The sequence below is a fragment of the Lepidochelys kempii genome, chromosome 7 (assembly GCF_965140285.1).
Source record: "Lepidochelys kempii isolate rLepKem1 chromosome 7, rLepKem1.hap1, whole genome shotgun sequence".
NCBI lineage: Eukaryota > Metazoa > Chordata > Testudines > Cheloniidae > Lepidochelys > Lepidochelys kempii.
The window spans coordinates 7,424,340-7,712,697 of record NC_136386.1 but is presented as its reverse complement, the minus strand read 5'-3'; the positions used below and the strand labels follow the sequence as shown (position 1 = coordinate 7,712,697).

At 43.9% G+C, this 288,358-nt stretch overlaps 1 protein-coding gene across 2 annotated transcripts; it reads left to right on the top strand.

Annotated features, from left to right (window-relative positions):
• Positions 1-160,062: 160,062 nt before the first annotated feature.
• Positions 160,063-288,115, top strand: LRIG1 (leucine rich repeats and immunoglobulin like domains 1). 2 transcript variants are annotated; one of them, XR_012159755.2, is made up of 20 exons: positions 160,063-161,043; positions 213,983-214,054; positions 219,776-219,850; positions 251,141-251,278; positions 252,412-252,555; positions 255,993-256,136; positions 257,784-257,927; positions 262,239-262,382; positions 267,140-267,220; positions 273,078-273,149; positions 274,585-274,656; positions 276,516-276,679; positions 278,597-278,917; positions 279,359-279,640; positions 280,270-280,689; positions 282,640-282,765; positions 283,512-283,658; positions 284,738-285,049; positions 285,260-285,624; positions 287,587-288,115. XR_012159755.2 is itself a non-coding variant. In XM_073351038.2 (19 exons), the coding sequence occupies exons 1-19, from the start codon at positions 160,838-160,840 to the stop codon at positions 285,487-285,489; spliced, it is 3,294 nt and encodes a 1,097-aa protein (XP_073207139.1). In that variant the 5' UTR covers positions 160,063-160,837; the 3' UTR covers positions 285,490-286,180. The 2 variants fall into 2 exon arrangements, 1 of the variants encoding a protein (XP_073207139.1); XM_073351038.2 differs by lacking the exon at positions 287,587-288,115 and having other exon boundaries at positions 285,260-286,180.
• The last annotated feature ends 243 nt before the right edge of the window (positions 288,116-288,358 follow it).

The window sequence follows — 288,358 nt, the reverse complement described above, 5'->3', positions numbered from 1 at the left end:
AAATATTACCCACCTGGGAAAAGTGCTTTAAGGTGTGCCATTGAGAAGTGCCAAATATTAGATTTACTGTGTGCTGTTTCTGAATTATTAACACATTACACCTCCCTAAGATCTGACTCATGTTTGAAATTATTGGTGACACACCCTTAAACAGGAACAAGTAACTCCAAATGTTAACAGTCTGTTCTTAGTGGTGTCAAGTCATCTGATCACCTTAGTTAACCAGGATATTTTCCACAGCAAAATGTCAAGCATGCACTGTTCAGATCCATATCAAATTCAGGTTTAACTTAGGATTCAGGACGTAAGTCTGGGACTGACCCAAGGTTAGGGTCTGGATTCTGATGGGGCCAGAGTCTTGTGAACTGTCCTCATGAGAGTTCAGTCCCAAATGGTGGAGATCTCATGCGATCAAGTGCTATCATGAAATCCCTGCTATATTTTGATTACAATGGGTCTGATCTGGTCCTGTAAAGCAGTTTTGGATCCTGTTTAGACTCAAAACCATAGTGGCAGGCAGCCCTTTCTTGGAGCAACTTACCCAGGGTTGTGATGGATTCTGCATCACTGACAATCTTTACTGGGCTGTTTGAGCTGCTCTGAGCATTGTTTTGGAGGAGTTCTCTGGCCTGTGTTATGCAGGAGGCAGACTAGATGATCACAGTGGTCCCTTCTGAACTTGAAATCTATGACTCTTCATTGAAATTCAGAGAAGGATTCAAATCAGAGGTCCCCGTTTGGGCCATTCTCTAATTTTCAGTCTGGTTCAAGCAGTCCAGTGCTGATATAAAAACACCTATTCACGTGCAAATTGTTTAACACCTTTACAAATGCTTTCTGCTAGGGTTGCCACACAGATGTGACAACTGCTGAGAAGGGCACAATGGCCTCATGCCTCAGCCGCTGTCAACTGAGCGGAGAAACAACATTGGAAATAGAGAGACAATGAGTGAGAAAGACCAGAGCAACGCTGACACACACATTTCAATACAACACACTCACACCAATGAACCAGTGCAAACACAGGTGTTGAAGCAGGCTCTGTTCAGACCTATGGAAGAGTTTAGCATGTGACTAAGGCCATGATGATGCTACGCCGAATAGCTCATGTTGGTCTTTTATTATTCCCACCGAAATGCTCCTTCTGTCGGCATATGCTGAATCTACACACATATCTGTAGCTGTATCAGCAGAATTTGCACAGCATAGGCTAGCTCTCAGGGGAAAGAACAGAGAAATCGCAATAGGCGTTAGGTCACACCGTGCTCCTTCCGTCTGCGGAAATAGGAGTCCTCTAAAATCAACAAGGTCCTGGGATATAAATTTTGTCTGCCAAGGGTGGCGTGGAGGTTGATAGGGAAAGTGTCCCCGGAAGTTTCAGCCCACTGTTAGGTCAGTCAGACCTTCCCAGAAGTAATGACTTCTTTGTTGTTATTTAGTTAATTATTCAAGAGAAGAAAGCAGAGTTTGGCTAAACAGGATGTCAGATTTTATTAAACGGTATAATTTATATCGTTAGGTATAAATTACAATAAAAGACACACACCCCAAAAAAACCTTCTCGGCACCTAACCGTTAAATTATACCACTGTTCATCAGTGATAACCACCCAGCAGCAAATATAATATATAAATATTGCTCAAAACTTAGCCAGCCAGTAATTCAAAAGAGCAAAACAACTCCCTTAGCTCCCCCACCAGGAACATATCCTCAGCCTTCTCCAGAAAAGCCTCTTAATTAAATAGCTTTTGCTGCAGGTCTGTTTTGGACCAAGGGAGGTGAGAGGAATGATGGTTCAGTGATTAGGGCCCTGGCCTAGGTAACATACTATTATGCTTTACATGTGTTATATAGCCACAGGGCACCATAAGGTTAACCTCAAAAGGCACGCCATAAATCTGAATGATTAATTAACTACTTTAATGATCTAATACAAAAATTAAAGCTGCACTGACCCCTGAAGACCCATTTCGATGTTTGTCACATAAAGGTAAAATCCAGCTGCTTGGTTCAAATACTGCTTTTTATCCACTTTTGGGCCTAGGAATCCCAGGTGGGACAGTCCAGCAATGAAACAGGCATGCCTGAAAACATAACCCACATTTTAATTTTAATAGGACAGAAAAATCCTGTCAAAATGTTCTGTTGCTCATTTTGTATGAGAGATGAACGGGAGCTTGGGGGGGACTGGAATCCTACTGAGGTGGCCTTCATTGCAGTCCAACCATTTTTCACGGCAGCTGCATCTGTTTTGCACAGAGGCCAGGTGGTCCCAGAAATAAACTGTCCATTACTAGCCTTGATTATAACCAGTTCATATTACAGATTCACAGATTCCAAGGCTAAAAGGGACCGTCACGATCATCGAGTCTGACCTCCTGCATAACACAGGTTGTAGGCCTTGACCCAGCCATTCCTGCCTCCAGCCCAAGAACTTCTGGAGGAACTGAAACACGTCTTTGAGAAAGGCAGCCATCACAGGTGCCGACTTTCCAATGTGCCAGGGGACGAGGGAGGAGTGGTCTATCCCTGGCTGTGCTCCACCCCTTCCCCCAAGACCCCACCCTGCCTCTTCCCACCCCATTCTCCCCCTCCCCTGAGCGCGCTCTGTCTTCACTCCTCCCCTTCCCCCCAGAGCCTCCTGCACGCCATGAAACAGCGGCCGGTGGGAGGCGTGGGGAGGGAGGGAGAGGCGCTGATCTGCGGGGCCCATCGGTGGGTGGGAGGCACTTGGGAGGTGGGGGAGCTGCTAGTGGGTGTCAGCACCCACCATTTTTTCCCAGCCCCGGAGCACCCACGGAGGCTGCGCCTATGCAGCCAGTCTCAATTTCAAGACTCCAAGTGATGGGCTCGTCCAGTGGTTATTTATGCTCCCTGTTAAAAATGCACCCTCAGTCCCCGTGTGAATGTTGCCTACTTCAGCTTCCAGCCATCAGGCGACAATTGCCACTATCACTTTTGCCGCTCCTTGGAGCACATATGACCATTGTGAACACAACTGGACTGCACTGGTCATAGACTGGTGGATATTCACAGCTGGCATGCAAGCCTGCAGCTTGGTCATTCTTCACTCCAGCTCTCACCAGAAAGTCTTTGAGCAAAGTAACAACCTATATTTGTTTTCCACCTGATTAACCTATGGTGGGACCCTTATGAGTGAAGTACCAGTCGGAGACAGTGGCCATGGCTCACAAATTTAATTACTAACCTTTAATTCATAGACGGCAGACTCAATTCTTCAAGCATCTAAATTAATCCGGCTTTACTGACAGCGGTAATCAATTGTTCAACGGTCTACTTTTTGCTTAATTACTGTTGCACTACATTACATTTTCAAAATGTCAAGCATCCACTTTTGAATTGCTATAAATCACTTCAACATAGCGCCAGTAGCAAGGCTAAGGTAGGAGACTGTTATTCTCTCACACCTGACCTTGGCTACATGGAGCAGAAATTGATCATTTACTATAACAGTGAAATATCATTTAGAGAGAAATGAGTCTCCGCTAAGAACCTCAGCTGCCTAAAAAGATAGGCGATGACTTTCTGAGCTTAGCCGGCACATGCCAAAATGAAGCATGGAATGTAACTCTCTTAAAACTGGCTCAGTAATCAGAAACAGTGTAAGCTGGAGAACAAATAGGTCGAATATAAACTGCAGCATGAGCAACAAAATAACAAGATCAAATCCTGTTTGTCCTAGATTTCCATCATGATAGCACACTAAAATATCACACACCTCTAAACGTTTGTTTTAATTATGGGGTCCAGGGTTTGCATATGAATGGAAGTCACTGCACATGGATGAAGAGAAGGACCACTTACAACACCTCCGAAAAGCCAGAATTCAGATGTAGGATCCAACCCATCAATTGAGCAGTATAAGTATCATCTCATAGCCAACATCTCCTCTCATCACTCTGGTGGACTCCAGCACAATCTAAGTTCTTGTTTGCAATTCCTTTCTCATGAAGTAGTCCGCTCCAGCTGATCCCAACCACATTTCCTATCCCCAATGCCTGGGCCCAGTGCTCAGGGCAGGCAGCTGAAGAAGATATTTTCTTCAGGGACAGAGTTTTAACGCTTTCCTTGCCACCCATGGGCCAGGATCTGTACACTCCAGCACAAGAGCCCTCGTGGTTTCAAAGATGCTCTTTTGGCTATGGGAGGCGTTCGAAGACAGCTTAGGCTGAAGGTATTCAGTTACAAGGCAAAACTGGAGAAATAGGAATTTTCTTAAAATGTATGATTTCAGAGTAGCAGCCGTGTTAGTCTGTATTCGCAAAAAGAACAGGAGTACTAGTGGCACCTTAGAGACTAACCAATTTATTTGAGCATAAGCTTTCGTGAGCTACAGCTCACTTCATCGGATGCATATTGAGCTGTAGCTCACGAAAGCTCATGCTCAAATAAATTGGTTAGTCTCTAAGGTGCCACTAGTACTCCTTTTCTTCTTAAAATGTATGACATTTTATTAGGAAAGAAATTCCAGCTCCAATTTCCTCTAATACCAGACTTTCATTAGCTCCACTCCATTCCCCATGTCCCTTGAGCGAACACCCTTGCTCAAGAACATGGCTGAAGTACACATTTACAAGATGCATGCTTTGGTTAGCTATTAGAGACCTGTATCTTTCAAAGCACATGCCTAACTTTAAGTATGTGCTTAAATTTCATTGACTTCAATGGGGTTTAAGCATGTGTTCTGAATGATATGGAAATGAAAATTGTCTGATTTAATTCCCAAACTTGTCTTCTTTAACTACTGTACATAACTTCCTCCCTAGGGGGGGCAGTGTGACCTAGAGGATAGAGTACTGGATTCAGGAGACCAGAGTTTTATTCCCCACTATGTCACTGGCACTTCTCTTGCCTCAGTTTCCCCATTTTGTAAAACTCAGCTCTACTGATGAAAAGTGCTATATAAGAGCAAGGTAACTATTATCACTTTTGTAATCCACATCTTTCCAGGATGCAGATTTGGATCATAGACAGGCCAGTTATGCCCCACTCTACACGTCCTATCATAGAATCATAGAATCATAGAATATCAGGGTTGGAAGGGACCCCTGAAGGTCATCTAGTCCAACCCCCTGCTCAAAGCAGGACCAATTCCCAGTTAAATCACCCCAGCCAGGGCTTTGTCAAGCCTGACCTTAAAAACCTCTAAGGAAGGAGATTCCACCACCTCCCTAGGTAACGCATTCCAGTGTTTCACCACCCTCTTAGTGAAAAAGTTTTTCCTAATATCCAATCTAAACCTCCCCCACTGCAACTTGAGACCATTACTCCTCGATCTGTCATCTGCTACCATTGAGAACAGTCTAGAGCCATCCTCTTTGGAACCCCCTTTCAGGTAGTTGAAAGCAGCTATCAAATCCCCCCTCATTCTTCTCTTCTGCAGGCTAAACAATCCCAGCTCCCTCAGCCTCTCCTCATAAGTCATGTGTTCTAGACCCCTAATCATTTTTGTTGCCCTTCGCTGGACTCTCTCCAATTTATCCACATCCTTCTTGTAGTGTGGGGCCCAAAACTGGACACAGTACTCCAGATGAGGCCTCACCAATGTCGAATAGAGGGGAACGATCACGTCCCTTGATCTGCTCGCTATGCCCCTACTTATACATCCCAAAATGCCATTGGCCTTCTTGGCAACAAGGGCACACTGCTGACTCATATCCAGCTTCTCGTCCACTGTCACCCCTAGGTCCTTTTCCGCAGAACTGCTGCCTAGCCATTCGGTCCCTAGTCTGTAGCTGTGCATTGGATTCTTCCATCCTAAGTGCAGGACCCTGCACTTATCCTTATTGAACCTCATCAGATTTCTTTTGGCCCAATCCTCCAATTTGTCTAGGTCCTTCTGTATCCTATCCCTCCCCTCCAGCGTATCTACCACTCCTCCCAGTTTAGTATCATCCGCAAATTTGCTGAGAGTGCAATCCACACCATCCTCCAGATCATTTATGAAGATATTGAACAAAACCGGCCCCAGGACCGACCCTTGGGGCACTCCTCTTGATACCGGCTGCCAACTAGACATGGAGCCATTGATCACTACCCGTTGAACCCAACAATCTAGCCAGCTTTCTACCCACCTTATAGTGCATTCATCCAGCCCATACTTCCTTAACTTGCTGACAAGAATACTGTGGGAGACCGTGTCAAAAGCTTTGCTAAAGTCAAGAAACAATACATCCACTGCTTTCCCTTCATCCACAGAACCAGTAATCTCATCATAAAAGGCGATTAGATTAGTCAGGCATGACCTTCCCTTGGTGAATCCATGCTGGCTGTTCCTGATCACTTTCCTCTCATGCAAGTGCATCAGGATTGATTCTTTGAGGACCTGCTCCATGATTTTTCCAGGGACTGAGGTGAGGCTGACTGGCCTGTAGTTCCCAGGATCCTCCTTCTTCCCTTTTTTAAAGATTGGCACTACATTAGCCTTTTTCCAGTCATCCGGGACTTCCCCGGTTCGCCACGAGTTTTCAAAGATAATGGCCAATGGCTCTGCAATCACAGCCGCCAATTCCTTCAGCACTCTCGGATATTCAGGTGAACCAGAAGAGCAAAATGCTCTCATTAAACAAGGGGAAATGGTGACGCTTTGGAGCATATATTTTGCAGAATGGCTAAGCTCTGTCTAAAGCGGATTTGTTAGTCTGCCTCAGTATCTTATTACTCCAGGCACACTTCTCTTCTCTACTGCATCCTACATCTAAATCGAGGCAGATTAGCTGCAGCAAATATTTGATTCCATTTTATGTCAGCCACAGATACTAACCTGAACAATGCCAATTGAAAGGCACAAAACATACTGGGGCCAATTTGGACTGAGCCCTTTGGAATCTAAAGTGCAGTACAGATTAAGCGTCCAGATGTTGGAATAATAGCGGTTGCAAAGTCTGGTCCCGGGTGTTCAAAACAGCAGAGCCTAATAAGGCAACTAAATAAGATACTAGTCAATTGATCTCCGCTTTTTGGAGCAATAACTTTCCAGGCTCCTTTCCAGATGGAGGGATGAATCTGCTACATCTTTACTGAAGATTCTGTTTTCTTCTGGTACTGTGTAATAACACTGCACCACTACGACTCATTAATGATTCACCATTGTCTGAGCAGCCTGACATACTCACTACACCTCACACACTGTCGTCATAATCTGTATCTAAAAAATGTCATGTAAGGTGTCATATACAAATTGGAAACATGCTGGTCCCAGAAAACCATTGCCCAGTGTACATCCAAGATGTGTACAAAGAGTTATAACTATGTGCTAGAAATAAGGTACATAAGGTATCCCACCCTAAACAAAGGAATATGGTTCCTCCTGCTTGAATGTGTCTCTCGGCAAATCATGAGACATTGGAAATGTGTTTACATAAAAGGTAAACAAAGCCATCAAACTAACAAGGGGAAGAGGTAACAACTCAACTTCACCAGGGGGGTTGGAACCAGCATGAAGTTTTCATCAGACTGCCTGATGTCTCTTCCCAGCCGGAGAAAAAACTTTATCTGAGAATACACTTCAGTGGGTTACTGGGCTATAAAGACAGAGGGTTTGAACCTCAAATGATAAGCAATTGAATCAGCAGGATGTATACAATATTATTGTATTATAAAAGTATCAATTTGGTCTATTATGAAAGCTTGTGACACACTGATGATTAATACTTTCTGAAATGTATTAACATTTATGAGAAATTACAGGGACTCACTGATATTTTGCTTTAACGTCTGTGACCAAACCCAGGGAGAAACAGGTTTTCTCCCAGACAGGAGGGAAGACAGCTATCTACCAGCCTCCAATGTAAATTAAGCATCATGGAATCAAAACAATGGAAGCCCCATTTACACACAAATCAGCAGGGGGATGGGAAGCCCAAGGGAAGGGGTGAACAGCAGGAAGCCTTCCTGCTTCTTGTAACCAGGGCAATGAACTTTGGGAAATGTAAGGAGAAACCGAAAGCAATTTTGGTATCCACCACTTGAGGGATTCAAGGGCCCAGAGCTCTTGAAATCAGAGAACATCAGATCCTTCACCCAAGGGGACTGAAGTCTTTGGGAACCGACTATAGGTGAAAAGAAAAGGAGGACTTGTGGCACCTTAGAGACTAACCAATTTATTTGAGCATGAGCTTTCGTGAGAAACCTGCTTAGGCAAAGACTAATTTGCTGAAGTGAATTTTTAATCTTAGAAGCATCTTTTTACTTTTCTTTGCTTGTAACCCTTTCTGTCTTTATTCCTTACACTTGGTATCACTTAAACCTGTGACTTTTGTTTAATAAGCTTGTTTTCCTTTTAATTTAAATTAGCACAGTCCTGTGACTGAACTGAGTTTGTCAAACCAAATGTCAAATCAAATGATTTAATTGGGTATGGGTCCTGCTTTTGAGCAGGGGGTTGGACTAGATGACCTCCTGAGGTCCCTTCCAACCCTGATATTCTATGATTCTATGATTCTATGAAACCCCAGTTGAATTAATGAGCTGCAGTGTATTGTCTCTTTGAAGGAGCAAGGAACTTCATAACTTCTGCAAGTGTTCCCTGATAGGGCTGAACACTGCAGGGAGATTGTTTGGGGGAAATTCGGGTGGAAGCCAGGGTAGGACCTGCATGCTCATCTGCTGGTTGTTGGTGTCAGGGCTGTGAGTCACACCAGCATAGCATGGAAGGCACCAATTGTTGCAGGGCAAATGGTGACCAACCTCTTACTGGTCTGGGATGAACTCCAAAGTGTCACAAACATATTGCTAGGAGAACCTGCCGTGGATCAGGGTTATAAAAGATTACTGACAGGGGTCAGTCTCTGTTACACATCCTAAGAAACGTTGCGGCCAAGTAGTGAAAGCATGCCTATATTCCCAGAGCACTTCACAAGCATAGCAAACTCTTCTGACTCCAATGGCCTCATTTGCTTTCATCAGCAGAAATCGGGATCATTCTCAGCCCAGGGCAATATACAAGCACATCCAGCACCTCTCCATCTGGGCACCTCCCCCGCAATCAGGAGTTTACCTGGTGTCTCACCACACTCACCCAAATTTGAATAGATTGAAAGAGAATGGGGTGCTCTCACCACACCGGCCAACCTGTTAGTGGGTGTTGCTTTTGTCAGGGAGAAGAGTGGGAACTGGCCCTTTCCTCTTCCCCGTTTCAACCCTCGCTTGGTCCATGTGTATCAGTGCAGGCAAGACACTGATAGGCAACTCTCTCTCCAAGGAAGCCTTAGCCCCATGATTCATCCAGTCTGAGACATTAACAGTAAATGCTTCTCAGTGCACAGGATACTCCTTGTCTGTCATATTGGCACTGGAGGTGGAACTAAGCCAACACCTCAACCACAACATGGTTCAAACATTGGAGGAAATTCGCTTTCAAGCTTGGGCTCATCTCTAATTTGTAGCAATCTGCAGGTGAAACAAGAGTCTCTCTCTGAGCTCAGATTCTGCTTTCATCTGTACCCTAACGGGTTGGGTATTATTGTTGTTTATTATTTGTATCACTGTAGAGCCTAGAAGTCCCAGTCATGGATCAGGATCCCATTGTGCTAGGCACTGTACAAACACAGAACAGAAAGGGGGAAGAATTATCCTTCTATTTTTTGGATTAAACCCCACTTTTTCTTTTAACTCTGTGTTTAATGGGGTCTGCTCTTTGATCAGTACCAAAGGCCACCGGAATAAAAATACTAAATGACATCTTTCTTACTAAAATACAGAGATATTTTTCTGCAGTGAAATTGTGCTCAAATATGTCTTGAGAGTTTAACATGCATTGTATCTAGTGTCAGCCAAGATGATAAGATAAATGCCATTCTAGGAGGATACTGCCAGAAATGATGAGGATGGGACTATGTGGAGAATGTTACAGATCAAATCTCCTCTCTCATTGTGTTTTAATAGAAAAGTTTTTCACCTAGTCACAAGGGTACAAAAGAAAATCTTCAAAACAGAAGTCGGATTTTTTTTTGGTTACCCAGACATGCATCCACATAAAAGCACTTTTCTCTTATGGAAAGCAGAGCGGGTTAGAACAGAGTGGACCACTGGCAAAGCAAAAGCAATCAGAAAAAAAAATTCTAGTAAAATTTTAGAGCTTGCAAGGCTATAAAATCACTTTGGGAAGCAAAATAGTCTGAAACAAAAAAAGACATTCTCTCTCTGTATTAATTAATATGCACTTCCACCTGATTTAAAATGGCTTGAACCTTTCATCTCATTTATGCTAATGGCATTTACTTCATCGGGGGCAAAAATGTATATTTATGGCATCACCTTTTGGTTGAAAGGGATCCATTTTAAAGGAGCTGTAAAGCCTACAGGAGTCTATTATAGCTTCCCAACTGAAATTTATCTACATCTCATGGAGAAAATAAATAGGATGGAAGGATAATGAATGAGCCACTATCTATAAGGAACAGGGCATTTGAGCAGATAAATATTAGTGTCTCCAAGCAGCGTGGGAGAAGGTGTCACAGCAGAGTGACCATGAACCATTTTCCAGGCTGGGAAGAGGGTGTACCCGTTAAGGACCCGGTTCTGCTGCCTTTACTCAGAAAATAGTCCCAATAAATCCAGGAAAGATACAACATGTGTTGGGTCTCCGATTGTTTCCTCCCCCAGCTCACCCTCCCCACCTTGCAATGGCAAAGTAGCTCACTACAGGCTTCCTACTTCTTCTCTGTCCTGGCCTGGAACACAGGCTCCTCAATAAGCTACAAGAATTCACCCTTCCTATATAGAAGGACCCAAGTGATTTCTCTGTGGAGTCGGGTCTGGGGCTTGCCTTGCAGCTGGGCAGCAGGGTCAGGGGCCACTCCACACGGCTCCCAGAAGCAGCGGCATGGCCTCCCTCCAGCTCCTACACATAGGGGAAACCAGGGGGCTCCGCTCTACATGCTGTCCCTGCCCCAAGCGCTGTCCCCACAGCTCCCGTTGGCTGGGAACCGTAGCCAATGGGAGCTGCAGGGGTGGTGCCTGCGGATGGGGCAGCATGCAGAGCTGCCTGGCCGTGCCTCCAAGAGAAGCCAGAGAAGGGACGTACCACTGCCTCCAGGAGCTGCCTGAGGTAAGCACAACGTGGAGCCTGCACCCCTGAGCCCCTCCTGTGCCCCAACCCGCTTCCCCAGCCCTGATTCCCCTCCCATCCTCCAAACCCCTCAATCGCAGCCTGGAGAACCCTCCTGCACCCCAAACCCCTCATTCCCAGCTCCACCCCAGAGCCTGCACCCCCAGCCAGAGCCCTCACATCCCCCCATGCCCCAACCCCCTACCCCAGCCCTGATCCCCTCCTGCCCTCTGAACCCCTCAGTCCTAGCCTGGTGCACCCTCCTACACCCCAAACTCCTCATCCCCAGCCCCACTCCAGAGCTCACACCCCCAGCTGGAGCCCTCAACCCTGCCCCCATGCCCCACTATCCCACCCCAGCCCAGAGCCCCCTCCCACACCCTGAACTTCTCATTTCTGGCCCCAGCCTGGAGGCCGCACCCCCAACCAGAGCCCTCCTCACCCCCTCCTGCACTCCAACCCCAATTTTGTGAGCATTCATGGCCCACCATACAATTTCTATTCCCAGATGTGCCCTCAGGCCAAAAAGTTTGCTCAGCCCTGTAATGGAGACATCAGAGTAGAGACCACTGATGGAAAGAATACTTTCAATTCAATTGGTAGAGTGGTATTTCAAGAACAGTCTGCAGATAGTCCAGAATCAGAATAAATATCATTGAAGCATGGGCAAGAGAAGTTACTTACTCTCCCCAGGCAATCAGACTCCATTATGGAGCATGCAGTATTTGAAAAACCTAGCACACACCCAGAACCAACTCACCATGAAAAAGAACTAGAGAAAATCAACTGTCTGTAGTCAGAACAATCTTCCTTACACAGAACTGTGTATATGCCAAGGCAATGAAGACTGGGGTAACCCATGCACTTTCGACAGAGATCATAACGATGAACAAGATGATGATAATGATGTTGACTAGAAATTTTACCAGTGCTTTTACATGTCAATTACAGCTGTACTAATTTATTACTAGATTTTGTTTTACCCTTTAGATTGTTGTGCGATCATCTGAGGTCACAAAGAAATCCAATTTTATGTCCTGAAATAATTCACAGAGTCATTAAAACTTACAGAAACAAATGCAAATATTTCAAAGTGGTCATTTTAATGTGCTGATGAGTCATTGTTTAGCCTCGTTTCTATGGTAATGTCACCATTGGATACCTCCACGTCACTTTAAAGCAGATATAATAAGCTTTCAAATGATGCGTAATGTGTGTGCATGTAGAAAGGGTATATTAAGTCAACCAAATCAGTGATGTCTCCCACTCACTTACAATTTCCAAAATCAGAACACTCAATTTCTGTTCCACAGAGTTAAACTGGTGACAATTCCAGGATCCAACTGAATTCAGCTCAGCCAGCGCCTTGCCCTTCTGAAGTCATAGTTACAAGCTTTTCACCTGCTAGCTCAAATGACATTCAAACAAAGAAAGCACAAGAGGGCAGTGTCGGCACATTCTGAAAGGAAAGGGGTTAACATGACAGTCTCTATCACTGCTGTCATGGAGAGGATGTAAACAATTTTGGTGCAAGCTGCTTTAATACAGAACTGCTCCTGTTTGTGCTGTTTAAATTCGTTTCCATTATGCAATGCACGTTTATGGGCTTTCAGGCCAGGGATATCTTTTTGTTGAAAGAACTGAATTAGTTTGACCAGCACAATCGGCAGAACTGGTTGCTCAACACTTCCCATTACGCCCTGTTTTCCGTCACTTTTATAACTTGGCCAATCTTTATCTGTTTGGTCTGCAATCTTCCAAGCCAGGTGTCTGCTTCAGGCTGAATTTGTCTCAACCTTTCAGCTAAAATAGGTCATTCACGTCTAAGAATGACATTGCGTAAGAATACATTGTTTGCCCACGTTAGGGGGAAAAAAACTTAGGAATCTGAAATTTGGCAGAGTGGTGGCCTTTGTGGCAAAGATGTGCCTTCTGCCATGCCTGTGAAAATCCAGCTAAATCTGGCCAAATTACAATCCTCGGAAAAACTCACATGCTCATTAGCGTTGGGCAAATAAATTCTCCAAAGAGTCCATTCGCACTGAGCATGCTCCATCCCCTCACAGCTCCTGCGTGTTAACCAGACGGTGCATGCACCAATGCCCATGGAGCAACTGAGCCTGTCAGAGAGAGCCCAGGGGTGCGGGGGCTGAGCAGGACTTTGCCTGCAATTCCTCCGCACACATATACCTGCCACAGGCTGCTGTGGTAGCAGGCGTCAGGACTGTCTCCCCTTGTGCTGTCAGTGCTCCTGGTCCTAGGACCAGGCCGCAAAGAGGAAAAGGATGGAACAGGAAAAGGAATTGCAGAAGCCAAGGGGTGAGGAGAGCAAAGAGGAAGAGGGCAGGTGTCAGGGTTGGGAGGAGCAGAGGCGGAGGGGTTGGATAGGAACAGCATGGGAGGGGCAGGTGCTGGGTTGGGGTGGATAGGAGCAGAAGGTTAGGGAGGAGCTAGAGTTGGTGGTTAGAAGCACAAGGGATGGGGACAGGAGCCGGGGTGTGGGAGATAGGAGCAGAGGTGGAGCGGGGGGGACAGGAGAGAGCTACAGAAGAGCAGAAGGGGTAGAGTACAGTGGCCTGGGAGCAGGGGTTGAATAGGAGCAAGGAGGCAGGAGCCAGGGATTAGATAGGATTTGCAGGACAGGGACCTCATAAGATGGCTGGTGCTCCGGGAATGAATTCGACTCCAGATACATCAACAGTCCATGTATAAACCCAGTATTATCAAACGTTTCACGTTGCTACAATGTCAACACTAAACTCCCCAAGCCACAAAATGTGAGACCCTCTCCACTCAGCCCAGCCCCTCAGAGAGATCGAGGAACTGAGTGTCCATCCAGTCTCATGGAACAGCCTGTGGCAGGCTACAGACACCCATCCTGAGTCTCACAGACCAGCCCACAAAGGGCCGCAGATACTCATCCAGCGTCCCAGTGCAGTCCTGCTCAGAGATGGTGCTTAGAGGCCATGCAGCCGGGCCCTTCCTTGCTTTTCTTTCTCCTCTGTTCTCCCCTCACCTCAGTGACCAGCCCCTGGAGTGGCACCTACGTCCACCTCTCCATCCCTAGGGCAGCCCCACACACACAAGGGAGCCTCACTGAGCCATTACTGTAGTAACCTGCCTGCCCGGGGGCAGCCCCCCACTTCTCTGGCAACCGTGCAGGGTTTCCCCACAGGCATTTATGCACGGAAGATGTGCCTTTGTCCATGCATCTGCTATTGGGATGCGCAATATACTGTTCATAGTAACAGTCATATAAATAATAACTCCCAGCCTCCCACCATGCATAAGCAACTTCTCCTCACAGTCCTTCAGTAATTCGCCACCTGCTGGTAGATTTACCAACTGAGACAACTGGTGTTGGCTGACCGGGCTCAGCTGCAGAAGCATTTTGCTTAGGGGACCAGCCTCGAATCCTCCAACCACGCTTCAGATCCCCCTGCAGCTGCATAAAGCTGTGGAATACTTCTGCACCTGAAGGTGGCGCTGTCGTCTGCCGCTGCCAGAACAAAACACCCAGGGGATGGAGGGAAAGGGGAGGTGGGCAGGGAACAGACTAGGAGCCACTTTCATCTGGAGTCGGGGCTGTGGGTGAGGTAACCAGATAGCAAGTGTGAAAAATCGGGACAGGGGGTGGGGGTGATAGGCGCCTATATAAGACAAAGCCTTGAATATTGGGACTGTCCCTATAAAATCAGGACATCTGGTCACCTTAGCTGTGGGGGCTCCCAGTAGTGAGGAGTCAGCTTGGAGTTGGAGGGTCTGAAACAGGTCAGCATAGCCACAGATGTAGGGAGGACTGGATCAGGCCAGCTAGAGCAGTGGTCCTCATGCTTTTTATATCACCCCACCTCCACCCCTTACCTGTAATATAATCTGTCCGTGCCCCCGCCAGGAGTGGGGCCGGCCGCTTAGGCTGCAGCCAGGAGCTGGAGCTGGAGCCTCAGCTGGGGATGGAGCCCAAGTGGAGCTGGGAGCAGAGCAGGACTGGGTGGCGCTCCCCCCTGCCCCCTTGGACGTTCCTCAGAGCTCCTCCAGAGCCTGCGACCGGGACTTGGTGAATGGGGACTATGTTGCCATGGCCTGCCCTGTGAGGGAGAGGACAGTGTTTTTAAGGTTCTTTGTGATCCACAGTCAGGAGGTGCCAGAGACTTAGCCAACTGTTTCCTACGTACAACTTAAGAAAAAAGAAAACCATTATTTCAGCATTGCCAGTCACATTTCATCCAGTCACAGAGCAACATTTAAGAACAACTTCATAATGATCCTTCTGCCTAAAAATTGATGATCATTTAGTCTGACCTCCCGTATCACACAGGCCATAGACGCTCTCCCAGTAATTCTTGTATTAATGTATCAGTAATTCCTGTGCCAGCTGAACCTTGGGCCTTTAGGATCTAAAAAGCTTGAGCCTTTACTGTCTACATGAAAAGACCCAGTTCTGTTAGCTCAGAGGCTATAGACTCATGAACCTATATGTGATCCAGCCACTAGAGGGGGACAGAGAGCCAAACTATTGAAACCGGAAGCTAAATTTTTATCAGTTGTTCTATTGAAACTAGTTCTCCTGCGCCTATCATCATCCCTTGAGGGGGATTTTACTGGTAAATCATTTTCTCATAAACTAATACACACCGAGTTTGGTGATAAGCTACACGTATCGTCCAGGACACAAGGTTAACAGATTTTAGAGAACATTGGTCCAATCCTTTAATCTAGTGTTTCCCAAAGAGTGGAGAACGCCCCATGGAAGGGAAGGTCTAATTGGGGTGAGGGGTTGCAGACAGACCTCACAATTGTTCTCCAGAGCCTGTTTTCATTTTTGTTTTAATGTTAGTCTCCAGTTCTCATGGTTGCAAGGAAACTAGAACGAGACCCAAGTGTAGCTAATGCAGCAATGTCTGCCTGAATTTGCACAGAGACTGAAACAATAGTTCTGAGGTGTGACCTGCCCCATTCATTTCAAGGAATGCTAACTCAGATGACAACGAGGATAGTTGAAGTGTCAACTTTGCTAACGGCACATCAGAGCAGGTAGGACCAAAGAGGAAGGTTTAACACGAAAGCTGGAGCATGCCGTCTGTATTAATGCTGATGGCCAGGCCTTTGACACCACACGACAGGACTGAAGAAGGGTATGATTGGTTTCATTTTCCTGAAAAGGTGTGGTAGGGCTCAGCTTTCAAAAGTCTAGGAAATGCTCTTACATGGGTAAAACTTCCATAGAATTTAGTAGAAGTTCTAACCTTTGTATTGACTGTAGAATCAGATTTTACATTTGGATTTAGCTAATTCTTTTGAATAGTTTGTTTTCCATTCTCACTTTTTCAGCACCAAATCATTTCACTCCGAACACCCTTTCGCTCCAGATACTTTAGGAATCATCTAGGAGATTCACTGACAACTCCTTCAGTACCAAGTAAAATCATTAGAATTCAACCTGCTACCATTTAAGATGAAGTCCAGATTCAGTCAAGCTTCCCATAGCTCTTGCATGCTGACTCGACATTCCAGCAAATGATTTCTTTTGGCCTAAAGTACTTCCCCGGATAATCTGCCTTACTGGCAAAACAGCTTTTCTACCTTTCAAATGTGACCAAGATAAAAAAATACCTTCCTGCCTCAAAACACATGTAGAACCAGTGCCAGAGGAAATGCACGTTAATAATATATTCTTTGCATGAAAAGACAGCAAGACAGACTGAAATCTTAAATTGATTTCCTCAGAATATGAACAATGCCCAGAGTAACGCATGGAGATTAAAATAATCCTTCAGATTCCCTACAGTTTTCATGTCATTTGTAAAAACAAAAACAAAAAATCATTAGTACTGTATCATAATCTTTTGAAAGCTGTTGTTTACATCCCCTAGGATTTCTGTTCAACGGTTAATAAAAATAGTTCCCTAGATAACTGGTCCCTGAGGCTAAGGAGTTATTTCTAAAATAAATTGCTTATTTGAAAAATTTCAGTAAAATTACTAAGTTTGGAAAATATGAAACTTTTGTATTTAATCTGGGAACAGGGGGAAAAGACAAATCTCTCCTCATATCTCATATTCTTAAAGTATTTCCACACACTGGTGGTGTTGACAGGACATGAGGGAGAGCCTGTTATAATTGTTTGTTCTATGTTAACGTTGTTGTCTATGTTAATGTATGTTAATTCATTTCAAGTTAAGATGACTTGGTATGGTATTGAACTACTTTTTCACAAACCTGATAATAGACCCATTTTGTCATTTCACTCTCCTATGATAAATTAGCATCATTATTAGGAAGGTACTGTACTGAAATGGACTTCCAGTCCATGTACTGCTGCTCTCTACTGGATGCTATTGGAATAGCAGTCCCAGACCCATTGCTAAATGAGATTTTCCCATAGCTCAAGAGATAGGGCTCTTAGCTTTTATAGCAAGAGAATATAGGTTCAAGCCCTGCTGACACCCTGAAATTTGGTGTGACCACAGAACATAGCATAGTGACACCCTCTAAAAGAGATGTCCTTCTTTTATTAAAAAGAAAAGGAGTACTTGTGGCACCTTAGAGACTAACCAATTTATTTGAGCATGAGCTTTCGTGAGCTACAGCTCACTTCATCGGATGCATGCCGTGGAAACTGCAGCAGACTTTATATATACACAGAGAATATGAAACAATACCTCCTCCCACCCCACTGTCCTGCTGGTAATAGCTTATCTAAAGTGATCATCAGGTGGGCCATTTCCAGCACAAATCCAGGTTTTCTCACCCTCCACCCCCGCTCACAAATTCACTCTCCTGCTGGTGATAGCCCATCCAAAGTGACAACTCTTTATTAAGACACTTGGAAGAAAAAATGAAATAGGTTTGTATGCATGCAGCAGTTCCACTGGATTCTAAATTCCACTAGAGATGAGCAAAATATGGAATTTCTATCCTATGGGACATTTGGACATTTCAACCTTTGCTTTTGTCCTGAAATGGAATAGAAAGTTGAAATTTTGAAGTTTTCTGTGAAATGGAAATTCCGCAACTTTTGGATTTGAAAATTTTGAAATGTTTCATTTTGACATTTTCAAATCAAAATGCAACATTTTAACATTCCATCATTTCAGATTGTTGAAGTGACCTGACATGCGTCATTCTTAGTCACTTCAATATTAAACCACATTGGCCTCTGGCATATTGTCTTACGAGGAGTAGCTCCTGCTCACATTCTCTCCAATGGGTCAGGCTCCCTGGAGGGACAACGTGTCCCATAATTCACCCAGAATCATGTGACTCCCATAATGCAACCTGCAGCTCCGTCAGATGGAAATCAGCACATTGTCTTATGGGCGATGAACACACCCCGGCACAATGGAAAGTTGGGGCCTGTGCCCCTAAGCAGCATTGTTAATCTGACTTAAGTCCCTGTGTAGACAGCGCTAGGTTGACAGAAGAATTCTTCTGTTGACCTAGCTGCAGGTCAGTCAGATGGAAATCAGCACATTGTTTTATGGGTGATGTAGTCCTCCGGGGAGCACAATCCATAGGAGAGAATGGGGTGTAGAACTACAATTCCGATAAGACAATGCACCATAGGGAAATGCAACAATGTTTTTTCTGAACTGATTCAAAACAAACTGTTTCAGGTCAGCTCAAAAACTGAAATATTCAAATTCAGATCAAATCAACCTGAAAGTAAATAGTTCATTTTGAAAAATAATGGAAAATTGAAAAACATCTGCAACATCAAAATTTTCCTCTGGAAAATTTCAGTTTTGCAGAACCTGCCTTTTCCATTGGAAAATCATGCTGGCAGAAAAATCCCAGCTAGTTCTAGCTTCTACACACCTTTTGGCAGCGATAACATAGTGGGTTGATGGTGGGGCACAAGTTGCTATATTGTGGGCTGTTTCTAAAGGTATCCACTGCGGAAGAGGCTGTTGATAATCCTAAGAGAAGAAAATGAACAACAGTAATATTCAGAGGCACCAGGAATACCAGGGGAATAGTCACATATTAGAATTAAGGTCTTCTTTGGTCTGACTCTCAGATTAATTGATGAGACAAACCAGCAGATCATTTTCTACTGCTGTGAGGTTGGGCTGGATTTGTTGGGCCCCAGTTAGGTAGGTGCGTCTGGCCATGCAGATATAAAGGCTCGGCTCACTAAAGTCCATTTAAGTCATTGGGAGTATTTCCATCGATTTCAAAGGCATTCAGATTCAGGCACTGAGCTGCTGTCCCCGCGGAGGGTTAAAGTTACTGAGGAAAACCTCTGTCCTTTAGCATGTTTTCAGCATAACACTGTAAGGCCTGATCCTGTGCCCACTGAAGCCAATGAGAAAACTGACGTTGTCTTCAGTGTCAGGGGATACGGCCTGCTCTGAATTTAAACGGTGCAAGCCTAATTTATCTCCTTTCCTGTCATAATCATTTGTGTCCAACTCAGAGGCACACGTGATTATAGCAAAGGGTGAAATTTGGGCCTGGTCTACACTGGAAAATTAGGTCAGTTTAACTATGTGGGTCAGGACTGTAAAAATTTCACACCCCTGAGCATAGGCACCATCTCCCTGGGTGTCCAGGGCTGGAGCACCCACCAGCAGCCCCGCTATCAGCACCTCTCCCTCCCTTCCCGCACCTCCCGCCTGCCGCAATCAACTGTTTAGTGGAATGCAGGAGGCTGGAGATGAGGAACGAAGACGTGGCGTGCTCAGGGGAGGAGGTGGAACAGTGCGGGACGAGGCGGGACAGAGGTGTGGCCTTGAGGGAAGGGGTAGAGTGGGGGTGGGGCCTGGGGCAGAGCTGGGGCTCGAGCACACCCCGGCACAATGGAAAGTCAGCTCCTGTGCCCCTGAGCGGCATTGTTAAGCCGACTTAAGTCCCCGCGTAGACGGCGCTAGGTTGACAGAAGAATTCTCCCGTTGACCTAGCTACGGCCTCTCAGGCAGCTGGATTAACTACGCTGATGGGCGAACCCCTCCTGCTGGCGTATGTCGCGTCTACACTGAGGCCATCTCTGCACCAGCACGAATCTCAGCAAAACTTTTGTTGCTCAGAAAAGCCACACCCCGAGCGACATAAGTTTTGCCGGCACAAGTGCGTGTGCGCACAATGCTGTGTCGGGGGGAGATGGTCTCCTGTTGACATAGGTGCTGCCACTCGTTGGGCTGGTTTTAGGATGTTGATGGAAGAGCTCTCTCCTGTCAGCGTAATGCAGGTACACGAGCACTCTTACAGCAATACGGCCATGTCGATACAGTGTGCTCCTGTAAACCTGTAAGGCTGCACCTGCTAACGTAACCAAAAGGAAAGTAATATTAAAAGGAGAGCTGGTCAAACCTTTGACATGCATGGGAGAAAACTGCTTTTCCATCGCAATTCAATAGCAATGGAATATTTTATTTTCCAATAAAATGGCCTTTCTTTCCATAATGAAACTTCCTGTGAAAGGATCAGCATTTTCTGGTTTTTGTGAAGCTCTCCACACTATTTTTAACTGTTTTTTTTCCTCAGGTTTTTTTTTTGTTTGTTTTTGTTTTTCTATTTACCAAAACCTGCCTTTTCTGACTGAAAACTGTTAAGTGAGAAATTACAAAAACAGTTTTGGTAAAAAAAATTCCATTAGAAATATCATGAAAATTTTAGCAACCCCCTCCTTATTCCCCCCAAAAGCCTGACAAATTTTGAATCTTATGAAATGGAAACAACTTGGAAATTTCAAATTTTTTCATCACCCCATTTTCCTAGTTTTCAGCCACCTCTAATAAAAAGCTAAACAAAATTGAATGAATCTATCCTAGCTTTGAGACCATTTTGGTGTTTCATCTTCTCAGAAATGTTTTGCTGAGAGTAGGGTGAGGACTGCTTTTAACAGGGTTCCTATTAGTAAGGTGCCTAGCACACACGATCTATTTATTTAAATTTAAAATGTAGTTAGAGTAAAAAAACGGCACCCAAGGCCCTAGGTGCCCTAAGACATCATTTGCAATACAATCCCTGTAGCATTAAAGACAGGTTTCAGAGTAACAGCCGTGTTAGTCTGTATTTGCAAAAAGAAAAGGAGTACTTGTGGCACCTTAGAGACTAACCATCTGATGAAGTGAGCTGTAGCTCACGAAAGCTTATGCTCTAATAAATTGGTTAGTCTCTAAGGTGCCACAAGTACTCCTTTTCTTGTAGCATTAAACTAATCCTTTCAACAGGAGCTCAGCCAGCCATTCACTTACAGAAATTCCTTTCCACTTCTTCATTGTTATAGGGAGGAAGCCTATCCTCTGCCTTCGTCAAAAAGCCTACTGAACAGATGTCTTTGAATGCGAGAACATAAACATGATGGCAGCTCCATGGGGTGCTAGGCTAGTCCACTTTGGACAATACATTGGCCTTTATTTTTAAAATCTTGGCCACAAGAGTTCTGCATGTAAAAACACGTGCACAATTACAGCCCTATGCTTTCAAACACAGAGCCAGATCCTCAGCACCAGTGTTAGCTGCTTGGCATTGCTGGCTGCCATGACACGGCAGCTGCATATTCCCCTGATATCAGAGGAACTGACAGGTGGTGTAAAGGCAGCAGATCTGGCTTTATGCCAATCCCTCCTGGCCACCACCACCCTAGGTGTGTCAGCAGGGGGAATGTCATGTGCTCCAGCAACCAGTAGCGGGGCTCTTAAGTGCCCTGTTCTGGCTGACCTAATTTAAAGCAGCCTTTAGGGTGCTCTAAGTTACACCAGAAACTGAACCAATCCTCCACCCATTCCTGAGGGGAGCAGAAAGGTGGCGCAGAACTTTTTCCCCTTCACCCATCAGGACCTCTACAATATCTTTAACCTCCCAACCAATCTGACACTGTGCCAGCTTCTCTGACTAGTTCACATCAGAGTTTTTTTTTTAAAAAAATCACATTTTCATTATAGCTCCTAAAAAATTGGAAACCAGCTCAAATTGATCAGTTCTTAGTCCCCATTTCATACTCTCCAGATCAAAGCTAGACATTGTAATTCACAACAGACAAAGAACAATAGGATTTGGTTTTCGTCTTGCCCTTAACTCAGCCTTCACATGCATGCAGGTTTGTACGCACCCTCCCCACCCCGTGCACATCTTGTGCACGATCACTTGTGAGGTGCCCATGTCACCATGAGCATATGCTCAAGAGCCAGCTACACTTCAACAAAACCATGGTCAATTTCACTTTTCTGTTCCCATGCTTGAAAAATCCTGCCATGCCCGCTGGACTATTTAAGCATTAATACAATGGATGGGTGGACAGATAGATATAGAGGACTCCTCGTTCCTGTGCACCATCACAAAGACACAGCATGGGAGGGAGTCAGGATGGACAGACCACCTCAGGAATATCAGAAATGCTTTTGTTAAATTGGAATAATGTTAGTTTGCCCTTTTATGTTCCGTGCCAAGATCTGAAGGCTGTTTGCTGTTCTCCCTTTCCCAGCTGGCTAGACTGGGAGGCAGACAAAACAAGTAGTTAAACTGTCAGATTTAATGCTGTCACAAGTCCAATGATTCTATTTGCATTTTGCAAAATGTTTAAAATAAAACATATAGGAGACCAGATGTGCACTGATAAGAAAACCCCGGTCTCCTTTGCTAAACTGCCCTGGGCAGCTGAAATGGGCAGCACCACGTATTTTTACTCATTAAAACAAAGTGGCTGCTCTTCGCCCTTCAAATCCCTGAAGAGCAACTATTTTTGATAATGGCCAGTCCCCACGAGGCTCATTAAAGTTTCTGGTAGCTGTTTGCAAAGGCAGGGTGCTAATCTCTGAAGATAAGAAGTCAAACCTTTCAGTATGCGGATTTTTTTTTTTTAAACACTCCTTGTCTCGCACTCTCCCTTGTATTTCATCAAAGGCCAAGACTAAAAACCTATCTAATCTGCCAGAGCAGCCAATCTAACTGATTGTTAAATGCTTTCATGGAGAAAAATGGATTGCAACATTACAGATCTTGCGATACAGCACATAAAACAGATGGGAAAAAATGCTTCTGAAATTGCAGATGATAAGAAATCTGGTTGCCTAACTAAACAGATTAGCTTGTGACACAAAAATAAATACAATTAAAACATCTGAGATTTATAGCACGAGGTGTAGGAAATGCTTGGTATTTGATGGTGTGACTATTTCGTGGAAAAAGCAAAATTCAGCGGTGACTTTAATTTCACCCACACTTTGCAAGCTTACAAACTTTGCCGTCCTTTGACCAAGGTTCTGGGACTATTTCAAACCCTATTAACAGTTCCTTGGAAACAGTCTGTCATTTTTGTTGTCGTTGTGTACTGGAAAAACAGCTGGCCCACAGTCTCAAGTATTCAAAACTATTGCAAGAAAGGGTTAAAAGGCACAAAATCTTGCTCCTCACGGGGGACACTCAACACTGTCCAGCTTCTGGTACTTACCTTCTCTCATACCGAAACACAGGCCCTGCTAATGTGTGTGTTGGAGCACAGCTACATAGCACTTTACCAAAACGTAGCAGATCAAGGCCCTAGTGCAGGGATCTCAAACTCAAATGACCATGAGCGCCACATGAGGACAAGCACATTGGCCCGAGGGCTGCATCACTGACGCTGCCCCTCCTGCCCCCGGCCCCGCCCCCGCCCCCGCCCCACCCCTTCCAGAGGCCCCGCCCCACGCTGCCTCTTACCACCCCTTCCCCGCCACCATTCCAATCCCTTCCCCAAAGTCCCCACCCCAACTCTGTCCCCTCCCTGCCCCTATTCCAACCCCTTCCCTAAATCCCCGCCCCTGCCCCGCCTCTTCTCTGCTTCCTCCCTGAGCACATGGCTGCCCACTCCTCCCCCCTCCCTCCTGGAAAGCGTAAGCACCTGGAGGTAGGCAGAGGAGTGGGGACGCGGTGTGCTGGGAAGGGGGGAGGCAGCGGGTAAGGGGAGCTTAGCAGCTGCCTGAAATAATTTGGGGGGGGGGCGGGAGGAGCTTGGCAGGCCACAGCAAATAACTCCACGGGCCAGATTCTGCGTTTTTGAGACCCCTGCCCTAGTGGGTACAGTGGTCAAAGCGAGGGACTGGCAGTCAGAATTTATGGGTTACATTTCAGGCTCTGCTTCAGCTTTACTGTGCACATCACTCAATCGACCCAGGCCTCCATTTATCCCCTTGTAAAACAGGTACCATTATATGGCACGGCAGCTGTGTCACAAGTTCTGGGGCACAAGTCATCCCATCTCCTGACCACAGAGCGAATCACCACGAGATGCCCTCTCCAAGTAGTGAAAAGATGCACCTCCTAAAGCCCCAGCGAGGGAATATAACATTTCCTGGAGTGGAGATGAGCGAACCCTCTACCCGACAGCCAAATGTCAAACCCCAAATCCTTCACTGATGTTTAGGCTAGATGTTTAAACACACTGAACACTTCCAGATTTCCAGCATTTCAAGAGACACTCATTTGGCAGCGTTTGTGCGTGTGATTTTATTTCAGATGCCATAACATTGGCTTTTCTGTGAAGTGTTTGGCTTGCGTTTAAGCAATTTCTGTCTCTGTTCCTTATTTTCACTTTTTCTTTTCTTTTGCCATTCATGGTGAAGAGCTGACAGGACTCAATGACTCATTCCCAGGAAGAGCACTGAAATTGTACTTACAGGCAGGAAGGAGAGGAGAACAAAAGAGGAGGTTGAGGAAAGGAAAAGGACTATACTACCAGGAAGTAAAAAAGGAAGCTCATAAATACTCTAGTTCAAATATCAGAGGGTGAGTGAGAGTGAGAAAATCCAACCGGTGGGTGAACTGTCTCCTGGGATTGGGCAAAGGAGAATTTGGACATTTACACATCCAGAATACCTGGACAACAAGTGGACTCCCCACAGATCTTAAGGCAATGCTTTAAAAGGAAGGTACTGGACAGACTCATGAGCTGTGGATTCAAGTCCCAGAACTTCCACAGGCTTCTGGTGAGACCCTGGGCAAGTCTCTCAGTGGCTTAGTTACCCAACAATAAAATGGGGGAAATAATTAATCTCCTCCCCTTTGTCTGCCTCGTCTGTTTAGACTGTGCACTTTGGGAGGAATTGATTGTGTCTTATGTGTCAGGACATCCCCTAGCACTCTGGGGCCCGGGCACTCAGGTCCAGTGGTTGGAGCTGTAGGGAGTCAGGCTTCAAGGGCCAAGCCAGAGTGGGTAGTTGGGGTCTGGAGCCAAAGGTCACACCAAGGTCAACAGCTAGGAACTGTAGTTGAGGGGTAAGCGAGGGTCAATAGCCAGGAACTGGATCCAAGGGTCAAGCTGGGGTCAATAGCTAGGAACCAGAGTACAGGATGAGGAGCAGCGACCAGGAACAAGGCAGGGTCTGTCTCAGCAACAGGTCAGGGATCTGTCTTGTTGAACAGACAACTGCCTGGTGCACCCTCCAGGCTTCAATAGTAGGGCTGGGGCAATCACAGGTCACAGAAGAAGCTGCCAGTCACTCTATCATGGGTGGGCACTTCCCGCCGTGCCTGGTCTCCCAGGCAGTGTGGTGCATTGACCATCCCTCCACACAGGTGGCATGGAAGCACCACTTGCCTGGGGCCCTGCAGAGCTGGTTTCAAGTCCCACAAAGCCTCACAGAGCCCTGCTTTCAGCTGTGGTTTCTAGAAACTTCCATAATCCTAATAAAGGCGAGTTACCGCCAAATCCACAGATACTGGGGCTCTGACAAGTAAGACAAGTGAAACTAAAGTCTCTTCAGTCCCTTAAAGGGACATGCTTTTTAAGCTACTGGTGCTGTGGATATTAATATATCCAACGTCTACCCTAACATAGCAAGCACCGAAGAGATCAAAGATTTTCCATGTTCTTCTTGATGTGTGTATGCAATCAAACAGGGAAACAGACAAAAACAATGGTCAGGGAACAATCTATCATTTTTATGTTGTGACCCCTTCCCCGTGATGCCTCCTTGTAGCTGGAAAAAAGAATAATGGTCCCATTGTACTGCCTACGCATTTTTCTTCACACAGTGATCCTTGGAAAGGCTCACTCCATTCTAAAGAGCTGTTGTCTTTTATCTACCACAACACTAGTGCAACATATCTCACACTTATATGGCAGCCTACTCAGTTCCCATTCACAATTCCTCAGCTAAATAATGCCAAAGAGTTAAGTCTTTGTCAAAAGACTTAGTTACTGGAAATGCAAGAAGTGAAAAAAGTCTCTCTGTGCCATGTGAACACGGACAATCATGGTTTGTAACTACTTTGTTTGATGTGTAATGACAGAAATTAATCATTTTATTTAACAGAATTACTCTTTGTTATGTAAACTTTGTAAAGTCCGCCTCATCTGACCTTTTTCAATTAGGGACAAATTGTTTAAAACGGTCATCTTTCTGGAGGCCACAGTATTCCTATAGCAACCGCCAGGATTTCATTGTCATTTCAGCCCAGAGTACTTCCAGCTGTGGAGTTCTCTGCTGAATGAAGATAGAAATGTGCAGAAACACGCTTCTTTCTATTTAGTAACCATTCTATCTACACATGTTGGGCCTGCCACATGGATACTCATTTTCCCACCATTTTTTTCCAGTACTGGCTGGTTTTATAATTTTTTTCAATGCCATGCATCACCTTGGGTCTGGGAGCCCCTCATACATGTTCGTGGATATTTTCCCATGGGCTTCATGAGAATAAGGGAAGTATTATTACTGTCTCCATTTTACAGATGGGGAACTGAGGCAAAATCAGACTAAGGTCCAGGCTCTCAAGTGATGCAAGCTAACGTCGCTCCACGAATGTCAATAGGGCTATGTCAGTTTACACTAGCTGAGGTCACAGAGGAAGTATGTGGCAGACCTGGGGATAGAACCCAAGTTTCCATGGCTTTAATCCTCCTCTCATCAATGTTAATTCATGTAGTCCAGGCACATACAGGAAGGCCTTATTCCGCTGTCGGACTGTTGTTACACTGGTGTAATTCCATTGGCTTCAATAAAGTTGCTACTTATTTACCCTGCCATAAAGGAGGGCAGAACTAACCTTATACATAAAGAGTTCCTAAGATCTACTGGCCAAATTCATCCCTAGAGCAGCTTCACTGCAGACACTGCATGCATTTTGTATTTTTTTTTTCAACTGGTTAGTTAGGCCTGGCACTCTCAGGAGCCAGTTATGATGAATAGCAATGTGAACAAATATTCAGTTAGGATTTGCCCACAGCCACTAGCCTCTCCCTCTTAACTCCTACTCCTCAGGAAGTAAAACACCTAGCTCTCCTAAAATCCACTTTCAAAATTAAGAAGTTGAGCACCATCCATAGCCGGTTCTGGTTATTCTCAGTTTTAACGGCATTTCTTCTTCACTCTAATAGTTTGGGGTGTCATGCCAATCTGCACGTTTTTCAAAACGTAAATATGTGGATTTCGATTCAATCACCAATCAGATGATAGGCTAGCGTGGGTTTCGAAAAGTTTTGGGGCTGACCCTGGTCTCACTGCACTGAGCACACTCATTGGCTTCACTGGGATCCAAATTTGGTCCTTGGATCATCTTCTGCTGTGGATTAAGTTGTACTGACTGGATTCAACATTCTAGAATCTCTCTCATACTGTAAATGCGAATGAAAGATTTTACACGAATGTTATCTTAAGTCAAGTTGAACCAGACTATGGGGCCCCCCGTTAAAATCAAACAACAATGCTATGTTTGTTAAGCTCAGTACTCCCTTGTCAAAGTACCAAGTTCTTCCGTGCTTTTCCAACTTTATCAAATGGCTAATAGTGAATACGGTATAGTTATTCTCCAGATACACTAATTGGTTTCCATAATAATAATAATAAAAAAAGACAAAGCTCCTGGATCTGAGAAGCCAGAACTAAAAAAATGAGCAGCTGATCCTTCAAATATCATCACTTGACACTTCTCTGGTGATTGCTGACTGAGGAGGACTTCGAGAGATATTTACTCACTCAAATCTTTACTCTGTAGCTCTTTAAAATCCAGACTTATTGCTGTATTTAATGGATAATTGTCCTTGCTAATCTAAACATGCAAAGCCCAATACAAATATTTCTAAGAATAAATTCAGTTTAGCACCAATGTGCTAAATTCATTGATAAACTGCAAAAAAAAGAAAAGAAAAGAAATCCAGTGCATTCCTCATCGTAAACAGATAAGGAGTACAACACAAAAAAAATCATGGATTCATAGATTACAAGGCCAGAAGGGACCATCTAGTCTGACCTCTTGTATTACACAGGTCATAGAACTTCCTCAAAATAATCCCTAGAGCAGATCTTTTAGAAAAACAAACCTGCTTGATTTTAAAATGGTCAGTGGTGGAGATTCTGTGCATTCCAAAGCAGAGGAATCGCCCCTAATCTGAGTCCTCTCCATGCACAAAACCCTTTAACTTGAGTGCAGTGGTGCTTTTAACTCAAGTTGGCTGGCCCAACAGCTAGCGACTCAAGTTAGCACAACTCATCAGCTACTAACATAACCACTCTACAGCGCGAACCTACAGCTAGCGCTACTCTACCACCAGCGTCTTCCCATAATTCCCTCTCTGCACCCAGAAAGGACAGACAAGTTCTCCTACGAATCACTGGGAAAGAATTTATAGAGCAGCTCAACTTCCTGCAGTGCTAAGAACAACACTGGGTCGTGCCCCAGAAGTCCTAGAGCCACATGTGAACGAGTGCAGCGCCAATGTGGACAGAGCAACCCAAGTTTTATTTCACAATGTGGCTGCTCTCACTTGAGCCAGGCTGACTTGAGTGAACGCTGCAGTGAAGCCAGACCCTCAGACACTATTCTGAGGCACAGTACCAGGGGGAAGATAACCCACCCACTCCCCTGCCCCACCTGACTAGAAGGTGGAGCAGCCCCATGGAGGCTGCTCTGCTGTCTTCTACTGGGACCACATAATCTGCACAAGAGGATGCCTCGTGCCTCCTAAATGCCCTGGATAGGGCCAGGGATTATTTTGGTCTGAGTCATATTCATAGAACCATAGAGTTTGAACCAGACGAGACTACCCGATGATACCACAGGCCCCCACCACCACCCACACACTAAATCCAACAAGCAAAGTTAACCCCAAGTGTTACAGCCCACTATGTACCACAGGCAGAGAATAGGAGGGACCAAGATACACCAGTGACCAATGCCCCTGCAATAGCAGGGAAATGATTAAGAGAGATATATATCCAGATAATACTGGCAAATAGCCCGCACCAATAGGCAGAGGAACACAAGGACACTGCCAAACTGAGCTGGGGGTAAATTCCTTACTGGCCCGACATATGGCGATCACTTAGACCCTGAGCATGTGAGCAAGAAGTAGCCAGCCAAGCTGTGAGATCTGGTGCCAACTCAGAGCTCTGACCTTCCCCATTCAAGGTCCCATCTCCAGCTATGACCAACCCTGATGCTTCAGAGAAAGGAGAAAAAAAGCAAAAAACAAACCATAAAAACCCAGAATACAATGGGTGAGGGGGAAATCCCTTCCTGACCTCTCTAGATGGCAGGCTGAAATCCTGAAGTATGAGCTTTTAGGAATACAAGACATAAATTAGAAGTGAGCCCTGGCCCCCATCATCACAAGCAACCCAGCCATACAATCACACTCATGATTTCATCCATCTCTCTCTTAAAACAAAGTAAGTTGTTTGTCCCCACCACTCCTACTGGGAGATTGTTCCAGAACCTCACCCTCTGGCGGTTAGAAACCGTCTAATGTCCAGCCTGAATTTGTCCGTGGCCAGTTTATATCCATTTCTTCTTATGCCAACATTGTCCTTTAGCACAACTGATTATGGGACAGATTCTGCCACCCTTAGTCACGATAAGTAGACCCTTTCACCACACAACTCCTCCCACCGAGATCACCGGGTCTGTTCACAGAGTGAATTAGTTCGAAACACGAGGAAGGATCACTGAGCCTTATTATTTCAATCATCCGCAATATATTTCTGTAGCATTAGTAGAAAAATATGGTTGCTATCCATTGGCCTAAATAATGCCTCTGTATTTCTGTGGATGGTACTGTAGCCCACAGGAAATAATGTCTCTCTTCTGTCTTCACAGTAATGAGTTCCATTCCTCCAGGGGTTTATTTTCACTAAAAATTCTTCATAACTTATTTATTTGCTCAGGGTTACTAAGATCTCTGCCTTTTCAGCCTGTAACTATCTTTAGCTCCCAGAAATATTCTACATTTAAGGAAAGTATTTAAGCCACTTAGTGGCTTGTATATAGTAAGATACAAAAAGCGTACTGTCAAAATAGACAAGACAACCAAAGGATAGGAAAGGAAACTGAGGTACAGAGGTGAATTAACTTGCCCAAGGTCACCCAGCAGGCCTGTGGACGCTCTGGAAATAGCACCCCAGTATTCTGCCATAGAGTCCAATGCCCTATCTACCGGACCAGTAGAGCCAAATTAGCCTCAACTGTGTTTTGAAATGTGAAAATCTGAGCAGCTAATGTTTTTCTAGGGATGCTTTATATAATTATCACATCTATTGGCAAAAAAAAATCTATTTTTAAACTTTGCTTTTCCCTCTTGTTCTAGTCAGCTAAATATTTTGGATCGGTTAGAACTCTGAAATGGCAGCAAATGTTCCACTGCTATGATTGCTCAAAAATATGACGACTAGGCTTATTCATTTTATATCGGGCCCAAACTTTCTAACTCGGATGCCCAAAGGTAGGCATGTAAATCCATATTTGGGCATCTGTTAAAAAACGGCTTGACTCTCACAGGCTCCAAGCTCCCACTGACTTCAGGTCTAACTTTCAAACAATCATGCAGTCTTCTGTGTTCAGTTCACATCCAATACTTGTCTTAAGTGCTTGTCAGAAGGACACAGCTTTATAAAACAAGCACACAAATGGAGGATTTAAAAGCAAATTTGACAATTTCTTAATCTGAAATACATAGATTTTTACTGCTGCAACCGTCAACAGTTATTCACCAGACTCATCATGTATTCATTCCATATTGGGGCTCAGTTTAGCTTAAATAGATAATCTTGTTCATATGGAAAAAGAGGTCTTATAACCAATAGGTGGCACCACAGTGTTTACATACATTTGGTAACTGACCCATGAATGTCAATATAAACAATAGCCAAACATCCTGCGGCACAAAATGTGTCCATTCCCCACTTTGATAATTTGAGATGTGGTTTTTAATTCATAAAGACTTCCAATGCTTGCCTGAGGATGGGACGTGGGCATAGGATTTATCTTGTATTCCGACTATAAAACCCCCAAACATTTAACTTATTTGCTCATCTAGGCTCCTAAATTTTGATCCACCTACCAGTTCCACATGCTGGATGCTACAACTTCTATAAGGAACATTTCAAAAAGGCTCTTAAAAATGGATGCCTGCAACTTTCAGCTACCATGATTGTTTGCATGTGTAACCCCCCTATTTGCATATATGATTTATAGATATTTAGTTGCCTGATTGATATACTATTAGCATGCCGGATTTTTATACCTGCACATGTAGAATTGCGAGTACAATTTATAGGTTGCTTCTGAAAACGTCATGGTTACAAGGGGTACGCTGTGACAGCCACTAGTGTAAATGGAAAGATTCCCATTGACATTAATGTGCACTGAACCAAACCCATGTGCATTCTAGCACTTGGACATGAGGAAACGCCTCCTTTCCATACTACCCCGTGAAGGAATAATTCAGATAATACCATCATGCACAGCTCAGACCAACAGTGGTAATTTTACAGCTAAATGTCCACATACTACTTTGGAAAGGTTTGTGAGCATGCGGTATTGTTCCCTATTAGAGACAGCAAGCGACAGATAAAACATCAGGGGAACAGCCACAACCCTTAGCTAGCTCTATGTTCCTTGGACCTTGTCCTACGAATACTGCCTACTGGACATAGTCAATACAACTGCTTACCGTACTGCACTCTGCGGCCGTATCAAGGGCTTGCAGAGACCCAGTATTTTTCATGCTTCAGACAGACATGGGTAGGAGAATAGGCAACCGTCAGTAATGAAGTTCCCCCTGCTCACTCATACTGTTGGATTCAAAGGGACTTACTCATGTGAGAACGGCAAACAGGATTTGGCTCTAATCTATTAAGCCTTTGTGGTGGAGAATCAGACTCACTTATGTCAAAGCCTAGATTTGGGCTCGCTTTGATGCTGGTATAAAGACTGATGAGTAGTGCCCAGAATATACTAGGGACTGTATCCACACGTCTGAAGACATAGTTTCCCCCAAAAAAGCTTACCTGTGTAACATGGTCTCATGAGTCCATTGACCCCGATGGAGTTGTATTGTTTTATACCAGCTGAGGATCTGTTCAGTGTCCATGTGGAGTGCCATCATCACTTGGTAGATTACCATCATTGTGACTGGCTGTGAAACAAAGCCTCGGTTTTCTCTGCTTCCAAAGGACTGATGGTCATGTTTATGGAGCGGGAGAAAGCGCCACTAGCAGTTGTCATTGTTAATGAGATTATGCTGTCCTAATCTCACACTGAATCGGATTTTCATGCTGTGCGCGGTTATCACAGGCAGTGGGTAAGAAGGCAAGTGCAGGCCAGAGCAAATGATCCTGGCCCTTTCAATTACATTGAACAAACACTGGTCATAAATCAAAGGCTATTAATGTGAAGATTTTAAGTGTTGATTTGTAGATAAGTGCTGAGACTAGACAAGCAGGGACTAGTGACTTCGACCGAAATTCCAGGACAGGAAGACAATATAGTTGTCCCTGTTGGGGTTTGGGGAAAAGGAACGTTAATCTATACTATATATACACCTCTTGTAGGGGGAGAAGGCTAGTGGCATGCTATAAAAGTGAACAGCTGTGCTGTTTTTCACAGTGTTATGCAACTGTCCTGCTCCCAAATACTATAACTAGTATTATGTTTAAATGTTTAAACAAATCCTGTTTATCTGGTTTCAGTTTCACAGAGAAATTGTGTGAAATGTTACCAGGGTCTGACAATTGCTGACTGCAGTTCTAGCATTCAGTTCTTTCTGTGTTTACTTTTAGACACAGGTTGGAAAGGAAGAGGGTTTGCAACTTTATGCTACAGAGCTGTGTCAAACTAAAAAAGAAAAAATACAGGAAGTGCAATTCATTTCAAATCACTGGTCTTGATTAGGGAGAGACTGTTGGGTGAGAGCTGAAGTCGAACATGAATAAGGCCTTGCCTACGCTAGAAAGTTGTACACTGGTTTAGTTCAAGTGGTACAAGCCCCATAGTTATATCAGGAGAACGGTGCAGAGGAAGGAATCCACCACCCTACCCAATCCTTGTGCCAGGCTTTGCCCAATTCCCTTGTACTGTGCCTGGGAAACTGGGATTTCATCTTGGCTTCTGACCTGAGCTCCCTGACTTAGAGATCCACATTTGAGGCCTGGGCTTGTAATGCTGTTGTGGTATTTCTGTAAGTTACTTAGAGACAGGCCTGGGCTGGGGTGTCAGATCCAAACCCATCCTGAATTCTGCATATGCTCAGAGATGAATCCCCAGATCTGAACCCATAACCAAGGTCTTAGCTCTCGATCCGTTCCGGAATTGGAAAGTGACCTTATTCCAGATCATATGGATACAGCCCCGCTTCGAGAAAAATGTCACAAGAGCAGCTGTACTCCCACCATTTTCTACCATTTGGGGTTGAAATGCCTAGAGAACAGATCACAAGAGTTTGATTCCATTGAACCTAAACAAGAGCCTTCCGCCTAGCTGAGCTGCTAACTTGAACTTCCAACCCTCTATGGTCATGATGTGACTCTCTGACATCTTTCATATTCGCTTTAGGATCACATTTTCAGAAGAGCTTAGCTCCCATTGAGGTACCTAAATAAAGCAGCCATTTTCAAAAGTGCTTCTCCCCCTCCCACAGCAGCTCCCACTGGGAACAATAGGACCTGTTGGATGCTGAACACTTTTGAAAACTGGTCCTTAATGTCATCCTCCAGAAACACCATTTTTGCCAGTCAGATACAAAATTTCATTTAAAAACAAGGGATTCCAATGCAACATTCACCCATAGCCTGTCTATTCCTCATCCAAGAATAGCCAGGGAAAATGCTGGGGGTGGGGAACCAAAATGCCATTCTTTACAATGTCAGAAATGAGTAACCCCAATCATTTATGTAGGTTCCTAGATATCAAGGTCAGGAGGAACCATCATGATCATCTAGTCTGACATCCTGCACAATGCAGGCCACAGAATCTCACCCACCCGCTCCTGCGATAAACCTCTCACCTATCTCTGAGCTACTGAAGTCCTCAAATCATGGTTTAAAGACTTCAAGGTGCAGAGAATCCTCCAGCAAGTGACCCGTGCCCCATGCTACAGAGGAAGGCGAAAAACCCCCAGGGCCTCTTCTAGTCTGCCCTGGAGGAAAATTCCTTCCCGACTCCAAATATGGCGATCAGCTGAACCCTGAGCATATGGGCAAGATTCACTAGCCAGATACTCAGGAAAGAATTCTCTGTAGTAACTCAGTGCCACACGTTTCTTTGCATTCCATAGACAGAGTTTAGTAAGCTCAACATTGCAGATTTCACATTAAATTCCTCCAGTGAGAAGAGAGAAAGATGAAACTCCTACAACTCTTACACAATGGAACAAACTCTTCATGTCTAAGGGACAAACAACAACATCTTTACAGCCCAGCTGAGGTTGATTTATTGTAATGGGCAAACAATAGCATATGAACAGATTTTCTAGTATTCTCATTGTGGCAGAATAACCATTTCCTGGCAATGTTCCTTGAACAACAGTGTGTCCTTGTGTTGAATAAATACAAACTATGTTTCTGGTTCAGAGGTATTCATAGGACGACAGTGTCTTTATGGCTATGAAGGCAGCTGGGTACAAAATAAAAGAAAAGCTGGCCTACCTATTTCCAGTTCCATTGTTCCATAAGGAAGATGCCCTTTTATAATTAAAGGAGGCCTATCTTATCATGTCTTTTCTTCATGCTTACAGTATTTGGCTCTATTGATTCTTGATGCAAAAATCTTAAACATCTGTTTCATATTACCAGCCATTTGAAACATGGTTTGCCACTGTAGTACTGACATCAGTCAGGGACAGCCATTAAATCCTCCGTTTTGTTTAGAACAAAGTTGCCAGATAAAATTATTCATTATGATAAAAACAAACCCAGTTTCCCAATCATTGATGTCGGTCTGTTGGCTGTTTCCCTTTCTTAGACAGTTTTGGCCAAGAGTCTTCGGCAGTCATTGTTGATATTGCTAGTAATTTGAGGCCACTTCCTGCCGAATGATATCATCTTTTCACCTACGCCATTTTTTGTTGATTAGAAGTTCTCTATCTGAATCACTCCTGGACAATTGTCGCATTTTTAGTCCCCAGGGGCCAACAAGATTTACAAATGAACCAATTGCCGGACATGACAGTACACTTATTTATATACCAAAAAGAAAAGGAGGACTTGTGGCACCTTAGAGACTAACCAATTTATTTGAGCATAAGCTTTCGTGAGCCACAGCTCACTTCATCGGATGCATTCAGTGGAAAATACAGTGGGGAGATTTATATACACAGAGAACATGAAACAATGGGTGTTACCATACACTGTAAGGAGAGCGATCACTTAAAATGAGCTAATACCAGCAGGAGAGCGGGGGGCGGGGGGGAGGGGGTGGAGATACAGACTAACACGGCTGCTACTCTGAAACCTATTTATATACCAGCACCTTTAATAGCATATAGTTGCAACATGAGTGTCATTCACATGCTGGTACACTACACAACCATTCCTGATCTTGCAGTCCTTTCTCATTCCTTATTTTGGCAACAAGTCAACGGGTAAGGGCTACAGGGTTTAGCTAGTTGTGTGCAAACCAAGCTCCTCTTCAGTGAAGCAGCTGGAAATCTACAGTGGAGTTAGTATGGGAGCTCCTGTATCACATATGCATCTTGGCCTACAGTGAAAGGTTATGGTGAAATCCTGGCCCCGGTGAATTCAATGGGAGTTCTCATCCTAGGACTTATGCAACACACCCCAGCTTGATGCTGTGTTTTCCCTGCACTGTTGAATGCTACAATGGTAGTAGGTGCTTTTCAAAGCTGAGTAATTTTTTTTAGGAATCACGGCTATCCTTGAAAACCACCTGCCTTTTTGGGTTGGAATAGGTGGTGCTACTGGCTTCCCTGTGGGAGCATTTGGAATCCTGACCTTATCAGAGAGGTTTCCATTCCCATTACAGCAGAATGAACGTTGTAAAAGGCATCCTGGAATGATGAATTTTTTCCTCAGTGTATTGGGCATAAGTAATGAGCACCCATCCCTTTATATTTCACGGGATACGTTTGCGGGTAGGTTCAGAGCAGCAGCATTGTTTGGGCCTTTTAGTACAATCTTGTTCTTTTCTATATTATAAAGCACAAGACAAGATTCAGCAGAGGCCTTCAGCATGTGCTTAAATCCATCCCTATTCCTCAAGGCACTGATGCATTTTCCTAACTTTAAGCATATGCGTAAGTGCTTTCATGGAAAGGGATGATGTGAATTGGGACCTATGTGATGACACAGTTCATAGAATCATAGAATATCAGGGTTGGAAGGCACCTCAGGAGGTCATCTAGTCCAACCCCCTGCACAAAGCAGGACCAATCCCCAATTTTTGCCCCAGATCCCTAAATGGCCCCCTCAAGGATTGAACTCACAACCCTGGGTTTAGCAGGCCAAAGCTCAAACCACTGAGCTATCCCTCCCCCCCCAGGGGACTCAAGTTAATTGAGTCCTTTAAGAACAGCCTGCATTTCCCCCCAAAAGGCTGCTACTGTAGCTCTCTTATTCATCTCAAAAGCTGTTCTGAAGCTGCTGCAAGTTTGATGGGGTTGGCATTTCTTAGAAGCTATTTATTCACCCATGACCAAAGTATTAAAGAAGCTCTCTCTGCAGTAAATATGCACAAATGGACACACACACTAGGAAATTCTTTGTCTTGTCCCCTGCTCTGCCGCTGAAGGAAGACACGTGGTTTCAATGATGTCTTTGTTATCTGATCAAGCATCCAGTCCAATTTGCAATTTTAATGAAAATCAGACACCTGCACTGCAACCGATCGGCACTCAAGGATTAGCAACAACAAAAAAAGAGAAGCATTCCCCTCTTATCGGAGGAACTGAAGCTACTAGTATCCTGTTACAGAAGGCCAGACTGTGATTTCAGATGTTACTAGGAAGAAAGGGACCTTTATCCACATTTGGACAGAGATCTTCTCAGATGGAGAACAAATCAAAATTACTAGTTTGCTGTAACGTTAGCTTTAGCACTGAGTACACTCGAGGGAGTTCTGAACTATCCATGATCTCCCTGTGAGCTCTAGATGCCCTGTCTCAGTGCCCCAGCTTAAGTTATGACCTTTAAAAGCCAGCAAAGAAAGTCATCTAACTATTACACTGATCTCTCCTACTAGTTCTTACATTTATAGGACTAGACTCCTGGAATACCAGAGGAGTATCTTTTTGGGTGCTGTTTTTAGCTGTTTCTTGTTTTGTCCATGATGGTCATTTTTACCCTGCTCATAGGTGGTTGGATTTTGAAAAATTTAAAAGCATCCAGGACTACTCTATTTTCCTAAGTCAGAAAGTGTCTTCTAAGATCATGCCTCTTGCCTATGTGTGCAGGAATGCAATGACACTTTAACTAAAGAGATCTGAGGACACCTCTCAGACGTGGCCAGGTCCTACCCTACACAGCATAACTGAGTAAAACTTAGAAGAGACGTAGGAACTATGTAGGCAGAGAAGGCAAAGCATAGAAAAAGTACAGGGTTCTCCAGGATAAGACCCAGGGACAGTAAATGGAAATAGTTTAGTCGAAGGGTGGCCAGCACATGGATCCTCATGGCTAAGGGAACATCTGATAGAAATAACATCTCTGCTCAATGGCAGAAAAAGGGATTGCATGCTACTGCTGCAACACAAGAACCAATGAGCAGGGGTTGATCCAGTAGGATCCGGAGGTTCAACATCACCAACAACTGGAACACAGATACAGCTTCCATTCTAGCCACACCCACAGAATGCCATTTCTGTGCGTGTCACCATAACTGGACATTTTCAATGAAGCTGACAGTTTTTCCACTGAGTTTTGTTTTCAAAGAAAGGCCACTTTCCCAATTAAAATATATTTATTGTGAAAATTTTCAAGCAGCTCTATCCAGGATCAACTTCCATGTAAAAGGCCAGTGAGCACCTGGGGAAGGGTTAACATCTTTCCTTCTTCTTGAGGGAAAGCCTTATTTACTGCCTATTCTGTCCTCTTATTATAGCGCAATTCTAACAGTGCACCACGGAGTGCAAACCATGCAACTCGAAAGAAAGAGCTTGTTGTAAAGAGGAACCTATAAAGCTTAGCTCAGGCCCTCCACCCCTATTCCCACCCTATTACAAGTAAAACACGTATAAGACCCTGGGTCACTGATGCATTATCTATCTATATTATTGAATAAGGCTCCTTATGTTTCTGTGCTTGTGGATTGCAGAGCTGCTATGATGCTTGTAGCTGGACTATTTCCTACTAGCTCTGAGTCGGCCTCATTTTTCCTCATATCGATTTTTTTTTCCTTTTGAAAAATGTGTGTATTTCACAACTGCCTTTAGCCGAGCTGGCATTGCAAAAGGTGTTTAAAGACACTTACTGCACAGTGACGCTTCAGGCCATAAAACAAATGTGGGGAGGTTGGTTTTCAAACAGGTGATTTTACTACTTTTCATTCTGCTTTACCTTTCCACAGTGTTGTCAGTGAGTCTGGACACCATGAACTGTAGTAAGAAATACTAATTCCAGGGGTGGGTTGTTGCTTCCCTACCACACACACAACCACAGGGCCTGATCCAGAGCCCAGTGAAGTCAATGGGAAAACTCCAGGTGAGCTTCAGATTGGGCCCATTTTGAGCAGCACTGCAAGATGCACACCTGCAAGCGCATTTTTTCTGTCTTTGTTAATTTTTTTTTTTTTTTTTAAGCACTGTCGTAATTTCAAAGTGGAGCAAATCTTTAGGGATCCATTTAATATGCCTGGCTGTTCTGCTGAACACCATTCACACTTATCGGTTTCCTCATTTATCTCTCTTTCCCCTCCTTCCATAAACACCAAGTCTGACAAAGCCATAAAATGACTTAGACAAATGTTTTGACTTCATTTTAATACTCAGGTTGAAAGTTCTGCAGCATGGTAAGACGTGGATCACAGCTCTGTGTCGGGCGTGTTCAGCCGTGGCTATGGATTGAGGACTACATATTGCAGAAATGCCTTGAGATCTGTGCACAGGGGGCTGATTCACAGTCCTGCTAATGGGTAAAATTTTCAAAAGCATCTACATCACTTAGGAGCCTATGTCCAGTTGAAAGACAACGGGACTTAGACTCTGAAGTCACGTAAGACTTAGATGCTTTTGAAAATTATGCCAAAGAACATTTTAGGTGCCTCTGGTAGCATGAAGGGTGGTTTTAAAATGGGTTGACACAGCCTCTGAGAATCTCATCTGCACTGAGGGCCTCCCAACTGGCACAGAGCTTTGCTAAGGACGCTGCATAAGCCCTACTCCCACACCCTGATGCAACGGGTGAATTGGGACCTGGCCAGAATATACTTCACTACGGTTGTCCTCCCAACGCCGCTGAGACTGCTCTAAACCACACTGAGAGCTAGGCAGGCCACCTGAACACCCCAAGCTTGGTTGGGGCCTCTGGACCATAATACAAAGACCACCCAGAAACAACTTTGTTATTACATGCAAGGTTTTTAGCACCCGTGGTATAACAGCCATTAAGAAAAATTAAAACCTTACAGATCAGACTAACATCTACAAAAAGCTTTAGGACAACCATAGCAACTGCATGACGACCGCTGGCAGTGCACATTCTGTGCTCATCAGTTGTTGGTTCATAGAATATCAGGGTTGGAAGGGACCTCAGGACGTCATCTAGTCCAACCCCCTGCTCAAAGCAGGACCAATCCCCAACTAATTTAAATTAATTGGTCTAGCGCACAGAGGAACGTCCGAGGAGGGAACCTCTTCACATTTAGACTTTGCCCCGGGGTCAAAGATAGAGCAAATAAGCTCTCTACTGGAGCAGAATGGATGGAATGAAGGTGTCAGGGGAGCTTGAATGGAAATCACAGGTGCTGTCTTCCCTGCATCCTCCCTACAAAAAGGCCCCTCTAATTTTTTGGCAGTGATCTTGCTCTACTTTTCTTGTCTGTTTGTGAGTTATGTTTGGTTTCTGCTAAGACAACAGAAACATCACAGCTTTGAAAAAAAACACACACACACTCTGGAAAGGGTCATTTGGAAGCACATCTGATTCTCTAGCAAAACTTTATAGACAGATTAGCGGATGTTTTGGATCCACAGGGTCCAAAGGTCCAAATTTCACAGATCAAATGGCTTACCCTCAAGACAGGTGAGAAGATGAGATTAGCAGCTATGTAGCTATATCTTCAAAAAACTATACAATTAGAAAAGACTATAATAGACTATGATACATACATGGCACCGGGAGATGCACCTAGGATAAGGCACTGAATGCCAATACTTACTACTAGAGGGATGTCAGCAAATTGAAAGAAATTCAGATAAAAGGAACAAAAGTGGTTAAGGGTCTGCAGTGGTGCCCAACTTTATTACACAGGAGGGCCACATAAACCTAAGCACAACCCTGGGTGGGCCAAACAGATGCTACATATTTTAATATGATTTAAAATGACCTCTACTGATTTCTGTTTTAAGTTCAACTTGTTTGGTATGTATTTAGATAGGTTGTTTGTATGTATATTATTGTCTATTTACACACTTGTGTAAACTAAAATGACGTAAACATAACAAAATGCTAATGAATTAGCCATTAGTATTTTGTGTTGAAGCAGGTCACGAGCCTGATGAAATGCTCTGGTGGGCCATGGACTAGACCGTAGGTTGGGCACTCTTGGTCTATAGAGATTGACTGAGGAAGAAAGACTAGAAGGAATAAGTATGTATAAGCTGGCTAAATGAGGTCTAAGGGGGAAATTGAGAATGGTTTGAAAGTCTCTGAAGCATGCAGAAACCAGAGGAAGAGTACTCTTACATGTGGCCCAGGAGGGTACAACTAAGACTAATGGGAGAAAGTAAGCCCAGGAGAACTGAGAATTACTATCTTGATGATGTTCCTTTCCTATGTCAGGTCACTCACGCGCCATCCAGCAGCATACAGGGCCTGATCCATTACCAACTCTTTTAAAATTTAATCCCTACTGTCCATAGCCTTCCCCGCCACTGTTGCCCTTCACAATCCATTTGGTACTTGAACATTCACTGTATTTCAAAACACATCTCAGGGGTTGGATATTGTATTGTAATGAACTCACCACCATCTAGGAACTTCCTGGCTGCCACAATGATGTCCATCACCTCTGGGGGGTTCCAAAGAGGATGGATCTAGACTGTTCTCAGTGGTAGCAGATGACAGAACGAGGAGTAATGGTCTCAAGTTGCAGTGGGGGAGATTGAAGTTGGATATTAGGAAAAACCTTTTCACTAGGAGCGTGGTGAAGCACTGGAATGTGTTACCTAGGGAGGTGGTGGAATCTTCTTCCTTAGAAGTTTTTAAGGTCAGGCTTGACAAAGCCCTGGCTGGGATGATTTAGTTGGGATTGGTCCTGCTTTGAGCAGGGGGTTCGACTAGATGACCTCCTAAGGTCCCTCCCGACCATGATATTCTATGATTCTATGATACGTAGACCTTCCGTGACACCAGGGCAGGGGCAACACTGTTACACTCCTGCCACAAAAGAGTGGGAACTTGCTCTTTGATCTAAAGGAGCATCTCTGATCGCTGCTCGTCTTCTGTGCTCGCCTGCTCGTTCCAAAGTGGCACTATTACACATATACACTAGTCAGTTAATTACAGTATTACAGGGAGGAAGCATGGGCCAATGTTAGCATGCTAACCTGGGACCTAAGAGACACAGGTTCAGTACCATACCCCATTACAAACTTCCTGTGTGACCTAGCGCAAGTTACCTCCTGCCTCAGTTCCTCACCTCACAGGCCTATTCTGTGGATGCATGTATCCAAGATTATGAGGTGTTCAGATACCATAGTAATGGGGAGCTTGGATAAATTTTTCCTATCTCTGAAGATAAAACAGATTCAATATTTGTAACGTGGCGCAAGCTTTTTAATGAAGGTTGAGGCAAAGAGCCATCTAAAAATCTCTCTGTGAATGCCGGCTGCTCCTTCCTATTGTCTCTCAGGGACCCTAAGGGGCATTGGCTAAAAGTGAAGACGTGCAAGATCCAGCATTTCACCAAGAAAATAAATAGTTCGGCTTCCACTTGAAATGCAACGTTATAAAGGCTAAATCATCCAATCAGGGTACAGAAATACCACCATGTGACTTAAGAGACCAGTCACAAAACTTCTAGAAAAATTTGAAGATGAATCATGCACTAAAAACTCTCACTATGAATGGTTTGTGGGCAGCCCACAGGCTCAGACATATTTGTAGAAACTATTGGAACCATTCGAATTCCAAATAAGTTAGTGAATATTGTGACTGCTTCATAAATTCTCTGCAAAGAGGAGAAAAAGGCTGCAACAATTGACTAAATTGTTCATAATTAACTTACCTCTCCGGTGTGTGTGCAGCTAGTTTCAGGCCAAATGAATCACGGGTTCTGAAGGCTGAAGTGATCTCTGAAAGCCTTTTGTAGTACAGTTTTATTCTAAGCAAATCACCAGCCAGAACGACAGCTGCTATTTCATCACTAGCTCGGCACCATATTAGTGATTTTATACATATTGCCCTTGGGTCCAAGTTTGCAGGACTTGTGAGGTTTAGATCCATAAATCATTTTCAATCCAAAGGATGTAGCCGGTAAAATGTCATTATTTCACTATGAAAATGACAACATTTTGCTTTCTTGCAAATTCTGACCAATTTATCCAAGAAATAGTCGTTTTTTTCCCTATCACAGCTATTTGTTGATGCAAAGGGGAAGTTTGACCTCTGGACAAATTTTCAAAACTTCTTCATGAAAATGCATGGAGCATCATTTTGAGGAATATGAACGCTCAAAGCAAAATGCTTTTGCATAGTGCTATGGACTAGCAAGAACATGGATGAGGATGATCCTGCTGGAGAGTTAGTGTTGTTCCCTCTTAGGGCTCAATCCTGCCAGGTGCTCAGCACCCTCAGGAAGTTTCAACACACCTGGCAAGATCAGGCCATTGACAGTCTTTGGTAGAAGAAGCAGAAGGAATCTTCCCTGAACCTGCAAATCTTTTATATCAAAGGTTGAAAGCTTGGCCCCCTTCCACCTCCACCTCTGAGAGTCTAGATCCATCTAGCCAGATTTTTATACAGCCCCCTTCCCTCCACTATCTGAGCACCACATGCCTGGGACCAAATTTGGAGTAGCTCCACTTTTTGTCAAAGATGGGGATAAGCCAACCAAAATGGGCAAGAAATTCAGCAATCCATCATTTTCTTGCTGGTTAGTGGTTAGGATACTGCAAAGCAACAGGACCTGGGTAGTCATTACCCAATTGATTTTTTGTTCATCTTTGAGGTTCAAAGCTAGGTTTTGGATACACTATGTTTCTAGCAATGTCCAGGAGAATATTCAATGCAGAATGGATCTAACTGACTACCAGCAATCACAGAAACACAGCTGCAGACATTCTTTTTCCAGAGATGAATAAAGGGACCTATAAAGACTGAAGGTTGGTCTTGTTGGCTCACCTCTATCTTGAAATTGTCCTCCTTGCAGTACGTGTGTGAAATGAATGTGTGTACGAACAGTGAGGGATTCCAAGCATTGCAAAAGGAAGCACGCATACTGTCTAGTGAGATTGACACTCACGGACTAGAACTTATCTAGTCAAGTATTTCTCCATTGTGGGCCAAATTCTGCTGGCAGATACTTGAGCATAGACCCTGTTGACTTCAGCAAATATCCAAGAGGGTAAGTTAGCCCAAAGGGAAGGGGTGAGGAGTTACAGTGATTGCCAGTGCACATGGAAACACTTCTGTCTTACTGCTGTGACTTCAGGCCTGCCCACTATACACTCCCTACTTCTGTGTCAAATTGCTCACTCTTCCACCTCCGTCACTTACTAAACAGCTTTGGGAAGGAGATGCCCTTCAGCTTCATCAAGGGGAAAACTAATCACATGGATTTGATTCCAGATATCAAATGCTCAGAGGACCACTCACTACCAACAGTTTGCAAAATCTGGGAAGTAACAAGCGGTACTAACTTTCATGGGTAAAGAGAAGGGTGTAGATGGAAACTTTGAAAGCAGGAGAGCAAGGAGGAGACCACATGACCATTAGCTTACATGAATGTGTTAAAGGTGAGTGTAGCATAGCTTCCTTAAGGAAAACAGAAAGTACTTCTTTGAACTAGCAACTTCTTTGACCTCTCACATTAAAAATTGGTCAGATTAACAGATCGGCAACTTTAAAGCACTCTTGGAATGATCAAGCCTGCTCACTAGCACTTCAGGGACACAAAGTACAGTTGAGTTAACACCTACCCAATCTAAAAATCTGTTTTTATGATGGCTACAATGTTTACATATTCCAAGTTTATTGTGCAAAAGTGTCTAAGAAGAGGAGAAAGAATTTAGCCTTTTTTTTACATATATACAAAAAGTGATTTATTCCAGGCCAGAGGTATGATGGATTTTCTTTTTTAACCTGCCAAAATCCAGATATAAACATCCTAAGAAGTATACATTATAATACATGTGTATATATATTTAATAGCATGGAAGATTCCCAAGAATTTTTGGAAAGCACTATGAAAACTGGGATTTACCTTGATGTATTTACTTCTTCTCAGTTTGAGATTTATAAAGGGAGAGCAATATAAACCCTCACGTGTAATGGAGGTACTAGTAAGACAGCATTGCAACATCCAGGAAGTAATTTATATCCATCTCTTCCACTATAAAATGTGTGTCTGGTTTATCACATTATTTTCCTTCGTTATACTTTGGCTGGGTTCCCTCTTTGGAGAGGTCACTGGGTATATGAATAGACAGTCTGTGAACAGCTAGTAAAATTTGTGTTCTGTTTACTCAGCTATTGTTATACAACGGTGCACCTTGACAACTTGGTACAAGTTTCGTATGATGTTTATTCCTCGAATATATTGGCCTTACAGTGGTCAGCTCACCTAAAAAGTGGTTAATCCAGTATTACTGGAAGGGACTCAGATACTAGGGTGATGAGCTCAGTATAAGAACCTGTATGGAATACAATAGATCCAGTGAACTTCAACCACCACTAAGCATGAGGATGATTGGGATCTTGTACATACATTAAATGTTACTTTTGAGGGCTCTCTCCTTGCTGGATAACAGTACCTTCCTAGATGTCATCGCATCCGAAAATATCTCCATAGAATATTGCATTTTCTAGGTTATCACAGTAGCAGACAAATATGGTTGCCAAAATAGGGTGAATGCTGTGGCAAATTCTAAGAAATCCTGTACAGCCTTCCTGGCAGATAGGAAGTTCGAAAGCAGTGTGGTTGGGGTATGTTCACTAAAAACAAGAGGCAAGATGAATTTCAGGGCACAAATTTGCACTTGAACAAAATTTGGCAATTTTGAATTTGAATAAGCATTAAGCCAACAACAAACGTCACCCCTCTGGCTGTACAACTCATACTGAGGTGTCCATTCAAAGCTGGGATGTAATGAAATTTGGATATTTCCACAATTCAGGCAGATGAAATTCAGATAAGAAAAATGTTCAGTAACATGAAATTGTAACCCAAATGAAAATCTGCCCCTTGCTCGTAACACCCAAATGCAAGTCTGTAGAAAGAAGACCTGGCCGATTATCATTTCAACTAAATACGGTCGTCTTTTGTGTTATGTGATTCTACTAGAGAGTTCTGGAGCAACGTTAACTTCATGGAGTCAGACATTGCCATTCCTAATTCTAAATCAGGATACCGAAGACTGTCAGTAGCCAATGACCCACTCTGTCACCAATGGTGGCAAAGCAGAGGTGTAAAGCAGTTGTGATGTGGCACATTGATATTGCACTACCAGAACTGTGGTGTTGTTATGTCTGCAATATCAGTAGATGACTGTAATGAATACTTTGCACTCTTCCTAGCACCTTCTATCTAGAGATCTGAAAGTGCTACACAAACATTAATAAAACAGGCTCACGTCTGCGAAGTAGGAAAATAATAGATATGTTCAGCAGCCCAGTGGGCCAAAGCATTCAGAAAGCCCCGTCCAGTCATCCCAGTCTGGCTTATTCCAGTTGTGTTCCCTATGGTCCTTTGAGAAGCCCCAGTTACTATTATCTTTAGGGGTGTGGTGATCCTCACTGGCATAAAGGACAAGTCCCACCCATCCCCCATTAATGACTCTCACTGTGCTGCAGAGGTACCTGCCGTTGACCAAAGAATCACCTTTGGTCTTAAACAATCACAGCGACTTGTTTTTCTGGAAACCAACTTTTTCTTCTGTAAATTTTCCTGTTACACACACATAATCAGGCAAGAAATACTGTGAAAATATTGAATATCAAGTAGATGGAGCCTCTTTTTATTTACAAAATGCATTGTGGAAATTATGACACTGACATGTTGTTCATGTTCTGTGAGGGATGGTGTCCCTGGCCCAGCGGTGGGCAAACTACGGCCCATGGGCCACATCTGGCCTGCAGGACAGTCCTGCCCGGCCCTTGAGCTCCTGGCCGGGGAATCTAGCCCCCGGCCCCTCTCCTGCTGTCCCCCTTCCCCCGCAGCCTCAGCTCGCCGTGCTGCGGGCGCTCTGACCCGCCGCTCCTGCCGGGCAGGGCGGCGGCGTGGCTGACTCTGGCCGGGCAGCAGGGCTGCGAGCTCCTGCTTCTCTAAGCAGCATGGTAAGGAGGTGGGGTGGGGAGGTTGGATAAGGGGCAGAGGGTCCTGGGGGGCAGTCAGGAGATAGGGAGCAGGGGGTGGTTGGATGGGGCAGAGGTTCGGAGGGGGCCCATCAGGGGACAGGGAGCAGATGGGGTTGGATAGGTGTGGGAGTCCCAGGGGCCTGTAAGGGGGGGTGATGCGGATAGGGGTTGGGGCAGTCAGGGGACAGGGAGCAGGGGGGATTGGATAGGGGGTGGGGTTCCGGGGGGCAGTTAGGGGCAAAAGTGTGGATAGGGGTCGGGGCAGTCAGGGGACAGGGAGAGGTTGGATGGGGCAAAGGTTCAGGGGGAGGGTCCAGGGGATGGGAAACAGGGGGGGTTGGATAGGCATGGGAGTCCCGGGGAGCCTGTCTGGGGGCAGTGGTGTGGATAGGGGTCGAGGCAGTCAGGGGACAGGGAGCGGGGGGGTTGGATAGGGGGTGGGGTCCCGGGCGGGTGGTTAGGGGCAAGGGTCTTGGGAGGGGGCGGTCAGGGGACAAGGAGTGAGGGGGAAAGTCGGGGGCGGGAAGTGGGCGGATAGGGGGTTGGGGTCCAGGCTGTTTGGGGAGGCACAGCCTTCCCTACCCGGCCCTCCATACACTTTCGCAACCGCGATGTGGCCCTTGGGCCAAAAAGTTTGCCACCCATGCCCTAGCCTCTGTTTGCCAGAAGTTGGGAATGGGCGATAGGGGATGGATCAGTTGATGATTACCTGTTCTGCTCATTCCCTCTGGGGCACCTGGCATTGGCCACTGTCGGAAGACAGGCTACTGGGCTAAATGGACCTTTGATCTGACCCAATATGGCCGTTCTTATATTCTTATGAGTAAACCAATGCATGGTATGCATCAGCAGCGGCTCAACCAGTATCCAGGAAGACAAACACCACGTCTAAGCCACAGGCTACTGAGTAAGGCCAGAGGCGCCAAAACTGATATCACAGGTGGGTAGAAAACAAATTTTGGAGTGAATTCATGAGAAACATTATTTCAGCTAAACAAAAATCACCACCCTGGACAAAAAACAACAAGAAATCCCAGTCATCAGCAGAAGTTATCTCAAGCCCAAAGGAGAAGACCTGTCTAGAGGAACTTCAAAAGAAAACAAAATATTTTCTTTGGCCCATAAAACTTATCTTTGAGGCTTTACAACCAGCTTTAGGACCTAAAATACTTTTAAAAGTGTCTAGAAAGTAGAGAAAAGAGAACTCAGTTAATCAAAAACTCAAAACTAGAACTGTTTGGAAAGTTGACAACATTTGAAAAAAGAATGGGAAAAATGTAGCCAAAACTTTACTAATTTTGCCCCTGCACCATTTTTGACCAGCTATAGAATGAAAATGGTTGAATGTCGGTGAAATTTCAAATTCTGAAATTAGAAGAAAAAGAAAGAGTAAATTTCAATGAGCTGTCTTCAAAACATTTGCCTGTATGCTGAAGCAGAACATGATGGGTATTGGTCTGAAGTGCCTTTGGAACATCTTCACTGCAAAGTGACTGAGGTGTGATGAAGGAAAAGATCAGAGAGGTGAGTGGTGGTATGGTGAAGAGGACCGGGGAGCATCGGAGAGAAATTGCAGAGCATAGTAGTTTGTGCAAGACACCCAAGGAGCAGAGCTGGTCAGAAAGTGGGGACCAAAAAAAAAAAAATAAATAAAAATTGCAAACGTTTCCACATAATTTTGTTGGGTTTTCCACAGAAATGTCTTTTTTTGTTACGGTTTTCCAGCCAGACGCAGCAAATTGAGATTTCTAGTTGACACAAGCTACCTGGCTTTGGCAGGGAGAGGAATTGGATCATCTGATAGGTCTTTTCCATTGCTAGCTTCCACGATTCCATCATCTGCCTATCTAGGTATTTAAAGGGCATTGTCACAGTGCCCTTAGCTGCTTCCGGGGGGGAGGGGGGAGGACGACTAAGGGAGTTAGCTGATGCTTTGATGGTCACCTGGGCCTTATAAAAAGGGCTGAAAGGGATTGGTCTGGAGCTGAAACCACAGAGAGCAGGCAGGTTTCCTTGGAAGGCCCTGAGCAAGGGTCTGCAGGAGATTGAGAGTGGACTGTAGGGAAGGAGCCTGGGAGTCAGGGCTCTATCCTGGAGCCAAAGACTGAAAGGTAACCCAGAAGGGACTGGGAACTAAGCCCGAGGCAGGCTGAAGAGAAACCCAACTGTGGAGAAAGTATGATTTGTTTCTTTGGAACTTTTGGGTGGATTTGTTATTCCAAAAAGGGATTGAACTCAGAGAGATGCAGCTGGAGGGCTCAGCTATCGGGCTCTCTGGGAGAGAGAAAACCTGGGTGAGGAGAACTGAAGCAGGGAGTTCCCGCAGCACAGGAGCTCTACTGGGAAGCCAGCAGGAGGTGCTACAGGGCAGCCGCAGCCCGCAGACAGGGACCCATTATCATAAAATCTAACTGAGACTGTTCCTTTTGCATCACCTGGTAGAGCTTTGGGGCCTGCTGCTACAATATGCACAATGCACCTGCAAGTCCAACCATCAGATGTAAGGACTTCAGTAACTGAAGACGACCTCTCCAGAGGCTAGCCACTGGCTGGGAAACACTTTAAAGGAACCCAGTTTTCAGCAGCTGAATACTCAACACCCAAAACGAAGACACCCCAAATTACTAGTCACCTTTGAACATCTTGGCACACATGACTGAACATATGAAATATCTGAGAGTATCTACTACAGTTCATACATAAAGCAGTATGTGAAGGTGCATGGACGCTGTACTTCAAAAACCATCCCACCTGCCAGTGTCAATAACCTTGACCATATAAAAGACATTGAATCCACTTGAAGAGCAACTATTTCATTTGTCCTGATCAAAACCTAAAGGGAAATAGCTTCATTCTGATGCCTTCTTCTGACGAAACAATAAAATGGTAAATATGCAGTTAGAGATTCGCATGTTCAAAAATTCTAAACAAGTTTTTTCTAATTCAGTTTCGTATTTCTCCATTCCCTGAAAACTGATTAAGATTTTCTTAACATGCGCTCCAGGAGTATCAAGGCAATTTACAAAAAAAAGCAGAGCTCCACTGAGCTTGATATTTCTTATCAATGTTGGACTGGGAAAATAGTGATACTATGTACCAGTGAACATGCCGTTCACAAAGAAGATATGCGTAAGACCTACACAGATGAATTTGAGAGAGGAAGCACACATTAGGCATTTTTGTCTGTCTTGAAAAAGAAACATTCTAATCAGTCCTTGCATTTTCTTTTTCTGGAAGTTGCTGATTTGTTTTTGTTTTTTTTACCTTGGATTGATTAAATGCCTTCCTGTTGAAGCAGAAGCTAGACAAATCACAAAAGCAGAACACAGATATCAAAGTTAAAAGGTCTGTTTCCCAGGATGCTGTTTTCCTGCACTATAAAATGGAGTTATTCTTCATTTGCGAGAAAAGGATTTTTGTTCATGGCAGTCATTTTCTGGTACTATTTTACATGCATGACTGTGGCCATACAAGTGTTTGTGACTTGATTGCTTCAAATTCAGTTCATGCTTTTCACTGGAAATTAGGCAAACGTCACAGAGAACAGCTCCCCTTTTTACACAAGATCTTCTGCTCCTTATCCAGTTTTACTTATGAATGCAATGAGACAACTCATGTGAGTAAAGCCATGCACATGCTTAAATGTTTGCACAATTGGGGGAAAAATTAATTACATGTGATACCAACACAGGAATTCTAGGTATTTACAGTTGACTAACTGAAACCAAGATGTGTGTCGGAGACCTTTTCCAACAGTAATATTTTTCCATTTTTGCTATTGGAAAGAGAAACCTCCATTTAAACCTATTTGCTCTCACAAATTCCAATTTTTCCTTTCATCTCTAGAGCATGTTTTTTTCCCTTTGAAATAACTAAAAAATAAAACAAACTTCCTTTTTAATCTGAATTTCCCTCCCATAAAAAACACATACAAAGGCGGCTAACATGTAAAGGTAGCATTCATCTTATCGCATTGGTATCAGCTCACTGTGATGTTGCCCTCTAGGAAGAGGAAGATATTGCATGAATGTCAATATTGCAATAAGATAAAGGCTTTTTTTTGTAGATGTAAACCACTGTATGTATGCATTCATTCAACTCAGTTCTGAAGTTCATACTTCCAAATTGCCCTACCTTAAATATTACACATTTCATTAGGGTGGGGTTTTTTTGTTTTTCTTTTCCCTCCATTATACTTCTCTATGACTTTATGGAGAAACAAGAAAACTCTTCTTTCTAGATTGTTTTTTAACTTCTGGATCTCAGACTGTCCAGCTACTACGAAAAAGCATGTGGCATTTACATCCAAGTTATAATGTAAGCAAAGGTATTAAATTGAGGCATGGAGAACAAAATATTCACTGTGTTACAATATTTAGCAGCAGATATCAAAAAAGCTCACCACATTCTATGACTGATTTTTGCTTCTACAAGAAAAAAGAGGCCCCTTCCCCCCTTTCAAGGAGAGAGAGGTTGTCAAAACATTTCCAGCACCTAAGTGTGGGTCCACCCATTGCTGTATCAGGAAAATAGGTTTCCTGAAACCCCACTGAAAGATGGTAGCTCCTCCTTTGGAAAGGAAAAAAAAATCTGGGGCAAAAATTTCAAAAACGCCTAAGGCCCCTAAATCACTAAGTTCATTTTCAAAAATGACTTTGGCACATAGGAGACTGAGGTTATGTCTACACTGCACCACAGTTTGGATTATGAGGATACGAATTGCAGTGCCCACCCAGGTGCTGCACTTAACTCCCCCGTGTGGAATGTGTGGGCATGAATTAAAAGGTAATTAAGTTCTCATTAACATCGTCTCTTCAAGCAGGACTACGTTAATACAAACTAGGTACCTTTTAGTTCATGCCTGCAGAGTCCATACAAGAATTGCAATGCTGCACTCTGATGCACGCTGCAGTTCACACCCCCATAGTCCGAACTGTGGAGCCATATGGACAAGCCCTCACTCCCATTGACTATCAATGAGAATAGTTTCCAGATCCTCAAAGGTATTCAAGCCCCTAACTCCCATTGATGAGTTATGCATACCTTTGAGGATCTAGGCTGCAATTGCCTGCATCAGTTTTGAAAATGGGACTTGCACTTGCAAGTCACTTAGGCCCTTCTGAAAATTTTACGACCTAATTATTTTGAGTTAGGCAGTTTAAATTTACTCCAGTCTTCCACAGGTGAACTGTTTCATTTGAATACATCTGCTATTTCACTACCAGCAGTGACCGTTCTATTTGGCCAGGGAGAAATGCACTCTAGTGTAAAAAGCCCACACAAGGCCCAACGGTCACTTAAGTCCTTGGAGTGGACAGGCACAGAAATACTCATGTGGAAACTGAACAAAATTTCCACTGCAATGAGGCAAAAACCATCACATCATCTTCTCCTGGTGGCTCCTTACCTCCCTTGGCTGGGCTCTCCTCTCTGTATATGACTCTCCCAACATTGTTTGCACTGAGACCAGCATTTGGATTGGGCTTCTCAAAATGCCCGACAGTTTACCCACTATTGACCCCATCCAACAGCCTATTGGAGACAAATGACATCATCCTGGGAAGAATGAGTGCACGCAGGTGAGAAAAACTGACCTCGGAAAAAGACCAAAGGGAATGAGGTGTGGTGAGGGTGTCAAGAGACAAATACACCCTTCAACACAACAGTGGGAGTTGTCCTTTGGGGGTTTGATCCAATGCCCGCTGACTTGAGCGGGGAGGGGAAATGAACAGCTCCCTCTGATGGCCCAGTTTGGAACTATACCTAATTTGAACTCTCTTTGAATGACTCAATATTGTTTTAAATATGCTTCCCCGTTTGACGTCTGAGCCAGTTCTAGCGGCAGTGGATTATGGTGAAGTGTGGATGTTCTAACTTCACACTTGCTCTTAGCTGGTATGCTATGCTTTGGCTTCTTGTTCCATGCAAGCTGATCACCAGAGGGCATAAGGCTTCACAAGCAGATGAAGGTAGAGATGTTGCAAAGGGAGCAGTGTCCTGGGTACCTAGAGGTGTGGGCAACTGGACACAGAGGATAAAGAGCAGGACGGGACCTTCAAAAGGTTACCACATATAGATTCCCATAAGATTTAAGGCTGGCCCTGTGTTACAGATATTTTCACAACTCATGCTATGGTAGGTCTTGTGTTCTCAGATGATGCACAGCCATTTTCACTTATGCAAGTTTTAAAGCATGAGCATAGCCCAAAGTTTAAGCCTTCGTTATCCATCTGTGTCATTTGACCACTTTATCGGAGTTGTTTATCTTAGGTAGCTTATATCTGAGCCTTTCCCGCATCAAACATGAGGTCTCAATTTATTGGAACTCCCCCTCTTTGGACAACATGACATCCAATTACAACAAACCTGTGTGCTACTGATCTTTCCAAATGCACCGTGCAGATCATTTCTCTGCCCTTTCATGAAGTGCAAAGGCTGTAAAAAAGAAAATTTGAGAAGTATAAAAAAGGCGATGAAACTTTCATGCAAAAAAGATGACATGAATCATCCAACCTGCTAAACAAGGCTGGGGGCAGGGGGGACGGGGACAGTGAGCATGGTCATTATCTGCAGAAGGTCTATCTATCAGAGACCCCCTATTTAAAATATTAATTGAGATATTTTATGTGTAGAGTGGCAGGTAAATTCCTGTTGAATATACCAATACATAACATCCTGTCATGCTGACCAAAATTGTCTCATTGTTTTCATCTGTTGTCTCTTGTCTATACTTGGATTGCAAGCTCTTTGGCGAAGAGACCGTCTTTTTATTCCATGTTTGTACAGCACCTAGAAAAATGGGGTCCTGGTCTACTACTGGGACTCCTAGGTTCCACGATAGTACAAACAACAACAATAATAAAGAATACCGATATTTACCCCCCTTCACCTGCTCCCACTGTGTGCCCAGTGAAGTCAATGGGAGTATGGGGAGTGCAAGGAATGCAGCCGTGGGCTCTGAGTATGCTAGGGTATTGCATTGTACAAAGTCTTCAACTGTTACGGCCTTCAGAGCCAGATTTGCATGTATCATAAGATCAGACCCATAAAAAATGAGATTATTAATGTGCAAAAATAATGTACACCTCACTAGCAGCTCTGGGTGTGTTCCCTTGTTCAAAATGAAAGGAGAAAACCCTGTTTGTAACAAATCTCTCTCCAAAATATCACCCAGTATTTATGCACGTTTTACATATAAACAAACGACGTGTCCACTCTAAAGCAAGGAGATAGTTGTGAAATGCACTACCACGGGGGACACTAGATTCAAGAACAAAAAGCTCCATAACAAAATTAGTTCCTTGATCCAGTGTCCAGGGTGTACCTACAGCCTTATTGATCATTCTAGCTGCAATTGTAATTAGAGTGCAAGTCAGTCTTCAACAACACACAATGGCGACTACATGAGCGCTACAAATTTGACCCTGACAATCTCCATAGGATAGCATGGAATGCACTGCTTTTTGTACCCATACTAGTTGCAGATTATATAAAGCCACTTATACGTTCTTGAATGAAGTTTGCCTATTATCAGATGGCAGGACCTAAGGCAACTGTAGCAGAAAAGCAGGCCTTCAATTTAGCTTCTGAATCAAGTGTGTAACCGGAAATATCCATATTGAAAGGAATCAGTTAAAGGAAATCTGCATCATTTTCTTTAACACGGTTCAAATAACTTTTCTTGCTCTTTCTTCACTGACGCATCATGGAAGGTGTGTTTTTCTTTATGTGTATACAATTATCTTTGAAGCCTTCTTAAAAATATGAATATCTACCTCAAATTTCAGTAAATACAGTCATGGAGTAGTAAAAGGTATGTCTGGCACAAAAGGGCTATAATGTTCAATGAAAATATGTAAAGAGTAAAAGTAAACTACACAATGAACAGAAAGGAAAAGATAAGGAGGAACAGAACAAAATATGGAGGAGCAGGCAAAAAAGAGAAGAGTGGATGTGAAAATATATTTGGTTTGATCCTGCTATCATTGAAGTCACTGGGAGCATTTGATTTCAATGGAATTGGAATCAAGGCCTTTATTTAACAGCATAATTTTAGAAATATAAAAACTAATTAGTCCACAGTAGTTTGCAATATATACACTACTTCTCATATTGACCTGTTCAGTTAACAATCATGCTTAACAAAAATGTTCATGTTAACAAACATTTCTTTCATGAAAGCCTTCAAGTCCAATTTCCAGCACTTAAAATAATACTTGTACTTAACCATATTAGACACTTGTTAGATAATCCTCCCACGGCCTTGTTCACATGTAATAGGTACAATTCAGAGTTAATGGATATTGCATGAGTCAGTAATGTGGCCAATTTGATCTGGTATAGATACCCAGTTGTCTTTTTTAAAACAGTGGGACATCCCAAAACAGCTCTGATGGCTCCATTTGAGTAAGTGCATTTTAACATAACTCTGTCACAGCTTAAGTCAAAGACTAAAGTCAAAAAGGTGCTAATCAGGAACTTCTCTTCACTGAGGATGCTGCCCTCATAGCCCACGATGAAGATCTACTACAAGAACTCATGGACCGCCTTTCAAGAGCTTGTCAGGCATTTGCTCGCACCATCAGCATCAAGAAAACGGTTGTATTAGGATAGGGGATTCCAGAAGATCCTTCAATCACCTTAAATGCAAACCAGCTAGAAGTAGTCCAAAAGTTCAGCTACTTAGGTTCTACAGTGACCACCAACCTCTCACTGGATGAAGAACTAAATGTTCGCATTGGAAAGGCTGCCACCACCTTTAGCAGAGTAACTAAAGGAGCATGGAACTCAATTTACCATCAAGATCAAAATGCTAGTGTATCAAGCTTGCATCCTGAGCAGTCTGGTGGGGAAATATGGACAACGTATGCTCATCAGGAGAAAAGGTTACACAAGTTTCCACCTATGCTATTTACATCACATACTCAACACCAAATGGCAAGATAAAGTCACCAACACAGAGGTTCTTCAAAGGGCAAATTTACTAAGTATGACAGCCCTGCTCAAGCAAAGACAACTGCGCTGACTGGCCCATCTGAGTAGGTTAGAAGATGGACACATACCCAAGGACATGCTATACAGGGTGCTATCAGAGGAAACAATGGGATGTCCCAAGCTTTGCTATAAGGACACATGCAAGCAAGGTATGAAGGAATTTGGAACTGATCCTTACCGATGAGAAATCTTGGCAAGTGATCATAACAAGTGGCACCACCGTCTCCATCAGGGCATCAAAGCCCATGACAAGAGCTGGCTCCTGCAGCTTGAAGAGAAAAGCATCCATAGGAAGCAAGCATCTCCCAACCAAATGACAAAGATCATGCAAATCTCAGATTGGACTATTTAGTCACATGAGACGTTGCAAGCCATCTACATCATAGGCTGCAATTCCCACCATGTCTCACAGACAAAAGGATGCCAACAAAAGGGCTGTCTCAGCACAAGGCCACCTGTTATATTGGATTTATTTATTTAACATTTAATTTAGTGGTGGTCTGCATTGTTACTCCATGTTCCAACAACAGTACTTTTGCAATTGTTCTGGGTACCATCAACCCATAAATCAATGTCACAGATGGGCTTCCTTGCATAGGGCATATTGATTCACTGCAGCCAACCCCTGATCTTTAACCTCATTTTATTGTACAGAAATAATTATGTAAAAGTCATAAGCTAGAGGGCTGGATTTCAAAAGCTTTCAACATTAGCCTAACTCTGCTCCCACTGAAGCCAGTGAGAATTTAATAGGCCATTACTTAGTGCTTTTGAAAACCCAAGCTATAAGTCTACGAAAGTTCACAGAGCTAGGCTGATTTCTCCAGCTGAGGTTCTGGACCCCCAGAGGCTGGGAAATGCAGAATTAAGGCCAACACTGTGCCTCTAAAAACAGGTTCATGCCGTTGTGCCTTTTGTCACACAAAACCATCAAAGCTATCGTTTGCAAAGCCTTTTAAGCCTTCAAGTTGGAATTTCATGGCTTTGGTCAATTTGTGCCATAAGATGAACGTTATTTCAACATAACTGCTTCATATGTCTTTAGGTTAAGCCCATTACTTCTTGTCCTTAAGTACCTTGATCACATTCCTCTTTATAAACAGCCCTTACCATATTTGAAGGCCTATCAGGTCCCCCACCTCAGTCTTCTCTTCCTAAGACTAAATATGCCCAGTTTTTCTTAAACATTTCCTTACAGATTAGGTTTTCTAAACCTTTTATCATTTTTGTTGCTCTCCTTTGGACTCTCCAATTTGTCCACATCTTTGCTAGAGCGTGGTGCCCAGATTTGGACAGTGTGCTCCAACTGAGACCTCACCAATGCTGAGTAGAGCGGAACAATTACCTCCCTTGTCTTATATATGACACTCCTATTAATACACCTCAGACTACTAGTGTTTTTCACAACTGCAAATTGACCTCTATTCGATTTTTGATCTACTAGAATGCCTAGATCTTCAGGGTCTGTGTATTATGTCACTGAAGAAAATCCACCTCTAAGGGCATTATCACATCTTGGTGGGTTTTTTTTTTTTCTTCCCCCTTCCCCTCCCCTCACTCTCCCACCAGCGGTCAAATTCTCCCCAAAAAAGAAGAGAACCTTGACAGGCAAATTCATCCTGGGTGTAGCTCCATAGAAGCCAAGGCTCAGTATCAATAAATCAGTGCTCTGTCAGAAAAGCAATTGCAGTTGTTTTTATCTGCTATTATCTAGGAGTTTAATTGGACTACAAAAAGTAACTAAATTTTTAATGATAGCCACATTCCTCCCCAGGCCAGTCTGTCTTTTGACCTTCAGAAATTGAAAACAAATGAATAATTGAAAACAAATCTTTGATCATCCAACTTTAGGCCTTTTTTGAAGCTCAGGTAACAGACCTTAATAGAACCTTTGTTTTCCCTAGTGGAAAAAAATGTCATAATTCTATTCATCCACATGTTTATGAAGTATTCGACCCTATTTTCCTTAAAATTTACAAAACCATGTTCATCTGTTAACTCCTCCCCCCATTTTTCCCATTTCAACTGTGGCAAAAACAGAAGATCTTGAAGGACAAATTCTGCTGTGACTCACACAGATATAAACCTGGATTATGTCAATGAAGTTACTCCACATTTACATGGAGCAAATGAGATCATATTTTGGCCCTTGTGTATGTGGACTTCAATTGAGATACACAAAATTTGGCTAATTCTAGAGCATCAGTAATGGATTTTGTTCTGGAATGATTTCTTACCACTGGAAACTGATTTTCCATACAACAAGATAGAGACAAACTTGAAAGTTATGAAGCAACCACTATCCTCTGTTAACTAGCCATCTTTGTGCTGCACTCAAGTTAGTGCATCCTTCCCAAAGATAGTGTTAGATTCCTCTTTAAACAATGCCATTAATAGCGATATTCAATTTATAGATTTATTTTTGCAAGTGTCACGGAGCTTTACAATGTAACAAAACACACCACAAAATACAAAATAAAATCCACAAGTACCGTAAATCAGAAGGCACCAGGCCAATTCCTGATAGATTTATGTAAATAGTTCCATTGACTTAAAAGCGGGCAGAAGCTTGTGAATATGGCAAGCAAGATTTGGCATAGCCAAGGTAAAAACGAAAATGGTTGTAGTCAGACCTTGAAAGAACTGAGATAATTCTGTCAAAAGAAAAGGAGTACTTGTGGCACCTTAGAGACTAACCAATTTATTTGAGCATGAGCTTTCGTGAGCTACAGCTCACTTCATCGGATGCATGCCATGGAAACTGCAGCAGACTTTATTTATACACAGAGAATATGAAAAAATACCTCCTCCCACCCCACTGTCCTGCTGGTAATAGCTTATCTAAAGTGATCATCAGGTGGGCCATTTCCAGCACAAATCCAGGTTTTCTCACCCTCCACCCCCCCACACAAATTCACTCTCCTGCTGGTGATAGCCCATCCAAAGTGACAACTCTTTACACAATGTGCATGACAATCAAGTTGGGCCATTTCCTGCACAAATCCAGGTTCTCTCACCCCCCTCCCAAAAACCACACACACAAACTCACTCTCCTGCTGGTAATAGCTCTTCCAAAGTGACCATTCTCCCTACAATGTGCCTAATTAAGGTGGGCCATTTCCAGCACAAATCCAGGTTTTCTCACATCCCCCCCACCCCCATACACACACAAACTCACTCTCCTGCTGGTAATAGCTCATCCAAACTGACCACTCTCCAAGTTTAAATCCAAGTTAAACCAGAACATCTGGGGGGCGGGGGGGGGGGGGGTAGGAAAAAACAAGAGGAAATAGGCTACCTTGCATAATGACTTAGCCACTCCCAGTCTCTATTTAAGCCTAAATTAATAGTATCCAATTTGCAAATGAATTCCAATTCAGCAGTTTCTCGCTGGAGTCTGGATTTGAAGTTTTTTTGTTTTAAGATAGCGACCTTCATGTCTGTGATTGCGTGACCAGAGAGATTGAAGTGTTCTCCGACTGGTTTATGAATGTTATAATTCTTGACATCTGATTTGTGTCCATTTATTCTTTTACGTAGAGACTGTCCAGTTTGACCAATGTACATGGCAGAGGGGCATTGCTGGCACATGATGGCATATATCACATTGGTGGATGTGCAGGTATACAAGCCTCTGATAGTGTGGCTGATGTTATTAGGCCCTGTGATGGTGTCCCCTGAATAGATATGTGGGCACAATTGGCAACGGGCTTTGTTGCAAGGATAAGTTCCTGGGTTAGTGGTTCTGTTGTGTGGTATGTGGTTGTTGGTGAGTATTTGCTTCAGGTTGCGGGGCTGTCTGTAGGCAAGGACTGGCCTGTCTCCCAAGATTTGTGAGAGTGTTGGGTCATCCTTTAGGATAGTTGTAGATCCTTAATAATGCGTTGGAGGGGTTTTAGTTGGGGGCTGAAGGTGACGGCTAGTGGCGTTCTGTTATTTTCTTTGTTAGGCCTGTCCTGTAGTAGGTAACTTCTGGAAACTGTTCTGGCTCTATCAATCTGTTTCTTTACTTCAGCAGGTGGGTATTGTAGTTGTAAGAAAGCTTGACAGAGATCTTGTAGGTGTTTGTCTCCCTCCTTTTTATTTTATTTTCCTTCCAGTAATTAAGACTAGAATCAGGACTGAAGAAATCTAGGAATAATATTCACTACCTTTAAATCGATTCCGTATTGCTGTGGTCTGGACAGTGAGTGTATTTGCACCTCTGCCCTCTACTGGATGGAATCAAAACTGCTCAGTCATGTGTCAGGCCCTGCATAGTCAACAGGAATTCTCCTTTACCTCAACTTGGAGAGGCCTGGCTTTTTTGCTTGGAGTTCTAGTCCCTCATGAAGTTCCAGTTGGGATCATGAAGCTCCAGTTGGCCATCGAGCATTGCACAATGACAACTGTGAAGCTCTTACCTTGCTGCCAAGATGTTACAATATACATAGTCACCTTCCCATGCACCACACTGTGTGGTCAAGATATTCTTCTCTCTTCCAGCAGTGCCTATAAACCTGGTCCAATAGGTCTTATTGAGACAAACTCCCCCTAAGTTCAATGGGAGTTTTGCTTAAATAGGAACTTCAGAAGATCACCCAGACAGTTTATATGGCACAGCCTGCTGATTCAGTTGATTTCACAACAAATTGCATGCACATTTTTACATAGTCAATAAAACAGATGAGCAAGCAATGCCCACCTAGCTGGCTCTCAACATCCTGTTGACTTTCCGAAGGCTACATTTGCTGCCATCATGTCCTCCTGCAGATCTATGGAAGGCCTGTGTTTAGGCAAGATGCATCAGAAATTGACCAGAACTGCTTTGACAGGACCTTTATAGCATGTGCAAACACAACTGTCCGAAGCCTTTTCGTTGTAGGCGTTTCTCCCCTCAGCCGGGAGAGCAATGACATCTCTAGGAGAACAAGACATGCAGATGCAAAACTCATACGTTCAAAAAAAAAATCAGTCATTAAAAACAAAACTCGCTCTTCGTTTTAGAACTGATTTTGTCCAAGACGAGTTGCAGAATGATTTAGCCACACCAATTTCCATCTGCTTCGCAGCTGCTGCTGGGATAAGTTATGGCATATTTTCTAGCGGCAAGACTGTGCTGGTGCTAAATGCTGCACTTTGCTGCTTGCCGCACAATCAGTACTTGGGGGCGTTTTAAAAGAAGCCCCTGGGATTTCTTTATTTTGAATAGAAAACAGTCTCTGAATTCCCTCCTTGGGTTTTGGTCTTGTTTTGGAGGATGGGGGGCGGGAAAGGGATAGGTTGTCTATCCTTCCTGTTATTTAAGACAGGAACCACTGTCTCTAGCCCCTCCACAGAAAGGAGAGTAGCTGTGGGCTGCTGTGAGAAGAGATTTTACCTTTGAGGTAACCTGTAACCGATCACCGTTAGAGCTAACAAGGCAGGAGAACAGACCATCAATAAAAAGCGTAGGCACATATTTAACCCTGAGCGATACTGCTTTTGCAGATCAACAATCCAGCCTAAGTCGGAGTAACCCTCAACTTGTACCTGATACCCTACCTGCAGACTTTTGCTATCTCTGCACCACGTGGGGTAAATAGTCAAGATCACTCATCTAAACAGGCCCTGCCATTGCCAGCATTGCGCTTTGCCTTAAAAGCCCTTCTAGAATGACTCTGTAACATGTGGTATCGCTAAAAGGCGCGGCTCTTTCCATGGCTTTCTAACTGGTAGACAAATGACGTTAGTCTGGAGTCAAAGGCATTTAAAACAGCAGATATTGTCGTGCTTTCAACTGATTTTTTTTTACTGAGGAGTTTTAGAAGTCAGCAGTGCAATGACATATTTTTAATTTTGGTGTCTTAATTTCATTTCCATTGCTCCATTTAGAAATTAAGACACGGGGAAATAATGCATTATAATAAACTGATGGCCAGTTTTTACTTCCCCATGTGACACATACCATTGTTAACCATCATTTGTATTATGTTACCGCAATTTTATTTTTTCCTGTAATTATTTTCACCCAGAAAGCATCAAATTCCTTAAGCAGTGGAGGTCACAAAATTATGCATTCTGGAATGTCTTTAGCAAAGCAGATTTTGGAGGAGGGAAAGAGAAAGTAACATGGAGATTTCCCTTCTTATTCCTTTTGTAGTTTAGTTTTACTCATATTTTTACTGACTATTATAACCCTTTTGTACCATACATAACATTTACTGCTTCATGGCTGAATTTACTGAAATGTGGTACACACTTTTAAAGACTTCAAAGATAAAAATCACATAAGCTATTACTAAACAGAAGGGAAGTAAATAATTTTAAAAAACCAGTTTACAATAATGAAATATTTCCCCCTGATTTTTAATCTCTAAATGGATCAATGGAAATGAAGTTAACATCCAAAATTAGAACACATACACACACAGAGCAAGATCTTCCCATGAAGGAAATGCCAAATAAAGGATATGGACACTCAGTTGCCTTCAAAATAAATGGGAATTGATATCTAAATCCCTTCAAGCATCTTTGAAAACCTCAGCCTAAAAACATAGTCCTGTGTTTAGTAGATCATGCTGGCTCAGTGGGGCATCCAGCACATATTTCTGTCCTTAATTCAGTTTTCATTTTAACTTTGCAGTTTACCTTTAAGTAATCAATCTTGTAAATATTAATCGGGCTTCTCAGATGTCTGCTATCATAAAAGGCTCCAGACTCTGCCAAGAATGAGATTACAGTGAAGATTGGTATTTATCATTATCTGCCTCTCTCTTTACAAATAATTTTAAAAACAGCAAGACTCATAAAGGCCCTGCATACTGTACATCTGTTAATAATATACACACACATCAATGGGAATAAAAGCAAGTCCTATGTTAAAAACTACACAAGGAATGCAGCTACCAGAAGAGTCATTTTTCACTCTCTTATCTGCTTAGTGGGAAATTGGTCTCCACATTATTATAATTTGAAAAGACTTTGAGTCCTTTATTTTGAACTCATACATAAAGGGCTGAAATGCCTCCTGCCAGTCTTAGGGTTACAGCCTGGTTTGGATAAAGTTTTGCAAAACCATGTATCGCTATTAAAAACACAAGAAATGGGCAACAGGCAGTAATGTTTCCCATATGTTGTGCATTTAACAGTAATTGCAGCTTGATCTGCACTACAAATTATAGGGCTGATCCTGCCAGCTGCCAAGGGCCCTCAACTTTCATTGACTTGAACAGGGGGTTGAGGGTGCTTGGCACCTCACACCATCAAGCCCTGTAACAAAGCTGATGACGTACTCTTGTAAATGTCTGATCCTGCTCCCACGGACACCAGTGAGGCAGGATCAAACCCAAAGTCAGCCCTTTGTCTTCGCTGGGAGTTGGATCCGGCCCTAAATGACTTTAAGATAACCTTTGTTTTTTATGCAGGCATATAAAGTTACCGGGTGAATATTGCGTATAATAGCAATTGTAGTGGTGTAGCAGAGTAAACAACACCTCGATTCCATATGCCGGACCCAAGTTTAGCTTGTGTAGGATTGTTTGCACTCATTAGGTCTGTTACGTATTCACTGTGCTTTATCTTGATTGAATAAAGCATTAATGAGATAATCAAAATGAATGCCTCTCTTTGGCTGTCCCATAAGCATGTCTGGAATTACACAACTAGTTTGAAATGACTGCTGGAAAATGAGACTGGTGTAAAACTGTAAACATGGTGCCATCTGGCTTATATGTAGTTTCATGATCAATCAACATCAAATTAGAACCAGAAATTATTATTAAAGTTGAAGTTAAGTGCAGATACCAAATGTGAATGCATACTGTACTTACAAATTTTAGGTGAGGTTTTGCAATGAAAAGCCAAAAGCTACATTTGGTTGTTTTTCAAAAGATCCTTTGATTAGAACTTACAAATTTTGGAGAGGGGAGAAATCAAACTTGTGTCATAAAAGAACGTCAGGAAACTACTTCTGTGCATGGCCACATGATTAAGCACAGGCCACAAAGGTGCAAGAGCACAATTCTGTGTGTGCCACAGAATAGTCATTTAGCCCTTGGCAAGTAACTTAAACTCTCTCTGCCTCAATTTCCCCCATCTATAAAATGGGGTGAGTAGCCCTAACCAATTCCTAGAGGTGTTTGGGAGAATTCTTGGGATTCTTTAATATCTGGAAAGCACTTTTGTTATGTTCATGGCGTACACACAGAGAAGTTAGATAAAAACATAAAATACTCCTGTTGAAAGGTTGCAACATATCACTACTTTATTTCATAGAATTTAGAATACTAACCCACAAGAATCCCAAAACAGAGAAGCTCAACAAGCTCCTCCCTAAAACAGAGATACAGCTCAGCCCATCCTTTCTGTAAGCTGGCTCTTTGCAGACCGATTGCTGCTAACCCCGACTGCACACTTCCCAACAGAGCCCCTTGGCCCTGAAGTAGGACCCTGGAAATTTAAAGTGATAGTTCACAATTTTAAGCAGGTTTTCATCACACAAATTTGAGATGGTCAGATGGAAGGCTCTCCATAAATGCAGAATATGACAGCTGTTGTCATCATTATCGAGCATTCCACATTCTACAAGAGCTATGTCGGATACTTGTAACCTGAATGGGCCAAGTTGTATCCTCCTGCAGGAAAACCCTTTGGATGGATGTAGGTGGAAGGAAAACAGCATATATTTCCCCCCCAATTATTCTGTTGCTGGGTTGGGGTTTGCCCTCAGAACCAGCACACTGTATTTTATTTATATTATGTTTCAGTCTGCCAAAAATCACATGACAGATTTTCCAGGAAATCTTCATTTTCTTAGATCCACCAGATCTCTGAACACCCTTCCCCACAACGCCCCTCCCCCTCGCATATTAATTCCACTCTCTTTTTGACATCTCCATTATATGCTTTGTTCAATTCCTCATTTTAAAGAAACGGTGTTACACCCCATTTGCAACACAGTGCGGAGCCTGTGAGTAGCCCACTGAATTCCATTGCAGTAGTTCTGGGTGTGCAAAGAATGCTGGACTGGGATGGAAGTATCCAAAAAATATATATATTATAAAAACTACTTACAGAATTTAGGGGCCCAAACTTAGACACTCCCATTTTATCCAGCACAATGGGAGTTATGCACATAAGATATTCTACACAGCCAAGAAAAACCCGCAGTTGGCCCATGCCAACTGACTCAGGCTTGTGGGGCTCTGGCATTGCTGTGTAGACTTCCTTGCTAGGGCAGAAGCTTGAGCTCTGGGACCCTCCCACCTCGCAGGGTCCTAAAGCCTGGGCTCCAGCCCGAGCCTGAAAATCTGCACAGCAATGCAACAGCCCCACAGCCTGAGACCTGCAAGCCTGAGTTGGCTAGCAAGGGCCAGCAGCGGGTGTCTAGTTGCTGTTTAGGCATACCCATAGAGGGTTTTCAGCATCAGGCTCATGGTGAAAACAGTTAAACCTAAAGTCATGACACAAACCTGCAAAAACAAGGGAATTCACAAATAAAGCAGAAATATACTATCTGTAGACTTCTCCTTCCAGATGATGTCATGGTATCCTCTTGCACTGAGGATACCTCACCAGGGGAGGGAATCCCAGTTATTAGGAAGAGACTGGTAATAGTCATGGGGGATTCAATTATTAGAAATATCAATAGCTGGGCCTGTGATGGCTGGGAGAACTGCAGGGTGAATTGCCTGCTGGGTGTGAAGGTTGCTCATCTCTCAAGATATCTAGACAGACTTATCCACAGTGCTGGGGAGGAGCCAGTGGCAGTGGTATATGTAAATACCAATGACAGAGAAAGATAGGAGAGGTCCTGAGTCCAAATTTAGGTTGCTAGGTAAAAAGTTAAAGCCCAGGATCTTCAAGGTAGCATTCTTCCAGTTCCATCTGCAGGCCAGTTAGACAGGCAGAGCTGCAGGGTCTTAAAGTGTGAATGAGGCGATAATGTAGGGAGGAGGGCTAAGGTTTATTAGGAACTGGGGAACCTTTAGGGAAAGGAGGAGCTTTGACAGGAAGGACGGGCTCCACCTAAAGCAGAATGGTAGCACATTGTTTTCATGTAAAATTAAAAAGGCCACAGATGAGTTATTAAACTAAAGCCTGGGGGAAAGCTGACAGATGCACAAGAGTACATGGTTCAGATGTCCACATGGTTCACATGGTCCATCCCTTAGGGGAGGATCTATTAATGGAGATTCTCTATATCCTAGTAAAGAGGAAAGGATAGAAGTTGATAAAGCATAGGTAGAAACTAAAAAGAAACAAACAGTCAAACAAAATAAGAATCCTATTCAATGACATCATAAAAAGGCAGACAGCTAAAAAGTGACAAATTTTATAAGTGCTTGTATACAAATGCCAGAAGTCTAAACACTAAGATGGATGAACTTGTGTGCCTAGTATTAAATAAGGATATTGATATAATATATTACAACAGAAACTTGATGGCATGATAATAGCCAATGGAACATGGTAATACCATGGTACAAAATATATAGAAATCTGAGATAAAGTTTCTTGACACCATTAATGACTGCTTCTTGGAGCAACTAGTCCTGGAACCCAGAAAGGAAAAGACAATTCTTGATTTCATCCTAAGTGGAGCACAGGATCTGATCCAAGAGGTGAAGATAGCTGAATTGCTCAGTATTAGCGGCCATAATATGATTAAATGCAACATCCTTGTGGCGGGGGGAGAGATACCAAAGAAGCCTACCACAGTAGCATTTAACTTCAGAAACAGGAATGACCCAAAAATGAGGAAGCTAGCTGAACAGAAATTAAAAGGAACAGTCACAAGAATGAAATGCCTGCAAGCTACATGGAAACTGTTTAATAATACTGTAATAGAGGCTCAAAATAAATGTATACTCCAAATTTAAAAAAAAAAAAAAAGTGAGAGAACCAAAAAGTTGCCACCATGGTTAAACAACAAAGTAAAAGAAGCTGTGAGAGGCAAAGAGGTATCCTTTAAAAATTGGAATTCAAATCCTACTGAGGAAATTAGAAAGCAGCATAAACTCTGGCAAGTCAAGTGTAAAAGTGCAATTAGGCAGGCCAGAAAAGAATTTGAAGAGCAACTAGCAAGAGAGTCAAAAATCAGCATAATTTTTTTTTATTTTTTTTTAAGTACATCAGAAGCAGAAAGCCTGCCAAACAATCAGTGGGGCCACTGGACAATCAAGGTACTAAAGGAGCTCTCAAAAAGGAAGAGAAGGCCATTGCAGAGAAGCTAAATGAATTCTTTGCATCAGTCTTCACTGCAGAGGATGTAAGAGAGATTTCCACACCGGATTCATTCTTTTTAGGTGACAAACCTGAGGAACTGTTCCAGATTAACATGTCAATAAAGGAGGTTTTGGACCAAATTAATAAATTAAATAGTAGTAAGTCACCAAGACCAGATGATATTCACCGAAGAGTTCTGAAGGAACTCAAATATGAAATTGCAGAACTACTAACTGTGGTATGTAACCTATCACTTAAATCAGCCTCTGTATCAGATGACTGGAGGGTAATGTGACACCGATTTTTTTTTAAAAGGCTCCACAGGTGATCCTGGCAATTACAGGCCAGTGAGACTAACTTCAGTAGTAGGCAAATTGGTTGAAACAATAGTAAACAACAGAATTATCAAACTGTGACAGAGTGCAGGGTGCAAACAGTTGAGCCCGCACTCTGATCACTCAGATATTAGTTCGTTCCCCTTGAGGAAGCTGACACGGGTAATTAGCCAATCAGACTGGCTGGCGGAGCCAATTACGCCATCATCCCAGGGCTGATAAGAAGTGGCACAGGAAGGAAGTGCAAGTGGGGAGAGGCAGGAACAAGATTAGCTGAGCCTAGCCACACAGAGGCTCAGAGTCAGGACACCTATCTCTGTTCATCTCAGGCCCTGGTGAGAGGGCCAAAAGCTCGGATAACATTGTAAAGACACTGTTGCACATGTGAGGTTTGTGACTGCCCACAGATCAAAGACATCCTCCAGCATAACAATATCTAAATCCATGCTGTCATCCTACTGACTACAGTAAGGCTATTCATAGGCATAAAATATTTAGTTATTTATTATAACTATTTAGCATGAGTTAGGGTTTCAGAATCTGATTCTATGTTATTAGTAACACCTTAAATTGTTACAACTAGAAGAATTTTCATAATCTGATTTATTTTCACCATATATACTGTTTGTTTACTTTTTATATCTCATTCAGTTTGGGTAAAATGCTCAGTTTCACTTTTGTTCTTAGTCAGTTTCACTTTCTGGTTATCATGCACTAGCACCAGGTTGCAATATCTGGGGCGCAAGCTGTTCAGGGGAATGTTTAAATCTGGACCTAAAAGCTGGTTTTAAAAAAATATATATTTCTGTTAACAAATAACTTTAAAAAAGTCATTTCTCACAGTCATTCTCTCTGCTAAAATGAGAATTTTATGTGTTGTACTTGGTGTGCAAGCAGAGTACACAACACATTTTAGTATCACAATAGGCAGGAGATTGCACATGTTCTAAACACTGCAGCATCTTGATTTCCAGAGGTAGTATTAGAAAATATTTGCAGAATTAATGTAATTATGATCTGATCATAAAAATGTATCAAGTGTGTTGCTGGGAAGACAAAGATTACTATTTTCTTTAGTAATACTTTATACAACAGTGAAAATTTCTCTTTCGGGTCAGTGGTGGGAGAATAATTGAAGTGTCCCTAGCCTCTGTTTGCCAGAAGCTGGGAATGGACGACAAGCGATGAATCACTTGATGATTACTTGTTCTGTTCCTTCCCTCTGAAGCACCTGGCATTGGCCACTGTCGGAAGACAGGATACTGGGCTGGATGGACTATTGGTCTTATCTAGTATGGCCGTTCTTATGAGGTAAATGCATATTAGTTTTGATTATGCTGTAGTTATAGGAGTGGAACCAAATGCTCCTCTTAGGTATACCCCTATTATTACTCAGTTGAAGTCACTCTACAAGTGTAAGGGCTCTGTTCTGATCAAGTACCCGCTGAAATCAATGGGAATCTGTCCATTGAATTGAATATACATTGGATATGTCCCTAATGGAGAGGGGAGGGAAATGACCTAGTATCTAAAAAAGGAAAGATTCAACCAGAGTGAAGAAAAAGGAATACAAGATGAAAGAGCCAGTCTCTCCAACATTCCAGCATTTATGCATGGGGATAAAATGTATCTATTCCTTTAGCTAGTACGTAAGTTACACCTTTATTTAATTTTTCCATAAGCTCCTGTCTTGCATTGAAAGGAAGGAGAATGTTAGAAGCTTGTTGCTCTATTAGAGCCTGGTTACAGCTTGCATTTTCATTGGAATGTCACTAAGGTCAGCAGATGCCAGGATATAGACACTGTTTTGTCTGGGCCAAATCCAGCCCGGGGATAAGTGGGCCCATCACACTGACTTAAGTAGAACTGTGCTCTTTCACGCTGGGGCTGAGTAAAGTCTCCTGGGAAAAAAAACCCTGACTCAAGTTGAGATCAAGTAGCTCTTATCGCATACTGGAAAAAGCTCTTACAGAAAGACAAGACACAAGAATCCAGAATTAATGCTTTGGGGGCAGGGTAATTTCTTACACCCCCCTGCCCCCCCGTCTAGCACAGGTGTTAAAATGCTGAACTGCAAATAGGTCTTGGGGGACTTTAACTGAACATATTTCAAAGGCTTGCAATCGTGAATGGAAAACTCAAGGGGTGATGAAAAGGGCAAAAGGTCATTGGTGTAACCAAAAAGACTGTGACAGATTTGTTTTTCCATCAGAAGTTGACAGGTGAACTGTGTACATCACATTTGACAGCAACAAAGAGTTGACAGAATGTCAGGAATCTGCATCGTGCTTAACGTTAGCCATCTCTCACTCCATCACCACTTTAAGCACCAACATTTGTCTAGTGAGGCCTTTTCCAGTCAGATGTGTTTAAGAAAATAAATAAATAAGGAGTTAAACAAAGTAGCCAAGGGCACCCAGAGAAAATATTCAGAACATTATGAAATATGCATCGAATATGGGGAATGCTTTCTTAGCCGTGTTTGGACTATAAACAACCAAAAAAAAAAAATTCACACCTGCACTGGGAATCCTGCCTAAAAAAGTCCAGCCAAGTATTTGAAACAAATACATTTTCATACTTTTCTAACCCAAGGCATTTTAACATATATTGCCAAGACCGAAAGTCAAAACACCAGGCAAAGGGCAAACACAAAGCAGTCATAAACCAAATCCGGCTTGCCTTCCATATGTGAACATTGGGCCAAATTCAGTGGTTCTTACCCGAGCATGTCTAGAAACGTTTGTGTAAATGAGGTAAAAACAGGCTAGTATGAAGCACTATAAAATAAGAACTTTGATTTGATTGATATGATTTCTATAAGGCATGAAATTTGCTCCTTTGTAGGGGATGCATAGAACTTGTGCTGGCCACTTCAATCCCACTTAAACTCTCAAATTAGGTCTTTAGTGGGATTTAAACCTTGAACTGGCCTCTCTACTCAGTGGTGAGTTTTTCCCAAGGTGAGTGAGATTTGGCCCATCAACATATCTGATTTACTGAACGAAGAGGGAACAATAGCAAACTCCACCTGGCTGTCATCCTCGATATACTTTGCTTTATTGTATGTGGCTTAAAAGATATTCTTCTGGAAAGTTTCTCCAAGAGGAAATGAAACAGCATTTTGATTTCCCTTAGTGAACCATCTCTGAGTTAAATAGCAGTACTATTCCCTCAGGCATCTTCATAAAAGATAAAAACAGGCAGAAATAGAACAGACATGCAAGTTTGGTCGTCTAAGGAAAATCATTGTTCACTTTCTGCAGTGAAGTTTGACAGTAGCCTCGTAACTAGGTGTACCAAAATATTGACTGGATTTCCAACCTTGCAAAGTCTGCTTACTGCATAGAGACAGTTTGTATCAACAAACAAATCAGCCCCTTGCTGCTGTTCTATGTTTAGTCACATGCATCTTTCTGAAAAGAAATAGAAAGGTAATTACTTAGATATTTATAGAACAATTTAAAACATGATGCACAGCAAAACAACCCATTTGTCCTCTGCAGTTATTCGCAAATGATTGGATTGTGTTTTTAAATTCCTGCTCTCATGAATGCATGGCTGGATTTGTAACTGTTGGATCTGCCAAGTGGTAGCCAGACACCAGAGCAGACATAGGCAATTAGCTGGGTCTCTCATCTCATGGTTGGACTTTCTGTGTGGTCCTGTTCTCCACAGCTGCTGATATTTGAACCAGGACCCATGTGGTGCACAGGAAACAGCTCTAGGTGGTTGGTCAAAATGGAGCTGACCAAGCCACTAGGAACTGGGCTAAGCTGAAAGTTGCTCTTTATAGTTGCTATATTTTCTTCCCCTTTTGGGAAATGCATGTGGGAGCCAATCTTGGCCTCACTGACAGCTCTTAAGCTTGCCAATTGGTGGTCAGACATGAGTAGACTCAGCCAATTAGCAGTGTTCCTCTCCAGGAACTATGTGTAGGTCTCCTGCTGAGACTTGAACAGAGATCCTTGTGGTACATATGCCATCAAGTTCTGGCAGGTAAAAACCAAAAGGAAAGCAACTTTTGGCTAAACCAAAGAGCTGAGCTATGCTAAGCTCATCTTAAATATGCAAAGCATCGTGTCCAGTTAACAGGAAGTTGTTGAGTTTTTTAAAGGTTTGTGGTCAACAGCTTTGCAGGTGGCCCTGCATTCTTTCTAGCAAAACTGCCAGATTTCATACCAGAATTGGCATCACAGAATTGGCTGCATGTGTGTGTGGAAACACACTAGTAAGAGGTGTGCCTGGCCAGATTCCTTTAGAGTTTCTAGTTATTGATTCATGGAGTTTAAGGCCAGAAGGGATTTCTGAGATTGTCTAGTCTGACTCCCTGCATAAGACAGGGGAATTGGACATCCCTGAATTAATTCACTTGTCAAGTCCAGTAGCTGTGGCTGAATTAGAACATATTTTTAATGTATCAAGGAGTCAGAAAGGTTCTTGGATAGTTTCTCAGAACACTTAGGTACTTTAAAAATGTTACCACAGGTGATTTAGGAGCTTAAACCCCATTTTCTTTGTGATTTAAGGAATTAGGAGTTTAAGTCCAGTTGATTTTCTATAAGATTTAGGCTTCTCACTACTGAAAATGGGACTTAGAAACCTAAGTCACTCAGACACTTCTGAAAATTTTGCCCTTGCTATAAAACCCTCCCATTTCTTGGGGACTCCTGATGGCCAGCCGCCTCTTGATTTTCTAAGATGGTTCCAAAACATCCATTTGAAATGTGTAGTGGCGGTCAGTTGGTTCCAGGCCCGAGATGCCAATTTAAAAGCCAAATATGAAATCTGGTAGTTTTAATGCAGAGATTATAGGAACAACTGCAGAGTAGTGGTAAAAAAAATGTAAATGTTGAAACCGTAACATGTCTTCTAGTTAAACAAGGGGCAGATCTGCAGCTGGTGTAAATGGTCAGATTGTGATCACGCTTAGTGACAATTTATGCATACCGAGACCATGTCTATGCTACAAAATTACGTCAACCTAACTCATGTCGGCCTACAGTCACTGCAGTTATTAAATCATTTGTATCTGTGCACACTTTGCTCCTTGGGATGGGGGTGCACGTCCTCACCAGGAGCACTTGTATCGATTGTATTGTCAGCATGGGGCATTAAGGGACAGCTCCTGAAAGCCGATAGCTGTCGATGTAAGCAACGCAGTGTCTGCACTGACAATGTGTTGACCTAATTACGTTGACTGTGACTCTATGCTGCCTGGGGAATGGTGTTGCTAAATTGGCATCGGGAGGCCCTTACATCAGCGGGAGTCAAATTTAAGGGAAGACACTTGCACAACTAGGTCGACGCAAGGCAGCTTCTGTCGACCTAACCGTATAGTATAAACCAGGCCTGAGGCTCTACCCTAACAATGGTACTTGACAACTTTGATTTGAGTGAATGTAAATGTCTCCTGGAAAATCTAGAAAAAGGCAGGAATACCAAGTCTATAGTAGACTGATCCCATCTGTGGATTTCTCATTTTCTCCTGGTGACGGTTGAGACCCTTTACTTGAACTAGCCAATTCCACTAGCGTCAAGGTCAACAAAAACTCTTTTCTTTAAAACATTAGACACCCCTGCCTGTTAAAAATAAAGGCATGCAGAGACAAGTTTGGTTAGGTGCATTTGACACAATCCACAGGAGTACCTAGGAGTCATCACTACCTGCCCTTGTTGGAGCCCGCTATGGATCAGCGCCCCAAAACCACCAGTCTCGGGCAATGCAAGCACTGCCTTCAGGCCTCACTCTCTCTATACAGGCAGTGATAAGCACACACCAGTGCTCGGCATGTTCCCTGCAGTGTCCAGCCCCTCATCCACTGAACACTCTCAGGATTATCAGGCTAGCAGTTCCCAAAGGACAAGTACACACCAGCTTTTAAGATTGAGCTCAGACTCACCACTATGCTGAACACCACCTTGCTTAGATATATTTATAGTGAAAACAATAAAAAGTGTATGATCAAAGAACAGAGTTTCCAGTGACAGTGAGTAAGAATATTAGAAACAAATTGTTACATATAAAACAAAATCATAACACACTTTCAAGACTTAACTAACTAACTTTCAAACTTAACTAAGGGTACGTCTTCACTACTCACCAGATCGGTGGGTAGTGATCGATCTATCGGGGATCCATTTATCACGTCTTGTCTAGACATGATAAATCGATCCCCGAGTCGACACCTGTACTCCACCTTGGCAGGAGGAGTAAGCAGAGTCGACGGGGGAACCGCCACGGTAGACTAGCCGCCGTGAGGACGGCCAGGTAAGTCGAACTAAGATACTTCAACTTCAGCTACGCGAATAGCGAAGCTGAAGTTGTGTATCTTAGTTCGAACACTCCCCCGCAATGTAGCCCAGGCCTAACAAGTTATCCTCTTGTCTAAATAAGTTTCTCTCACCCAAAAAGTTATCTTTAGTGTTTTCAACAAAGCCTGGTTGAGACCCCATTTGCATGAAGCAAATTTGCTGTCCATTTACTTCCTAGGTGAGGGAAGATAGGGTGTCTTCTTTGTCCTCTTGATATAGCAGAACAAATCATTGATGTGCACCTCAAGAGAGGGTTCTCTTCCCTCATACCACCCCCTGCTGTTAATGTCTTCCCAGTACTTTTCTCTCTCTGCAGTTTTTCACACTCCTTCAGTGGCATTCGGTTCAGAACAGTGCAAGGAGACACATTGTGCACCAGACCAGACTTAATTTACATGTGAACAGCTATGTCTTGTCTGAAAGAAAATGTGTTTTTCACCTTTGTTGGTGATCAGGCCCTAGATGCAGGCTTTAAGAATGCAATTTTCAATGTCCATACATAATTCCTTACCCAACATCCATACACGTGTTTCATAATGATATCGATAACCAATGTGACACTGCCTTTTATTTGAGACCTCACTAGACATTCATGGGGACAAGAGTGTATGAGCCAGGCCTAAGAGATCCCTGTAATCCCTCTGCACCCTCTTGCCAGTTGGCATTAAGAGGCTCCTGGGTCACAGCATTAAATATATAATATCCATAGATAAATGGTGACAATTCACAGATCCCCTTGAGCATGGGATGCAGTTCCAGGAGGAGGACTGCTAAGCAGAGATGGGGTCCACCTATCGAAGAAGGGGAAGAGCATATTGTGACAGGGTCGGGCCAGATGACTACAGGAGAGTGATAGAAGGCAGATATATTAGCCCCAGGTTAAGTAGGTCCCTTTTCCCTGGGTAAGGTAACAGGGAAGGTTCCAGAACAATCAGGAACTTTCTGGAAACAATTAAGGCAGACAGGCTGATTAGAACGCCTGAAGACAATCAAGAAGCTTCTAGAATCAAGGCTAATCAGGGCACCTGGGTTTTAAAAAAGGAGCTCACTTCAGTTTGTGGTGTGCATGCGAGGTGCTGGGAGCAAGAGGTGCAAGAAGCTGAGAGTGAGAAGGTGTACTACTGGAAGACTAAGTACAAGCATTACCAGACATCAGGAGGAAGGTCCTGTGGTGAGAATAAAGAAGGTGTTGGGAGGAGACCATGGGGAAGTAGCCCAGGGAGTTGTAGCTGTCACGCAACTGTTACAGGAGCCTCTCTAGACAGCTGCAATCCACAGGGCCCTGGGCTGGAGCCCGGAGTAGAGGGCGGGCCCAGGTTACCCCCATCCCTCCATCCCCCCAACTCCCTACTTGATACCGGAGGAGTTGACCTGGACTGTGGGTTCCACCAGATGGGAAGGTCTCTGGCCTGTTCCCTGATCCACTAGGTGGATCAGCAGAGACTGCGGGGATTGTTCTTCTTCCTTTTTCCCATGCTGGCCAGTGATGAGGCTAACTGAGTGAACGGCAGATCTGAGCCATGAAAGTGGCCAAACTGAGGGATGCTGTGAACCTCTGAGGCGAGAAAATCCACCAGTAAGCGCAGGACCCACCAAGGCAGAGGAGGAACTTTGTCACAATATTTGGATACAGACTGGTTAACCTAGTGAGGAGGGCTTTAAACTAGGTTCGAAGGGGGCAGGTGACCAAAGCCCACAGGTAAGTCAAGAACATGGAGACCTGGGAGAAGCTTTGGAATTTGGGGGGAGCATGGGCTGTTATAGCAGGGATAAAAGAGAGACAAGACAGAACTGGAGGGGAGGGGAGAACCAAATCAGTATCTTAGATGTCTGTATACTAATGCAAGAAGCAGGAAGAACTCGCAATACTAGTAAACAAACACCACTATGACATAGTTGGCATCATAAAGGCCTGGTAGGATAATACGCATGACTGAAATATTGGTGTAGAAGGGTACAGCTTGCTCAGGAAGGACCAGCAAGGAAAAAAGGGAGGAGGTGTTGCCTTGTATATTAAAAATGTATAAACTTGGACTGAGGTTGAGACGGAAATAGGAGACAGACTTATTGAAAGTCTCCGGGTAAGGATAAAAGGGGTAAAAAACAAGGATGATGTCATGCTATGGGTCTACTACAGACCACCTAAGCAGGAAGAAGAGGTGGATGAGGCTTTTTTTAAACCAGCTACCAAATCATCCAAAGCACGGGACTTGGTGGTAATGGGGGACTTCAACAGACATCTGGTGGGAAAACACAGCAGGGCACAGATTATCCAGTAAGTTCTTGGAATGGATTGGAAATAATTTTTTATTTCAGAAGGTGGAGACAGCTACCAGGGGAGAGGCTGTTCTAGATTTGATTTTGACAAATAGGGAGGAGCTGATTGAGAATTTGAAAGTGGAAGCAGCTTGGGTGAAAGTGATCATGGAATGAGAGAGTTTGTGATTCTAAGGAATGGTAGGAGGGAGAACAGCAAAATAAAGACAATGGATTTCAAGAAGGCAGACTTTAGCAAACTCAGGAAGTTGGTAGGTAAGATCCCATTGGAAGCAAGTCTAAGGGGGAAAACAACTGAAAACAGTTGGCAGTTCTTCGAACAGACATTATTCAGGGCTCAACAGCAAACTATCCCACTGCATAGGAAAGATGGAAGTATGGCAAGAGACCACCCTGGCTTAACCAGGAGATTTTCAATGATCTAAAAATCAAAAAAGAGTCCTACAAAAAGTGGAAACTAGGTCAAATTACAAAGGATGAATATAAACAAATAACAAAAGTATGTAGGGACAAAATTAGAAAGGCCAACGCACAGAACGAGATCAAACTAGCTAGACACATAGAGGGTAACAAGAAAACATTCTACAAATATATTAGAAGCAAGAGGAAGACCAAGGACAAGGTAGGCCCGTTACTCAATGTGGGGTGGGGGAATAACAGAAAATGTGGAAATGGCAGAGGTGCTTAATGACTTCTTTGTTTCAGTTTTCACCAAGAAGGTTGGTGGTGATTGGACATCTAATGTAGTGAATGCCAGTGAAAATGGGGTAGAATCAGAGGAGGCTAAAGTAGGGAAAAAACAACTTAAAAACTACAGTACTTGGACAAATTAGATGTCTTCAGGTCACCAGGGCCTGATGTAATACATCCTAGAATACTCAAGGAGCTGACTGAGGAGACATCTGAGCCATTAGCGATTATCTTTGAGAAATCATGGAATATGGGAGAGATTCCAGAAGACTGGAAAAGAGCTAAATAAGGACAACCCAGGGAATTACAGACCAGTCAGCTTAACTTCTGTACCCGGAAAGATAATGGAGCAAATAATTAAGCAATTTGCAAACATCTAGAAGATAATAAGGTGATAAGTAACAGTCAGCATGGATTTGTCAAAAACAAATCATGTCAGACCAATGTGATAGCTTTCTTCAACAGGGTAACAAGCCTTACTGATGGGGAGAAGTGGTAGATGTGCTATATCTTGACTTTAGTAAAGCTTTTGATACGGTCTTGCATGACCTTTTCATAAACAAACTAGGGAAATGCAACCGAGATGGAGCTACTGTAAGGTGGGTGTAAAACTGGTTGGAAAACTGTTCCCAGAGAGCAGTTATCAGTGGTTCACAATCATGCTGGAAAGACATAATGAGTGGGGTCCTGCGGGGATCAGTTCTGGATCTGGTTCTGTTTAATATCTTCATCAATGATTTAGATAATGGCGAAGAGTACATTTATAAAGTCAGCAGAAGATACCAAGCTGTAAGTGCTTTGGAGGATAGGATTAACATCCAAAATGATCTGGACAAACTGGAGAAATGGTCTGAAGTAAATAGGATGAAATTCAATAAGGACAGATGCAAAGTACTCCATTTAGGAAGGAACAACCATACAAAATGGGAAATGACTGCCTAGGAAGGAGTACTGTGTAAAGGGATATGGGGGTCATAGTGGACCACAAGCTATATATGAGTCAACCGTGTAACGCTGTTGCAAAAAAAAAGCAAACATCATTCTGGAATGTATTAGCAGGAGTGTTGTAAGCAAGACATGAGAAGTAATTCTTCCGCTCTACTACACGGTGATTAGGCCTCAACTGGAGTATTGTGTCCAGTTCTGGGTGCCACATTTCAGGAAGGATGTGGACAAATTGGAGAGAGTCCAGAGAAGGGCAACAAAAATGATGAAAGGTGTAGAAAACATGACTTTTGAGGGAAGATTGGGGAAAAAAATGGGTTTGTTTAGTCTGGAAAAGAGAAGAGTGAGAGGAGACATGATCACAATTTTCAAGTATGTAAAAGGTTGTTACAAGGAGGAGGAAGAAAAATTGTTTTTCTTAACCTCTAAGGACAAGACAAGAAGCAATGGGCTTAAATTGCAGTAAGGGAGGTTTAGGTTGGACAAGAGGAAAAACTTCCTAACTGTCATGGTAGTTAAGCACTGGAATAAATTGCCTAGGGAGGTTGTGGAATCTCCATCATTGGAGATTTTTAAGAGCAGGTTAGACAAACACCTGTCAGGAATGGTTTAGATAATTAGTCCTGCCATGAGTGCAGAGGACTGGGCTAGATGACCTCTTGAGGTCCCTTCCAGTTCTAGGATTCTCAGGGATGTACTTAACATTACAAATTGTATGTTGTTGGGTTTTTTCTTGGTAATAATTCTCACATCAATTCTTTCAAAGGATAGATTTGGTTCCTAAACTAGAACCAAACTTTTCCAGGGGAGATAATGATTTAAGCTTACCCACAGCCAGTGAGTTTCATCCAACTGATTCAATCTTTCCTATGCTGGCATCTCTGTCAGCTGGCATGCCACACTCCACACTGTTGGTGGCAACTCAAGTAACTGGAGGGATGGTGCTGTCGGGGCCAACACACGTATAGGATTTACACCTATACCATTAACCGTGCCACAAATGCACCCATGGAGATTCCGCTAAAACAGTGGTTCCCAAACTTCTTCCGTCGCTTGTTCAGGGAAAGCCGCTGGTGCGCCAGGCCCGTTTGTTTACCTGCCGCGTCGGCAGGTTCGGCCGATCGCGGCTCCAGACCAATGGGCACTGCGGGAAGCGGTGGCCAGTATGTCCCTCGGCCCGTGCCGCTTCCAGCAGCTCCCATCGGCCTGGAGCAGCGAACCGCGGCCACTAGGAGCGGCGACCAGCCGAACCTGTGGAAGCAGCAGGTAAACAAACTGGCCCAGCCCGCCAGGGGCTTTCCCTGCACAAGCGGCGGAACAAGTTTGGGAACGACTGCGCTAAAAGTTACATCTGCTCTCTCTCTCAGTCTACCAAGGGGCTGAAATGTGATGATCTGTTTGCAACAGCTGCACTGCCATGGGAGACTCAACAATCTGCTAGCACTAGGCTCCTGAGGAAACAAACAAACAGCCAACCACTGGGGAAACAACTGAGGATACTTGCTGCTGACAAACACTTCCTGCGTGTTCAGACAATGCTCTTCTCCCATCCAAAGTGACAGAGAAATGCTACCCCAGTACAGAGGAGCAGACAGGAGGAGACTAACGCACTAAACCTCACTAGCCCCTCAATGAATGCCATGTTTCACGCTCGAGAGAAGTCAGGCTGGTTCAGCTAAATAAGAGCCCCACTGAACACGTGTATCATAGGTCAGATATTTTGTACTTTTTTGTTATCCTTTCCAGAGGTGCTGCTACCAAAGCCATGCCTGTAGGGAATGAGCAATGAAACATGTTAGATCATCTCCAGAAACACACACGCCTTCCAAGAGTGGTATTTCAAGAACGGTTTTTATAAACAGTCCTTTTTTAAAAGAGCTCTGTCTCCGTCTTTCCCAGATTAAACTGTGCTGTCTGTCTCCAGACTACAGGGTAAATCAAACCAGCCACACAGTGTTTGCAAAAAACATAAACAGGTGTTTGCAACATAGTCTGAGTTTACGAGCATCCTCTTCAAGCCACATCAATTCACAAGGTTTGTGGCCACCCCTCTGGGCCCTAAACCAAAGCCCACTGAAGTTGATGGGACTCCTTTTAATGGGTTTTGGATCAGGCCCATAAATAGCTACAGGAGGGACTAGTCATAGTACACATGATTTTTAAGAAAGGTAGTGTGGACTAATGGATAAAGCAATATATTGAGGGTCAGGAAACGTGGGTTCTGTTCTATCTCCAGTTCTGTGACCTGGGACAAACCATTTCTCTGTGCTGTAAGCTCTTCAGGGCATTGACTGTCTCTTACTTTGGTCTTGTCTTCACAGCCCCCAGTGGGGACTACAGGGTGTGAACTGCAAGGCACACGAGAGTGCGGCATTGTAATTGCCCCATGCAGATCCTCCTAGTGCTACCTAGAACGTACCTCGGTTGCATTAACATAGTCCTGTTGGAGACTCTGTTAATGCAAACTCAGCCCCTTTTAATGGGTGCTAGTGTAAGGCATATACAAAAGGGAGGGCACAGTGGTTGAAATTTTTGGACCACCTCCCACCATGTTCCACAGAGGTGGTAATTGCTGGCAGGGGTGCACGTTTTGTTTGGAGCTCTGTTTTTGCCCAGACCCCTGCAGTGCTGTGTGTGCGTACTGACTGAGATGATAAAGAATCTTGTATTTTAAAGGGACACAATCATGTTACGCGAGCAGGGTCCACACAGGGCAGCTACAGGGCAACATTTCAGTGCACACGGCAACTCACTCCCTAGCAGTCCGCACTGCGGGTCCGTGTAGGCAAGCCCTGTGTGTGTTACAACACCTCGCACAATGGGGACCCCCAATCTCAGTTGGAGCTACTGTCATACACATTATAAATAACGGCTATGCTTGTGCGGAAAAACAATGAACCAAAAGAATCCCAGTCACTAGCATGACCCCACATCTGTGTTAGTGGTAGGTAATATTTTATAGGGCAGCAGTAATCACCATAGGAAAGATCGTAAAGGTACATAAGACTGCTCACTTAATGGTATGTTCCTCTCTCCCTGTTAACTCTTAAACGGGACACTGCTAAAACTGTAAGTAGGCCCAAAATTAGGGGTTTGATTCTTTTTAACCAAAAACACTTAATAGGAGTAGAAACATTCTCAGGACTTAAACACAAATTCAATTTAAATGTTATTGAAAAACCAGGCAGCCGCATTGTTAGTCCATAACGTAAAAGTTCACAGCGTACAGAGAGTTAATTCACTGCCCCAAATCTCTCTCAGGGTAGTAGTGAATAAAACTGGGCGTGGACAGCTGTTAATCGGTTTAGAGAAGTCAGGACAATGATCTCAGTCAACAGTCCAGGGGATCCACGTTCAGATGTCAAAATCCACCATTTCAGTAACTTGTATCCATGTTGACAGTGTTAGCAGAAGGCCCTACAGTGCGGACGACTAGGGTGTGAGTCGCAGCATGCATTAAAGTGTTGCTCTGTAGCTGGGTGGACCCTGTTCTATCCCCAGTTCTGTGACCTGGGACAAACCATTTCTCTGTGCTGTAAGCTCTTCAGGACGTAACATGATTGTATCCCTCGAAAACACAAGATTCTTCATCATCTCTGTTACTACACATGGATTGAATGGGCATAGGGAATAAATCGACCTCTCTCCTCAAAGGTGGTCCCACGGGGCCAGAGATGAAGCACACCACCAGGACAATGGTGGGGAAGCTTACCATGCTGTACCTTTCTTTTGATAATAAAGATGCCAGACTGAAGTCTTCAGGTTAACAACAAATTCACACCCAGTGATGCCCAGTCAAGCCCTAAACTCACACCAAAGCAAACAAAGTTTTATTTTTAAGCCTCAATTTGAGACATAAGCTATTTCCGCTGGTAAGAAATGACTTCTAGTCTGACGAAGCCCTTTTGCGGGGAGGTCTGCCTTGGCCAAAGAGAAGACAAATGTTCACCACACACAAAGCAAGACAAAGTCACAAAACGTTGTCCAACAGCTTTTTATCATACAACGGCACTTTCAAATTGTCAGGAGATGAAAGAAAGCGCAATTAAATATTATTTGACTTGAATATTATGTCACCAGAAGTAAACATCATCTGCTGTCCTGATGGCTCCCTTTGGCTTGGGAAACAATCGATGCTGCCAAAGCACCCAAGAAGTTTTTAAATCAGGCTACTGCCAAAATGCTTGGAATGGAGTTTTTACTGCTTCACATTCCATCAAACCCTTCAGAAAGCTAACCCTTTGAAGAACGTCAAGTTCCCAACTGTGGACGTGCCTCAGAGAACTTCTGAACAGCCTCAGCTCCCATTCATGTCGCCTGGAGAAGCTGAGGGTGCTTGCTCCTAGACTGCAGAGGACTCAAGAGATTCCCGGTTCTGCCAATCACTTTTGTCCATGTCTCAGTTCCCCATCTGTAAAGCAGAGAGTTTACTCTGTTCTGCCCTCTTTTCAGAAGCATTCAATCTAATAGCTGAGGCTACAGTCTAGTCCAGCGGTTCTCAGCTGGGGATCCGGGGCCCCCTGGGGGGCTGTGAGCAAGTTTCAAGGGCTCCGCCAAGCAGGACCAGCGTTAGAGTCGCTGGGGCCCAGGGCAGAAAGCAGAAGCGCCACTGTGCAGGGCTGAAGCCTGGGATCCTGAACCCTACCACCTGGAGCTGAAGCTGAAGCCTGAGCAATGTAGCTTTGCGGGGCTCCCTGTGACATGGGGCCCCAGGCAATAGCCCTGCTTTCTATTCTCCAATGCCGGCCCTGGCTTTTATATGCAGAAAAAGAGTTTTGGGGGCACTGGTGGGACATGGAGTTTTTAATAGCATGTTGTGGTGGGCCTCAGAAGGAAAAAGGTTGTGAACCCCTGGTCTAGTCGAGCATTGGCCTAACTCTGCTCCTATTAAAGTCAATGATGAAACTCCTTTTGTCTCAATGGGAGCAGTTAGGCCAGGGCGGAGTACATTTGTATGTTCCCCCTTCCAATCACAAAGGGAATTATTCAAGTGACTTTCAGGGAAATATTCTCACAACATTATGGAAAGAATGCAGCCCAGAAAGACAAAATCCAGGGCTTTCATTTTCTTGCTGTGCTTTGTGAAAAACAGGATCTGCAAAGTTACCATACCCTGATATCTATCTATGCATCTAAAGGTTGCCAGAGTTAACAGGAAGAAAGTGGCTGGAGACTATAAATTGTATTTTGTCCTCGACTTGTGTACAAAATTCCCATTAGCATCAACGGGAGTTCTTATGCATAGATGAAGGTATGTGCAGTAAATAGCCCTGAGGAAAGATAAACGAAGAAAGTGAGAGAACCTAATGCTACAGCAGGAATTTTGACGTGGATGGCTATCTGGGGTACTTATTTGGCCCTCAATAGCTGGGCTTCTCAGTTTTTTTAAATGTATTTAGCCTCACAACAAAGAGTATTACCCCCATTTTACAGCTGGGCAACGAAGACAGAACAAATAAGTGACATGCCCCAGGTCATACGGGAAGTCTGTGGCAGAGTAGAGATTTGAACCCAAAACCTAGGTTAGCACCCTAGCAACTGAACCATCCTTCCAGTCATGTTATGGCAGTTCGATTATTGCCAGATAAACTTGCTGACTTCACCATTAACTTCTTCCCTATTTGTTTGTCTCATCCATCTATTGCATCCTGCCTTTACCCAGACTGGGCATTCTTTGGGGCAGGGATGGTCTTTTAACTGTGCATCTAGCACAATGGGTCCCTGATCCATAAGAAAAGGAGTACTTGTGGCACCTTAGAGACTAACCAATTTATTTGAGCATGAGCTTTTGTGAGCTACAGCTCACTTCATCGGATGTGCCACAAGTACTCCTTTTCTTTTTGCGAATACAGACTAACACGGCTGCTACTCTGAAACCTGTCAGTATAAAAGAAGAAAGCAATTCCACAATCCAAATGGAAAAAAGATAACCTCCTGAAAAAGCAGGAAAAGTTTATATTGTCCAAGTTAAACCAAGCTGACATTTATTATATCACAGTGCGGTCTATTACTTAATGTTGCCCGACACTTCCCATTATGAGATCCTGCTTTCAGTTGCTTCAAAGTTTGCCAACCTTTAACCATTTGGACTGTCTCAGGCTGAAATTTCTGAGAAAGTTTGAATTGTTTCCTAGTATAACATTAGGGGAAGATAAATTATTTTGTCCAGGTTTAAAAAAATAATCTCACCGCCATTTTACTGATCTTTAGCATTTCCACGCTTTGGAGAAGAGACTTGGAGTTTGGTAGGGAAGGTGGGGAAAAGGACATGCTTTTTGCCATTCCTGTGGGGAAAAAAAAACAACCCTAATATGGCCAACTATAGGCCTCAAAAAAAATCCTGTTTCTCACTTGCTCAGTAGAGGCTTGTTTGGCAGCTAAATTCCCCAAAGAGTCCATCTGCACTGAGCATACTTCATCTCCTCACAGCTCCTACGTACCAACCAGAATGTGCATGCACTATCCCTGCAGAGCAACGGAGCACTTTCCACAACTGCAGAAACTAAGCAGGACTTTCCCATTGACAGCACCTTCCATCAGCCAGGGGCCACTGTGGCACCAGGAACAGGAACCAAGAGCAAGGAAGTGGTTCACCAGTACTGTCATGCTCCCCCTGCTGGCGCCCAGGCTGTAAAGAGTGGGAGGCGGCATTTCTGGCTCGAATGCAAAGGGACGAGGAACCATGGGGGTGGCCTGCTTCATTCAGAGCACACGATGCACCTGATCGGGATTTGAATCAATGTTGCGTGCTGAAGGAGGCTGTTGTCAGTAGGACCCCAACCTCATTTGTTGCCGAAGTTGGAAGGTGTGTGGTGAACAAGGCAGGGGGACTGCAGGAAAAGGAAAGGACAGTAGTCATGGCTAAATCAGTTGAATGCTGCCATGGAGAATTGGATTCTATCCCTGTATCTGCCCCAGAGTTCTTATGTGATTCTGGGCAAGTGACTTAAACCAGCCTTTTCACAGCTCATCACGAAATGTGTGTTCTTCCTTTTCTGGGTGACCAACAGGACACACCTGGGATCTGATTGGCAGAGGTGCAGAGCACTCGTAGTTACAACTGAAGTTGAATGGAGCTATTTGCTTAAACGTATTAAGTGCTATAAAAATACTAAGCACTCTGAAAAATCAGCCCCTCGGTATCTCAAACTGTGCACCTAAAATTAGGGGATAGTTTTGGACTTAATTTCTCCATGCTTCAGTTCTGCATTGTAAATAGAGATAGACAACCTATTCTCACAGGGGTATTGAGAAGATAAATTCATTAATGTTTCTGAAGCACTGATGCCATAGGGATAAATGCCACGGAATACAAAATTAGCAATTTTGTATTCAGTGCAGAGTTCGAATAGTGTGCGCTACATAAGGCCTAGGCCCGTGCACAGAATGACGAGAAAAGTAAATAATGAATAACTAATTCACTCAAGAAGGTAGGTGTCCATGGAAAAGTAGTATGTAATCATGAAATTAAAGAGTTTATTCTAATGCATACACACAAGGGGGCCAAATTAAGGTTGCGCAGTGATTTTGGCATATCCTAACTTTTGAGTGTTTGAATTTGCAACTCAAGTGTTCTTTAAATGTAGTGTTTAGGATGTCATAAATATACATATTACACAAGGGTTCATGTATTTGTTGATGTTTCAGCTAAGTATAGTCTCTTTCTGAAGACAAAATACAAATGTAGGAGATCTGTGAATGCTGTAGCAGTTATTTTCTAGTCAGGATAGCTCAACGATGCAGCTGTGATGACATCATTCATTTGTGGTAAAGAAAAGTATCCAATAAATCAAATAAAGCCAAGAGAGTTTTCTGGTGCTTTGACATCAGACACTATACAGAAATAAACACACAAGTATAAGTAAATGATCACAAAACACCAAAGGGGGAAAAGCAGTTAAGAATAGCTGAAAGCCAAACTATTTTATTAACCCACATTAAGGATTTAACAGAAAAAAATAAGAACATAACAACGTAAGAACAGCCATATTGTGTCAGACCAATGGTCCATCTAACCCTGTATCCTGTCTTTCGACAGTGGCCAGTGCCTGATGTTTCCGTGGGAATGAACGTACAGGACAATTATCGAGTGATCCATCCCCTGTTGTCTAGTCTCAGCTTCTAGCATGGAGGTTTAGGGACAACCAGAGCATGGGGTTTTGTCCTCCATGAACTTATCTATTTATTTTTTGATCCCAGTTACATTTTTAGCATTCATAACTTCCCCTTGCAACGAGTTCCATAGGTTGACTGGGCATTGCGTGAAGAAGTTCGTCCTTACGTTCATTTTAAACCTTCTGCCTATTAATTTCATTGCGTGACCGCTGGTTCTTGTGTTATGTGAAGGAGCAAATAACACTCCCCAATTCACTTTCTCCACACCAGTCATGATTTTATGGACCTTGATCATATCCCGGCTCAGTCATCTCTTTTTTTAAGATGAGCTGTCAGTCTTTTTAATCTCTCCTCATATGAAAGCTATTCTCTACCCCAATCATTTTTGTTGCCCTTTTCTGCATCTTTTCCAAGTTCTAATATATCCTTTTTGAGATGAGGATATCAGAACTGCACACAGTATTCAAGGTGTGAGCATACCATGGATTTATATAGAGGCACTATGCTATTTACTGTCTTGTTATCTATCCTGTTCCTAATGGTTCCTAACATTGTGTTAGCTTTTTTGACTGCCCTAGCAGACAAGTATAGAAAACCAGTAGAAGTTTATAATCTCTACAATTTTAAATACATTCTTGCTTTATACAAAGACTGAAGAGCATATAGAGGAAGGGGTATCCACCAACTGCAGTCCATGAAATTGGTGTCAAGTTTTAGACTATTGCACCTTGAAAAAGAAGTTTCAAATATATAGTAAAATAGTACAATAAACTTAGCTAAAATTATAAAATAAGATATTGTATAATAGAGCTGACTAAGAGATTATGGCATTTACACTACACATGCTCAATAGCTGTGTTTTATAGTATACATGTATCAATAATAAAATAATGTTAATATCCTACTGATTTCAACGTTTCAAAATAAATGCACCATTATATAAAAATGGCCCATAAATACTCATACAGAAAGAGAGAGAGAGAGAGAGAGAGAGAGAGGAATTAAAGCATTGCTTTTGAATAGCCATTTTGGAAGTGACTTCTTGTGCTTTGTTTGCCTTATACCTAATCAATCAAATCATGCTCCCATTGAAAGCAGTGGGAAAACCGTCATTCACCACACCAGGGTCCTACAATGCTCCTTTCACTGTCCCAGGTAATCCCACTGACCACAATGGGACCATGTGGGTAACTCCGGTGAGTGAGACTTGGCCAGACCTTTATGCCTCCCACCACATTCTGTCACATGCTAACTCTGCTATAATGGACTGTGCTGTTTAAGCTTGGGATTTCCAAATATGCTCAGCTCTGGCCGAGCCCACAGTCATTGACATCAATGTAGCAGAAATCAGACCAACGCCAAGTGCTTTTGAACATGCCACCTCCTAAAGCACTGGATACCAAGCCAAGGGCTTTACACAGTTGGCATTCAGGCCATTGTAATCTCTAAGGTGCCACAAGTCCTCCTTTTCTTTTTGCAGAGCTGTTCTGTGTGCCACTGTAATTTATCTTTGCTCTGTGTGATTTTGTTCGCGTTACTGAAGAAGGTACTCACAGTGGTGTAGTGTGACTGACAGGCTGGTCAGTGAAGTCCTGCTACTCCTACAAGCTCCAGTTCAGCAAACTACCCCTGTTCAACAAAGCACAGGCCTAAATTTAAGCACATGCATAAATCCTCATCGACTTTAATGGGCCTGAAGCATATGTTTAGGCACTTCTCTGAATCGAGACCTTGGAGCCCCCTTACTGGAACGGGCACATATTTTGCTACTGTTGTTTTCACGCTGAGAGGAAAAACGGGTGACAGTGGGTCATGCATGTGGTAGGCGAACGCTCAAATCACAGCGCAGCTCTGTCTCCCTCTGGTGGCCAAGCCATACAAAGGTTTGTGTCTCTGTTACTGCCTTTGATCTGACAGACTTGGGTCTTTCCATTCAGGCAATAGATGCTCATGCTCTGAGACCAAGAATTCCTGGGTTTGATCTCCACTGCTAATGACCCAACCAGGGGATTTCATTACTACAGCAGATATCTGTTTGCATGCAGAAAGCGTAGAGTGAATAATTCTGAATACATTTTTTTGCTATGCAAAATATTGTTAGCCAGCCAGTATCAGACCTCATAGTGTCTATAGATACAAGTTTCAGAGTAGCAGCTGTGTTGGTCTGTATCCACAAAAAGGAGGACTTGTGGCACCTTAGAGACTAATCAATTTATCTGAGCATAAGCTTTCGTGAGCTACAGCTCACTTCATCAGATGCATTCAGTGGAAAATACAGTGGGGAGATTTATATACACAGAGTACATGAAACAATGGGTGTTACCATACACACTGTAATGAGAGTGATCAGGTAAGGTGAGCTATTACCAGCAGGAGAGCGGGGGGAAAAAAACCTTTTGTAGTGATGATCAAGGTGGGCCATTTCCAGCGGTTGACAAGAACGTTATTCAAGAGGTAAAACTAAGTTACTGCCATGCCCCATGTCTCTTTCCCTGCATAACAAGCAGATGAACCATACAGCAAGCTATTCAGTGGTTTGGAAAGTAATTAACATGTAACCTTGATGAGAAGTGCCAAATGGGAAAAGGTGTGAAAGTCAAATATTTCAGATTGATTTTACTGACTTGGATTTTGATCCAGCAAAGCGCTTTGGCACATGTGTGATTTTCAGCACCGGGGTTCCACTGAACAAACTGGGATTACTGACACATTTAAAGTTTTAAATACTGTATTTTGCTCAATCAGAGCCTTAAAGAGAGGAAAATAAGTGTGTTCTTTATAAAACTTCCATTGTTTGAGGTGTGACGGATTCCGGTTTTGTATTATTATAAAACAAGTAAATATGTGTGGGAAAATCCTAAAAAACCTGAAACCTATATGAAAATATGGTCACCACATGAAGAAAGTTGGTAAGAGTTTTTCATACAAAGGTTCTGTTCTATCTGTTCAAGTGAAGATATTTATGATGTCTGCAATATCATTCCAGATTTGTCATGGTCCATTAAATATCCACCTGGACATTGCATCGTTTAACTACTGGAATGTGTAAGCATTTCTGCTTTTACTGAAAGAGCAACTATTAGCTACATAAGGTATAAGTATTATATTATACGTTAACAAATAAATTATAAGTGAACCATGTAATAAAACCATATTTAATTGTAGCAGAGTGACAGTTACTTGTGGGTTTTTTCTGATCACAACAAGAACGTGAGGATAGGCGACATATCACCTTCATTCTGGCCTTCCCTTTAGTTTATTATTCTTATCTATATTTTAGCTGTGTATAAAGCCCCATCTGAAGTGGAGCCCCTTTTCTGCTAGGTGACATACAAACTCGTAGCAAGAGACAGCCCCTGACAACCTCACAGTCTTATCGACAAGACAGATATTTATTAAGGACAAAAATAAATTTCCCTTTGAAAACACTCAACATTCTTTAAAAAAAAAGGAGTACTTGTGGCACCTTAGAGACTAACCAATTTATTTGAGCATAAGCTTTCGTGAGCTACAGCTCACTTCATCGGATGCTCACGAAAGCTTATGCTCAAATAAATGTGTTAGTCTCTAAGGTGCCACAAGTCCTCCTGTTCTTTTTGCGAATACAGACTAACACAGCTGCTACTCCGAAACCTGTCACCATTCTTAGTTTTGCATGGTTTCGGTATGAAAGTGATCATTTTGTTGAAATGGTGTAAACATACATAGCAAGGCTATGCCTGGAACTGGAAACCAAATTATATTTTTTCCACAAAGTGTTAAAAAGTTTCCCCCTCTTACAGCTCTTAGTAAGTATGTGTTAGTGATCCCCCTTTTTGCATCTCTATAGCTTTGTTTTGGCAGTTTTATGCAATTATTTGACAATACAAAAACAGTCTACATTTAATGTTTATAAAATTGGGTTTGGTGAATGCTGGAATCAAATTTTAGTCAAAGGCAAGGGGACCTGTGTTGGGGGTATAACTGATTCTTTCTCTCTCTCATCTCCACATACCACTGTACTATTAAAGTGCAAAATGCAACCCAATCCACACCTTTTAAAGGGCTTGATTACTAGTCTTCCACCTCTTACTAATGGTGATGGGAGACCAAAACCATTTATAATCCAACATATAAAACTTCTGTAACAGTGAAAGTACCATCTGTACCATCACATGATACTGGAACCTTGCTCTACAAACACTAAAGCACCCGGAATAGCCTGATTTTAAAGAGTGACGAATGTTATTTCTCCTAAAAACATTTGCCTGCCTTTTCTTGGCTGACAAATGAGTTAAAGAGCCAGTCACGTTTATTTCCCCCTATTTTATTTTATCCTCAAATCTGACAATTCTGTACACAAGTTGCAGAAAGGGAAACCATAGTAAACCTTCCCAGAGCTTGGAAAACACTATCTAATTCATTCACCCAGGAGTAACTGACTGGCACAAGTAGGTCCTGAATAAGTGAAATGAGGCTTACAAAAAGCAAAAACCCAAGGCAGTTCATGGTTGGAGAGGGACTATGAAGGCTTGAGCTCTTCAAAAAGCCCCTCAGTGATTTATCCAAGTCAATGGGATTTATGCTTCTAAGCCACTTTGGCCAGGTCTACTCAGGTTTTTGTACCCAGCTAGCTAATTTGGATCGGGATGTGTTTCTCTCCTGAAACAATGAAGTGGTACAACCCCTATTACGGATGCAGTTACACTGATATAAGGGGTGCCTTCGGCCATATCGACCCAGTGAGTTACTACGTGGCAAACCAAGATATGAAGCTCCAATACACCATCTTGCCATGTGGTAACATCCCGCGTGGACACAACGGTAGCACAGCAAAAGTCTGGGAGTGCAGCCTGACGTACTGCATTTCCAGCCGCACCCTAGACTTCACTGCTTGATAGCAATGTCCACACCGGCCACTACTGCGCAGCAAGCTGGTGTGCTGTAGATTCACACTCTAGCTTGCTGTGCAGTAACTTGGTATGTAAAACAAGCCCTTATACAGATGAAGCATATTCCCCTTACCATAAAGGAATAATTATACCAGTACAAAGCACCTTTTTATTGATACAACTGTATCCACATTAGGGGGGTTGCACCGATTTAGCTATGCCAGTACAGTTAAAGCAGTACACCTTGTGTGTGTAGACAAGCTCTTAGCCACACCGGTGTCAGACACCTTTATACCAGTATAACTGCATCCACGCTAGAAGGTTGTACTCCTTTAAGTATACTGGTTTCAGCACAAGCAGTAACAAAAACTGTATGTAGACAAGCCCTTAGATGACTCAAACATCCCAGCTGTGTCTTTAGGATCATGTTTTCCCAAACAGATCTCCTCCCATTTAGACACAAAGTGACCGGCTTTTTCTGTGCCTGCAATCCAGAACTCTGGAAGTGTTGACGACAGAGGGAGCTGTGGGGGCACTGTGCACTTCTGACAGCCTGGCCCCTAGGAGATAAACCTCAAATCATGGTTTAAAGACTTCAAGGTGCAGAGAATCCTCCAGCAAGTGACCCATGCCCCATGCTACAGAGGAAGGTGAAAAACCCCCAGGGCCTCTTCCAATCTGCCCTGGAGGAAAATTCCTTCCCGACCCCAAATACAGTGATCAGCTGAAACCCTGAGCATGTGGGCAAGATTCACCAGTCAGATACCCAGGAAAGAATTCTCTGTAGTAACTCAGATCCCACCCCAAACTAACATCCCATCACAGGCCTTTGGGCTATTTACCATAAATAGTTAAAGATCAATTAATTGCCAAAATCATGTTATCCCATCTGAACCAGTGGTGTCCAATCTCAGGTACCCACCAGGCACAAGTAGGTCCTGAATAAGTGAAATGGGGTTTACAAAAAGAAAAAACCCAAGGCAGTTCATAAAGGGCCTGATTCAAAGCCCACTGAAGTCAATAGGAGCCTTTCCATTGTGCTTGAACAAGCTTTTGGACCAGGCTCTGAATCAGCTTTGTTTCCTTTGATAAGTCTCTCCTGCTGAAGGCATCCACCCTCCTTGTCAGATGCCAGAAACATTGGGAGTGGTGGTTGGGGGGGAGGGAGGAGGGAGGAAATAAAACAAGATAAAATGCCTCTGTAGAGTTAAACAATTTTAATCAAACCATTTCCTGTCAAAGTCATTTCCCCAAAAATAACTAGCTACTCTATCTACTACAAATCACATCAGAAGGGGAACACGAAGAGATTTTTACAGTAGTGAGTCTATTACTGAAAAAACAAAGAATTGCTGGAAGTTTTAAAATTCAAGTACCACCCATAGGTTACTTTGCACCTGTTTGAGAAGGTTGCAGAATGCATAGTCTGTGTGCATGTGTTGTGATGCAGCTGTTTATGCTAAGAAAATAGCTCGCATTGTAAACAGCATTGGACTGCATGTACAAAACTCCACAGTACAGCCCTGCAGATCTGGAAAGTGCTGAAGTTTTCCTTTTATGAAGATGATGCCCTTGGGACTTGGGAAATCTGTTTTGCTTTTGTCTTTTCAAAACCTTTTGCCCTCAACTTCAGAAGTGAAGTCAAACAAAATGTACACCTCGCTTAGCAGGAGGAATACACCAGGGAAAAAAGACCTACAACCAAACTGAATTGGCAACGCTTCTTGTTTTGTCAGAGTGTCTTGGAATGCTGTACGATATGAACTATACAGACTGCAGTTAGGTACAGCAAACAGCATTGTAACCCTACTTTTCAATGGATACTGATAGAAAATTACAAACACTTGCAGGAAGGACATGCCATGTGCAAGTGGCATAGGTGGGGAAAGCACCTCCAACTTATATCAAGGCAAAATAAATATTATTTGGATCAGATTAGCCCCTAGAGGCCCCCCCCAGCTAAGAACAGAACTCCATTGTGCAAGACGCTGTACAACCGCATAGCAAGGGGAAGTCCCTGACTCGAAGACCATGCAATCTAAATAGACAAGACAAATGGAAGAAGGGGGGAAATGAGTCTCAGAGTGGAGAATTGGCTTGTCAGAGGTCACACAACAGGTTAGCAGCAGAGCTACCAAGTCTCCCAAGTCCCAGTCTAATACTCTATCCATTAGACCACACTGCCTCTCAAATACTCAGCTGATTCAAAAAGCAAAGAATGGTTGGCAATACAGGGCCTGATCCAATGCTCATTAAAACCAATGGGAGTCTTTCACTTGGTTAGCTTACCACTCTAAAGGTGATAGAACTAAACACTATCAAACGGTTGATACTGGAGAAGAATTGCTTGAAAAAAAGCCAGTCCTAACAGCTAAGCTTCAGTGTAAGGCAACAGGTGAAAGTGACTCTGAAGTTTGCTCCATTCCTTTCCCCATGTGAGACCTAACTAAAAGCTGACAGCTGCATACTTTTCGGCTGTCTCCCACTGCTTTATTTTCTTCCCAAAAAAAGAATGGTTAAAATTTATGGCTCGAAGTAGTAACTGATTGCTGCTGGCAAGTTAACTGAAGAGATCAATTGTTCCATATGGCAAGAGCCAAACAACTCAGGGCTCTATTCACAAGGAAAGACTGATCTGCTTAAGGGCAGAGACATGCCATTTTTATTGTGTGGTAGAGAATTCTCACATTCGAATTCAAATTCCTGAAGAAAGTGTGGTATGCAAGAGACTTCACTACAAGGCCCTGACCAACTGCCTGTGTGAGCAGAGAGCATATGCATGTGGCAAGAGAAATATCCCTGAGCACAAAGGTTCTGTGTTCGCATTCTCTTGTCCTTCAGAATGTCAGATATTTTGCACAATCAGAGGAATTATGTGCAAAATGCCTGTAAGGCAATGCTGAGAGTGATCTGAAGTGGGCAGTGACATTTTGTGCAGTCTAGTAAGAGCATAGACTATTAGCCATGTCATTTTCATCCATTGCTTTGGTAAACTTGACTACGCACATGAGAATTCTGCCATTCCTATTGTCTATGCAGTTGGCCTGTTATACAGCACCAGTACAAATGGCAGTTAACCCCAATCGTAGCAGCTTTTACAAGCACGCAATACTTGACTCCTAGAGAAAGATGAATGCAGAGAGGGGTTATAGCTGGTTGGAGAAAGGCACCAGAGGTGAAAGCCAAAGTAATAGCAGACCCTTAGATTGAGGGTATGTCTGGCATTGTTATTTTCATTTATTTGTATTTTTGTAGCACCTAGGACCCTCAGTCAGAGACCAGGACACCGTTGTGCTAGGCATTGCACAAACATAATAAAGACAGACCCTCTGCCCCACAGAGCAACATCTGTCAGAGTTTTGCAGTCATTGTTAGCATACCAGTTGATTTTCCATGGCCCTATTAAAAGCAGTGACCAGGATGCGTTCCTCCCCACATCTGTGCCTAGTCCGGAAGCTGAAACTAGGGCTGTTTGAAAATTTTCAGATGAAATGTTTTCCCTGGTGGAAAGGAGGGTTTTGTCAAGAATCGAACTTTTCTGCAGGAAAGGATCAATTGCCGTGGAATTTTCCATCTGGAAAAACAGAAACAAATCATTCACTTTGGATCAACATTAATCTCTGCACCATGAGCCACTGTGGATCCCCGTGGGAGTTGCAGTTTTGGGGCCCTCATGATTTTCCAAGGGGCCTAAGGGAGTTAGATACCAAATTTTAATCAGCTTGCAATGGGAGATGGGCATTTAATTTCCTTAAGCGGGTTAAAGCCAGACATGAACTTTATGTTGCAAACAACTAACTCTCAGAGTGGACTTTATTGAGCTTAACTCCCATGTTAAGATTTACACTTTTGATCCAGAACCCTCAGTTTCTGGATATCTAAAATGTAGTTCACAAAAACATGTGTACACTTCGAGTGAGATTTAAGGCTAAATTTGGACCTTGGGCTGGGAAGTGAAAAGAAAAATAGAAATGACTAATCTGTGTAACGCAGAACCAAAGATTAGTTCTAGCAGAACAAGTCCCCATCTGGAAAATGTACTATGGAGGTTTACTTTCATGTGCAGCATTGATAGTGCTTTGGAAAGCTGACAACACAGATGTATTGCAGCTCAGCATGACTAATTTTAACAAGCTGCTCGCACAGTTACAAAAGGCAGAGATGTTGGCATTTTTACTCTCAACCACCTGGTCTGGACAAACATTTTCTACGAACAGCACATGTGTCATAGGAGTGGACCCAGTAGATGGTGCAGGGAGGGAGGAATCTAAACCCTCAACAGCTTAATGGTGCTTTCAGGCCAGGATTGCAGAGCTGGGGGCTCAAAAAGCGTTCGGAACCATTTAAGATAATCCACAGCGTAATGCCATAGGACCTCATACAGAATCCTCTACACTTGAGTGTACTCGCTTGCAGCTGTTTACTTTTCTTACCTGCAGACAATGAATGTGAGAGATCCTACCCTTTAAAAGAAGGTTTGTCAAGCTGTTTATATACTTGCTGCTTAAATAGCTCATATAAATATTAAAAATACTAGATACCGACACACTCCTGAATTCAAAGTTAGTCTTGCATCTATTTCAACTCTAGAGGAGAAAGGCATAACAAGAACCAATGGCTGGAAGCTGAAGCCAGACAAAATCAAAAAGCAATTGGACCAATCCATGTGTTGGTGGATGGGGGTTTTAAGAGACTGTAGACAAGCCAGCCTTTGATGAGCTAGGAAGTAAATCTGAGGGGAGAGGAAAACAGGGACACATGGGCGGGTGGGGGGGGAAGAAGGAGAAGCGAAGTGTAGAGGAGTTATTGAGCTCCTGTTCCTCAGAATATGTGTAGTCAGAATGGGAGCTTAATAAACATAAGAACTTCCTGGACAATGGGTTCTCTAGCTGCTGCTTAAATCTTGGTTCTGTGTGTCTGTCCTCACACCACCAGGTATCAGAGTGAAGTGAAGCCCTCTCTCTGAAGGAGTGAAGGAAAGACAAGAGACCCCCCCCCCCAGCAGGATGCCAGAGTGGTGGGTGTGTGGGGAAAGTGGGGAAAAAATCATGGAAGAGGCCTGTGAAAGCTGCAGCTGGAAGGAGGCAGAGCCCTATCTCGGTGCAGCAGTGCAAAAACCTCTGTTAGAGAAGTTTGATATGATTAACTAAGGCAGCTGGGTATGGAGATTTGGGTGATTGTGGATGGCTTCTGGTTTAACAGGTGTAACCCTTCTGCCTGTCAGAGTTGGCAGCAACAAGGGCCGGGTTCAATATCTAGGGGATCCATTCCAATAACACAATGCAAACCGGCTCGAGCCCCCACCCAGTGACCTGGGACAAATATATACCACTCCCACTGGGCGCCTCCAAGGGGCAATACTTCCCCTCTCGCAAGCACATAGTCTGAGTGTAGCAAAAGCCTTTTAATAACAGAGAGAAACAATGTGGCATTATGTTGGGGAAACACCACCAACCGGATTCATAACACAACCCATGAGCAAAAAACAACCCCACCCCAGGCAAATTGGGGCATGCCCTTTTCCCTTTGGTTCTTGAGTCCAGCAACCCCAAATCACCCAAAGTCCCAAAAGTCCAATGACCCAAAAGTCTCTGTCCCTGGTCAGGGCAGCCCCAGAATTCGAAAGTTTATCTGCGGAGCTTTACCTCCCAACCTGGGTAGAAATGGGACGGGGGTAAGAGGTACCTTACATGATCTGAAGCTGACCGCCCCACAGCTCCATAGGCCTTCGCTTCGCTCCGCTCCGCCAGCCGCCCCACAAACTCCTTCGCTCAGCTCCGGTCTGCGGCCCACCAGCAGCTCCCACCGTCCCACGAACTGCTCCACCAGCCTGTCCACAAGGCACTCCAGCCGTCCCGCAAACTGCTTCACAATATATCTTCAGGCTCCCCCACTACTTAACACAACGCTCAGTGATTTCAGCTCTTTGGTGAATTCAGCTTGTAGTAGGGGAGCCTCAGTGCTAGGGCACCATTAGCCCAAAGTGAGCTCCGCAGCCTGTAACTAGACTCCTAATGGAAACAAAATTAGTTCTGATATTCCACAGTGGAGAGAGGAGAAGGTGCAATTAGCATGTAAGGCCTTCACCAAGGGGCCCATGCCACCAAGTATTAATACTTGTCACCAGCCTCTCTCTCCATTCACAGAGTTTTAAAACCCATGATCCTTGCCTAGCAAGTGCTACTTAGTTGATGGTGAGTCCCTCCCTCATAACAAAAGGCCACGTACAGTTCCAAGCACAGTTCCCATAATCAGGGTAATAACAATTTATTCTTCCTGCCCCAATAACAGAGACACTGGGGATCCCACAGCAGCCAAAGTGACCATTTGGGAAGCTATGGCCTCATTCTAGGTGGGGTGGGTGTGCCTATGCAAATGAGATCGGCCCCTGAAGTTCTTTTCCACAACTTGCCACACCTCACCACCAGATGTCAGGGTGGAGCTCATCCTGACACTGCTTACACAGGGAAAGCAGAATAATATAGGTAAGTGCTTTAATATTTGCCCTGGGTGATGCTGCTGATGACATCCTGTTTGTCCTACTGATGAGGAAAAGAAAAGTTACACCACCAGTGAAAGAGGCTTTTGATGCCCATTTCATAGACAGACAGAATATTCTATGTGAAATGGACAAATTTAATAGGAGGTGTCAGGAGCAAGGGAAAACAGTTGAGACTTTTACTGCTGCAATTCATACTCCTGCTGAACTTTGCAAATATGAAACATTAAAAGAACTAATAAGAGACAGGATAGTTGTTGACACAAGAACACCAAGTTATCAGCACAGCTTCAGTTAGACCCAGATCTCACACTAAGAAAAGTTATAGCAAAAGTGAGTATGCAAGAAATCATAAAGAAACAGCAATGTGACTTATATGTTAGTAGTGTAAGAAACTGCATCAGGCAATTTTGACACAGTAAAGGGGAAAGACACAAATGTGAAAGAAACAAACAGTGAGACCAAATTTACAAAAGAAGAACAGTGCACAACTAGAGAGCGGAAGACCAAAGCATCTTAAGAGACGGGAAACTTGGAAAAGTTGTGGAAGATGTAGACAAGACAGTCCAGCAAGAGAGGCAGAATGTAGGGCATGCCAAAAAAATGGGACATTTTGCAATAGTATACAGGTCACCAACAGTAGAGGAAACCATCCAAGAGGTTGACAGATGACAAGTCCACGCTTCTAGGGAATGGAAGACATGGGGGGTATTTCCCAGATAGAAGAACCCACTGACTGGTGTGAAGGGGTGTCTGTACTACAGAAACCCAATGGCAAAATCTGGACGTGTGTGGACCCTACACAACTTAATAAAAGCATGTGCAGAGAAAAAGACGTGGTTCCCCCAGCTGACCAGACATTAAGTAAACTATCAGAGGCCAAAATCTTCTCAAAGTTAGATGCTAAAGCAGACTTCTGGCAAATGCTCCTTCTATCTAGAGCCCCAATTAAACAGAAGAAAAGATTTTGAAAAGATGTCAGCCTACATTGACCTTGTTCTGGGAGCAATTTCACTATCTGCCAGTCATCTTCAGGAAATTAAAGATGAACAGCTAAAGGATGAGGCTTACCTGAAATGTACTCAGTTATGCCAGAGTGGGTGGGGGGTCAAAGGAATCAGCTTCCAACAGACCTAATACTATATTAGCAGGACCAAAATGACAGTCACGTGGCTGGTGGCCTGCTTCTAAAACGACTGCACGTTCAGAATTAGATGCTCTCCAAAATCCATAAGGGGCAAGTATAAAAAAAGTGTAGGGCACAAGCAAAACAATCCAGATGGTGGCCTGGGCTGAATAGACAACTTCAGACCTTAGTAGAGGGCTGCTAGGTATGCAACAAGGGAAAGAAAAAAAATCTCCAGGACCATTGCTGTCTACAAAGTTACCTGAAAGACCTGGACAGCAGATAGCAGCAGGTTTATTTTTCTGAAAAGGTCACACACGATATTGTAATCAATTACTTCTCCAGGTGTATTGACTTGGCTATATTTACGCAGACTTCATCAGCACAGGTCATCCAGGAACCAAAGTCAATATTTGCAATACATGGAGTTCCTGAAGTCCTCATATCTGATAATGGGCTTAACTTACTTCTGAAACATTCCTAACACTTGTACGGAATTTTGATTTTAAACAGAGTCCACATTACCTCCAAATTAACGGGGAGGCAAGGCAGATTTTTTAGATTTCTACAAAAATCTGTGGACCCACATAAAGAGCTCCTGGCAAATTGGTCAACACCACTTACGCCTGGACTATGTCCAGCAGAACATCTGATGAGAAGATGACTCAGGATTTCTTCTAAAACGGGATGCTGAAATAAAAATTTGGCAGCAACTAAACTTCCATGTTTGGCACAGAACAAAAGCACTATCTGAACTGAGACCCAGGAAATAAGTGTGGATCAAAAGCTCCCCAACTTTCTGAACTGTTTGGAACTTGGCGGAAGCACCCAGATCCTACCTAGCAGGGACTCCAAAAGGACATCGCCAGAAGAATCAGGTTTATCTTCAATATTTCCCAACATAATAGAGAGAGGATCTGGGACTGGCAGGTACTGTGACAGGACGTGAGTTCCTTCCACTGGGAACTCCACATGGAAACTCAACAGACATGAGAACATGGTCTGGAAGATTGATCAGACTCCCCCTACTCAAGGACAATATTTAGAATACCTCTCCAGACTATTTAAATGCAATTAATAAGGGGACATAGTAGTGTAAATAGTTTTAAGGAATTTTTATTTTATTTTGAATTGCTGTGTGTGTATACACATTGGTTGATCATTTAAGTTTTAAGCTTTTGTTATTGAGAAAGGGAGATGTGGGGCAGTTATACAGATCCTCATCCTCCACAGTTACCAGACAGGACCAGGATGTGTTGCAGCAGGGTTCTTAATAAGCAGGGGAACTTCCTGGTCAGGGAGTTCCCCAGTTGCTGCTTAAGGCATGGTACTCTGTGCTTATGTCCTCATGCTACAGGAAGTCCTTAGCCAAATCCGGTTTGGTTCTTTCCAGAGAAAGGGGGCTGGTTCTTCCATCTCTATGGAGAACTAATATTTGGAGTCAGGCTTGGGAAAAGGCAAGAAGAATAGCTGGATGGAAATATTTAAGCTCCTACAGTTAATCACGGTTTGGTCTTACAGTAGGGAAAAGACTAAAATGTATTTCCATCCTATTTCAAACCAAGCTGCAGCCTGGAAAAGTCCAAGGGCCTAGATTCTGCTCTTTTTCCCAACAGCTCCTATCACTTCCATGTTACTATCTACTTACAGGGTAAGACTGCTGGCCCACCAGCTCATTCAGTATCTGTGGTGAATGAACCATTTGCTTCATTGGTGGACCATCATTCTCCACCCTGGATGGTGAGGAGAGGGGACATTAAGCAGTCCTCCCTGCAGCAGGGAGCAGCAAAGATCCATGCCTCAAAGGCTGCTGCTGACTGGCTCAGAGAGAGGAAAAGCCACACACACTGTCTCTAAGAAAATGATACATAAAGGCTTCTGTAAACCCTCCTTACTACATGGACTAACCTCAGCCAATCAGGGGGCCAGACTCAACCCCATGTGACCATTCAAAAACCAGACAAAGGTCTTTAATTTCAAAATTATCATTTTCCAATTGGGAAATTTTTTTAAAAATGGAAACATTTGAATGAAATGGCTATTAAATATATTCCTATTTTTCTAGCATGTTCCCCGCCCTCCCCAGTTCTCCTCCTCCATTCCCAATATTGAATTTTAAAACATTTACAAGAAAAAGAAATCTCCCCCCCACCATCTCTACAACCAAACTCATAGTTGACAAATACAATTTGAAAATTTTTCACATTTCCACTTTGTAGAAAAAAGTTCAAGTCAAAAGTTTACTTCACAAAATGAACCTGAAAAACAGGCAATTTCTTCACACATATACACACCATTCATTTGCTATAAATATTTTGCACAACTCTAATTTTGAAACATTCCTAGAATCTAATGGGTTGGGGGAAGGCTTGAACTACTCACTGTGCTATAAGAAAAGGAGGACTTGTGGCACCTTAGAGACTAACCAATTTATTTGAGCATGAGCTTTCGTGAGCTACAGCTCACTTCATCGGATGCATACCGTGGAAACTGCAGCAGACTTTATATACACACAGAGAATATGAAACAATACCTCCTCCCACCCCACTGTCCTGCTGGTAATAGCTTATCTAAAGTGATCATCAAGTTGGGCCATTTCCAGCACAAATCCAGGTTTTGTGCTATGTAACCCATAGCTTAAACCAGACTCTGTACCAGATGACTGGAGGATAGCTAATGTAATGTCCGTTTTTAAAAATGGCTCCAGAGGTGATCCTGACAATTACAGGTCAGTAAGCCTCAATTCAGTACCAGGCAAATTGGTTGAAATTATAGTAAAGATCCAAATTATCAGACAGAGAGATGAACATGATATGTTGGGGAAGAGTCAACACTGCTTTACTAAAGGAAAAATCAGGCCTCACCAATCTATTAGAATTCTTTAAGGTTGTCAGGAAGGACCTGGACAAGGGGGATCCAGTCGATATAGTGTACATGGACTTTCAGAAAGCCTTTGACAAAGTCCCACACCAAAGGCTTTTGAAGCAAAGTAACTAGTCGTGGAATAAAAGGGAAGGTCCTCTCATGGATCAGCAACTGGTTAAAAGATAAGAAACAAAAAGGTAGGAATAAATTTGGAAAAGAAAGTAAACAGTGAGGGCAGGGTGGCAACGTTTGCAGATTATTCTAAATTGCTCAAGATAGTTAAGTCCAAAGCTGACTGCAAAAAGTTACAAAAGGATCTCAGTAAACTGGATGACTGAGCAACAAAATGGCAGATGAAATTCAATGTTGATAAATGCAAAGTAATGCACATTGGGGAAAATAAACCCAACTGTACATACAAAATGATGGGGCGGAAATTCACTGTTAGTGCTCAAGAAAAAGATTTTGGAATCATCATGGACATCTGAAAACATCTGCTCAAAGTGCAGTGGCAGTCAAAAAAAAGCTAACATTGTTAAGAACCATTAGGAAACGGATAGATAAGAAGACAGAAAATATCACAACGGCACTATATAAATCTATGGTACGCCCACACCTTGAATACAGCGTGCAGTTCTGGTCAGTCCATCTAAAAAAAGAGATATATTAGAATTGGAAAAAGTACAGAGAAGGGCAACAAACATGATTAGGGGGATGGAACAGCTTCTACAGAAGGAGAGATTAAAAAGACTGGGACTGTTCAATTTAGAAAAGAGATAATTAAGCAGGGATATGACAGATCTATAAAATCATGAATGGGGTGGAGAAAGTGAACAGGGAAGTGTTTTTACCCCTTCACATAGCACAAGAACCAGGGGGTCACCGAATGACATTAATAGGCAGCAGGTTTAAAACAAATAAAAGGAACCATTTCTTTGCTCAATAGTCAACCATTGGAACTCATTGCCAGTGGATGATGTGAAAGCCAAAAGTATAATGGGTTCAAAAGGGAATTAGATAAGCTCATGGAGGATAAGTCCATTAATGGTGATTAGCCAAGCTGGTCGGGGTGCAACCCCATGCTCCGGTGTCCCTAAACCCCTGACAGACAGAAACTGTCAGACTGGATGACAGGAGATGGATCACTCGCTAATTCACTTTTCTGTTCATTTTCTCTGAAGTGTCAGGCACTGGCCACTATCAGAAGACAAGATACTGGGCTAAATGGACCTTTGGTCTGATGCAGTATAGCCATTTTTGTGTTAATCTCTGGGACACTTAGAAGTGAAAAGAAGATTTACCGATTGTAATTCACATCCTCCTCAAACCATTAACTGTTGGGCTAAATCCAGCCTGGTTTAGCCACACAGCACTCCTGATAAGAGTTGGGATACGGGGAGCAGGATTTGGCATCTTGTGTTTAGAATATCATCCTGGTATTCTTTTTATCGGAAGAAGTCTAGGTCCCTGCCACAAAAAATAACTTTAACAACTCATCCACTTTCTATCCAAGCAAGCACTGTGATTATTCTTCTACTCAGATCATCTGGCTTCAGTGTGAGCTACATTCATCTTTCTAGCATGGAAAGTGTTTCCAATAGCTGGCAGATGTCTTTCCTCTCTTTGCGCCATCTCTACCACTTTCTAAGTAAGTTCTGCAGGAAATACCTTACTAATTGGAAAGATTAAGGAAGTCTCCAACTGCAGTTTGAAGAGAAAGTGGAGTCAGATAGAAAGGAAAGTTTTCCCTTTTTAAAGAAAATTAATCCAATAGTTTTATTTTAGTATTAAAAAAATAAAATATTTTATAGCTAGGGCACCAAAAATTATGTAAAAGTGATAGAAGTGCTGTAACAGTTGGCACAGGGAACTTTTCTCTCCCATGAAAGAAGTCCAGTCATACTACAGACTATAAAAAAAAGTCCAGTTTTATACGTCTCACACAGACAAGACTGCCCTTTGATTTCAATGAAAGCTTTACCTGAGTGTATAAGACATTTTTCTGAAGCAGACGGCTTACGTGTGTGCACCTAAATATCACACTTCCATAATAGAGGTCTAAACTGGAAGCATGACTTGCTCATGCAATTGCATGTGCAAATTTAGGTGTGCAATTATGCTCATCAGCTTTTGCACAGAGACCTCAGATTTGGCCATTACTGTCTCTTCAACAAGAGCTGAAGAGAGGTGCCCGATGCTGCCACCATCCCACCAATTTTTAGAATTGAAAGAACTCTCACTATTCAAAGGAACTTGTGGTACAGGGCTTGTGGGTAATGCAAATCTCTAGAGATGTCTCTGTGGAGATGGAGTTTGGTACACGCTCTCCTTCAAATGGTACCGAAGACAGTAAAGATAGAAATGAGCCACAGAGTTCTCTAAAAAAGGGGAATTGAGATTCAAGCTTTTGTCTCAGCCTATTGTGGAGACAAGATAATCAAGCAGTTTGGATCCAGATCCAAACTCTTACAAAGTTTTGAGGATGTTTAGATCCAGAGTCCAGGCTTGGGCTATTCTCCAATTTAAAGGTAATATTGACACACGTGCTTTTCAATCAATTCCAGAGAATTGTCTTCCCCAAGGGAAAGAAGAAACCAGTGTATCTCCTGGTATTTGCTTTCACCCTGCCCTGCAGGCTTCCAACTTGTGGCTAGCCATTAAATTATAACAGGAACAGTCTTCTAACATGTTTGTGCTGCACCTGGCATGATGGGGCCCCAATCCTGACACGGGCTTCTAGGCACTACAAAAACAAAATTACCACTATTTTGGGTTTCTCATGGGCATGTAATTAAATCTTATTTAGCATCTACTTGTTGCATCGGATAATCAGAACAACAACAACGAAGGCCTTATTCTGAGTTTTGTGCCTTCTTCTAATGGTTTCTCTACTTGAGCGAAGAGCAACCATCATCGTCTTCAAATAGATCTTAGTTTCCATAAAAATCAAAGGGGTCAGGCCTACACCCATTCATGTTCACTGCAAAACTCCTAGACTTGCAAAAGTGCAAGGATCATGCAAAGCATGCAAGGATCAGTTATTTGATATTTAGGACAAAGAACATGCATGGATGCAGGACACTCAGGCATTTCCCATGCACTTTTTCTGGCATGGGTAATAATTTTAAGACAAAGGTTTCTACTCAAGATTGGACTTAGGGCGTAGTAAATATACTTATTCAAGATGTAAGTCACTGACAGTAATGGCTGTGGTCTACAATATCTAGCCAGGAAACTCCATAATTAAGGCTGCTGTCCCTGAGCTGCTACCTCCACCACAGCGGCTGGGATAATTTAGGCTAATTTTCAGGCTTGGTATTATTTATGTCACACCAGTCAGCATTTATCCTGAGGGTCACAACTCTGCATTCATTTAAAATGAATTTCAAAGCCATTACCTGCTAGAGCATCTGGAAATGCTTAGCCATACGAATCTGGTTGCTATTTGTGCTGCTAAACTGCTACCACATTAGACTGTGGTGGAAAGTTACTTCACTGTTTCTATTGAGATTGTTATCACACAAAGGTGCTATACCTGTCCACAAAGGAAAGGCCGCAAGATCTGAAATAATCCACTGGCAGGAACATTTGAGGTTTGGTTTCTTCATAACTGATCACTAGCTATTTAGACCCTATGCCAGGGCACTTCATGAGGTGCATGCATGTCCCAGGGCATCTAGTCGAAGACTGGCACTTTGAGGAAGCTGTTTTGCAGGTGATGGGAATGAGAGCCCAGGGGGGTCATGTGACAGGACTATAAAAGTACAAGAAGCCAGTGACTCAGTTCAGCAGATTCTTCAAGGAGATCAGGGAGGGGAGAGTTCTCCATAGTTCCCAGGCACAGACCTAGGGAAAGAAATCTGCAGAAGCCTGTTCTGGAAGCCTCATCTGAGACACTGGCAGGGATCCACAGGAAGGAACCTCAGCTGGAAGTACAATTAAAAAGGCCTGGGAAGCCCTGGAAGGATGAGACCCTGACAACAGGGAGAGAATTGTTGTGGAGGACTGTAAGGATGGGTAAGCCTTGGTGAGGACTACTGAGATCAGAGCAGGAGACTGAAAAATTCTGGCTTTGAGTTAAGCTGTTATTTTATCCTAATAAACGCAGGAAACCATTTCCCTGGCATTGCAGGGCCCTCAAGCACTGGTGCACTTCATTCTCTGCCTGTGTCACACAATAGTCTCCTGTGGGCTGTCATACTTTAAATCCCAACAACCAAAATCAGACCAGAGTGTGGGTGGTGTTGGTGGCCAGTGATACACAGGCGGTCAGACTAGACGACTCGCTGGCCCCTTCTGGCCTTTTCCTCTTCTGGAGTCAGGTTTTAATCATTCAAAAGCACCAGTGGTGATGGTTTGACGGGGGAAAGAATTAAACTGAGGCAGCAAGCAAAAGCCGCTGCTTTAGAGCCCTATTCAGCAAACTGTCAAGCCCAGGGATACCGTCCTACACAAATGAAATGGTGGCAGATGAAGATCAGTGTCAATAAATGCAAAATAACTCACATTGGAGGGAGTAATTAAAACTACTCAAATCCAGCCCAAGGATCAACATTTACTGTATCAATTCAGGTATCAATTTACTGTGGACAGCTCCATGGAAAGCTCTGCTCAATGTGAGACTGTGGTCAAACGGCCAAGTAAGAAGTTAGGATGTATAAGGATTGGGATGGAGAAGGACATGAAATTATAGTAAATTAACCAACTATTTTCATTTAACACTGTGTGCCAGACTGATCGCCCCATCCCATAAAGAATATTGCAGAGTTAGTGGCAGTTCAGAGTAGCAGCCGTGTTAGTCTGTATTCGCAGAAAGAAAAGGAGGACTTGTGGCACCTTAGAGACTAACCAATTTATTTGAGCATGAGCTTTCGTGAAGTGAGCTGTAGCTCATGAAAGCTCATGCTCAAATAAATTGGTTAGTCTCTAAGGTGCCACAAGTACTCCTTTTCTTTTAGTGGCAGTTCAGAGAAGGATGATTACATTAATTAGGGGCAAAACTCTGATATAATGTGACTGAAATTAATGGGCTTGTAACCTTGGGAAAGGAGGTGAATCAGAGGAGTAAATGAGAAACAGTATTGTACGTGGAAAGGTTTATTGAAATGCCACACTTCAAGTTGCAGCATCCATTTGGAGTCTGGCTCAAGATCAAGGCTCTTCTTTTAGATCAGGATTTATCAAACAATGGTGCCAAAACAGTATGTAACAGCTGTGGCTGGGTACACCTACCATTGTTTTAACCTTGCTTTAACTTGGCCTTAAATGACAAGACTTCCTGTTTGATAACCAGGTTATCTGTTAGGAGTGGCACATTTAAATAAAAAAAAACAAAAAAAAACCTCCACACACCTATAGATACTTTGCTGACCGTGGAAGCCAAAATATTCCTGACCTGGCCACGGGAAAGAAAAGTGACAACTTGCCAGTCGTTAGTTTGAAGTAGAGGTTCCAGCTTGTAGAACTCTTGAAATTACATTCTTCAGAGGACGAGCCCCATCTCAGAAACCCTACCAATTTTTTACATGAATTACAGTTTGTGCAAAGGATAGTCACCCAAAACTACAGGTTTCAGAGTAACAGCTGTGTTAGTCTGTATTCGCAAAAAGAAAAGGAGGACTTGTGGCACCTTAGAGACTAACCAATTTATTAGAGCATAAGCTTTCGTGAGCTACAGCTCACTTCTTCAGATGCATATCGTGGAAACTGCAGCAGGCTTTATATATACACAGAGAATATGAAACAATACCTATTCCCACCCCACTGTCCTGCTGGTAATAGCTTATCTAAAGTGATTTCCAGCACAAATCCATCACAGGGCCTAATAACATCAGCCACACTATCAGAGGCTCGTTCACCTGCACATCCACCAATGTGATATATGCCATCATGTGCCAGCAATGCCCCTCTGCCATGTACATTGGTCAAACTGGACAGTCTCTACGTAAAAGAATAAATGGACACAAATCAGATGTCAAGAATTATAACATTCATAAACCAGTCGGAGAACACTTCAATCTCTCTGGTCACGCGATCACAGACATGAAGGTCGCTATCTTAAAACAAAAAAACTTCAAATCCAGACTCCAGCGAGAAACTGCTGAATTGGAATTCATTTGCAAATTGGATACTATTAATTTAGGCTTAAATAGAGACTTGGAGTGGCTAAGTCATTATGCAAGGTAGCCTGTTTCCTCTTGTTTTTTCCTACCCCCCCCCCCCCCAGATGTTCTGGTTTAACTTGGATTTTAACTTGAAGAGTGGTCAGTTTGGATGAGCTATTACCAGCAGGAGAGTGAGTTTGTGTGTGTATGGGGGTGGGGGGGATGTGAGAACCTGGATTTATGCAGGAAATAGCCCAGCTTAATTGTCATGCACATTGTGTAAAGAGTTATCACTTTGGATGGGCTATCACCAGCAGGAGAGTGAATTTGTGTGGGGGGGTGGAGGGTGAGAAAACCTGGATTTGTGCTGGAAATCACTTTAGATAAGCTATTACCAGCAGGACAGTGGGGTGGGAATAGGTATTGTTTCATATTCTCTGTGTATATATAAAGCCTGCTGCAGTTTCCATGATATGCATCTGAAGAAGTGAGCTGTAGCTCATGAAAGCTTATGCTCTAATAAATTGGTTAGTCTCTAAGGTGCCACAAGTCCTCCTTTTCTTTTCACCCAAAACTGAAATGTTTCAGAGTAGCAGCCGTGTTAGTCTGTATCAGCAAAAAGAACAGAAGTACTTGTGGCACCTTAGAAACTAACAAATTTATCTGAGCATAAGCTTTCGTGGGCTACAGCTCACTTCATCGGATTTCTGGCCAAGAAATATACCACCCTACCTGAAATCCAGCCCATCTAAACCCTCAGCCATCCCCAAAAGCCACTGCAAATAGGTGGTCTTTGTAGCATGTGATAACACTCCGCATATTTAGGATATTCCAGGACAAAGAGCAAGTTTAAGAGTCAAGGGTGTCTCAGTGAAGACACCCTGCCTTTTTTTATACTGAGAGGCTCCATTTTGAACACCTCTGCTGACCACAATATGACAGAGACAGACAGACAAAGTAGCAGGCACCCACTCCATTTAAATCTTTATAGGTCAAAGCCAAACACCTTAAATTCCACCTGGATCTAACAGGTGGCCAGAGCAGATTACAGAGCACTGGTGTCCCACGCTCATTTAATAATAATAATTAATAATAAATAAATGCCTAGCTTTTATATGGTCTCCTTTAAAAAGCATTATAACTACCACATCCTGCGCTAGCTTCAGCTTGTGACTGGATTTAAGGGGCAGCCAGATCTAGGGTATTGCCTCTGTTCTAAAGGTCACAAAGGCAAAAGATAACAGCATCAGGACGCACATCCAATAGGCCACAACCTCATGACCAGGCCATTCTGGTCACTGCTGTAGCACAGATGTCCAAAAGCTCCTGGGAACTCAATGCCACCTCTAAACTGAGAATCTAAGTAACCAAATGGAGCACAAACACCCTCAGAGGAGCGGCTATCTCTGCCACCATCTCTGGTTGCTTTCCCTAACCCACCCTCACCTCAGTCTTGTCTGGATTGAGTTTTAGCCCATTTACCCTCATCCATTCCACAGCCTCTTTCAGACATTGGTTATGGAGTTCAACCACATTGGCTCATCCAACTCTGACAGAGACTAACCATGATGGACCTATTTCTACATGACTTCATTGGAATCCTACTGACGCAGTCAGACAACTTCCTTCAGCCCTTTGATATGTTTGTCATGAAGTCAGTGGAGATGGCATCACTCGACTTTAACTATTTGCTGTAGCTTGTATATGCTCCGACTTCTTAGGTGAAAAATGCAAAGTGAATTTAGAAGCGTAGTTAACATGGTTTCAGTAAAGCTAGCAAGGTTTCCTCAGACTTCAAAACCAAGATATGTTCTACCACTTATTGTTGCATATGTCTCTACACTTCTTTGAGCCCTTGTATTACTCTGCTAAATGAAAACACCTTGCAGTTATTGGTAATATTAGCTATTCTTTTCATCTTTCAAAAGAGAGAAACACCTCCTAACCTTAATCAGTTCAAATAGGTGACCTGACCTTAATTAAATTCAGTTCTAAGCCTTTGGCAATTGTACAATTGCAGAGGCTGTAAAATGGTTTCAAATACTCAGGTGTGGTCTGTTTTAAGACTGCTGACGTCTTCCACTTTATTGAAACAAGAGTAAGTTACATTGAAATTAAAAGTATTTAACACCATTTTGATGCAAACCAGTTTTTCCAGGGTACAGATTTCTATCTGAGATATTTTATAAAATCCACTATTTGGTAACACGAACACACAAAATGCTGCCTTCCTCCTGCGAGTTAGTAAAGGCACAATCTGGGTCCAATTGTAGTCAATGGAAAGATTCCTATTGACTTCCGTGAGAGTTGGATCAAGCCCCAAATGTTTTGCACCGATGTTTTCTACTCTTTAGTTTGTCCAGATGAAAAGAACGAAACTCAAAGAATAACCCAATGGTAACTGTGACAAGAGCTCTATTCTTTGAGCAAGACAAGAGCCTGGTAAGGGTCATTCACTGTGTGAAGGGAGGAGAGAGAAGAGTGCTACATGGCGCTGAGGAATGCGAAAGAAAATCTTTCTCACTCCCCCGCCCTCTTCCAGTTTCCCACCATCTATCATTTTTGAATTTCATTCATGGAGAATACCCCTTCCACACCACTGCTCTTTCATCCCGATTGAATGGCCAGCATTCAGGCTCTCTTTTCCCAAACACTCATGCAGAAGCTCTAAGCTTTTCGGCCACAGGAACCTGCTCTGTTTAGGAAAAAGTATGCATGTTTGATATGCGGATGCAAAACTCCAGCTTCTTTTGCTTTGTGTGCTGTTGCAATGTCTTCCTCTTGTTTTGATCCAGTCCTTTCTGATCACTTTGACTGATTTAAACAGTCAACCATGTTATCCTTAACACCAGCCGGGAAGATACCACAGTTTGCATAGCACATAGGAGTGCTTATCATGTCAATTACAATTTCTGAATAAGCCAGCTTCTAACTGTCAGCTTTTATCATCACATGGGGTTGTCTTTTCTTCTGTTCAGAATGCTGGCCCTTTCCTTCTTCATTAAAAAGGCAACTTGCCTTTGCTAGCGATTAAATTATCCAATCATACCAAAGCCATTTAAAATTGATCAAAATAAAGAGTGGATATGGTTTGAATATAGTTGATTTGATTTCTGGAGGTTCTGATCAAATTAATTGGAGAACGACATTAATCAGCAGCTGAATTAAATAGAAAGCACTGTGTATTGACTGATCTAGTGTGTTGTTCCTACAGGGTCACAGAAACCCGAATATGCCCAGAGGATGAGCATTCCCAGCAAGATTTTAAAAAGGCAGAAGACCCTCCCATTCAAAGATTGAACAGATGCCACCTCCAGCGAAAGCTCCGCAACAGGAGATGGGTTTGAGAAACCCGGACATGGGTTTAGGAGGGCTCAGCAGTCTGATGCTGGGATAACAAAATCTGGGGGTCCCTTTTGAGACAATAAACAATTGTTTATTCTAAAAAATACAGAATAAGCAATTGACTAAACAACATTGGGCAGCAATGGCGAAGCCTGTCAGATGAGCAGCTAAAGCATGGCATTGCTTATAAGAAGAGTTGGTTCAAAAATAGGGGATAGGGCCAAGAAATTTGCAAAAAAAAATCCACCAGTAACAACCCTGCATTTAAAATATTTTCTGAACAGCATTGCTTAAGGGTGAAATGCACCACTGGGCCAGAGGCCATCATAAAGACCTATGCACTACTTAAGTCAAATGGATACCTAAACCAATTATTATAAAAAGAGCAACTTTATGGTATTCTAAATAGTTGTGTTTGAAAAGTGACACCATAGGTATAAAAACTGCATCATTCCTGAACCACAAAACCCATTTGATCCAAAAGGTCCAGCCAGCTAATGAGACTGACAGGAAATTGTGCACTGTCCTTATATTTGTGAAAGAGGAATCTGCTGGCGTTTTGATATTAAGTTTCCTCTCCCTGCTTCTCATTTACAATTAAGTCATATGTCCTAAAATGTTTTTTCTGAAACTATTAACTGACCATCAAAACCCGGCTACTGTTGCACGTAACATTTCATTTCAGCAAAGTCTGATGGAACGAGTCACATGCCATATGCGTCTGGTGCATATTCTATTCCCCCCAAAACACACATCTTTAGGATGCAGATACATCTTGTATAAAAATAACTTAATTTGAAGAAGTTATTCATACTGAGTACTAGAGGAAAGAATTACCTAGCCCTAGTAGGCTTAACGTTTGTACTTTTCTTTTTAATTTTAAAATGTACCCCTGAAAGAAGGCAAAATTGCTCGTAACTGTTTGCATACAAGAGAGGATCTGGCATGGGCATTTCAGCACTGTGCCTCATCTCATACCAAAACAAAAATGAGCAGGCAGGTTTTATTTTTCCACTTTAGCAATAAGGCCTTGTAAAACACAATTAACCTTGTCATTAAACAATATCTCCCAAAGTGAAAACCTTGCTATATTTAAAGAAGTGGGGCTGTTTTATGTTAACGGTATGTTTCAAACCTTAAACAAAATATTTGTGCTTACATAAATACTTGGAAAAGGTAAAACTGTCATAATAGCCCCTTTGGTTATTCAATTTTGAGCTTGCCTTCTGCTTACAACAAAATTTAAAACAAAGACTGTATTATGCATGCTTGGTTTATTCAAAATTTCAGTGTTTAAAAGTCCCAAGACAATTCCAAGATATAAACAGATTGCAGAATAGGGTGTGAAGGCTACCATCAGAGCTAAGCTCCAATTTAGCGTCCAGGCTTTGCAGAGTCAAAAATACTGAGAGATGAAAGCCTTGCTGAATTCAGGGCTACCCACCAAGCCCTCTAGATAAAGTCTGAAGCATCCATGGCATGTTCTAACAGAAGGGAAAAAATATTAGCACATTTTTAAGCCTGACGGTAGCTAATTAAGCTGTTCCTTACTATAGGCAACTAAGGATGGCCTCAAATCAAAGCTCTGAATCCAGTCACCCCCTAAACACCAGCTGCAGTTCTGCAGGAAGCAGAGTTTCTAGATCTGAATCATATGGCTGGCCTCTATCAATCCATCCAAGGTTCTGGATACAACTGAACCACCCCCTGGGCCTCAGAATCCAGACAGAAATCCTCACGCTGCTTCGAAGGACAGAGTAGCTTTCCAAATTCTGCTGCTCTCAGAATGAAATGAGCAAGGACTGTACAAACAATGGAATTCATTACCAACAGTTCCCTTCCACAGAGCACCCTTGCTAGGCCTTAGGGAACTCCTGTGCCATTCAGAGGAGAAATGTTCAGATTCCGGGGCGGGGGCAGAGGAAATGACAGGTCATTTGGGAGCTGGTCTGACTCCTACTGAGGAAAGGCTCCTTTGTCTGGACCAGGATAGTCCTGGAAAAAGCCAACTATGGGGGAATCGTAAGAGGCCACACCAAGACCTGGAGGAAAGGGCCTTTTTAGACTCAAAAGATGGTGCTAAATGATGTCATAATGATGAGTCAAGGAAGACCCATGGGAATCAGCAAGGACAAGGCCTCTCCAAGGGTGACTGGAATTTAAATTAATCCGCTACGGGGAGAAAGCAGCAAAAATACAGACCAGAGCTTTATTTGCTCCCCTCCATTAACATAAGCAAGCTCCCTGTTCACCCTCTGTGATCCCAGTTTATCTTCATCTGCTGTGCAATTAATATCATTAACCTGCATACCCACAGCGGCTTCATCCTCAGACCCCCATACTGCAACGTTGTAGCCCTCTAGCGCACCTCTGATGCGCAACAGATGTGAGTTGTAGTAACATACTGAAAGAAAGGAAGGGTGCTTATTATTGGGCAAGTATTCTGGGCCCACGTGCTAAAGCAGGACAGTGAGCTTGGCAGGCCTCTGGCACTCGATGCTTTACACTCCATGGAGGGGATGGGGAAAGACACACACAGCCACGATGGCCATCAGACACAGGACTAGCAGGATTCTGCTGCACAGAAGGGGGGGCACATTTGGGGGACCCTTTGCAGAAGGTCTGCATCCCCTCCAGGAGTTCCCTGCACCCTCCAACAAAGCTGGGGGACAGGAGTCAGGCAGAGGAGAATCAGGGGATACCCGGTGCATTGTTCCCTCTACAGATCCATTGGCTAGATCCCACATTTCCAGCAATGGGTTTGGAGCATCGCCTCTGAAACAGCAGCTGAGAAGTGGGTCCCCTACTCCCCTGCCGTTCTGTGGCCCGAGGGGATCAATTCCTGCTGCCCCTGCCTCTGTGAGCTCCTTGCACTAAACCCAGCCGCTCAAGGCTTGGCAAGAAGCAGAGGGGGATTTAGCCTAGCTTCCCACACAATAGATTGGGATGACGACACCAGTTACAGCATAGTCCAACTGATTATTTTTCACTCCTTAGCTACAAGGACAGTTCACCTCAGCGAAGGACTTATTAGACTTGGTGTAAAAGAGGGGAAATAAAAACTCTCTCCACCTGGGCAAGTAACCATAAAAATGTGTGAGAACTAAACTAAACCCAGCAACTGGATCCCAGCTTCCTTGCCACACAGGCCGAGTCCTATCAGCCATGCAAAGTAATTTCCATTTCCCAGTAATCCCTACAAGGCACACATCGGGCGAGAGACCCCTGTGGCTGATCCATACAACGCAGCAGAATCTGTCTTCCGTTCTGTGTTTCGCTGCTATATTTCCACAGCTGTGAGCAGTCAAGGATGGGGATTAGAGTTCAACATAAACTAGCAGGAATCCTAGGGACAGCTGCAGAAATAAATAGTTACTCTTCAGATTAAATAAGCATCACTATAGCAGCTAGCTGCTTATTTACAAACTCAGTCTTGCAATCAGATCTGCTAGCACGGACTCCTGCATCCATATCGAGCTCATGGCTACAAAGTTGGTAGGACATGGGGCTTCACACAGGCACAGGGCTAGAAGACAGATGGTAGGATCAAAGCCGAAACTGACAAAAGAACTGCCTACAGTATGTAGCTTCCAGGTGCAATCCAAGGTGTTGGCAATTATCTGTAAGCCTTGAATAGCCCAATGCCCACTTATGTGAGAAGCAGCTTCTCACCCTACAGCACACCCCTGAGAAGCTGTTGCTTTCAGAGACCTGCAAATGCTTACATTTAGGCTGGTGATACTGCCATGATTAGTGCCCACTCACCCCAATGGGAGTGCTCGGCTACAGTAAGCTCTATGCCTGAGTCCACACTTTGAGCTCTCCATAAATTAGTGGCAGGATTTTCTAAGTTGAAGTATCCTCCCTCCATTGCCAGTCTGTCAGAGGCTGAGCCTGCAGAGCTAGAGGGCAAGAAGTCAGGCATTTATCTGATCAGTACCTGATTAGCCTTTCTTCTTTTGCTCTTGGCTTGGTTCATAATTTTAACCTTCTGGAGTGACTCTTTTGCTGCAATCCTGGGAGCTACTCAATTGCCTAGACAGCTTTTCTGCCTCTTTTTCCAGATGTTATTGGGCCAGATTTTTCAAATGTGCCTTACCTTAGGATCCTATGTCTGAACTTAGGCACATCACTAAACGGCCAGATTTTCAAAAGTGCTGGCCATTCACAGCACCTTTCGCTGGGGTCAACAGAGCTACAATGATTTCCAACAGCTGCGGATCTGTCTCAATGGGTGGACTTAGCTACACTGCACAGACTCACTCGGCATGTAGAATATGAGTGTCCACAAGGGGAGTTATTCCAGAATAGGTCTTGCGCTTTAAATTCACACCTTCGCTTATTCTGCACTAATTTCCCTGGCAGACAATCCCTAAAGTGTAACACCTGCACTGAGCCCCTATTTTTCTTGTAAAGGCTGGTTGTTTAAGAAAGAAAGAAAGAAAGAAAGAAAGAAAGAAAGAAAGAAAGAAAGAAAGAAAGAAAGAAAGAAAGAAAGAAAGAAAGAAAGGATTCTAATTGGCAAATAATTGTCCCATCTAGTGCAGGAAAGGATGTTTTTCATCCGTCAGTCTTAGCCACAAACACAGTACCCTTCCACTGACCCAAATTCCTTTTATGGGAAAATCCTAGTTATCAGGATCCTCCGTGTGTTCCTCCTCTGCTAGGGTGACCATACGTCCCGTTTTGGCTGGGACAGTCGCTTTTTTAAGCCCTGTCCCAACCATCCCAACTTGATCAGTTGGCAGAGCAAATGGGACAAATGTCCACTTTTGTCAAAAAAGTGGGGTGCAGTGAGGAGGAACGTGCGGGGCGGGGAGGTGAGCGGAGATGCCAGCCCTGCGTGGGGGGGCAGCATTCCGGCATGAGGGGGCCAGCAGGGTTCCAGTGGCTGGCAACAGCCTCGTCGGTGGGAGGGGGGGGCAGAGGGGACGGTTCAGGCAAGCAGCTGGGCATGTTCTGTTTTCCCTGTGGGAAATAGGGTTACCCTATCTGCAAACATTGTGGATTTGGATAACTAGGACAGCAATGTGTCCAAATTCACACTATACCAGTGCCACACTGTATTCACTTACAGGGCTGGAACGTTGAGTCCAGCGCAAAGTGCAGTCCATGTAACTAACTTGTACCCACAGCGGCATCCTCTCCCATCAGGGAGCCCTGAAGCCAGGACACCACCCCTTCCAGAGACCAGTGGGGCAGGGAGATCGCCGACACCGTGATCATCACTGAGGGGCCACGTCCAGCTGCAGGCCAGAGAAGCAGCCTGGGAACCAGGACAATCACAGTGCAGACAGGGTGTGCAGGGGAGGGACTCCCCGCTGTATCCAGACCTTCACTGCCCCCCAGCCCTCAGCTAGAGCTCAGCTCAGAATAGCACTTCCCTTTTGGATACAGTTCGGGGTGTCCCCCCGGGCCATTCAGATCATTGGGCGTATACTGTAATATCTTCTAAATCAAGAGTGCCAGCAAATTCTACTTGCATAAGCAGCTCTGCAGCAGCCTATTAAATGACTTTTGCGACTACAGCAGGTGGACGGTGGCTTTCTATTAGCACACAAACACACAGACCGTAAAAGCATCTGGTAGCTGCTGGAGCCTAGAAAACATTTAATACAAACAACTTTTATACCATTATTATTTACTGTGTCTCTAGTGCCAAGAACATAGCTAGAGCTGCACAAACATCCTCACTCTTCCTGGGGATTTCAAAACGATCTGGCTGATTCTGCCAGGTGCTGAGCACTCCCCCACAGTGTAAGCCTGGCAGAATCAGGCTCTAAATCAAAGGCTGACGGGTTCCAACCCTGCCGAGAGGTCGAGTGTCATGTCTACACTGCGGCCACGACGTGCCAGCATGCAATTGTGCTGACGTAGCGTAGATGCTTCCCTTGTTGACGGAAGGGGGGTTTCTGTCCTTGTCATAGGTGCCGACTTTCTCTCTGTCCAGGGGGTTCTCTACTCCCCACCCCCATCTGCCTCAGGCCCGCCCCAACTCCGTCCCTTCCCCTACCCATGCTCTGCCTCCTCCCACCCCTGCTCCACCCCTTCCCCCAAGGCCCCACCCTGCCCTGCCTCTTCTCGCCCCTGCTCCACCCCCACCCTGTCTCTTCCCACCCCCCAGCGTGCTCCTCTCCCTCCCAGAGCCTCCTGCAGGCCACTGAACAGCTGTTCTGTGGCCTGCAGGGGGCACTAGGAGGGAAGGGAAGGAGTTGATTGGCAGGGCCGCTGGCAGGCAGAAGGCACTGCAGGGGAGGGGGATTTGGCTGCCGGTGGGTGCTAATCACCCACTAATTTTTTTCCATGGGCGCTCCAGCCCTGGAGCACCACGAAGTCAGTGCCTATCGTTCTTGTAGTTAATCCACCCCTCGAGGAGGTGGTAGCCAGGCTGGCAGAAGAATTCTTCCATCAACCTAGCTTTGGCTTCACTGGGGGTTAGGTCACCCTAACTATGGCACTTGGGGCTGTGAAAAATGGTATGCTCCAAGGGACATAGCTAGGTTGATCTAAGTGTAGACCAAGCCTTCGGCATATAAGCAACTAACTTTGATGGGATGCAAAAAACAGAGTTATCACTGTTGCAAGGTCTCATGGGAGAGGTGTGTTTCAAGGTAAGGTCAGAAACAAGAGAAGATAGTGGTCAGATGCACAAGAGTGGGAGACTATTCCATCTCCATGCACAAGAGGCAGCTTGGGAGAAGCTACAAAGAAGAGACTGAATGCTTGAACATCTCAGGAGTTCTTGATCTCTACAGAATCCGCTACACGTCAACAGCTATATTCGGACAATTCTTACATTTGTTTTTAACCCAGGAAGTATATTGCAAGTGCCAACTCCAACCTGTGTTTTACCAGAGGACTTCCTCCACAACTAGACAATTTAAACATATTGCCGATTGTTTGTAACTATTTTAGCATTCCCCATTAGCCTTATATAAGGATTTGGATAGTCTAGTTTTTTCTAAATGTAAGGTCAAACAACAGCCCTACTACTAAAGTTTCCATGCCAGTGCATTAATACTATAACTCTTTATCTCACACCAATGTTTGTTCATAATCTTAACACCCAGTCTACAGTTATGTGCTCTGTTGTCCTAATTCCAAATAAAGGTGATAAGTAAAACAACGCACCAGTTAGCAGCAATTCTTCACCTTAAGAAGTAAAGTCAGACCTAGTGTAAGAAGGTGGAATGCTAAGCATTAACCAAGTCTGAATTCAATCCAAACAATAACTGTATATAGTTCCGTAGTCAACCAAAGCAACACTGGTCTTCCAGTGCGGGAGGAGTATGTGTATCTTGGCTCAAGCTAGAGGCACATGAGACTACCCTCCTTGTCAATCGGCTCACCATCTCGTTAAAGCTTTAGAACTTGGTTTAAGTCAATGGAGACTAACTTTTTTTTGTTCCTGGCTTCCCACCTTTTTAAAGCAAGGATTTCATCAGCTGAACCTGAAGGCGGAAGAAATCCAGAAAAAGCAAGCGTGATAGCTGCCATCTTAGCCGTTAGTGGGGACTGAACCAGAACTAAAAACATGAATCTCTACAGTATGAGCTGAAGCACCAAGCTCTGCAGCTGGGGATGTAACAGACTCATTCTCTGGAGCTCACCCACAGCAGGGATACCATGTATCTGTATCGTTTAGAGCAGCAGTTCTCAAACTTTGGGTTGGGACCCCAAAGTGGGTTGCAACCCCATTTTGGGGTTGCCAGGGCTGCCGTTAGACTTGCTGGGGTTCAGGGCTGAAGGCAAAGTCTGTGCCCCACTGCCCAGAGCCAAAGCCTTCAAGCTTTGGCACCTCCCAGGGCGGTGAGGCTTGGGCTTTGGCCCCCCTGCCCAGCGGGGCGCGCCTGGGGCTTTGATCCCCTGTTCCGGGGTCATGTAGTAATTTTGGGTATCAGAAGGGTGTTGCAGTGCAATGAAGTTTGAGAACCCCTGGTTTAGAGTACTCATGTGGCCTCTATTACTATAGCATCAGAACACCTCACAATCTTTAATGTGTTTGTCCTCACAACCCCACTGGGAGTCAGGGGAGTTCTATTATCCCTATTTACAGATGGGGCACTGGGTCACACAGGAAGCCTGTGGCAAGAAAGGGATCTGAAATGAGTCCCCCCGCGCCAAGGCCCAAGATAGCAACCTAACTGCTGAGGCCATCCTTTCTCCCAACAGGCACCAACCAGTGGCTTACGTATGCTCAGCAGCTCAGATTATTTAATTATGTTGTGTAATTCTAACAATGAAAGAATTTAGGATGGCGCTCACACAGCGAAGAGGAAGTCAGGGACGTCCGTTGGGAATCAGGGAGTGGAAGGATGGATATTCTCTGAACCAATCTGAATTGTATTCAGCTCAGGTATAGGTGTGGACAGAGGTGTGTATGTCCAAATAAAGACCATCACACCCACAAGCTCGCACACACGCACCAAGGGAAGGGCAGAAAGTTAGCCAGCACATGTACTTCAAAGCATTCACCAACTGTGAGCTTGATGGTTCTAAGAACACTTTGGAAACACTTGGAAACCAATCTTCTAGGAGCTGTTTCTGGCTAATCAATGCTTTGATTGAAAAGATGACACACATTGTGAATAAACAACATCACACAGGAACGGGGAAAGACGATGCCACGTCCCTCTAAAGATGAGCAAGATAATTAAATGCAAGGCATGTTTTGTCATTTGATACCAGATACCAGTCAACACCACATTACCCCGAGTGTTTTCCTTGTGGCGGTGTAATGCCGACTGACCCCAATTGTTGGTGGGCAAGATTGAACATGGGATCTCTGGAGCTAAATGCATGAACCTCTACTGCATGAGCTAAAAGCCAGCTGGCTGTTAGTTAATGCTGTACAGCAGACTCATTAATTTCTCTCTAAGAGGTCTCAGTGCCACTAGGTGGGACAGAACACCACACCCAGGAGGTGTCTGGGTTACAGTGGTATAAAGGACACCCTCCTTTTTCTAGTCTGAGTCATACGTGTGTGCTACTGCCCATGTACAGGAACATGTTCATCTTTCACTTCCTCATTTCTCATTGAGCCAGTTCATCCACTCCACTTCAACAAGCAGAAGGGATGCAAGTATGCCTGCCATGGGAACAGAAGCTGGGAACATGCTAGCTGGATTCTCCCAACTTCACAGAGCCCCTCTGCACTAAAGCCGTTGGGCTACGTGGGATAGGAGAGGGGTTCTCCTCACTGGTGCACATATCTGCTTAGATTTCATTGCCTACATTAACACTGAAAAACCATTAGCTCAGACTCTGTGGCTACACCTCCTTCAGAGGAGATATTTATTTACTTTTAAGTCATAATTTATAGAAACAGTCAAAGAGGAGTTTAATAAACTGTAGTGACTCAGCTTGAGTTCCAGCTTTGTCTCCCTTGTGTGCCAGGGCCCTCACCGGGTGAAACTCTATACAACACGCAGAGCCATGTAGTGGCTGAATGATATACTGCACATAAACATATGTATGCGGTGTAGTCATAGTCATGTTGCTCCCAGGATATTAGACAAGGTGGGTAATAGCTTCTATTGGACCAACTTCTGTTGGTGAAAGAGACAAGCTTCTCTCTCTAATCTTATGACAGTTTACATACATGTTGATCTGTTCGAAAATTATTTAGATACAAAATTATTATAAATCTGGAAGTATTGATGCAGATGGTCATCGTTACCATAAAGATCACAAAAGGAGAAAGCTGAGGAGGAATAATAAGGCTGGGAAGTAGCAGCAAGGTATGCTTAATCCAACTAAGCTATATTGCAATATACGGTATGTTACAGGCTTTCCGCCTGCACAACAAGATTAGATAAGGCATAAAGCCCTGTTAGAAGTAGATTACTATTAGGCTGTGTAATATAAATACAGAAAACCAAAATGGAAAAAGAAAGGATGCTCATGAGTATGGAGACAGAAAAATAGATGAAGATTTGGTGTTTCTACCAGAACCGGGAGTTAACGTGTCTTCTAGCCCTGCAACAACCAGCAGGAAGTACTGTCTGACGAAAAATAGGGCAGAGCCTAGCCAGTTCAGATTCATGCAAGTGGCGTATATGCTTTCCACTTATTTCCATTAGAGCATATTGGTCCTCTCTGCCAGCCATTGAGCACACAAGAGCTCGGAGTCTTCCACTTCTCCAGTACAGCTCTCAGCAACTGTCAGGGCACTACTCAAGCTTGGTGAGAGGAGGGCAGAGCAAAGTCATCCAGACACTCAGGAATGCGTAGCTGAGCAGCAGGGTGGATTGGAGCGCCTAGTATTTCTGATACTTCATGACAAGTGTTGGAGACCCATTTTACTGCCGCTTGTCACATGCTCGTCTAATATGGGAATGATTTATCATTAACGTGTCCGGCAATAATGGTCACACAATTCAATATTTTCGTTTGGAAGAATCCTAAACTGGAGGGGGTCAGGTCACAAATTATATGAGCAATTAGGGTCTGAGCCTGGTTTTACTGAAGAGAATGGCAATACTCCTATGGATCATGTTGAAAGCTGGATCTGACACCTCAGAAAATGTTTACTGTAGGCAGAGAACTCCCTTCAACTGTACATTCTAGCTGTAAAACTCTGGTTACAACACGGGAAATGTCTAGATCTGAGTCTTTCTTCCCCTCCAGAGCTTCATGCAATGCACAGACATTATACTATTGAGGCGCAATCCTCTAAGTGCCTAGGAGAATAGATCTTACAAGCTCGACTTGAAATGACAGGGAAATCTAAAGGAAAAATTCCATCACTTTATCCAGTAAAAGGGAATGGAAACACTTGAGTAGAAACTCAAAGGCATCGATTAGCTACCCAGTGTCAGTGCTGTAGCACCATGGGCTGGTTATCTGCCCGCTGGACTGTAGCCAGCTCCTTTACAGTAGAGCTTGTACACGTCTCAGTGTAATGGGGTTTCGAAGGAAACGAATATCATTGAAGAAATGTTCTCCTTCAACATTTTCCAGGTTTTCAACCCAACTGAAATTGTCATCTTGTTTCTGAAAAAGAATCCAGTGCAGGGTTTGTCTCCTAGCCCTTCCATGCCCACCCTGGGAAGAGGCTAGTGACGAGAATGAAAAAAAGAAGGGGACAAGGGGGGAAAGAGGAGAAATTAATATGACAAAAACCAAACTTCAGTTCTGAAAGCCCAAAAGAAACAAGAGGTTTCATTTCACTAAGTTTATGCATCCAATGAAGTGAGCTGTAGCTCACGAAAGCTTATGCTCAAATAAATTGGTTAGTCTCTAAGGTGCCACACGTCCTCCTTTTCTTTAAAGAAAAAAAGATTTTCATTCAAGTTTAAGCACAAAACCACTCTCCATTTCTTAACCTGTTTCACTCTATAGATGAGCTGCACAGTGATTAAAGGAAAGGCTCCTGCCTCCATACGAGGCAGTTTCCACACTAGCCGATTACCAGTAAGCCCGATTCCCTGGGCACCCGATTACCAATACACTCGATTCTCTGGGTACCTTGCAAGCTTTAGAGGATATCCCCAATTGCTCAGGAGCCTGATCCTGGGCTGAGCCTCTGAGAAGGTGCAGCCAGAAGGAAAGGGGAGCCAAAAATGACACGTGGCAAAATGGACAGAATCTGGCCTAAGAGAAGCAGAGCCTTTAGCAAGGTGGAAGTGGGGATGGGGAAAATACCAAACTGAGTTAGCATGTGGGGGGAGGTTGCAATAGGAAAGGTAACCAGGAGGGGGTTAAGAGAAGTGGGAGAAGCCTAGTACAGTGGGACAAAGAGGACAAAGGGGCATCCAGGATAGAATGAGCATGAAGATGAGGCAGAGTAAGGAGAAATGGTTGCCATCATTAGACAAGATAAATGGGGCCACAGAAATACAATAAGGAACAAGGGCAGAGATGTTGGCAAGCAGAGTTGCACCGAGCCTGGAAGGCAAAGACAAGAATCTTAAACTTGAGTTGTTAGCCCAGGGCGAGCCAATGGAGATGTTCAAATAAGGGAATGCTAAGCAGATGGAGAAGAGAAGGATGCTGGCAGCTACGGTCTGGATGGATCAGAAGGGAGCAACTGCTAAGCAACAGAGGAGGTTGCTTTAAATCAAGGTGTGAGATAAGCAATGCCTGGATAGGATTTTAGCTGACTGGACAACAAGGAAGAGATGGATCTTTACATGGTGCAGAAAAGAAAAGAAAGTACAGGCCATCACTGTAGTATGTGGGCACTTTTCACGTAAAATACCCTTTAGCAGCCCCCGCTTCATGGTAGTGATTGCATCCGTGGAGAGCACATCACATATTATTGGCAGCTATGCCCCTGGAGGCTCTCTCCTGGCAAAGGGTCTCGTGGATATTAAGGGGACAAGAGTACAGCCTGGATCCTTGTGGGACCCCTCTGCTGAGAACACTCCTGGAATACATATTTTTATCTTTCCTCTACACTGTTTAGTGTCATCTGCTCAGGTGACTGCATTGCAAGGTCAGGTTTAATTAGCTGGGCTTAAAATATGGACATTACCTTACCCTGTCCAGGAGGCACCTCTTAAGAAGCCCTGGATGTGATTAACTCAACTTTTCAACGGTACTTTTTTCCCCCCACATCCATTAAGCAGCACTGAAGGGAATTGGAGTCTGGAGATACATGGTCCTTACTTTGCCCCCTTCTATTCCTCATTGATTAATGGCTAAAGCAGACTTGCAGTTGTCTTTGAAGGCTCTGGCAGATGAACATAATGAATCAATGATGGATTGGAGCAAATGAATCACAATGCGGGAGAGTGCACAAGGCAATGATTTCTAAATGGCCCTCACATCTTTGCACTTCAGAACTGGCTTTTAAAAGCCTGTTTTCTTCTTTTTATCTGGTTCCAGTTTCTGCAGTGGCTTTGTATATGTTGGATGGGGAGGGGGGAGAATGGGAATCTTTACATATAAACAGAGGGTTCCACTTTCTCAGTCAGACAATAATGAAGCATTGTCAATTGGGGAGTTCAAATAGCTGGAAAACCACTTCAAGGCCATGCAAAACAACTGGGCAGCATCAGAAAGAACAACAGTTGGCAAACTGAGCAACAGAGTTTAAAACTTCAATATAATGAACTAGCAAAACACAGCTGGTTCTGTCTGCTCACTACACGTGATGCCAGTTAAGAGCTATTTTTAATAGCTTATTATTCTAAATGTTGTTTAACTAATTTGAATTTCCAAATATTACCAGATTTGAATCCTGCTCTAATCAATCTCATCTGAAACACACTGTGCTTAATACACACAGTAGAATTGTTGGGGCCCTCTATCTGCAAAAGGAAAAGATCTCAGATATCCATTCTTTCCTTATCCTAATTAGTCTTCATTCTTTCCTTACCAGCTATTCATCTCTCTTTTTCATTGCTGGGAGGTGGAACTGTTCTCATTGGAAGGCTAAAGGATAGTAGAAAACTTACATCCAAAGAAAAATTGTTCCTGAAAGTGAGTGGCATTCCTATGCTACAGAGATGAGCACAGGATAAAAACTGACATAGAAGGGAATAGAACCGAAGCAAGTGTGTTTTGCAAGAAACTATGTAAACTGTTACGTACATTCCCAAGACATACACACACTCCTGTTTGGAAAATCCTTATGCACATAACTACCCAGCAGAGATTCTCCAGGGGATCCACAAAAGGTAAAGTTGTGTGTGTCTGTGAGCAGGATCAGGTCCTATTTATGCTTTGTGGTAGAGCTCAGTTAGTTCACAGGATTACACAGGATTCACATTTAGCCTTGTTCTGCTAACGAAGCATCTCTGACAGCTTGCTATCTCCATGTTACCCGAAGATACTCAGCCACTTTGACTAGAATGTCTTTGGCTTATGTGATTTTAATCTAGGGTTTGACTGAGCAATTGGCTAGGGGTACTCTGCACAGAATGTCAATACTACGCGGACACCTAGAGGCCACAGAAATCCCAGCCCCAGAAACAGAAAAGACAGACACAGAGAGGAGACTTACCACCATTCCACTGACCTCTCAGAAGTATCTGGAGTCTCAGGGCAGTGGATGTTGCTGAGTCTCCGTCTCCTGGATCATCCTGCCTCTCAGACACCCAGCTGATTCACAAGCAGAGAAAGGCTCAGTCAAGCCCATGAAGTGCACTCTTCATGGGACCCCACCTCAAAACCGTTTGCAATTCATAGCTTAGATTCATAGATTCATAGATATTTAGGTCAGAAGGGACCATTATGATCATCTAGTCTGACCTCCTGCACAACGCAGGCCACAGAATTTCACCCACAACTCCTGCAAAAAACCTCATACCTATATCTGTGCTATTGAAGTCCTCAAATCGTAGTTTAAAGACTTCAAGGAGCAGAGAATCCTCCAGCAAGTGACCCGTGACCCATGCTACAGAGGAAGGTGGAAAACCTCCAGGGCCTCTTCCAATCTGCCCTGGAGGAAAATTCCTTCCTGACCCCAAATATGGCGATCAGCTAAACCCCGAGCATATGGGCAAGATTAATTCAGCTTGTATAGAATGCAGCAGCTCACTTATTCAGCAGTGCATCTTGCACAAATGCACGACACCAGTGGCCCTGGAACCTGCACTAGGCAACTCATTCATCTGGTTTTAAGCTGGACAGTCCTGCTTTTCTAAGGTACGTCCAGTACCAAGACAAAAGCAGACATGGTTTTGGTGTATGCAAGGTCTCGCCACCAGGGGCGGGATGGTGCATTCTGCTGAATGGCATCCCCCATGTACAACTTGCACGTGAGTTCACATCAGCGGGGGTGGGTCATGCAGGCAGGAGCAGGTCCATGCTGGTCCCAGAAGTCCTGGTAGTCTGGTGATGGGTGAGTGGCCACCCTACTCTTCACTGGTTGCCTATTGGTTTCTGGGTGACGTTTAAGGTGTTTGTTCTGATCTATAAAGCCCTAATGGGCTTTCAAAGTGGTCTAAGAGAAGTTAGGCATCCAAATACCTGTTAAAAGTTAATGGGATTTGGGCACCAAACTCCCTTAAACTCCTTTGAAAAAAAATCTTAGTCTATGGCTTAGGTCATGCCTACTTGAGAGATCTACTTCCTCCCACTGCTTCGCAAATTAGAAGTGTGAATATCTGAGCACCTCACTCCCCTTTGTGCCTTGAGAAATCTTCCCCAGCATTAACAGTGTATTTGCTATGCTTTTCTAGAGAGGAATGATAATGGGCAGCAACAAGTATTCAAGAACGTTCAGGTGCCACAAATAAGAATCGGAGCAGTCCCTCACTCTCCCTGCAGCTCACAATAAGTTACTGAACAGGAAAAAATCCAGAATCATTCACATCTCACACATAGTTACGCTTTTTAAAACTGTATTTTATACAATGGACATTGCCACTATGGGAAAGCTGAAATAAACACTTTATCCAAGGCAGTGGTCTAGTATTTCTCAGAATTTTTTAACCTTCAAAATATTTTGAAGGATCTACTTGCAGTCAGCCCCTGTCTGGAAGACAGTAGTGCAGATTTTGCTTTGAAATGAAGGAGTTTGGGACAGAAAGATCGCAAGTGACCCATCAAGAAGATTGCATAACAGAAGGAAAGTTTGCTACCCAACTATTTGTTCTTCCTTCTCTTCTCCACCCACCCAGAGAGAGTTTAGAAGGGGGCAAATCTTGCTAATTTTGGACCTGTGGAAAGTTTTCCGTTGACTTCACCTGGGAATTGGATCAGGCACTTTATTGATGTGAGTATTCCTGTGGGGTCGCAGCCCCAATAGGGCTACTCGAGTGTGTAAGGAGAGCGAGATTTGACCTAGTATGGTTGCCTTATTCTTATGACTAGTGTAGTTCAACTAGTCTGAATGGGGCTGAATTATGTAAATATGATGATCTGGGCTAGTTCTTCTTTGATATGAGTGCCCAGGGTACAATACCACTGAGATCACAGACAGCCTAAAGTAACACACAAAATCCGATTCCCAAGGAAACAGTTGCAGACACCCCTTATAAGTTTGTCATGAGTCCTCTGTGCTTTCAGATGCACATACTGTATCACAGCAGGGGATACCGTCTCTGTTCAAAAAAGACCCGTGCATCTGTTAGGTTACAGGGCAGAAGGGCCTTTGAAGTTTTGTTTGCATTCCACTGCAGCCTCAAATAAGAGTTCTCATCGGTAAGAGAATTCACATACATATTAGGAGGTGAAGATGATTAATTGCCTCTCCCCTCTCTGAGAGGGGGAACTGCTCAAAGTTGTCTTGTTGACAATGATTTTTCAGAGCCATATGGCACTTCCACATCTCATTAGTAACATGCACACTGCATTCATCTCAACTCTTTGCTCGGTTTCTAGTTTCATCCTTCATGCTGATTAAGAATATGAAATACCAACCTCCAGCTGAAAATTTCAGGGTCAAAATATATTGAAGAAATAATGTATTTAAATTACTTCCCTTCTGCCATTTCATTCAGCATTTTCAATCAAGGCTGCCCTCTTAAGCTAAGGGACTTAGACAACCAAGTCTCATTGAAATTCACAGAGAGAATTAGGCCTCGTCTATACTAGTAGAGACTCAGTCTATATCAGCAAAAGAATTATTTGGACAGTACACCTCATACAAGTTCCCCAGATGAAATGAACTATACCGACAAAAGGCTTTTTTTGCTGGTATAACTGCATCTACCGTAAGACTTTTCTCAGAATAGTGATGTCAGGCAGGAGTATAATTTTCACACCTCTAACTGACATAACTATGCTAACAAAACTTTCAGGTGAAGCCCAGGTATATAATTATACTTAGTTTTTATTCTACGAACATTTACTCTGCTATATTTGAGATCAGACTGAGAGTACATATCAGTAATTTAAGAGTAAAATCTTTACAGGAATATTGCAATTATCCCCCAAACAAGCCTAGAAATTTCAGAGTTCATTACACTTAAAAAGAAATCCACACAAGGTCAGGAATTGCACAGCTAAGGCACCTGGGGTTACATCATGCCATTAGAGTAGTTTATAATAGAGGCTGTAGTTCTACATTAAACGACGCTGATTTTTAAAGATGCATTCGGGTATTTTCTCCCCCTCGTGGTATAGCTACAGGACAGAGTCAAGGTTGTTTGGGTGTCTTGAAATTGTGCCTATTTAACTGCATTTAAAATGATAATGTATGTAGTCAGTTTCTCTGAGAAATGAATGATATAGCAATTTTACTTAAAAGTAATTCTCCCCCAATCATTAGGCATTTAGCATTGCCAGACACACAAAGGGTACTTCTCCCATGGCAGCTAACAGAAGAATAAAGAGCCTTTCGCGGTATGGATAGGTTCATCAGAAAGTGTTAACATGGGCAGTCTGTGATCCTGGACACAAGAGTAAGGTACGTAATTAATGCCAAGTTCCACAAGAAAGAACAGCTGTGCCAGAAGCTCCATAGCGGAAGCCTGGTGTGAACACCCAGAAGGACTATATTATACACCGTACATTCCCTTTTGGCAGGCAGGCTGGAAAATACCAGTGCTCTCATATTATACAGTCCCTAAGAAGGACAATTTCCAAAATACATCAATGCTGCAAGGGCTCCCTTCTGAATTTAGGAGCAAACCCAGAGTCCCACTGAAGCAGGCAGGCCAATTCTCCCACCCTTAAACATGGCAGGTACTACTTTACTCTAGGAGTAATCCCATCCATTTCAATGGGGCACCACACAGGGTAAGGTACTACTCAGTATGAGAAAGGTAGGCAGACACCAAAGAGGAAGAGCTGGGTCCATGAATGTGCTTCCTGTGTTATTCTGGTTTTTATCTGCTATTTTTTTTTTTTTAAATGTTATTTAAAAACCTGGCTGCCAGGCAGAGATAAAGTGATTTGGAAGTTTGTTTTCATCGGTTGCCTTTCATGACCCATAAAAATAGGGATTTTCAGAAAAAAATTCTTTTTGTTTAAAAATCAGTCGCATTCCCAACCCCTAGTCACACGTGTCTGAACTGGGCTCCGTCTCGGAGTCCTGATCCAAAGCCCATTGAAGTCAGTGGAAAAGCTCTTCTTGTCTGCAGTGCTTTTGGACCAGGCCCCCAGCATGCAGCAGAAAAGTAATCACTTCCACCTGAACCGACGGGGGCTCCTGAGCAGTCAAGGTACAGAACGGAGGCTGTAACATTCACAGGTGCGGATTAGGCGTGGAAGAGCAGTGCTGAGCCCCTGGCAGGACTTGCTGCTTTCTTGCAATCCATCAAGATGAGGGTGCTGCAGACCCAAGGGATGGTAAAAATAAGGCACAAGGCATATTGCAAGAGCTATTGTGCAGGGGGCCATCAGGGATGGTGGGGCCAACCCTTCAGTGGAACTTTGAGAGTTAATACCAGCTGAGCATTAGGTCCCCAGCATTAGGACCCCCACCAGCCCTCTATCAACACCCAGCCCTCATTGCTCCACTTGCTGTCAGCTTTGTTCCTAGCAGTGCTGCTCTCCACCACACTGCTCCTGGCTGGCAGGAGAATTAACTGAAAATCCTAAAGATGCCCCCTATCCACACCGCTGCCTTCCAACCGGTGGAACGCAGACTGCAGCCTTCTGTGGTAAAGAGTCTGCCAGCAGAGAGCGCAGCAATACAAGCCACCAACTCCCCTTCCACTCTAGGGCCTGAGAGTAGCAGGCAGTGCTTCAAAATGGGGTGACGTTTCCCAGGACGGAGGTGGGACCTGCCAGCTGGGCTCCTGTAGGGAGAGCGGCTATTGGAGTGTGTCCAGAAGGAGTTAAATCCCCCCCACCCAGCACTGATGCCTTTAGATGCAGCATATGCCGGGTTGTGCTGAAGTGCCAGCCTTGCTCCGGAAACCTTCTTGTGCCATGCCGAACAGTCGTGCTTTGGTTTCCTGCACTCGCCAGCAGGGCTCCGCAGCCTGCAGGGTCAAACCCTTCGGCATGGAAACACCCTGTTAAATTCTGAGAGCAACATTCCCTAGCGGGGGAAAAGGACGTAACCATGTAGGGAGAAGATCCTGAGAAGTGGAAACCAGGTCCCCATGGAACGGTGGAAGTAATTGTCAATCTTGCTCCTTAAGGCTTTAATAGCCACACAATACATACCTTGCCAAGTTGTGCTAACATGCCAACAGAGCTTTATGCACTCCACCTAACATATTCCGTGTGCAGGGTGCTCCTCATAAACATTACTTAATATGGGAATGAATCCGTCCATAGCCCCCTGCCAGTCGGATACTGCTTGACTGAACCACCAAACAAAAAACGTTGTGTTTTGGGGAAAACACAGAAATAGCATAGTGTCATTCTGGGGTGTGCAGGGGGGACGGCAACACACTGTATATACTTGCTGTCAAACCAAGTCCAAAACATTTACTCTTGAGCCCCCCTTTACCGTCACTGACCTGAGTTCTTATGGTACCTTATGGATTTGGTAAACATTTATAATATAAAAGTGACAATACCATATACACTGCCCTAATATAAATCACAGCTACCATTCTTTGTATATACTGGAAACTGTAAATGTAATGGAAGAACTGATGGGGTTCTAGGCTGCACAGTGAACAACTATAGATGTTTCTCAGACCGCTCTACAGAATTCTAATGCACACAGAGTAATAGACATAAGCTAGGGCTGAAGAAATAGGTCTGATGAATAAAAGCTCTTTACTCCCCCCACACACACCTTTTCAAGTTTTACACCTGGAGAAAAAGAACGAACAAGCATTGTTAGACATTTGAGAGGTGAATGCACAGGACATTTAAGAAGTGGAAAAACATCTGCTTAAGCCAGAAAAAAAACAGATGGGGGGGAAACAGTCAAGAGGATAAGCAGAAATGTAGTCAGGAAGAAGACTTCAAGAAGAGAAATCTGCTTACAGCAGGTAAAAACATTTACTCAAAGGCAACCAATACCTTGCATGGTGCCACGTGAACGGCCAAACAACTCAGAGATGGCTCTTCCAGGGGAAGGAGGAAAGAGGCTGACACCAACAGTCTCAAAAGTACTCTGAGTTGGGAGGTAACTCAAATGAAGTGGCAGTTTTAAGAAACTTAGATGTTCTCCAGGAAGCTTTTTCTCTATATCAATGTGTCACATGTTGGCTAACCAATCAGTTATGGGGCCACTGGTTATTCCATGAGAGAATATTTCACTGGTGATTAGAACAGGAAACCAGGAGCGCCAAATACCACTGATCACTGAGCAACCTTGGATGGTCATGTGAGCCTGTGCACTTCAATTTACCCATCTCTAAGATGGTGCCTACATCACTTACCTGGTGCCTACATCACAGGGATGTTTTGAAGAATGTATTTAAATACATGGACATCCTTGAATGAGAAATCTTCCAACTGCAAAATATTTTGTTGCAACTTCATAGAACAAAAATAAAACCATGAGATCCAAGCGTTTTTCACTATCCCACACACAGATACAGGTCATCTCTAATTTTAGAGACACAACAGGAATCTATTGCTTTTACACATGTGCCATCTACTTCCTCCTGCTACCACCTTATTTTTAACTGAGATTTCTTTCAAGTGGATGTACAATGGTCCAGGTGCTATTTCAGGGCTAGATTTCGATATTTTTACCCTACAGGTATTCCCATTGCAGTGAACGGGGATATTATGGAATAATGGTCTATTCAGTGTGAGTAAGGGTTATCAGAATCTGGCCCAAAGAGATTAGAGGTAACAATATCCGATGAAGTGAGCTGTAGCTCACGAAAGCTTATGCTCAAATAAATTTGTTAGTCTCTAAGGTGACACAAGTACTCCTTTTCTTTTTGCGAATAGCAAAAATAAAACCCACGGACAGCATAAATGAATTTCTCACACCATGCCACAATACTACCCATATAATTTCCACCTCCAGCCAGCCTGTATCCCTCAACTCACTCCCCCTCTAACTGCCCAAGAAAGATAAGCCTTACAATAGCCTTGAGGGTTAATCAAGAGAAGAGCTGAGCAATGACCGAATTCTACCAGTCAAGGATAATTTGATAGCAGGGGACTGGATTTGGTGACCCAAGGAGGTTCCTTCCAGTCCTATGTAACTATAAAATTGATTTTATATTAGACAGACTTACAGTCATAGCCCTAGTAAGAACTTTCCATAGGAATATCTTCTTGTTCCTCCAATCTTGCTGATTAGCCATTGTCACTAGATAGAGACCCTTAGAAATCCAAGATTAGGGTTATTTACTTCCTGGCTTACGAAAAACAATGGTAAAGACCACTGAAAAGAAAACACTACTATGAATTGAACCGTGAAGCTGACTGATGCTGTGTAAATATAAATAAGGTATTGCAATGCTATAGAAGATTGCAATACCAGCAGTATATTGCCTGGGGGCAGATCTGCCATACAGATGGACATGTTTTTAGACTGCTAAAACAGGGGATTTGGGTCTAGAGGTAAAAATGCATCTCTTCATTTGTGTGTCTGTTTTCATGCCTCCTGATCTGGGATTCTATTTGCTGCAGTTGAGTGAATGTAAAAAAAGCCATGCTGTCTTTGAAGGATTGAGAATCCCATTCTATAGCATAAATATTAGAGCTGGTCAGAAATTTTTCAACTAAGCGTTTGGGAGGGTTTTTTGGCAAAAAATACTGATTTTCTGAAACCCAAACTTTTAGAAAGGAAAGGGCCGGGTTTTGACAAATCTGTTTAAAGAAAAAATTATGCAAAAAGTTTTTAAATTGTGGTAATGTCCCATTGTCCTTTTTATAGGAAAAAGTTGTTTAGAATTTAAAGAAAGCAACATTTTGTTTCAAAACAAGATTAAATTATATTAAACCTAATTTAGAATACAAAATGGTCAAAATCAAAATTATCCATTTCAAAATTATGAAAACAAAATGCTTCTGTAGACCTACAGCTTTTTTATTATTTAAGGTTCACAACATCTGAGATTTTGCCTTTTTGGCACAATTCAGGAGGAGAAATATTTTTCGAAATCTTGAAAATTTTCCCCGGGATGAGAAAACAGTTTCCCACCCACCTCTAAAAATAGTTTAAGAATGGCATTGAATTGTCTATTTTCATCTTAGAAAAACCTCTTCTATGAAGGGATGAGCTTCCCAAAGTGCCCAGCATCTGCAAGGAGCTATGGATGTCCAACCACAATCCTGATTGACCTCAAGATGCGAGGTAGCAAAGACAGCACAAAAGGGGAGAAAAAATAAGGGCACTTGGAAGTTAGACTTGGGGACAGAGGGAAGCAGTTAAGATAGAGAACAAGAAAAGAAAAAAGAACAGGAGGACTTGTGGCACCTTAGAGACTAACCAATTTATTTGAACATGAGCTTTCATGAGCTACAGCTCACTTCATCAGATGCATTCAGTGGAAAATACAGTGGGGAGATTTATATACACAGAGAACATGAAACAATGGGTGTTACCGTACACTCTGCAGATACAGACTAACATGGCTGCTACTCTAAGAAAAGAAAAGAATGAGGAACTGTGTCCCGTGGCAGAATAGAACAACCCCAGGCTTTGTTTATATAAAAGTTAGCATAAATTTTTGAACTGGAAGCTCCACAGTGATAACCCTAGAAGCGAGGAGAAGGAAAGAAAAATAAACAGAGAGAGGAGCTAGGTGAGGTGAAATGAACTTATCATGGAATGTTTGATCAAAGAATACTGCCTTCAGTTTGTTCCTTCATGTATCTAGAAGACAACTCCTTTTAAAAATAAGGAAATAATCTCCCCACTGGCAGAAAAACCCCTCCACAAGGCGTGAGCGAACATAACTGGTTTGTGCGTCAAGGGAGCATCCAGCTACATGCACAAAACCGTTCTTTCTCCCGTTCCCCTTCCCGCTGGCTCCCAAACTTGTCTGCAAACCACAAGCTTGATTGGAACTGGCAAGTGTTCCAACGGCACGAATGCATGTAACACCTGGAAGACAACAACTGAAGTTTAAGAAAATGGAAAAAAAAAAAAAAAGGGGGACGCTGGCCAAACGCTGTTGTCACATTCCCAGCTGCTTGTACTCACCTGCCTGCAAGAGAACGAATCAATAGCCGCAGGGATGTGGCTCTCTCGTTCACACACACAACCAGTTCTCTCATTTTCTCCCACTAATTACGGAAAGCTACTTTTTTGGTTGTATGCTTCAAGAAATACAAACCACCTACCAAAATAGCTGAACCCTTTGATGTTCCTAGAAAATGAATCCGGGGGACTAGGAAAGAGCAATGATGAACTGACCTTTGCTAGGGAAGGGACAGCCTGGCAGACAACTGCTACACAGCACGCTGCTTAATACAGTTGATGGAGAAGATGAAATGTTAGTCAAGGACTTCAGGGCAAGCCACTAATCTCAGGAAGAGTGCCATGGAATCTTTGATGTCCTTGCAGAAAAGACATTGCCTCTGGGTCAAATTCTCAGCTGTATTAAGTCCCCAGCACCACTGGCTTCATCTACATAGGTTTTGACTTCACTTATAAAAGGTCTCCTAATTGTAATCAGCAAATACAGCGACATTAAGAGAGAGGTCAGTTGTAAGGAGTGTAAAAATCTATTTGTTGACTTCACTGGAGAGATGTTATTTTAGATCAGCTGAGGATCTGGCCCTTGGTTTTTGGAAACATCATCTGAAAGACGCACCACACACAGGTCCCATGTGTGTTGTCCATTTTATCTACCCCAGAAAGAGGAAGAATTGAGCTGACCCCCCAACCCTGCATGCCAAATCATCTGCTAGGCATCTGGTTTTCGACTGGAACTTCCATTTGAAAAAGGACCCTGGCAGCGCTGGTCAGCACCGCTGACCGGGCTGCTAAAAGTCTGATCGGCTGCTCTGGCTTCGCGCAGCTCCTGGAAGCTGCCAGGATGTCCCTGCACGCACTGTCCCCACCCTGAGCACCAGTGTCAAAGCTCCCATTGGCTGGGAACCACAGCCAATGGGAGCTGTAGGGGTGGCACCTGCAGGCAGGGGCAGCACGTGGAGCCACCTGGCTGCCCCTGTGCCTAGGAACCGGACATGCTAGCCACTTCCAGTAGCTGCCTGAGGTAAGCGCCACCTGACCAGAACCCTCACCCCGAATCCCTTCTTGTACCCCAACACCCTGCCCCAGGTTGGAACCCCTTCCTGCACCCTAACTCCCTCCCAGAGTCTGCACCCCAATCTCCTGCCCCAGCCCTGAGCTTCCTCCCACATTCTGAACCCCTCAGCCCAAGCCTGGAGCCCTGTCCTGCTCCGCAAAACCCTCATCCCCAGCCCCACGCCAAAGCCCACACCCCCAGCCAGACCCCTCACCTCCTCCCACATCCCAACCCCCTACCCTAGCCCAGAGCCTCCTCCCACACGCTGAACCTCTCATTTATGTCCCCTAGCTGGAGCCTGCATCCCTAGCTGGAGCCCTCACCCTCACCCTCTCCCGTACCCTAACCCCCTGCCCCAGCCTGGTGAAAGTGAGTGACGGAGGGAGGAGGAATGGAGTGAGTGCGGGGTGGGGCCTCGAAGAAGGGACAAGTGTGTTCAGTTTTGTGCAATTAGAAAGTTGGCAACCCTATTCTGAGGAGAGAATACACCTGTGAATTTACAGAGTTCTCCCTCCCACTTTAGTGCTTAGTCACACCAGAAGTATTTACAACTTTGTTTTGCTAAGTCATTTAAAAAGTAACCAAGCAGAAGAAATTTACTGTCTCCAGTGTTTTTCCCTAATAGCCAGTGTGACAGAGTTTCCTCTTATTATGATTGGCCTCTCAGTCTCAATCTTGATCTGCAAATACGGGTCCAAGTTAACAGTGACTTCCCTTACCACAGAGAAACATTCTAGAACGTGGACTCCTCCATCAGAGGAGTGAAGTTTTGGAATAGCCTTCCAAGGGAAGCAGTGGGAGCAAAAGACCTATCTGGCTTCAAGATTAAACTCGATAAGTTTATGGAAGAGATGGTATGATGGGATAACATGATTTTGGCAATTAATTGATCTTTAACTATTCATGGTAAATAGGCCCAAAGGCCTGTGATGGAATGTTAGATGGGGTGGGATCTGAGTTACTACAGTGAATTCTTTCCTGGGTATCTGGCCGGTGAATCTTGCCCATATGCTCAGGGTTCAGCTGATTGCCATATTTGGGGTCGGGAAGGAATTTTCCTGCAGGGCAGATTGGAAGAGGCCCTGGAGGTTTTTCGCCTTCCTCTGTAGCATGGGGCATAGGTCACTTGCTGGGGGATTCTGTTCACCTTGAAGTCTTTAAACCATGGTTTGAGGACTTCAATAGCTCAGACAATAGGTGAGAGGTTTATCGCAGGAGTGGGTGGGTGAGATTCTGTGGCCTGTTTTGTGTAGGAGGTCAGACTAGATGATCATAATGGTCCCTTCTGACCTTAATATCTATGAATCTAAGTATCAGGGGGTAGCCGTGTTAGTCTGTATCCACAAAAACAAAAAGGAGTCCAGTGGCACCTTAAAGACTAACAGATTTATTTGAGCATAAGCTTTCATGGGTAAAAACCCCACTTCTTCAGATGCATGGAGTGAAAATTACCTGGATTGAGCTAAGTGTGTTGTTGGATAGATGAACAATATTGTTAGGTGAGTTGAGGGTACCACTGTTGTAGCCCCCTGTGGCATGTAGGAGTTTAGATAGTTTACTGTCCTTTTTCCTCTGTAGAGAAGTGAAGTGTGCATTGTAAATGGCTTGGCTTGTTTTTGTAAAGTCCAGCCACATGGAAGTTTGTGTGGAAGGTTGGTATTGTATGAGAGTCTCCAGTTTTGAGAGCTCATTCTTGATCTTCTCCTGTCTGCTATACAGGATGCTGATCAGGTGGTTCCTCAGTTTCTTTGAGTGTGTGTGGCACAGTCTCTCACCATAGTCAGTGCAGTATGGATTGCAGTGGATTTTTTATCTTCAGTCCATTTGGTATGATGTCCATCTGTTTGCACTTGGAGAGGAAGATGATGTCTGTCTGTATCTGTGTGAGTTTTTTGTTGAGGTTGATGGATTTCCACTCCATAAGGCTAAATTTAATGCCTTGCATGGTGACAAGTATCAGGGGGTAGCCATGTTAGTCTGTAGCCACAAAAACGACAAGGAATATGGTGCCACCTTAAAGACTAACAGATTTATTTGAGCATAAGCTTTTGTGGGTAAAAACCCCACTTCTTCAGATGCATGGAGTGAGACTGTTCAATCCTCTCCCAGTCTGTTTGGGGGTATGAGATAAAATCCAAGACAAGATTGGTTCTGAGTAAGGTCTCACTTAAAGTTACAGGATGATTTTGCAGACTGGGCATGTTGAATGACATCATGTTATTTAGAATCACTGCAAGCATACAAATAAAAATGCCACATTTGGAGCCTGTTTCTGCAGTTAGAGTAGCCTCTACTTCATGAGAAAAATGTTTTGCTGTAATGGGCACATCAGACCAGATGATCTGGTGCTCCCTTCTGGACTAAACGCTATGCCTCTGTGGTGGTGAACTGGGAAATACATACAGACAACTATTTGCCACAGAATGCTGAGCACTCAATTCTATTGCAGATACTCCTGAGTCTGGTTCTTGGAAAATGGCTACAACACACACAAAAAACAAAATTCCACATTCAAGCCACCATGTAGCTATCAACGGCCCTTCCACATTAACACTGTCCTTTTATATGTCTATCACACACACCAGAGCATCTGAGCACCTCACCTTTAGTGAATTTTCACAACATCCCTGTTAGGTAGGGAAGTGCTACTATCCCCCATTTTGCAGATGGGCAACTGAGGCATAGAAAACATTAATTACCATGTGCAGGGTCACACAGGAAGTTGTGTTAGCCAGGAATGTAACCCCAGGTTTCCAGAGTTCCAGTCCAGTACCTTAACCACAAGATCATACCAAAATTACCCCAGAAAGTGATTCAGAAAATAAGGTGAACATTCTCCAGGCAGCTCAAGATGGTATAGCAAATCTAATATGATGTTCTTTTATCTCCATTAGCTGACATGCTATCATTCCCCTTTTAAGGGAATAAGAAAGGCCATACCGGGTCAGACCCAATGGTCCATCTAGCCCAGTCATCCAACAGTGGCCAGTGTCAGATGCTTCAGAGGGAATGAACAGAACAGGGCAAGTATCAAGTAATCCATTTCCTGTAATCCAGTCCCAGCTTCTGGCAGTCACAGGCTTAGGAACACATAGGGTTAGGTCCCTGACTGTCTTGGCTAATAGCCACCGATGGACCTAACCTCCATGAACTTATCTAATTCTTTTTTCAGCCCAGTTATACTTTTGGCCTTCACAAGACACCTTGGCAAGGAGTTCAACAGACTGTGTTGTGTGAGAAGTACTTTATTATGTTTTAACCTGATGCCTGTTAAATTCATTGGGTGACCCCTGGTTCTTGTGTTATGTGAAGAGGTAAATAACACTTCCCTATTCACTTTCTCCACACCAGTCATGATTTTATACTCCTCGATCATATCCCTGCTTAGTCGTCTCTTTTCTAAGACAGCCAGTCCTGATGTTTTTAATCTCTCTTTGTATGGAAGCTGTTCCATATCCCTAATCATTTCTATTGCCCTTCTCTGTACCTTTTCCAATTTGAATATATCTTTTTTGAGTTGGGATGACCAGACCTGCATATAGCAGTCGAGGAGTGGGCATATCATAGATTTATATAGTGGCATTATATTTGCTGTCTTATCTTAATGGTTCTTAACATTCTGTTAACTTTTTTTGACTGCTGCTACGCATGGTGCAGATGTCGTCAGAGAACTATCCAAGATCTTTCTTGACAGATCACAGCTAATTTAAAACCCATCATTTCATATGTATAGTAGGGATTATTTTTTTCTCAACGTGCATTACTTCCTCACTTACCACTGAATTTCGTCTGCCATTTTGTTGCCCAGTCACTCAGTTTTGTGAGATCATTTTGTAACTCTTTGCAGTCCGTCTTGGGCTATCTTGAGTAACTTTAGTATCATCTTCAAACTTTGCCACCTCACTGTTTACCCCTTTTTCCAGATCATTTATGAATATGTTGAACAGCACTGGTTCCAGTACAGATCTTTGGGGAATCCCGCTATTTACCTCTTTTCATTATGAAAGCTGACCATTTATTCCTACTCTTTGCATCCTATCTTTTAACCAGTTGCTGATCCATGAAAGGGCCTTCCCTCTTATCCCAAGACAGCTTACTTTGCTTACAAGCCTTTGGTCTGGGACCTTGACAAAGGCTGTCTGAAAGTCCAAGTACACTAGATCAACTGGATCAACCTTTTCCACATGCTTTGACACATATTGTTGATTGAGCTATTAATTCTTTTTAATTTTTTGTGGCCTCTTTATTTGATGAGCATTGAGATAATCAAGTATACCAAGAGTGAAAATCTGGCTTCAAAGTCAATAGCAAAACTCCTGTTGACTTCAACGGGGATAGGATTTCACCCAAAGTGTCATGCATTTAATTGTTCAACATCTTTTATTGGACCAATTTCTGTTGGTGAAAGAGACAAATTTTCAAGATTACACAGAGCTCTTCTTCAGATCTGGGAAAGATATTCAGTGTCACAGCTAACACAAGATGGGACACATTGTTAAGCAATCCACCTTGTATTTAGTGGTGGCACTCTGAGTACCTTTCCCAGACTTGAAGAAGAGCTCCATGTAAGCTTGAAAGCATAGGTGCTGACTCCATGGGTGCTGGAGCACCCATGGGGAAAAATTAGTGGGTGCCCTGCACCCACCAGCAGCCAAGCCAAGCGGGAACATGATGCGCTCAGGGGAGAAGGCAGGGAAGAGGCAGGGCCGGGGCGGGGATTTGGGGAAGGAGTCGGAATAGGGGCAGGGAGGGGGCGGAGTCGGGGAGGGGCCGAGGGCGGTGGAGCACCCACCAGCGGGAGCAGAAATCGCGCTTATGCTTGAAAGCATGACTCTCTGACCAACAGAAGTTGGCCCAATAAAAGTTATCACCTCACCCATCTTGTCTCTCTAATATCCTGTGACCAGCACAGCTACAAACACTGCAAAACAACATTCAACAATAAGAGACGTTAAAGAAAACACATTTTGAATTTCAGTAACTGGGCCATTCAGGAAATGGATTCCCATGCAAAGCCAGTGAAAACTGTGTGTGCCAAAGGACTGCAGGATAAAACTGACAGTTTCCTTACACAAAGATTTGCTTTCATATGACAAATCAATGGCATGCCAATGTTAGTTTTTCCACTCAAAATGATATTTATTTAGTATGCATCATAAGAGCTTCTTATACTCTATACATATTTTAATTGTTTAAAATTGCTAAAAGACAAACTCTTAACAATTATACCTGGGGAAACATTTTTTCTGCCAGGTTTTGGAGCAATTCTTTATCCCTTTGGAATACGGAGAGGATCACAAACATTGGGACACTAGCTACAGCATGACCACCATGCGATGCTGGGAACAGGAAGTAAGCACTTGTTTTGAAAAACAACCCTGAGAACTTAGACAAACAGCAACAACAAGTATTTTAAAAAGCATGCACAGAGCTGTATTAACAGTGCAGATCAAAGGATTCAACCCAACTGCTTCTGCTTTGCTTACCTAACCGCCTGGATCATTCATCAAAGTGGGATTGTTTCCTAAAATATACTTCCTTGAATAGCACAGGCAGCCTTTTTCTAGGGTCCTGCAATGATGTAATAGGAAAAAGTTCTAGGCATTCTGTCAAAGCCATTCAGATGACTCAAAACGCGATTTCCCAAGGCTCCAGGCACACAGGTGCAGATTCAGCAGCCATCAAAACTCACTGTGATTAATGGATTTTTCCACCACATTACCTTCCGTTATCACATTGGGCTATCATTTGAAGGCTGTTGGTCACCTCAACCCAAATCTTTAAAGCAGCTGTCTCAGCCTATGTAAGTTTGTTAGGCTCTCAGATAGCAGCGATGAGCTTGGGATACAATACATACAAAATTAGCAGCTTCACGACTAGTGTTAGCCAAGCTAGGTAGCTCAAAGCTAGCTCGGGTATGGCTACTTGACAAAGCCCTGGCTGGGATGATTTAATTGGGGATCGGTTCTGCTTTGAGCAGGGGGTTGGACTAGATGACCTCCTGAGGTCCCTTCCAACCCTGATATTCTATGATTCTATGATACTCGTGCTGTAGTCACACCTCTGATAGATTTCAGAGTAACAGCCGTGTTAGCCTGTATTTGCAAAAAGAAAAGGAGTACTTGTGGCACCTTAGAGACTAACCAATTTATTTGAGCATAAGCTTTCATGAGCTACAGCTCACTTCATCTGATAGACATACCTTCCTGTGTGACCGCAGGTGAGCCAGAAGTCTGTGGCAGGGCTAGGACAAGGTCTCCTGGATTCTACTCCAGTGCCTGAACCAAAAGACTATTGGACATTCATCTCAGTTCCCCTGCTATTTACCAGTACAGTCAGTGTATTTGTTTTAACAATCGGGGCACAATCCCACCATAGGATTTTGCTGAGAAACTGCCAGAGGAAGGCATCTGGAGTAATAGTTCTTCACACTTCAAGACCACAGTCAAACAGCCTAGACTCGAGGTAGAACCGGTTATTTGTCTGAAACTTCTAAAGGTGAAATTGGTGTTAAACAGGTAACACCTCCTGCCAGTGTTTCTCCGATACTGGGTTATATGCTTCAGCAGAGGAAAGGCTTTGAAGCCCAAAGGAAATACCCAGCAAACACAGCCAGCTGTTAGCTCAAACTGTATAATCGCTCAGCAGTTAGTAGTCACAACTGATTAGGGTAGGTTTGGAAAGGTGTTGTTTATGGGCAAATAGAATTTAAGTAATGCACTCTTGATCAAAAGGAACAGAATTGAGAACGGAGCCCAAACTATATAATACATCTTTGTTAACCCAGAACAAAAAGTTGGGGGTGGTGGCATAGGATAGGGGCTAAATGAAAAAAATACCTGATAACTTGTCATTAAAGAGCTCATGTAAAACTGCCCCTTCTAGACTGATCGTTCCTACTATCTATACTGCGGTAGAACCTAGAAGCCCAGTCATGATGGACCCCATGGTGCTATAAAACCATAGAAAAAATATAGACAGCCTCTGGCCCAAAAAGCTTACAATAGTTGCTGTCTTGTGAAGCACAGATTTCCAGTACAGTGGGCATGGTTGAAGTGTTCCATTTGGTTTCAGCAATAGTAAAGCCTTCAGAGAATCTCCCTCTATTTAAATGGGGGGGGAGAAGAGTGCTAGAACCATGAACCTTGGAAAGCAGAATAAAGTTTAAGCGTGCTCCCTGGACTGTTGCCCTGGATTTGAGGGGTGTATATACCCCAGAATGTGATCAAGCTAATTGCAACCATATTATGTGCCCTCTGCCACTATAAATTAATAAAATAGACCACCACATAGTTAAGGGTTAATTTGAACACAGGCTTTCAGAAGCAAGGTCATAACTACTGGCAGTTTTACTAATCAGTATTGGAGGAGGGGAAGAAAAAGTAAATAACTGAGAATTAAAAAAAAAATACGTTGATGGACAGCCTTGAGTCTAGACGCCTCTGATAGTAAAAGTTATTGAAAGTTCGGAAAAGTGATGATTTAGTAGGGGGTCATTATGACCTATGTGTTTTGTAGAAGTTAGTTATAAAAGTTGAAATAGAGTGTATTTAGGAGCAGTCTTCGGAAGCTATCCTGAGAGAAACGTTTTCCTGACATCTTTACTCCCTGGCAGGGAGGCATTTGGCCAGAGCTGACCTGTTGTTGATTACTCAGAATATAGATTAGTATCTGGGATGTTCTAAACCTATTGCTTATGTTTGTGTGTGCTTACATCTAATAAACTGCAGTATTAAACAAAAGCATGGGTGCCAACTCCGGGCCTGGAGCACCCACGGGAGAAAAATGGTGGGTGCTAAGCCCATCCTTCCCCCAAGCTCCTCCCGCTCACCAGCAGGCCCCATGGATCAGCGCCTCCCCCCTCGCTGCCCACGCCTCCCACCAGGCACAATCAGCAGTTTTGCAGCATGCGGGAGGCTGGGGAAGGAGTGAGGAGGTGGTGCACTTGGGGGAAGGAGCGAAACGGGGCAGGAAGAGGCAGGGTGAGGCCCGGGGCAGAGCCAGGGATTGAGCAACCCCTGGCACTTTGGAAAGTTGGCGCCTGTGAACAAAAGCATGCTGACTGGCATGTAATTCTGGATCAGACAGAATTGCTGAGTTCCTGTTGATTTATTCCTTACACCACCTGGAGTGAAATAATGAAGTTGCCCATTAGGGGTTCTGACAACCCCACTTTACAGTACTACTGCTAGAGTGGTTGGTGTATTGACCGCATGAACTAATTTCCAACATAAGCCACTTCAGCTTCTCACATACAGGCCAGGGTTTTCACTTCAGAAAGTGATGTGAGTTTGGAACAATTAATGTGGAGCCTGATCCTGCCAAATCAGAGTCACCGTGAGATGTGTCGTGGATATCCGTGGTGCAGGATTGGGCTGAAATGCCTGTCTGTAGGTGTCTAGCAGGAAGCCATGGCAGGTAATATCCCCTCAAGTTACACCAGTTATGTAGGGAGCAGGCTTTTGTTCCACATTTAGCAGACACTGAATGTATGCACATAAGGCAGGCCTACTCCAGTTTTCATTGCAAATGTAAGCACCCTGTCTGATTTCAAGGGAGAATGATGAGCAGGATTTGGCCTAGCCTCAGTTCTCCCTCATAGGCAGAATACAAGATTTTTACTCTCATTCTTGGATTCCAGGGCAACTGAGAGAGCTATAGAGAATGGATGACTAGCTACCCCATCCCAATGCCCTGGAAGCAGAATACTATGTGACCCTGCCAATTCCAAAGCCCTTGAATAGACCCAGACCCTAACTGTGGGCTAGATTATCCCTAGCCCTGTCCAGCGGTGCAAGGAAGGATGGATGGTCACCACCTCATTTCTTCATCAGAGCTGCTCTGGGTGTAGACAAGAGAGCAGGGGGTGGGTTCCTGATACTCCACATAGCAAGCAAGTGGGGAAAGAGGAGGTGGCACCTGTCTCTATGCCATCCCACCCACCACAGGCCAGAAAGCAGGACTGACCAGGTGCAGACTAGGGGAGGAAGTCATTTACACCTCTCTCCAAGCAAGCGTGGCACAAAGCAAGAGGAGGAAAGGGGACTGAGTAACAATTCTCTCCTGGAGCCGCACGGCTACATGCCACCCCTTACACAGAAACAAGGCTAAAGGCTCAGGCCCTTAATCCAACAAGCAATTTTCACCACAGAGACACTGCACTTGGCTAAGATGCCATATGCTGCTTTCATGCAACAGAGCAGAGAGATGGCAACTTATAAACACATTTCCGTATTTCCATGTGTTGCCGTGTCATGGCAGGCTATATTGACAGCCACTGACACTCTCAGCCAAGAGACATGAGGACTATCATTTACTGTTTGCAGAGACCTATAGCCCAAGAGAGAACTCATCGCTTTGGCTGGTTGTTTCCCAGAATGTACATGCAAAGGATTCACAGGGAAAGCAAACTGCCATGGGCATATATGTAATGCTTTGAAAGGCCATTTAAAGATGTGTTTGTGTAACTATTGTGACTATGGTATGACAGTGCTAGAGTCATTGATACTGCATGGCAAACTCTGAAATACTATCATTCTGAGAGTTCTTCTTCTGCATTTATTCACCCCTGTTTCTAATTACTAATGACGTTGGCACACAAGCAGGATCTGTGTCTATTAAATCTGCTCCTGCTTATTCCCATGCAAAGTTATAATCCTTTGTGTCGTCTCAACTGTGTGCTATGGAACTGATTTAGGATGTCCCAAACAGGGGAGTATGACCTCAGGTGGAGAATAAACAGAACAGATCAACTCTGAAAGAAAACAATGCTGGTTTTGTGTAACATGCCAGTAGTAATAAATAAATTCAGAGGGGAGAAGGGGAAGAAGCTAAGCAGAAAGGAAGGAAATCTGGTGTAAAGGCAGAAGAACTTTTAATAGAATGATTCAGAGTTTTACATGGGGCATCGTGGTTCTTTACCGGTCTCTAGAGACTTGCCTGAGAAGGGTTAAGCCACAATAGAGCCCAAATACATTTTTTTGTTTGCATCATAGTGTTATGATGATATTGCACCATTTGTATTTCAAGGTAGTTCAATCAGGATGTTGTGCTACATGTCAGAAACATCACGCAATGCAGGCCTCTTGGAAAGATGGGACCCAGAGAAATCTATCAATGGAAAAGTCATTGAAAATACAGATAAAAAGAAAAGGAGGACTTGTGGCACCTTAGAAACTAACAAATTTATTTGAGCATAAGCTTTCGTGAGCTACAGCTCACTTCATCGGATGCATGTAGCTACAAGGAAATGAATGGACATTACAGGGAAGGTTTACTGTATAGTGGCTAAAAATTCAGGAATGTGTGTTGACTATACACCTTTAGAGACTAACCAATTTATTTGAGCATAAGCTTTCGTGAACTACAGCTCACTTCATCAAATGCATCCGATGACGTGAGCTGTAGCTCACGAAAGCTTATGCTCAAATAAATTGGTTAGTCTTTAAGGTGCCACAAGTCCTCCTTTTCTTTTTGCGAATACAGACTAACACGGCTGCTACTCTGAAACCTGTTGACTATACAGTTACACTCTGGCTTTGGCCTGTGGAATATGCTAAAACTATGCTTGGTACCTGAGTCCTTTCAGGAATAAGTCACTTAGTTTATTGCAGTGCACCTCTGGTTGGTACCAACAGGTCATATATTTGGAATATAACAGATTCAAACACAAGCTGTCAGCCCCATTCACTTTTTGGGCCTGAATGGGGCTTCCCAGGAGCAGTGAAACACAGGAAGAATTTTTTACAAGGCTGTTGCTTCCTTTATAGATGAAAAGACACAAGTTGAATGAAGCATGGCATAAAAAGGTCTATTCCTTCCCACTGCAGAGGTAGCCAAAATGAGAAAGAAGTGAAGAAATGTTCTCTTACTGCTAGGAAAGGCAATAAGAAGTGTGCAAAGAGTCATTTTGATAAGAGTAGGCTATGCTAATCAGGGAGGCAGGAATTGCTGAGAAGCACCAGTAAATGCTGCCACAAAGGTATGTAGCAAGACTCAAGTACAGATGAAGACCAACCACAGCTGGTGGGCAACAAATTGCATGTAAGCTTTGAGCTGTACGAGAAAACTTGCCCACCAGATCTTCCCAAAGTCTGGACTTTCTAATCACTGCAAAAGTGTCCTTCCCATCGACTGCTCCATGTGATCTGATCTCTCTGAAAGCATGCAAGATGTTCCTGAGTTGTGGATCTAAATAAAAATGGAATTGCCTTGAAAAATACAGAAAGGCGCCTAATAACTAACTACGACGGATACAGCTCTTAGGCATGAAGCCGTGTCACTACAGTGTTAAATACAGACCCTGGTTTTGTGGGTTTAGACAGTCTATTGATCACATTCCTTGTTATAGTTTCATTTAGCCTTTTATTTATTCAATACCAATAGGGCCTGATCCTGAGAGGTGCTGGACACCACCTGCACGGTACAGCATGCCCTCAGCGCCTGCTGAAGTGAATGGGAGCGGAGCATGCTCAGCGCTTTGCAGGATTGGGCCCTCTGTCCACGATTAGGCTGCCAGGCCTCTCTCCCAAAAGGTGCAGTTGAGCAGGATTTCATACTCCCTGCTGAACTAACTAGAAACAGCATTGCCCTGCTGCAAGGGCTTGTGTTTAAAGATTTTAAAATGGGGTCGTCAGGTCTGGTTCATTTTGTTAGTCATCAATAAAGATGACTTTGACAATAAGAATCATTTCCCTGCTCAGTTTAAAAAACAAAAACAAACCTGAAGTTTGTAGCGAAATAAATCCGTTTTGTGGATTTCCCGCAAACGGAAAATATATTGCATTTAAAACTATGTATGTCACCTATCCTAAAAAGAGCTGTCTGGAACCAAGAAATATTCTTGTTTGGAACCATCTCTATTCAGAAGTCAAGACAGAAACCTCTGAGAAGATTGGCTTTTATGTCCACTGTAACTTTTTATTGCATTTCTACAGTGGGGGCAGGCAGTTCATACTTTAGCTATGGCTGGATTCCAGCTTCTCTGCGCACCCTTCATGGTTTTTCCTAGCATATTCCTTTTGGGTAAAGAGTTCCATGCTTCCATCTCAGCCCAGAGGTGAAAGCAATTAAAGTTATACAATATAATTATAGTTATTATACTGTGAAATCGATGTCTTCATAATATAATACCTAGGAACTGATGTTAATGGGGCACATCTGTCAGTAAGACCCCTGGCTATAGTTTTGCTTTTGTAGTCAGAATCTTGACATGGGACTGATTGGAAAGCTCAGATCTGAGCAAGCAAGCAGCTTATACTTTCAGCTTTCTGTGACAGGCCAGATTTTAACACCTATTCTATACGACTGGAAACCTTGGGAAAGGCCAAGTCTGATTCAGATTTTGAACCCTTGAGTCTGGATCTACAGGTTTGGCTCATGCCATTTGAGAAATAAATGGATATCTAGGAGTTGCCACTCAGCTCTGCTGGATGCATTTCTGTTGTTGGAGACAGGGGATGTCTACACCTAAAAATGCTTCAGCGGCTCAGCTGGGCTGGTGTAGCGCTTCAGTGTAGGCAAGACCTACACCGATGGAGGGTTTCTCCCATTGGCGTAATCCACCACTGCATGTCACTACCCATGATTGAAATACACTCCCAGAGGGGCGGTAGGTAGGTTTGCGATGGGGTCCTGCTAGCCACCCTGGGGATTCTCTCTGCCAGTCGGTTCACCCTCTTCAGGTCGTGCCTCTCCTGTCATCCTCTCACCCTGCGGACTCGCCACATCCTCTTTGTGACGCAGCCCTCCGATTGGGTCACCAGCCATATTTCCCCCTTCTGGGGTTCCCCAAAATCCTTCTATGGAAACATTCCCAGGCAATCTTCTCCTGTGCTGCCCTGATGGTGCCGCTTCCCCAGCAGACAGTAGGGGAACCTGGGCCTGCCCTCCACTCTGGGTTCCAGTCCAGGCACCCTCAGCTCAGCAGTTCTGGGCTTTACCCTCTCAGTATGCCCTCCCTGGACTGCTTCCTACTCTTCCTGGTCCACCCCCCTTCTCTGGTGTCCCAGCTCCAAACCAACTCCCTCTTCCCAGGGAGTGACTGCTGCCTGCCTCCCTGCAGCCTTTCCCAGCAGTCTGGTCTGGTCTGGTCTGTTCTCAGCTCCTGGGCTTTATAGACCACCTCTTCCTGCCCAGCGGAGCCTCTTTTAATCAGCTCCCTGGCTACTCCTCCAGGTGCACCTGGGCAGTTAATTAGCCTGCCTGGCCACTTTAACCCCTTCTAATCCTGTGTGGAGTGAACATTCTATCACCAGGTTGACAGAAGAATTCTTCTATCTACTTAATACTTTCTACACCAGAGGTTAGGTCAGCATAGCTACGTCTCTGGGGTGTGGATTTCTCTCAAACTGAGAGACGTAGCTATGCTGATGTAAGTTCCCAGTGTAGACTAGTTCTTCATCAGTTAAGGTATTGTGTACCTGCCATATAATTTGGTCATTGTTTCCTTTCACTCATAACCCTTTTGTTTTCATCAACCCAACAGAAGACCATATATGATGAACACCCACTGATTCACAATGGACATTTCTAGAGACAAATACAATGTGAACTACCTGTTGTAGGCATTATTAGAGCACTCCTCACCATAATCTGATGGGCACACTAGGATAGCTATAGCGAACATATCTTGTACTTACATAGCCCCTTTCACCGAAAAATCACAAAGCACTTTGCAAATATTGAGCCCCAACCTCATCTGCGTGAGCTAGAAAGCCATTAGACCCGTTTTTAAAAGGTGGATAAACTGCAGTGTTGATGGGGTAAATGATTTAACCTGATTCTGCCAGCCTTACTTGTGAGCAGTCCCACTGAAGTCAACAGAGCTCCTCAGATGAATAAGAATTATTAGCATGAGTTAAGATTTGCAGGATTGGACCCTGCATTTCTTTACTCTGACTCTTACCTGGCAGGGGAATGGCACCGCTTTTAGCCCTTTCTAATGCCCTCAGCTTGATGTCTGCAGCCATGCCACTAGAGGTGGATACCGTGGATTACAGATTTATGGGGCCCTGGGCCAGAGCAAGTGGGGGGCCCCTCCCCATCCCTTCCACCTGCAGTCGCCCCCCTCAAGCACTCCTGCCAGAGAGCAGGGTCGGGGGGTGAGGGCTTCCCCCCTCTCCCCAGAAGCAGCTCCGGGCGGGCGGAGCAGGGACAGGGGTGCCCGTTTTTCCAGGACCCGCAGTTGGCCAGGTGCCCTGGGCACGGGCCCTGTTGGCCCAATGCCTAATCCACCACTGCATGTCACTACCCATGATTGAAATACACTCCCCCATCATGTAGAGGCAGTTCTCTCTCTCCCCCCTTGAGAGGCACTTCATCATGAAGCCTTACTTTACTGATTTCACCAGCTACTGGTACACCCACCCAACAAGCACCACAGCAGGAGCTGAATGCCGCCGAATTTTTCACCTACCTGAGCAACCTGACTAGGTCAACCTAAGTGTAGGTGTTAAACAGGCAGCAACTCCACACCCTCCTGTGCCTGAAGAGTTGCATTAGGTATCACATTTGTCTAGGATAGTTCATAAACACTTCAAGGCAATGCGGCTGCCACTTGGGTACTTTGTCCTGAAAGCACTGCATCCCTTATTACTCATCCCAGCAACTCTTAGGGTAAATGATCTCGCCCATATGAATGATGGAATAAGGCAAATGGCCTCCTTGATGATAATTGTCCAGTTATGGTCCTTGCCAGGTAAATCAATACAACTGCTTTCCCATTGTATATGTGCTTCCTAATAGAGATAGCTGCCTTTATAAATGCGTTGAACAATTTAAACGCGATTGCAATTGTTAGCCGAGAAATTATTATACATATAATATTAGTACATATTTTCAGAGCCTGCAGCAGGTGGGAGAAAGATGGATTATTTTCTAAAATGAGATTGTGGTTATGGCATGGGACTGGGACCTGGTTCAATTCCGTGTGAGCCATTCATTTCTGTGACTCAGGTCACCATCTGTAGATGGGGGGATAAACTTCCATTCTCAAATCTCTCCTTACTTTGTCTTGAACTGAAGAGCAGCCCTATGTAGGTTGAAAGCTTCTGTCTTTCACCAACAGAAGTTGGTCCAATAAAATATATTACCTCACCCAGCTGGTCTCACTAACATCCTGGGATCAACACGGCTACAACACTGCAAACTCACTTTGTCTTGTCTGCTTAGATTTTAAGCTAGTCAGGGCTCACCTCTTCCTACATGTTTGTACAGTGCCTAGCATAATGGGGTCATGATCTAAATTAGGCCCCCTAAGCAGTATTGTGAAATCAATAAAGTTGGAATATACAAGGAGTTGCAATTAAATTCCTCAGTAGGGCACAACAACCCAGGAAAGGATCAGAAAACTTTTAAAGATAGAGGCACCATGAGTGAAGTGGAAATAATGACGCTTTGTCCCAAAAGATATAAAATATGTATTACAATTAAATTTTCTATTGGCAAATTGTTCTACAATTGAAAACACAGATGCCCGAGTGAGGCAATTAGAATAATTGTCATGTGCTAATTATAGTTGGATGGATTCTGCATGCTGTCAGCAATTATCTTTCAAGCACGCATTTTCTGAACGGAGTCCAAATCCATAAAAAGACACTGATATAATAAGCAATATCTTCCTCATTGGCATGGTTGGTCATTTTAAAGCTTTTTCTAAACAAATACTTTATAAGATCAAAGATGTAATTAAGTTTAATGAGGTTTTAGGAAGAAACACCCTTTGTATTTGATACACTCATTAGCAAGCTCCTTGCCCTGGAAGAGAAAAAGCTCACATGACCTTGGGCTATTGGAGGTGAGCTGTTCACTCAGTGCTGGGACCGTGACACCAGTCCAGCACTCCAGGGCTGGGGGCGCTCTGGCCATGCCGCCCACGCAGTGCCCTGGTCGCACTGCCCACCCGGTTGGGGGCACTCTGGCCACGCAGCCCGCCTGGCCCACTGGGGGCGCTCTGGGTCTGGGTGTGCTCTGGCTGCACCGCCCACCCAGGGCCGGTGCTGGGGGCTCTCCGGCTATGCTGCCTGCCGGGCATGCTGTGGTCTGGGGTGCGCAGGGGGGCCGGCGGCCACGGGGGTGCTCCAGGCTCCGGTGGGGGTGGGAGGACAGAAGGGGAGGGGCAGGGCCTCAGGCAGAGCGGGAGGGGCAAGGGCTAGCCTCCCTCAACAGTATGTTCACCCGCCACCCATGATGCTGTAACTCCTCCATGTGGATGCTGTGGACACATGGAAGTACCTAGTTCACGTTAACGTCATCCTCTTTCAAAAGGACAAAGGGCAAGTCTACACTACAAAATTAAGTTGACTTAAGTTACATTGATGTACAGCCACCGCAGTAATTAAATTGCTTTGCATATCTGCACTACATTCCTTGTGTTGGCAGTGTACATTCTCACCCGGAGCGCTTGCCCCTATTTAACTGTCAGGGTGGGGCATTGTGGGACAGCTTCTGAAAGGCAGCAACAGCCAATGTAAGCAACTCAGTGTCTACACTGACACTGCATCGACCTAACTACATCAGTTTAAGCCTTATGCCTCTCACGGGGGTGGAGTTATTTAGTCAGGGTAGTGGGCGAGTTACATCTGTGAGAGCTGCATTTTAGTGTAGACACTTACAGAGTTAGGTCAGTGTAAGATGCCTTATGTCAGCCTAACTCTGTAGCGTAGACCAGGGCTTAGTTAATGCGAATTTGGTACCTTTTAGTTCACACCTACAGCATTCACGTGGGAGAGTTACAGCACAGCATGCTTGTGCATGAGGCAGTAAACCCCCATAATCTGAACTGAACCCTCTAGACAAGTCCTTAGTTAGGTACCCTAAATCAGAATTTAAAACCAGGATTTTCAAAAGCAATGAGTTATTTTGGGTGCCCAGCATGTTAAAACAGCCTGATTTTAAAAAGTCCTGAGCAACCACCCTCTGAACATTATCCTTCGTTAAAAGGAGTCTCACCTTCGGTAACAAAAACCCATAAGTCACTTCAAAATGCAGGCCTAGAAGCCTAACTTTAAGCTCCCGTTTGTGCAAAAATACATGCAAGATTTTAAAATTCTCAGTGTTCATTGTAATGAATCTACTGTACTCTCCCTTTTCTAGATTCTCTGGCAGGATCTGTGTGAAATGCACTGCTTGCTTTTAACTCAAAGTACCTGCAAATGATTAGAGAGGACTAAAACCCCACTCTCTCTCTCTTCGCACCCCCACCTTTTCTCCAGCACTCAAGTTTTGCATGAAACCAGACCCGTCCCTGCTTTGGTTTGCATAACAAAAGCCTAGCCAACAAGGTTTTATCTAAACAAAAGGCCCTGTCTAGAAATAATGCCTATTGATTCCTCCCAGAGAGATTTAGGGTCTAGTCCACACAATATATGCAGTGTCTGCAATGAAAGGTCAGCTTGGCATCAAAGCCCGAAAACAAAAAGCCCTCACTCTGCAGCAGTGAGTTGTGTGTGAAGCTGCCTTATGGGAGGACAAGAGGAAACTTGGTCCAAAAAAACAAGGTTAGAAGCCAAAAACTCTTGAGGTCTTCCCCTGTGTGACATAGGGCAAGTCACTTCACTGCTCTGTGACTCGGTTTCCCCATCTCTAAAACAGGGATCAAACCTCCACGTAGGCAGGTTGTAAGGATGTTCGCTGTCAAAGCCTTGTGCAATTAGTGTACCAATGAGCACCCTACACAAGAACAGCCATACCAAAGGTCCATCTAGACCAGTATCCTGTCTTCTGACAGTGGCCAATGCCAGGTGCTTCAGAGGGAATGAACAGAACAAGTAATCATCAAGTGATCCATCCCCTGTCGCCCATTCCCAGCTTCTGGCACCATCCCTGCCCACGCTGGCTAATAGCCATTAACGGACCTATCCTCCATTAATTTATCTAGTTCTTTTTTGAACCCTGTTACAGTCTTGGCCTTCACAACCTCCTCCGGCAAAGAGTTCCACAGGTTGACTGGGCGTTGTGAGACAAAATACTTCCTATTATTCGTTTTAAACCTGCTGCCTATTGATTTCATTTGGTGACCCCTAGTTCTTGTGTTATGAGAAGGAGGAAATAACGCCTCCTTACTCCAGCATCCTAGTAGCCCCATTCTCAGGGTCACCCATCCTACCCACCCCACCTGGGTTATGGCAAGAGTTACTGCAGATTATGGTCCTGCTTACTGGGCAGGATTTGCTTGTGGCCCAGCAGCATAGGCTACAAAAAAATAGCCGAGTGCCTGGGACTTGGGGACCATCTTCCCCCTCCCAGTGGGCAACCTGGTGTGCAGGGGATTGTCAGTATTCATGCCCCTTTCACCTCAACACCATTGTTTTCTTCAAAGGGAGGGAGGAAAAGCTACCCTTTGGATCGCACCTACAGCCCCTTTCCTGCTCTCCTTGGATAGCTTTTAGAATGAAGCTAAGTGCGATACACGAACAAACAGCACTGCCATTATTTTAATTAAGGGACCAATCCCACCTCCCACATCCTAGCTGGAAGTGCCCGCCAAGGAGGAAGGGAGGGGAACCAAAGAAATCTAGCCATGAGTTCTCCCAGTTCAAGTGTTCTCACTCCCTTAACCCAGGAGAGGGGCAGCCCCTCAGTTGGCAAATGCAGCCCATCTCATCCTGCAGTCAGTCCACAAAGGCAGATCCCACACAGAGCCCCACAGGCATCTGGCTGCAGTGATCTGGTTGCAGAACAGGAGCCACATTAAGCTGCACAGGGCTGGAAATACTTATAGTTCATTCCGAGCACACAAACACACACACACACACACGCACACACACACACGCAATGGCCAGAATTGTAAAGTCCTGAGCCCCCAATGCTGTGGCCAGTTTGTCCAAAGAGCCCAGCTCCTATGTAGGTGCCAAATAAGTGGCCAGGGACAGGGTTCAAGAGGGCTCAGGGCCCTGCACCCTCAGTTCTTTTGAAAACACTGCTCCAGTGGGGGGACACTGAGCACCTGAAAACTCTGGGACTCAGAACCTAGCATTTATATACTCAGAAGTGGGGACAAAAGCCTGGAGGGATTTAGGGGTATCTCCCCAGTAGAATCTATTTTGAAAAATCAATGTGATTCGGTGAAGCAGGGTCCATCCAAAGGTTTGCTCTTCAGAAGCTTTTTGATGCAATGGTATTTCCTCTCTGACAGGGATGGAAGAAGAGTCTAGAGAAAGGGGAACTCCACCTGAATCATGGACAACACACTTCCCTTCAGTCTGGTGTTAGAATTTTAAACTAGAGGCTCCCAATGAATCACCAACTAGTACATCCCTTACTACAGCTACTCTGATATTGACTCAGAGGCAGGGACGAACTCTTCCTTTGCTGGGACATCAACAATCTCCACGGTGCTATAGTTTGTCTAATGCCGCATTTGACAGCTTAAGAAATCAGGGCTCTCCTCTTCAGATTTTCTGGACCCTGTTCCCTTTTGCGCCTCTGTCTCTGGATGTCCCTTTGGCAGGTCGACATTCAGTCCCCCATTGATCTCGGAGAACAAAGTAGACAAGGGATATGTGACACCAGTCCTTTCCAGCCCCAACACTTGTTTACTGTCAATGATATATTGGCCCAATAAAGATATCATGTTACCTACTTCAGCAGAGTCTGTGGATGGGCTCTTCACTCTCCAGGGGGCAAATGACCTTCATCCAAATCAGAAAACAAGAGGCTTGGTTTCTCCTTAAAGGTCACTTAATAAGACTGCCCCTCCCACTGCTGCCCTGCTTGGGCCCAAAGACTCTTCCTGAGATAAGTCCAACCTTTTCTATAAACTGGCTGCTCCTTTTCCAGCAGTACCAAGCTGGTCGATTAAGGTATCCCAGGTGCAGCTGACCCCAGGCACTTAACCCCTTCTTTTCCGGTTCCAATCCCCTACAAACATGATAGTTGAAATAGGTTTGGGCTTTGTGGGAGGGGCGCTCTACATCCTCATTGCCCTGGAGGATACTGCAGCACAAGATCACCAACTGTTTGTGGAAGGTGCTGTGTTAGCTGTGTGTAACACTAACATTAGTGCCCACAGGTATTTATTACTCAGTTTTAATGGCAAGGAATCAGTGCATTTCACTGTATCACAAGTGAAACATGTCAAGAAGGGTCAGCTGGTATTCTTGAATGCTCTACAGAGTCTTCAGTTTTTGTAAAAAAATAAAAACAAAACAAAAACAAGACCATCATCCAAATGTGTTCTATTGCACTGTAAGAGCATGCTCGCGTACAATAGCAACGAGTCTGGTATAAGAATCTGAACAGTCTATTTATCGAATCCTGATACTTTCACGTTAAAATACATGCAGGTTTCTCTCAGATGAGATCAGGGTCTGTATCTTTCTGTTTTCAGGTGTACATAAATTTAAGTCTTTGAAACTGCATAGACTCCAAAGGGGCAGTCAGAAAGATCATAGGATTACAGAATACTGCACACAAATGTGGTTACTGCATACAGCCAGCAGGAGGGAAAGAATTTCCACCTGTAGTTTACCGCCCCACCAGAATCTGAAGAGAAGCTCTTCCATAGAGCATTCTGGATTGGGATTTAGGGCCATTAATTGTACATTTTTGTGCATGTGCCCCCCCTGCCAAGAAACGGACTGGGCAGACAGCTTATTGTTGCAGTGAGCTGGAGTTTGGAGGAGAAGAAGAAGCTGCTGTCAGTCACAAGCTTAGACCATTGTAATACTTTTGAAGTATATTCAGACCTTTGTTTGGGGAGCCACTCCAAGAACTAAGGTCACTGGTGTAGATTTGATACATACCAACAACAGAGGGGATGGTTTATTAGTGATGTAACAGTGGTATGGTAGAATAATAGGCATCACTCCCAGAAGAGAAAGCTATCTGAAATACAGATTTCTGTCCATTTCTCTCTGTGGCCCAGTGCATGTCATCATAGAATCATAGAATATCAGGGTTGGAAGGGACCCCAGAAGGTCATCTAGTCCAACCCCCTGCTCAAAGCAGGACCAATTCCCAGTTAAATCATCCCAGCCAGGGCTTTGTCAAGCCTGACCTTAAAAACCTCTAAGGAAGGAGATTCTACCACCTCCCTAGGTAACGCATTCCAGTGTTTCACCACCCTCTTAGTGAAAAAGTTTTTCCTAATATCCAATCTAAACCTCCCCCACTGCAACTTGAAATAAAATGTACCTGTACAAGTGGAGAAATGCAGAAGGTGGAATTAGGCTACCTTAAGGAGAAATTTGAAAGAAATCAGGGGAAACAAAAATGCAGGAGAAGAGGAAGAATGACTTACTGGCTGGCCTCATGTTCCAAATACTAGAGAACACCCTGAAATACTTTCCCACACGCCAGCAATGTATAGCATTGACTAGCATCACTATAGTCCCATGATGGAGAAGAAGAGTGGTCTAATGGCGAAGGCATTGGGTTGGGACTCAGGAGATCTGTGTTCAGTTCCCAAGATCTGTAGGGCCCTAGGGAAGTATCTTGAGGCCTTGTGTTCAAGAGTTAATGGAAACTGCAGTGCTCAGAATCTCTGAGGGGAAAAAAAAAAAAAAGACAACTAGCCTTTAATGTCAGTACCTCAGTTGTTCTCCTGAGAAATATAGATTATAATGCTTCCTTTCCCCCACCCTTTGTCTCTAAGAAATTTGACGGAGGGATCATCTTTTACTATATGTCTGTATCCAAGCATAACAGGGCTCTGATCTCACTGGAAAGGTCTTGGGGCTACTGTGATACAAATAAAAATTGACGCTATTTGTGTCACTAATTCCATCCTGCTGTAGCTATTTTCACCATAAAGCCAAATAGGTGATACCGCCCCCCTTTTTAAAACAGCATATTCCATATTGCTAGAATACAATAAAAAAATTTAAGTTTGTCATTAATTTGTATTTCTAATACAAGTGGCAAACTCTGTTATGTCCGATAGCAGGGACCATGGCATTTCTCAAATACACAATAGAAAAATTACAGCAGAAGACTACCTGTGATAATTTCTAGACCTACTTGACCAGGTAAGTGGACCTGGGCCAGATCCCAGCCCCTCAGTTCTTTTCACAAAGGGCAAGAGACACTTGCTTGGTACCTGAAAGGGAAAATAAAACCTCTTTTGGGCTAAATGCTTGGTATTTTATTTTAAAAGTCAGTGCAGAAACTTCCTTAAAGAACTCTGCTCCTAAGGCTGCTTCTGCAGCATAACACAAAATGTTAAATGACCCAGCCAAACTACATACAGTTAGCAGCGCCCCTTCAAGGAGCAGAGAACAAGTTTTCCTCCATACAGCAGCACCAATCTCATTAACCACCACTGCCCCTTATATGTACTGCAGCAAACTGGCTACAGATGCCCTGACCTCTTCCTTTGAGCTCTGAAAAGATTCCTTTGGGTCCAAGTGTCCCTCTTCCATGTAGATGAATGTGCATAAACAAGAAGAATGATCCTGCACCCACTGAAGTCAATGACAAAGTGTTTGTTGACTTTAATGGTGCAGCATAAGATGCCAAGAAAACTGAGAGTCCCTAAGATCTATATCAGCTGTCACAGGGTCTAAACTTTGCAGGTAATATTAGGTCCATTTTCATGATGACATGTGAACACCAGTGTTAATGGAAGGGCGTGCTCATGTTTCCCCCTCTAATGTCTGAAGAGTAAACATGAAAAATGGAAAATTTATTTTGAAAATTAAGAAAAATAACCACCATTTTATTTTTATTATTATTATGCAAAGTCCTTCTTCTTGCTCCCACTCAAATCAGTGTGAACGTTTTCTGAGGGCCTGATTTTCAGAAATGCTGAGTACTCAGAGCTGCAGCTAGAGCCAGGGAGAGTTGCAGTTGCTGAGCACTTGTGCAAATCAGACCCTTCATGTCTGAACATGCAGCAACTAGACTAACAAATGGACAAGTCTGCAAAAAAAGTGAATTTCTGTGTAGACTTGACTACAAGTAAAAAGGCAAAGAAAGCCCACGATAGCTAACCATTCCTAAGGGGTGATGGTTTAAAGCTCTCTACCTGGATCTTCTAACCTATTGAGCAGAAATGTGACAATTGCACTGCCTCATTATTTCAGTTCCAAGGGACACTTGGAGAAACTGTCTGTGTAGGCTGCAAAACTAGGGCAGACAAAGGTGATGGAGCCATAGCCACAAACAAAAGAATCCCCTATGGTTAGCAGCCGAAGGGTCCTAATTCTCACAGGGCAGGAATACAGTGTGGTGCCTTTTCACAAGAGCAAAACCAGAGAATTTGCTGTTAGTTTTGGCCAGGAAGCATCTGGGACTGTGTGTGGGCCACAGGTAAAATAACAGTACCAAACTGGTTAGTCTCTAAGGTGCCACAAATACTCCTTTTCTTTTTTAGTACCAAAAAGAGATTGTTTGATTGGTAGCCAATGTCTTGACATAGAATGGAATTGCTTGACATTGCACCTATAAGCCATCCAAGCCTCTGTTAGCAAAGCACAGACATGTCTAAGTGAGAAAAGTGTATGTTTTCCTTTAGAGTCTATCAGCTGTTAGCATGTTGTCATTGAGCCTCACATAATCCTCCCCTGAGTGTCGACATCACTGTTCTCTCCAAGTACACTCAGACCAATCAGCAAGATGTTGTCAGTTTGGGCAAACTTCCATAAATGGGTATGGAGAGTAGACATGACTTCATGCTCCTTACTAGACTGGGGGCATTGCCAAAACACTGAATCCCCTTTCTACTGACACAGTGAAGAGAGATTTTCAGATCTTGACTCATAGGCTTTGCACTTCATGGCAAGCAAACCACAGAAGCCTGTGGTGACTTTGTGGCCGAAGCCACAGAGTTCTGATATTTTGTTGAATAAGGCTGTTAGCAGATTTGCCATCACACACAAGTTCTTTTTCCGCAGACCTGCTGTTTCCTCCAAATAAGATGAAGCTAGAACAGCAATATTTCACGTGGCAGCATTTTTATGTGTCCATAGCAAGCTTTATGAACAAATCTGACTCAAGAATTGTGCCACTATTTTATGTCAAAAAAAAAAAATAGCAGGTGTCTCTTAGAAGATAAACAGAACATTTAAACTTTATGTAGGTATAGTGCCCAATCCCCTTAAGTCAATAGGGCTCTGTTCCTGCAATGCTGCAGCTGACTCAGCACAAGTTCAAGGGGTTGCCCATGCAGAGCTGACTGCAGGACTGGGCCATGGAAATTTTGTTGGAGTCAGTGGAAGCAGGATCAGGCCCGTATTAGTTGCTCCTCTCCCTAAAGATAAATCCATCCCTTTACACAGATCTAGCTGCAGGACCAGGGCCCATGTGAGTGGTTATACAGTGTACCCTCATAGCCTGGTGTGTTGGGAAGGCTGAGTACTGCCTTCCAACTAAACAGTGTATGGGCCTGATCCAAAGCCAATTAAAGTCAATTGGAGTGTTTCTGTTGACTTCAATGAGCTTTGGTCAGGCCCTAAATGCATGTGTGGAAGTGCATTGCTGCTTTTATCAAGTTTTTTGCAACATTTTTGTAAAAACTATCTAATGGGTCATGATTTGACTAATTTTGGAATGCAGGCTCTTTGGACCATATCATCCATTAGGCATGGACTCCCCTATCTGTCTGTATCCATCTGTTGTCTCTTGTATTATACCCAGATTGTAAACTCTTAGGGCCGGGACTATGTTTCTTAGTCTATGTTTTTATAGCCCCTTGTGCAATGGGGTTCTAGTATGTGACTAGGGCTACCAAGCACTTCTTGTTAGTAATTATTATTATTACCCACATGCACATCGTAGGCATGCATATCGTAGCAAAGAAATAAAAATAAAAATGTTAAACCTGCCCTTCTCCAATTATTGCCTTTAAAGTTCAGCTTTGGTTTAGAAAGAAGATAATTCTTTCCTCCGCTCTTCTGTGTAGAATCAGGATTATAATACTTACTAAGGCACTTTTGATACCTATGCTAAAAAAGTGCTATATATGTGCAAAATATAGAGTATAATTAATTATAATTATTTATATCGATTATATTATATTATATGGGAGATGAACTCAGGATTCCCTGTGTTGGTTTTTGACAAACCTAATTGGTTGAGTTTGGGCTTTGCAAAACCATAGTTGGTTGGGGGCCTGGCTCTATTTCACTTTATAATACTAAAGTACTGAGTTAGTGAGAAAGGTGCCCAGAAAGAAAGAAAGAATCCGGCTCACCCCTTCTCTCAGCTTCCCCTTTAAGAAGCGGGGCTAGCGGAGGGAGTCTCCCGTCCAGCTTTCACACCTTGGGTGGGAAAGGGAGGCGGGACCTCTCGCCTCTGATTGACGGGCTGCCAACATCAATGGAACGTTGTGTGTCCAAACCAAGGGCCGGCTGTCCAATCCGGCGGCGCGCGGGCGCGTTCTAGAACGCCGGGCGGCCAATGGGAGCGGAGCGAAAGCGGGGGAGGTGGCGGCGGCGGCGGGGGAATGTGGCGATGGCCCCAACGTGGGTTTGAGGCGAGAGCGGCGCTCGGGGGCCGGGGAAGCGCTCGCGGCGGCGGCGGCGGGGGGCTCGGGCGGCAGCGGCCCGCGGGGATCCGGGCGGCTGGCGGCGCCCGCGGTGGGTGGCGGGGCTCGTTCCCCAGCCCGGGGCCGGCAGGAAGGGGGCCCGGGGCCGCGAGCAGGGGAAGCTGCTGCTGCTGCCGCCGCCGCGGCGGAGGAGGAGGCGGCGCTGCCCGGGCGGCGGAGGAGAGCGCGGCATCGGCCCACGCGGGCAGGGCAGGCGGCGATGCAGCCCGCGGCGGCGGAGCGGCTGCGGGACTGAGGAGCGGGACGTGGCTCGGCCGCGGGGGCTTTGGCGGACGCGGGGGCGCCGGTTCTGTGGCCGGCGGCTCTTTAGCCGGGAGAGCGTCGGTGCCTTGATTTCCCCGCCCGGGCCTCCGGAGCGGACCCGGACTCTGCCATGCAAACGCCCCGGGAGGCAGGAGGGCGCTGACAGGAGCCGTCCCGGGGGCGCCCGGTGTGTTGCCGGGACCCCACGCTGGAGGGTGCGAGGGGGGGAGGGGGAGGAGATGCACCCGCGCCCAGCCGCCTCCCTTCCGACGCAGCCGTAGCAGCGAGCCCCGCCGAGCTGCCCCCCGGCCCCGGCGACCCCCGCGGGCAGGACGTGGAGAAGCGAGTCTGCCATGGTGCAACTGGTGGCGCGGGCAGCCTAGCGCAGGGGCCCGCCGCCGCCGGTCCCGGACCGGTCGCTGGACACGCTCCGCTGAGCGCTGCCTGGGACTGGCCGCCGCCGCCGCCTGGCTTCGTGCCGCTCTCTCCGCTTCGGACCCCGGGGGCCGGGTAACAAAATGGCGCGGCCGGGCGCGGGGGCCCCGCTGCTGCGGTCCGCTCCTTGTCTGACTTTCCTCCTGATGGCCCTGGTGGGCCCCGGCCCCGGGTCCGGGTCCGAGCCGCGCCGAGCCTCCAGCTGCGCCTGCAGCGGGGAGCTGCTGGACTGCAGCCACCGGGGGCTGACTGAGCTCCCCAGGGACCTCCCCACCTGGCCCGTCTATGTGTAAGTCCATGGATCTCCCCGGGGGTGGGGGGTCGGGGGGTGGGAGCTGGCCTCGCCTCTCAAGCTTTCCTGGTTCCTTTATTGTTTTGGGGGGAGAGGGAAGGAGGGTCAGATCCTGTTTGTTTGTTTTCCCCCCCGCCCCCCTCTCTCTCTGCGGTGCCTAAGGTTCCCTTCTCCCTGCTCCTTTGCCTGAGGCGGATTTGCCTGTGCGCTTTTCGTATCAGGGTACGGTCTTGCAAAATCGTAGCCCGTGGGAGGCTTGCCATGGACTTCAGCGGGAGCAGGGTCGGGCCCGGTTCCGCAAAAATGCGGAGCCCCTCTGGAGAGCCCAGTAGGAGTGGAGGGTGTGGGGGCCTGGCAGTAGGTCCTCAGCCAATCGCAGGATCGAGCCCTTCGAGTGTCCCAGTTCGTTCCCAACCACCCCCCAGCCTTTTTAGGCTCTCAACCTGTACACGGTTATGCAGGTGCTTTATTCGTTGTGAGTCCATTGAGGTCCAGGCTTGAGGTTAAGCGCATGCCTCAGGGCAGGATCAGTGTCTTAGTTTCCTGCTCTGTGCTGTTTTGTGCCAGTGATGAGTAATAATTATCTTAGAGTTTGCGGTCAGCCATTGACTGGGGCCACTTTTTCCAATCTAGTCGTTGTAGCAAGGCTGTCGGTCCCAGGATTTACAGAGACAAGGTGTGTGAGCTAATATCTTTTATTGGACCAACTTCTGTGGGTGATAGAGACAGAGCTCTGTGTGGTTCAAAAGCTTGTGACTCTCACACACAGAAGTTGGTCCAATCAATTATAGTTGGTGGGTATTTTACTTTAGGAATCTGCAACATTGCAGCTGCTGATCGTACAGTCGCTTAAGGCTTGGAAAAAGCCCTTATTTAACAATATTCCTTTTAGTTGATGTGCTTATTACTTTTTCTTACTGCATTGTTACCGGAGCGACTTGTGAAAAAGACAGACACTGTGCTCCCTTTGTGCTGATTTAAAAACTCTTCTGAGTTCCTACAAAGAGTGTTCAAGAGCTGGTCCGCTGGTATTTCCTATACATAGGAGTGTGAAGGTGCTGAAGATAAGAGTGACTATTGTAAAAATGACACAGCACTATCAAGGCAGAGTAGAATACGGTTTGCACAGGATAGTTGAGTTATTAAAGACTTTGCACTATATGGAAGGTATAGCAATAATCTGACTAGGCCATATGGTCTTGAACTCATTTAATTTTTTTTTAACTGTTAGTTTGGTATGCTAGATTTTTTTTAAAAAAAATCCAACAACAAAACCCCCTTTTTCTTCCAGTTTAATGACACAGGCCTCTTCCTACCATACACTTTTAAAATGGTCTCTTGTGCTTTTTCGCTGCAGTGTGAAGTTACTATACGGATCTCATGTTTCTCCCTAATTCAGATTGAAAATTGAAGAGAGGGATGGAGACAAAGGAAAAGTTGCTGTGTAGTTAGTTCTCTGTTTTACAGTGTGCTTGGATAAGAAGTAAAATTCTTCTCAATCTGAACTGCTCCCTCTTCATGTTTTTGTAGCTATAGTTTTAATACTGGATAGAAAAAGGAGGCAAGAGGGATTTTTTTAAAAGACTATGACCTGGTGCAGATGAAGGCCAACTTTTCTAACTTGGGTGCTAAACTTAGGACCCTGAATCCCTATTTGGGCACCTTAACGAATGGCCTGATTTTCAAAAATGCTGAACGCTTACAGCTCACCTCACCATTTCTGAAAATCAGTCCACTTACTGGTGTGTGCATACATGGATCTACGTGCCAGAGTTTAAGTATTTAGATTAGGAAATTTTGGCTGAAGCTGTTAAAGTGTAACGCTCAACCACTAGATGTTTTTAATTGGAAACAAAGTTTCAGGATATAAACATCGCTTTTGTGTATTGGTGGGGGGCGGATACATTGCTTTACTAGAGTTCTAGAGTAGCTGTCTTATATGTTGATGTCAAGTACAACTTGAAAGTTAGGTCGTGTTAACTTGAAATCTGAATTCTTCTACTCTCTCTCAAATCAATCTAGAAGATGTATTATTGGCATATCAACTAAATTTACAGTGGAAGAGAGAATAGGTGACAGATAATGTGTCTGAGTTTTTACTGAAATAGTACTTAAAAGTAAAAATAAAAAAATGATTTTTCAAATTCCAATAATTTCTTTGCAGCTTATTTTGTAACTATCTTAAATCTGAAATGATTAAAAGTACAGGAAAACTAGGGGGAAAATTGGGGTCATCTTTGGCAATTTATTAATTTCATTTGGCTATCAGAATGCAGAAGAACCTAAAGCGTGTGTGTACTTACATAAATAAATATCCTTAACTGTTACCTTACCTTTCTGAAATGAAGACTAGGGAGGAGGGGGAGAAAGAGAACCTTGATGCTTCTGTCATTAGGGCATTTAGGTATCTGAACAGATGTATACATTGTTGAATATATAATACTTCTGGTTATGTAGATATACTGTATATCTACCCGGAAAGAAAATGGTCATTGACTTTTTTGGGGAGACCATTCAGTTTGTTCTGAAGTAGAATTATTTTGTTTTAGGTTTGTTATCATTATGCACTTTTGGCTATAGTCAAACTACCTGTTTTATATGAGTTATTCTGAATTACCCTGGTCTTACTGAGTGCAGAATTTGGCCCTTTATTTTCAAAAGCAAAATAACTCCTCGTGGACACCTGTTCGTCGGTGTGCAGTTGTATTGTGAAGAGTTCTGAATTCAGCTGAATGTGATTACGATGGTTTCTAATCTCCTGAGCATAATTTCAGAATCCCTGTGTTTCTTTTTAAACAAGACAGTGACTTGTCCACATAAAAATTGTATTAATAACTCAGTTTAATTGAATTTACTTGTCTGTTTTTACAGACATGCTAATGCCCAGGAGTGTCATTCATATGGAACAGATTTTTGTGTGTTTTGAGTTCAGTTTAAATTTTATTGGTGAAGTAATCACACACATAAATCTACTGCTACAGATCTGTGGGTTGTTGATCTTTTAACCATTTACGCAAAATCTGATTTGTCAGTTCAGCTAATTCTTTGGTTAATTTAGAATTTATAAAGTGGAGTTTAGCAATGATTTTTGTATTTAATAATACATCATTTTTCTTGTCCCTGTAAAATATGAAAAAGCAGCCAAAGAAGCTGAGAAACTTAGATACAGAAAACGTTTTGCTCTAAAAGTTATGTGGTGTCTAACTAAAAATTACATATATTTACTTATCTAAATTATTAACAAAACCAAGCCACCTATTTCTTTTCTTTTATGATTTCTATGATAGGTGCTACTGCCATAATACAAATAAACAATAATGAAAGCTCGGTCCTAAAGAACTAGTTAATTATCAACTGGTGTTTAATCTATATTTAATTTCTTCTTTAAATAGCACTGAATGTTGGAAACAGTAATTGTATCATGTATAAATGTAATACCTCATTTCATTTTAACACTTAAAAATCTTCCCCCCCTTAATGTTTTTTTTAAAAAGCATCTAAGAGATTTAGGAGCACAAATCCTATGGACTTTCAGTGGGGCTTGGGCTCTTAAATCCATGTAGGTACCTCTAGAGATATCCTTCTAAAAGCTTACTCTTTAATTAGTCCCCTTGTGGCTAAACAATCCTTGGAGTTCATTTCCACTGCATTACAGGTAGATTTATAACCGTTTAAACAAATAACCTGTCAGGGTCGGCTTGTGATAGATTTGAAACCAACTTTAATTATTAAGTTGTATATTTGCTCAGCAGGACTGTCGGTATTGGAAAAATGCATTGGCATCATTTGAAGGTGCTATTGTTGTTTTTGTTGCCTTTAGCTACTAAGAGTTTCTGTTCAAAAGCAATAACTCATTTGAAGAAGAGTAATAAACTGTGGCCACTTATAGTTAATGTAATATGGTACAGATAAGTGTTTAAAAAATGGACAGTGACATTTGGTACAGTAGTACATGTGAAAAGACCATGTTCTTTCTCACCACAGTTTGTGTTTTGAGCTTCTAACTGGGAACAGCAATTGAGCCCAAGAGTAAGTTGAAACAGTTCAGCATAACCCATGCAGTCTGTTGAATAAACCACACCAGTGAGCCACCATGCAAACCTTGCAGTTAACCAGTTGCAGCTCTGAAAAGTTCAGCATCTCTGGAAGGAGCTGAAAAAAATCTAAATCCACTGAGTAATCGATTGGTATCTCTGCTTACCAGTGTCTCGCTTTGAAGCCTCTCGAGCTGGTTAGACATCAAAAGACGCGAAATAAATCTGAAGTCTGATTTACATGAGCATATTATATGTGGCACAAACTTCAGTGCCAAACTTAGGAACAAAATGCTTCGTGCTCAGAAATGCCAGGTGCAGAGCTCTGAGAACATCAGAATGACTTTGGAGATCAAGCAAAGCATTATGGCCATTAAAACAAAGTGCTCTCCCTTTTTCTTATTACATTTTTTTTCCATAGACGAGTAAAAGATACTTTTTTTCCTATTGAGGGGTGATATTTTGGTACCGGTTCTTATTTACAGTAAGGCTCAGAGAATGTAAAGGTGCCTTTTAGTTAGTGTGTGTGTGTGTGTGTGTGTGTGTGTGTGTAATTTGCTGCCAGATTGGTTTAAAGGAGTCCTGAGTGTAAATGCAAATCTGTCTATTTAAGTTGAAATATTGGCACATTTATGACACACATCAATGATGATAGCCATAAGAAGCCAGGAAAGGAAACTACTTTTAACAACTTTGTTTTCTTAACTCCCTGTATTGTTAGTTATTGCCCTAAAAGTAACTTTGCCTGCTGCTCAGAGACGCTCACAATTCTTTCCCCAGTTGAATATGTAGTAACTCCAATAATTCCAGTGCATTTACTCCATATTTACACTGGGTTACATGGAAGCAGAATTTGCTCCTTTGGTTTATTACTCCTGGGTGAATTCTTCACCAAAATATTGAACATTCTGTGCACAATAATTTAAAATTCTGCATATTTTATTTGTCAAAATAACAATATAATCATTCCAGTTTCTATTATTTTGGTAATTTATTTCAAAATACCTGTCAGCCAGTGTGTCTGTAACAATACAGTTAGACACTAAAAAAAAGATTCAGGAAATGTTTTTGGCAACTAGATTCCATATTTGGCATATTAATACAGAACTCTGAGTAATAAGTCATTTAAACTACAATACAGAACCATATTTCCCACACACCTCAGAAGCAGTGCAAGGGCTTTGGGGGAGTGAGGGTAAAAGAGGAGCTGAAGGAGAGGGAAGTAATTGCTGGGAAGGACCTGGAAGTGAACCTGGAGGGTTGTTGGGTGGGGGTGGGAGAAGTATGGGGGGGGGAAAGGGATTGTTAAGGAGTTGGGGAGTCTCCCCCTTGCAGACCCTGGCTGACCCCAAGCCTCTCCCAGACACATCTGCCCCTGTCCCACACGTCTCTTCACCCTCACTCAGCCATCCCCACCCACCCGTCCCCATGTCGTCCTGCACTCCCTTGGTGTTCCTGCACCTCATTCCACGCCTGTCCCAATCTGTGTGACGACCCCCCCGCCCCATCCCATCCCCCCATATCTGTCCTGCAGGCATGTTGCTGTGAGAAAAGCAGCCTCTGCTCTCTTGTTAACAGCTGCTCACTGCTAAGGTGAGCCAGCTGTTCTGGCAGCAGCTCACCTTACCCATCAGCCCCTAGTGGGCAGTGCCTCTCCGGCAGAATGTGTATTTTTTGCGGTGGGGGTGGGGGTGGGGGGGGGAACTTCAGGGGACGTGAATTCTGCACATGCGCCGTGGCGCTGAATTCCCCCAAGGGTAGTTTATAGGACACCACATAATAGCCCAGCAGACTTCGTAGTTAGTGAGCCGTTACAACTATATCAATATGTTCGTTATCTAGTACACAGTCTCATGCAATTTCTTGAGTGTTTTAAAAAAAACAACCGCCCACCTTTTTATCTTTTCTGTCTTCAGTGCGTCAGTGTAACATTATGGTTGTGGTGCGAAGGTAAGAATGAAATTCAACTTTACAATGGTGCACTTATGCCTGAGTATCCAGGTGTAACATTCATGCACGTGGATAGCAAGGAGCGGGGCACTAGGGGGTGTCAGTTCTATTGACATCTGTGGAGCTGTGACAGTTTACACTAGTAGAAGATCTCCAGCCCCCGAGAATTTCAGGAGTTTAAAAACCCAGATGACATAACTGCATAATTTTATTCAGGTCCGAATTTTCACAGGTTTTTAAAATGTTCAGATTTTGACCAGCTCAACTGAGGTAACCATATTTTTGATTAGCCATGTAATTATGTGTCTAGATTTCAAAGCAACTGTGTGGCTCATTTTGGAGCCTTTTATTTCATTACTATCGTCCTTGGCTATACTATGTAAATAGCAATGTGTGATATAGGTGCTTAGGAGCCTAAATCTCATTGAAAATAAATGGGACTTAGGTGCCTAAATGGCTGGGTCGCTTAGGGCCAGAGTTTTAGAGGTATTAGGTTCCTAAAGATGCAGATAAGTTTTAGTGGGATTTTCAGAAATGCCTGGCTGCCTGAAATCAAGTGTGCTCAAGCATTTGCATATCTTACAGCATGGAGTAATTCTGCTCAAGTCAATAGGCACTTAAGCACATGTAGTCCTTGTTGAATTGGGCCTTGATATGCATAGATCCTCAGCTACCTTTTTGAAGACTAACTGACTAACCAGGCTGCTACTCTGAAACCTTTTTGAAGTGCTGGCTTGTCCTTGAAGGAGATTGGTGCTGGGTGTGGAAAACCTGCTCTGCCACTGCCTGTGTGGTACTTGCTTTTTGGATCTCGGTTGCTCTCAACTAAAATTCTGTCTCCTTTGGAAATGTGAGGGGAGGTAGGGGTGAGGGGAAGAGTTTGTGCTGCTGATTTGACCAAGGGAGAAGAGAGAGGTCCTGGCAGTTCTTGCCTCCTATGTCTAATCCTTGCTGAAGTAATGGAGCAAAGATCTAGAAAATCTGAGCTCATTTGTACCCAGCCCTTATGCAACTGTATGGGGTCAGGGTAAGCAGTAAGGAACTCTGTTTCCTCCTTCCCCCCTCCCCCTTTGTGTAAGTCTTGTGTAAATCATCCAGAATTGCAGCTTTGGGGTGTGTGGGAATAACAATCTCCTGGGAGCAGCAGAGGGATGTGGAGAAGGGGGACCTATAGTATTAGCCAGTGGGGAATGTGCTGCATCCCTTAACAAATTGCCTGAGGCAGAATGCTCCACCCTGGGCAGTGTTCACTGACCCCAGTGCAGGTCGGTGGCTAAATTCCACAGTTATGGTCCTAACCTTTCAAAGGAACTGTAATCAGTATACAGCATGGGTTTGTAATGAATAGATCTTACCAGAAAATCTCGATCGACTTTTGTTGACACAAGTACAAACTCCAGTTGATGAAAGGAATGTGGTAAGACTATACATACTCTGATTTGAATAAAGCATCTAGTTCCCCTGAAATAGTTTACTCAGAAATTTAAACTCTAAAAGACAGTGTTCTCCACCGACTAGCCATTCTGTATGTGGGATGTTAAGACTATTGCAGCTGAGATCTGCGTGTTTGCAATTTTCATGACAGTCCCTGTGTTGTGGAATGCCCCTAGCCTAATCTATTCTGTCGATCAGTGTCCTACAGACTTTGTTTTACAGATGTCACTGCTGCTTCGGAGTTACAGGCCCACTAGAATAATGGAATGACTATCTTAACCAGGTCTTCAAAACAATTCCTCCTTTCCCGCCTGGTAGGTGGATACTTCTGATGCACAACAAGGAAACGCACTTTTAAAACCAGGTTATAGATCCCTCTTCTCCCCCCCCCCCCCCCCGAAAGTTGGGGTTTGCAGGGGAGACCCTTTCATGAGCTTAACTGTATTGAGACTAGTGTGATTAGAATGCTCTGTAATCGTTTTTGTTTTAATGATCATTTGAATGTGTGTGTCGTCTTTTGGATTCATTGACCGCACTCAGCATGCTCTGGACAGATTTTGCTATTGCCGAGAGACCATGCTTAGCGTGAGCCTGCCACTGGCCCTGTGGAGCTTTCCCCAAGGTCTTAATGCTTACCCCTCACCATTAAGTGGATACAAAGCCCTTTAAACTCAGTAATACTAGGATTGGATGTGCGTGGGGAGGGATGTAATATTTTATAGATCAGACTAGGAACGAAGCCTAATGACTGGAACACAGCTATTGAAGGGCAATTCTAATCCCAGCTGTCTCCTGCAAATGCTCTTTTAAATCTATTACAAGTCAAAGGACTTTAGGACCCTGTGAGAAATACCCAGAGTACTCCTCCCTCTTTCTGAGAAACTTCATGGGCTTTAATCACTCTGGGCTTTTCCTCTCCACAGCCACTGCAATTCAAAAGGCAAGAGTCCCATCCATACAAAGGGAGCCAGAGCTCAATGGTCTGTGTTAATGTTCAGTGCCATTTACAATGGGTGCAGTTTGAAAGGGGGAGAATGAATGGTTTGGGAGATGAGAGGAAGAGAGACAAAGGAAAAATTTCCAGAGCAGGGAAACAAGCATCCCAGTGGGCACTGGCGAAGTGAATCCACCGTTCGCAGAAAGAATATGTCATTTTCTTAGCTTGTGCAAACTGTTCTGAGGTTAAGCATCTGGATAACCGCTGCTTAATCTCAGATGAGTTATTACTAGAATGACTGAACAGGGAGCAAATCGGGAGGTATGTTGCTGTCTCTCTTAGTCTCGTGGAAACAAGAGGGGAAAAACATATGCCCCAGTGGATTGTATCGATTTGGCATCTTGGGCACCAATTCAGCAAAGCACTTCAGCACATGTTTAACTGTAAGGAAGTGAGTAAAATCCCATACCTATTCCGGAAGGCATTTAAGCATGTGCTTAAATCCCATAAGAGGCATTTATGGCAGCTGTGGATTTCTGAGTGCAGCTATGCCCTTTTCCCTGGACCATGCCTTCCCCTCCCGCCCCCCAATATGCCACGGTCCCCGGTAGCAGATTAATTTGGTTTCCAGATGCTTTGTACTCCAGGTGGGTTAGATAATCTTTATTGAAGTCTCAGTTCAGTGCTGGTTCATTTCCTAGATAGCAGTGAAGAGGACTAAGGGCTTGTCCTCACTGCAGAGTTGACTTGAGATATAACTTGAGTGGTTCCTGAAACTTGGGTCAGGTTCACCACCACCTCTTAACTCCCGCGCGCTGGTGCTTTTAACGTGAATTAGGTAACCTATCGGGGGATCTAAACTACACAACTGGTCAGCTGCTAACGCAGTGCTGTTTCACAGCATGGCCACCCTCACATCTTTCCAGGTAACCATGCCTGCTCCATGCACTAGGCAATCCCCTGCCTGGAGCAATGCCGAGCAGCTGGACCTCCTCAGCCTTTGGGGAGAGGAGGCTGTGCAGTCCCAGCTGCGCTCCAGCCATAGGAATTATGATAACTATGGACAGATTCATGATCCATGACAGGAAGGGGCCATGACTGGGACACACTGCAGTGCAGGGTCAAAATGAAGGAGCTGTGGAACGCCCACCACAAGGTGTGGGAGGGAAACCACCATTCTGGTGCTGTGCCCACAAGCAGCTGGTTCTACGAAGAGCTGGATGCGATACTTGGTGGTGATCCCACCTCCTCTCTGAAGGCTACTGTGGATGCTTCTGTGGCTTGTATGCCAGTTGAGAGTGGACTGAGCCAGGAGGAGGAAATCTTGGACGAGGATATGGAGAGGGAGGGGGACCCAGAGGGGAGGACAACTTGGAGGTCAAGAGATGCATGCTGTCAGGAGCTCTTCTCTACCCCAGAGGAGGCTAGCCAATCACAGCAGTCAGATCTTGGCAAAGCGCAAAAAGGAGAGGAGGCCCATGGTAAGTGGCTTTGATTTTGGGAATCTCTGATGTGAGTTGTTTGTGTGATGCGCGTACCCCCACATGCCTTGTCTGAGTGGCAGAACGCAGTGTTGACTGACTCCCTCACTTCGTGGGAACGGGCCTGAGAGATCTCCGCTGAACTCTCATGGAGATATTGGGGAATCCGCTGCCGCAGGTTCTTTGGCAGAACTGCTTTGTTTCTTGCCACATTAAGGGTAATTTTCCCACGCTACTCTACTGTCACGGGGGGTGGGGGAGGAACCGTTGCGACACACAAGAGAGTTACATAAGGGCCAGGGCAGAAGCCTCAGTCTTGCAGAAGACACAGCTTCTGGAAAATGTGGGGACAGGAATGATTATAAGCTCCCCCCCCCCCCCTACAGTGGCTGGCTCTGCCCAAGAGCCATGTGCCCAGTGTACAGTACGGTCCTGGAACACTGATTTCCCCTGCCCCTACTCACCATTTTGGGGGTTTTGTGGCTTGTGTGCTTGCCTGGGGTCAGCCAGTTAGTGACAGGTATGTGAATAGTGGCTCTGTTTTAAATCACTGAATCAGTGGTCTGTGTGTTGCATACAATAGTGCTTGTGTAAAATTTTGCATTTTGGCTTCACAGAGGTGACCTTGGGAACCCAGCCTCCCTCTTTGTTGTTGCCGGCTGAATGGCTGCGCAGAATTTAGAAAGTGTCCATGAAGAACTAAAGAGGACTTTCTGCGTGAGGTCGTGATGCACTCCGTGGCCGAAAAACAAGAATGGAAGGAGTGGTGGGACAGCGAGAAGAGGGACCGAAAGGAGAACGTGGCATGCCAAAACGAAGCCCCGGAGCGGCTCTTAAATGTTATGGAGCTCCAAGTGGACACGCTCCAGGTGATACTAGCTCTTCAAACCAAGCAGCTCCGGGACCACCCTCCCCTGCAGCCTCTGTTGCAAAAATCTTTCCCATGTGCCCCCCCAGACACCACCAATACACTCTTATCAACCTCCTGGCTCCAGTGTGCATCCACTGCATTCCAGTCCTCCCCTGTCACAGTCCAGCCCTGCAGACTCCCCCTACACTCAACACCCGTCCTGCTGAAGTACAGTACCTGCTGCACTGTACTCCAAAGGAGAAGGTTGGATATGATACCTGGACATACACAAATCTTTAACCGTCCCGGGACCCCACCTCCTCCTGGGACCCTCTCTTGCCCCATTCCCCTCAGTGCTGATGTGTGTGTTTTTCAGTTAATAGAATAAAGATTGCTTTCAAACCAACACCATTCTCTTATTAAAAAACAACAACTGGAGGAGAGAGACAGACAAACCAACAAACAGCCCTTCAAAGCAACAGGCAGTTTTCTTAAACCTTCATAGTGCATCGTCTGCACCAGTCAAAATCGCCTCCTAGCGTTACAAGCACTGCACTCCTGAGCATAACAACAAATATTAGTGGCTTTCAGCTTCAAGTTGCTGCCTCACAGCATCCCTGATTCTTATGGCCCTGCGGTGCGCCCCTCTTGTAGCCCTGGTCTTTGGCTGTTCAAATTCAGCCTCCAGGCGCTGAGCCTCAGCAGTCCAGGCCTGAGTGAAGCTTTCGCTCTTCCCTTCACAAATGTTATGGAGTATACAGCACATGGCTAGAAGCATAGGAATATTGTCATCGGCCAGGTCTTGCCTCCCATATAGGCCGCACCAGTGGGCCTTTAAACGGCCAAAAGCACACTCAACAATCATTCTGCACTTGCTCAGCCTATTGTTGAACCTCTCCTTGCTGTGGTCAAGGTGCCCCATGTATGGCTTCATAAGCCATGGCATTAAGGGGTAGGTAAAGTCTCCCAGGATCACAATGGGCATTTCAACATCCCCGAAGGTGATCTTCTGGTCCAGGAAGAAAGTCAATGCTTGCAGCTTCCTGAACAAGTCAGCGTTCCGAAAGATGTGTACGTCATGCACCTTTCTGGACCAGCCTGCATTAATGTCTGTGAAACGCCCACAGTGATCCACAAGCACCTGGAGAACCATTGAGAAATACCCCTGGCTATTAATGCACTTGGTAGCCAGGTGGTCTGGTGCCAGAATTGGAATATGCGTGCCATATATTGCCCCTCTGCAATTAGGGAAGCCCATTTGTGCAGAGCCATCCACAATGTCATGCACGTTGCCCAGAGTCACGGTCTTTTGGAGCAGGATGTGATTAATGGCCCTGCACCCTTCCATCAACATGAGTTCAACAGTCGACTTTCTCACTCCGAACTGGTTAGCGACCGATCGGTAGCAGTCTGGAGTAGCCAGCTTCCACAGTGCAATTGCCACGTGCTTCTCCAGGGGCGGGGCAGGGCAGCTCTCATGTCCTCTTGCAGCCACTGCTCGTTATCCCAGCCGTGCATGACGATGTGATCACACCACTCAGTCCTTGTTTCCCGAGTCCAAAAGTGGCGTTCCACTGTGGTCAGCACCTCCATGAATGCCACAAGCAATCTTGAGTTGTAGCTACTAGGTGTGGCGAGATCAATGTCGCACTCCTCTTGCCTTTGGAGTTTAAGGAATAACTCCACTGCCACTCGTGACGTGTTAGAGCGAGCAGCATATTGGTCAACAGTGCAGGATCCATTCCTGCAGACCAAAGAAGCAGAGCGTGCAGTACACAAACTGTTGAAAGATGAGGCCAAATGCAGACGGACGCACATGGATTGCTGAGATGCGAAGCAATGCATCGCAGGGCATTGGGACAGGATCCAGGATGCCCTGCGACCCCCTCCGCCATCCCACAACTCTTAGCAGCAGAAGAGGAAGGGATGCTCTGTGGGATCCGATGAAGTGAGCTGTAGCTCACAAAAGCTTATGCTCAAATAAATTGGTTAGTCTCTAAGTGCCACAAGTATTCCTTTTCTTTTTGCGAATACAGACTAACATGGCTGCTATTCTGAAACTCTGTGGGATAGCTGCCCAGAGTGCATCGCTCCGAATACCGTTGCAAATGCCGCAAGTGTGAACACACTCTTGTGCAGGCAGCTGATTGTGAACACACAACAGCGGTTTCCATTCAGTGCTCTCCGAGCAGCACTCTAACTCTGCCAGTGTAGACATACCCTTAGTGTCACTTTTAAAGTGTGACTGAACTGTAAATACACTGAATGCTACTCAGTTTTCATGGATTTTGGTTTCATACCATAAACTGGATACAGCATCTGGGATACGCTGTGGCCTCAGTGATGACATCATTTTCCTTCTCCTATGCCTGCACGTACACTCCTTAAAATCCAGCTGTAACACAAGATGTGTCTGCATGAAAGGCTCCTCTCCAAATCAGTTGAGGGGCAGGGGGGGGAAGTGGGGAAATAAAATAGTTAGTGTGCGGCTTGCGATTACATATAAAACAAGGAGGAAACATTTCGTGAAAGATTCAGATCTTGGAAATCTATCCAGACCCATGAAATGCACTGAGGCCATTCCGGAGGCATGTAGCCTGGGCCAAACTGCTTCTATTGTGCCAAAGTGTTTCAGGTAACTGGGGGCTTGAGAAATATGCTTTGGAAAGGGGCAAGATTTCTCCCTGCATTTAAACATGGAGCTGCTGTGTAGCTGTTACTTCAGCCTAAGGACTGTGCAGCCTTGCTGCGTCCCCAGACTCCTGTAATGGTGGCTTCTCCTTCCCTTATCTGGAGTGTACACTTGCACAGGGATCCCCTGTACGTGCACAGCTGGGGTTGCACTCCCCCTTCATATGCTGCCTTGCCCTCTCTCCTTGACCAGTAATACTGCACAGTCCAGCTGTGGGTGAAAGGGCAGAATTTGCTCCTGAATGCAGCTCTGTAGCCTGAATTGTGCATTCTTTGTGCATCCGGATCCCCTCCTGAGGTCAGTGGGAGTTTTGGGTGCAAAAGGAATGTAAGATCGAGCAATAAGTATCTTCACTAGAAGCAAATTTATATACAGTAGAAGCTTTTGAATTCACATTCCTGACTGGCAGATCCATTCTGAAATTATTGAATTTTACAGGTTGGCAAGTGACCAAGCAAACAATGTCATACGTCTTCCTTTGTCATGACTCCTCTCTTAGTAGTTCCCATTATTAATTCATCCTGTTGAGGGTTAACTGAAGTCTGCATTGCAGTTTGAGCATATCGAGTCCTTCGCCCAAGAATCTTCCAGCTTTGGAGCTGTATGTGATGTGTCATGTGTGATGGGTTCCCCCGGGGTGCTGCCTGGAACTAGGGTACCACTGAGCCCCCGACCCACCAGCCTGGGCTCCCTCTCACACTGTACTGCTGTGACAAGCTGCAAAGCCCTCCAGGTTGCACTTTCACCAGTACACATACGGGTAGGGACACACCCAGCTGCAATTACAAGCAGGCTCTCTGAACAGCTCCTGCATGAGAAGGCTACTCCCAGGACTTCAGGCACACACTCCCTCTGGAGTATAAACCCAAAATTATACAGTCTTGCGCTGCATAGGGAACTGTACGGTGTAAGCTTATAAAATTCGCCCCCTCCATCAGTGTGGAGAGGAATATGCAACAGCCTTCTGCCCCTGAGTTATGATTCCCACACACTTCATTCCAACCCACTGATTTAGATAAAGCAAAAACAAGTCTATTAACTACAAAAGAGAGATTTTAAGAGATAGCAAACAGGTAAAGGCAGATTACCTAGCAAATAAAAAATACAAACTAAGCTTAATATGCTAAATAGATTGGATATGAATAACAGATTCTCACCCTAAGGGATAATGCAAGCAGGCTGTATATTCTTAAAGGGCAAGCTACACTTGTTTTACAGCTTGGAATCCCCAGGTGTTTCATTCACAGGCTAAAAATCCCTTTAGCCTGGGTCCAACGCTTCCCTAAATTCAGTCTTTGTTCTTCAGGTGTTTACAGGAGTCGTCTTGTGTGGGGAGTGCAGAACACCAGATGATGCCACTCCCTCTCTTATATAGCTTTTGCATAGGGTGGGAACCCTTTGGTCCCAAAACTTGGTTCCCAGACCCGTCTGTGGAAAAATACTGACAGCCCAAGATGGAGTCTAGAGACTCGTGGTCTCATCACATGTCCTTGTAGAGTCATAGCAGCTGTTACTCAGAGGCTGGCTGTAGCCTTCTCAGGAAGGCTCCCCAGCTGGGAGATAAGTTTCTGCTAAGGCCTATTGTTTTTTCCTAATGGCACATTTCCTTGAATAGGCCCTTCCCCACCCACTATCTAGATCAGGATGTCTCAAACTTCATTGCACTGCGACCCCTTTCTGACAAAAAATTACTACACGACCCCAGAAGGGGGACAGAAACCTGAACCTGCCCAAATCTGAACTGGGGTGCCCTCTGCCCTCGGGTGGGGTGGAGGGGTGGGCAAAGTCCGAGCCCCACTGCTCTGGGCCGGGGGGGCCAAAGCTGAAGCCCAAGGGCTTCAGACCCATGCAGGGGAGCTGTGACCTGAGTCCTGCCAGATACAACAATGATACATGCATACAAATAGGATAATCATATTCAGCCATTCATAACCTTTCAATGACACCTCACATGACTTATCTTGCATCAAATATTGTAATTATATCAATCATATAATAATATCACTGAAGAATATGGGGCACAGTGTCACGTGCGCGCTCTCTCTCTCTTCTGTTTTTTTTAATATCTTCAGTATATCGTCAGCCCATCAGTCTGTAATTTTTGAGACGTCTGAGTGTGCTTTAATATTTTTATGGTCCCTCTCTTGTTCTGGTGAATGTATCCTATCTAATCCAGGTATTACGATTGCATGTGTATGGTTGTATTCTCAGTTTGCTTTTCACTTTGTATATGTTGGTGGTTAGCTGAGCCGGTTTAGTGAAAATTTCTATAGAAAAGTTTCAGAGAGATTCTTTATGCACTGAACAGCTTGTACACCGTTACAGGTTTCATAAAGCACCTTTTAATGTCATGCATTGATGGCATTTATAAAATGCTGTGCTCCTTGCAGTAGTTGGCTAAAAATCTGAGCCAGCATTTTAGCAGTTAGATTCTTTGTATCTCCGGTTTTGGGTGGTTAGTTTACTGTTGCTATTTGTAAAGAGATTATGATTTGTTTAATCTACAAATCAAAAGTATTTTGTGCTTCATTGATGTAATAAAACTAAATTTGGAAGGCTGCAGACCAGCTGGTATAAACAATTTTTTGTTAAATATAATCAGTTTGTAGTAAAGGCTTCACTTTAAATGAAATAATATATTTTTAGATTAATTATTTCAGATTAGACAACATAAATCTTGTCTAAATTTTAGAGCATATCCCATGTTTTGAGTTCACGTGGAAATGGTGTTTCAAATGTTAAACCAAACACCACACCACCTCTGAGACCCCACTCCATCCTTGCAGTTTTGTTCAGAGAAGATTGCCAAAGGTCTTCCAGGTGGGTCGGAAAAGGGAGTGCAAACCAGAGAGAAGCTTAAAACATGTAATCCAGATCTGCGCTTCCCCCCCAGATTCAAAGGGATTTAGATCCAGTGTTCTAGTTGGGCCCAAATCAAGTACTAGGCAAATAATTTGGGTCCCCCATATGTTTGTATTTGTTTTATAGGTGCCAAATGAGATAGGAGCCCCTTGTGTTCAACACTGTGTGTACACATCTGCCTTCAAGAGTTTACCATCAACACTAGAAATAAAACTCTTCATGAATCTGTTTTGAAATGCTGCTCCTGAAAATTATGAACATATTTTGCTCAGCCAATGGAGATTAGGCTGTTTTAATAAAGACAGTTAAAATACCATGTTTTAGGTTGTCTTTGGCCAATATAAACAGGGGTTTGCTGTGTTATCTGTCATCTGGAAAATAGATCTAAAAAGTTTTATGCCTGGCCAATTAGACTGTATTTATACAATATATAAAACCAGTTCAGCTAATGCAATTACATCTGTAGCACAGACAGATATCTAAAGTGAAACTGTATACTTCCTCCGAGAGCAGGAACGGCAGAGAGGTTGAGAACTGTTGTGATAAATTGCACTTGACCAGAAGTTAGTAAAAGTTATTCAGGTTGTGTCTGGCCACGGAGCAGGAAGGTTGTGTTACTGGGTCATGTCTGAAACATGCTAACCGTTTCTGCCTGCTTGTGATGAATTATTTTTCTCTGCTTGTGTGACGTTTAAGAGTTGATGGGGGTAGGTGGAGGAGGGAGGCAGGGGTGACAGTACTGACTGAAGGTTTTGCTCCTGTGCTCACGTACCATCTTCTCAGCAGAGGTAATGGATTAGAGGACTGCTGGTCTGTGAATTCTATCATGGGTAATAAAATGGAAAGCATAGGAAACTGCCTGGCTGGAAGGCCTGTGAAAAATGGTCCCTTAAATCTATTCCAGTTGTCCAAACACTGCCGACTCTTTCTTCTTTTCTGTGTGTGCATGGAGCTAGTTTGGTTAGTAGGAGATACAGGAGAAAACTGAAAAGGAGTACTTGTAGAAGTTAGTTCCCAGCCCCTTAATAGCAGAGAAGCCATGGACCTGTGGGTTGCTGTATTTTCCTTGATTTAATTTAAACTGCCTTAGCCGGGCTGCAGTCTGTTCAGACTTTGGGAACTGTGAAAGAACACAGGTAAATCTTTCCCGTGGCATAGTTGTTAGGTAACAGGCTGATGCCAGAGTGTGATACTCCCAAGCCTCAGGATGCTTACTTAAAGGCTGCATTGGCTGCAGAGTCAAAGAGCCCAAGGCAGCTGGGTGTCTAACTGCAGACTTTTTCAATGGCTCCTGGGTGCCTAGCTCCTTTAGGTTCATCAGCCTAGAGAAGTAACGTGTTTTGAAGTTAGGGGATCAAATGCACTTGTCCTCTCGTTGAGTTACTGCACCCACAAGCCAGGGGGTGAATCTGCAGTGCATCAGCTTGCTACACAGTAAGGTCCTGAGTGGATGCTGCAAAAGCTGGCTTGAACATGTTATTTGTTGTTTGCAAAGGGAAGGATGTCACTAGAAGAGGAACAGAGCAGCGCTATGTGTCCTGAAAAATTCTCATTGTCCTCCTTTTCTTCCTCTCCTCCCACAAGCGCTTGATCATTCCTGCACCTGTTTGGGGGGGATAGTTTCATGGGCATGGTCCAGAGCATGAATTTTGACCTCTGTGTATGTGGACGAGTTGGATTGTGCTTGTCTATTACTTATTGTCTGGCATAACTAGTGAGGCTTGTACATCATCCAGAATGCTATGTTTATGCATGTAAGTCACAATAAACCTTTCTCTCCTTATGAACCGGGATGCAGTTTCAGATCAGCCTTGTGTTTCGTTTGTTTTGGCAAAACGGGAAGCTTTGGCCCATTTCAGAGGATTTAAACAAACCACATATTTCACTTTGAAATATGTGCCATATTTTTTTGTGCTAAGCATATTTTGGTGCTGTTCCTATCTGTATAATCTGTAAACAATGCTTGGATGTTCACTCTCTCAACACAGGCCGATATTAACTAAATGAGTTGGTTTAAATCTTTCTGTAAAATGCAGTTGGTTTTTATGATCCTTTGGGTCATATCTATTGCAAGGAGCGAACACACGAACTAAACAATAAAGAAGAAAAATAAATTGGTTGGACACCCCATGGCTTGGGAATATTATGTACCAGGAGTTGCATGGTTTTTTAAATTTTACAGTGATGTAAAGCCTCTCTTTTTCAATCCAACCTCCCCCCTTTCCAGCAGTTTGTCTCAAGACATTTGGTTTGTTTCATGCTACCCTGCAAGCTGTAGAAAAGCACAAACCCAGAAAAAGAGCATCTCATCTTTTACTCAGTGCAATTGAAAGCCCATTTAAAGACCCTTCATTGAGTTCAGTGGGCTTTGGAGCAGACCCTGCGTTCCAGTGGGGAATGAATGCCTGTTGTTTTTCTCTTTGCTCTGCTAGGTTAGAAGTATTACATTAGGCTGATAAAGCCGAACCCAGGCGAACTTCAACTCCTGTGTGCGAATGCGGAGAGGGAAAAACCTTTTCTGATTTGGGAGGTGGGCTGCAAAGCTGCTCTAACCCCGAGAATCATCACTCCTAGTTTCCCAGCGCTTCTATCTCAAGTGTTAGCACTTTGTGTCTTACTTAACAAGAAACTGACAAGCTTGTCTTTTCAGCCAGCAGAGACCTGTACTGGACCAATCTTAGCTCCTGGTGTTTTGCAGATTTCATATGTTTATCTCTGGTTTCAGAGTAACAGCCGTGTTAGTCCGTATTCGCAAAAAGAAAAGGAGACTTAGAGACTAACCAATTTATTTGAGCATAAGCTTTCGTGAGCTGCAGCTCACGAAAGCTTATGCTCAAATAAATTGGTTAATGTTTATCTCTGAGAGTCAAGATTGGATCCCAGTGAAATCACTGGGAGCCGTTCCATTGGTTTCACTGGGAATTGGATCAGGCCCCATTCAAGTAGATCTGATATCATTCTTGCCTGATTGGTTACAAACCATATTTTGTACTAGTTTGTGATTTACCTGCCTGGGACAAAACATTATATGGATTTGTTAGAGTCCATTTAGATAACAGACTTTAAACAGATCAAAGTAATTGTTTTTCTCTTAGGGCTTGTAATGGTACCTGTTGGTATGCTAAGGACATTAGGTCTTCTTGTTCTGCGTGTACAGTGACTAGCAGTATAGAATTGGGCCCTTTGGTGCTACTTCGATACCAGTAATACTAGTAACGGCAGAATGGGCTTCAGTGCTTCATGTGTTGTCAGTGTCATGACATGTTGTTGCACTGTCAGCATTTACATGGAAGGGGCTGCAAGTTTTTGGAGCCCTTTAGATTATGGGGCGAGGCATCCGCATCCCAGATATAGACTCCTGGGACCCCAGATGGGTTCTGTCTGCTTCCATTGCTTCTTCTGTAAAACAGGGCTAAGGATGCTGCTTATCTTGTAGGAGCATGCTCAAATAAATTTGTTAGTCTCTAAGGTGCCACAAGTCCTCCTTTTCTTTTTCAGATGGTTAGTTTGTGTAGCACTTGGTTGTAAAATAAGTGCTTACTATTATGATTATCTTAGCTCATATTCACCCATGGGAGTGGTTCTGGGGGACCTCACAAGGATTCCTCCAGCTTTTTCCCATCTAGGAGGGGGGCCTGGAAGAAACAGTGGATCATACTCCAAAGTCCTGTGGATCTTGGGTGATCTGCTGCAGACAGAAGGTGGTCTACATGATGGGCACTAGGTCAAGTTCTATTCTGTTTGTTGTGTTCTCTCTCCTCCAGCTCCCTGGTAGTGTAATGCCATGAATGCCACTGTGCCAGGGAATCCCAGACAGGCAAATGCTCCTGGAAATCCTGGGAAGGAGAAGAGGGTTCTGCAATAATTCAGCTGGGGGCTGTTGCACTTTTTGTCCAAGCTTTTGTTTCCATGTGGGGTAAGGAGTGGGGAATGATGCATGTCCCCCAGAAACTGTGCTCCGCTGACTGCACTTCTGGATGTGAGTGGAACCTGGGGCCAATCCAGAGAGGACGATGTTGTGGAGAGGCTTCACTACCCCATCGCATCCAAATCCTAGGTGTGAGACAGGGAGATCCATGTACATAAGGGACCTGTTGCATGTGGACCTGTGGGTAATTTCTCCCCCTCCCCTCCCATTATTAAATATCTAAGGCTGGTTAGGGCTTCCATCCCCATGTCGAGGCGCTCCTTTCTCAACACAGAGCTTGAGGAGTAAGGATTTGTCACAGTGAGGAGAGCAGGGACCTCACGCCCTTAAACTTTATCTGTATAGGCAGATAAGGGATTTCCTGCTGTCCCAGTGCATACCTTCAGTCAACCCCCCAACCCTCTGTGGATTTATGTGGCTGTAGCCCTGTTTCATAGTGGCTTCCTCCCGCAAGAGATGTGGGCAGACCCACTTTAATGGAGTTCCCTGCAGACGCAGGGATCTGCTCTAGTCATTTGCTGGGTAGGGCCTTAATTTAGAAGCTGTTGGGGGCGGGTCCACGTCTCTTTTCAGGGGCAGTGTCACTATAGGCAGATGCTAAATAACCGATTTACTCTTCCTATTGCAGCATTAATATTTGAAGGTATTTGGGTTATTTTAAATCCCCCCCAAGTACGAAAACAACCCCCCCCTGGAAAACCCGACCGCATAAGCACACCCCAGCTCACCTCTCTTTCTCCTGAGGTATTTTTTCCCCTAACACAGTCATTGGGCTGATAATTAGCCCCTGGTTTGTAGCAGGCTCCCAGACTGGTTACCATTGTTTACTTTGTTTGGTTCACCCTCCAGCTGTGAATACTTGAGCCTGCTGGAAGGCACCCTGTGTGCATATCTGCTAACACCCGGACCAAGGCTTACCGGGGAACAGACTGTGCTTGATTAAGCCATTTAGACTTGTCGTAAATGTCAAAAAAAAATTTAAAAAAATCCGACAGCAGTTGAACTTTTCAAGGCTGCATGTTAATTAAACCACAAGTCTATTGGTTTCTGAGTGAGACACACAGTTTAAAATAAAAAGAGGAATTCAGCACAGACTGCAATCCTGGACGTTTGGAAACACAATGTGGAAGTTTCCCTGTCCAACAATTTCCAATTACTTCCTCTATGGGTTTCCTGAATAATTCCGGCCAAGGGTTATAAAACTGTCTCCTTTATAGCATAAGAACAAACACAGTCCCAGTCAGATTTTTTCCTCTTCCCCACCCCCCATCCCAAAATATTCCCATCCTTCCCTGAATATGGCCTATTTGTCCCTCTCAGATCAGGCCTCCTCTTCCAAAGCCTAATTGTAACATTTGTAAACAGCAAAAAGCGATTGTCCTCTCCAGGAAATTGGTATCATAGACAGAAAAAACAGCAGTGCTTGTTGGATTGTTTTTTTAATTGGAAAATGTGTTCTGAAATGTTTTGTAAATGTTGTTGTCAGCGGCATCCGAAATTCTTCCTAACTTTTTTTGGGGGGAGGGAGGGGAGGTTGTTTTCTAATGCAGGATTCTTTTGCTTCCACTTATTTCCTCCAATGTAGAGGAGGAAAGTAATTACTTCACATGCAATTCATTTGTTTTGGAAGTGTGATATAAAAGATTCCTTGTTAGGTCTTGGTCCGTTGAGAACAAAGAGTAAGAACAGGAAAGGAATAAGCACGCCATATTGGTGGGGGCACTGCCCTAAATTGCTCTACCATTTAATTCTCTGTCCCCTTTTTGTAATTCACATTCCATAATTCTTTGCACTTCCTGTTCCTGATCTGACCTGCAGGCTGAATTTAGGACTTGTAATTCAAGGTGAGTGAACCGTGTCAACTTTTTGTGTGGAAGGGAAGAAACGTGCAGAGAGACAGACTTTTTTGTCCAATACCTGAATACTTCAGCCATGTTTTTTAACTACAGAATCTATTGGTTTCCATCCAATACCCTTATTTAGCCCAGTTTTGTGAGATGTATGTTCTCAGAGTCCAGGAGAACAGGAAGGAAACAGTTTCTCTTGTGTGTTGTTCATGTAGAATCCACCTGTGATTCACTGAAGAGTGCTTGTAATAAATAAGAAAATAACCTGACACCTAGGGCTACTAGTTGCATCTGGCAGAAGACTGGGAGTCAGGCCTAGATTCTTCTGTTCTTGGCCCTGCCACTGCCTGCCTGTTAGGTGCAAGTCACTTAAGCCTACACTTTTAAAAAAAAAATCTACCGATTTTGGGCCAACTTGAAACACCGACACAAAATCTGACTTTTCAGAAGTACTGAGTGCTGGTGGCTCCCATTCATTTTAACTGGAATTGAGGATGCTAAGCAGCTTTTGAAGATAAGATCCTGGATACCTCAAGGTGGGCACCCAGAAACAGAAGCCAAGTAGACACAGAGGTTAACCTTTCCCTTCCTCAGTTTCCCCACCTGTAAAGCGGGGATAATAATCCCCATCACAGAATCATAGAATATCGGGGTTGGAAGGGACCTCAGGAGGTCATCTAGTCCAACCCCATGCTCAAAGCAGGACCAATCCCCAATTTTTGCCCCAGATCCCTAAATGGCCCCCTCAAGGATTGAACTCACAACTCTGGGTTTAACAGGCCAATGCTCAACCACTATAGAAAAGCAGTAGGTAAGTGTTGAATATGAGTATAACTGAAAAACTTACAAAAAGTAAAGTGAAATTTCCTTCTTTTTTATCCATTCGTCAAAAGTTTAAGTAGCTTAAAAAGTTAGTCATGCAAGCCAGCTGGCGCTTGTGAAGGGTTTGAACGGTGTGGGGAACATGCATGCACCACTCAAAGACCTGTGTATTATTTGCTTTGCAGTAGAACCTAGGAGTCCCAGGCCTGAACCAGGATCCATTGTATTAGGTGCTGTACAAAGACAGACCCTACTCCAGAGAGCTTAAAGAGGAGTTTTGGGCACTGAGAGGGAGATGTACCCCAACTGAGAGACTCTTCTTAAAGATTTGTTGAGTAAGCACTTTAACAGCACCGTTGACATCCGTCTTAAAGGCCAAGAAAATTGGAGCTGCAAATATATTTTATTCGTTTATTTCTAGCTCTTCCCTAAAGGGAACATCGAAGCCCACCAGCCTTGATAGGAACACAGACTTTTCTGGTCTGGCCCAAAAACAAAAAAACCCCAAAAAACCCATAATCAAACCTCATCTGGAAAAGTATGTTTTGGGTGATATTTGAGGTCCTAGCTACTTGTGAAGCCATCTTACTAAACAGAAAAGTCTAACTTCTTTCACATCATGTCTTTAAAACCTGTCCAGATGAAAATAGTCAAGTTTTCTGCAGTGTTCAAGGAAAATGTTTGGTTTTCTTTTGCCCACATTCTGGACATTCCTTAATAAAAGAGAGCGAGACTAGAAATGTCAAGCAAATTCTTGAAATTCTCTGAATGTCTCTAGCCATGAGTTGCTTCCAGAAACTGCCCGACACAACAGAAGTTGTTGGTACAACTTGTCCATAGCGCAAGAAGACCTTTATTTTAATATGCATCTTACAGATTTGAAATAGCTATATCTTGGACTTATGTGCCAACTCCATTATAAACAGAACAGCCAGAACCTTTGCAAAAAGGGGGAGAGGAGTCTGAATTAAAACCCTGTCTTATTCACTTGACCCTGGGAGCAGTTGTGTCCTGATATACTATTACTGGTAAGGCACAAATGTGTTGATGCAAACAAATTAGATACTAGACAAAGGAAGAGGAGAGGAAGGATGACCCAGTAGTTAGGGTGCTAGCCGGGGCTTGGAAGACCCAGATTCAATTTCCTCCTCTGCTCCTGACTTCCTGTATGACCTTGGACAAGTCACTTAGTCGTTCCGTGCCTCAGTTTCCCATTTGCAAAATGGAAATAATATTCCTTCCCTATGTCCAGGGGGTGTTGTGAGGATAACTATATTACATACTGTTAGGTTCCCAGATACTGTAGTAATTAGGGCCATGTAAGTACCTAAGAGAGCTAAACGGCCAGGGGGGGAGTCAACCACTTAGGTGGAAATCTTTATTTTAAAAAGTAAGATCACCCTTAATGCTTTGGGAGATCCAAGTACATAAATGCTGTAAAAATGATAACAAACATGTCTGTATGGAAAAAGAAAACAAGCAAAAGGACTGTGGTAGCCTAACTGAAATGTTTGTCATGTACTAACTTCATCTGCTGAGAAATACTGTGGGAACCTTTTCAGGTGTGAATTGCACAGGTAAACTTGAATTTTCACACTGATGGAGAACTTGCCACAAGTGGAAGTCAGTGAGACAAGATGACTGAGGTAATGTCTTTTATTGGAACAACTTCTCTTGGTGAGAGACATGGCTACAACAACGCTGACTGCAAAAATGGAGGTGGTTTTTACCAAGTGCAAGAGTCAGCTGAACTTCTCACAATCAAAAGGCTTGCCGTGCAGTTTAAAATAAAGAGAACATCTGCAGATAATACCCGTATTGACTGTCCCATAGATAGCGTACTCTCAAATCTCTATGCAGATATTCTGACACCATAATGATGAATGGGACATAAAGCTTTACAACCCGGTTGCTGGTTGGGAAATAGGTACTGTTCCTGTGAAAACATTTAGTGACAAAGGCTTTGTTTTCATACAGATGTTTCTTTAGAAGTTTTTGCTGTTTAGGCTCAAAATTCACATTTTTTTGGTCTTTTCCATGAAACCTCGAAAATTTAATCAAATTTGCATGTTTCCTGTGCAAATTTCCATTTTGACAAAAAAGCAAGCAAGTGCACACACACACTTCATCTTAAAAATTTGTGACCTGCTCTACCTACTGCTTATCTGCTGTGTCTGCTTAGGCCTGTTTGTACCTGTGGTTTATGTGTGTTAATTGCAAGGGGATTGGGTGTTGTTAGACATGTATTTAATAATCACAGGCAAGGAGACCCAAGAATGAGTGAGACTGGAAAATGAAGTATTGTCTTGTACTGAGGGCTGATCTTGGGAAATCACAGTTGAATTGCGTTGTGGTGGTATTGTGGGACTACCTGCAGTGCTGCTTTGCATGCTGTGGGTGTTCAGGAGATAGGTTGTGGTGTCCAAGACTGTCAGTCCATTTGTTTTATAACAATTAATTTCAGTCAAATATATTTTTTAAAAAAAATCAACCTAAACCCAGTGTAATTCTGAATCTGAATAACCTGGGAAATTGGGTATTAACTTTTCAGCCAGTCCCTATCTCTGCAATGGGCAGAACCCCATATGACAGAACTTTGCATCATGGGCCCAGCTGCAGTCTGGACAGAACTTCAAAAAGTTAATTTTTATACCTAAAATTTAAAAAAAAAAAAGATGGAAAATCAGAAATGCAGTGCTGTTTTCTTTGCAGAGAGATGGTCTGACTTAAACTAAAATTGCTGATTGTTCCCCTTAAGTTTAGAACCACTTCAAAGGCTCAGATGTGTTGGTGCCAGACGCCACACAGTTATTGTTAGAAGAAGCTGAAATATAATTGAAAACAAACCTTTGTTCAACAGAGCATATCTGGCTAAGCTTTTCCTCAAGAGAAAGATGATTTCTCAGATCGTTTTCCCCCAGATTCAATGTCTGTACACTTGTCCTGGCAGAGGAATCATCTGTGAATTCTTTTACATCTGGTAACTGTTTGTAAATCTAGAAATTGCATATATTAAAAGATTTAAAGACTCCCTCCTTCCCCTGTACAATAAGGCTTAAAGTTATAAGCATATTTTCAGAATTATTTGCAGTAATAAAACAGATCAAATTGAAGCTGGCAGAATAATTTGAGTAGAGATGCTCAGATCCCTAAAGTCAGAGTTTCTTTATTTGGCAAACTCTGGGTGATCCTACTTGTTTTTCTTTTAAGATTTTTCTTTTCCCTTTGACGTTGGATATTGTTTGACATAATATCATAATGTCTAAAACATAAGTAAAATCAAGTATGATTTGATGTCAGCATTCATTTTAGCCTTTGTTTTGATGTGTGTTATAAAAAGTTTTGGAGGGTAGGTCGACAGACTTATTTTGTTATGTTCTTGGCTGTTCATTGGGCAAGTCACTGACTTTTCAAAGAGGTTTACCTCACTTACATTGCTTTGTCTCTTTGTGCCTCCATTTCCCCTTTTGTACGGTTGATACTACGAACCTACCTCCTGGAGCAAGTGAAATAGGGTAAGGGTGTGTGACGTGACACCAAAATATAAAGTGCTTTGAGATCCTGTAGACTCTAATTAAGCACTTCTAACAGCTATTTCCCATGCATAAATTTAGAAGATTTCAGTTCTGTCACTAAGGGTATGTCTACAATGCTAAAAAAGGTATATTCTTAGCTAACTTGTCAACTGTCTAAATGGGCCATCTTGATTATCACGACAAAATTTTTTTTTTCTCCCGCGGAAATTAGCTCATCTTAACTAATTAGCCTCTCACAGTTTGTATTGCAACTTCCAACTTCTCTGTATATATATCTTCTTACTATATGTTCACTTCTATGCATCCGATGAAGTGGGCTGTAGCCTGCGAAAGCTTATGCTCTGATAAATTTGTTAGTCTCTAAGGTGCTACAAGTACTCCTGTTCTTTTTATATAACTCAAGTTAACTCAGATTAAAATAACCATGAAGACATGGCAAGTCAGTTTTTAATGAGCATTAGAGGCTCAAGCTAAAGCCCACAGGATAGCCTGTGTTGAACTTGAGCGGCTAAACTGAGTTAAAAGCAGAGTTGCCATGTCTTATTGTTTTAGCTCGAGTTAGCTAACTCGAACACACTTTTTGTTTGCAATGGAGACGTAACTTAGGGGATCAGAACTCTAGTCTCCTACTGGATTTTAGGGCCAACTTGAATAAACTTCAGCAGCTAGCCTCAAGTATGAGCAGTGGTGGATAGACCCCTTCATTAACAAGGAGGAAGAAGAAGGATATGCACCTGTAAAGCATTGTTAAGAATGTAGGCCCTGGTGGGTAAGTAAGTAGGAGTAGGAAGGATGGTCTGGTGGTTAGGGTGCTAGCTAAGGACTCAGGGAGCCAGGCTGAATTCCCTGTTCTGCCATAGACTTTCTATGTGACCTTGGGCAAATCACTTAACTTTCCTGTGCCTAAGCTCTCTGTTTGTGCAGTGGGAATAATTGCACTGCAGTCCCTCACAGGGACATGGTAAGGATCAATGCATTAAAGACTGAGGTGCTCAGGTACAGGGGTGGGCCCATGTGAGTGCCTCAAATAGACAGAGTCTTGTAAGCAGTTCAGTTCAATATGACAGCTCTCCTGTATAAAGTCACCCATGAGCATCAGCGTTTGCAGGATGGGGCTCCTAAAATCCTACTGGTCCATCTGGTCCAACTGGATGGATGATGGTAGCTGAATAAACTCATCATAGCAATCAGTTTTGTTTTCTTTTTTCATTTGCCTCCCCTACCAAACCCCTTAGCATATGGCTCACTGTCTGTTGTTTGTTATTTCTGTTACACTGTGGTTAGTACTCACGCATGTTGTTTCTTTGGTTTCGGCACAGATTGAGTGTGTTGTCCACGCTGGAGCCCAAAATGTGAGCTGTTTATAAATGTAAAATTCTTGGGTTTTTCAAGTGGTGTTTGTTCCCCACTCTCTCTATCTTCCAGCGTGTGTTCATGTTTGGCTGATGTAATGTAATCTCACTGCTGAGGACGAGATGGAAAAGCCTCGCGTGCTGAGGACAGAGCAGAGCTTCCGTGAGAAACATGGATGTAAAAATTTTCCTGGGCTGTGTTGTGTTTAACGCAGAGATGGGCCTGAACTCAGATAAGAACTTCCTTCCAAGTTCAAGGGCACCTGTAATGCCAACATAGGTTGCTGTTCATTTCTTAACCCCTCAGTCCCTTCTGTACTAAGAGCTTTTTTTGAGTATTCTACTCTCTCACCCAGAAGAACCACACTAGCTGGATAGACTGCCTGTAACCTGGCTAGAAAGGTGGAACAAAGCCTTTAATGTACTGATTGAATATTAATAAACAGCCAAGCAGGAGGGCCATTGTCAAAAAGCAGCAAGTGAGAAAGCCAACAATATCAGTGTGAACTTTGCACTCTGGAAAGTGTGAAGTGATGTCGGTGAAAGGAGTTTATTGCACAAGAGGAACACCGCGGCTCTCTTTGATGCCTGAATTTCTTCCCCCGTAAACCAAACCAAAGAATAATCTGCCAGTAGAACATAAGGCTTTCCAGTTAACTAGTTCTGTGCTGACTGGATTACATCCTGATGTCTTCTCTATTCCTGGTGCTCTCTGAGCACATAAACACATCTACTCTCAGTGCAATGACTAACATACAAAACCACTTTTAGAGTATATGTACTTACCTTCAACATCTGGTTTGGACCACCTTAAGCAAATTTTATTACAGAGCTGTAATTTTCTGTGAGGACCCTTTTTGCCTTTAGAGGCCTGTCCAGATATATCACATAGACCAAAATCAGCCTGGAAAATCTACAAAATGGTTTAGTGTAGAGCCATTAATTCATGTAACAGCATGGTCTGTTACCCAGAATGGTACCCTTTTCCTAATCTACGACTGCACTTCAGTTTCTCAGCTCTTGGCTATTTGTTAGTGTGGTTTATATACGGGCCTTATTAAGCACCTAAAGCACGGTGATTTTAAAAAGATTCATGTCCGCTTGGAGTGGGTTAGGGCTGGTTCCTGTTAACTTCCCACAGTGGTCTCATTTCAGAGTCTGAAATTGTCAGCCTGTGAATAGACTGTGTTTTATTTTCTAACACTCCTCGCATGAAGGATGGACTCACTCGAATTTTGGGTGGCAACATAGTGCCCGGCACCCTGAACTGGCATGACGTGGCCATAATTTGAAATGGGGGCACTTTCAGAAGCGCCTAAGAGGTCACTGCTGTGGCCCACGGACGATTCAATTTGGTCTTTTTGCTTTGGAGCTCCTTCCTGAAATGTGCATGATCTGGCCTGGGGGTCTGTATCGGGTCTGCAGCAATGGATTCTTCAGCTGGAAGAGCTGTTACAGATGACCTGCAAATAATTTTCAAAAACTGGGCTTTTGCTTCTTTATTAAGTATCCAGTGCTTTGAAAAGTGTGCCCCCCCACTTTAAAAATGTCAGGAATGTAAAGTCTGGGCCTTTGCTGAAGAATCTCTTGGGGAACTCAAGATGTGTTTTTATGTGTCTCAAACCTGCACTAAAGGTGTGCAGTTTAACAAAAGCTTCAGTTATCCACAGTGTTAACTAGTCATAGCAGTAAAATAGGCATAACCAAAAAAGAAGGGGGGGAAAAAGTGTATCTGACTAAGTCTCTCTCAGGTGTTCAGCTTTCACTCTCTTAGTGGAATGATAGCATGATATAAGCTACTACTGCAGTCATTGCAGTGTCTTTCACAGCCAACAAGACCTGAATTTGTAATGAGAAAGTGTTTCAGTGTTTTTTTGTTTTTGTTTTTTTAAGAAGATAGAGAGCTGGAAGGTTGATTTGTTTTGTTTTGGTTTATTTTGAAGGCTTTAGGCCAAATGTTTTCACGCTTCCTTCTTACATTATAAAAAGCCCCAAAAAACAAAGCCCCTCCCCCCCCAATTTCCCCACTTATAAGTGAAATAATTGTGATAGGTGCAGATTTAGGTTAAAGATGAATGTATTTTATTCTAATGGCATTTTCTTTTCCCTATCCTGAGTTGGAGAATGTCCCAGTGATGAAAATGCCTTGGGATTCATCAAGATGAATACCTTTTCACCCCCCAATTCCTACTGCCTCTGAGGAGTTTCTGTTGATCCTCCAGTTACACTGGATAAAGACAGACAGTTCTATGTCTCAGCAATAAGTTTTAGCAGCCTGTACCATGGCTGCCGTCGGGTATGCCACCGTGGAGCTCCAGAGCTAATATCAAGAGGCAGGCTTTCAAGCTAGGAGTTGTAACGCTCACATCAAGATTGCATAGGGGTCAGGGGGGACACACAACACTCACTGCTCAGTGAGATGCACCTGGTTCCTCCCAGGCCAAGCAAAGATTTGAACTTTGAAATCTAGCTTTAAAAAGAAAAAAAAAAGGCAATGATTTCTAATTCCTCACTTGGGGTAAGGGTCAAAGTGAGGAGATTGGGAAACAGTGCAGAGCGCAGAATTGTTTTGCGTATGGGGTACAGATAAAATAAACACAACAGAGTGTGCAGGGGAGTTTGGCTGAGGTGATTGAAGAAGGGAATGTTGTTGTTTTTTAAATGGCCTTTATAATCTCTCTCCCTCAAAGCAGTAAAGCAATTCCCGATTTATAGATTTCCAAGGAAATAGTCCCCTCAGCCCTTCTCGTTAAGTTGACTCGTGGTATTTGCTGTGACCAGCCTTTTACAACGTTTTTTTTTCAGCTATGTATTTAATGTCTGTGGAGGGAATTTTGGCTCTGGCCCTTCAGCCCAGTAAGTAGCTGTACATGTGTGTCTTGTGCTTCCTATGTTGTTCCACTATATCAGCAGCTTTTCCCCCTCCCAGCCCCAAGGCCAGCCTGCTGTTGCTGTTATGGCTGTGCAGCTATAAATTAGGCAGAAGTGTGTTCTCAGGCCTATCTAAACTGAGACCGGGTAATTGCTCTGGACAGGTTTACAGTAGGGAGGTGTGAAGGGCCTGCTGTCTGTCTGAACTGTGTGGAGGCAGGAAAAGGAGGTGGGGGATGGGTAGGGGGCAGGGGAAAGGGTTGTTAAACATGGGCAGGCATGGGGGGGGGGGTGCGAGATGGTCTGAGGTAACTAATTGAAAGCTGTTTGTTCCTGTGTGACATAATGACAAGGGAAGCCAAGGTTGTAGGTCAAAAGCTCTGTGAATGGATTTTCAAGCCTGTTTTGAAACTGGTCCATGCTGTGGGGAAACGTGGTTTAGGAGTGAGTGTGGAAAATCTCTTTCGAGGGAGACTTTATGGCAGAGCACAAGGCGATGGTATTATCTGTCTCCAGGAGGACAAAAGTCACGAGGGGTCTGATTCTGCAGCCCTCACTGACACTGTCTAGCACAAAGGCCGGCAGCCTTTCAGAAGTGGTGTGCCGAGTCTTCATTTATTCACTCGAATTTAAGGTTTCACATGCCGGTAATAATAATCCACGTGCTCCATGCTGAGCTGCGCCCCCTCTTGGCCGTGTCGGCAGCCCTTGCTGCCCCAGGCTGGGGCCAGCTGCAGAGCCCCGGGCCAGTGGCTGAGACCCCAGGTTGGCAGCAGAGACCCCTGGACTGTTGCCCGGGACCCGGGGCTGGCAGGCGGCTGAGTGGGGCCAGTGGATGGAACCCCAGGCCAGCAGCAAAGCCCCCCCCGGACCAGTGGCTGGGGCCTGGGCCTGGCAGCGGGCTGAGGGGGCTGGCGGACGGAACCCCGGCTGGCAGTGGGCCAGCGGCTGGTACCCCAGGCCAGCAGTGGAGCCCCTGGGACCAGTGGCTGGGACCCGGGGCCAGCAGTGGGCTGAGCGGGGCTGGTGGACAGAACCCGGTGGGCAGGGGGCCCGTAGTCGGTACCCCAGGCCGGCAGCGGAGCCCCTGGGACCGGTGGCCAGGACCCGGGACCGGCAGCGGGCTGAGCGGGACCGGTGGATGGTACCCCAGGCTAGCAGCAAAGCCCCCCGGTCCAGTGGCCAGGACCCAGGCAGCGGGAGTGCCCCTGAAAATCAGCTCGCGTGCCTGCCTTTGGCATGTCTGCCATAGGTTGCCTACCCCTGGTCTAGCACTTACTAAGTGCTTGAGACCCTTTGTGAAGGTACTAGTAGGGTGAGCCGCAGTTGCAGCATCGGGCCTTACATTTGCACACTTCTGAACATATATCTGTGCATCTGCTATAGTGCATACATGGGGGGGAAAAAAAAATCAGAGCTTCCCCGTTTGATGGCTGAAATCCTGGTGCCTCTTTCAGAGAATTTCAGTGGTGGGTTTTTTTTGTTAGTTTTGTTTTTAATTTGTAACTTTACCATGAACGTAGGGATTTCAGAGCAAAGAACAGAGACTGTCTAAGCTCATTTAACGTACCGGAAACTTTATGAAATAGTTGCATTTGATCAACTCCTAACTATTCTCAGACTCTTTGGCCCTCGGTTTAACTTCTCTCCCCACCCCTGCTGGACAACACTTCTATTTGTACATCTTTCTTTCCTCTCCACCCATGTACTGCTATTTTATGAATCAATACACAATCAACAGCTAGGAAAAAAATGAGCATCTAGAAGTAGTTGAGAAAAAAACTTAGCAGTCACTTTAGTGCATTACAGAAATGTCAATAAAACAGTCATGCTATGTCAGTTACCTTTGGGTACTGGATAGTAGATTGCCCCCCCCCCCCCATGATGTGTGGAATATCTAATGTTCTACATAGTGAGCTGGCCTAGTTACTATTTTCAAGTGCAATTTACAGACAAGTTCAGCTTGTTTTTAAGAGTAGTAGTAATATAATTTTTTGTTCCTCTTTTATCCCTCTTTCATCAGGTCTCAAAGCACTTTACAAAGGTAGGTCAGTATCACTAAGCCCCATTTTGCAGATAGGGAAACTCAGGGGCAGAGAGATGAAAGGGATTGCCCACAGGCTTGTAGCAGGCCAGTCTTCTGAGTACCGGTCCAGTACCAATATCTCATGTTCATGTCAAGCAAGCCTATTTTTTCCTCCTGTTTTGTATCTGAGAGGTAATAAAAGTGCCTTGTGATGTGAGAAGGGCTCTATTTCTGGTGAATATCAGAGGAGTGGCTTCCCGGTGGGAGTACACCGAGAATCGTACATGGAAATCCTGTTAAGGGTTTTGTGCACACAATTCCCTGGTTTCAGAGTAACAGCCATGTTAGTCTGTATTCGCAAAAAGAAAAGGAGTACTTGTGGCACCTTAGAGACTAACCAATTTATTTGAGCATGAGCTTTCGTGAGCTACAGCTCACTTCATCCGAAAGTGAGCTGTAGCTCACGAAAGCTCATGCTCAAATAAATTGGTTAGTCTCTAAGGTGCCACAAGTACTCCTTTTCTTTTTACACAATTCCCTGTGAACCTTGCTAAAATTTCCTCCCAGCCGTCTCTATAATGACTGATTCACCAAAACTTCCTAGCAGCATTTACTTACACCTCTCCTCTGTCTGTCTGTCTGTCTCACTGGCTAAGGAAAAGTGTGTATCTGTCTTCTCCAGCATGGCATTGCACCGCTCTTGCGTTACCATACGGGCAGGTGTCCAATTATTAACAAGGGGGAGAGAGAAAATAAAGATCTGAAAATGTAAAGAGTACATGCCAAAAAGCAGCTCACTCTTTTCTACAGGAACCACATAGAAAACCTTTGTAAACATAGGGCTTTGTAATTTATTGCATACAATAATTAATTGGGAATGGTGCATTTTTAAGCAACAGCTTTATAAGGTTGATTATAAGGGTTGCTTTGAACCCAAGTGTGTAGATAGCACCATTCTTAGAGTGTATGATAGTTAATGTGTAACCATGTAAATAGGCTGCCCTGTTTGGACACTTTTATGTGTTCTCATAGCAATTAAAACCCATAAACATGCACAGTACCCTGTCTGTTTATAGTAAAATAGAAACCTTTATCAGGGTTTGGTTATTTGCGGGAAAGCTGCAGTTCATTGAACTATGTTAGCATGATCTGCGTTAAATGAGGAAATGGCAAAATACCTGTTCGGATTAACAAGGTTGATTGTGATAGTGTTACATGTGTTGATGATGCATCTCAGGCTCCTATTCAGTATATTTAAATCCAAATATTTTGGGGTCATCTGAAGAGTAGTTATATTTTATTTTGGCCTCCGGTTTATATAAGCAGTGGATTTGTTGCTCTGGGACAGATGATTTTTGAGGCTTGTCTCTTTGTTTTTTCATTAAAAACCTAATGTGGATGTGCCAGATACACAACAGATTTCTACCCCTCTCCCTGTCGAGATTCATGAGCCTGGGTTAATCAGATCACACATAAGGGATGTTTGATAATGCTTGTGAATGATTCTAAGTTTTAGGTTATTTACTTAGAGTTTAGCTTTAAGGGGAAACTGAGGATTAAGGAACTTTCATTTCCTATCATTACCTGTTTGACATAGCATAGAGTGAAATGCATTGAGCCCTATTAAGATTGAGATATTGGGTTTCCTGATGCCAAAGTATGCAGATGATAATAGTAGACCGCTCCCTCTGGATATAACAGAAGGAAAGACATTCAAGCTGCAAATAAATCTGTTTCAGGGCTTTGCAATGACAAGTTACCCAAACAGGAGAAAGGGATGGGGAGGGGGGGGGGGTGAGGAGAAACCTGCCTCAGTTTATGCAATCATGATTGCACAGCCCCAGACAAATATTGACACTAGAGATCTTGGCAGGTTTTCCATTTGTAAAATGCCCCTGGGAATAAAAGATCTTTTCACTGGCGCACACTGCTTTTATGCAACCCCCCTAATAAGTTAGTACAGGTGGTGCACACAGCAACACTGTTAAAATACAACTAACCTGTTAATGGTGTTTTGAATGTGATGCTTGAAACAATACAGGGCAGTTTTACAGTCAGCCTTGTATGACACAGCACTTTCTAGTGTAGAGCCTGGATATTTTTCTTCCCTTCAGTGATACTGTCCTATTAGTAAAAGAAATCATCATTATAGCATAGTACATAGGCTGGTACCAATCTGACAAATTGCTGAGATGTGGCCTTTTAACTTGCTATATGTCTGGGAACAGAGAGACAAGCTATTGTAAAGTATTATTATCTTACAGAGACTAGTTACATTAGTTAGGTTTGCCACTGTGGCAACTATTTCTCCAAAAGCACTTGGGAGAACCTTTACATTAGCTGATCTCTCTCCTTCAGTTCTATTGCAGAATACACCGGAGAATTGTTAACATCAGCCGAATACTTGTGTCGTATTGTTTTTTACTATAGTGTGGACAAAAGGTTAAATCAAGCAGTCTTTTCTGCAGTATTGTTTCCTATACAATATTCTGGAGAAGGTTCAGTGTCACTTAGTTAACTTTTACAGAGATATTTGTTGTAGGTTTTGTTAGAGAAATGTTGTATTATATGGTCCCTGTTGCAGTCTGTTCTCCTCCCCCCTGCAATGCAGTTTGTTTTTACACAGCTTCTTTCACACAGTGGGTCACAAAACGCTTTGTAGTGAAAGTCCATCTATTCAGAGTATCCTCGAAACTTTTCACTTGATATGCCACTCACAGTGACCGATTGAAAAAATGTTTTTAATCAGACATTGCTGCACTACGAAACAGGCTTGGAAATTAGATGTAAAATACAGTTGAACATACAGATTGCCACATTCAGCTGAGCCAGTGGCCATCTAGCCCAGTACCCTGTTTCTAACAGTGGTTGGTATCAAAAGCTTCAGAGGAAGATCAAAGAAAACCTTATAGTGGATGACTGTGTAATAACTCACCCAAAGGCAACGTTTTGTTTTTACCCCAGGAGGTTATTGGTTGGTTATGCCCTAAAGTATGTGGGTGTCTTTTTTCTTTTCTATAAAAATGTCTGATCTTTGCTTTTAAGTCCTCTTAAGTTTGTGCTCTCAATGATACCATGTGGCAATGGGTTCCATAGGTGGTTCTTTTTTTCTTTACGCTTCTGTACTGCAGCCAATCAAGGTACTTCACAAATATTAATGACTTGAGTCTCATGATGCCTCTGAGAAGGATCCTCTCCATTTGACAGATGTGAACATTTAAATATATAGAGGTTAAAGCTTTGTTTTCAAAAGTGGCCTCTTAATTTTGGTCTCCTCAATTTTTGAATGTTCTCATTTAGACACTTTGGGACTATTTTTTTCCAGAAGTGCTGAGCGCTCATGGCCTCGGCTGAAAGTAGTGAGAGCTGTAGGTGCTCAGCACCTGTGAAAATCAGGACCAGGGTGTCTAAAATTAGGGACCAGTTCTGGTTTAAATGACTTGCTTGAGGTCACACAGAAAGGGGTCCATGGAAGAGCTCTGAATAGAAGCGCTAGAAATTTTCCCTTCCCTTCCTCCTGGATGTCTGACCATTCATAGGACTGTGGCCATGGGCTCCAATTCCTGTTTTCCTCGGCTTCCTTTCATATTCCTCATCCATGTCAAGTCTCTCCATAATGTTGCTCCACATATCTCTCATCTCTTATTACCCTCCCCCCTTCCCCTAGAGTGCCTTAGATTCTGCCATGATATTCACCCTGCTGTTTACAGTTAAGCACATGCTTAAGTGCTCTGCAGGATGGGGGGATCTAGAGTGTAAATACCCGTTGTGAGGATAACCTTGTGATATAAAGTGGATCCATCATGAACCTTTGACCACTTCAGCTTCTCAGGTGCTTGGCTGGCTGGTTCTTGCTCGCATAGTGTCTGTCTAATCGTCCTATGTGGGGTCGGGAAAGGATTCTTCCCTGGTCAAGCAGTGAACTTGGGAGGATTCTTCCCTGGTCAAGCAGTGAACTTGGGGCTTTTTTTGCCTTCCTCTGCAGAGTGTGGGTGTGGTCACTTCCCATCGTTATCTGACGAATCATTTCTCGGGCACTGGTGCACCTTGGTTCCTCCTGTTCTTTGCCCAGGGCACACAATAGTTCAATCTCCTGTGGGCTGTAATACTTTGGTCTCATTTTGGTTGTTGGGTTTAGTGTGGGGGTGATCGTGGCCTGTGATGTACAGGAGGTTAGACTCTGATCTGGTGGTCCCTTCTGGCCTTAAACGCTATGATTCTAACTTCATCCTGCCCCACTAATCCATGTCCACCTCCTCCTAACAATCCAAACCTCTGCAGTGCTTCAGGGTTGGAGATTGTGACGCATGAGAACTGGAAGTTGCAGCTTTATACCATTGGAAACAGATGCATACAGCTCTTGCTTCTAGTCCTGGGAGCCCCTGAGATAACAGACCTTAGTAGAGGTAGAAAAGCTCATTCTAAGAACTTTCTAAAATTTTATTAGCTATATTTTTTTGTCTCTTTCTGAGTCCTTTACAGTTTGACTCATGCTACTAAAGGAGCCTGGCTTTATAAGAGGAAGGAGTTAAAAATAGTACCAATAAAAACTTTAAAACTCTCAAACATTTCTAAAATAGTTCTTCTGTAAAGTATGTGGCATTATAAGATGGTATAATGTGTTATAAAGGTTTTTATTGACACTCTTCTGGGATGAGCTACATAACCCGATCATGAGCAATACAGGTGTTCCAAACTCATGTGATAAAACCTTTCTACCATCTCATTGTGGGTGTACTTGTGTTTTTTTTATATATATCCAATTATATCTATGCTTCTTTATTCACCTTGGATATATAATATACACACACACACACAGATATACACACACATGTGTGTAAGTTAAATGAGAGCAACAGTGTAAGAACAGCCATACTGTGTCAGATCCAGTGTCCATCTAGCTTAGTATCCTGTATCCTGACTGTGGCTGGTGTCAGATGCTTCAGAAGGAATGGACAGAACAGGGCAATTTGTCAAGTGATCCATCCCCAGTCGTTCAGTCCCAGTTTCTGGCAGTGGTAGGAGGACTGGAAATCAGCAATAGACTTAAAGCTTCTGTGGCTTTTGTGTGTCACATGCTTGGACTCTGGCTGCCTCTGGATTAGAAATCTTTGTACCTGTTTCCCAGCAGCGACGCAGGTGTTTTGGTACTATGAGTGCAAAAGAGGTTCCGAAAGTTCACTCATGTCTGCTCTGCCAAGCTGCAGAAGACAGCGGAGCCCTATTGATATCCGTGCTTGCCCTGTTGCTAGCATTCACCAGGTTCACTTTTTTGGATAATAGGTGATATAATTTTCCAGTGTTTTGACAGTCTTACTGCAGACTTCACTCAAAGTGTCAAGTACGCCAGCTGGCGCAGAGGGTGAGGGGCACGTTTTGGTACAGAAATTGTCTGATAGACGAATGTCCATTCCATTTGCAGTTCCACATCACAACCATGGTAACTAGAGCAATTGTTTACATGAAAAGAAATGTAAGGGAAGTATTTTAATATGTGTTAAGCAGTATATGACCAGCCAGGCCTGTGTGGCCATCAGCAAGTGCTCTGTGGGACCACCCTTTGGAAACTTCTGCAGTGCATCCTTGAGTTTATGTGGTGTGAGCCACTGTCTCTTGATTGCCTGAAGTGTATTATAATCTTCTTCTTACCAGGTACTATAGGCTGGCATTATAGTTTATGATGTTGGAAAATGTGGGAGAAGTTGAAACTATTCTATTGGCTCACTTACTTGCAAGGAAAATACTTTTATCTAGCAGGAAAGTTCTACTTGGAACCTAAAGTATAATATAGTTTAGTTTAAATTTCAGTTGACTCTAAAAGGCTGCTTTTTCCAGGTCTTGCTAAAGATAACTTCATGATAGGTTTGTTTTGCTTGTGCTAGAAGATAAACTAACATATCTGGCTTTTATTTTTCTCTCTCGTGATCTGTATGGAAGCATTTTCTTTATAAAGCAACTGCTCCACAGTGAAGGTCAATTAAAACCCATCGAAGGTCAGTTTTAAGTAAAGGGGCAGAGCATTTGATTCTCTCTATCTATTTCTGTAATGTTGTTGGTTTTATTTCTAGCATTTTGTTCCCGAGCTTCCTCTAAAAATGAACAGATTGAATCAGTTGGACGCATGACAGCTACCAATTTGGGGTTAGAAATCCATTAAGTTGCCTGGTGCTTTATTGGTGGTATAAAACTGCTTGGAATGAAAGTGCATTACCATTGGACATTGATTATTCAAAAGAAGAGAGGGGGTGTGCCTACATAAATCACATACCTTTACTGAAGGTTGCCAGCTTACAATTTTTTTAGCACAAAATGTGCATGTTTCGCCCGTAAAATACTGTTTGTTGTTGAAAAATTTTTAAAAAGTACTATTTTAAAACCAAACATGGAGAGCTGTCTGCTGTAGATTTCATACATCTAGGGCAGCGGTTCCCAAACTTTTGAGGATCATGCGCCTCCCCCTCCCCTGGGATCAGGAGCAGGGCTGTGGCTCCAGGGGAGGGGGGAATGCGGACGGGGTAAGAGGGCTGATAGTGGGACTGCGGCCAGGGGCCAAGGCTGGGGGTGGGGCCAGGAGCAGTGATGCGCCAAGGCTGGGGCTGGGGCTGGGAGCCAGGGATGTAGCTGGGGGCAGGACCGGAGCAGAGCAGGGGACAGGGACCCGGATGTTCCTCCATGTGCCACAGTTTAGGGACCTCTGATCTAGAGGGTTAGATCCAGACTTTGTGCCCTGCAATGCTCTTGACTTGTGATTTATGCTATGCATATTAGTCCTTCACCCTTATTGCGTAACAATATAGATACAATCTTTCTCAAGTCAGCCAGCAAGATCTTCAGATTCGTCGAAAATCTTTCTGACAGGCTGCGCAGTGGAGCGGAAAGTCCAGCTGTCTAGCTTAATTTTAAGACGGATAGTCTTAAGATGCATGCTAATGTTGAGGGGTAACTAAAACGTATGTTGCTGGGTATAAGCCGATCCTTCCTGGAGTCAGGAATGGATTTGTCCTCCACCGAGAGAGTTGTACAATGAGCCAGGCACTTTTTGAGACCTGTATTATTTCCCTGCTCTGGGCACCTTTTTCAGGAACACCAGGATGAGCTTGAGGGTCTGATCAAGCAAATTTCTACATCAGGAGATGTTTGCAAAGATAGCTGTTTTGTCTAATCTCTTACAACCAGACGCTGTAGTGGAGCCAATAAGATGGTGATGCAACTAAAATTAAAACTAATTCACATTGAGATGGGTGTCTGACAGTCTTAGCTGTGTGTTGGAAGTGTGCATGAGAGAAAGCATCAATTTGCTGAATCAGTTGGCATGCCCGGTCTTGGTTGGCGCTGAAAGCGAACAATGGCTGGCTCTGGGACATGGTGACCCATTATGTTTTATTCCCGTCAGTTTTAGGAGGATAGGAAGCGATGTAAAACTAGTCTGCTATGTTAAGAAAGCAAGTGGCAAGCGCCGGAGAGGCACAGCAAACTAGCTGCACTTGTATTCTGAAGCTGCAGTAGAAATATATGCCCACTGTTTTTATAAGATTGTTTTTTGCCTGACTAGTTTTAACCAGCGCATAAATATCCCTTTGTGCTCTTTCCAAGTCACATGTGTTTTTTGGGGGCAGATTAACTATTAATAGGAACAGAGAGAGAATGAAAAGATGAGTAAACACCTTCTTAACGAGTTCTCTGCCCTCTGCAAAGAATTAATGATTGATTGGACTGGCTTTCACAGAACCGGGCAGAGCCTTTCAGACTTGGTGGCTGGAAAAGGGATTGGCTAACGCACAGTCATGTCCCACAGGCGCTCACTGAGTAGTAACCTCAGCTCTGCTTGGCAGAAGTGAGTACAAGAGTAATATTGCTCAGGAGTAATCGATGCTCTAGTAGATTGTAGATTTAGTTACAACGTTAATGGCTCTTGGGGTGAGAGGTCCAGTTTAGAATGGAGAACAGTGTCTTTAAACTAGGTGTTGAATGCCTTGTCCTCACTTGAATTTAATCAGTGACTATTCATGCCCCATGGTATTAGTTTGCAGTCTAGATGCTGCTTGTAGGACAGCCCTCCCAAAGTGAAAGGGGCATATTTTCGCAGCTCCTGTTGATAAATCAAGAATACCTCACATCTCAGGTTGGTGCAGTCTCCTTCCAAAGGAGCCCATGAGATGTAAAACGGTGCTTATTATGACCAACTTCCCCCCGTCTTTATTGAAGGTGGGATCAGAAAAGCAGATGGAGAATTTGTCATTTACTTGATTGGTTTAATGTTGCAAACTTGCTCTTAGTTTTTTTGTTTTTGGCCAACTTAAAAGCACCTGGAGTGGGCCGTGAATGTTATAAACCCTTTCCACAGCTTCCTACGTGCTGGGAGACTGTAGATGCTCCAGCGGTGGCACTTGTTAACTACACCCTGGAAGTTGGACCCCGTGACCCATTTATTAGATGCATGTTTCTGACAAATAAACGGAGGTGTGGAATGCGGGGAAAGCTTTAGTTAAACATTCTGAAGCTACCAGAAATGCTTGGGCTTTATTGACATTATGAAAGCATTTGAATCCCTGGGAAGTGCAGGACACATCATTTTCTAGCAGTAGGCTTATTTTAAAATATGGCTGTTGGAAGTTAGTGAAGGGCTGCAGACCTGAGATGTTATCTGAAACCATAGAACAGTGAACAGGGAGTTCTGAACTCTCCCCATCTGCACTCGACCAATAATCCTGCAGCTGGATTTTGGAAAGGTTGTGATACAAGCTTTGGGTTCTCTGCAATTGAACTTATCGTTATTGATTCCTCCAACCCCCTGCACATCCAAAAAACCAAAAGGTTTAAGATCGTTTATCAATGAGCAGCCATGGAGTTGCACAATTTTACAGATGAAAATATTTGCTTTGCTGGAGTGCAGAGTTTTAACTTGTAGTTCAGTAAATCATATTTAATGTTGATTTATCAGTGCCGCTTCTGTATTAAATATTGGTTAATGGAGGTTTAGCAATTATGCTAAAAGACAGACAAGTACAGTATATTACATAGTTCTTAATCCTCAATAAATTGAGTTAGTATGTTAAATACACAGTGGGGATCCTTAACTGAAAATGTTGCTAGAAAAGTCTTCCTTCACCTTGATCCATGTAAGAAGCATGCCAGTGGAACTAGGACTAATTTATGTAATATAATTAAAAAAACCCAAGACACCAAACTGCACATTTTGCCTTCAAGAGGTAGAATATTCTTACAGAAATCTCTCTGGGGAGGAAAAAAAATCTCTTGTCTGGTCACCATGACAAGTTTGTGTATATATGGCAAGCAAGTTTTGGTTTTAGGACATGCCTTGTTTTGGTAATTAAAATGCCACTTAGTGTCACAAAACAACAAATACAGAGCATTCCATATAGGCACAGAGGGTAGATAAAAGATGGTTTCAACTTCATTTGTGGATTAAAAAAATGCTCCTCCTCCCATTTTCGTTTCCCATCTCCCAGCTAGTCATGCATGGCAAAACCAGCAGCCTCTAAGGGTACAGCTAAATATAAATGATTTTATTTAAGTGTTCTCCCCTTCTTAAATTAGTTTTGCTCTGGGTGCAGTTCTTGCCAGTGGTGGTTCAGTGTATTCTTAGAGAGCGATAGACTCTCTATTTCCTTTACGCAGTGCAGATTAAGAGAACCAGCAATTTTTCACTTTATTTGCTACAAGTAAGCAATTGTCTGGTGTCACCAGGGTAATATTTCCCCCGTGCTGTTCAAAGCTGCCTTGGACTACACTGTCATTTGTGGAATGGAGCGTGCATTCCTAATAGGATGTCTTATAGCTGCAGTAACTGCAGAGGCTGCTGTTATTTTGTTAGAAGTGGAGAAAGCTTTGCTGAATACATTGTCATGCCTCCTTCACTCTCTGCAGTGTTTCTCTTCACTTGTGCTATAGGCCCAGATCCCTGCTGGACTAAAATACAGGGAAAGGCCACTCATATCACCAGAAGGTAAATTTCCTAAGTTTCAGCAGAGCACTGTAATCTAATGGTTATAGAAGGGGAACCAGGTGGCCAGACTTCTGTTCCTGGCTCTGCCACTGACCTGCTTGTCAAATCGCTTAACGTCTCTATACCTCAGGGTTTGTCTATACTTGAAACACTACAGCGACTCTGCTGTAGCACTGTAGTGTGGACGCTGCCTGTTCCCCCCGTTAGTGTAGGTACGCCACCTCTCCAAGTGGTGGTCGCCAGGTCAGTGGAAGAATTCAGTGCTGTCTACTCTGGGGGGTTAGGTTAGTTTAACTGCACCACTCGGGGGTGGGTTTTTCACACTCCTAAGTGATGTAGCTGAGTTGACCTAACCTTTTAATGTAGACCAGGCCTCAGTTTTCTCATTTGGAGCTTGATTCTACTCCCATTCGAAATGAATGACACAACTCCCATTGCTGTCAATGGAATAAGATCGAGCCTTTGTGAAATAAGAATATATTCATCTCTCTCATTGGAAAGTTGAAATTCAGGGTATGTCTACACTCACTGCAGCTGTAGCAGAGACACTTACTACCGTGATGGAAAGAGTTTTCCTGTTGCTGTAGCAAATCCATCTCTCTGAGAGGCAGTAGTTAGGTCACTGGAAGAATTCTTCTGCCCACCTAGCAGGGTTATGCTGGAGCTTAGGTCAGCTTAATTATATCACATAGGATGTGAATTTTTTCACGGCCCTGAGCAATGTTAATTAAGCCAACCTAATTCTGTAGTGTAGATGTTTGTAAACCTCGGAGATCCTCAGAAACTTTGCACATAGATTGAAATTTATTTTTATGTTAATGCTAATTCTTTTAAAAAGAAATTTCCTTAAAATGCTTGGGGAATCACTTAATGGGACACTTCTAAAAATAATATCCGTGAAAACAATCCATACTAGTTTGCTTAAGACTGTTGAAACTGAAGGAATTTCGAGATCTTGAGTTCTATACAAATGTGTTTTTACATACTCTAACAGGGCCTAAAATAACCGGATGCTGTACTTTTAAAGAAACAAAGTGACATCTAAGAACTTGGTTTTCTTAGGTTTAGAAGCACCAACTGTAGTTTGATATTATTTAGCAAAAGGGTTTTTTGTCTTTGTAAGTCACTGAACATTTTATTTTCCCCTTCTCTCTGGGAGAATTGATAGGTTTTAGATTCTTTAAAATTTCCAGCCTGCCTCAAGCATTGTGCAAGTTGATCACACAGTTCTGGTGATTGCTTACTGGATTTGCATGCACCAATGTCTTTGCATGCCAAATATGTGCTGTCCTTCTCTTGTGGGTGAAAACAGTTGCACATGCAAAGTGGCAGGGGAAAAACTCAGCCCAAGACTTGTCCCCTAAAGTTTCTTAAATAAGCTGAAGATATTTCATAATTTCTTAAATTGTGAATATCAACTGTGTGTTGTTATATTGTAGTACAGTACATTGGATTCCAGCTGTATTTTTTAATTAGAATTTGAAGATTTTTATTAATAACGGAATATAACTGCAACAGGTATTGCTTCTTTGGTAATCATTCTACGTTAATTTCCGTTAATCAGTATTATTGTTAGTCATTGCTTAGAAAGATTCACAGTGCACTTGTTTGGTAGCTGGATGGCTTCTTATGGTTTGTCTTCACTGAAAGGTTAACTCATGATTATAACTCAAGCATTGCCCTTAAGTTGACTCACAAAAACCTTCATTCAGGTGTGGTGCATTTAAGTCTAGTTGGTGCATTTAAGCTGCTGTTAAGTCGAGTTGGCCGGCAAGAGGGAAGGTATAGGCTAACGCTCAAGTGAACACAACTTGTCAGCTGCTATATTGAATGCTCTGAGTTGTGGATGCAGGTTAATGCCACTCAGATGCTGCTGGACTTCCAATGTCTTCCCACAATTCCCCAGCTGTTGCCACTCCTCCATCTCTAGGTACAGCTGGCGTGCTCTTAGCAAAGCATATTGTGCTTGTCATGGCAACAAGCTACTGCTGACCTACTTGTCCCCGCTTCACCTGCTCTGTATCAGCCTCTCTTTTTTCCGAAATGAGGGTCACATGGATTGTGCTAATGTCAGTGTTTGGCACAGACCAATTTGAATGGAGTGTTGCCAGGCTAACCCCACTTCCAGCCACGTACCCAGAAAGGGCAGGCAAACTTTGACTGGAAACCCTTTGGGGCAGGGACTATCTTTTTGTGTGTTTCTACAGTGCCCATCACAGTGGGGTCTTGATGTATGACCAGGGCTCCTAGGCTCTACCTTCATACAGTAATTAATAATTCCCTCATAATACACTGCAAAATAATTCATGGAGTGGCTCAATTTACTGCAGTGCTAAGAACCAGAGGAAGGATGGCAGCTCGAATGCTGTTTTGCATGGTGACTGTTCTTACTCAAGGAAGGCTAACATGAAGGAAATAACTTGAGTGCAGACCAGTTAACTCTGCTGCATAGATAAACCCTTAGTATTTTTCCTTCCTGAATAGAGTTTAAAGACTATTATGTAACAAGCCTGATTTTTAGAACAGTGACTTTTCAGAGCTGACCTGGCTTACAAAATGCTTAATGTGGATCAAAATACATCAAGATGACATGCTTTGTATAGTTATGCTTATTTATATGAACACAGGAGAATATAGACCCTTGGAAGTGATACGATTCATCTACACAGTGTATTTTATTTTAATGCATGGGTCTGGGACTTGGCTTGACAGAGGCCATTTGGAAGATTGAAAAACTTAGTTACCATTGAAAAGTCGATAAAGAAAAACTGCTATATATATACACATGACTGTGGAAATTACAACTTTTGAAGGAGCTTGACTTATTTTATCCTTGAAAATGAGATGCATAAGGTTGTAATGTAATGATTATTTTAAAAGTTTAGAAGATAGGAATTTCCAGAATGGGTTGGACCAGTGGTCCATATGTTCCAATATCCTTGTTCTGACAGTACAAGACACTTAATCTCTGCTGCAGAAAGCAGTTAAGGAATAACCTGCCCAGTGGGAAAAAGTTCTTCCTAACCCTCATTTTGTGGAGGATGGCTTGTGTGGCTCCCCTGAGTTACCACTATCTCTAGACACAGATTGGTAAATCTGGTTCAGTTGCAAATCGTCCCATGAAGTGCTGCTGTCAGGATCTGCATGAGTTACAACAGCCTCTAGTCTGCTCTAATTTATAGCAGGGGAGCAAACTGGGTGCTTGGCTTGCCTGGGTTGGGGGGGGGGCACAAAAGTGGTCTAAAGCTAAATTTGAAAAACCCTCCACCCCGCAGTACACCTCCAAGATATTCTTAGGCCATATCAGCTGTTGACATTTTTGGGGGGCTGGAAAAAGTATTGTTACCTCTCATTATCCCTGCTAGATGGGTAGTAAGTTGAACTTTGAATTTCTCCAGTGAAGGGGATTCCACAGCCTTTTCTGGAATTTGTGAACTGGTTTAAATTCAAGCAGGCTCTGTTCTACAGTTGCTTGTCTTCAGAAACAGGAACATGTTTCCCCCCCCCCCCCCATATCCCTCCCCCAAGTAAATCTGCTTCTTTTCCAACCAAGTGTGTGCTGTGCGGTAAAGCATCTGCAAACATTTGGGAATGGGCGGGTGTCTGTTCAATATACTGTGGACTAGGCAGCTATCTTTCAACAGATTAGCAAGAGGAATTTCTATTGCAGGGCTCAATTGTTCAAGGCTCTCTGCTCCTTTTGTGCATGAACAGTGAAAAGTTGTGTTATGACAACGGTTGACAAAATGTTTAATGAAAGCCGCAGCTGGCAGTAACAAGAGTTCCCAGACATTCTCCCTTCCTCTCCTGCCTGTCACTGCAAGGTGCAGATACAGTTTGGACACAGTGTTCTTCACTGACAGATAAATGGCTTTGACTTACGGATCTGAAACTCACTGCACTGAGCAAAATTCTGCTGCCGCTGTGGATTGCACAGGCTGGAAATCATTTGTGTGTTTATTCATTTGTCTGGCAAACAAGCCAATAATTTTTGTTTTGAAAGAAAGGGTTGTTTTTTGCTTTTTGTTTTTGTTTTGGTTTGTACATGTAAGCAGTGTGAACAAAGCACACTATGAATGCGGCTGCATTAGCTCCTTGATTGCCCCTTGGGATGTGTGGAAAGAGAATTTTATATAGCATTCTCCGGCTGAGAAAAGTCATGCAGCTCCTTGGCATTTGGTCTCCCTTTAAAGGAGGCGTTCATTGGTAAAACTGACTTTGGATGTGCAGCATTATGGCACCTAAAGAGCATGGGGGGAGGTTGAGAATTAGGATGTGCACCTGATTATTTAGCCAGGATTCCTCGCCCCAACTCAAATATACACTGCCATCTTCTTAATCATGTTTACTAAGTTCAGTGGCCCGCAGTGCCATTTTACAGTCTCATATAAAGGCAAATACTACTGGATGGTTCAAAGACGACAATGGACAAATACACATAGAAGGGCCCCTCCTGCATCAATTGAACATAGTCTCAATTCTTGATCATGCCTACTTTAGTGACAGGTATGGACAAAGTTTACATACCAGCACATCGCTGGATTAGCCGATCAAAGGAAGAAATGAAGAATTTGTAATAGTTAAATCTAAAGCATAACATGGTTGCAGAGTACTGCACAACGTATAAAGCCAAACTAGCTTTAAAAAAAACAAACAAAAAACAAAAAACTCAGGTTGATAAGAATCCTCTTTCGATTCCAACAGGAGACTGTCATCCACAAGCTGAATTGTAGTAGCAACCCACTGGCTAATCACACTGGCTGAACTCATTCTCCAGACAATATTCTGGAGTTTGTGGTCACTGGGTTCTGGCTTCTTGGGGATACATGAAATGATGTAACTGAAGATGATATTCACATAAGGCTACTTTGTTGCAGCTTCAGAGCTCACAGGTAGCTTGGCTAGTACTTTAGGGGCATGCTGGGTGCAGATTTTTTTGTAATAAGAAATTTTAAAACATATGGCAGAAGTATTTGCCCAACCCAAGAGCCATTTAGTTATTGTATGGTTCAGGCACGGCATTAGACAAAGGAATTCCTCATGAAAAACAAACGGCTTGCTCGCTCTGAGCTGTGGTATATTAGAAACTTGATCATTTATACTAATTGGAGAACCGTTTCTCTGGTACGTCTTTCCAGTGTTTCTGATCCTGGCACCCCTATGCCACTCATCTTCTCCTGCTGCTCTGTGTGAAGTTGATTTGGAGAGGATCAAAGCCAATGGTGAATTAACAAACAGTAGCCATGGCTTTTTGTATTTTTTTTTTACATTTAAACTAGTCTTTAGACTGCACAGAACATTCTCTTCCTTGTCCTTTATTTGCATTCCAGTAGCACCTAGAAGCTTCCTACCAAGATTAGAGCCTCATTGCGCTAGGCACTCACTGTACAAAATGAGACAGTCCCTACCTCAATTTTATTTACAAGACAAGCAAAGGGTGGCAGAGGGAACAGAAGCAGGGAGGAGAAACGGCTTGGTTACACAGCAGGACAGAGCCAAGAACAGAACCCAGGTGTCCTGACTCCTAATGTAGTACCCCTACCTACTGAATCATACTACGTTTCTTTAGCATTTGCATGTTCTGACCGAAGTGCCATAGACTGTGTATCAAGGAGCTGAATTCTGGAATAAACCCCCCTTGGGCTATTGGAGCTGCAGACTAGAAAGTCTCTGGCATCTTAACGTAAATTAAAACAGTGATGATCTTGCTGAAATACAGCTTATGAAAATGACTAGTATAATTGGAACAGGAGCTCCTGTGCTATTCGGTTTAATATATTCCATTTATTTTACGCTGACCCCATATTTTCAATGTTTGATGGGCTGCAGATTTCTGTATTGATAATGCAGGACTGCACCGAATAGATGAGGTCAGCAGGAAGCGTGAGGTTTGGGTAGGTGCGGTAGGGTGAGTTGAGACTTAAGCACCTAGGCAGGCATGCAAAGGAGGGATAATCGGACATTATGATTAACTGAATGTTTCTGCCACTGTCCAGCAGTGAAATAGTTAACGAAGTTGACATATAAATTGTCCTGTAGATTTCAAAATTTGGCAGCCTAAAGTAATGAACAGGGATGGTTCACATGTATTGTTTCAGGATGTCTGGAGACTCAAGAAGATAGCACTGCATTGATTTACACTTGGTTCCTGTTTTTCAGATTGTATTTCATACCCTGTGAAAACCAAACAAACAAACTCCCTCCCCAACAAATTTAGATATTGGTGCCAAATTCTGGAGCGAGGGGTGGAGTCGGTAAATTCCATGGTTCTGGTTGGAATAGGCAAAATACTATCATGACACACGAAGAGCCAGATACTTGTGTGATGGCTCTGAGAGTCTTCAGATCTCTGGAACCATATCAACAATATAAAAAATTACCTTTAGTCACCGTAACCTGTGAGCAAGAGAAGCTTTAACCTGCTGAGATCTTTGCTTTCATGTCATCATGCTTAAGTGTTTGAAGCACTGATCGAGACGACAGAAGCTCCTTCCCTTCCCAGGTGTGCAGTGTATCTGAGTTTTTAAAGGCCAGTATACCCACAGGGGAGAGATATTTTGCATTCACGACTAAAGACTAAAATGTTGTGATCACATAGTTCAGAATTATCCTTCAACCATTGTTCGGAAAACAAAGTGTGTCACATAGTGAAGATGATGTTTCAGCTAAACAAGAAAGCCCCCGCCTTTCCCATGTGATATTCGTCTGTAATGTTTTCTGCTGCTTTCCTTACCTGTAACATGGAGACGATACTTTCTTGTGTCAGAGGGGTGGTTTGATGTTTGCAGAGAGCTTTGAAATCCTGGCATAGAAGGTTCATTATAAATGGAAAGTATTATAACATTAATTTTTATAGGTTTCAGAGTAACAGCCGTGTTAGTCTGTATTCGCAAAAAGAAAAGGAGTACTTGTGGCACCTTAGAGACTAACCAATTTATTAGAGCATAAGCTTTCGTGAGCTACAGCTCACTTCCTCAGATGCATATCGTGGAAACTGCAGCAGGCTTTATATATACACAGAGAATATGAAACAATACCTACTCCCACCCCACTGTCCTGCTGGTAATAGCTTATCTAAAGTGATCATCAGGTGGGCCATTTCCAGCACAAATCCAGGTTTTCTCACCCTCCACCCCCCCCCACAAATTCACTCTCCTGCTGGTGATAGCCCATCCAAAGTGACAACTCTTTACACAATGTGCATGACAATCAAGTTGGGCTATTTCCTGCACAAATCCAGGTTTTCTCACATCCCCCCCACCCCCATACACACACAAATTCACTCTCCTGCTGGTAATAGCTCATCCAAACTGACCACTCCTCAAATTTTTATGATTTGGTTTCTTTGCGGAATGTGATTTTTGTAATACACAGCACACCACACCAGCATAATGGTTATAGCATGAAACTATGCTAGCTAGCTGCATTCATGAATTTAGAAGCTGCTTAGCTGCAAAAACAAGTTGATCAGAATTAGGAGGATTGCAGGCTTTGTCCCTGATTCTGTATGCTGCTTGGGTAGGGGCGCAGGGGTCTGCTCGCATGGAGCAGCTTTCAGGATTGAGCCTTAGTGCATGTGTTGACTGCAAAATTAGCCCAGCCTGTTACTCGGGTGTTGCCCCTAGCCCACCCATCCACACACATCCCTCCCACCTGAGCTTAGTGGTGCTTTCAATCTGGGCTATCTGGCCCACAGGGGTATGACTCAGAGCCCAAGTTCTACTTTCAGATGGGCTGGTGACTCACCTATTGGAATGAGGATGCAGGCTAAATAACGCCAGTGCTGATAATCTTCCAGTGCCTTCCCACCCGTCCCCTGCTCCTCCTTCCATATGCCCCAAAGGCCAGACACGTTCTCTCGCAACTCACTGGGAAGGAATCATAGAGCAGCTCAGCTTACTGCAAAGCAAAGAACCATGCAGTATGTCCCCAGAAGCCCTAGCACCGCCAGTGAAGACATGGTAATTCGACTGTGGCTTGGCAGGGTGGACGCTGACCCCTGGTCTAGACTAAGCCGGGCATGCAGACCTTGATGCTGATTATGCAGGCTATCTCTGCAGTGAAGACACACCCTTAGAAACAAATGCTTTACCACGAGTCTGTTTCAGCCCTTGGATTCTGAAGAATTGACGATAAAGCTCCATAGACCTTTTTTATCTGTATCAGTCTCTAGCTCTGCAATGTCAGATCTTCATCTGCACAAGGTCCTGATGCTGGCCACAGAGGAAGGATGATCCAGTAGTTAGGGCACTAGCCCATGGCCAACCTGGGTTTAATTACTTGCTCTGCCACAGACTTCCTGTGTGACTGTGGGCATATCACTTAGCCTCTCTGTGCCACAGTTCTCCATCTGTACATTGGGGCTAATGGCATGTCCCTACCTCCAAGGGGGTTGTAAGGATAATATATTGGATTGTGAAGTGCTCCGATAATACAGTAATGGGGGCCATATAAATATCTAAGGTAGAAAGATATATTTTCATTTATACCAAGCCCTTTATTCTGTCAGGACAGGGTAAAGAGGTCCTTAGTGTACATTGCAATCCACCCCAAGAAGGTTTTCGCTTCGACTATGTTTCTGCTAACCCAGTGGTAGCACCAATAGGAATGTTTCTCCAAAATTCCCTAGTGTAGAACATGCCTCAGACAGCTTTCTTTTTCTGTTCCAGGCCTGTAGGATGTTCTCTGTTGTACACTCCTTTTTGGTTTGTACTCAGGGCGCAGACAAGCTCAAACCTGATTTTGCCTTGTGGTTTTTTTAAAAAAAAAAAAAAAAAAAAAGTTGTAATATAATCTCTGGACAAATTGCACTTTAATTGTAGTTGTGCTATGAATATGGACTTGGCTTTCAAATGTTACTCTTGGTTTAAACTGTAGTTTGACTTTTATTTAGATAAACGTCATTGAGTTCATTGTGAAATGGATATCTGCGCTAGGCTAGTATTGATTTAAAGGTCTCCTGAGTGTTTTAAAAGACAGTAGGCGCGTAAAGGACAGCATATTTTGTTAAAATAGATGCTTATATGATATTTCAGACCTAGATTCTAGTGTAGCTATTAAGGATCTACACTGTGCTGTCAATAGGCATTGTCCTCTTTCACAGCAGGTATTTGCAGAAGGTTGCATGTTTCATGCTAGCCAAAGAAGACTTTCGAAGTAGTGCAACTTTTCCACGTGTGAAGGAAAAATTACACCGTTTCCAGCGAGCAATTGAGCATTCTGAGCAGCTGAATTTTGGGGGGTTTATCTAAACCTAAGCCATCAACCTTTTGGGTCAGATTCAGAGGTGGCATATGGACAGTACAAACTCCAGATCAGTGAGAGGATGTGACCTCCGTGCAGAGGAGGCAAAAGGCCTGGGTTGTAGCAGGAATAATAGCCTAAAGCAGGCTGTCAAAATGATGTAAAACTAAAGCAGGCCACTCATAATTATCTTACATCTGCGTACACTTGCTTTTTTCCCTGCTATAACCCCAGCTATCTGCCTCTTCCTTTTGTATGTTTTTACCAACACCACCTGCATCCCATTAATGAGCCCCCATTTGAGTCTCACACATTGCTAGTTGATTAGGTTTTAATCAGCATTTACTCTATCAGTAACTCCTCCTTACCTGAATTCAGGCAGGTTTTACCTGTAATGTGGGGTTTGCTGATCATGCAGATGTGGGATGAAAAATCTGAATGGAACTTGGGGAGTTGAGGGTTTCGCAAAGCTTAGTTCTTTAGAACTGGTGCTGTGTATTTGTTTTCTCACACAATGTTGTTCATTAATTATCCTAGTCTGCCCAAGGGTTATTCACTGCAGTGGCGGTGAGTGTTTGCGCAACCACATTCCCAATAATTTGGCACAATTGTGGATGAAATACATGCAACACCATATAGTGAGTTCCAGGCCAAAGTCTATGGTAAAAAGGAACCATTCAGACGTATTGATGGATGTAGCCTTGTTAGAAAATGTAGAGTACGTACTGAGAAGGATATTCGCTGATATAATTCACAGGGAAATAACCTGTTTATCTGTGATCAGTAGCTTGGTTATGAATAACCAGAAAGAAAACAGTAAACTTAAATGTATCCTGTTAAGACAAATTAACTGCATATATTAATATGAATGGGGGAAAACCTAGGGAATACCTGTATATGTTCTGCTAGGAGAAACAAAGTATTCGGCTTGTTTACTCAGCAGAAAGTTTCTCTTCCCGCCCCCCCCCCCCCCACCCGATTTCTTAAGTGCTCTTGTAAAATAGCAGATCATCTCACAATGCAATCTGGAATAATTAAGATGACCCGGTTTTGCTGAGCACAGTGACTGTAGTTTGCTGATCCCACTGTCTCTTATTTTAATAGAAACCTGAGCTACAACAAGTTGACGGAGATCGATCCTTCTGCCTTTGCCGAGCTGCCGAACCTACGGGAAGTGTAAGTATTTTTCCCAAGGCTTTTAATTGCATTTTTGCCAGGATGGCTCACGGAGGTTTCCCAAGACACCCCTTAGTTGACTTGGATCAGCAGATCGGACATGGTGTATTTTTCATACTGTACCTGTGTGCTACCTTTTTTTGTAAATCAGTCAATTAGTAGAACACAACATCTCAATTAAACTGGCATGCAGCTATTGGAAATCATTGGTGTTTGCCTCACTGTCTGCTTCATGCATGGCTCTGTGGGAGTAGCTCAGTTAACGCACCTGAGCGCACACACGACTCTTTGCTGAAAGACTATCCCTGCAGCAAGGCAGAACAGACTGAGCTGTGACATCTGATGCCAGCCTAACCCAAATCTCCCAGGAAACAAAGGTGTAGTGTAATGGACAAGAAAGCACTTAACTCTGTCTCTTCCTGCCACTGGAGTTTGTATTGCTTTTGGAACCAGTACAAATTTTGTTTGCAGTCTGCTTTGAGAACCTAAACGATGGGTTTTGTTTCATGTTTTTTGGGGGGGCTGGAGAAGGATAGAGTACTAGTAAAAAAGATCCCCTCATCACAGATGATATTATTAGAAGGAATTTCAACCCTGGACTTGCAAGGCTCTCATAACTCTGATCTCTGTAAACATTCACTGGTTAATGCCCACGCTGCTGCTCTGATTGTCAGATGCTAATAGCACTTCCATGAGCCCTGACTTGAGGTAGTGAAAAATGAAAGTGACTCAGTGTCTTCAGTGGTGGGTTGAGGTAATGGTCTTTCATTAGAATGTTAAATTACTGGCATGCTTGAGGTTTGGTTTCTGTTGGAAAAGCTTCTGATGCCCCCTGGGAAGCTGAGGAAACATTTCCTTTTAGAAATGCCACTGTAGGTATTGTGTGTTTCTTCTTGTCCTTCATCCCTTTTCATTAAGCATTGGCTCTTGTGCCCAATCCTGACTTCCTCAGGTGGGCAAAACCAATTTACATCAGCTGGAGTCTTGTCTAACTGATGCCTGCAGGATTGGACCCTACAGATGAACCTGCTACTTCTCCTCCTGCCTAATCTTCTGTGGCCCTCCTGATTACAGAGCAGTCAGTTGGTTATTAAGTACAGGTTCATGATCTTAGAAGGAGCTGGAGTGCTCTGAGACAAGCATGATTATTTATAAGAGCAACAATGAGTAAAAGGGAGAGATATAGACCAGCAGAAATGGTTTCTGTATAATGCATCTTCCAAGTTCATTAAACTCTGGAAAGCCTTAAATTGCTCAGGGTGTAGAGAATAGAACCACAGAGCCAGTCCCACTAGTCTTGTGTCACTGAATGTTACCCTAACACGACAGTGGCTTGGTGGTGGTTTTATACGTGAAAGTACCTGAAGGCCTATGACCTCAGGGGCTAGCTGGGCGTGTGAAGATTGGAAGCTTGGTACCTCAATTCTTATTGCTTATATTGTACCCAGTGAGGATGGGGCTCCATTGCACTAGGCGTTGTACCAATACAGAGTAAGGGCTTGTCTACACTACCCGATCCGGAAGGTATAGATGCGATAAATCGACTGCTGAGCGCTCTCCCATTGATTCCGGTACTCCACCAGAACGAAAAGCATAAGCGGAGTCTATGGGAGAGCATCAGCTGTCAACTTACCGCAGTGAAGACACCATGGTAAGTAGATCTAAGTACGTCAACTTCAGCTATGCTATTCACGTAGCTGAAGTTGCATATCTTAGATTGACCCCGCGCGGTAGTGTAGACAAGCCCTAAGAGATTCTCTGCCCTGAAGAGTTTACCACCCAGAAGGGGGAAAGGGATACAGCGCACAAGCAAAGTAAAGGAAGACCCTTCTCAAGCCTCAGCCCATCAATAACTGGTCTCTCAGTGAATCAAGACGAGAATTGAGATCTGGGAGCATTACCTCTGATTGAGCCACTTTACTGGGATAGACATAAAGGGGTGTTGCCAAATTAAAAATCACACTGAAGTGAGAGAACTGTTGTTACATATTGTTGTTACAAGCCAGTCAGTGCTACAACAGGAGGGCGACAATTGAAACACATTGGAGGAAAATGGGCTAGAGTCTCAATTACATTAAAGCTCCTTTACACCCCTGTGGCAATTTAAAGGGATCCTACAATGGATGTAAATGGGAATTAAGCCCAAATTATGTAAAGTATGTTCATGTGTGTGCCTGTGCACACACAATGTAAATTTTATTTCCAGTTTATTTTGTGTATTTGACTGCACTTTGCAGCTAGTCACTGTAGAATTGGTCAGTTACTTTTCCCGTTTTGTGTTTTGCCAGCTTTGCTCACCGCCACAGGGGAGAGAGACTTTTTTTTTTTTTTAGATAGAGAAAAACTTATTGTAAAACCACACAGTTTGAAAGGGGGAACTCAGGAGGCAGGTGAAGTACCTGAAAACGTCCTCAAAAACAACAAGGAGTCCGGTGGCACCTTAAAGACTAACAGATTTATTTGGGCATAAGCTTTCGTGGGTGTAAAAACCACTTCTTCAGATGCATGGAGTGAAAATTACAGATGCAGGCATTATATAATGACACATGAAGAGAAGGGAGTTACCTCACAAGTGGAGAACCAGTGTTGACAGGGCCAATTCAATCAGTGTGGATGTAGTCCACTCCCAATAATAGATGAGGAAAGCTTCCTGTAACTCTTTTTAAGTGACCAGATTTCTAGTTGGGTTTGTCCTTTACAATACACACAAACACACCAAACCGAACTCACCAGTGTGATTTTTATAGTGGCATGGTGACGACTGTATTGCCTTCCCACCCCCTGGTACTTTTGAAGATTTTAGGAGAATGTTAACATCTCTTTTGTTTAATGGTCAAACAAGGTGGACCCCGCTTACAGTGCATTTTGAAACGGGTAACCTCCATTGGGGGCGGGGGGGGGGTGTTTATAGGCAATGACTTCACTATGCATTGGTTTGGTTATGCCACAGACTTCCTATGTGACTCTGTGTGAGTTCTTGCTCTGTGCCTCAGTTCTCCACCTGTAAAATGGGAAAAAAATCTTTCCTCCTCCTCCTTCTCATATTAATATGCTATTGGCATTACCTGGAAGCCCATGTGAAATCAAATACCTTGCATAGTATATGAGAAGCCAAAAGAAAGTTCTGTGGTAGATTCACTGTGGAATTCCCCGCCCCCCCCCACACACAAATTGTACAAAACCAGGATTAATTTAAATTTCCCTTATCTCTTTCGTCCTCCCATCTTGCACAAAGGATGGCACTGGTCCACTTCTCTTCTACACCTTCTGCTTATTACAAGTTGCTTTGCTCCTTGTGGCTGGCTTCTTATATTTGAGTCCAGGTCATGCGTAGTTTTGAAGCAGCTGCAAGAAAGATTTCTCCCTTCATTCCTTTGGAGGGGGATCTACCTTTTGCCTAGTAGTGTGTGGGGGGGAGTCAGGTATTTGTGTTGCATTATTATTAATTTTCAGCAAGCATCGTAAGGACCTCTCTGCGGGCTTTCGAATCAGGATTTTTTGCTAAGTGCAGCCGTGCATTGACCTCTTAAATTCACATTATAGCAGAGTCCTTCAGTCTATCCAGAGGAATAGTTTTATGAGGGGCAGGGTGGGATTGTATAAACAGGAGTCTAGAAAGATGGTAACGAGAGACCCTGTGAAATTCTGCATCATAGAGGGGGCTCCAGGACCCCAGGGGGTGTTAGTCTTGCAATGAGAGCTGCCCCTTGCTCTGTCTTGGCAGTGGCAAGGCTGTAATTGCTTCAGCATGGTCAGGGGGAAGCAAACAAGATGGCCAAGAAATTAGGTAATTTTCAAGCAGCCAGACAAGCGGCTGTTATAGTAATTAATTGACTAATTCACTGTACAAACAAGAGCTCTTTAAACTGAGGAAGAGCTGGTCACATGACACAGATCTGCTTTCACTCGGAGAAATGCTTCAAATATTAGGCTGTGGAAGAGACATTTCTGTATCCGATTGCTCAGTAGTGCAGTAGTAGCCAAACCTCCTCCTCAATTGTTGTTGGCTCTGCAGAACAGTAGCTGATGAGTAATGTTCTTCAGAAAGATTGCAGGTACCCCGATCAGAGCAAATGTTCGCTAGACATGTGACAGATGTGTAAATAGAGTTAGTGACCCATTTTGAATTATTTAAAGTTATTGTATTTAACTTTTTTTTTTTTTTTAACTGATGGGATTACGGCAACAAAATGGTGGCTTGTGGGCCTTTTTTGAACTACTTGCATGACACTTTTTTAACATACCATCATGGCTTTTTCTAGGTGTGTCTCTGCAGAGTGGCCTTGTGGACAGAGCACTGACCTAGGTTTCAGGTGACCTGACTTCTATTCCCAGCTCTGGTACTGACTTTCTGGGACACCTTAGGCATGTCACTTCCCCCTTCCTGCACCTTCAAGACCCCATCTGTGAAATCAGGATAATGATACTGACCGCCTTTGGAAAGCGTTGTGAGATCTATGGATGAAAAATGCTAGATAAGAGTTAATTGTGCTCTTCAGTTTCTAAAACAGTTGAGCCAAGCAGCCAGTGTCTTGCTTCCTGCCTGAGAGTAAGAATCAAGGTGACATGTCGGAACTCAATGTTCGTAGCAGAGATGAAGCCTACAGGTGTGGTAGGAGAGCTGGCCTGGGAGCCAGGAGATCTAGGATTAATTCCTGGCTCTGCCATGGACTACCGATGTGACCATGAACACATTACTACTCACTGCTAGGACAGCTTGTAGGACTTTGGCCTGTCTGTCTGTCTGTTCCTCCTCTTGGATGGAGCTTCTCCCATTTATCCTTGAGGCGGCTCTGGTGCTTTCACCTGGTCCACACACAGTTTTTATGAATTTAACCAAACTAATTTTTTTTGTTAAAGTGGTACAGCCCCTGCTGTGGTCACAGTCCTGCTGGCAGAAAAGTGCCTTATACTATAGTTTATTCCTTAAATGTACCGGAATGAGTTATACCAGTATAATCACCAATATAACTGCACCCAAACTAGAGAGCTATATGTAGACTAGTTTTGAACCAGTATAGTTAAAATGGTATAAAAATTGTGTGTAGACGAGCTCTTTGGGGCAGGGGCTTCTCCTACTATGCGTGTGTAGCACGGCTAGCACAGTGGGGCACGGATCACAGCTGAGGCCTATGGGTGCTTGTGCCAGACGAATAAATGCTGCTGATGGTCCTGAGGTTCCGTTCCCAGCTGTGTCACAGACTCCATCTCTCCGTGCCTCTGGTTTCCCGTCGGAAAATGCGGCTCACTGTACCTAACGCACCCTTGGTGTCACGAGGTTTAATTTCACCTGTGGCGTGCTTGTGCTCCGCCTCTCATGAAAGATGCGATAGGTGTGCATATAATTCTCCTCCCTCAAGCTTAGCTCCCACTAGCTTCCGTGGAAGCTGAGCTCGAGTGGGGGCCGTGCCATTAAGTGTCGACAGGTTGGTATGGTGTTCCACGAATGCTTTTCAGTGTGGCGGCAGCTCTTGAGTGTGTAACGGGGGGGTTAACCGGACATGCTTTTCGTAGTGACTTTTGAGATAGGAACGGCAGATTCAGCAGACACCTGAATGTGGAAACATTTGCCAAATGATCAGACTTGTAGGCGAGTTGCGCTCTTGATGACAGGTAATTAGCTGGGCGTTCATACAAAACACCTAACTCAAGCCAGATCAAGCTAGTACATACTTCATCCTGAGCTGCTTGTTTAAACAATTTAATTTCTGTTTGTTCCAGACGACTGAATAACAATGAGCTGACAGCAATTCCATCCCTGAGATCTCCTTCTTCCCACATCGTCTCCCTCTATCTGTAAGTCATTGCTCCAGCATGCCTGATCTTTTTGCTTTCAACAGTCGGTTGTCATTTACAGGGTGGCATAAAGTGTTACTGACGGAACGCAAGTTCCGGTGCCGCCAGCTTTTGGGCTTTTATGTGAGCCTCCTGATACGTGGTGGTTTTACTAAAGCCCAAACTCCTGGAGTCAGGAGAACCTCAGCTCTTATTAAAGCAAATCTCTAGCCCGAGTGATCGCAGAGAAATGCTGGAAGATGTGACCTGAGTGCACCCTAAAGGCTAAAATCCGGAAGGCAAATAAAAAGAAACCAAAATTAATTAATTAATTAAAGAAATCTCAAGTGTTTAAGCCACTCATGATTTTGGGAGGCCTGACTTTTGACCATGGGGATAGCGGTAATACTGCAAGTCAGAGGGCTGTGCAGAGAACTTCCAATTCAGAGGAAGGGAAGCATTTCAGGAGTGGTAAACATCATGCAGGATAGTCACAGTCGGTAGTGAGACCGATTTTCAAATAAGGTGGAGCTTTCAGCCCCTGAGTCGCTGGAGAGAGAAGAGTGATGAGTAGGAGCATTCAGAGCAGCTGCCTTTTAATGAGCATTATGTAACTAAACTGGACTCTCATCTTCAGTTAGCAAACATTGGTATGAAAGTCTGAAATGTAACTTCTCAGGCATGGAGGTATTTCTCTCTCCCTCTAGTGATGGCTGGGATTACACATCTTAAAGGATGTATAAAGGGAAACTTAGCCCACTGCTCAAAACCTGCTTCCTGCATTCTGAGTCAACTCTAAAATTTGCCCAGGGAGCGATCCAACCAGCTAAATCAGCAATGAACCAGCAGCATCCTTTATCAGTGCATTGTGGCTGGCCAGTAGGAACACCTTTGTGTCTTAGGCTTTAACCTTGTGTTTGCCTCACCTGTGTTTACTTTTAAAAAACGAAACAGAATCAGCAGGCAGCACGGAGGGGACTTGGCTTAAAAATGTTGTTAATCATATTGCTGCTTGAGTCCGTAGCTCTGAGTTGTGTGCTGGCAGTGAGCCCTGTGTTCTGAAGGCAAAGCACGCCTGCTGACTGCCCGTCTCTCTTTTTAAGTTAACTCTTTCCAAGGTCAAGAAGGAGCTGTGACGCTTGACTGAGCACGGACTAGAGAGATGGTATTTTAGAAGGATTGTGTAGCTCTAACACACCCCTACTTTGTGTAAATGAAGCATGGGGTAGCTTGGGTTAGCATTGGTGTAACATTCAAAGGCCAAATGAAAATCTCAGAACGCTAGGGTGAATTAGTTCTCAGAAATATTATTTTATGGAGTCATCCAAAATAGGCAGCTGCCCTTTATCATCTCAACAGAGCCTATGGAGATGCCTCCAATTTACCAGAGGGCTTGATGGCCCAGTTCTGCTCAGCAGCACCAGTGTAAATCTAGACTAATACATTTCATGTGAAGTGGAGCTGCTCTGGATTTCAGTGGCTGTGACTGAGCAGAATTTGACACTGAGACTCTGAGCTTTGGTTGCTATTTCAGAATGTTTCCCTTCCTCCATCCTGACACCTACAGAGGAATTGCTAGACTGGAACCGTCTTAGAGTAGTGAGCCATTCTGTCTCTGAGGGTCTGTCTACACTGCAATTAAAAACACATGGCTGGCCTGTGTCAGCTGATCCAGGCTAAGGTGCTGTTTAATTGCAATGTAAATGTTGGGCTCATGCTGGAGCCCGGGCTCTGGGACCCCATGAGCGATAGCCTGAGCCTGAACTTCTACATGGCAATTAAATCGTGGCTTAGCCTGAGCATCTAAGTCAGCTGACACAGGCCAGCCCTGAGTGTTTAATTGGAGTGTAGACAAACCCTGATAAGAGATCACCCCTGTCTGCTGATTGGGGCAGGGAGGAGGGAGGGCGGAGTGAGGGCAGCTGGCTTCAACAGTGATATTGAGCATGTTCAGTCTGTGTGAGTATGCTTCAGTACAAGCCAAGCAACAAATCTGGGGGGGCACATGACCCCGCATTCCCCCTGCCCATGCGTCGCCTCTGCCTTCATGCTTCATTAAAAGATCCGGTAATCCCTCTAATCATAGGACTAGATCAAGGGGCCTCGAGAGGTCATCTAGTTCAGTCCCCTGCACTCATGGCAGGACAATTATGGAATACCGATAGCAGAAGTTTATTCCTAACCCTGTCCGTTGGGGGGTTGGTGTATGCCCATAGACATGAAGGTTTATCCTCACCCTCCCCTTTTTTTTTTTTTTTTTTTAATGTGGATGTTCTCATTATCCATATAGATAGCTAATGCTTTAATCTTTGAAAGTTTTTGGCCTCATTGATATCTTGTGGCCATAAATTCCACAGGTTAATTCTGTGTTGCATAAAAATAATTTCTTCCCATCAGTTGCCTTTCAATCAGTTTCATTGACTGTTCTTTGCTGTTGTATTAGGAGAGTGTAAATACAAGCACCAGATTTTATCTTCTCTGTACAATTCATTATTTTCTATTCCTGTATCATGTTCACTTTTTTTTTTAAAAAAAAAGGCGGAGAGTGGGACTCTTTATATTTTAATCTCTGTTCTCATGAAATTCTTTCTAGGCCTCTAATTCTTTATATTGGTCATCTGCGGATCTCTTCTGTTTATTGGACCAGAACTGAACAGAGGGTTTCAGGTGGGGATGGGAGATAACTTGTTATAATGGCATTATAATGTTATCAATGTTATTTCCTATCCTGTCTAAAATATCTGCTCTAGGAATTACTTTGGGGAAGTTCTGTGGCCTGCGTAATACAGGAGGTCAGTCTAAGTGATCACAGTGGTTCTTTCTGGCCTTGGAATCTATGAATCTGTGATTCTGTGAGTTCTGTAAACGCCCTAAGATTTGGGCTTCTTTTTGCCTGTGCTGTATATGTAACAGATATTTTCACCGAGTTGCCCACCTTGACTCTTACAGTTAATGTAGAACCCAGCAATGAGCATGAGCAGTAGCTTTCATTGTGCATGACCTTGCATTTGTAAACACTGATGTGCGTCTCTTCCCCTTCACATTAGCTGCTGTTCTGCCTTTTCCACTAGTGTCGGTACCACTAGGTGATTTTCCCTCCAGGGCCTAAGCAACTGTGAATGCTTTGAAGCAACCTTGCTCTGCTGAAAAAAATTACATTTATATTACTTAAAGCAAATGCAGAATAAAGTGAAACAAGTTGGCTCTGTTCCTGCCCTTCCATTAGGCTGTGTAAAAATATGTAAAGCAGAAGAACTTCCTCCCAGTCTCAATTCAGTTTGAGGAACTTAGCTTGAAATTGGCAGCCACATCTCTCTCTTTTGGCATGAGGTGAGTTTAGTTTTTATTTGAGATATGGTTCCTTTGAAATGTGGATACTAAGATCTAGTATTTGGGTTTAGTGCGCTTTTGCACATCCTAGGTAGGGGCAAAGCACTCTTCTGTTACCACCAGTCCTGGATCTATAGAGAGACCTTCAGCAAAATGGGTCAGCAATCACTTCTGGTTACTGGAAAAACGAGAAGGGTGCTGGCTTATACCTCAGCAGTTGTGGGTTGAAAGTTTTGCATATAAATTGCCAGCTTTCCTCAGCTGCCAAACATATATTACTCCCAATAGTTGGAGTTACGCTGCCTCTCTGCAATAAGGATCTTATTGTTTAGTCCGCTTAGGAGAATCCTGCAGGCAATTACATTTCATTTTAAGTTTTTATCACAGGCAATAAATGATCTAAAACTATGTTTAAAATGACCTGTGTTGATTGACATTACTAACCGATTGATTAACCATTAGAATAGATTACCAAGGGAAGAGAGACATTCTCCATCACTTGGAATCTTTAAATGAAAGAGATGCTGAAGTTCAACCACAAGTTATTGGACTTCATGGAGGAATTACTGGGTTACTGGCTGGTGTTCTGTAGGAAGTCAGACTAGATGATCGTAGTGGTCTCTTCTAGCCTTAAAATTGTAAATCTATAACTGGGAATGTTGCACAGGTCAAACCCAGAGTGAAAATTCAGAATTAAGGTGACAGGTTTCAGAGTAACAGCCGTGTTAGTCTGTATTCGCAAAAAGAAAAAGAGTACTTGTGGCACCTTAGAGACTAACCAATTTATTTGAGCATGAGCTTTCGTGAGCTACAGCTCACTTCATCGGATGCATACCGTGGAAACTGCAGCGGACTTTATATACACACAGAGATCATAAAACAATACCTCCTCCCACCCCACTGTCCTGCTGGTAGTAGCTTATCTAAAGTGATCATCAAGTTGGGCCATTTCCAGCACAAATCCAGGTTTTCTCACCCTCCACCCCCCCCCACACAAACTCACTCTCCTGCTGGTAATAGCCCATCCAAAGTGACAACTCTCTACACAATGTGCATGATAATCAAGGTGGGCCATTTCCTGCACAAATCCAGGTTCTCTCACCCCCTCAGCCCCCTCCAAAAAACACACACACAAACTCACTATCCTGCTGGTAATAGCTCATCCAAAGTGACCACTCTCCCTACAATGTGCATGATAATCAAGGTGGGCCATTTCCAGCATAAATCCAGGTTTTCTCACTCCTCCCACCCCCATACACACACAAACTCACTCTTCTGCTGGTAATAGCTCATCCAAAGTGACCACTCTCCCTACAATGTGCATGGTAATCAAGGTGGGCCATGTCCAGCACAAACCTTTATTTGTGCTGGAAATGGCCCAACTTGATGATCACTTTAGATAAGCTATTACCAGCAGGACAGTGGGGTGGGAGGAGGTATTGTTTTATGATCTCTGTGTGTATATAAAGTCTGCTGCAGTTTCCATGGTATGCATCCGATGAAGTGAGCTGTAGCTCACGAAAGCTCATGCTCAAATAAATTGGTTAGTCTCTAAGGTGCCACAAGTACTCCTTTTCTTTTTGAGAATTAAGGTGGTCATTTTGTCCTGTAAGAGAGAAACTGGATTACGCCTCAGTGTGTTGCACAGCAGCATATTCCTTCTTTTAAAGAAAAATAAATATATTCCTGTTTTTTTTAAATGTTTACAAATGTTTGAAGTGTGTTTACCTCAGAAACCTCTCAAGTAGATTGTGCATTGCATCAGTCTAAGTATTTTCCGGAAGCACATGAATGTAATATAAGAGCAATACTGTCATTCTAATAACCCTTTTGAATGGATCAAGCAGCTAATCTGTGCCTCTCTCCCTGCCTGAATTGGGGGGGAGGGAGGAGGGGCGGGGACAGGAGAATATAACTACCCTTAACACTGCAACATTGCTAAGAAACTCAGAACTAAAGCAGTGGGTAAAACTGCCCATGGCCAAGAATTTATAAAAGTGACTAATGATTTTGGGTGTCTCCCAGATTTTGGTGCCTAACCCGAGATACTTTTAAAGGGGCCTGATTTCCAGAGGGCGGGTTCAGCACTTTCTGAAAATCACATTCCTCACGTGTCTCGGGTTAAGCACCTGGAATCACTTGTCACCTCTGACAGTCTTGGCCTATGTACTTTGTGGCAGAACTTGAAATCATTAGAATGAACTTTGTATGTGTCTATCCCATCAGTATGTTTTCTCGAAGGACCTCATCCCAAATCTTTTATAGTTTACACAGGCTTGTTAAGTTTATCTGGTTGGTTTCTCACTTGATACAGGATGGACACCAAGAACAGCTTTTTCTTTGTTTTCTTCTGATGTGGACTGTTTCTGCTGGACCTGTTAGTCTTCTGCCTCAGAAAGATTTATCTAGGCTGGTACTTGGCATCTTTTAGAAATGTGAGCGTGGGTGAAAACAGGATTAGGTGGGACAGGATAAAAGGACGGAACCCCTTTTATTACCCTAGCACAGTGGTTCTCAACCTGTTTATCATTGTTGGCTGCATATGCGGCCCACAGAGTGTTACCTGGTCCACAGGTTGAGAACCACAGTGCCTCCCCACCTAATCCTCTCCACCAATCCCTATGCTCAGCGCCCTCCACCCAGAGACCCCTTCATAGAATGGGGCCAGGAGTGGAGAGTCAGGCGTGGGGCAGAGACCCCGACCCCGGACCCCACAGTGCGGGGCCGGGGCACAGCCAGGATCCAGAGCCCACTATGCGGCAGCCCACCCGCTGTCTGCCGGGACCTTGAGCCTTCTGTTTGTCTGGCAGAGTCAAGCACTGGAAAGTTATCAAATGCCTGAATTAAGATTGTCCCTTGTGTGTGTGTGTGCACTATGAAACATTATTCAATCACATAGCTTTTTTCCCCACAGGACTTCTATATCATTAATTAAATGTGTAGTTAATTAGTCTTAGGGTAGCCTTAATACTGGCATTGCCTAACTTTTGGCTTTACAACCCCAAGTTTAATCATAGCATATCTCTCTTTTGTGACAAACCTGAACTTCACCAACCTATGGAGAGGGCTGTAGTTCACTGAAAACTACCCCTAAGGACCTGTGGTGTTCATGTTACCTCGTCCCCATGTGACGTGTGGTATTACATGAAAAGCTTTTATTGGCAGGATGATTCTGAAACCATGCTGCAAACCTTCAGGTGTTGCAGGCTGGTAGCAGTGATACAAATAAATCACATGCAACAAATCAGTGATGCCCATAATTGTGGTGGTGAAGATAAATTGTAATATGGTTTAATTATTCATAGAACAGCCAATTCATTTGCCTTGCACTTTGAAAGTGTCGCCAAAGCAGTTCATCTCCCACAACAGCAGACATAAGGGCCTTGGTAAAGCTTTTAATAGAATAGGGTGGGTGTGGGGGGAATATCTGTGTATGAGTTACCAAATAAAGACAGCACCAGACATTAAGTGCAAACATCTGTTACATTATAACTCCAGAGCCAGAAAAGTCAGCTTTTAGGGCCAGAGTCTGATGTACGTCTGAACTAATTCTGAAATGACATTGGAGTCACTGAGTGCAGAATCTGTCCCGTAATTCCCACCACAGTTCCTAGATTTGAACGTTTGGGAGGTGATGGCAGGATGCGCTCATCAATGTGCTCTTAGCTGTGGAATGCCCTGGCCAACGTTCTGCTGTAACCAAGTATGTTAACACTCTGGTCCCTGTGTAAGACCTTTTGCCTTAGGCTTCTACCTGATGTTTCTCTGTGTGAGATGACGGGTGCATGGCTGTGTGACAGAGCTAGTTTTTAGCATTGGGGTGAGTCCTTTTGATGAAGTCACGGGGCCAGGGAAAATGATAGAGAACACAGAACTCCCTGTGGACTAGAATACACTGGATGTTGAGACCGATGGTCAAGAACAAAACCATTTTTGCAGTACTGTAGTGCAAAGAAAGAATAGGCAAAATTTTCCCTCAGAAACTCAAAACAGCCTAACAGAATGACCTTAGCAAATAGAAGCCCACTCATTGCCAAGGCTGAAATATCTCATGCTTATTAGCACAGAGGATGATTTTTCTGGAAAGTTCGGATTGGCTGAGAGGAAGAGTGGTCTCATGATTACAGTGCTAATCTGGGCTGAGGGAGGCCCCAAGATCAGTTCCCTCCTCTGCCACAGACTAAGTCTTGTGTGACCTGGGAAAGTCACTTAGTTCCCCCATTTGTACAGTGGGAGTAATAGTATGTGCCTACCTCACAGGGGTGTTGTGAGGTGTTCAGGTAATAGTTATGGGGGGGCCATATGAGTACACATGGATAGCCTGAAAATAAGGGCTTACACAAGTGCGGTAAATATAGTGTACTACTGTGGTACTGCCTATGGTGGTTGTAGTCATCCTCCGTTGGCTAAGAATCAAGGAGGCTCACAGATTAAATACATTAAAATAACTTTCATTTTTTCCATTGTAACTCATCTAAAACCCTAAATGTCTCAAAACAGAAGTGGGCCGTGACCTGGACCATTCAGCTGTCTGTTGACAAAAATAAAGCTGTTTGAGCTAATCTGGCCCCTCGACTTTGCTCAAAGTAAGCACGGAGGACGAGGAAACCAGAGCAAGGATTTTTTTTTGGAGCAAAAGAGTGGAAAACAGGATTAGCTGGTTCATAAAGGACACAGCAGTGCTCTACACTGTATTGACGAGTGAAGGAACATCACTCGGATTTCTCTGCTGCCAAACTGAGCATAAAACTCTTGAAAAATCAAATTGCTTTACAGGCTTATTAATGGAAAGATCAATTCATCTTAAATTGTAATTAAACAGAGCGGCCTAATAGAGGAGGGTAAACTATCTTCTGTACCATGGGCAAGATATATCTCGTAAAATAAAGCCCCGAATAAAGGAGGGCAAATAATTGGCAATTAGGATTGGTGGGGGACAAACTAGACCTATGAAATGCCCTGCTTGCTCAAGAGTGTCTCTGAGCACCAAGACAGTCACTAAGGTTCATTGTGAAAAGATTCATAGATTTGTAAGGCCAGAGGGGACCGTTATGACAGTTTGGTCTGACCTCCTGCATAACACAGGCTAGAGAATCTCACCCAATAATTTCTGCATTAAGCCCATAACTTCTGTTTGAGCTAGAGCATATCTTTTAGAAAGACGTCCGGTTTTGATTTAAAGTCTCAGAGGGACGGAGAATCCACCATGTCCCTCGATAAGCTGTTTAAATGGTTAATTACCCTTACTGCTAAAAATTGGTGTCTTTATTTCCAGTCTGAATTTGTCTGGCTTCAGCTTCCAGCCTTTGGAATTTGTTATGCCTCTCTCTGCTGGATTAAAGAACCTTTTACTATCAGAAATCTCCATCATGGATTAATTGGAAGGATATTGAAGTATATCTTCCCCCCCCCACCCCCCAGCTTCTGTTCTCTCTCTGTCTCAGCTGAATACTTAAGAAAGTGGCAAAGGTTATAGTAACACCATTTTTACTGCCTGCTGCTCTGCTGTCTTGTCATACAATTTGTAAAATCAAATACTTGTTTCTAATGTCACCTAAAGTTTAGTTGGCCTTCATCCATAGGGGGTGAATATGCACTGCTGCTTTAACAGAAGTGGTGCAAGCAAGCACTGTACTATCCTGTTTGCTGGAACCAAACCTAATCACTTAATAAAACATTTCCAAAATTCTTTCATTTTATTCAGCTGCTCCGAGTACTTGATGTCACTGAGTGCCTAGCACAACGAGGTCTATGACTAGGCTATGCTAATACAAGTACTTAATAATAATTGAGGCAAATGATTCTGACACTACTTAGCTTTGCTAGGTAAGGCAAGGAAAGATGGCCTTGTGGTCTAATTCCTGGCTGTGTCACAGACTCCCAGTGGTGACTGTAGGCAAGTCATTTAATCTCCGTGCCTCAGTTTCCCTCATCTGTGGACAGGGATAACACCATTTCCCTACTTTACGGGGCTCTGTGAAGATAAATGAATTAATGTTTGCGAGATGCGTAGATACTATTGTGATGGAGCTATGTAAGTACTGTGACAAAGTTCCTCCTCTACCTTGGTGGGTCTTGCACTTATTGGTGGATTTGCTTGCCTCAGAGGTTTACGGCAGCCCTCAGTTTGGCTACTTTTGTGGCTCAAATCTGCCGTTCACTCAGATAACCTCATCACTGGCCAGCATGGGGAAAAAGAGAACAACCCCCCACAGTCTCTCCTGATCCACCATGTAGGTTGGGGAACAGCTCAGAGACCTCCTCTCTGGTGGAACCCACAGTCCAGGTCAACTCCTCCTGTGTCTGAGCAGGAGTTGGGAGGTTTGGGGGGAACGCAGGCCTGCCCTCTACTCCGGGTTCCAGCCCAGGGCCCTGTGGAGTGCAGCTGTCTAGAGTGCCTCCTGGAATGGCTGTGCGACAGCTATCTGGTGTCTGATAACGCACCTCTCCCTAACTGAAGTGAGGTCCTTTTTAAACCCAGGTGCCCTGATTAGTCAGCCTGTCCTAATTGATTCTAGCATCTTCTTAATTGGCTCCAGGTATCTTAATTAGCCTGCCTGCCTTAACTGGTTCCACCAAGTTCCTGCTTGTTCTGGAGCTGCCCCTGTCACCTTACCCAGGGGAAAGGGATCTACTTAATTTGGGACTAATAGATCTGCCTTCTGTCACTCTTCTGTAGCCATCTGGCCTGACCCTGTCACAGTACCTAGATAAATGGAAGACTGGTCTTCCTGTTTTCACTAGATACCACTTAGAGTGTGTCCACACTGCATTGTAAACTTGGGTTGGTGGGACCCGGGCTTGTGGACTCTGTTCACAAATCCACACTGCATTGTAAACCTAGGTTTACAGTTGCTGGACTCTGGACTCGCAGCTGTGTTATCACATCAATGCTGCTCTGCACAGACCTTTTGACTTAGATCTGTGGCTTGAGCTGTGTCTACACTGCAAAATGACAGGTCTTGGACCCAAGTATCAGCGGAACTCGGGCTCTGACCCCTCCCCCTAGCAGGTTCCTAGGACCTGGGTCCTGAGTGCTTGCTGACCCGAGTCAAGACTGATTTGTGTGTGGATGGAATTGGGGGTTGGGCTGAGTCAGTGCCCATGCTTAGTGTGCAGTGTAGACATACTGTTAGAGGTCTCAGGAGTTGTATATTGTGATCTCTAACCTTAACTGAAGGGGGAGGGTGGTGATTCTTTAGCAAACATTTATTATTCCAGTTGTTAATTAGCTATTGAGTTAACATACAGACTTTTTAACAGTGTGATTAAACCTCCTTCCCCGCTCCATTGTTCAACTTTCTCTTGACTCTTGTGAGGACGCCATCCTCCAGTGCACATAACACGCACGTTTCTTATGGCAAAAACGAAGCAGGAAAAAATGCTTAAAAAGAAAACCCCTTTGTCTTTATACATCAAAAAGAAGGAAAGAATCCAGCACACAAGCCCAATTTTTTTGCTCTTTTTGAGTTGTTTCTATCATCGTAGATCCTAGAGCCTTACCGTGGACCAGGATCCCATTGTGCTATGTGCTGTATGAAAACAGAACAAAAAGACGTTCCCTGCCTCAAAGAGCTTCCAATCTAAGTGTAAAACAAGAGGCAGCAGGTGGGAACAGACAGATACACGGGAGTTCAAGCGTAACAGATGACACAGACTTTGCCCCAGAGAGCATACAGTCTAAAGTTAGTCAAATCATGACTCATTAAGCAGCTGTTTTGAAGAGTTTGCAATCTGCAAGTCATCTTTCCATGCGTAAAAAAGAATGACCAAATAATTAGAAAGCCAGAATGTGGGGAAAATCTCTGTCAGCTCAGTCTTCATCACTGCCTGCAACTTTGTCATCTAAATTATCTTTATTTCTTAATTATGAGTACAAAGTTCTTTGTATCTGTCAAAAGCCAGAAAAATAACTACTGCTTTCAACTTACTATTACTTGTCATTTTCTCAGAATCCTGCCCCCCCCCGCCCCGACATCAGCACTTGCTTGTATAAAATCATCTCTCAACAGTTTAAATCCCCGAATTTGCATTTGCTTTGCAACATTAAGATACTTTTACCATGAAAGAATATATTTCTTAGGTAGCTGATTGAATTATATTCAAAATGAAAAACTATTAAGTGTACAACAGAGTATTTGCCTGCATTCTCCATTATAGCCTTAACTAAAACTTTAAAGCTCTGGGGTGACAAAATGCCTCCTAACCAATTAAAGGCAGATCAGATTGAAATACAAAATTCTTCCCAACAGAGCAGGTTAAGTAGAGGCTACGTCTCTACCCTCTATCCTCTCTTTTAAACCTTAGACTCAAAGATTGACCACGCAAGACTTACTCCTTAGCAATTTCTGTTTTACAATGAATTACATTTTCTCAAATGAGAGTACTGGAAAATCATTTTAAACCATTTGATCCTGCTTTTGTAAAAAGCTAGGTCTTTTTGCACTTCGCCTTCCATCCCCATCTAGTTCATTAGAGATTGTAAAATCAGAATTGAATTTTTCATCCATTTTTTAAATGATGTAATCAGAATAATTCCCTCATTCTACAGAGGAAAATGTCTTTTCCCACAGGATATGCTTGCCCAGTGATGATGATGGCACCCAGTACTGGACATTTTCGGCGAGTGGAGGAGCTGATTTGACTATGCCAGAGTCCAGGGTTAATCTGAGATCCTAGATGCCAAAAATCGAAACCAGGACTGATGAAAGTATTCCTGACACTCTGGCCTTTATCTTCTCAAATTTAACCCTGGATGGCAGCCTTAAACATGACACGCCATACCAATATAACAAGAAAAGGGACCCATTAGTGCAGGAACTTTTAGAGATTCTGCCTGCATGAAGTGGTAGTTACAAGATCCCGTGACTTCTTCAGATGTGAAGTTTGAGGCCATGACTTCTAGGCTCTGGCTCAAAAGGACCAAATGTTGTGTCAAGAACAATGAAGAGGAGTTGAAGATTTTGTTTCTGGCACTGCTTAAAAGTAACACTACAACAGATAAACGAAATCCTTAGAGAATTTACTATTCTCTAATATGGCTTGATTCAAAGCCCATTGAAGTCTGGGTTGTGGGACTGTTTCCATTGTGTTCAATGGGCTTTGGATCAGACCCATGATTTGCATGTGTTGGCAAAGAGTATCTGTATGCCTTCATTGTGATCCTTCTGCGGGCCAGAGATTTTGACTTCCTTTTGAGGATAGCTCTGAAGGAGAAATCTATTCGCAGGAGGAACAGTTTGTATGTCTTCCAGTTTAATAAAGAGCAGCTGAAGGGAACCTCCCCCTGCTTTTGAAATGCAAAGGGATTGCACTGATATAGGAACAGAAGTGGCCTTGTTGCTTCCCAGCCAAACTCCGAGTTACACACACAAATAGCTCTTGCATTGGGGGTAGATTTAAGTCTGTACATCTGCTGTCTGAGTGATGAGAAGGCCAGATGTGCACAGGACAGCGACGCATTCCACTATCCTAAAACCCGCTGCTTCTCCCTGTGACACTATTGTTGCTGAGACAGTTCACTATACTAGTGTCACACTAAAAGTTCCCATTTCTTTCTCTGTTTCTCTGCTAAACATTCATGATTTCAGTTTACCTATGAACTTTTAGACACATTGCTTCTGAATCCATGGTTGCACTGGCCTTCTAGTGCTCTCTCCCCAAAAACAGCTGGGAGAAATATTATCCTTGTTAAGGGGCAACTTCTTTGGGCCCTGATCTTATTCATGCGGGTGGGCCCTGGCATGCACCCAGAGTCCAGTTGAAGTCACAAGACTCAACATACATGCAGGACTCTGCCCCTGCATCTCAGAATGCTATACTGGGGACCATGTTGCATAATAATTTGCCTTGGGTAAGTGCATGAGGTTCCATTGAAATGACTGGATTTACACCCAGTTGCACCAGTTCCAAACTTGGCTCAAAGTGACTGAGGGCCAATTCTGCAGTCTTTATTCAGATGGTTCTGGCCCCCTCCCCCATCTCATTGCCCGGGAGAGAGGTGCTTCTGTATGGACTGCCAAGTTTGATCATCTCCATATAGTCTGTCTCACTCCACTTATTTTTGCTTCATCAATATTTAAAGACTAATAAAAATGAATGTAGGAAAATCAGGCTATTTATTATGCACACTTCTTACAGGAGTAACATAATGTATTCTTAAACCCACCTCTTCTGTTTGTTTTGTTCGGAGTTCATACTAGGAATCTGGTTTGTAAAGTCTGTTGGTTGTTCAGGCCAACGTTTGCAAGAGCCTTGCCCAGTAAAGGAAGTTGTCATTAATCATGTTCTCCCAGACACCACGAGAAGAGACGCTGTTTTGACTTTTCTGTTTGGTTGTTGGAACCGTTCTGATCATTTGCATGTCCTCTTCAAGATCGCAAATATAATGCGGACACATGGAAACGGCAAAGGAGCTGAGTCTATTCCAGGGAAATGAGTAATCCTTCCTTTTTAGAAAAGCAACAGCAGTGAAACAGATCTTCCTCAGGCCATGGCAAACAGAGCAGCAGAAAGAAATCTGGACAAACTTAAAGTGATGTGCAGGCTAGAAGGAGGAGGACAGAGATGGGGGTGTTTCCTGGATTTCTGTTTAACTCTTAATGTTGCTCGAGTAGATTTTAATGGTGAATGCTCCTCTTCTAAGGGGGGATCACCATCGTATAGAACAATAGGAACTTCGTTTTCTGCACATGGAAAGCCATTTTGAGTAGGCTATTTGGTTTATGTTGGACTAGGTCTGATCTCAGTGCCATGCCTTACAATGCAGGCCAGGTTAGCTTCCTTCTTGTTTTGGATGGAGGGATGATGGTCTTATGGGGCAAAGCATAAGATTAGGAGTCAGGACACTGGAGTTGTTTTCCTTCCTACAATACGTACTCACTGTGATCTAGGACCAGGCCACTTAACTGAGCCTCAGTGTCCCCAGTCTGTGAAGTGAGGATAGTATCTACCTCTATTTCAGGGTAGAATTAATTCATGAAGCATTTCCAGATGCTCAAAAGGTAGGTGCTTTGCAGAAGTGCAAGTTATTTGTCCACGATGACATTGCACGGGATGTCTTCCCGATTCTTTCCCTTGCAAATCGGACATAGATTAATCGTAGGAGTAGTTTGTAGTCATGGTCTTCTGGTAAAAATAACCTCATACTTGGATCTTGGGATAGCCAAAACTTACTACAACTAATATCTGCTAGTACGTTGTCTGTCTAATATAATGGCAAATATCAAGTAAAACACATCACTATAAAGAGAATTGTTGTGTTAGTTGCTCAGCGGTTGGACAGATTTAAACCATAAATAGTTGTTGAGTTAAACCAAAAGCTGCTTTTTTGTTGTCTTTTAGCACATTCAAATTGCCAGTTTGGACTGAGGTAACTCCAAACTAGTTTGCTCGAGGGGGAGTGAGAGCAATGAAAGCAGGTTAAATGCTGTCTAGATACATACTTTGTGTGTGGTTCCTGCCTTTTACAAAAGATCTTTAACTTCTATTGGTGTATATATTTCTAGCAGTCTACTTTAGGATTGCAGGATGTGAGTATTTTCAAGAAAGCTAGTCAACATTTTTTTCCAGATGGTTCTAATTTTCAGCCTTCAAGTGCTAGATAATATTCACTCACTTTTTATTTTTTTATTTTTTTTGTTGTAACAAAACTAGTTTTGGGGGAAAGAGAGACTAACGAAACGTATAGTATTTATGTAGCCTATATTCAGGCAGGGACCAGAGAGGTTAAAGCAAGAGTTGGAAGATCACCATTATTTGTAGAACACAGTAACACCCTGATGCCTTTACTAGCACTCCTGGCATCTTGATTGTCAACATTTTGAAAACACCACGCTTTTGGCTGCCTGGAAGTATTGCAAAAGGCTCAAGAACTCAACCAATAGGCAATATGCTTGAGGGTCTGTGTTTACAACAGGGATGAAACCATTTCGGAAGTCCTGCTCTCATCCTTTAAGGACACACAGGTTGGAAGGTACCCCCTGATATTTAACTTTGTTTACATGAGTGTTTGTACCATTCTTACCACTGGCAGCATTAGCCATGGTGGGAAAACTGGGAAGGAAGTGTAGACACAGCCCCATATGGTTGTGCTATTTAGCAAGGCAGTCTGGGAAAGCTAGTGGATTCTGTTTTGTAGCTAAACAGGAATTGATGCTCCATACTAAGTAGACTGGCACCTTTTACCTGTGTTAAATTCCCCAAATAATTGCAGAGATAAACAAGAGATGATCGTATTAAATGTTATGATCTTGCCATTGTAAAAATAATCCTCGGGGCGGGGGGGCATCTGAGTGCTGATTATTAAGGACAAAATGATCCTTCGTGAGTACAGATGAAATGATCGTTTAAGAGACCATTCTCCCATCCAAGACTGTACATAACTCTCACTGTTAGCGGGAGTTACACCACAAGTATTGATTGGGAGAAAGAGGTTAGTAGAATACACGGTCTGCCTGTTAATGTTCAGTTGCATATTGGGGAAGGTAATGAACACAGTCAGAAAATCCAGCAAGTAAATAGGCATGTGTGTGAAAAGAAATCTGTTGTGCTTAACTGTGAAAGAAGTGAGCATTTAGGAGTAAATCTGAAATATACACCATCTATACTTGTTCATTAGCCAATTGGTTTATAAGCCGACCCCCCAAAATGGATAGGTAAAAATGGCAAAAACTCTACGGCCCTTTTATAAGCCGACCGTATTTTTCGGGGGTTGGCAAACTTTGGCTCCCAGCCCATTGGGGTAAGCCGCTAACAGGCCAGGATGTTTTGTTTACCTGGAGCGCTTGCAGGCACGGAGCCTCTCAGCTCTCAGTGGCTGCGGTATGCCGTTCACAGCCAATGAGAGCTGCGGGAAGTGGCAGCCAGCATGTCCCTCAGCCCGTGCCGCTTCCTGCAGCTCCCAATGGCTGGGAACCGAAAACCGTGGCCAGTGGGAGCTGTGCCTGCAAGCGCTTCAGGTAAACAAAAGGACAATGTATTAGATGTTCAATTCAGTAATTCAATAGAGCTTAAAATCATCACATTCTGGTGTAGACCCGTTGATAAGCCGACCCCCGCTCTTTAACGCTTCACCTTTTTACCAAAAAAATTCGTCTTATGAACGAATATATATGGTGTATATGTGTGTGCGTGCGTGCATGCATGTATGTACGTATATTTGAGGGACAGCAGACAAAACAGAAAATGTATGTAGGAGTGATGCTGCTCAGGCTTAAAAGGATAACTTGTCTCCACTCTCCCGTTTATTGCAGTCCATAGATTGCACTGATGAGGTTGCTGAATGGGATGACTGTTAGCGTCAGGGGAAGCAAAAGGCCTTTCTCCCTGAAATCGGTAGGGTACCACGAGCTAGAAACACTCCTTGGCCATGTTGAACGTAGGGATTTCTCCAAGCCCTAATCTTGAAACCATTAACTTACTTTCTTTTCAAAATAAGAGGAACCAAAGAAGTAAACATTTCTTTTAAAGAAGGTGAAGAATTGTACTGGATTAGTTGCTAGTTAAGTGTGCACCGGTGACTTCCACGCTCCCCGGTGGTGTGTCTAGGAAGTGGATGGAGGCATATCTCTGTTATAAGCCTGGGTTAGTACAATACCGATTTTGCTTCAGATCTCTAGTTTTGAATTCACTGAACCTTTTGGACCCACTTTTTTGCAGAATCCTTGCCCTTACCTTTCCCGTTTCAGTGTGTTGTTAGAAGGCAGGATGCATGGATTTGTCAGTTTGGGGCGATTTCATTAGCCAAGAAAACAAATGTGAACATTGCTCTTTGACGCAGGAGCTTTTCCTCTTGAAGGCTGAACGGTCTCAGCTGGGCTGTAGAAAGCCCACCAGGGAGGTCTGCCCAGAGGCTATCCGCCTGCCTCACAGCCTTGCTGACAACACAGATAAGCCCTTTCAGCAGAGCATGAGTGTGTGTTATGTCAAGACAGACTAGCCAGCCGGCATCCTATCTTCTGGGTTTCTAAAGTGTTAACAGGAACCTTGATTTAGGGGTGTTTGTCAATAACTCGTTTCATGTCTTCAAGGGTAAGATCCATGGCTGACTGGAGTCAGCAGGAGCTGCATCAGTCCCTACGAGACTAGACAAAATGTTGTGGTACCAGCGTGTCATTGCTGTCTCAACTGGTTCCTGAGCTGGGGTGACAGAATCCTCATTAAATCCACGTGTTTTTATTGTAATCCAATCAAAGATGTTAGTAAATGTGCTAGGCCAGTGAGTCAAACTGTAGCTTGCAGGCAGACACGGTGTGCGATTTCAAGCAATCTGCTTGTAATTAGCATTTGGATGAATGTCCCAGAGTCTACAGCAGAGCTGTGCAATTTGGTTTGTGCTTAAAAGTTACTCCTCTGCCCTTGATTTTCCCCTCCCCAACCCTGTAGAGGAGGAAGAGCAAAAGCAAAACAATGCAAGCCCCCAAACACACACACTGACTATTCTGACAATAAATCGAAGGGGGCCTTAACTTCTCGACATTGCTCATTGCTTTGGTATGTAAAGTAAAGCTGAAAATAGTGTCATGATTTAGGGGTACTGTTTTCAAAAGCGCCTACGACCCAATGACTTTCAATTGAAAACTTTACCCTATGTGACCTGTGAGAGGATCGAGAGGATGATGCAGGCTTTCCAGCTTTGAGAGTGGGATGTGGTGGCTTCTTTTTGCTCAGAACATCACTGGGGATGATTAGATTTGTCTTTTCACTCGGACTAGTTCTTATCAACTCTCAATCTGCTCTGCTCCTTTTCACAAATCCACTTTGTCTTTGAGGAGATCAATGATGATGATTGTTTTTGGCATCACAGTGGGTGCCCAAAGGCCCCAGGACTGATCAGGGCCCCTTTCTTGCTAGGCACTGGGCAAACACATTGAAGGAGACAGTCCCTGCCCCCAAGAGCTTACTGTCTGTAAAGGCAACAGGTAGAGACAGGTATTCAACGTAGGAGCAAACAAATCAGGGCAGTCCAGGCTGTTTGCATGTATGTGTTTATATTTTTCATTTATATCACAACGTCTTCATTTTATGGGAGTTTTCAGGGGACGGGGCACTCAGGTTTGAATTGTGGGAGGAGAAGGGATTGTTGAAGTAAAAGGTGAATATATCGGGGCAGGAAGAGAGAGAAAAGAGAGAGAGAAAAGAAAAGGGAAAGAGAAAAGCTAGAAGGGCAATGGGTGGGGGTGGGCAGTTGAGGGGTTGCAATGGGAAGGGAAGTGGCAGGATGATGGGGGAACAACCACTAATGACAATACAGCCAGTAAAGGGAGGAGGGCGGGGGGAAAGAAATGTGAAGTCCAGTCCTCTGTCTTGAGTGAATGACACTGTCAAGAAGCCGTGAAGGCTCCTCCAGGCTACTGTTTTCCACATGGAAGAGGGGAGACTATTGGATCTAGTGCCACAGCAAGACCCTCTGGGTCATGAAGAAAGACAGGAATTGGGCCAGGAAGCCCTTAACTTACTCCCTGAACCCTCAGCTGCTGAAGGAGGAGCCCTGAGGAACTTGGGAATTCCATATCACGCCCCAAAGTGAGGCCGGGAGACCCCTATGTGGCCCTCAACAACATAGCACATAGGTGACTCTCCAACTATAAACAGCATCATCTGTATCAAAGACATACAGTTGGTTTAGCCCAGCGGCTACATCGACCTGCCTGCTTCACCTCAAGCTATGCCCTGAAGCTGGCCAAACTGTGACAAACCAAGGAAGTTCCACAGATGAGTAGCCTCTGGCCAAGAAGTCCCACCACCTGTCCTGGGAACCAGCAGGAGAAGCAGCCGGCCCCTCTTAAAAGGGTCACAGGGAGAAGTCTCACAGCTTTGTAGATCATTTTGAAAACCTTTTGAACTGCACCTGGAAGCCACAGATAGGATGGTGCCCAGGGGTTGGACTTACGCAGTTTGTGGAGATGTGACCTTCACCAAGGACGAAGGGCATTTTACGTGGCCTCTATACTAGATCTATACCCTTTGTGAACGTGTAACTTTAAAAGAAACCAGAGTACTGAAATCACAATATATAAGGTATCTGAAAGTCAGCAACAAGTGTCTGGTGTTTGTGGAACAGCTCTGTAACTAGTGGGACAGTTGCATGTGTGACACAGGCTGCCTTGTCTCGAGACCTCTTAATTTGCTTTGATGTCATAACTGGTTTTGTAATCTGCTAGGCAGATAAGACAGTCTCTGTACTGAGAGACTAATACCCTAATTCTGCCTATCCCACATGTTTTACTCTCTCAATGGGAGCAGTAGGATCAAATGCCGAAGGCATAGGAAATAGTGTGTTGTAAAAGATATCAAAAATCACATGATGGCTAGATCAAAAGTCTGCTGTGAATAAATGCAGATCAAAACCAGGAGGGAATTTTTTTTAAACTACATCAGTTGTATCAATGTGCTCAGGAAAAGACCTTGTGCTCTGACGTGTCCAAGTTCCAAAAAACCTTAAATGAGTGCTGAAAACGCAAAGGATCCAGGGAGTAAGACTCTGAGTTCTTCTCATTTACTTGTGAAAGATTTTGTCTTCTAAGTTTTCATCAAGCTAGCTTAGCTTTTTTCTTAACACACAGAATCTACTGGCCTGTATCCTGTAAAACATTGGCTTAAGCAGGTTAGCATAAGTATAGTAGGCCTGTGTCCCTTAGCACAGATAAAATGGCCTGACAGTTACCCTAGATTTTGAGGAACTTGGAATAGCTTGCTCAATAGACGGAGTTGGTATCTAATGGTACCAGGCAACAGAAAGAACGCTGAACTGATACTGGGCTTGGATATTTTAGGACAGAATTGTGGGCAGATGTCTAACCATGAACTTGCTTGAGCAATAAGTGACATATATGATGATGAGTTAAATGGCATTAATATGTTAACCTACAGGATAAGAGCACCCCAATACCATGAGGGTGAGAAAGTTGGATTTGGACATAGAAGCCTGGGCATCAGAATGAATATTCATGATAGTGTTCACACCTAGTAATAGTGCAAACCACCATAAGTTAGTTTCCCATAATTGACCCTTCAGCTCTTTATTGTTATCTACCACCAATCTTTGGGCTTTGGGGAATCTGGACCATTGGACTTATTCAGCATGCCAGAGACAGGGCTGGTCCTTTGTCTCTCACCACCGGGCCCTCAAGAAAAAGCATAAGTATGAGCATATGCAAGGAATGATACTACAGATATCCCCAATACTGTATTTCTTCCTATCTGGTTAGATGGTTTGGAGCTTTTCTGTCTTTACTAATAAATAGTTTTAATAAAAATCGCAAAGCCTTTTGCTTTGTCCTCAGTGTGTGTCCTTGCCATGCAACCCGAGGTTCCTACAAGATATTGAACTTGGTTTTAGCTCTGATTCTGGGACAAGAACCCTGTTACCCTTAGCTCATTAATTAGCATTGATTAGCAATCAATACAATTATTATTACCCCTTAAAGGATCAGGCAACAGCATACACATACAGTGTGTTGGGGTTATGTCCAAGGGGTTGTTGTGGGGTACTTCAGAATGCCCGCATCTGGGTGTGAGGATTAAGTGATATCAAATGAGGTGTGAGTTCACTGAAGAGCTAGAGGAATCCTATGCAATGAGGTGGAGGCAGAGCCCGGGAGACTGAAAAAGACAGATACATATAAAACATGAAGGGCAGGTCTACACTGCAGATTGGCATCAGCACAGCTGTAGCGCGGCTGGTGAAGATGCTCTAAGTCGACGGCAGAGAGTTCTCCTGTCGGCTTATTAACTCCGCCTCCGCTCTCCCACTGACATAGTGCTGTCTACATGTGGGGATTAAGGTCAGTATAACTATGTCGCTCGGGGTGGGGGGGGGGTGGATTTTTCACACCTGGAGCAACGTTGTTATACTGAAGTAAGTATGTAGTGTAGACCAAGCCTAAGGTGTTTGCTGAAGGTCAACAAAAAGATGTGGAGTATTTGGGTGGAGTCTGGTTGGGGCTGTTACTGTGCCCTGATGGGAAAAGTTATCAGATTTATTAGAGAGGACACCAGGAGGATTTCTCTGCGTTCTGTAGGCGTCGGTAGAGAATGGTGCTTTTTCTGCTGAATTTTTAACCCAATCTGTGGAATACTGTAGAGGCCTGGTAATTCTGTAGGGCAATGTTTTCCATCAAAGGGCTATTGTCTATTGAATTCTATACTCTCTTTTCCCGCAGGGGTATTTGTTCTGTTATTACCAAGTGTGGCCTTCCAGTGGGTCTGCCATTTTAACTTTATTTCCTGCTCATTAGTTTGAAAGTCGAGCATTGTGAACGTGACAAAGGCAGTGTTAGAAGAATGACCGGCCACCTTCACTGAGGTATTTAATCAATCAGTGTCTTAAGCCCTGGCAGTTGTGTACAGTTCCTGTAGCCCGATGTTAAAATGATTTAAAGTTAGTAGTGCAGAGCTGCAGCCGGGCAACTGTGTTCGTTCTCTGAGCACCTCTTAGAACCAGGCATGCTTTTCAAGTTGGTGGGAAGCTCCACGTGTTGAGATGTTGGCAACCCGGTAGGGCTGTGAGCTGAATAAATGTGCACTCCGCTGTGTGAGTTTGCCCTGTTGACTGTGGGAATACACATGGGGGCCCCCGTCATCAGTTGGACATTGGAGGCTCCCTGTGAAACTGTTTGGCTCAAGGCAGAAGCTGAGGTAATGCAACTCTTAAATGAAGTAATCTCTAAGCGAATGTGTGCGCGCACATACATGGGGCTGCCGAGCCAGAGCTAGTTAGCTGTTGGAGGTGGGGATTTAGACAAGAACCTGTCTGTGCCTGTGGAAATGAGCTGGAAAGGGATATCCTACAGATGTGGTGGTTTGGTAGCGAGTTCTGTTTCTCTGATCCCTGTAATGCGAAGAGGCTCGCTGTTGTGGGAAATAGCATTAGGGAGCAAAACCTTTTCAACCTGGGGGAGTTTTCCATCTTCAGCTCAACAAACCCCAGCCCATCATCTTTCTTTTCAAGTCACGCGGGGCTGGATGAGGAACCCTTTAGTCACACTGGTCTCACACAAGTAGACCCATTGACTCCCCTGGAACAGTTTGTGTGAGTAACTTCCTTCCAGTGTGGTGGGGGCTCATACCCTGGCCCTTCGCTGTCTTGCCGAAATAGCTAACGTGCTGTCTACTTGAAGGCAGCTGCCTGGCTATGTGCAAGGGGACAACCAGGAAAATCCCATCTCCCCAGCTGCTTCCTGGTGCTAAATGTCCCCAATCTAATTTTCTGAAGTGCTGGGTGCCCAAATCTCCCGTGGACGGCAGCCCAGAAAGGAACTTGTCTCCTGCTCTTCCTCCTGGGTATTTTTGGGTTGGTTGGCATTTATTTTTTACTTGCTCTTTACTTCAGTTAGCAGCCACTCTAGGAAATGCACAGGGAATTACCAGAGTGCAGTAAGACAGGGGTACAAAATGCCACTTACCAGTGAAATGTAAGATGATGATGCTAGGGGTCCGACTTATGAGGGGCTGTGATATTTGATGTACCATTGGGGTGTGGGCCGATGTGAGTAAATCTCTCACCCTTATTGTTGCAAAAGCAACATTCTTGATGGGACAGCGAAGCAGTGTAGTTTTCCTGCTTTGGCACATGGAGAGCATTCAATTATAGAGCTGTGTCTGCCTCAGGCCTAAATCTGGCCCCAGCATGTAGATAGCCTGTGTCCTCTGGAGCTGAGGCGGTGGGGGAGGGCTGGAGAAGGAATTCTCCAACCCTCAAGGCTACTCTGGGGCAGCTGAATTAGCTTGTGTCCATTTCCCCCACAGAACTGCTGTAAGATATGTCTGAGACTTCTGGGGGGAATTCAGCCACCCTCTTCTTGCACAAAACCCCTTGGATTATTCCTCCGAGGATGCAATAGGCTCACCAGAGTTTTGTGAGCTGTGTTCTGACTTTAATACCAAACTGGCGGTGTCCTTTGTGACTTTCCTCACGCCCTCCCGCTGCTGCCTGCTTATAGCTGTGAAGAGTTTACTTAATGCATGTCCATCCTCAACTGCTGTCACGGTGGCCAAATGTAGCCTACGAAGGAAAACCCAAAAGCTAGTGAGCGCAGTTGCTCAGGGATCACTACAACGTATCGTTGTCAGTGGAGAGGATGTATAGCGCATAGAATAGACTTTCTGCCATGATTACTGTAGTAAGTTGAATTTAGCTTGAGTGGATCTACCGCTTGTGTTCCTTGCTTTGTGCTTATTACATGATGGCTGTAAGAACCCAACAGAAAATGGGGAGAATTTTTGTATTATGCACATTATAAAGTCCAAGCAGAAAGGGGCCCTTGGGAGAGAGGAGGCCGTGGAATACCTCTGGGGTGAAAGGCAATTTGACTTCTGGGGATTACAGACTGTGTGAGTATTGGAGAGCATTATCTAGTTAGGAAGCTGGTTGGCACAACTTGTGCAGGACCCTAGAGTGCAACGGCTGCTTGTTTTGCAACTGGTCTACTCTTGTTGTGCGTGCAATCTCCACCTGAACAAACAGAGCTGAGGCTATATCTGCCGCAGCACGAGAATCTGCCAAAATTCCGCAGGGAACTTATGATTCAGAGCATCTAAGAAAAGTGGGGGCTGCTTACATGGATCCTCGCTTCCTGCCCGGAGAATAACCCATGCAATTTTGCTCTGAAATGACAGTGGCCCTGTTCCCTTAAATAAATACAGCATGTGTTCCTTTTGGGGAGGTTGGACTACTGACAAACATGTACAGTTTGTTCTGATGGTAAAAAGTCTAAACCTTATAGGTGGTGATGTGCACAGTGACATGATGTAGTGCAGTATTTCTCAACCTTTTTGATACCAGAGACCAGCTTGCTGCCTTCCTAAATGGTGCCAGGGATATCTCAGAGACTGGCACCAGTCCACAGACTGGCTGTTGAGAAACACTGATGTATTGCATGCAAGTTAGATGCACCTGCCGGCAAAATTGGGGTCTGCAAAGGACCATTTGTATAGCATGACCAATGGTATTTATTATTCATAAATACTTAGCCATTTAAGTTTGCGGAGAGAAGGTTGATCTCGTGGCTAAAGCACAGGATTAGGAATCTAAAGTGCGGGGCTCTCTGCCCAGTCCTGCAACAGACTTTCTGCACATCCTTCGGCAAGTCAGTTAATCTCTCGTGTGCTTCCCTTCATATAACTAACCTGATTTCATTCCAGGGGTAATAGTTTGCCTCCAATAAAGCGGTGGAGTTCTGCTGGAATAAAATACTTTTAAAGAACAAAGCTTTGAATAGTAATATTTTTAGGGTCACATGAGAAGCTTTATCCTCTTGGTTTATTGCATAGTTCAAAACATATGAACTGACTTACAAACACATTCTCCCTCTGTCCCTCATTGGCATTGAATTGATTTATAGTTTTCTCAGGGCTTTTTTCTTTCCTTTAAAGAGATATAGACATACACCAAAAATAATTGTCAATGGGGCAGGTCTTCAGCTGACTTCAGTGGAGCTATAGCCATGTGTACCAGCTGGGACTCTGCCCCGTAAGGTTTTGAGGATGGAAAATGTAACCCCACAATTCAGGTTAAATTAGGTTTAAAGATGTGGTGGAGGGGAAAGCAGATGCTTTTCATGTTCCTCATTTTGCAGCGTGCAATCCAACCAAACTGAAAATACACCGTATCTAATTCTACTCGATCTAGGGGTAAGGGCTTGAAAAACTTCTTGCACACATAGTAGTGAGAGGCAGAGGCAGATGCAGGGCAGGGTGGAGGTACCATCAAGGTCCAGAGATAGTGCCTTAGTGAAAGCCCTGCCAGCTACCCAAAGCTCATGTGCAGAAGGAGGAATCTGGGATTTCTACCAATGTGCTGCAGTCACTTCCCCCTACTTGAGGGCTCCATTGTTTTCATACCGGCCTCTGATTAAGTTATCTGATGAATCTGAAACTCTGCGGCCTCCACTCTCCCATCTCCTGTCTGTTTGCAAGAGGAAGCCTTGGGGAAGGTGTGTGTGTCTGTCGTTCCCTTCCCCCCCACCCCCACTTCCTTCAGCATCATGGCTGCTGCGGGAAGGGGAGAAATGAAAGGTGTCTGTTACTCTACCCGACCTCATGGTTTTTTGGATACCCTTCCCCTGTGAAAAAACAACGAGGTGTCCTTGTGGCACTTCAGAGACTAACAAATTTATTTGGGCATAAGCTTTCATGGGCTAAAACCCACTTCATCAGATACAGTTTTTAGCCCATAAAAGCTCCTCGTTGTTTTTGCTGATACAGACTAACACGGCTACTGCTCTGAAACCTCCTCCCCTGTGATTAGCTATAGCCTCTGCCTCTACTGATGCTCACAGCTATGCCAAGAGGCAGCAATGTGAAACCGGCATTATTCTTGATCATTATGCTCTGCAGCCGTCAGGGTGCTGAATAGCACAGTGAGACTAACCTGAGTTTCAGTTTCAGTCTGTTATTATTTGGCAAAGCTAAGAGCAGCAGCTCAGGCACCGGAGATGCCTGACTACAGACTCAGGAAGGCAATGGGAGATTTGGTTTGCATTCAGCTCACCTGTGGAAACTTTTCTTCACGACCATGTCTATTAGCAATGTCATTTTTTGTTTTAAATTTTAAAGCATAAATCTACAGATATGGGTTGTTTAAGCCCCCTTCAAAGCTGCCCATCTAGCAGAGGCTAGTGAGAAAGTGTGGCTTTTATGCTCTGCTTAGAGGACAGGTAGGGAAAATGTGGGCTGAACTATGTGCAGTCCCATGCAATGTACCTTAGCCATATGGCACTTGTGTCTGGGGTGAGAGCAGTGGGGACCTGTGCCATGAATCTTCTCCCATGTTTCTAAGGGAAGCAGGTCTTAATGCTATCAGCTTCTTCTAACCTCCCTGGGAATTGGGGTGGGGATCGCTGCCAGAGAGAGAGCAGAATGATGGCGTGTAATTCCAGGCACCAGTTAGTCACGGTATATTTGATCCATCTCATGTAACACTGTGTTTGATCTAATGCTTGACTGTGCCCTCTTTGCCTGGCCTTTCCCTGACATCAGCCCTTGGTTTCCTTCAGTAGCAAACGCCTGTAATTCTCCATGGCCAGGAGGTCTGGCTCCTTCGCTACTTGACCATTTTGAAAATATTACCCAAGAGTAAAAATTGACTTTTTATCCCTCAATTTCTCTGCCCTCTAGTTGTTTCTAAACTCCCCCTTTCTGCTCATTCTGAGAATGTGTTTGAATGTTAATAGGACTGTAGCCGAAATACATATTCGCTCAAGTCTGTCTCTCTTTTGAAGCTTGGTTTTATTTTTGATGCTTATAACAGGTGTTGGTTTAATAGGTTTGCTGTATTTGGTTTTTTCTCCCCAGAGCCCAGCCAGCACTGTAAATTGACACTAGCTGAAGGCTAAACGTGATTTCTCCCCGCCTCCATTCTTCTCTCCCATTAAACGTTTGCAGTGCACACTACTACAGCTCAGACAGCATCGACTCAGGTCTTGTCTCTTTGAGAAATTTGCACTGATCTAATTTAAATCCATTTAAACTGATTTAAACTGGTGCAAACCTTCTTATTTTCCATTGAAGAGTAGCTTTCTTTTGCTTAATTTAAACTGATTCTTAATAGGGTGAATCTAAAGTGAAATAAGCCTGATTGAAACCTAAATAAGGGAGTCCACACAGCTTTCTGAACAGGTTTAACTACACCCTATGTTGAATTGGCCAGTGCACCTTTATTGTATAAAAAAGCCCTTTGTAGCAGTGAAAGGTGAATTCTCTTTCAATTAGTACCAGTGAAAAATGTCTCACCAGCCTGTTCATCAATAAATATTCATTAAAACATTTAGCACTAGGGATATCCCCGGGGATTAAGGTGTAACTTTACCTCTAAAATACAGGCCTGGATTCCTGGAAATGCTGTGATCTTTTGAACTTGTGCCATCTGTCTCCCCCCCCCCCCCAGCCCTTCTCTTTGTTTCCTTTGAACATTCCATTTGCTTTTTAAATTTTAAGCCATTGAGCCGTGCCGAAGAGTGCCAAGGAAGTATTCACTACTTATTGGAAACCGGCTCTCAGCTTCTGGCTGGGTTGGGGAGTGGATGGTTTGGGAGGTTCATCTGAATAGTTTGGAATACCAGTGGGTATGTTCCACAGCTGTACAAAGATGAGGAAAGCTAACATAGCGGAGTATGTAGGATTTACTTTGCGCTTAGAATATTTTGCTCATTTAGCACCTTTTACAGTCATTACAGACCTGAATGAGTTTAGCCTCATAGCATCCTGGTCAAGACAGATGAGTAAACTGAAGGTACAGAAGAGTCAAGTGACATGCCCCAGGCATGAGTCAGTACCAGAGCTGGAAGCTAGATGGTCAGAGACTTGGCTGCCAGTCCTGGCTCTAATGACTGGATCTCATATTAAGCATAGTCATCTTGTACTCTTGCGGTCACAATGGCTGAAATGAGACAGTAAAATTGTTCCCATGGATTGTGCTACATGGGGAAGCATGGGGGGGAGCACCATGTATTTGTGTTTCAAGGCTGATCAGGTATTTTCGTTGAAATTTCTTCTGTAACCTGTGGAGTTTAGTAAGTTAAGATAAGGAGTACACAGTAAAATCCCCCTCTTTCCCAGACATTTTGAAGGGGGAGGAGAGATTAGGGCATAACGTCCTCACAATTTACTCTGCTTTCAAATTGCCTTGGGACTGGTAAGGAAGGAAACTGAGTGAAAAAGTCCCAAGCCATAACAGGAAGGGTTAAACTGTGTTTCGGTGTCTACTGAAAGCACAAAAAAGAAAATGTAATCAAGCTGGTGAAGGTTTGGAATAAGTTGTATTTATATCACACGCTGTGTATAGGAAAAGTCATCGGGGCTGGTTTTGTTTGAAGTGCGATGTTCCGAGATGGCGCAGTGCTCGCAGCAAACTATCTGATGTTCCCCAGCTGGAACTGGCTGGAGGTGGTGCTGGGAGTCATTACTTACCGCTGGAGTTGGCCCATCTTTGAGAGGGAAAGAGAGAGAGAGAGAGAAGCCTGGCTTTCCTATGTGAAATAATGCACTCCCCCCACCCCCTCCTTAATCTATTAGCTGCAGCACAAGAAAAAGCAACAGCTGAATGGACGGAAGTCACCTGGAAACTGCTTGAACATGGCTCAGACCAAAATAGTATCTTTCACTTCACCCACCTTTTCCTTTCCTTCTTAAACTGGGCCCTATGGTAAACTCTGGGACATTGTGCTTTTGATGCATGGTATACATACAGTAATATTAATATTCCAAAAAATGACCGTCTGTTTCTACTTCTGAACTGCTCTGCATGACTGAAGCCATTTCATGCTTTCAATCCCTTACAGAGTTACTGCTTTTTGTGTTTAGTAATCACCAGGTAATTTATAGATTCTTGACGTTCTTTTTTATGAAGCTACAATTCCTGGTAATTTACAGCTAGATTCTGATTGCAGTTACAACAGTAGGTCGAGACCAGAGTTGAACGCATAGTTCCTGATTCAGCACAGCTTTGAAACGCACGCTTAAGTTTATTCCTATTTAGCAAAGCACTTAAGAATGTGTTTATCCGATGAAGTGAGCTGTAGCTCACAAAAGCTTATGCTCAAATAAATTGGTTAGTCTCTAAGGTGCCACAAGTACTCCTTTTCTTTTTATCTTTTAAGTACATGCTTTGCGGAACAGAAATGGATTTTAAGTGTGTTGCTTAAAGTTAAGTATGTTCTTAGGTGCTTTCCTGATTTGGGCTCTTAGCCACAGTTTGTTTTGGCATTACCTATTATTGCACTCATTTTAGAGGGATCCTGTCAGCTTGAAAAATCATATTTCTGTCTGAAAAGGAACCTGCTGAAGTGACAAATTCAGATTATTAACACAGGGCAATGGGTGTAAGAGAAATTCTTTTCTCCAGGAGTTTAATTTATGGATGTGACAGCCCCTTTTGGATAGTCCATTTCACTGTTTTCCCTTAGGCATGCAATCAGAATATACAGTTATAATATACAGTATCAGGGTATGTCTACATGGGGATTAAAAAACCCATGGCTGATTCAGGTCTGCTGATTGAGGCTCAGGCTCGGGGTTAAAAATTGGTGTGTAGACACTCAAGCTCCAGTTGCAGGGCTTTTATTGCCATGTAGACATACCCTCTGGGGCTCTGGCCAGGCTCAGGGATCCCCCTCATGTAGAATTCATTGCAGGAATGAGAGGGCCAAAGTTTGTTTCTTCCTTGCTAAAAAGACCTTTACGTATATCAATAAGGGGAGCAAAAATAAGTTATCTCAAATGTTTTTAAGGATTTTTTTTTTTTTTTTAAATTTCAGGATGCAGGGCTTGACTCTCATTTATTCTAAGGCCTGTTTATGCCACTTGGCAACATATGAAGTGAGCTGTAGCTCACGAAAGCTCATGCTCAAATAAATTGGTTAGTCTCTAAGGTGCCACAAGTACTCCTTTTCTTTTTGCGAATACAGACTAACACGGCTGTTACTCTGAAACCTGTCATTAAATTTGACACAGTGTCTTTTTAAACCACCAGCTTAGTCTGTGGAGAAACCATCAGTTTGTATTAACGAGAGGGAAAGAGGACATTGTGCTGTGGAGAGAGATCTTTTCTCACCGTTCGTTAAAAACATTTTCAATTCACTGAGCTGGGCTTCTGTTAAAGGGTTTTGTCTGGACTTATAAAGGCCGGGGAGGGTCTGGAAACAGAGAGAGGGAGATGGCAAGGACATGTTCAAAGATAAATGCCTGCATGTGAGTACTGGATCCCAAGTGTTTGTTTAAAAGAGATTCCTCTGGATCTGGAGAGCCTGGTGTTCCCATTTTGCATTCAAGAATGCTTTGCCTGGCTGCTGGCTCCCCACCCCTCTCCATTTACTTAGAGGGTAGCTGGCGTGATTAAGCTGTAGTCTTTGTCTGAAATCACTTTACTATCTCTTATTATTCAACAGGTTCTCAAGTGTCTGTGAATGTCTCTATTTAGAGCTGTCTGTTTCAGCCTTGCTGGTAATAGCAGTGACTGTTCATGCTGGTCTAAATTCATGTCAGTCATCTGTTTACTACTTGTCTAATGCCCAATATATAGAGAGAGATTTTAAAGTCTGGTTACTGTTCTTCCTTCTGAGTCAGGCCAAAAAGGAGTTAGAAAGAAAAGAGAGGGCTTTTATTTTAAAACTAAACTTTCCAGGTGCAAACAGATTTGGAGCTCTTCAGTTGTTTGACAGCTGTGGAAATCCAGTGAGTGATTTGTAATGCTTTCTGTGAGCAAAACAATTCCAATGTTAAATCTCCAGACTATTGATGAAAATGCAGCTGGCTTGAATCATTACTTTGGGGCCAGATCCGACAAACGCTGCTGAGTGCGATGCTTAGTGCCGAGAGTTATTCTAAGCACACAGTTTGTTCTAGGGTAGTAAACAATATGCTAGGAAATGATTGCAGAATCAAGCCCCTGGATACTGTTTCTATGTGTTAGAAATCATTGTAATATAGTTTAGAGCTGGGACTGTTCAAAAGGGCCTAGCACCTAGGCAAACAACCCCAGAGGCTTTCACTGGGATTTGGGTGTCTCTCTATCTCCCTTTGAAAAATCCCAGCCTGTGTGTGTTGTGTTGGAATTTTGGCAATTTGCTAAATCATCAGTCGACACTGGGAGAATTCCTGTGACAATCCCAATCCTGTAGTCTCTCTTAATAATGCATTTATCTTGGGAGTTAAGGGGATGGAAGGGATCCAGAATTGGGCCCAAATCTCTGGAAGGCGAATGCATCAGTGGACTCGGTAGTTATCGAAGAAAGTCTTGTACCAAAATAGAAAAAGCTCCAAATGTTTGTGATTTATTACAATCTGACTAGCCAGAGAAACAGCAGGGAGCCAGTGTATGTATCTCTGACACTGGTTTCTGATTGGACCGTTGTTTCAGAAATACATTAAATACCAGTGTGGAAAGCCAACTGGCGACTGATGGAATCAATTGCTCTCTCTGGTTATATTTTTTTTTCTTTAAGGAAACTTGATTCTCTCCAATTCTCATCCTGTCTGTTTCAGGCATCACAACAGGATCCGCAGCATTGAAGCAAGTCAACTGAAGCCTTACGTTGCCCTGGAAACATTGGACCTGAGTTCCAATGACATCACGGAAATACGAAGCGGCTGCTTTCCACAGGGACTTCCCATAAAGGAGCTGTAAGTTCTTCTTGTTCAGAACAGCATTAGTCGAGTTACCGCAGAAAAAAGGAGGTCTTTAAAATTGCCTTTAAAAAAGGGTTGCTAACAAACATTTCAAATAGAGCATTATAACTGTGGGTTCTAAATGCAACAGTGAATTAAAACTCAGCCAGTTCTGTCTGTCCCCTTGCCTCCCACCCCCACCAGCCTTGTCTTTTTGTTATCGGATGCATCTGTGAATAATGCAGGGACGTCATTTTGCCAGTTGCACTGGGAGCGGTGTACGGTGACAGAGAAAGGCACGTGTGCCCTTCAGGTACGGGCATCCTGCATTGCTACGGAAACCTGAAGCCAAAACAACTATCCAGAGCAGGGACAGCTCTTCCATAATGGGAACCCTAGAAACATGAGGCTGGAAGAGAGGGTGTCTAGTCCGCCCCTAGGCTGAGGCAGGATTAAGCATACCTAGCCTAGACCATCCCAGACAGGGGTTTGTGTACCTTGAGGTCTGTGCCTTGCTTCTGGAATCAGACACGTGCAGCTGGGGAAAAGTGGCTGTTTTCCTTGTGATCACATATTCACATTAAAATGGACGTTGGGTAACCCTTGTTTTTAAAGCCATACATACCAGCGGTCAGTGGGAGCCAAACGAGCTCCCCTTGAGCCATGCAGGAAAAATACAACATAATCCTAACGTGTATGGGGTCAGTGATATATGTTATGTGTTTTCTAGAAGGCGCAGAATAACCACAGGTTCTGCTCATAAGCCATGCTTGTGCATAAGGAGTGTGTATGCTGTGGGTTTGGTCTCACTCCTCTGTCTGGAGGCCATCAATTTTTGGAACCATCAGAATGAGGTGACAGCAATGGCCCCTGTATGCCGTGGGTCTGACAATGAGCCCCCCGACTGTCTCCTTCATTGGAGTAGCTGGTGCCAAGCATCTCTGAAGGGGCACTCAGCACCTTCCATTGCTAGGTGCTGGCAATGTGTTCTGGGAAAGCGTGTTTGTTTTTATTTGTCCCCAAACCTGCTCGGTTCCAATGTAATGTGTCTAATTTCACCAGCCCGTTTGAAGACCAAGCAAAGGCTGATAACTAACAACGAAGTCCTCTGACACAACCGTTACATTTTCTGTGCTGATTTATTACAGCAACCTGGGGAGCAACAGAATCAGCACCCTGGAGCCTGGTGCTTTTGATAGTCTGTCACGGTCCCTGCTAACACTTCGACTGAGTAAAAACAGGATCACCCTGCTTCCTGTTAAGGCATTCAAGTTACCCAGGCTAACACAACTGTGAGTAGAAATGTGCACCTTAATTAAGGTTAACCAAACTTTATGGAGACAAAATTTCCCTGAGGACATACACACCAAATGCAACCCTTCCTCACCCTACATCTATAAAACTTGGAATAAGCTATATTTAATAGTCCTATGGCGACACCTAATAAAACAAATTAGGAGAGTGCGGGGGTGGGGTGTTTTGTGTGTGTTTGTCCGTCTTGTACATATTACTTATTTAGGTCACTCTTTTTAGATGAAAAAAATGTAACTGATGAGCTTCTCAGCTATTTACAGTATCAAATAGATCTGTTTCCCTTACAGCAGCTGATAAAAAAATTTTTTTGGTTGGGGAAAAAATGTGTTTTGCAAGTGGGCAGAAAGAGCTGAATGACAGCGTTATGTTTTCGAGACCACACAGGTATCTTTATGCAGCAATAAAAATGCAACGAAGGAAGGTCATTAAACTGTGCAGTGATATTTGAGCAGACAAAAGAGTACTTTTGATGAGCTAACACACACGTTGCTATTGTTTTGGCTGCAGTACAGCGTGAGCTATGTAGGCAGAGATCTACATGTGCATCTATAAGTGTGCCTTATATGTAAATAGTCAATCTAAGAGTTCAGCTTTTCCCCTTTACAGGCTGGATCAGATGGTATGATGGGATAGCCTAATTTTGGCAATTAATTGATCTTTGTCTATTAGTGGTAATTCTGCCCAGTGGCCTGTGATGGGATATTAAATGGGGTGGGATCTGAGTTACGACAGAGAATTCTTTCCTGGGTGTCTGGCTGGTGAATCTTGCCCACGTGCTCAGGGTTTCAGCTGATCGCCATATTTGGGGTCGGGAAGGATTTTTCTCCAGGGCAGATTGGCAGAGGCCCTGGGGGTTTTTCGCCTTCCTCTGCAGCATGGGGCATGGGTCACTTGCTGGAGGATTCTGTTCACCTTGAAGTCTTTAAACCATGGTTTGAGGACTTCAGTAGCTCAGACATAGGTCAGGGGTTTGTTTCAGGAGTGGGTGGGTTAGATTCTGTGGCCTGCGTTATGCAGGAGGTCAGACTAGAAGATCATAATGGTCCCTTCTGACCTTAAAGTCTATGACTCTATCTAAAGCCCGCTGCAGTCTTTTCACTGAGTTTGGTGGGCTTAGGATCAAGCTCTGTTTGCACAAAAGACCATAGAGAAGATTGAAACCAGTACCTCTAAATGGCAAACCATCACCACCCCATTAAGTAAACCCAAAGCGCCCAGAACAGTTTTGTTCAAGCTTTAGTCATGGTCAGTGGATATCGAAGGTCAGGGGAGGGTAAGCTTCCCCATACTCAGGCCATGGCCTTGCCCATGCTCTGCCCTGAGGCCCTGCTCTTACTCCCCCGTCACCTGAAGCTGGCCGGTGGTCTGGAGCTCGGGGCTCAGGCTAGGGGCAGCCTGGGGCGACTTGGACTGGCCCGGGGGTGGGGTCGGCCGGAGAGGCTGGGGCAACTCGGGCTGGCCAGGGGGTCAGGCATCTTGGGGCAGCTGGGGCAGGCCAGCCAGAGCTCTAGCCATGGGGTGGAGGGGCTTAGAACTCCAGCAGGCGGGGAGGGGGTGGCTGGGGGACTAGCCTCCCTGAAGTGGGGGTTCTTCCACCGCCCGGGCTTCAGTTTAAAAACTACTCCTACGACCCAGCCACATTCTGCTTGTCCCTTGGGAAGCTTGCTTATGAGATGCTTGACTGCGTACATCCATGGGTGCAAATTTTCCATTGGATGCATACAGGATTCACGTTTCCTTCAGCATTGAACATCTACCAGGAGGTTTTGAAGAAGCTGTTTAGGAGCAAGTTTCATGGAGAGTCAGTGGTATTTGAGCTCCTAAGCCCCTTTAGGAGGAAGGTTTTCAGATGAGTCTAATTTTCCCTCGTATGGATATAGGAGTGAACATCTACCCATGTAGAACTGCATGCAAAGGGGTATTGATGGGGCGGCCAGAGTTTTAGAATTAATCCTGTTTAACTTTTCAGGTGAAGTATGGCTGAGTAGGATCGCTAGCAATGCTGCAGAGCAGGAAGTGGCAAGCTTGAAATAGTCGTACTCAGAAAGGGTGTGAGAATAGCATTAAAACTGAGTTTTAATCCCCCCAAATCGGAAAGCAGCTGCTTCTGCCGCTCCTACCCTGCCAAACCCCCCCCCCCCCCCCGTGTATTGCCCATGGTGCTACCTTGGCTCCCACTGGGAAGTGGAGAAGGCACCTCCATCGGGTTGGTTTTGCACCCCAGCAAGCTGGTGTCCAGGTAACTGCTGTACACACACAATGTAGGCATTGCATAGGCATTTTTGCAGGTAGGCTTGAGTGTACTATGAAAGTTTGACCTTCCTGTTTAAATCTATACACCATGCTGGATGAAATCCTCCCCCTATTGAAGTCAATGGGAGTTTTGCCACTGACTTTAGTGGGGCTGGCATTTCACCCTGGTGCCTAGATCTAACTCATGGCATGATTTGTAACTACCTGTTCTAATGCCCTTGGTATAGGTTAAGTCAAGTCACCCAGTATATTCACGTATTATTGGTGAGTATAGTGCACAGAAATAACTGGCTTTCCTAAGTTTTATTTAAACTTTCCTTAGTTTAAAAAAAAATGCTTAATAAAGCAAACATTTTGGAGGTCTCATCGGACACCTCTCGTTTCTTTATTGATTACTTTCTTAATATAGGGAAAAAAGGCTAAATTTGTCAAGGAAACTGAAGGGGTTATCCTTCCAAACTAGTAAAAAAATTTACATCTGGGGTCACACTTGACATATGTTTGTCAGAGTAAATTTTTACTGGCCCGTTACAAGCCACAAGCCTTTATAAACAGAGGTTTGTAAGGATGTAATGCTGATCCCTAACTGTATGGGTTTGAATGGTGCTTCTGCATTGGAACAGATGAATTGTGAAGATTGAACTCAATTGATAAAAAGTATAAATGGCTTATCCGAAAACTATATGGGGGAGGGGATTACTAATCTACATCCATTTTACTTATTGCCCTATATTGGAGTTTCCTCAGGGCTAGGGTGACCAGACGTCCCGTTTTTAAAGAGACAGTCTGGTTTTTGGTCTTTTTCTTATATAGGTGCCTATTACCCCTCCACCCCCATCCCGTTTTTTCACCGTTGCTATCTGGTCACCCTACTCTGGGCTTAAATTCAGCTGGAGCAGAACTGAAGCCTCAAGCCCCCAATGGTTGGGGGGTCCGGGAAACACTCTGAGAATTTAAGCTCTGAGTTTGCTCAAGAAGGAGTTTGTTTGAGAGAATGGGCCCCGTTGATTTTCCTGGCCCGTTTCCGATACCCTTCTGCTCTCTCATGGGAACAGTTCATGGAGAAGTTGTCGGCATTCCTCCGCCCCATTGTGTGTCACGCAGATGACTGCATGACAAAGGACTGGGACTTAATACATTTCCACGGTGTTGATGATTTCAGGGAGTTAAACCGGAATCGCATCCGCCTGATTGAAGGCCTGACGTTCCATGGGTTGGACAGCTTAGATGTTCTGAAGCTGCAGCGCAATGACATAAGCAAACTGACCGATGGGGCCTTCTGGGGTCTGGCCAAGATGCAAGTTCTGTAAGTTGGGGGAAAGATTTATTTTCTACTTCTCCCGTGACCTCCTCCTTTCCCCCACAGTTCTTCCAGGGACTGGTGGGCACTCTTGACATATGACCTGCCGTCACACAACGGCCGGTGGAGGATTTCTGTGCTCTGAGATCTTCGGTTCGGCCTCTCATCCACTAGATACCCAGTCTCTGCTCTGCTTTGTCACCTCCACACTGCTTTACTTGAGGCGATAGTAAAAGGAAGGGAAGGTGTAAAGGTGTAATGCCTTTCCTGGTGCCTCTCTCTGTGCCATGCATGCACTGGATTGCTGCCATATGTAATCCTTCTTCCCCTTTCTCCAGCAACCTGTTTCCCTGTGTCAGTGTATTGAGTTTGGCTGCCTATGCTTGACTGGTGGTTCTGACCAGATTACACTAGTTGAAAGGATTACTGTTTCCAGGTAAATTTCCATTGCTCTTGTCTCTTGGATGCTGCCCTCATTTAGTGTCCTGAGAAACACCACCTGCTATGCGGAGATATGACACCAATATATCCTACACTGCTTAGAATATGGTCCCAGAGATCCCTGGCTTCTGAATGCTGCCAGCCAGACGTTCAGTACACATCCTCGGGAAGGGATTATTTCAGAGACATCATATATATTTGTGTGCAGACTAAAGCCCTGATCCTGCAGTGTGCCTCTCGGGACCCCATTGACTTCAAAGGGGCTCTGCATGGGGACACACCCATGTGCCTCGCATTGTAGGATCTCCTTGCATTACCACTGTGATTAGGCAACCATCCATGGAATTGACTTGGAGTGGAAGCTGGACAGAAGGATTTAACAACAGTCTCTCTCCACCTCCACAGCATGGTCAACTAGAGCTCTTCTAGTAAGATTTCAAATCGACCATCTATGTCTTATGTACAAGGTAGAATCCTCTTGAAATATGTCTGTATTCTTTAGAAATCTTTAGGAAACATTGCAAGGCCTTTCCAGCATAAGTGACATTCACAGTTCGAATACCTTTTTATTCCCAAACCCTTTTCAATTCCCCGACCCCTCCCCCTCCCCCCCCCCCAAACCCAAATCCTAACCCAACATAGTGTTGATCCCCAAAAGGGAGATGTGCCAGAAACTCCATGAGATCCAGTAAACTTTGCTGTTGGTTTTACATGGAAGGCACTCAAATGCTGTGATGGTGAGCAGCAGTATAAAAACCCTAAAATAGATAAACAGCAATGCCAGAGACTTCTTAAAGCTTGTTGATACACAGTGATTAGCTTTGTCCAATTCTTTAGGGGAATATAAAAGAGTTTGGGCAATACCATTTAGCCTTTGTTGCAACAGAGCTCTGGGAACTAACTCCTGGTTTGGCATTGGGAGAAGACGTGGAGTGTGCATGGGAGGCAGTTTTCACATCTGAACAAAGGATGATTAAATAGCTCCATATTTTTTTTCTCCTGCGTGTCCTTGTATTTGCATGCTCGGCATGCGGCCGTGCACAGATGCGTGCATGTGTGGGTGTGTGTTGAGAGGTACAGAACTGGATTTAAAAGAAAAGTGAAGATTTTATAGAAAGTTTCCCAGCTCTTTTTGGAAGTCCTCAACTTCATCAAAATGAGACTGGTGCTGCCTCATGGATAGTCTGTCATTTATCCTGCTTGTCTTCATAGGCACCTGGAGTATAACAGCCTGACACAAGTGAACAGCGGCTCCCTCTACGGCCTCTCATCTCTCCACCAACTTCACCTCAGTAACAACTTGATATCCTACATCAACCCCGAGAGCTGGAAGTTCTGTCAGAAGCTGCATGAGCTGTAAGTTGCTTCCTGATAGTCATAATGACCTTGTTAGTTATTATGATACCTGCTCGAAAGGTGTTTGTGCTGGGCGTAAGGAATAGATCCTGCTAAAAAAAAATACGTTCGTTTACAGGGACTAAAAGGCAGATTGAGGTCATAGTTTGTGGCTCCTTTTAGGTTATCTAGTTGCAAGACTTGTGTTCTCTTGCACTGAATAAACTGTACAGCTCAGAGGAAACTTTGCGTGATTAGTCTGTATTTTACAGTTGACATAATAAATAATCACATTTAAACCACCTAATATCTGGCTACCTCAAAAGCAATGAGTGAAGTGTTTTACTCTTGTCCCTTCTGTTTGTACATGACTCTTACTATAGGGCTCATCTGTTGGAAGGTAAACACGTTGGCCTCATTCTCCTGAGATTCCAGCTGTGAACATTTCATTTACGATCTCCTCGATAAATAAAAATGTATGCGGCCTCAGGGGAGAGATGTCGGCATCTCTGTCACTGCTAATATTCAGATGAAGGAGAAACATTTAGGATGCTTGCAATATTGACAGGACTAGCAGTCACACCCCCTAAACATGCTTAGCTGTCTGGTTAGAAAACACAATATAGATTTGTTTTTAAAAGAAAAACGTGACAAGTTCAGTTTTATTATGGAAATGTAGCTCCTGCTTTCAGATTCATCCTGCTTGGAGATTCATAGATTCCAAGGCCAGAAGGGACCATTGTGATCATCTAGCCTGACCTCCTGTATAACACAGGCCAGAGAACTGCCCCCAGAATAATTCCTAGAGCAGATCTTCTCAAGCTAAACATTTTTAGGAGTTCCCCCTTCCATTGAGAAAGATACTAGATCTCAAATTCAGAAATGTTTTGATGAGGAGAGAAGAAATATTGTCTGGAGAAAATGTTCATGAACAATTCATCTAATTTATCAGACGTGTCTGAGACTGGCTGCTCTGAAAGGTACTTCCTCCTGCAGCGATACACTCAGCATGTAGCCTGATAACTGCAGGCTAGCTGCCATAAAGAGCTATGTTTGATATTTCACTAGCTCAGGATGGCGCTAAGAACTTTCCCACACTTCAGTGATGAGGCTCAATGGCCTTCTCGGTGAGTCAGCACATTGCCTCACCCACATCCTGCTCAAACCTAAAGAATCATAGGGAAGAAAGTCTTCATTCTCTGGACATTTCTATGGAAGGGTAGCTCTAACTGGGCAGAATGGCCAAATTTGGAGTCACAGAGGGTATTGATCCTGCACTAAGGAGAACACTATTGTCAGCCAAGTCATAGATCTGGAAAGAGATTAAGAAAATGATCAGTGGCCTACATTGTTGTTGAGGAAAAGGTGCCAGGCCATTAAGACATGCTCGGTCTGAATGGGATTGGTTCTGAAAGTGGGGGGAACCATATTTGGTTTAGTTTTGTAAGGTGGCCACTTGGATGTTAGCACACACCTTTGCAATATATTACAGGGTTTTGCAGACATAGCTTCAGGCCTTACTGGAAGAGTCCCGTTCAGATTTTGTTTGTTATTGTTAAAGCTTTTGATTTTCAGGTATCAGAGAACGTTTTCTGTCTACATTTTTGTAGACTCACCCGAAACCATGAGCTTTTATGGGAGGGAAGGGGAGTATGATGCCAATAAAAGGTTGTGTGTGTTTGTCTCCATCTTCTGGTTGGGAGGAAATATAGGAAATATAGCCCAAGCATTTGGACTGGTTTAGAAGATGTCAAAGAAAGGAAAACTTATGCCACTATGGAGGTGTCTTAAATGCTTGATTGTGCCTGCAAATCAGGTACATGGACCTCTATATAGTGGAATACACCCCCAATTTCAGGCATAATATGCTGGTATAAATACACCAAATAAAAATGGGGAGCTAGACTGGACCTTTTTTAAAAAAACAAAAACAAACGAAGCCCATTATCCACGGTTTGATTTCATGGGAATGAAACGTCATGGAAAATGTAACTCACTCAAATGTAGATCAGAGATAAAACTTCTGGCTGTCTAACAGGGTACCATGTACTCCTTTTGGTTTCCTTATTATCATCTCTCTCTCTGCTCCACATGCCCAGCTTGCCACCAGCCAAGAAGAGCTCTTTAGCTAGGCTGTTCCAAAATACCATGCTGCAGAAGCAGAATGCTAGCAGTTTCTCACTGGGAGAGTGATGGGAATGTAGGGCAAGCAGTGCAGACCTGCCTACTTCTCTCCGAACCTGGTTAATGTAAAGTACTGAGGAAGAAATGGGCCGTTTTGTAAATCAGCCTTTTCTTTGAGCGGGAGGCTGAGGTATGAGCATGCTGAAGACCAGGTGCCGAGCATCTGCAATCTCCAGCTGATTGCACCATACCCACAGATATTCTAAAGCTTGCTGCTGTCCATCTTCAAGTGACGTCAGGAAAAATTGAAGGGAACATACCTTTACTGGTCGTAGCAGAAACCCTTCTGGGTAATATCCAAGGGAACTGTTTTTTTCCCTAGCCAGGTTTAGGATTACTTTCTAGCAGTGGGTTTTTGTGTGTGTGTCAAGGGGAGGGTTAAGCCAAATTCTTTAATCACAGGTGAGGACATAATTTTGATCAGTTGCCAGTTCTTCATAACTAACACTACAGCTTCTTTAGAAACTAAAGTATGTTGTCCTATTCCTTTTTGAAATTCATTAATCTCTGCTGAATTTCTTCCAACGCCTTTCTGCTCACACATTCAAAAGGCAGACTGCTCATTTGCCAAGTAAATGACACTTGCGGTGCTTAAGAATATATGTCTGTTTTGACTTAGGTTTTGGCTTGTGCAGTGACTCTCATGTGTGCCCTAGACACATTTTTAAGTGGGCTGGTTAGAAGCAGGGCTAAACGAGGAATCTGGAGGTTTGAAGAGAGTTGAGAGATTGTTTTCATCACCTATATTACAAAGGGCTTCAGTATTTGGCCAGAGCAAAATGGGTGAGCTTTTCAAAGGTGCCTAAGTGACTTAGGATCACAAGTTCCAGTGACTTCCATGGAGTCTTGAACTCCTGAGTCACCCACCCTGTGGGGCAACTTTCCTTCTCAGCTTGGGTCGGTGCCAAACCTTTAGGGGGAGGAAATGTACACTACTTGTGCACCCCCACCCCAATGCTGGGCCTTATTTAGTCACCAGGGCAACTTAGAGCAGCCCAGAGGCCACTCTGATGTGTACCCAACTGCCAGCAGTCCCAAAGGGCCACTCCAGCAACTGAGAGTAACCCGAGCCCAGGGGAAATCTGACTACAACCAGCCATGCACTCTGCTCCCTGGGCTAGTTAGTAAGTGATGGCTTTGCCTGTGCTATACCAGGGTATTCCCCTCAGCAGGACAGTCCTTGATTGGCCCGTTGTCACAGCCCCTTTGCAGTAGCAGTGCTGTGGTCCTGGGGGCAATGCTGTATCATTCCCCTATAAGGGTAGGGCTATTCATTGCCTGAGGAGTTGGTGATTGCTAGCAGCATTCCCTACTTTTCCTCTGGTTGGCTGGTCCAAGGAGCCTCCTCGTCTCTCTTGCACTGCCTGCGTGTTAGCTTTTCTTAGTACCAGCTACAAAATGGCACGGGAGCAGTATTATAAAAAAGCCAGACAGAGCACATGCAATGGGAAAAGGATGGATGAAAGCCCTCCAGTGTTAGTCACTGTGGTTAGTCATCTCTAGTATGCTTTGCACTCTGAGATAAAAGGGCAGAGGGACTGGAGGAGGGCTGGTGACCTTTACTTTGCACAAAGGGGGAATATGAAAATGTGCATTGCTACATGGTGCAGTTGCTTTGGTCTGCACTTTCGACTGGCGTTGAGACACCCACACCTAGCTGTCTGGGGCTCCCCTTGCAGAAGTGCGTGAAGATGCAACAGCCAGGGCCAGGCAAAGAATCTGCATCGATTTCGGAATCCTCCTTTCTGAAGGTGCCAGCATCTTGCAGCCTCAAAGTGAGGAGGGAAGGGTGATTGTCTCCACTCTTATCCCTTTGAGTCTAGCTGCGAGGCGAGATTGGGCCCAACCGGGGTTGATGCTGATGGCTGTGTGTCATAGAATCATAACCAGAGATTGACTTATACACTTAGTGCCACCTGATCTGCCCCTTACTGTTATGCTCCGGGAGATCATCCCCCTCCCCTTGGTGATATTTGCAAACTGCTCGCCTGGTTTTCTCCTAACTAACCTGTTCTGCCTCCCTACGGTAACTGTTTTATAGGAGCTGCAGGGGAGGCATAGATGTGCTTGGAGACAACAGGGATATTGCGGAGTGGCTCAGGCAATGCCAGCCAGAGTGATTGGATTTCTGTTTGGTTTTCTCTTTAGAATATTGTCCTATAACAACCTAACCAGACTGGATGAGGGGAGCTTGGCAGACTTGGGAGGGCTGCATCTGCTGCGACTCAGCCACAATTCCATCAACCATATCGCAGAGGGAGCTTTCAAAGGACTCAAAAACCTGCGTGTTCTGTAAGTTACCTGGCGCATGCACACACACACACGCGCGCGCACGTGTGCCCGAACTGCCAACCCTGCTCCCCTGACTAACGCAGGAAATAATTTTTTCTGTAAACCAAATCTCCCTCTGCACTTTTGTGTGGATTTTTATATAGCATTCTTCCTTGCTTTACAGTTGTACGTTCTCCTAAGTGTTCCTGTGCGCTGTTAAGCAGCTGTTGTGTTTCACCCCAGAAGTGGCCGTATTTCAGTGTTGAGGAGGGAAGGGATCCCTTTATCGTTAGTGCCTGGACTAGTGAATGTTGTGTCAGATCCTAGCCTGAAAGGAGCTTTAAAAGTGCAGAGTAAAATTATTAGTATTCAGAATTAGTTGACAGCTCTGCACTTGGATAAGATGAATTTCTTTGCTGGTCAGGGGGGCAAAATTTTTCATGAGTGGGCTATTTTAGATTCATTGTTTTTGTGGTTCCCCTTTCAGATTTAGGCCTGGCAGAGCAGAATGTGCTGAGCTAAACGCATTGTTGAAAGCCCTGATCTCTGAACCCTTCTTCAGCTCTAACGGCAGCATTTTCCATACTGTCTTTTTGAGTTCGATGGGGCTGTGCATCTGGTTCAGCGTTAGTTGAAGCACCTCATAAAAGGACTGAATCTTAAGACACCAGTTTAGGTTCCACTGTAAATCCAATTACACGTGAAGAAGAATCTTTCCATCGCCCAAGCATTTTTACATGCTTTCCTTTCCCCCTTTTATTAACCAATACATGTAATATAAAATCTATCCTAAAATAACACTGAAAGCCTGACTGACTGGCAAAGCCAGTGAGGTTCAGTCTGGGCTAGAGAGATGACGGCTTGCTGACATGGAGAAGAACCGTACACAAAGCTGCACTGAGCCTTGGGCCCAGACAATAAGACTGACAGGACAATGGATACTGCAAGTGACATGCTTACTAGTCTGCATGAGATGAAGAATTTGAGGATGGCAGCCTGCATTTCTTATGAGTCCCAATCCCATTAAAGTCACTGGGAATCTTCCCTGTGACTTCCGTGGGAGCAGACTTGGGCCCGATGTTGTGGGGACAAGGGGGCCCCTTTTTGTTTATGAAACTTTGGGTCGATTTGACTCCCTATCTGTAACGCAAGCGGGGAAAAAAAAAAAATCAACTGCCATAAAGAGAGAGCTTCAAAGTGCCCTGGCAGACTATGGGAAATGATCCTTCCAGTCATTGTTCTGTCCTGTTTAGCTGATGACATATGTTTCGGGGAGTATTCCTGCAAGTTGACCAGACAAGGGAAGAACAAAGTCTCTATGGCATCGAACAATGTGGCATTGGAAAAGAGCAGTCTGGCCCTGATCCTCAGGCTGGTGTAAATGGATTCATCATCCTAGTTTCCTGGATTTTAAGGCCAGTCAGGACCATTAGATCCTCTAGTCTGACCAGCAGGAGAGTGAGTTTGTGTGTGGGGGGGGCGGAGGGTGAGAGAACTTGTGTTTGCGCTGGAAATGGCCCAACTTGATGATCACTTTAGATAAGCTATTACCAGCAGCACAGTGGGGTGGGAGGAGGTATTGTTTCATGGTCTCTGTGTGTATATAATGTCTTCTGCAGTTTCCACGGTATGCATCCGATGAAGTGAGCTGTAGCTCACGAAAGCTCATGCTCAAATAAATTGGTTAGTCTCTAAGGTGCCACAAGTACTCCTTTTCTTTTAGTCTGACCTCCCGCATGATAAGAGCCATAGAATGTCACCGCTGTCCAGTAACTTGTCGGACTAAAGCGTATCTACCAGAAAGGCAGCTAGTCTTGAGAGGAAGAACCCACCACGTCCCTGGACAGCTTGTTCCAGCATCCTCAGGGCAGCTCCTTTTGTTTGCACCGGCCGAGGATCTGGCCCACACGGTTCTTTCATCTGAGCTGCGATGAAATCCCTCAGACAAGTTTAACAGCTCAGCCTTCAAGGCCAGTTGTGCTCACTGGATTTTTATTCTGGTTTTGAAAAAGAAATACAGCGTGGTACTTTTTTATTCCCCTTCACTGAGCCCCATTGTGCTTCGATTAATGAAAAGGACATCAGAACAGAGAAGCTTTCCCTTCCCTGCTTACTGTACTGGACACATCTTATTTATTCCTTCATTGAGTTTCACACGGGCGGAAGTGACTGAAAAGTGATTCTTTTTTATTCTTTTTCTTTTTTAAGCCTAAGCCTTTCAACCACTGGCATTCAGAGAGGGCCTTCTCCCAGGCAGCTGTCAGTGCAGGGACTAAAGGCTTCCAAAGAAAAAGCAGGGGAGCGGGAATGGGTAGATCTGTGCCCTTTGCAGCAAATGCAGAGCCTCTTTTGTGTCCAGTGCAAGGGGGGAGAGAGTGAGCTCTAATTGAATAAAGAGGAAGGCTGTTGGGTCCTGCACCTGGTGAAAAAGACCCGAGCATGCTTTAATTATGGCCTATTGTTGACGAGCCTTTGGTGGGTGTGAAACTGCTGAAATGTGGAGCTATTCAAACAGAGGTCAGGCCTGGGGACCTCACAGCATAATGATTAACAAGGCAGCAAGCATTCAGGCTCAGCCAGCCAGAAACAATAGGAAATTGGCAACAGGGGCTGGGAGAGAAGAGGAGTTGAATACAAAGAGAGCTAGGCCAGAATACCCTGCTCTCTATTTTTCTGTCCATTTGAAAAAAAACACCACATTCACCCCCCACCCCCCTTAACACTAAGCCTTTCAGCTTCCTTTAGGAGAACAAGCCCAGTGACAAGCCAAGCTATTTTCTTTTCGCTTTTTAAGAAAACACCCGGTGACACTCACTCAATAAAAGTATGTGCCAGGGATCTCAAACATTCTCAACACCTCCCCTCCTGTCTCCTCTCATACTGTGAAGAGGCCAGAAGGCTAGTGGTCCCAAGTACAGTGGCAGGGTTGGATGGGGTGGAATTGGCCTCAGGACAAATCTCCAGGAATAGAAGGTTTATTCATGTGTCCCAGAAAAGAGAACCTAAGTTGCAAGCAGGCGGGTTAGTTGATGTATAGTGTGAAACTGGCAGGAATTAAAACATGTGGCCCCTAAGACGTGAAACGTTTATAATCCAATTTATGGAACACTGTCCTCCCAACATCCTGCAATGCATCATGGCAAGTCTTCCAGACCCTGCCTCTCTTCTCACTTGTCTCTCCCCGACTGCCACTGCAGCATTGTTTGTGCCCACACCCTACTGCACTGTTATTCTGCCATCCACTTGGCATGGTTCTAGCCACAGATCTTGCTGACAGCCACCATGACGCTGCCTGGGTCGGTGTCGCACTGAGATATGGGACATGTGTCTGATAATGGCGTCAGCTGAGAAATGGGCATTGTGTCCATGGGCCATTTCTTTTCACAACTTCAGTTCATGTTGAAAAGCCCAAGAAATCATTGCTAGCAACAGAGACTGCTGTTAATTTGGGTACCTGTGGCAAAAAATCAGTCCTGGCCTGGCTGAGGAAGTCTTGGTACCGAGCTATGTGCACTTCTTGGGATTCTTCTGTTCTCATATCATGTGTTAATGTGTAACACACCAAAAAAAAAAACCCCACAAAAACAAAAAAAACATTGAAACTCTTGCTGTTCTAATAGTCTTTTAAGGTTCAAAGAAAATAATGAATTTGTGGGGGACGGGGGTTGTTTTCTGTTTTTCTTTTTTTGCTTTTCCTGTGATGTTAAAAGGCCTAAAAGTATTTTTATTTTTATTTTATTTTATTTTTAAAAAGAACATTAGAAATTCTAAAGTTCTGTCTGCTGAAAGGCACTCTCCTACCTGGAGAATCAAGGGAGAGAGGGGAAAGGAATTTTAGTTAGACTCTTTAAAAATCTTTGATGGTTTTTGGTTTGCTTGTTGTCACTAAGATCCATGTAACTCCAGTAACTAATGAGCATTTTGAAAATTAAACTGGAAAAAGGCCCTCTTTATTCAGGAATAAGAATGACTGTATGGGGAGTTACAACAGTATAATTATGCCAGTATAGTTATGCTGCTAAATTTCTCTGTATAGACAAGACCTTAGACTGTGCAACTCATTGCCACAGGAAGTCGTTGAGGCCAAAAATTTAACAAGATTCAAAAAGGGACTGAACATTTACGTGGATGACAAGAATATCCAGCGTTACCACATTAATTATAATTCTGGAAGGGATATTAAGGGATAATATAAATTCTGGAAGGACTTAAGCCAGTATATCTGATTATTAGACATCAGGATGAGATGAGACCTAATGTGGAGCACAGATTATCCCACATCTGTGTACTGTGCGATTCTTACACCTTCCTCCAAGGCATTTGGTGCTAGCCACTGTTTAAAATAATACTCAACTAAATGGACATTGATCTGACAATTCTTATGACAATTCTTGTTTCGAAAGGCAGAACAAGCTTCTCTTTGTTTGAGGGGAACTTTCCCCCTCCAGGACTTCTTCATACAGCATAAAGAATTAGAAAAGGGCATAAACCCAGATTTTAAAAATCCACTGCAGGTCACGTTTAAAGTGGCAAACGGGATCAGATTGGAAAGCATCAGTTACTTTCGTTGGTGCAAGAAAAGTCATGCAAAAGTAGTTGGCTCTGCTCAAACAAAGTCTGCTCAGCTGCAGTGCTAGGCTTACTGATAACAGTGATGTATGGCAAGGACAAAATGGGAAGCTCTTGGTAAGCTGTTCCCAAACTTTTTCCTTTAGTTCTTTAATGGCGAGCCCAGGACTGAGAAATTGATTGTGAGTTTTCTTTTGTCTTCTCCCCAGGGACCTGGACCATAACGAGATTTCAGGCACAATAGAAGATACCAATGGGGCTTTTACAGGCCTTGAAAACCTAAGCAAGCTGTGAGTAGCCAAGCTTTAGAAGTTTTGTTGAGCTCCTTACATGAAGGGGGTACGGGTGAGTGGGGAGAGTTTCTTATGTGGACTTTGGGAACGGGAAAAGCTGAAGAAAGTGTGAGACATGACAGCCCCCAGACTCACTAAATGGTAGTAAACGCCATTCCTAGGAGCACATGTTTTCGTTTCGTAGAGCCCCATGCCGTTAGAGCAGTTGAATATTCACTCACTCAATGGTGGTAGAAACTAGCTTGTGGATTTGTTCTTGGTCAGATTTAGCACACTTCAGTTGCACTTTGTCCACAGAACTCAAGGGAAAAAGCTTCCTTTCACAAAATCACTGAGTGATGCTCAACCTCTAATGAAAACGCTATAATAAACCAGAGAAAATCTCAGGGTTATGCTTAATATATCTTACACTTCACAGTTCAAGTGAATTGGACAAACATCTGTCTCTTAAGGGTTTTTTTTTTTTTTGTTTGTTTTTTTTTTCAGGATATGACCCACCAATTTCATTAGTGATGCAGTCTTTGTGCAGTTTTATGATCTTGTGATTTTATGATTACTTTTTAGAGCTCATATGAGTGGTACTGATACGCATCTGTATTGGGCCAGAACTGTCAAAGGGATAAAAAGAAAACTGATTCTGTTTGAGAGGAATGTGCAAGAAAATTTATATTGCAGATATTTGTAGATGGCTTCAGCTTTGCAGATATTCAGCCCACTGTTGATTTCTGAATTGCTAAGTGTCCGAGCTGCTTGTTAGATTGTTCGTTTTCCCTTTTGGAGGGATTGCATGGAGAAGGATATTTGAAATCCGCTATCTATAATCGATCCTGTCGGGCAAGTTTCTGACCGATTCTGACTAATTGGGAGTCTCTTTTAATGATTATTTCTTGCCTCTGTTTGAGTTTTCACCTCCTTCATCACTGTCTCTGAGGCTGATATGCCAGGGGTGCCCGGTATGATGGCAGGTGGCTGGTATGAATCTCAGCAGGTGGTGCATTGTCACTCTGTCATTAGAGCTATTTGGGAGAGCGGCTTCAGTGAAGTGGTCGGGACCTAAGATGGGGTTGGAGAAGAGGGACTTGCCATCGTGGGTATAGAAGGACATAGATCAATTTAAAGGAGAAGGGGAAGCGGGGTAGTTAGAGATGCAGGTTGGGGAGGATGGGGAAAGACCAGAGTGTAGCATGAACCAGATGGTGAGGGCGGGGTGGAGAACAGGAGTGAGGGAGATTAGGAGGCGGGGAATATTGGTTAGAGATGGAGAAGGGCAGACAGAAAATTCAGTCACTGGAGAAAGCATGGAGGAGGTGCCACTGGTGGGTGCGGGAACTTCTTGGCTGGTCTTGTTGATAGTTTCCTTTTATCTGAAGAAGCTGGTGAGGTCCTATGTGTGGTAGGAAGCGCGTGGGGACAGTGGGAAAGTTCAAGGAGGGAGTCAAAGGGTAGATTTTAGCAGATGGGATTGTGGACAAGGGAGTAGATGAGAGTGGGAAGGCTGCACGCTTGGCAGGGAAGATGGTAGAATGGTAGGAACAGAGAATAGCCCTGGAGTGGAGGAAGTCTTCATGGTCGGTGGGCTTCCTTCAGAGGCACCGGCACAGGAGCTGGGGTAAAGCAGCAGCTGCTGGGGATGCGGGTGTCAGGGGTTAGAGGATAAGAAAGGCTAAGGCCTGAAAAGGGGCCAAAGGAGTCAGAGCGGAAGAAGGGAGAGGAGTGGAGGGAGTCGCAGCCGAGGGGCTATGGCAAAGAAGTCATGTGAATGTTGCTGGACTGGGGGTTACATATGGGTGAAGGGTTGGACAGATTATTGGGTCTCTGGTTGGATTATCCATTTTGCCTTAAAATGTAAGGTTGGAAACACGCTCGTAATGTTCAAATAATCTAGCTGCCTTTCTTGAGGCATTTTGGTCACATTCGGGGCCTTTCAACTCAAAAGGGCCTAAATTCGTTCATCATCACTCAAGCCAGGAGTTTGAATTTTGTCTCGGGGCTTCAATTAAGTGCCATTCCTACTTCCAAACTTTTTTTTTTTTTTTTTTTTTAAATACCAGCCTGTGTGCTAAGTGTTGAACTGTCTGGTATAGGGCCCCTGTGTTTTAACTGTCATTAGCATACAAAAAAATAAATGGCACTTCAGAGGAAACCTTCCAATGAATTAATAATCACAGCTCTGTGGAGATTGCCTTAAAAGCTGCTCCCCTTTGATCTGGCATGGATTAGTCTCTGAAAGGATTTAGCCATGAGTGTTGTTCAGCATAATGAAGGTGTTAAACTGGGAGTGGGGGAGGCCAGTCATTGTAGCCTTTCCTGAATTATAGATGAAGCTCTCCAGAATGGAGAAGGCAGGCCTAAATTAAAACATTGCCTCAGAAAAGGGAGCCGAGAACCACTGAAGCATAGAAAGCATCAGTGGAGTCACTGGGGAGCCACCAGTTCCCTAATTATTCAAGCTGCTAGATTTAACCGTTTTTGATGGCTCACTCACTTAAAGACCTTCGTGCAGGTGCAAAGCTGGCAAAGGGGGAAAATGCTACTTTCTAATGAACTGCTTGTGCACAGTGTCGTTATACTACTTTAATTGCAGTGTGGAGGTACTGTTGCCAACTCGCTTGACAGTGGGAGAGCATTTCTTCACTTGCAGCAAGCTGGCTGATTTGCATGCCACAGTGCTTCCATTCCAAAATACCAGATCCCTTTGAAGATGGTCGCTGGTTTTATAATCATTTCATAATCAGAAAAATGGTTATCTAGGGTCTGTGAGGAAATAGGAATATGTATTTGAATGAGAGTTGGCAGGAGTGTACACCAGCTTCTTATTACAACTTTTCTATGTATTTCTCATGTACGTGGCTATACAGAATAGTTGCATACATGTGTATACCCAGCTAGAGGCGCATACAATAGTTGCATATAAACAGCACGCGCACATATACACTATATATGTAAAGGTGGGTAAAAATCTCCACCTGAGATTTTTGAGGATCAAGATTCACTATAAATGGTGAGCAGGATTGACCTAAGGGGTAAACCTCATTCTGAACACTAACGTCTAAATACTGATGGACTGTTCCTAATCCAAGGAGCTCAGTAAAGATTACAAAATATTTTCACCAAATAGGAACATCTGAAAAGTGGCTTGCAAATGAGTGTGCCTTTTATCAGCCACTAGGGACAGCCTATGGCAGCTGTCTTTATTCTTCTAATAAAAATTTAAAAAAAAGACAATCTAGGGAATGGCCTCAAACTCTCTGAAGATGCAACTATGGTTTTATGGTAAACTAATTTTGACCATAAAGGGTGTGTATGTGTTTGTGTGTTTCCTTGTGGAAGATGGGAATTAACTTTGCCAGAAACCTAAGTTTTGGTTCTGCTTTGTAGTTGTACGTGTTGTACAGAGAGAGACTAAGAACTGTAATTGGTTTCCCATTAAACATGTGACACAGAAATTTACCATGAAAACTGGATGACAGTAGCCAACTCTTGCTGGCGTGCCTGTAGTGGAAAAGAATTATGGGATATCTCACCCAGGAGGAGACAAGATTACTCATTGTTGGGGCCCTGGAAGGGGGATGGCTTGAGCTAGTGAACTGAGGAGGTGCGTGGTTTGGAGGGTAACATAGTTTTGGCTAGTTGTGTGTAGTTTTCCCTTTTTTAATCGTTGTAAACTATAATTAGCTGCATTTGCTCTGTAAGGATGATATTCACAGACTTTAAGGCCTGAAAGAACTATTGTGATCATCCAGTCTGACCTCCTGCATATCGCAGACCACAGAACCTCACCCACCCACTCCTGTGATAGACCCTAGCCTCTGGCTGAGCTACTGAAGGCTTCAAATCATGATTTAAAGACTTCACGTTACAAAGATACTCCACCAAATTACTCTAGTTCAAACCAGCAAGTGATCCGTGCCCCATGCCGCAGAAAAAAGCAACCCCCCCACTCCCCTCCTCCAGGGTCTCTGCCAGTCTGATCCAGGGAGAAATTACTTCCTGACCCCAAATATGCTTATCAGTTAGACCCTGAGCATGTTGGCAAGACCCAGTAGCCGGACACCAGGGAAAGAATTCACTGTAGTAACTCAGAGCCCTCCCCGTCGAGTGTCCCATCACTGGTCATTGAAGATAGCAGTCATATTGGCTACATGCCATTGAAGGCAATCTCATCATACCATCCCCTCCATAAACTTCTCAAACTCAGTTTTGAAACCAGATAGATTTTTTTGTGCCTTGGAAGGCTGTTCCAGAACTTCATTCCTCTGATGGTTAGAAATTTCATCTGATTTCAAGCTCAAACTAGTTGATGGACAGTTGATACCCATTTGTTCTTGTGCCAGCGTTGGCCCTTAACTTAAATAACTCCTCTCCCTCCCTGGTATTTATCTCTCTGAAGTATAGAGAGCAATCATATCTCCCATCAGCTCTCATCTGGTATGACTGATGTGGTTAGGTCCTATGATGGTGTCCCTTGAATAGATATGTGGACAGTTAGCAACAGGGTTTGTTGCAGGGATTGGTTCCTGGGTTAGTGTTTTTGTTGTGTTGTGTGTAGTTGCTGGTGAGGATTTGCTTCAGGTTGGGGGGCTGTCTGTAAGCGAGGACTGGCCTGTCTCCCAAGGTCTATGAGAGTGAGGGATCGTTTTCCAGGATAGGTTGTAGATCGTTGATGATGTGCTTGAGAGGTTTTAGCTGGGGGCAGTACATGATGGCCAGTGGTGTTCTGTTATTTTCCTTGTGGGGCCTGTCCTGTAGTAGGTGATTTCTGGATACCCGTCTGGCTCTGTCAATCTGTTTCCTCACCTTCCCAGGTAGGTATTGTAGTTGTCAGAACGCTTGATAGAGATCCTGTAGGTGTTTGCCTCTGTCTGAGGGATTGGAGCAAATGCGGTTGTATCTTAGAGCTTGGCTGTAGACAATGGATCGTGTGATGTGGTCTGGATGAAAGCTGGAGGCATGTAGGAAAGTATAGCGGTCAGTAGGTTTCCGGTATAGGGTGGTGTTTATGTGACCATTGCTTATTTGCACTGTAGTGTCCAGGAAGCGGATCTCTTGTGTGGACTGGTCCAGGCTGAGGTTGATGGTGGGGTGGAAATTGTTGATATCCTACTGATAATTGCCAATTGTGAATATTTATAGAAAATTGGTACTTTGTAAATATCAGATTGTGCTGTGAGCATCATAATTGGCAGTGTTCTGCAAAGAACACAAATCCTGTCCTGCTTATTAGCACCGAATGTTGATCTACAGGAAGGCTGATCGTCCCTGGAAGTTTGAAAACATACTCATTGTCCCTTTGGACAGGGCTCACCAAGTGATGTTCTGTTCAGGACCCTCTTGTGTTAGGCACTTTACAAACACGCATAAAGAGACCTGCCCCCTTTAAAGATCTTGCAGTTCCTGTATGTGTGCTGAAGTTCAGCTTGTCCTATAGGACAAACAGCAGTGAATAAATTATTTCTCTTCTACTAAAGGTCAGAAGTGGAAGGTGTTGCAGCGATAGTCCAGTACCTTGTTAATCTGGCATTGCACTTAATTCTGTCCACAACCAGCCCATCGCAGAATACAAGAGACCTTCTGTTACTCAACAAGCCAATTTCCAAGTACCATCGCAGACCTGCCTCTTGATGTGATAGGGCGCATTCCGTTTCATACTGTCATCACTATTAAATTGTAATACAGATAAAAGTATTTAATTTCAGGAGGGGAAGAAGTGCACGCTTCAGCCCCTTAATCTCTGTGCAGTTCAGATTTCCACTGCCTTACACTGGACACTTTATCAGATACAGTCACGCTAATTGTGTTTTTTCTTTTGCCTTTTCTTTCTGTTTATCTGGCACTGGATGTTTGGAAACTGCAGAACTCTGTTTGGAAACAAGATCAAGTCAGTGGCCAAGAAAGCGTTCTCAGGCCTGGAGGCCCTGGAGCACCTGTGAGTAACCCACCATCCTTTGCCGTTTGGAACGAGTCCTGCCAAAAATGGCTGAGGAGGTCTGCTAGCAATTTAATAGCGTCTTTGTAAACTGAGAAGCCAGTCCATTTGTGGGGGCCAGCTGCTTCCTTCTCATTATAAGTCAGCTTCAACTTTGGCCTTTCTTTGTGCCAGGAACAAAGTTACAGAACATATGGCAAATTTGCATGCCCTTAATTTTTTGATTTGTATTGGGATAAATATCTCCTTGACTCATAACATGGTTACCCTGCAGGCTGTTTGCAGCGAAGCCATGTTTCAGACCTGGCCATCGCTCCCCCACTCAGCATTCCTCCAAAGTCCGTGACGAGACATGTTGAAAATGACGAGCTTCTGATACAGAAACAAAACCTCTCATTCAGTGTAACCACTTTTCAAGCTGTTTGCAGGAAACCAGTTTGGCTATAGCTAAGCAGTTCTTCTCGTCTCCTCCCAGGGCCGATGCCTCGAGCAGTGATTCATCCTTAGTTTCCGCTTACGAATTTAGCCAGGTTTAAATATTTTGTTGCTCTGTGTGATTTATTGGATGTTGATCACGTTGACTCTTAGGCCCCTGGCACCAAAACAAACAGTGAGGCGCAAGTGTGTTTTGGAGGGGTCAGTAATGACTCTCTGGTTGCAGTTGTACTGAGATTTGCACTTTAAAGCAGCACTAAACTCCTATTGTTTCACACTTTAGTGACTGAGTTTAGAGTCCAAATTTTGGCATAATCCTCCTTCAAAAGACAAGTGTTTTTTTTAGTAAAGTACTGATGAACTTCTGCAGAGGGAAGCATTTAAAAATACTCCTTTTTGGAAATTTTTACCCCCTTTTGCTCAAACTAGCTTTAGAAAACCTAAACAACCACGTTCCCCCCAAACACGTGTTCTAATATCTTCTCAGATATACGTCCCTTTGGAACATTTATAATTAAACACATAGACAGATGTAGTCCTCTTATTCAGGAGAACTGTTTTCAAGGCTATGGAGTAACACAGATTTCTACCTGCTGAGGATTTGGTCCATGAGCAATAAACCTGCTTGGAAGTCAAGGCTGCCTGCTGGGTGCTCAAGAAGATGGTGGAGATGTGTGAGCAGTGACTGGTGGAGGTAGTCTAGGCTGAGATGGTAAAGTGGAGATGAGGCGTTGAATGAGTTGCTCGTTTCTTTGCTTCTTGTGGCTTGCATTGGCGAACTGTGCAGTCTAGCAGCCTTAGCTCAGAGTTAACAAGTGTTTTATCTAGTATAGATCCACAATAATACAAATACAAACCATTGTGCACTGCCTGAATATGGAGCTTGCATACCATAAAAGGTGTGTTCCATTACTTACTTAGCTTGGAGAAAAGATGTTGGTCTCTTGATGTTACTGGAGCATTAATTTTTTTCAAAAGTGCCTCTGATTTTGTTCTGCAGGAACCTCAGGGACAATGCAATCAGGTCTGTCCAACCAGAGGCTTTTGCTAAGATGAAGAACCTGAAGCAGATGTAAGTATTTGGACCGTACATACCATTAAGTCTGCACTAATCTTTCTCCTCCTGTTTGTGAGTAGTACCATACTGGTCACATGTATAACATGCCATTGGAAACAATTCCCCCTTCTCTCTCAACCTTCCCTACAGGTTATTTTTACACTTGAGCAGATGTCCCGACACATCTCACACTTAGTAGAGAGTGAAATTAGATCAGAGTAACCGTGGGTAGCATGTGTGCAATTATCCATCTCCGCTCAGAAAATCCAGTTCTGTTAAGCAAATCTCTTGTTCTTACACAGTGCTCTGTGAGCTATTTAATTCCTGGTGGCCAGGAATGTAATTTCCGGTATACCTATGTTTAGGGTCTGCACACAGTGCTGACGTTTCAGTGGATTTGAGATGTACATCATCTAGCGTCAGCTGTAAAAATGTGGCTGTGTTATCAGAACTGCTAGTTTTTCTCAGTGCCAGGGCTCTCTCTTGTTATATACACACACACACAGATGCATATCGTCATCTCACAGCGTTCTAAAGGTTAAGCTGTAATATTCGATGATCTCAGATCCTGCCCCCCAGTCGCTGTATAGTTAATGTGTGGTTCACAACCTCTGCTTGACCTTTGGTGCTACTCCTTACAGTCAAACCTGTATCGCTGCTTTGCTGATAGTGAAGTTTCACAGAAATGCCTTGGCCTAAAAATCGCTGTTTTACGATATGCTGTAGAGATGGAACTTTAAATGGTCACTTGTCTACGTGGTGCTTTGTAAGAGGTTCCTAAACCAACACAAAGGCCAAATTCTCTGCTGATGTACATTTTGAGAGCACCATTAGCCTTAGGGCTGTGATAAGTTAAACCAGCAGAGAATTTGGCCTGGAGTGTTTTAAAAATTATGTAGAGAACATCTCACACCTTACAGCACGTAAAACCCAGGCCTGGCATTACTAAAGGAGTTGTGCAGCATTTGAAGTTATTGTGTCTTGTGAGCTTATGCCCCATCTTTGATGGCCATCCGCTAGTTACACAGGTGAAGTATCTTCTGAATTCTAAGATTTCTTCTTAACAGCAGCCACTAAGTTCCCAGTAGGATGCTGAGAATTTTTTGTTATTTGAATTACTCACTGTTTTTGTTGGCCGTATACAAAACCAGTGATTTGTTGGCCCTCCCCTCCCCCTGTGTATCAGTAGTTAACCAACAAACAGAATTCACTGAGCTGAGCGCGTGCCTTCTGACCCCCTGGTGCACAAACAAATAAGTGCACAAACAGAAGGAGGGAGAGAGACCTGTTGGCTTGGGCTGCATCAGAAATGCACTAAAGATTAGCATTGGCTAAGTAGGTTATTAACCGCTGTAAGTAGAGAGCTTCACAGAACGCTTTCGACATTCAGCGATTGAACCTTGCAGACAATCCCGATAAAGACTTTCGAGACAATGGTGGGCAGAGAAGGCACATGTGTAGTAATTATACAAGAGGAGTTCAGGATTCCTGGGTTCCGTGCCTGACTCTGCCCCGATACATGCCTCCTTGGTAGATTACTCAGGTCCAGATCCTCAAGGGTATTTTGGCTCCTCGCTTCCATTGAGATCTCTCTGCCTCGGTTTACCTAAATGTAAATCACCACTTGCCAGCCTCTCAGGGTTGTTGCAAGGGTTAATTAATGTTCATAAAGCGTTAGGAGATTTTTTGGGGGCGGGAGGGAGAGGAAAGGTGCTATACAAGTGTGATGTATTTAGCACAACAGCCATCTTCTCCCTTTTTGCTCGTGCTGAGGGAAAGGGAGGCCCGCCGAGTGATTTTAAAGGGCTCTGAACTTTGCAGTGTTTCTCTCGCAAGGGTCACAAGCGGGCGCTTTCGTTTCTGTTTCCCTCCAGCCACATAAACAGCGACAGCTTCCTGTGCGATTGCCAGCTGAAATGGTTGCCGCACTGGTTAGCCGAGAAGGAGCAGCAGCCCTTTGTGGTAGCCACCTGCGCCCATCCCGAGTCGCTCAAGAGCAAGAGCATTTTTGCCGTGCCCACAGAAAGTTTTGTGTGTGGTAAGTGGGGTCTGGGTGTGAGGCTGTGTGAACGGCAGGTCTTGTTTTGGCCAAAATTTCCTTTTACTGCTAGACTGTGTGATTGTGCCAGGGTTGGTGGGGGTTTTGTGTCATCAAAGCCAACCCAAGCCTACATTTTAAAAATTAGTCACTGGCTACAATTTATTTCCCACCAAAACCACACATCACATTGGTTGCATCTAGTGTATCCCTTTACAAGGCACTCTGAGTATTAAATCAAAGGGGACTAACAGTTGGTTCAGTTATAAATCCAGCTGCTCTGTTATAGGAAGACAGCTCCGGTCCTAGAGAGCTAATATGGGCAGGGTTTCAGCTGTGAATTTGCACACAGAGTGATAGCACTGTGAGCTTCAGTTGTTGGGTTTGGGATTTCCCCGCTCCCCCCCATTGCCACCCCCTTAATCGTAAGAACAAAAGGTTTTAAAAAAATTGTGGAGGGGCGGGGGGTCTTTAAATATAAGCTCTTTTTATGGCTGTTTTATCCATTAAATCTGAAACAGCCAATTGCTAAAATTTGCATTTGTGTGTTTGTGATTAATTTTTATTTGCTTGGATCAGAACTACTGCTTTCCTTTCATCCAACTGCTCGCTGCTGTTATGGCCAAGTATGGCTGAAAACCAGCCTGGCAAATGCAGAACAGCTGAACACACACACACAACCTAGCTTTTAATCGGGAACAATTAAAAGTGATCAACCGAAACCTGTGGTAGGAGACTGGGCCAAAGTCACGATTGCTCATGCTTTCCTCCTTTGAAACTAAATGGGGCCTAGGTTTTGGAACCTCTCTGTGCGGTTTGTCCTGTTAACCATGTGGATTTTAGTCTTACTTTTTTACAGTGATAATTTATGAAGAGCAGAGTAACTTTTGAAAGTTCCCTTTCCTCAGTTGAAAGCATAACTTGTATGTCTCACTGATGAAAGTTCACCCCACGTTCCAGCCACACCTGAGATGAGCACAAATATACACATACGCTTAACGTACAGGGCATCAGAGCTGAGATGGCCTGCCTCCAAATGGGCTTGGTGGGGTTGTTATTTCAGTCCTAAAGAAAAGGAGACACATTTTCAAATGCTCTGTCCCCACGGCAAGTCATCACAAAGTTGCAAAATCAACCTTTCTAATGTAAGGACAGCTTTGCATCTCCGATGGCTGCCAAGCCATCAGCCACCGGTCTTTCCCAGTTCCAGAGGCATCGCTGTTTGTTTAAACATTACTCCAATATTCAGTTACGCTGTTTGTCGAAATCTAATAAACGAAACTGCTTGGAACTCTGCTAAAAGCAACAGTTGCCCTGAGCAGAGGGGTGCACATGCAGGCCTCCGCTTTAGAAGGGTGACAGGCAAATACAGCTGCTGTTCATAGACATCTTGTACCATCATGCTGCTGCTAGTGAGTGCTTGTCAGTTGTAACAGTGACTTTAATCCTTTTCACCCTCCGCTTCAGGTTAACGCAAGAGTTTGAGGGAGGGGTGGTTTAGAGGAGAAATTTAGGGGCTGCAACTTACTCTTGAAGTTGAACTTCAGATTTGCTCTTATTGTTTGAAGTGATGCTTTGTACATGAGTGGTGTAAGTATTCTGGTAGCACCTGGGCCCCAGTCAGTGGACCAGCGCCTCATTGCGCTAGGCACTGCATGCATACACTCTGAAAACATGGGGCCTGCCCCTACAAACCCTGTTGCATAGAGAGAGTTCATCTTCCCATTAAGGTACATAAAGGCAGATGTGCAAAAATGTCAGTTCCTCAAGCTAAATAGACTCATGGTTAATTAAATTTAGACTTGCTCTGCATCAGCTGCTAAAATAATTTTGTAGGTGAAAACGGCAAGAATTGTGACCGGGAACAGTGGTCATAGCGTCCGAGTTCGGGGCTGAACCGCTGTCATTGTTTTTCAGACGATTTCCCCAAACCCCAGATTATTATTCAGCCGGAGACAACCATGGCCGTTCTCGGCAAGGATATCCGCTTCACCTGCTCGGCCGCAAGCAGCAGCAGCTCCCCTATGACATTTGCCTGGAAGAAGGACAACGAGATCCTGCACAACGCCGAGATCGAGAACTTTGCCCATGCGCGGGCCAAGAACGGCGAGGTGATGGAGTACACCACCATCCTGCACCTGCGGCACGTCACCTTCGCCCACGAGGGGCGCTACCAGTGCATCATCACCAACCACTTTGGCTCCACCTACTCAAACAAGGCCCGGCTCACTGTTAACGGTGAGCGCCAGGCTGGGTTCAAATTCTTTTCTTGTCGGTAAAAAGGTCATCCAGCCATACGTATCCCACGGTGTGTTGGGAGGCCCCGTATTACAGGCACACACCTCTCTGGCTATGCTGACCCCAATCTGGCCACGCACATGCCTAACTCCAAGCATGCGAGTCATCGCTAAACACAGGCGTCATCCCATTGGTTTCAGCCGTTCCCGCAGGGTCTCTGCCAGCAGGAATGAAAGTCTGAAAGGGCTAGAAAGAGGGAACATATCGAATAACATTTCCCTTTAGGGGGAGGATGGTTTTTATTTGTTTCATACCCTGAAGACTGATCCCAGAAGCATTTGAAATTAGTTTAACGGGGGGGTTCTCAGGCATCAGGAAGGCTGGTTTAGTTTCCCTAAGGCTGTTTGTCACTCTACCCCCCCGCCCCTTTTCCCTTCACAGTGTTGCCTTCATTTATCAAAACCCCCCATGACATCACCAGCCGGACAGGGACGACAGCACGGCTGGAATGTGCGGCCAATGGCTTCCCCATCCCACAAATTGCTTGGCAGAAGGACGGAGGCACTGACTTCCCAGCAGCCCGAGAGCGACGCATGCACGTCATGCCAGACGATGACGTCTTCTTCATCATGGATGTGAAGATAGAGGACATGGGCGTTTATAGCTGCACGGCGCAGAACTCTGCGGGCTCCGTGCTGGCCAACGCCACCCTGACGGTACTAGGTAAGAAGCTTTGCTTCCTTGGGGATCCGGGCAGTGCAGGCAAAGGAACCATTTTGAGTTTCCAAAATGGATTTTAGAAGGGAATGCTTGAGTTGTCAGAAGCCATAGACCTACTCATGGGACAATGGGGTTGGAGCGACGCCAGTAACTTATGGGAACTACGAAAGGACCCAGATACCTGAGAAAATGAGTCCAGTTTCTGTTGGAAGTCACCCTTCTTCTATAGGAGAAACCCGTTAGGCCATGCTATTTGCCTCCCCTGCCAAGGAGAAATATGCAGGAGGAAACTAAACTCTGCCTCCTTGCCCTACAAGTTATTGGTATGTGACAGCTGTTATTCCTCCTCCAAAGTGGGAGATGATTAGCCTGGGGCATGGGTTTCTTGTGTAGGATATGGAAAGAAAACTAAAGCAGAACTGATAGTAAAGGCCCAGATTATGCCAGTTAGACATTGGTTTGCAGTGGGGTGTCCCTGGGGAAGCTGGCATACAAGACCCTGTATTGTTTAGCCAATTTCTAGAACTTTGCTAATTGTGTTTTCAGAAACGTCTGTTGGTTTGCTAACTCTAGATGATCTGAGTCATCTCAACCCCCCTAGAAACTTAATATCTGTACTTAAACCCCTGTAGAGACGCCGTCCTTGATCCATCCACTGGAAGACCATGTAGTGTCTGTAGGTGAAACAGTGGCCCTTCAGTGCAAAGCAACGGGAAGCCCACCTCCACGTATCACCTGGCTGAAAGACGACCAGCCCCTGGTAGTGACTGACAGGCATCATTTCACCCCTGGCAACCAGCTGCTGATCGTTCGGAATGTTGTGCTGGAGGATGCTGGGAAATACACCTGTGAAATGTCCAATACCCTCGGAACGGAGCGTGCGCACAGCCACGTAAGCATCTTGCAATCCCTTGGCTGCAGGAAGGACAGGATGACAGTGGGGATAATCACCATTGCAGTGGTGTGCAGCATTGTGCTGACGTCTTTGGTCTGGGTGTGCATCATCTACCAGACCAGAAAGAAGAGTGAAGAATACAGCGTCACCAACACAGGTACGCTCCAACCCTGGCTAAGGGCTCTTGGGCCAGCGGAAACCTTTGCGTGCCAGAACATTCTGCTGCGGCTGAACAGCTGAACCAGCCAGCCATAACTCCTACTTAAAAGGCTTATCTCAGTGATTTGATTCCCCGTATCATCTGCCTCTGTTCAGGAAGCTGCACCCAGCTGCACTGGCTGTCACTTACTGTTGCAGAATGTTCAGTGCTTTGATTTATGGCTTGCCTGGCTCATCAAATTCTCTCCCATCCAGGCGCAGACAGCCTCTCCTGATTCAGAGCCTGACAGGTTTTCTCTGGCCACTGTCGGAAGCAGTGTTGCAATCTGGGTTAACCAGGCCTCATTTGTGATACAGGAAACCCTTTTTCCACCCTGGGTACTGACCCCTCCACCCGCCCACATAGAACTCTTGCAGTGAGATACCTCCAGCAGTAAAGTGCAATGTCTTCTAGAGGAAGTTTTCTGGTGCCTAGCGGCCTTCTAAAAATGCCACCCTGGTGCCAAACTCATGGCATTGGGTTGATCGCTTGAGGATGGGCTGTACTGAGGTCAGGAGGAATAGTCAGTGTAAGCACCCGTTTGGCCTGTTGGACCAGCTTCCTGGACTCTGGGGTGCTCAGCAGCACTGGTTCAGTCTGATCCCTTCCTGGGATTTGATGCCCTCCACTATATCCCTTTAATCTTCTCAGGAAACAGGTGCAGTACGTATGGGGCTTTCAAAGCCATGGCGGAAGGGAAGGTTTGGATGGAATGTAATTTGCATGCTCTAAATGCAGTCTTTTCTGCAGGACCCTCTGACACTGAATTTTTTTTTTTTTAATCTCGAGACATTGCAGAGCTTCTCTCTTCCCCTTTGTGAATGGTGTCTGGTCAGTTCGTTACAGGGTCAGTTCTGGAAAAGGAGGGGTTCCGGGCCCCCTAGAATTGAGTTTACATTTGGCATAGCTTGTGATGGGGGAGGGTGACGGGACTGGCTAGGGATAGAAGTCTAAGAGCTGAACCTCGCCCAGTGACCCAGGATCTAGCCCTGGGGCTGCTGTCTGGGTGAAGGCTGTTCAAAAAAACAAGGCCAGCTGCTGTGGTAAATAGTAAATGTCTTAAAATATGGAGATACTCCTCTTAAGTTCAGATAGCAGTAATTTTAATAGGACACTTGCAATGGAGAGAAAGTAGCAGTCCCCCCCCCCCCCCCCCCCCGCAAAAAACAAACAAAAAACATTTGCTTTGTGCTGGGGTGATGAGCCAGCATAACGTGAAGGCAATTGCATATTTATCAGAGTGGCTGAAGTAAAATCAGGCTGAAGCTGACTCCCCAAGCAGCAGCCCCCTGGCCAGTCGTTATCATTCTTCTTCAGTTTTGAAGTTTACTTTCGGCCTGGTGTTTTCATGAGGCGGGGCCTGGTACAAAGGGAGTCTGTTGCTACTGAGCCACTGACAACCCTTACTAAAAATTCAGAAAGCAACATTTATTATTCTGCACATTCCCCTCCGACTGACCGGAGGAATCCTGGCAGACACGGAGGCTGTAACTGCTTGCTCAGTTTGACCATAGAAAGCATGCAGGCCGCAGTCTTCTCTATTCACACGGTTATGAAAGCGGTTGGATCAGTCTCCTAAATAACTTAGGAATCCACCTTCTATTATCAGAAGACCAAGATTTTCACAAGGCCCTAGGGATTGGCGATGCCTAAATTTTGAGGCACTCAACTAGTGCCACCTTAAAGGGGGCCCTGAGGGGGCGGCTGCTCAGTGTGTTCTGAAGGACAAGGCTGCTTTAAGATGTCACCCAACAACGTAGACGTCCAAAGTCACTGGTCACGTCTGAAAAGGGTGGCCCGAGTCTCCATGAAAGTCAGTGGCACTTCTGCTCCTAAGTCATTTTTGACAGCGTAACTCCTTGTGTAGAAGTACGGGAGGTTCACATTTGTCTTTACCTCTTGTTGCAGATGAGACCATTGTACCACCTGATGTGCCAAGCTACCTGTCTTCCCAGGGGACTCTTTCTGACAGACAGGAAGTGGTCATCAGAGTTGAGAACAGCCAACAGCCTAACGGGCACATAGAGAACAATGGTAGGAATTGGATTCTAACATTTAAAAAGCTGTAGCCACTCTTGGCGTGACGAGGACTAACCAAAAAAAATTAGTGTCTTCTGCTCTTATTGTGAGCTGTTTGCAAGATCCATACACCTAGCTACTACACTGTATTGGGGACACAGGCAGGGAATCATAGAATATCAGGGTTGGAAGGGACCTCAGGAGGTCATCTAGTCCAACCCCCTGCTCAAAGCAGGACCGATCCCCAACTAAATCAGCCCAGCCAGGGCTTTGTCAAGCCTGACCTTAAAAAACTTCTAAGGAAGGAGATTCCACATGCCTCTCACTTTGCGGACATAGAAGAAACACCTTTCCCAGTAATATCACTCATCAAAACAGATTCCTTTAGTGACTACTAATTCATCAGGCCTGGAAGAATGGGTTTTGCCAATATTGGTCTAGTTCTATGGCTCTGGAATTACTGACAACTAAATTCTAATACAAAATCCACTGGCATGGCAAAACCCTGCCTTCAGGCTTACAAATTAAATGCCAACATCATACAATATTTTAAAAGACAACATGTTAGGGCAGAAAGTTTAAATTTCAGGATTAAGATGATCAGTCTATAAAGCATTAGTTCCTTGAAAAATTGACTCAGCATAAGGGATTACAATGGAAACAGTGTATAATTCTGTTTTTACAGTACGATAAATGACTGAATGTTTCGACTGAAAGAGCAGATGGTTGTAATCTTTAGCCAGCTGGTTCTTTTGTTATAGGTATGTGTCATACTGATGCTGGAAGAAGTCCAGATGTTGAAGCTCCCACTGTAGCTTGTAGACAGCCAAAGCTATGTGTAGGATATAATAAAGACGCTTGGAAAACCGAAGACGCAGCCGATGGAATGCTTGTTCCAGATAAGACAGGTACAAAACACATTAATCTGCAAAGACATTTCATGTTAGTACAGATCAGAAATCATTTGAGAGTCAGTGTTATTAAGACTGAGAAGAAATGTTACCTAAAAAAATGCCAAGAGTGATTCTCAGATGCGGATACGGCAAGTTCATTTTTCTCTTGCTTATTTCTTCATCACAGTAGTTTGAGCTTAAAGCACAGCCAGAAAAGGGAAAACTTTTGACTCTGATCAGCATCACTGCAGCTTGAGTGGTTGTTTTTAAGCCATTTCTAATATTTAAGAGCTGTTTCAAACTGAAGGGGTTAGACATTTTCATCAGAGGCATCATAAAGGGACTGTCCACTTGAAAATAATCAGAAGTTCAAAAATCAAGTTAAAAGTAGTTTTGAGCACTACACCTGCTCCTTGGTCTCTTTGCCAGCGTGTGTGGTTTTCCAATCACAGTTTCCTGTTTTTTTAAAAAAGATTTGCTCTCTCATCGTGCTGTATATAAGAGCCCCTCAGACCACCTGGGAAACTGACTGATTCTCTAGGGGGAAATAGTGAAACCCAGCTAACTGACCGAGTGCAGATAAAATAAACTGGTGGGAAAAACAGACTTCCTCCTCTAAGCAAAATATTTTCAGATAGAAATGTGATTTAAATTGACAATGTCCCTTTAAAAACGATGACACTCAAAAGGCAACATACTCCTTTTCAGCAACAGCTACCGCAGAATTCCACCTTCTTTTTCTGCCCTGTCTGGTCAGCCACAAAGCAGGAAATGGTGGTGAGGATAAATACGTAACACCTGTAAGGTGTCTTTCTACTTGCAATAGAAATAAATGTGTGGAGTGGGATAAAGGAGGCAGACCCAGTCGTTTCAACAACCGTTAGGGATACTGGGAAATCTAACGTTCTGCAAAAGGCAGGCGTTAACTAGATTTGTAGAATACCAAAGAAGAATATATTGTTCAGGTGACTCCCATGTGGCAGAGGGGTGGCCTGAGACGTCTTGTCCATCTCCAACTTGCATGATGCTGTGATGACGGCTTCAAACTGGCTGTATTTAACTTCAGTTATTGCCTTTTCTCGCCCTCCACAAAGGGTACAGCCTGCCAGTTGTGTGCACTGACTGTAGCGGAAGTACAGATAGCATGAATGTCAACATTTACCCCAAGGATCCTGAATACTATTCTCAGCCAGCTAAGACTATGGATAACGCACCTCAAAATGCATTCAGCAGAAAAGAAGCAAGTAGGAGCAAGAGCAGAGGCAGCAACCCTCTTCACCCTCCACAGTGCACTGGGATTGACAACAGTCAGAGAATGGACACCGCTAGTACTCTGTATCCCAGCAACCATGACAGAATGCCACCGTCGTCCTGCACGAATCAACCACTGCACGTGGACAGACAAGGTACACATTTTGCTTGGGTCTCTTTCCCTACACCGTTCAGATTAATGTCCTGTTTCCTCTCATTGCCATGCCTTGCTTTTATAAAGCTTTAGTAATCTTTAGGATTAAACGTCTCCTATTTAGTGGTTGGGTTTGAATTATTATTATTTATTACACGCATTGCGGTAATGGTGGCGTTCTGAGCATTGTACTATCCTTACTTTCTAACAGGCTCTTCACAACCTTTGGCAAATGCTTCAGAGCACAGCAAGCTTAACTTAAAAGCTTCACCTTCAGAAGACTCCGTGAAGCAGCTAAAAGGGACTCCTGAAATTTCACCAACATCACTGGATATACAGGGTGAGGCTGAAGCAAAACAAACGCTTCTTTCCAATGGATACCCACCCAAATTACAGAACTCCACTCATGAGTTTAAGCCACCCATAAGATCAACGGACTGAGAGGGGAAAAACTGCCGTGTGCAAATGAACAAACCTACTATTGACCTTAATTTTTTGCACAGAATACTTAGGCTACTTCCTTCTACCTCAACTCTTGAACTGACAGCCTCTCCAAGGAAAAGGAAAACAAATGAGGTATGAGAAACAAGCTTGTGTGGGGAACAAATTCCTACTCGAGCGTCACCGGTCTGTCTGTACGTAGTTTAAAACTTCAATGAGAAGTATTACTAGTTCAAAAGTTAACTTGCATATGAAGCACATAAATGCAAGGGACAGTTGTGTAGAGAAAAGAAAAGTATTTGATACAGTTGTACATAAGAGTTTTCATATTATATATAAATATCTATATCTATCTTTTACAGAGGCTATTTTAATCTTTAGTGCATGGAAAACTGAGTGAAACTTTACAAACTTTTGGCAATATTGTTTTCAGTATCAGGTTGCTGTTAAATTTTTCGAGAGAGAGAATTCTGGTGCCTTAATGCATAAGCAGACCTTTAAAAACCCAGGCTGTTTCAAAGGAATTGTCCAGCTTTGCTATGGAAATTCCTTTAGATCAAGCATTGGTTGGGTTATTTAGCACAAATCCCCTCCCCCTGGAAATTGATTGCACTTAGCAGGTTTAAACTGAGATCTTAAATTATTTCCAAGAAACGCTAAATGGAGCGTAGAGGGAGAGCCAAGCAATTACGACAAAAGAAAAAGTAGTACATAGCAACCTTTTTTTTTCTTTATGGAAGAACTTAAATTCATTCCCCTTCAGAATTGCCCTGAAGAGCTAAGGTTAAATATTAGCTGGGATAGTCCGTCTGTCAATTCAGCAGAGCAGCACAGAGGCATAAAGTTTAATTCAACTACTGTGCACACTTGCAAAAAGGAAAGCTAAAATCATTGCTAACAACAAAAATACATGCAGTAGGGGGTGGGTTTGTTTTTTCTTTTTGCACCTGTCACAAACTTAATGGCCTCGTACCATTGTAACTATAGCAGTATAGTTAAAGCGGTTCTACCCTTCCCAGTGTGAATGCTGTCATCCTGCTCTAAAGGTAATTATGTGAACACAGCTTATTCCTGTATGGAAAGGGAAGTAAGTCACACGAGTATCAGACAACTTTATAGAAGTATAACTGCATCCATAGTGGGCTTGTAGCTGTATTATTGTCCCAGTAATAAAAATCACACCCCTAAATTACCATTATACAGGCTGTGTGCAGACTATGCCTGAGACACATGACCCATTTTCCCTATGGCACTGTATTAAGTCGTCTCTTTGCCGCACATAGATCCCCTGAGCTGCAGCACGCCACGTCGGTGTGCACGCACAGACAGTAATGGCTATCGCCTTGTCTGTGAACGTTGACCTCAGGACCATGATTACCCCTTCGTGCCGCAGTTCCGAGCTAGTCGGAAATATACGGATTTAGAAGCAAGAGTATATGTTGGTAGGTGGCCTTCCTGGTTTAAAGGGATGAGTGCCATGTTAGTGCAGGGTCTTTAAGTTCATCCATGAATTAAAAAAAAACAAACAAACTGGTCAAATGGCTCTGTCATTTATAACTTCAGTCTGAAGCTTTTTATTTTTAGAACAGCTGCTTCTGTTGGTATCTGTGGATGGATGGGTTGGTTTGTTTTCAGTTCTGCTAATACAAGTTTACTAGACTTTGGTGATGACTACTCTGGGGAAAGGTTGGTTCTTTTCTGTTTGTTTTTTTCTTTTTCTTAGAAGCAACTAAAGGCCAGTTTCATCAGAGCAGGGTCTGGTGGAAATCCTGCTCACATCACGTGTCAGAAGTCAGGGCAGTGAGACCTTTATCAAGGCCTTGATTCAGAAAAGCAGCTGTGTTCCGAACAATACTAAAGACCTATTACTTTTCTAAATGAGGGCCCAAGAGACCCACCCATATTATCCCAAGCTCCACTTTCATTAAAAGACTGCCACCCTTAATAATCTGATTTCTCAGTCCTTTGAGTGGTAGCCTAAAACACATTTCACTGTAAATTATCACTGACCCTGGCTTTTATGAAGCAAGGCATAATTTAGCCAGCTACCTTTCTAGACCAGTTTCTAACTGTAGACACATTTGCACTTTGTGGCAGGTGACGAATTATGTTGAGTGCCAACTTTTAACTCTTCAGCAAATCAAAAGTGAAAGAGATGGACGAATGATAGTAAATAAATAAACCAACATGTATTTGTCCCATGAACTGAGAAAAATATGCTTTAGAACTAACTCCGAAAGTGAAAACAGTGGGATATGAGTGGGACATACACAAGGAAGATGCGAATGACTTGATTGACCAATTTTGCTGGCAGAAATGTCATCACCGTTGCAAATATTAAGCACATTTGCCACATTAACATTTGAAAATAATGTATTTTTAATAACGTTAACTGTTTCATGTTACTTCCACTAAATATGTGAATCTGCTGCTTCTGAGAGGCAATGTGAAAGAGGAAGTATTACTTTTGTGTACAAAGTTATTTATTAGAAAATTTGGTACAATATTGTATGTTGAAAAAACCGTTAAATATTGAAGTGTCTAACAAATGGCATTGAAGTGTCTTTAATAAAGGTTCATTTATAATATTACAGCTTTTTTGTTGGGAGTGAGCTTTTCAGAGTTTCAGCTGAAAAAAATAAAACCCAAGCAGTTGCTTACATGCGTCTCTGTTTCTAATGAAAATGTGTTAATATCGGGACGTAACCATTTCAAAACACCCATTTGTCAAATTGCATTCAATAGACAGAGAATTCTGTAGGGTAAACCAACATTGGGTACTGGAAATATGACCCTAGCATGGTAAAGTTGGGAACTGTAGCTGAGATACACAGTGAAGAATTCCCAATATAAAAAATATCAGTTGCCT

Coding starts and splice junctions, on each gene's coding strand:
- LRIG1 (XM_073351038.2), top strand. CDS start 160,838: ATGGCGCGGCCGGGCGCGGGGGCCCCGCTGCTGCGGTCCGCTCCTTGT. Junction 219,851..251,140: donor CACATCGTCTCCCTCTATCT/GTAAGTCATTGC, acceptor TGTCTGTTTCAG/GCATCACAACAGGATCCGCA. Junction 256,137..257,783: donor CTGGCCAAGATGCAAGTTCT/GTAAGTTGGGGG, acceptor TTGTCTTCATAG/GCACCTGGAGTATAACAGCC.